This window comes from Lagopus leucura, unplaced genomic scaffold (assembly GCF_019238085.1).
Source record: "Lagopus leucura isolate 7727_CA_CO unplaced genomic scaffold, USGS_WTPT01 Super-Scaffold_100049, whole genome shotgun sequence".
Classification (NCBI taxonomy): domain Eukaryota; kingdom Metazoa; phylum Chordata; class Aves; order Galliformes; family Phasianidae; genus Lagopus; species Lagopus leucura.
The window spans coordinates 178,109-457,584 of NW_024962295.1; the positions used below are offsets into that span (position 1 = coordinate 178,109).

Consider the following 279,476-nt stretch of genomic DNA (forward strand, 5'->3'; position numbering starts at 1 on the left):
TGCCATGTGGATTCACTGAGGGTAAACCTTTCCTACACTTGTCACTTAGTGCCTCGTGTATCTATCGAGCTGATGTGCTAATGGGACTCTCATCACTTCTCAACCTGAATTCCTTGGCATCTTAGCATCTCCACCAGGGAGAGTGCTACTGTTTTCCTTTTTCTAACAGGGAATTAAGTCCTAATTTGTTAAGTAGGATCAGGCTATCGGAACTAATTTTAAACAGTGTCCTCTGCTGGCTTTCCTAGGTCCAGGAGATGTGTGTGTATATCAGCATTCATCTCCTCTCTTTCAGTTCTGTGTTCAAAGCCGCTTGCAGTTAAAGCTGAGTTTGTACCTCTGTAGTCACTGAGGAAGAAGCAGGTTTCTGTGTCTAGGTTTGTGCCCACATGTAACAGATGATAGCACTTGGTGGGCCAGGTCTGCAGGATCAGGCACTTACCTTGCAGTGCTTGGTGGGAAGGTTGGTGCAAAGATGTCCTGGTGGACAGATGGCAATGTTGCCACCAGAGATGCCTGGCTAAGGCAGGAGAGCAGCCTGCTTGCTCAATGAGCAGCTCTGGTCCCCTTCTTTTTTCTTTTCTTTTTTTTTTGGTTTTTGCCTGCTTCAGGGCTTGGCAATTTCCATGGAATACTTTGATGTCAGAAGTCATGGCAAGCCGCCGTCTTCTCACACTGTGTGAGAGACTGTGTGACAGTATGGAAAACACCCCTGAAGGTCACTGCCTGTCTCTTTCCACTTCACCTTCCCAGAGTGCAGTAGCTTCCCAGCTCCCTGGCAGTGGTCTGCTCACATCTCCCTGCACTCTGCTTTGTGCGTAGATGAGATGTTCATTGCTCTGGTGCCAGCTCAGCATTCTGTGCACATCTGTGCTGGAAATCACCGTTGCTGCAGAGGTTTCCTATGCTGTACTTAGACTTACTGCTTGCTGCAAAAGGAGGACCTGACCCTATTTACTTGTAGTTTTTGCTGACTTCAGTGGGAATGATAGGTGCTCTGGCAGCACAGTTTTACACCTAGTGATCATCAAACTTTCTTTTTTCTTTCTTTCTTTTTTTTTTTTTTCCCCTCCTCTTTGCTGGTAATGTTCTCAGCTCTGCCAGAAGGCTGTGTGCAACAGGAAACGAGCAGTGCAGTGCAAGCAGTGCAGGGCAGCCCAGTGGGGGTGACTCACTGCACACAACTGACACTGAAGCTGTAGCTTACTGCTGTCCTTGCAGCGTGGGCTCCCAGAAAGCAGAAGGGCTGATAAAGGGTTTCCCTTCCAACCCACCTCTAGAAGCACATTGTGATGTCCAGATTTCCACTCTGTTGGTATACGGATTGGCTAAATATGTCATAAAGACCAATGTCCTCTGCCTGAGACAGGCACAGGACATGCAGTGAGAGGGCTGCTGGTCTCCATCACCGTCTGCAGGGCTGTCCTGGCCTCTGGGGGGAATTTATCCTGCTTTCAGTGTATGAGTCCTGCAGGGTGGAGCTCGGTGTAAAAGCTCCATCCGGCACACTAACCTGCTCTCTGTGAGCAGACATTCACACAGCTGCCCATCCTGCCAGCACAATCTGATAAGAGCACGAGCTGAGGTCAGTTCCTGGTGTCACTGCTGTTGTCACCAACGTCAGAAGCAGTTTGTGGCTGTTGTGGCACGTGCAGCACCTGCTCCCTTGCGGGCCCCTTGCAGAGAGGGACAAAGCTTTTGGGGTTTTTGTCCCTTTCTTTGATACTGTACTGTAAATTGGTGTGCTGCTGTGACAGCTGAGGCCAAGAAAGGGTTTTCTGTGGTAGGGATTTTGTGGTTTGCTTTGGAGTTTGTTCATCTGTCTGTATCTGATCAAAACCCGTCTACTTGGAAACTGCACTTGAGCTGTTTTGAGTGGGAGATAAAGCATGATCCTTTGGGTGATGTGAACACCTTCACGACTCTGCAACCTCTTAGAGCTTCTGCTGCCAGTTGTGCACTGTATTTATTCTTTCCAGTGCTTGAGGGGAGCTTATAAGCAGGATTATGACTGACTTTTTACACGGTCTGATAGTGATAGGATGGGGGATGGCTTTAAACTAAAAGACTAGAGATTTAGATTAGATTTGAGGAGGAAATTCTTTACTCAGAGGGCAGTGAGGCCCTGGCACTGGCTGCCAAGAGCAGTTTGGGTGCCCCATCCCTGGGGGTGCTCAGGGCCAGGCTGGATGGGCTCTGGGCAGCCTGAGCTGTTGGGGGGGGCAATGACAGGAGTTGGGGCTGGGGGATCTTTGAGGTTCTTTCCAGCCCAACCATTCTATGATTCTGTAGTTCTGTATTACATACAAAGCCTTACTTTCTACTGACTCAGACTGATGTCAAAGCCTTACGGGCTCCACGAGGACAGGGCAGGCACAAGTCCGCCTTGCAGGTAGCATTAAGACATCCATGGTCTGCTTGCAGCTGAAAGGCACTGGGTGCTGTTGAATCCCTGCTGCATCATTTGAAAGGCAAGAGGTGTCCAAGCATCCCACCAGGGGCATGCAGCTCTGCCTGAACAGCCACCAGGTGTGTGCTGGTGGGCAGGGTTGTGTGGCTGTGGGCTGCCAGTGTGTGTGTGGCTGCATCCCAGGGGACCACAGCAGGACAGCTGCAAGGCAAGAGAAGGGAGAAGCAGCATTGCTCAAAGGATGGTAGGGTGTTTGGATGGAGTATTTCAGTAGGGAATGGTGAGATTCTGCAAGTACCATAACGGTACTTTAAGGAAAATTAATGCTGAAAATGGAACTGAGTTTACCTGAATTACTTGGGCAATATCATCCATTACACTGAAAACTTACTGCTTCTGTGAGACTCTGTTGGCACTGAAATGCTGAGCTGTAATTAGGATGATCACTTTTCTTGCATAGAAACAAGGGACAAGTGGACAATCAGAGAATAATTAGGAGCAAGATCCCTTGAAACATAGGGGAAGCGGATTTCTACCACGCTCAAATATGTAATTTAATTATGTTAAGCTGTATTTTATTGATGAAAATGGTACAACTCCAGTTTGAGTATCTTCCAACGTTGATTTTAGATCAATCTGTAGAACTCTTTACACTCTTGAAACGCGGGACCGAAATTAATTGGCAGTCAGGGCTTAGCAGAATCTGTGTGCTTTGTCCCTGCAGTGTATCCAAATCTGTTTATACAAGGAAAATGTTCTTTCCGCCGTTGCATCTGAGGTAGGAATAAACATAATGCATTTTGCAGGCTTAAAAAAAAAAAAACACAACCCAGAAAGAAGCAGATTTAATAAGAAAACACGAGGCATTTCCTGAAACATGCTCATTCCTGCTGCCGAATCCCGCGGTATACGAAATTCTTCATACAAACAAACCATATCCAGCTTTTGTTGAGTTGGAATCCTTTCAGAACGTTTCCAGTTTCCTGAAAATATAGCTGCAAAATATTTTAAGATTGGGAAGGTAAAGATTAGATCTGTTACAGAGCAATCAGTTCAGCAGTTCTTGTTTAATAAGAGTAATCGTTTCACCTGATTTTCCTTTCGAAAGTCTTTGGCCACCCACGGCCACGCACCCAGCTGCTCTTTGCTGCCCCATGGGATCTTTCAGGTCCTGCTGTGAACACATGAGTGCACAAACACGAGTGCTTGAGTTTGCTGTTGGCACAAAAATGGGCCTGACACTTTGGCTGGGGGTTGGGAGCAATGGCCCATCTGCAATGTCACAGAAGCCTTCTCCAGCATCAAACCCTGTGTAGGAAGCTCTGCCCGCCCCTGTAGATATTCTCATTCCAAATCAACCACTTCTGCGAGCACGTTTGAAAGGAAGGGTGGTAATTGAGTGAGAACTACTAGAAGGTGCCCAACTTCTGTCTTCAGGTCATCACTTCTGGCAGTTTTCCATCTTGGTTTTCCACTGAAATTAGTTCCCTTCTTCTGGTTCCATTCTTCTAAAGGTTTCATTTTCCAGTATGCTGAAGTGATGCCCATCGAAGCTGGGATCAGAAAGCCTCATGGACAAAGCATGGCCAAGCTACCATGAGCTGGCAGTGCTCTGTGTTGAGCCTGAACTACAATTTGCAGGTATCTCTGGGTCAAACCTCATGTTCCAAACTTGGCGGGGATGCAGTGACCTGATGCAGTCAGTAGAAGTTGTGCTTTGTGACTGACTGCAATAGAAGCCATATGTAGAGAAAGTGCTGGTTTTCACAAAGGCATTGCATTACCTTTCCAGAAGTTCAGCTTCACTGAGTGCCACATCCCTGCATGTGCAAAAATAGAAACATTGGGTTGTGTCCAATTCCAGGGAGCAGAGCTTAGAAAAAAATTCAGCTTCACATCCAGTTTTATCCCAGAGATACTGGTTAGGGGGAGCATAAACGGTGAAGATTTGAGGAATTCCTGCTTGCATTTGGTGGGTTTTGTTAAACGAGAGTGCTTCTTCAGGTTAGATTTGTACAATCACAGGATGATTGGGTTGGAAGGCTCCTGAGGCTCATCCACTCCCAACCCCTGCCATGGGCTGGGTGCCCCCACCCAAGTGCAGCACTCCTTGCACTTGGCCTTGTTGAACCTCATTATGTTCACGTGGGTCCATTTCTCAGGCTTGCCACGTCCCTCTGCATGGCATCATTCCATGGAACCCAACATTCTGTTGTACCGGCTGCTTGGCTTGGTGTCACCTCCACACTTGCTGAGCAGTTTTGCTGCAGTGTTGTTCTGTGAAAGCATTAATGAGTTTGGTCTTGCTTATGCAATAGGTAAATGAAACAAGGGGTAATCCCTTGAAATAAAGAGCGAGTGGTCAGCCCAAATGTCACAACAATAGAAAACAATTGCTGTAGCTAAAAGCCTGAGAAATGTTGCTGGCAGAATACAGGAAATTGTCACACTAAGATGCTCGTGCTTATCTGTGCATCCCTGCATGGTTTTTTATTATGCAATCTCAGAAACTGGTGCAGTGTAACATAGAGAATGCAGCTGTTTTACGTGCATGTTCTGCCTGCAATGCTTGCTTTAGTGGTGCGTTTTGAAAAACTTTTTTAGTGTTACTTTTAATTTTCCGCTGGATGTTTTACATAGCTCAGTTATATTTAGTGCTTGATGTCTGTTGAAACAGGGATCCATTCAGCACAGAAGACAGCAGGGAAGGCAGAGAGATGATTAGCTGATTATGGATGCTCCACTGTCTGCCCACATAGCTTAGTGGACATCCCAAAGTGCTGTGCAGGACCAATCTGTGCAGGCACAGCTGGTGTAGATGCACATTCACCTGTTTCAGGGAAAAAGTTCCTTCTCGTGGGACTTCCAACCCCATTCACTGTTGCTTGGGGCTGTTACTTATTGAATCATGGAATCCTAGAATGGCCTGTGTTGAAAAGGAGCACAGAGATCATCTAATTTCAACCCCCTGCTACCTGCAGGGTCACCAACCAGCAGACCAGGCTGCCCAGAGCTACAATCCAGCCTGGCCTTGAATGCCTCCAGGGATGGGGCATCCACAGCCTCCTTGGGCAACAAAGAGGTTGCCTTCCAATGGGGGAAAAACTGAAAAGCAGTTGGGAACTGCCTTTGGAAATGATGGCTGTTAAATTCGCTGCCTTTTGGTTGCCTCACTGATTCTTGAGAACCTGTGTTTTCAGGCTTCTTTTGGTAACGGAAATTTTCATTTGACTCAAAGAGCTGATGCTTTTCAGCAGAAAACCAAAAAGCGCCAGGCTGGTGTTCAAATTACACAGAAGAAATGTACTCCAAAACTTTTTCTTCAGTTCTACCCACACACTTTCAGAAGTGCTAAAAATTGCTTTGGATCCCCATGGCTCTGTAGACGTGCACCCTGTAGCTAAATTTGATGCCAGCCCCTCCTGTTCCATCGTGGAGCCGTACAGTTTGCTTGCTGTTGTTGTAAATCTTCCTTGTTCTAACACAGAGCAATTGTGAAAGGTTCGGTTGCTCAGGAGGGGTCTCTTGTTAAAAGCTGGATCGTAATGTGCTGTGTTGATAAAATCCCTTCTGATAGCTTGAGTTTGGATGTGTTATTTGGTGTGAAGGACCATCTCACGTATGTGCACTTTATAACTAGCCCCAGGCTGGATGGGGCTGTGAGAAAATGGACTAGAGGGAGGTGTCCCTGCCTACAGCAGGGGGTTGGGACAAGGTGACCTTAAAAGTCCCTTCCAAAAAGGAAAACCACTCCATGAACCACTCAGTGTTCCTAAAAGCTTGTACCTAACTATTTTAGCTAGGTATTTGGCAATTACCATGCTTCGTGTGTGAACTGTGGTGTGCCATAGCAGAATGGAAACAGGATTTGAGTGTGGGATCATGGCGGTTCAAGGTAACTTCTCTATGCCCTTCACTTTCTGGAACTTCTAATGTGTTTTGCTTTAGGATGCAGAGTTTGTACTCTGCTGAAAACTCCTTTCTCTTCGAACAGATTATTTCAATTTGCAAACATCCCAATTCTGCCACGAGAGCATTTTTGTACCTGTGAACGTAGATGATCATTGGGCTGCCAGAATGAAGCCTGGGTGGAATCACACAGATGAAAACTCTTGCAGGGCCAGAGGAGATGAGAAGTGGCAGATACGACAGGATCTTTTTAAGGTTAACTCAAATGGGGCTCGTGTTCCGTATGTAGAAAGTGTTAAACAGTTAACACAGTGCGAGCAGAATGAAAGACTGTCCCAAATCTTTTCCATGAAATTATAGGTGGGAAAAAATGATAGCTATTGTGGCCAGAATCGGATTCGGAAAGAGTTTAGGTTTTTAACTAGATTTGCACTGTTTCTGAAATAGTTACATGTTTCCACTTAGCAATGGAGGCAAGAATGCTCGTTTGCACCTTCTTGACCTGCTACAGTTGGCATTAAGAGGATTCATATTTCCTGCTCTTGTTTCAAGCTAGCAAGGAAATAGGTGCAGAGCTTTAACAGATGTTCTGTGTGTCCTAGTATGAAAGAGTGAGAATCGCTTGATGTTCCCATTTTTAATGCACATAATGAGAAAGGAATTGTGATGCGGTGCCAGTAATTCACGTACAGGATCTCTTAAGTTGGTACTATGTATAAAGAGGTGGAGCCCATGGTAGAGGCAATATGCAATGATATCTTTCCGTTTCATTTTAGGAACAGAAAGGCTATTATAGGCTTGACAAAGCAGCAATTTTCTTTTCTATCTTCTCATTGTAACTTAAGGTTTTTTTGTTTGCAATGTTTCAGCCAGAAGCGCAATCTGGAAGTAATGCATAGCTCTTAAATTGCAATTCCTCGTTTCCTTCCAACAATAATTCGTTCAGAACTTCTGAAGATCACTTCCCCAGAATTCTTCTGATTTCTGTGTTCTCACCCAAAGTTTTAAATGTAAGAGGCCACTGTAACAAAAGCAACATGAACGAGCAAACCCAAGCATGGGGACCAGACTGTCTCCAGAACAGAAGGCTGTCTCAGAGGAGTCAAGGACTGTTCACATCCAGCTCTCTCCAGCATTACTCAGCTGTTGTATCTCCCAGGAGCTTTGCCATTCTCATAGAATTCATACATTTTGGGAGCTACCTGCCAGCATCTTTGCCCAGGTTCCTCGGCTTCCTGCCCTTATCCTTTCCCTTCTGCCCAGTTCCATGCCAACACCCCCCTCCCTGAGCTCTGCCCAGTGTCCACACAGCCCTGCCAGCCCGCAGGGTCCCACACTTACTGAAGCCCCCCTTCCTGACCCTCTGTGTCACAGGATCCCCACTTTGCTCAGCTGCTCACTACTCCTCTCCCTTCCCACTCCCTTCCCAGACCCGTGTTCTTCCTACCCATGCGTTACTTTCAAAATAGAGTACATTTCTGGGCGGATTGTATTTTGGGAAGTAGCTGTTTCTCCCAGCTGTGATTCCTATCTGGTCTCATTCCTGTGAAATGAATTGCTCAGCGTGAGATTTCATCTATAAATAAGAAGGTTGGAAAAGACCTCTAAGACCCATAAGTCCATCCATTGACCTGACCCATCAGCACCATGCCCATGACCACGTCTCTCTATGGCACAGCCTTTCTTTGATGTAAGCAGCTATTTTTCATCTCTGGCACAGTAACCAAACTTCTCCTTGAGAGCCAAAAGGAAATGTAAAGATGCCCCACAGGCTTCCTAGCTAGCAGGCAATCCATGACAACTGTTTGCTGAAACAGGAAACCTATGAATTTTTTTTCTTCTTTTTCAAATGGAAAAGAAAAAAGAAATTTCTGCCAGCATTTAACAGCCAAGTAGGAGCGACCTGATTTTCAGCTTCCACTTCACTTTGTGGGTTTTACGACAGTTTTATAACTCTGAAAACTTACTGTAATGCCTATATTTGAGTTTAAGTACCTGGTGTAAGGCACTTTGTTAGAAAGGACTGGACTTAAGCAATGCAAGCAGATGACCAGTTTCCTAGTTCCTCCTTGTGCCTTGGCTCAGGAAAGGAAAACACTTCCTCTTCCTTCTGAGGGCCCCAGACTTCCTGTGCCATCTATTTATACGGTTGTTGTAATGAGCCCCAACTTAACCACTTCCTTGCCTGCCTTCATTTAGGCTTCACGTCTTTTCAATCTGTTTTCACTTTGCCCTCGTAGCTCACCTGCAGCTTCTCCTGAAGTTTGCTGCTCAGAGCTGCGTCTCCATCCTTGGAGCACGGTGTTGTCAGGGTGTTCTGTTGGCCAGATGACGTGGCTTGGAGAGAACGAAGAAGGGCAGACTTATGTTGGGCCCTGTTGGTCTTTTTACACCAGATATAAAGGAAGAAAAGATGATCGGCTGTAACGAGAGCTGTCAGAACATTTAAGTAGATGGGAAAAGGCCACAAGATGCAACCAGAGCAGCGATTAAAGGCTTTAGCGATAGGACATAAAACTATTAGAGAGTGTGCAAAGGGAGGCTATGAAGATAGCAAAGGTTCTTTTGAGCTTTTCTCGTAAATCACATTTTCCAGCTCTTCTTTTGACATTTCTCCTGGGGACTCTCCCTGGTATTTTTACATGCTCCTTAAAAAAATGGCGCCCCGGCTGAGTGCAGCAGCTCAGATAAGTGCAGCAAGACAGCTTCTTCCTGGCTCTCATATGACAGTCCCTTTAATAGATCTCAGAAAGACACAGGCTTTTTCTGATGCATCTTCTCACTATGAAATTGCTGCACAGCCTCTGACTCGCTCTTATCCAGATTCCTTCGTGCAATTCTGTTTTACAGGCTGTTCTCTATGTTGCATATGCTCTCTCAGTGCTTCCTTTCCATATGTTGTGGCTATCATCTGTGCAGGGTGGAAGTGCTTGCAGGCATCACTGCAGAGCGCGGTGCCGTGGAGCGGAGCTCTGCTCCTGTGTCCTGGGAGCTACACATCTCCTGGGGATGTGGTGTGTTGCTGTGGAGATGACACTCACCATCCACATTTCTAATGACTTGAAACAATTCACTCTGCAATTAAAACAAGATCTATCCTGTGATAACCCAGAGGAAATAGTTACTTGCTAAATGGAGGCGGGGGGGGGGGGGGGCGGGAAGTGGATTTCATTGTTGGGTGCTGCTTGGGTGGCTCCAGCTTTGTTCTGTGCTGCCCCATCCTGCTCGCTTGGTTTGCATTGCCCTGTTCTGCCTCTGCTCCCCATCTCAAACACGAGAGCAGGTTTGCATGGAGTTAAGGCTCCATTTTGCCTTGCTGCTGTCCTCCTGTGTGGAGAAAGCTTATTCAGAGTGCACCATTGGTCTGGTTTTCACTAATGTTCTCTACAAGATGCTGGCCAACACAGTGCTGATACTGTGCTACCCACCACTGCTTTTCCTCCCTAACCTATGAACCTTATCTGCAAATTCAAGCCTGAGGAAAGCTCATGTCCTGACTGCATGCTGCTTTGCTCACTGGCAGTGAAAACGGTCTGACCGGCCTTTGGGCAGGCTCACCTCACAGTCCACACTGTGGCTGCAGCCCAGATGGGCTCTCTGCATCACACTGATGCTCCATAGGTACCGGCTCTGCAGACTCACCTGTTGGCTGGGGACACACACCGCTGCAGGAGGGCTCTGTCACCCCGTGCCTCGCAGCGATTCTGTGGCTGTCGAGGGCTCACACAGCACTTGTGCGTCCCATGGTACCCAAACACCTTGCAGCTGTGTGCTGGACAATGTGATGAGCGTTTGTCATGCAGGGTTTGTTCTCATACTTTCCCCAAGGGGAGAGGCAAATGCTGTGCAGTCTTGCTTTCACTGTCAGACAGTGTATGGTTTTAGCTGTGTCTCTGTGCAGAGAGAAGAGCTCTTTTCACAGCAACGGCAACAGGCAGAGGGGGTTGCTGGGCACTCCTGTGCCGGAGAGGCGCAGCCCTTCCCATGTGCTTCCTCTACTGAGATCTTTGCAAATAATAACAATTATAATACAAAAGAAAAAGAGCAAGAACAATCCAGTGATCTTTGCTCTCAAATCCCTGCGATGCACAGCAAGGCTGTGTGGCCACTGTTGCTTTCGCGGTGTCGGGGAGGGCCCTGGGGTTCCCCCACATTGAGAGGGAGCTGAAGGAGTTTGAAACCTCCCCGTCCTTCCCCCAGCTCTTGGCCACAGCCGGTCACAGCCCCTGACCCACCGTTCTGTTTCCTGTTGCAGCTCCTGCTGTCTGCGCAGCCGCTCGGGATGCACCTTCAGCTCCCTGCTGAGCAGCACCATAAAGTGCCATCCTTTACCTTGACTGTGTGTGGTGGAGAGTCAGTCCCTTTTGCTTTGAGTGCTTGGGGAACGGCTGTCAGAGCGGCCAGCACTGCCGTGATGGAGCCTGCCTCCCTTCAAGGTGCAGCTCAGAGCAGGGCTGGGGTGGCACAGGTCCCTGTAGTCCCTGTGAAAGGAGATGGCAGGGTTAGTGTTCATGGTGGGTGCTGGAGCTTGCCAGAGCAGCCAGAAATGAGGGAGAACCTCTCTGCACTTGTGTCCCTGCACGGGAGCTGGGGTTTGTGGCCTGCCTGGGGAACCTGTGCTGGACCACAGGCATTGGTCTGCTCCTGGAATGCAGTGCACTGTGTTAGAGGAAGGAGGCCGTACACAAAGCGCTGCTTCTTCTGGTTACCACAGAGACCAGGACGGTTTCAGAGGCTGCACTGTCCTCAGCAGCAAAAAAGCGTGAATTCAGCCCTTCCTCTCCCTTCCCTTTGGCCTGCAGAGGCATTCTTTGCTTTGCAGGCACCCTTGGCAGCACTGGGGCAGGAGAGGGATGCTCACCCCATCCACCCAGGGAAGCAGGCGGGCAGCGAGGTCTTTGGGAAGAGGAGTAGGAGTGTGAAGACAGGTTTGGAAAGAGGAGGAGCGGGGGTGGGCTGCAGGAGTTTGAGAAGTGGGAGAGAGCTCAGACAGCAAAGCTTTCTTCCTGCAAAGGTGCAGATGGCAACACCAGTCTCTTTGCTCTCTGTGTGCTTTAGGCTATGAGGGACCTCATGCCTTTTTCCAGGTGCCCTCCAGGGTAGCTCAGGGCAAAACCAAAACATAATCCTGTGTTTGCCTATGTGTTGCCTTAATGCTGAACTGTCTAGCCAACAAGAATAATACATCTTAATAACTGCAGGAACACCTGGGAGACAGAGCAGGAGGCTGAGCAGGCACAGCTCACAGGGATTGTGTATTTGTTATGGAAATGCTTCTTGCTGTGCTTTTAGAGACATGCAGGTGTCGTTAAAAAAGAGAGGTGTTTTGATGACTGGCTTTGAGGGCACTTCAGACATGGCTCTGCATTGAAAACTTTGTCCTAATTTCTGGTCTGAGATTTTTCTCTTTGGTAAGAACTAAAAAGAAATGCTGCTGTTGTTGCTAGGACTTGCTGGAGACATTTTGTTTTCTATGTTCTGCTCACTTAAGAGTTTTGCCAACATTTCTCCTATTTAACCTCTAGTTTTTAATACTTAAGAGATACTGAGAGATTGGGCAAACCCAACCAGTGGGTCAAGGAGTTCAGAGTTGGATTAGAGCTCTGTTTTTGCAGCCAGTTGTTCACAGCAATTTTGGACGTAATGCTCGTAAAATTTGACGTAATTGGACGTAAAATTTGGATGTAATTGCTCTAAAACTTTGCCTCTGAAGATGTCTAGGCCTTATCTCTGTCTTTGCTCTCTGCAAGAATCCCTTTCTTGAGATTAGTTCTAGAAGCAGGTTTAGTCATAGTTAAAATGCAGCTGGCAAGTGCAGCATTGTCCTGATGCTCACTGTGTCCCTGGCTTCCCAAATCTTCATAGACCCACAGAATGGCCTGGGTTGCAAAGGAGCACAGTGCTCATCCAGTTCCAACCCCCTGCTGTGTGCAGGTCACCAACCAGCAGCCCAGGCTGCCCAGAGCCACATCCAGCCTGGCCTTGAATGCCTGCAGGGATGGGGCATCCACAGCCTCCTTGGGCAACCTGTGCCAGTGCCTCACCACCCTCTGGCTGAAAAACTTCCTCCTAATATCCAACCTAAACCTCCCTGTCTCAGTTTAAGACCATTCCCCCTTGTCCTATCACTTCCCACCCTCATAATCAGCCGTTCCCCCTCCTGTTTATGCGCTCCCTTCAAGTATTGGAAGGAATCATCCGAGCTTTTTTTTGCCATGGCAGTGCCTTGCTAGCTGGTTTCACTTGAATATAGCTCTGAGCCTTTGAATCTGGAAGGGACAGGATGCCAGCATCTAGATTTAGGCTTGTTTATCTTGCCATCTCACAGGAGAGTTCTGCCTGCATGCTGCAAAGTGCTGCACAGTCTGGGGGTTTGAGCTCAGTAGGAGAGGGAATGCAAAAATGAATGTGGGAGAACTCTGTGTTTAAAGATTCCCTCTGCTTTGGAGCCAAGCACACTGAATGAAGAGAGACAGCTCTTCCATTTGGCTTCACTGAGCCTTGGGAGCTGTCATTGCTGACACTGGCTGGAACGTGTGTGCATATCTGTTTCTGTTTGTACTGCAGAAGTCATTCTGCACAGAGCCTGTAGTCAGATGGGCAGAGAAAGCCATGCTGCCTTTCTCTGGACAGCAATCATGGGTTTTTCTCTCCCTGAGACTTTGCTTTTCCTCCTGTGAAGAGCAGCACTTCAGCAGTTGGAAATCCCAGACCACGACAGCGTCTGTGTTTTGTTTCAGGCATCAGAGGGAGTTCCTGTGAAGTATTTTGATAACTTGGAGGAACTGATAGAATTTTACAAGAAAGAGAACATGGGGCTGGTGTGGCACCTCAAATACCCCGTGCCACGAGAGGAGGAGGAGGCTGCCGATGAACCAGAGGAGGATGCTGGTAAGAAGCCCACCCTGTCGCTGGCTGAGGCCAAGCCTGACACTTGCTCTAGTCTAGCTTTGTATGGAGGCAGATGTACGATGAAGAGTTGTGATGGGCATCATCCCAACTATGGTATATGAATGTCACTTGGATCGCTCCTGGGATTTTTCCTAGGTCATCCATCTCCCAGGGGAAGGTCATGCCCACAGAGCCATCCTTCCTGTCCTGGTGTCTGTCTGGAAATGATGTGCCACTCAACAAAACCTGTCTGACGGACGCAGTGCCTGTGATGGGCAGTCTGCACTAAAGCAGATTGGTGTGCCTGCATACGTTTGTACAAACCAATGGCTCTATGGAGCTGGAAAATTTTGCCTTGAATATCTAATGAAGATACAGAACAAAATTTTGCAAAGCTGCTCAGGAAAGATGTTCCTGTTTTTTTTTTGGTTTTTTTTTTGGCCAGCTGCACTAAATCTGCTCTCAGAGCGGGGGAGGGAACTGCAGCAAAAATAATACAGAGAAGCGAGCAGCAGGGAATGAAGTCCTAGCCAAGGCTATGAGCATTTAGATGAAGAGGTATTGGCATTTGGGCTGGGCTGCTTATGGGCAGATTTTAGTTTTATAGACCCTTTGGTGCCATCCTTCTGGAACCACGCAGGGCTCCCAGGTGTCAGTCGGTCTCACACACACACAGTTGCAGAGATGCCTCTGTCTGCAGATGGCTGAGCCATGCTGCTGCTCATTGCTGTGGTGGCTTTGTGGGTCACAGCTCTGCGCAGGAGCAGTGGGTCAGCACCAACCAGCAATGGGACAATCCCACCACTGGGAAACAGCCAAACTAAAGCTCACAACTCAACCAGCTACACATGACAGGCATAACAAAGCGTGGAGCAGTAGGCATGAAAAGAAAGTCAACCATGGTTTGGATAGATGGAGAGGAACCCACTCCGCTCCCAGGAGATGGAGGAGTAGTGTGCTGAGCAGGAAGGATGACAGCAATGTGGGAGGGCAGGAAAACATTTTGCAGGTTCCACTCAATGACTGCAGGGCAAAGGAGAGTACTTGGCCCCTTTGTATTGGATTATGTTTTCTCCATTTGTCTTTGCCTGCTTTAGCTGTCCATTTCTTTCCATTAGCAGCTTCTGGTGCTCACTCCATTGTGCCCCTTCATCCATTCTGCCCCAGCAGCACACCTCCACGATAATGGTAATGGATGGGTATAGCTGTGTTTTTTAAGCATTTTGTTCAAAATAACTAATGAGCCTTTGTGGCTGCTCTGCAGCTGGGACAATCACAGAGAGGCTGGGACATCGGATGAGGTTATGCTGCGAGGCACAGCATGTGCTGGCTGTGCGTGAGCTCCAAGCCTGGTGGCTCAGCGGTGTTGGCCTCACACCACTGACACCCCTGATACTGGGCCAGTATTGAGCCCTGAGCTTCCTGGCTGTGAAACTGAAGGCCTTTCAGAAAGGATGGTTTCTACAGTGACTGCCACTGCGGTGCAGACTACGCGCTCCTGGTGGGAAGGGGGGACAAGATTAGGGACAAGGTAACATTGCTGTGCTGGGGTAACTGTGCCTGTCCCTTCCTCCTGGCAGACCAGGTACCCACGCCTCCCATCCTGCCCCCACGCAACATCCTCATGGCATTGCCAGGCAGCGATACGAAGGACGGGTCTTCTCTCCCTGAAAACTCCAGGGTGGCAGATGTCAACAAGCTGTCCCTTTCTGAGACACTACTCCAGCGACTGCAGTACCAGGACACAAGCAGGTGAGGCTGGCCAGCCACAGGGCAGCAGAACCGGCCCTCCATCCAGCTCTGAGCTCTGCCTCTCTCTGGGGCAGCTGGGGACCTATTTGACTTAGCCAGACTACTCTTTGTTTATACTACCAAATGGAGGACAGGACCAAATGGTCTAGAGAAAGTACTTTTCTGAAGTATTAAAATCAACAGTAGACTTTGGTTTTGAATGTAAATACAGTAGTATCATAGAGAACTTATCTTAGAGAACTTAGTGTCATAGCTATGTGTCTAAGCTACAGATTTTATCAGAAACCACCAGCCAGTCTCCAGAAAGAGTAAGCTGGTGTGTGGATTTCCAGGTACTCAGTGCTGATTTATTCCAGCTACAGGTCTGACTCACGTTGTCCCATGAGCTGTGCCAAACCTGAGCATCCACAGAAGCCTTAGAGGAAGCTGTGTGACGTTTGATGGTCAGATGTGCAAAAGTTTTAAAAAATAAATAAATAAGAAGGCATGTCTGTGGGCAGGGCAGTGGGAGGCTGAGCGAGCAGTTGCAGTGCGTGGCAGCACCGGTCCTGGTGTGATTGCCCAGCAGCAGCTGGCTGATGGAGAAACCCAGTTTTGGTCAGCTGCCTGCATCATTTCATCTGCTGGGATTTTCTGCTTTTGTCAGGGCACGGGACAGCATGTACAGACTGCTTGGACTTACTTGGACTTGCAGGAAGGAGGGGAGCATCCTGCTCAGCTCTGCAGTCTCAGCACCCCTTAAGATTGTTTTGGACTGTTTGGAGTAAAACCTTCCAAGCGGGACGTGATGAGGTGAAAGAGGGTCTTCATCTCCCCAGAGTGGCCACTTGTTGTTAGCTGTCTCACAGCAGCCTGGCTTCAAAGCCAGGCATCACAAGAGCACTCCTGGTGCAGGAGCTCGGTATCGGGCAAGAGAGAACCTAGGGTGGTGAAGGACAGAGAGGAGAAGGTGGCAGCACTTTGTGATGGTGGGAGACCCTGTGATAGTCCAATTTAGAGCATTGTGTGTTTACACTGAGGTCCAATGCAAACTGCCTCCATCTGTCTGTGCTGGCAGCAGAGGTTTATTAAAAAAGAAGCAATAAATCTGCCCAATATTTGAGAGCAGAGAGCTGGCTTTTGACACGTGTGTCTCTTTCGCAGTGTCTCTGATGAGCACCTTAAACTCATCCAGGATTACCTGCGAGTTCACATCATCAGTGACTTAGAGATGGTGCAGACTGGTTCAAGCAATCTTCCCCAGCTGAAGAAGCTGCTGGCACTTCTTTGCAAAGGACTCTTCAGGTAAATTACAGGCTGATTTTCAGAGATGACAGCATAATGCTGTAACAGTGTAGTCTAATGGAAGTGCCACATACATGCATTCAAAACCTGCATTTCTGGTACGGTGAATCTGCTTATCCTCAAAAACATTGTACGTGCATCTCATGACCTGTAATTCTGGTCCAAAGATGTGAGATTTATTTAAAAGATGCACCTGTGAGAGTGAAGCTTACCTGTGGGAGGTTGCAGTTGATGGAGGTGGGGTTTTTTTTATTTTGTTTAGAAAGAAAATAAAGCAAAAAAAAAAAAAAAAGCACTAGAACCGATTAACTACATAATTTGGTAATGCATAAATGACACCCACAGAATTGTCAAGCAGAAATTGTTTCTGGAAATAAACACATACTGGTGTTTAGCTGTGCCTGAAGTGCTGATTTCCCTTCCCACGAAAGCACTGCGAACCAAGAGCAATCCCACTGATGTCAGTGAGGTCCAGCTCACATGTAAAGAGAAACAAGCCCAGATTACAAACTTACCTTTCCTATTTATAGCCCTTCCAGGCCCCACATAGGAAAACTCCGGTAGGGAACCAAAACCTTGAGGAGCTCCCTGTGTTTTCTCTTGTGGAAAGATGTGATTTCCCCTCTGTGGTGCCTGTAAGCAGACAAGGTTAGCACTCACTGTTGCAAAGACCTTAAAGAAAGCAGAGGGCCGACTTCCACATTTGTGTCTGTTGCTTACAATATCTTCCTACCCCAGCCCTGTGCTCACAGAGCTCACCAAAGGTAAGACAGAGCTAAAATGAGGGATGAACACTGCTGATTGCTTAGCATTAACCTGTGCGTGGAAGGCAGAGGGTGAGCGATGTTCTCAGCTGCTTGGCACCACAATCACTGCCCCGAGGCTGTGGCACAGGGCACGTTTTACCAGGCAGAGGGTGAGGTGTGTGCAGCCCTGCTGCTGCCAGAAGCCAGCCGCCCACAGGGCTGAGGGTCGGTCATGCAGAGAGCTGCACTTCTTCTGCACCCTGCGTGAGGCTTCTGCTTCTCCACACCCACAGAGGGGGAGACCCAGGTGGCCAGCTAAGAATACATCTGTGCGATGGAAACCAGAATCTAATGAAATCACAAGTGAGAGTTTTGTGTTACCAAAATACCTCCAGTGCTGCTGTTCTGCTGATGGCTGGCTTTTTCCATTCCCGACTTCTTATTCTTTTTGACCTCATCTGGGTTTCGTAACCCTGTTCCTCATAAATGTGTATGGGATGGCAAGAAAGAAAGAGAAGCAGCTGATCTGCAGTCCTCTCAATAGCCAGGACAGCTTTTCCATTTCCTGAAGATAGATCAGAAGATCCTGTAGGATTCTTGGTGACTGGGCTTTGGGAAGCACCATCCTCGAACAGACCTGGGGCAGTTCTGCAGGAAGAGCTCAGAGGCACAGCACTTTACAGACACAGCAAAGGGCAGGCAGTATTTTCCCCCCACTTCTGACTTATTTCTGTTCGACACAGCTGCTTTCTTTTCCATGAGGGTCTGCCAAGTACAGCAGTCTCAGAGATCTCCCTGAGGAACCCCTCCTCTGCTCTTCCAGTTGTGACTCCATCCTAACCAAACTGCTTGGTTGGCTTGAGTTGTCCAGTTGCTGTGCTTGGGGGTCTTACTGTGTTCTGCAGAATCTCTGAGGTTGGCTGGGGTTTTATGTTCCTTCCCTCATCAGACTTATGAACTTCCATTCCATCGGTGCCATTACATGAATTTAGTTTTTGTTTATCTCTGCTTTCTCCAGGGATTCCAGCTGGAGGTATCAATTCCTATACTGCTGGGCTACGTCCTCTTTTCCCTTTATAATGTTCAATTTCATTATTTTCACAATATCTGGGGCTAGGTTGAAAAAAAAACCAAAACAGTTGTCATAACTCGAGCCCTTTCTCTGAAGCTGCTTTCCATTTCCTGGTGCTGCTGAGCCAGGCTGATTTGTTGTAAATCTTTTTTCTTTTGGCAATGCTGTATTCTGGTCTCTTGCAGCTCCCCAGAGCCCAGCGCATAAAACACAACCAGGTTATGTCAGACCAGGGATCTGTTTGTCCTTCCTCGCTGGGTATTGTCCACATGGAGCATTGCAGGCAGCTTTTCAAGCACTCTTGGTACCGGCAGTGGTGCAGTCGTTGTGTGGACACAAAGGCTTCTGGCACCTCAATAAAGATGACGACGTGTATTTCCTTTACACTATCAAGAGTAGAAAACAAAAGTGCCATTCAAACCACGTTGTGGTTTTAAGTTTGAACGCCTGCAGAGGCTCTTCCCCCAGCCCGACACCCATGCAATGCCCTGTGCTGTACAGTAAACAGAGGGCAATTTTCCCATGAGAAATCTCTGCCGAACAGGTTTGAGTGAAGTGACTGCTGCTCTGTTTTTGAGAGATGGGCCCTATGTCCTGGCCTCTGGGTCTCAATATGTATCCTGTCTTTCTTTTCAAACTGAACTTAACCTAACTCTCCAGCAACAGCCTGCTGCTCCTAAGCCTGACTCAGTGGCCACAGAAACCAAAGACTGGCTGCTCCAAAGCTGAATATTGGTGTTGCAGGACTAGTTTCAGCAGATTCACATTCCTAAATGTGTCTTCTTTCTGCTCTGTGGCAAAGTCTTCCTCGCTGAAACTTCAGAGTTGAGTACTTAGTAGGCAATTAATCATATCTAATCTGCAGGCAGGCAGACGTACTTTCACTTTGGAGCACTTTCCCCAACAAACACTGAGTAAAATCCGGTCTATGCAGACTTGGGAAAGTGAGGGAAATCATTAATATCCACAGTTGACTGTGCTTGGTGAAGGCATCGCAGCACTGCTCCCACCATCTCCTTCCTTTTGACCTGCACTCCCTGTGTGCTCTTTCCATGATAAGCCTTGCCGTGATCGGACCACAGCTGCTGTGCCAAGTTCACACAGCAGCACTTTGACAAATGAGCATCCTGTGGGATACAGCTGGGAAATGCTGAAGGAATCTCGCTGTAACCCACAGGTTCCCATGCCTGGCCTCCCTGTGTCACATGAGCTGAAAAACCTGAAAAAATTAGTTTCCTCTTTGCCAAAGTCCTCTGCAAGGACCCTGCTTCCATCCTCAGCAGAGGAACAGTGAGCGCATGCTATGGCAAGGCAGAGTTGGATGCCCGACTCCAATTGGCCTTCATGGGCAGTATCATGGGACAGCTGAGAAAGGCTCTCATCTCCCATCCCACCAGTGGAGCGGGCAGTGAGCTGGGGGGGCAGGAGCCTGAGAGCAGCCCTAGTGTGAGCGTGTGCCTGTGCAGCTCTGTGCAAAGAGGCCGGCGCTAACTGAGCCAAGACCTGACTGCAACCTGTGGCCTCTGCCACCTCTCTGTTCCCAGTGAAGCCTCCCGGACCCTCCCATCTCTGGAGTCCATCCAGAAGGTGTTTGAGCAGCAGCTGCACCCTGGCATCCATCAGCGCTCGCAGGTAAGCTGGCTGGAAGGTGGGAGATGAGAACAGAGGCGTACAGGCGGTTGGCCCCTGGGGGAAGGGAGGGCTCTGATGTCCCAGCAATGCTTTGGTAGGTTGCAGGTGGTGAGTTACGACCTGTGCTCTCTTTAGCCTCACGTTGGTTGCAATGCAGAGGGCACACAGTGAGTTGCACCCCACAGTTTCACTTATCCCATAGTCTCCTCTGCCTGCTTCCCTTCCTGCCCCAGAGGAAAATGCAGCAAACTGCCACAGGGCTTCTGTCCCCTTATCCTCCCTCGGTCTGCAGGCTATGACTGCACCTTTGTCTTTCCACACACTTCAGGATGTTTGACTGCCAAAGCCCACCTAAGTCCTCTGACTTTGCTCTCCTCACCAGTAGCTCAGAAATACAGAAGTCCAGGACTGAGCCCTGCACCTGGTCATGCAAACCTGTCTCCCAGGTGACTCCCTTGCATGTCTGTACCTGTAGCCTAGGCAAGGTTTGCAAATTTGCCCTTTGTACGTTCAGCCAAACGCCGTGCCTTCGTGCTGCTCATTGCAGATAAGAGACTTCCAGGCAATGCTCTGTGGGTTTGGTAATTATACATCCCTCTCTTTTTGTTTCTGTGTTGTGGTTATCAGATGCTTGGCGAAGCCAGTCCAGTCAATATTGTACTGAAACTCAATCAGCTGGTCTCATTGCTGTCTTCCATTGAGGAGAAGGTAGAGTTTTATTTATCTTACACTGTTTTCATGTCATCTGTTGCCTCTATTTACACATCTCATGTGTCTCTGGCTCATCATAAGTGCAATCCTCTGCCACAGTAAGATTCCTCTGCTCCAACTTCCTTACCCTGGGGTAGTGCACAACTCAGTACACACGGGTTCTTTTCCAGGTGAAAACACTGTTGATCGAAGGTCCTGATTCAACACACCGCCGTTCCCTCATCCCTCCTGTAACTTTTGAGGTAAACATTCTTCTTTAACAATGCTGACCAAAATGTAGAGGGACAGCCGTGAGGATTTATGTCAGTCTCTCAGTTCCGAGGCTGTGCTGCCTCAGAGATAACACAGCTGTTCCTATTTGCACCATGCAAATGCTTAAGAGGTAACTGGTGGGATTGGCATAATGATGTATGTGTCTATGAATCCAGGCAAATATTGTATTTTGTAATACATGCGACTGGGGTGCATGAGATTGCTTGTGACAAATATCTCTGTTTTCTGATAGGTGAAAGCCGATTCTCTGGGAATTTTCTCAAAAATACATCTCAAGGTTGACGTGGAAATGGGAAAACTGATTATCAAGAGAGCTAAGGATGGCCCAGAAGACAAATTTTATACTCATAAGAAAAGTAAGACACTTAAGGTCACAAATGTGGGACCAGATGCTTGGTCCCATGGATGACGGAGGATGGGCAGGAAGATAGGAATGTCTGCCTGGCCCTGGGTGCTGTGTGAGCTCCAGGCAGACCTGGCTGCCTATCCCCAGAGCAGCCTGCAGACAGCAGGAACTCAATACTGGTGTAACCAGCTTTCGCAGACTGTTTTAAAGGGCAATCTGCCTGGCCTCCTGATCTAAAAGAAGAGCAGGTTTTGAGAGAAGATTGATTACCCTTAGAGCTGGTTGCAGAACAATTCTCTACTAAAAGCAGTATTGCTGGAAAGAAACATGCTGTATGTTGACTCCTGTGACAATTTTTGATGGTAAAAAGCCAGATACTCAGTTTCAGTACCACAGTATCTTCCCTTGATTTTCGTTTTCATATGTGAATCAATATCTTTACCAATGAGCAATGCTAGTTTGGGCTGTGAAGGCCCAAGTCAAACAACTTTCCTTTGCCTCTGATGTTTCTAGACAGACAGCTCTTTGAAGATTCCTATCGATTTTTTTTGTCATATCCCACTCTTCCCTGAACAGCACTGCCAAAGCCAGTAGGATTTATCAAAGAGAAAACGATGCCCTTGGGCTCTCCCCTCTGTAGAAAATCTCTCTGTTGCTGGCAGTGACTGACAAGATTTGCTTTCATGTACAGTTTTCTCCATCTCGTGTTCATAATTATCTAGTTGCTATTTTAGATGGGGATTATTCACCTTTACCATCAAATGGGATTCTATCTCCTCATTGCCAGATGGGGAAAGAATGTAAGGAGGCAGAGAGGTTGTCTGGAGGAAGCCAAGGCTTCACATCAGCCCTACAGGGCTCAGTATGGACAAAAGCTCCAGGCAGGAGGAATCTGGGGCCTCTGCTTCAAGGGCAGGGTCCATTCCTGTAGGGAACAGGATTTAGCAACATTAAAGTGGTATTAGGCAGGTCAAAGTCAGCCCCAGACATAAAAGACCGTGTAAATCCCGAGTCTGGGTCTGAGTCTTAGTTTTGGTGGGATTCTAGCTTCAGAGATCACAGCTCATGCCACCCAGTCTCTGTTTAGTCTTGCAGCTTATCAAGTCTCAGAAGGTCCCTAACAAACTGGTCATCGTGCTGGAAACAGAAAAAGAAAAAACACAGCGGAAGGAATATGTTTTTTCTGATTCCAAGGTAAATACACAGTGTTTCCTTCTTGCCAGCCTGGATCGGATCTGTGGGGGGTACAAAAAAGTTACAAAGGGCATTCTTTATCAGTAAAAGAAACTGTTGAAGGATGTAGTTGGCTTGGCAAAAATGAAATTTCTTTGTTCTGGACACATACAGAACATGGAAAAATGAACACTGTACAGGGAGATAGTGGAGAGGGCAGGCATGCCTTGGTGATGTCACTTAGGCAGGAGCAGAACAGACAGTCAGCAAGAAGTGAGAGAGGCAAAGAAGAGTCTGACCTTTTGCAGCTGCAGAAAGGTTTCTAAAACCAAACAAGAGGGAAGCCTAGGCTTCCTCCTGGCTGGCTCAGCACTCATTAAAGTAATGGACAAGCTAAGAGCCCAAGAAAGTACCACAGGAAGGAGAGCCTCTTTGAAGGTTTCAGGATGGTGGGGAGGTCATCTGCCCTCCAGGTGTGCTGGAGTTTCCTGGCCCAGCTGGTTTTTCAGGAGGTTGTATTCTTGGAGTTACACATCCCATTAATTGTCTCTGCTCCTCCCTGTCCAGAAGAGAGAAGGGTTCTGCCAGCTTCTGCAGCAGATGAAGAATAAACACTCTGAGCAACCAGAGCCTGATATGATCACTGTCTTCATTGGGACCTGGAATATGGGTATGGGCTCCCTTCTGACATGGGCATTCCTTCAGACTTCCACCGCAGTGTGCTGTGCTCTCCTGCCACGACAGGTCCACACACTGTGTTCAGTAGCAGATCCGTATGCCAGGGTCTTCCAGTGAGACAGGAAGAGAGGAAGCTTATCTCTAGGCTTATTCTTGTGTGTGGTTTGATACTTTCCATGTCACACAACCATATAGTTGGCCCTGATGGGTGCTGAAGGATTCCTCCAGTATAGGAAATCATGGCTTGCACAAAGCTGGTGCAGCAGTCCACACCATTATCTGTCCCATCAAAAGGCCAGGAGCACATCCAATAACTGAATGCCACCTGACCAGGGGCTGCTTGTGTAAAGCCTTGAAAGCAAGAAGAGTGTCTGTGATATTCAGAAGACAGGAGCAGGGTGTAGTTGAGGACAGTGGAATTTTGAGTTAATTTTCCCACCTGTGGAGAAGAATCCTTTTCAATGCTGTGAGCTCAGCTGTTTGAGCTCATTCATAGTTGATAAGTAAAGTGAAGGCAGGCCAGGAGAGCAGCCCCCAGCCCTTATGCTCAGCTAACCTTGGCCTTGGTAAGCTAATAAAACAAGGAAGATGGCCAGAGCTTCTCCTTATCACAGCTTCAGGCGGGTTTGACATCTCCATCACCTTAGAATATTCTGCCCTGGCTGACAGGAAACTGGTCCTGGACAAAGTGAATGGGAAGCTTATAGTTTCTATCCCCTTGTGTGTATTAATGAGTTTTCTGTGTCCTGGGTTTGGCTGAACATGCACTGACTTACTCTGGTGTTTGATCTGTTAATAAAAGGCGCTGCTCCTCCCCCAAAGAAGATCACCTCGTGGTTTCTCTCCAAGGGGCAGGGGAAGACACGAGATGACACCGCTGACTACATTCCTCATGACATCTACGTCATTGGCACTCAGGAGGATCCCCAAGGAGAGAAGGAATGGCTGGAGACCCTGAGACAATCCCTGCAGGAAATCACCAGCATCAGCTTCAAAGTGGTGAGGAGTTATTCTAGTCATTGCACATAGCTCAGGCATACGAGGAGAGCACATGTTGTGCCAATAAAAGAGGCAGAAGAATAAATAGCATTTTGCCTACGCTTCCTCCCCTTCCCTCCCCTTATTGTCATCACATTTGGCTAGGGGAGAGCAAACCAAATCTGCCTGTGGACTCCACAGCATCCTCTCCTGGAGCTGGCTGAAGGACGTGTTGCTCCAGAGAGTGCCCCTCTGACCAAAGCACCCTGCCCTGCAGCTGCCCTGCCTCCAGCCTGCCAGCAAGGAGCAGCTGCTGAGCACTGGAGTCAAATGATGATGGTGTTTTGACTTTCATAAGGAAGGAGTCTGAAACTTTTGAGCCAGCTGTAGCCTAGATCTCGCCCTTGGCTGTTGCATTTCCAAACAGTAACAGCACATGGGCACTGTCATTAAAAAACAAAAAAACAAAAAAACCACAAACCTTGAGCCTTATTGAGACCAGGCTTGGACATTTCTTAGTTCAGAAATGCTAAGAAACACATCTAAACATACGGCCAGGAGAGCGGGACTTTTATTAATCACTGTCATGGTGATTGGGAAACTGTATTTTCTACAAGCAAAGCAATTCAAAGACTAACTAGAAAATAGCAGTAGAAAATAGCTAGGCCCTTCCTCCCACCTTTGATTAAATAACTGAGTGACAGATTCCAAGCACAGGAAGAAAATCTTTGCAGGAAAGTGCTAGAGAAGTCAAGAAAGCTGCAATTACAGCACAGCTTGCAGGTCTGTGCAGAAATGTAAGCCCTGACCTTCCCATCCCTGCAGATAGCAATCCATACCCTGTGGAATATCAGGATTGTCGTACTGGCCAAGCCAGAACATGAGAACCGGATCAGCCACATCTGCACAGACAACGTGAAGACAGGCATTGCCAACACGCTGGGTAAGGAGCAGATGCAGCTAACCCAGAGGGCTGACACATGCTCAGTCCATGCCGGTCCCATCCTTGAGACAGAACACTGACTGTATCTTACTTTGTAAGAGAAGAAATCTGTGTGTGTGCATACCCTAGCTTCTACGTTCCCAGCAAATGCCTTTGGCCATGCTATTGCTCTTTTTTGGGTTTCACAAGGAAATGGCATTTCTTTCACTTCAACTGATGTTCTTTCATATCCTCCAAAAGATTTGTTACCACGCTGTATGCAGCATCTACTAATTCTTTCTGTGCTGATTAAGTCAACTGATTTCTCCATCCTTCACTCAAGATGCACTCGGTGTTTCTTTATCTTTGCTAGACTCAGTCCGGAGGTGGACTGATTTCTTGACATTTTTGGCTTATCTTTTTTCCAGGTAATAAAGGAGCTGTGGGGGTGTCGTTCATGTTTAATGGAACCTCCTTTGGGTTTGTTAACAGCCATTTGACTTCAGGAAGTGAAAAGAAACACAGGTAAAATATGTCCTCTCCCAAGAGGATGTTGAGAAAAAAGAGTTCCCCAGTGCCTGGAATAGCTGCTAAAATCAAGTTACGTGTTTGTTGCCGAAAGCTGAAGGCAACAGTGTAATGGTGGGTTTGTAGGGCATGTAGCTCAAAAAAGCACAATCCTGGGAGGCAGCAAAATTGGCTTTGGAACAGCTTTTGACCCTTTTGATTCAGCTTCCCCCAGGGCAGAGCAGTCAGGATGTGCCCCTTGCCCTCCTGTCCCCCAGCTCTCCCGTCCCCAAGGTGCAGAGTAAGGGAGGGATGGCAAGTGCTGCGCTTCAGAGCTGCTCTTCTCTGGGTGTTGAGCCAGATCAGTTTCTGCCTGGCAAAGCAGCGTTCTCTGCCAGCCCAGGCATTTAGAAATTGCATGGCAATTTAGGATGTCAGGCAGATGTTTCTTGTCTTGACAGACGCAACCAGAACTACACGAGCATCCTGCGCTTCCTGACGCTGGGAGATAAGAAACTGAGTCCGTTTAACATCACTCATCGTTTTACTCATCTCTTCTGGCTGGGAGACCTGAACTACCGTGTGGAGCAGCCCCCAACGGTTAGGGACCGCACGGAGCCCTGCGGAGACAAAACATGATGTTGCTATAGAAGCACTCTCTTTCTCTAATCTAGAGCAATGTGACATACAAAGTGGCAGAAAGAGGGGAGGCAGAAGGGATTCCCTAGGTACAGCGTGACACCAGCTGAGGAAGAGTAAGGAAATCCCCTTTGGCCTCTCCGAGGATGAATGGATCCTGGGTGTACCCAGGAATGCCACCTGACACTGCTTCTCCAGTTTTGCTTCCACAAACTTCCACCACTCCACTCCCCATGTGAATGAGCATCTGTCTCTGAAGGGCTAGATGCAGAGGCTGCCCTTCTGCTCTGTTGGATTAGCTTTAAGTGGCTCATAACAGGCCTCAGAAACAGGCTAGCCATACTATATGCTGGTCAGGCTTCAGTGAGCAGGAGACAACAGCGAGCTCAGTGCTGGTGTGAAGCTGTCAGTCCATGTGTTTGTGTGCATGCTCACACAGCGGATAAGTGAACATTTTAATGCCAGTTTTGACAGAGAAATGCTCAGCCACATAGCAAAGGTTGGGGCCTTCCAGTAAATGGAAAGTGGGGAAGTGATGAGCTGTATGGCTCTGTGGAACTGCTCAGGAGTATTTGCTGGCTTACCCGTGAGGGAGCATTTCAAAGAAGGTCTTACATCATCTGCAGCTCTGCTGTTTCCCTGTTGGCAGGAAGCAGAGAATATTATCCAGAAGATCAGGCAGCAGCAATATCCGGAGCTGCTGGCTTTCGACCAGCTTCTCATAGAGAGAAAGGACCACAAGGTGTTCCTGCAGTTTGGTAAGGCTCTATTTCAGCAGCAGGTTCCTCTCCCATTCCCAGCACCTTCCTCAGCTGGATCAAGTGTGGGGCATACAGAGCGGTGCCTGCCCTGCCCTGTGGGGCTTCTCAGCAGGCTGGGCTGTAACGCAGCTGTCTCTCTATTTTAGAGGAAGAAGAGATTACTTTCGCTCCCACCTACCGTTTTGAAAGAGGGACCCGAGAGAAGTATGCTTACACCAAGCAGAAAGCAACAGGGGTAGGTGAAATCCGATTTCCCTTCTGAGGTATATAGCAGAGCTGAGAAAGTAACCCCTCCTGAACAAAGTGACCCAAACCAATCTCTCCATTTTCCGCACTTTTTGAAAGGACAATGCAGACAAAAAGATTTGACACAAATCTTTCGCGTTTGGGCGAGTGAATTTCTTTTCTTTTGTGAAAATGTCCTTTCACTTCTTCTTGACATCAGTTCTCCCTTGGTTTGTTTGCAGATGAAGTACAATTTGCCATCCTGGTGTGATCGAGTGCTCTGGAAATCATACCCCATGGTGCACGTTGTGTGTCAGTCCTATGGTGGGTAGATAACAGCTTGGAGATAGCAAAGCAATCAGTCTGAAACGGAAATGATTCAGAGCAGAGTCTGTAGGAATCTCCCAGCGCTGCCAGGCACTCAGCATAGAGGAACCTGGTGTTAAACCAGGCAGACCAGAGCCAAATCTCTTTGCCATACAAAGTTAAGAATTAATTTTGCTATACATTTATATGCAGAATGCCATCACACAGCTGTAGTTGTCTGGCTTTAGGGTCCCTTCACACCAGCTATTTCTTGGCAACAACTGCATTATCCCTGTGTGCTTACCACCAGGAGTTCCTTATTCGGTGGTGCCAGCAGGACAGACCCTTTGCCCAGCCTGCAGAGCTGGAACTTCTGTCAGTTCACAGTCCTGAAGGACTGCATGGTACCAAGTGCTTGCCTGTTCCCTTTCTTGCAGAGAGCTTCAGAAAAGTCTGCTGTAGGGAAGAGGGAAACGTGCAAGCCCTGTTTAATTAAGACCTAGATACTAGTTCCTGAAATTTCATTGACTATGTGTAGTTCTAAATATGTGGGTATGAAGCTGTTGATTTCCTACGTATGGGGTTGGAATGAGGGCTGTAGGTATCTCCTAAGGGGTGAGCTGGGCTGATCAGATCACACAGCCTCTGCTGATGCAATGTGCTGTTAAGTAAGTACCTCTATAAGGATGGCATCTGGCTGGTCCCATTCTGCTCAATGAGCTGGACTTGCTGGAGCTGGGAATGTGCTTAGACAGTGCCTCGACATTGCTCACCCCACTGCTCATCTTGGGCCATAACAGCTACGTGTTCCTGTGTGATTTCAGAGCTGTGCACCTTGCAGATTTAACCAAGAGCGCTACAGGTGCTTTCTGTTTTGGGGAAACCTGTATTGGCAGGTTTGCAAAACCTGCTTGCAAAATGATATAGTAACGTTTTGTCTATTCACTGAATCCTCATGTATTTTGACAAAAGTGTTACATTCCTATACACTAACATGAGATTATGTATAAATACCTCAGGCTAGAGGCAGGTAGCACAGCTCCACTTACGTTTTCTGGAAAATTACCAAACAGCATTGCAGTGATCCCAATGGGGAATGAGTGGGCAGTAACCATCTCCCTTTGCTGTTGGCAGGCTGCACCACCGACATCACCACCAGTGACCACAGCCCTGTCTTCGCCACCTTTGAAGTGGGAGTGACCTCACAGTTTGTTTCAAAGAACGGTTAGTCAGACCGAGGGCACACGCGCTGTGCTGCCCTGCATGCGTGTCTCTGTGGATATAAACCACAACATGTTGTGTATGTTGAAAGAAAAAGCTGATTCCTCAAGAGTGCACTCAAAAATGCCCTCTCTCTGTCTCCTGTTACACATGTACTTATTTCTCTTCTCTTTCCTAGACTCCAAGTACATGAACACCCAAGGGGAGATAGAGTTCCTTCACTGCTTCGCTACGCTGAAGACCAAGTCTCAGACCAAGTTCTACATTGAATTTCACTCCAGCTGCTTAGAAAGTAAGGGTTTGCCCATCCTTATTCCCTCTGTCAAGGTCTGCAGCTTGCTTGGATTGATTTCCCGTCTTGTACAAACAGCTGTGTAAGTCAAGGCAAAAAAAAAAAAGCATGTGCTAGAGATGTGTTGTATTCTGCAAGTTATCCTATACTATCCATCATACTAACACCAATAATCCATGCTTAAGACCTTTTGCCATTTCTTCCATCTTGCCTGGCAACCTGATCATCTCTTCCTTGAAGAGAAACATGTTTTCCTTGCTTCTGCACACAGAAAAGCTCTACTTGGCAAATGATTGCTCGATCTCTTAGCCATGCCTGCTCCAAGTGATCAGCTGCTTTCAAAATAAAGCATCTGCTTTGAGCTAATAAAAATAATACGATTCTCGTGGTCTGTAAAGAGTAAATCAGGAGATTAAAGAGAAAGGAAGAAAGGGTGTGATGGTTCTGGGACTGGGACTGTGTGCCTACCAGGGCTACGTGTTTTGTCCTCTGTCCCCGTGCTGCAGGGCCGAGCCTCAGCTGTTTATGCAACACAAGCCTGTCTGCCCTTACGGTGGTTTTTTCAGTGATTCCCATCACAGGACTGCTCTTCTAAGTGGGACAGCGTGCCTTCGGTGTATGCTTCATCACGTTGTCGCGTGTCAGAGAGCTGTGTCAAAGACAGTTCCATAAAAGATTATTTTTTTGGCTGTATCAAAATTTGCATACATTTCTATGGAAACAGTGTATTGCAAATCTTAAATTAGAATTTCAAAAGTGTGCTATCTTGAGTGGCGTAGGAAGAGCTGTCATGTTCTTATCCTACAGCCCATGGCTGCACTGAGCTTTTCAGTGCCAAGTTTAACTGTAAAATAGAACTATGCAACGATGCCCCACTAAGACCACTTGTAAATTTACGATGTAAACATTCACCCAAAGTTCAAACATGGAGCTTCTGAACACTTTTAAAACCTGTGCCCAAGTGGGAAAATAATGGCTAGCATTTTGGAGATCCAGCATCTGAAAAGGGTTTGAATCCAAGTTCTTGCTGACTGTCATCTGGTGAACTCTTTTCTCATCCCTTTGCAGGCTTTGTAAAGAGCCAGGAAGGAGAAAATGAGGATGGAAGTGAAGGGGAGCTTGTGGTCAAGTTTGTGGATGCTCTTCCAAAGGTAAAGTGGGAGCATCCACATGGAAGAGAAGCTTTCTGCTTTGCTAAGCAACATTACATCCCAGAATTGCAGGGAACCTCAAGAGACCATCAAGTCCAAACCCCAATCTTTCTCTTATGTAAACATTTTCAGAAATATTGCTGTCATGTTTTCACCCAAAAGAGTCTGTAAGAATGCAGAATGGACTTAAGACAAGCAGCTTGTAAGAGAGAAAGAACTTTCCTGCCAGTATGCTTCTATCTGTACCAAGGATGGTACAGATGGCATGATTAAGTCACTCAGGAGCATGACATTTTTCCTCACCTTTTTAGTGAGACAAAAAGCCCTGTCAGATAAAGTTTTTTCTTGGTGTTTCTGTGAAAATTTACCAAACTATTTTTTGCCTGTGTTAAAAATACCACCAGTGACCAAAGGGAGCGTTCTGTCCATTCCCTGAGATGGGAGCTGTTCTCCTTTTCCTGGCGTGGCAAGAGCTAGTAGAACTGCCAGAGCTGCTGTATGTGGCATAAATATGCACGTCAGTACCTTTCTGAATAGCCCAAAAGAACTGCTGACTCTACAATAAGTGATGGTAACAGACAGATTTTTGGGAACAGGCTATAATCAGACAGCAGATCACTTCCTCCCAGAGCAATTTTCACCCCTGCACTGTAGGAGAAAAACGCAGCTGAGCCCAACAGGAGTGTTTTGCCTGTAGAATCCTGGCTGCCACGCTGGGTAGGAGCAGGTGGGACTCTAGAGGTGTAACATCCTACCACAGACCTCCAGACATCAGTGAAGAGGCTGAGCCTGGGCATTACATGGTGCCCTCACAGCTCTGTCCAGCTGAACTTCGCTCTCCTGGAACTGAGAACTTTGTTCACGTAGATCGCCTTTGTAGTGACCTACATTAACTTGTCTTTGCAGCTGACTCCAATTATTTCAGACCCAGAATACCTTCTGGATCAACACATCCTGATCAGCATTAAGTCATCAGACAGTGATGAATCTTATGGTAAGTGCTTAGCTCTAAAGTTCTGGATGAGTCAAAGTTGACTTAGATTCTCCTAAATCGCTGAAAGAGTGGGAGAGAACAGAACTAACTCCTATAGACTGAACATCTATGATGCTCTGACTTCTGATTTAGAACTCAATACATACAAAAATACATTGTGGGCAGTATTTTATGAAGTAATGATGATTTGAGGTCTGTGAACGAAAGTTGTCAATCTGTGTAAGCTTTACCAGCCCTAAAATACCAGTGGCTTAAAAAGAAAGCACACTCTGGGAATTAAGGCAGGAGTCACTCTGTATAAACGGGTTTAATCGGAACACGTAAATCCTATTTCACTTGCACTTACTTGATACATTTCTCCTGGCTACAGAAAAGTCCTCATCAGTGCTGCTTGCTTCCAAATTCTATGAGCCAGTGGCTGCACACCTTGCCCAGAGAAGGCTCTGGGCTGAAATCTCATTAACTGACACACCAGTACCAGGCTTGTGTTTTCCTTACCAGTAATGGAAGCTCAGAACCCTGTAGTCACCTGCTGATGTCTGGAATGCCCAAATCCTTCACACGTGTGTGAAATACCCCCGATTTCCCAAGAGGTATTACAGTCCTTACAGTGATCCAGAACAGGTCCCTCCCAGTAATCTCAGCCCTGTCCGCACAGATGTAGATGACTGACAAGACAAAGGGATTTCAGTGCTTTTTTCCTCAGTCTTGGGCTTATTCCTTGTTATCCTCTAGGGGAAGGCTGCATTGCCCTGCGAATAGAAGCAACAGAATCCTTAGTTCCTATCCATACTGTGCTGACACACCATGGTGAGAAAACAGGGGTCTTCCAAGGTGAAATCAAGTTACAAACATCACAAGGAAAACAAAGAGAGAAACTGTATGGTAAGGAACTAGATCATCTCTATAATGTTCACTGTAGAGTATTTCCATCCTGAAAAACAACTGTCAAGGAACTGAAAATTATCCTTGCAATTCTTTTGCTGTCAGCGAGATGATGTGAGTATTGTTAATTCTCAAGGGTATACCTGTACTCTTTCAGGAAGACACAGCAGTTGCGTTTGTTTTTTATCATTCAAGAAAATTTGGCAGACTGAGAGAGCCCCCTGTCTGTCACTGATACTGATTTTATTGAATGGTGATGCCTTATCTCCACTTGCAATGGCTATATGGTAACGTGCTGAAGCTGATCTGGTCACCTTGGGAAGCATCTGCAAAGAGCACGTGTGGTTCTTAGAGAGCAGTTTCTCAGCTAAAAAATGGCAAACCTTTCTTATGGTCATCTTGCTGCCTGCTGTTCTCTTTCAGAATACCAGTGACATGCACTCTTGATGGTAAAATGATGCGTATGTGACTGGGGGATCACAACCTTTGGTTGTATTTCAGGATAGACACTTTCTTATACAAACAAAACTTGATAGGTAGTAGTAGGCACTTGAAAACATGATAGCAGTGACTGTTTAGGACCAGCTCCCTGACATTTTGATACACACTGCCTTAATACAGCACTAATACAGAAAACTTGGGAAACCAGACTGTGGAGCAGCCCGACATTCTGGCTCTGCCTTTTCTCTCCTACAGATTTTGTCAAGATTGAACGTGATGAAATTGCTGGGCAGAAACCAAAGAACACCAACAACTTAGAGCTGAACAAAGACAGCGATCAGCTTAGCAGGTAAAGGGCAAATGGGTAAGTCAGCCACAGAAACCAAGCTGGTCAATACACGTGGAGCTGGGCTTTCTGTGGGAATGGATTTAATAGGCATGGTGAATGCTGGGGAGCTGACTGCGTGGTCCTTTGGCCTGGACTGGTCAGTGCTTCTGTGTCCAAAGCTCCAAGAGATGAGAACTCCTCAGTCAGACTGGCTCCTTGCATTGCATTTACATTTCACCTTAGAGAGGGCCCTTTTATTTCCAACAGAAAATCAAAATCTACTCATCTGATGGCCAAAGAGGCTGCAGCCATTGCTCGCTATAGGGGGAATGCTTCCTCTTCTCCAGACAGCCTGGCAAAGGAGGATATGTTACGGTAATCTGACGGCTTTGCCTCTGCCAGCTTGTGGCAGGATGCTGTGCTCAAACCGCCTTCTGCCTGCACGTCTGAATGGCTCCGCCTCGAGAGGCCAAATGCCTCCTGCCGTTTCAGCAGCACTTTCCTAAGCTGTGCAATGTTGCCTAGTGCTGTTCCCTGCCTCTTTTGCTTGGAGCCGTCCTGTTGCAGCTGCTGGGCTCTGGGCCCTTTAAGAGCCCTGTTTGCCCCTCCACGTGGCCGCGGAAGCTGAGTGCTAGCGCTCTCTGCAGCCTGGAGATGGAAACGTGGGGCTGGAGGAGGTATCCTTGACCCAGCTGCTTCCTCGCGGTGACCCCGGGGAGGGAGGTGCGAACAGGACTCCTACTTGGTCTCTGATTCTGAAACGACACTGACAAAAGTATCGGTAATAATCCCAGTGGGTGGCATTGAATCAAAGCAATCAGTGGGCACTAACTCCCCAGTGGCTGGCAGAACGACAGAATACAGATGCATTTGTGCACGCACCTTCCTAACAGTGTTTCTTCTCTTCAGCAGCTGCACTCCCACAGACATCAGCAACCCCAACTACCTGGGGATGGCTGCTTTCCCTCAGCAACCATTTGCTGCCAGCCAGCTGAAGCAGGCAGCATCACCGGACCAGCCATCCTCTCTCTGGAACTACGAGCAGCAGCCCAAAGACAGCAGCTCTGTCATGGGACAGAGGGAATCATCCTCCACATCGCCCTCCTTGTCCCCTCTGTCTCCAAAACCATCTCTGCAGATTCCAGTGAACAGAAGCATCTCTAATAGGAGTCAGGAGCACCTGTGAGTGTTTGCCTTCTGCTCTGGGGTGCTGCCCTTCTCTCCTGTCGTTCTGCAGCCACTTCAAAGCCTCCATTTGAACAGTTCAAGGGGCAGCACATTCTGTCAGCTTTTTATCTTCAGGATTAAATAAAGAGAAGGTCACAAGTGCAGGCATCAGATACTCAATCTAATGTCAGAGTTTCTCAGACTTTGGTGAAAGGAAAACCAGAGCTGTATGCATATGTTTGGTTTTCTACAAGCAGGGCTCTAGAGAGGAGGAAAAAAACAGAGCTGATGAAATGGAGGGGAAGAAAAGGGAAGAAATGAGCTTTCTAATGATGGGAAGGAGAGCTCCTTCACATGTCATGTGTGAAGTACTTCACCTGCATTTCTGCCTCACTGCTATACAGATGTACAGCTTGCTGCAGCTGTGCCTGCATCTATCACAGGTCTTGTTGCAGAATTTCCACTCAGCACCTCAAAAGATCCTTAACAACTTGGTCAGCTGATGAGGACACCCCTCTAGTGATTGTACGTGGTTTGGGTCCCTATTCCAGATCTTTTTGTAGTGACAGCTGCTTTCTGAGTCTGGGCTGGAGTGAAGAGCTAAATGTATTCAGCACAGTGTAAGTCAGAACTCGCAGAAGTCACAGCCACTGTCTGTATGAGCCTGACAACCTTCACCACGCTCTCAGCGATCTGATCCTGCATATGGTGACTTCCAGAAAGTAGCTTGAAGCAAGGAGCACACCTCAGCTGAACACACCCAGGAACATGTGCCTTTAGCCCTCTGTCCAGTGATATTGTGGACAATCTTTTAAGCCCAGCCTTCCCAGATCAGGTCAAGTCATACGAAACCCACAAAATCTCTCTTGTCCCGTTGCATAACTGTGCTCTCTTTCCATCCTTAATTCTAAGGATGCAGCTGTGAATGCACAGTGGTTGTTTCACCCTGCAGTGTATAGCTACTACTTACATGATGTGCTTATATTACTTACAGATTGAGCTTATAAGCAGGAGAAGAACTGGATTTTTACATGGGTGGATAGTGATAGGGCAGGGGGGAATGGATTTAAACTAAAAGACTGCAGATCTAAGTTAGATGTTAGGAGGAAATTCTTTAAGAATGGTGGGCTCTGGTACTGCTGCCCAGAGAAGTGTGGCTGCCCCATCCCTGGAGGTGCTCAGGACCAGGCTGAATGGGGCCCTGGGCAGCCTGAGCTGGTGGGGGAGGCAGCCAGCCCATGACAGGGGTTGGGACTGGATTATTTTTAAGGTCTTTTCCAACCTAAGCTATTCTATGATTCATTTGGGCGCATGAAGGCATTTTATCTCTTCCTTAGGAATACCATGTGACATTGGTAGCAGGAGATTGACCTAGCTGTACTGATCCAGCATGATGTTAGCTTTTATGTTAACTGTCCAGACAGACATTTAAATCCTCCCTGCCAGTTCTGAAGATGGTTATTAATGTTTTAATTGAGATTTGTGTATGTCGCAGAGCCACTGAAGCACTGGGCACAGTATCTTATCTCTGTTTAAAGAAAAGCCAAATGTCACTTTGACAAGACTGTAGTCCAGCATGGAGGTTGTACAGCACCATGTCTATCTGCATTCTGCTGTCATGGTGATAACAGAGATTAAACAAACAACCCCAAAAAGAAACGAACAAAAAAAGGGTGCACAGTTCTCTTATCTCCCCCCAAGGTTAATTTTTATCCCATTACACATTTGTGCAGTATAATTTTATCATGTTCATCTCCTCTTTAGTTTCTTTTTCAATCATGCCTCTCCTCCTTACAATGCTTTGGTGATTGCAGGCCACCCGACCTGGGGAAGAACACAGCAGAGCCTTCGCTTCAAGAAGAGGGACAGCAAAAGCCGGAGATGTTTGAGAACCCCCTGTATGGTTATACGGCCTCTAAGGGCAAGGCGGCACCAAAGAAAGAGCAGGACTACCCCAAGGCCTCACGAAAAGAGCAGCTGCCACTGCCTGAGCAGAGCTTTCACCTCACCAAGTCACAGGAGCCAGAGAGCAGCAAAAGCTCCAGCAAACAGCCATCGCCGCCCTTCCTGGTCCCCACGCAGCGCTTTCGCTCCTACACCTGCTCCGGCCAGTCCGAAGAAAAGAATATGGGTGAAAAGACTCAAGGCAAACCGAAGGTGGCTGCGTTGTCTGAAAACTCAGCGCTGCTCAAAAAATCGGTCAAGCCATTGAGGTCTGAGGTCAGCCCGGGTGTCCAAGGGCAGCTCAGCAGGCCGCCCCTGCCCTCCAAGAGCCGGGCAGTGCTGGACATGCAGAGCTCCAAGGGCCGAGACTACCGGGACAGTTCTGAACTGCCACACGCCGGCAAGCATCGGATAGAAGAGGGACCGCTGGGCAGGACGACCACACCGGTGTGTGCCTTGTGGGAGCGAGGGGAGGGGAGTCCACGAGCTGTGGTGTCAGACCAATAAACTACAAGAGTAGTGCTGCCTTCCCTCTGTGCTTCCTGAGCAAACTCAGAGCACAGTCCCGCAAACCTATGGGGCTCACAGAGCAGGGGGTGTGAGTTTCTTCATGCTGCAGGTGTCACCTTGTGAAACTGTAGCCTGAGTTCTGCACAGGGTTTGAGTTGCTCCTGGGACATTGAAGCCTGATGGCCAGAAGAACAGTGCAAATAGTCAGCTACTTTGTTGTTGCTTCTTTGGTGCATACTTCATAGTTTCTGAGAACGTCCAAACTTGGCCTGACAGCATGAAACCACACTGATAGTTTTGCTTTGCTGCACTTAACAGAAGAATAATTAAACATACTTATCTACGGCAAATACCAGTAATAGTATTGTTCAAAAACATTGCTGTGCAGGAATAATCCCACACCAGCTTTTCTGAGCTGGTTTTCTGGTTGGGTTTTTTTTTCAGAAAGTCATGAGCTAGATGAAGAGTAAAAGATGTCTTAGTGAGTGAGTTTGGGACACAGAGAGAGCTCACTTGAGTGAGCTGTAAGGTTGTTGTTGTCCATAAGAACTCACAGAACTGGCAGTAGACAAGCTGATGTCTTTCTCTTGTCTCTACAGTGAAAGCAATGTGGCAGATGGCACTCCGGGAGGAGACCTGATGGGAAGAAAGATGGAGATTACTGCTTTGTTCGCACTGAAAACCTCTGGTCTGGGTCTACAGAGACTGGGGGGTCTTTATTTCTGAGAGTGTGTCTCTCTATGATAATGAAAGTGTTGTAGCTGAGAAGTTTAACCTGCGTTGCTCAGACCAAGAGGGGCCAGGACCACTGACACAAGTTAGCCTTCTGTCACTATGGTACTGCCATTAAGAGGCAGGTGGCTAAGCACACACATCAGTAAATGTTTTGGAAAAAGAGGAAGGTACGGTGTGAGGACCAGGAGATGGAAGGGGGGGTGTATTTAGAGAACCCCTTTTTTACAAAAGCAATTTTCTGTTGTTCTGTGTTGCAGCATTCCTAATAAAGAGTGATATGTAAAAGAAAGCATTCTGAAAGCGGTACAGCTCCAGAGTATGTCAAATCTGTGCAGTAGGGAGCTAGGGGAGGGTGGGAAAAGTGTTTTAATAACAGATATTGATGAATGTCACACACTGCCATTGGAGCCAGCTTTGCCTCTTGTGTGAGCTTGCAGGCTGCATCTGTGCATCCATGCAGAGGGTGAGGGCTGGCCAAGGCACGGTAGCTCCTTTTCCCACCCCCTTTTTTTTCCCTAGCAGAGAGAGGTTTTATACCCCTAAGAAGAAAAGGGAAATATCAGAACTACGTGCAGAAATGGGAAGGAATAGGCAAGGTCTTTATGCAGCCCAGGAGTATAGCAGCCATCCCAGCCTTCCCTATGGCAAACACAATGCTCTTGGAAGACACTGGCTGGCTGGTTTTGTAGCATTTTTAATAGATTAATGCTGACCTTACCGTATACTTTTGTTCATTGTTGGAGAATGAATAATGTTAACATAATTGTGATTTCTGTTATATCCGTGTCAAGTATTAATACGGTGGTTACAATTAGGCAACGCCTGTTTGTGACTTAATCATTGCTCTTGTTTCCATGTTGATTACTTAAAAATAATAAAATAGTCACTTTTCTGATCGTTCTTTGCTGCGAATTCAGAGCTGCCTGCCAGCTTCACTTTGGTGCTATCAGTAGCCATGCCCCAAAGGAACACTGACTGCACTGAGGTGTGCTGGGAGGCTGCAGTAGTGCTGTCCCAGAAGTGCCACTGGGATGCATTCATCTGTGTGCCCTGAGCCTCTGTGGGTATGGCTGGCTTATTGTGGCACCTGTTAGCAGGTACAGTTCCTAATCGTATGATATAGAAAGCTTTGCTTTTATACTGAGCACAGAAATTGTACTGGGATAGGAGGGAATCGGATGGAAATTGGGAGAATGAGTGGAGAGGACACTGTGTAGGTACCAAGCTTTTGCAAAGGGATTTTCCCCCATGCGGGTTGGGCTTTCAGGGCATCGTTAGTGAGATGTCTGGCTGTCTCACTGCACTGTAGGTTAGACAGTCCATGAGCTTACATTCCTCTTGCTTTGTTCAACAGAATCTTTCCTGTGTAGTTCCCACAGTTCAACACCTGTGGCATTTCCCTGGCCCTGAGGAGGGGGGGTTCCCTTTTCTATTCCAAGTACCAGAAGAACTCATCCAGCCACTGAGTAAACCTTCCTGGGGCCGCTGAGCTTTCTATCCAATGTGAAACATTAGATCAGGTCCTGCTGATGCTGTGGGATGCTCATGTGTGTTTGGAGATAGAAACGTGACCGATTTTCTATGAGAAGCTTTTAGATTCTCAATCATGAGACCGACTCAGCTTGTGATTGAGGTGTTTTTCCAATGACTTCCTAAGCTGTAAAAAAGAGAGTATGTTCCTCAACGTTTGTAAAATAACTGCTTGCCATAAAGCAAGGATAATTTCTTACAAAATTATTCTCCTAATTGGAAATGCTATTGAAACTTGGCCCAGGTTTGCAGATAAGCAGTTTGAGAACACAGTTGTATTACCAAGGCATAATATAAAACCCAGGCTCTTCATTTGGCTTGTCCATATGGCCAGGCAAGAAGAGAAGCTCTCTGCAAAGCTGTCAGAAGAAAGCATGTGTTACTGTGCAGAAGTTGAGAGTTATCACTTGTAGCTCTACAGAAAGCCCAAGCCACAGTTCTCATGCTTATGGTTTGGTTGGTTGGTTTTCATTGTCTTTCCTAGTCTCCGTGCCCATCTCTTGAACCAAATGAACCTGGCTGGGTCTGAACACAAGCTGCTTTCTGCCTATACGTCCCTGATTCCAGGACTCCCTTTGGACAAAGCAGGCACATTTTTCTGCACTCTGTTGTAATCTACTGTCTTTGTACAGGAGGTACAAGTAGGAGACAAGAAGGGAAGGGTATGAATTGTCCCCCAGGCACAGTACCTATCTGTAACCTTCCTGCATCCTTTAAGTTCTTAGAATAGCTGCTGTCTTGGTGTACTTATTTCCATGGAGACCCAGATGTCAGAATTGTTTTAATTGCCTGGCTACAGCATGTAGTGTTATAGAACATGGTGACTTTTTAGCACCAGGTTTCCTGCCTGCACCTGATAATCTGACACAGGTTTGCTTGTCCTCTTAGCTGTGAAATCATCACAGGGCAATGCAAAGGCTTCTTCTAAAATGCTGTAATGGCAATTTATTTCCATCCTGGTGAAGGTGTAGGGTCTGACAGAAAATGGCCTGTGGAGGGATGAGAATAGAGGAAGGAAGAAAGAAATAAACGTGAGTTATTCGCCCAAAATATCAAGGGGGTAATTTTGACATAGTTAGAAATGATGATGCTTAGGCCTCCAGTCTGCTGGGGCCAAAGGAAACTTTTACTAAAGTTATTGCCATGTTTCTGCTGGTTTTTGGCAGTTTTTACATTAGTCCGTATCGTAATCGAAGGAGGTATTCTCCAGGATGAACTGACTTCTCTCACATACAGCCCCACAATAATATGACATTCTAAAGGCTGAGCTATTTGTGTGTGATGAACCAGTAGGTGCCAGGAATGGTTTCCTGGCCAAGGTGATCCACTGCAATTCCCAGAGATCTCTTAACCAATGGCAACAGATGGAACTGCACAATATCCAAACGTTTATCTGCTATTTCCCTCATCTCTGCCTGAGTGAAATCAACTTCCCATTTCAGGACGTAGGAAGGGACTCCACTCCTCCCTCAGCTGTTGTCCCCCCTGGCTATACCACAAATTAGAGATGCAGCAGGTGGACTGTGAATTCAGAAAGCTGAGGTGACAGTGAGAGCTCCTGCTGAGCTGCGGTAAGGATCAGCAGTTTGGTGCCACGATACACACCAGCTGCATCTGCACGACGCTCATTTTGTGGAGGACAAAATGTGTAATGAAGGACTTAATGGCTTTCTCTAATTCCTGCATGTAGCTGAAGCAAGAGGCAAGTTCAGCTGGAGCTGCATCTCACCCAGCTGCTCACATCTGCCACTCCGGGTCCTGCTGTCACCAGCGCGCTCCTGCGAGCGCTCCTTGAGCGGATCATTATGCAACAGCAACAGGATGCCAACAGTCCTTCCAACACGCCGCGTTTCCCCACTGTAGAAGAGGTGTTAGCTGTGGAGGTACGCGATGTTCTTTCTATATATATAAGCAAACCTCAGATTATTATTCGCATGAATATGAAAAAGATCTTCCTAGCTCTGCAGTGCGCATGCTGTGGTTTCAAACGCGGCTCTTGGCAAGAAGTATTTTAGGATTGCATTTGGATCAAGACTTCTGAAGTCTTTCACAAATTCTTTCACGGCCAGATCCCAGGTTGATGGATGAGACATTTCTTTTTACCCACTGCAATTTGCTTCACTTTTTGTGATGCGTAATGAGATAAAATGTTACCAGAGGAGCGTTTGATCTCATTATGCATCCCCGAATTTCTCTGAGCCTCTGTTCTCAGTTCATTACCACGATCCTGCTTTATTAATATTATTTACAGATCATCTCTGTATTAGCTCCCAAGGCAACTAAACAAAGGGTGCATTAGACATGCGGGGCTTAATTCAGCTCTGCAGAACCATCTGCTGGTTTACAGTGTCATGTGTGTGAAGCCGGGGTTTATTTTTGTCCCAATTCTGCTTTATTTGATTTTGGCCTCTAACGATGAATAAAATAAAGCTTTGCCCAAAGAGATTTGGTCACTACAAACGTGTGGAAGGGCTTCGATGTATCCTTTTAAATGAAAACTAACTGACACTCTGCAGCAGCATTCAGAGAACCACAATCAAACCTGTACTCTCAGATCTCCTGTATTGCAGGAGATGCCATGCAGACCTGCTGGGAGAATAGCCTCAGCTATTCTGTGCTTCTGTGATTGTATTTAAATGATACTGCTGACGGTGATCTGCTACACAATATGATTAACACTTTAATGCATTGTTTGTCAAGGTCTGGACTGCATTACGTGCAGACTAAATTAATCTTGCACATCATAAAACATCATATTATATAATAACTAAGTGAGATAGAGATGGCAACACGGCAATAAATGTTGGTCTCTGGAAGAAATGAATGAATGGAAGCTGAAGAAAGAGACAGGCTGCAGCAGCAAGGTTTGCAGGAAGGCAAGGAGGGAATCTGTGGAATGAGAGAGAACTCAGGAGAAGGGGGTGGCTGAGAGCAGTATCCAACAGAAACGGTTTGGCCCAGAGGAGGGAAGAAGAAAAGACGCAGCAAAGAAAACGGAAAAGAAACAATAGACCTTTGCAACAGGAAGGATGAAGCATCAGCACAGAAATTATGCCTGCTCTGTGCTCTGCAGCCATTTGCATCTTCACCATCATAGCTTGTAAGCATAAATAAAGCAACCAAGTGTGGGATATATTGCCTCTTTACAAACGTCAACTTGAAGATGCAGAACAACCTAATTCTAAAATCTCCCAACCTAACTTAGTGCTTGGTAAGGGCACTGGTGATCAGCATCTTCCCCCAGAAGTTTTAAATTTTAAGCCACAAAGTGGTAAAGGAAGCAGCAGAATCAGAGCAGCAAGCTTCAGTCTGACCTCACAGCTAGTCGAAAGCCTTCGGTCAGAAGCAATTTAACTCACCACTGCGCAAAGATCTGTTTCGGTCTCTGAGTGTCAGAAATCACAACACGACATCTCAGCACAGAACCCCTGACAATTTAGGCTGCGAAGAGCACTGGGAGGTCATGACAGCTGTTCACCATACCAGCCAGGAGTAGCCTACAAAATTCTCATAGAGGAATGTTTAACTGGCCTGACATAGCTCCAGCACGAGAGCTTCCCATGTTCCTCAGGCAGTCTGTTTGCTGAGCTTCTCTAGTCTTTCCCAATCTCTGATGTGCATTTGTGGTGGATTGTAAGACCTTTCAGTCTAGCCCTGACTCCCCTGAACAAGCAGATCACTTGTCTTCATTTTCTGACACCTCATATTTGCACTCTACTCTCGTGTTTCCCATCAGCCTTCTCTTCAGAGTAAGTGATCCCAACTGTTCACATCTTTCCTCTGGGTCATATTTTGGTCACCCTAGATTTTTCACATCATTCCTGAAATGTGATGGCTCAAGCTGGACAAATCGCCAGAAACCTTGCTTTTGCTGATCAAAGTGGAGGGATCATTTCATGTCTCGTGCTGATGATGGTCCTGCTTATCTCTTTGTCACAAGGTTTGTCTTTTTCATGATAGCGTGCCTCGTCTGACTTTTGTTGGGCTGGTAAACCAATACAAACCTCAGATATTTTCCTACAGATCTCTCTGCCTCTGTCTGCTGAATTCCTTCTGCCTGAGGTGCAGTACTTTGCATTTATTGCTTTTGAACAGCACCCTGGTTGCCAAGAGAGTTTTGGACTAGAAAGCTGCTCTCATCCTTGCAGTCCTCAGTCTGCAATACCTCCATGCAAAACTCCTGTGTGCATGTCAGCAGATTGCCATCAGAAACAGAAATGGGTTCAGATACTCTCCCAAAATAGACAGTATCCTCCAGGGGTGCTGCACTTACACAAAGGGCCAAGAGCAAAGACTGCAAGTGAAATTTCTTCTTACACACAGAGCGCAGTGTAACGCTTTCATTTGTAGTGCCACTTTCTGGATGATACAACGCAGCATTAGGCTACACTTACGTATGCATGTCCCATGCAAGCATCTCTTCCTTTGCAGCCTTTAACATCTCAAATGTCCTCCCTGTCTCTCCATTCATCTATTTTGTGTCTGTTGAAGAGGATTTTTTCTCCTTTGCCTGGATGTTTAAGTACCGATCCCACAGAATGCTTTGCATGGCACACAAAGTTTCAGCCCGTATGAATACAGGATACAACAAACGTCCTTGCAGGTATTATTTTTACTTTTGAACACAGAATGAGTTTTTTGAAAACATGGGATTTGTTAATTTTCTTAAATTTTTATATGTGAATTAGATGTTAGAACAAATCGGCTGTGCTGGAGTCACTTCCAGCCTGAAGCAGCTGTTTTATCCTGTGTGTTCCTGCAACCCTTGCTGACAGAGAAGGGCAGCAATATTAGGATGACAAGGAGCAGAGATGCGTTGTTACTGGAAAGATTTTCCACAGGCCTAGGCTGGACTTAAGAAGAAAGGAACTTTGTATTGAAGTGGGAAAAGTGGTGCTAGCAGGTATTGTAAAAATCTGGATGTCTTGCCCACAGTGATTCTGTAATCATAGATTACAGATTGCATGTTGTGATTTTTCCAAGATTCAGACAGAGGCAGATGCCTATTTAAATCCTTTCCTTAAAGCAGACTCACCACTACTATACAGTGTTTCCAATAACTTATGTAATGCTTGAGGGCTTTTCCTTTTTGGATGCCATTTCTGCTCACACCGATTCTTTTCCCTATTGTGTGTTGCTGAAAGAAATAGTGGGCAATTACTTTCTCTCACAGTTTCAGTGAGAAGAGACAACGCTCAGAGATGAGCTGAAGGACTTTTGCTGGGGAGGCTGAATGAAAGCAGGTGGCTGGTAATTCAAAGGTAATGTGAAAAGACTTCAGGGCTGATTGTATATTAAGGCCAAAGTAAAAGCCTCGAGAAGGGAGTAACTGAGTCTGATCCCTGTTCTGTATTTTTGTCTTCTCTCTTCTCAACTTTTCATGCTTGGTTTCCTCTTTCTCTGCAGAGGATTAAAATGGATGGAAGATGGGAATGGATGAATTTCTCAGCACCGCCTGTCAGGAGTCCAGTAATTCTATCAGCAGTACAAAGACTTAAGCATGCAATTACAAGCAATTTTACAACATCTAATTTGATTTTATCATTTATAAATGTATAAACAGAGGGAAAAGTAGGCCATGTGCTCACACTTTGCTGTGCAGAGAACACACACAACTTTCTGCACCGCGTTCTCAGTAGGACAGAGCTGTGCATGAGCTCTTATTGACTCAGCCAGCACTGCTCTCTCCTCCAGTGTAATAACCTGGTGAATCATCCATTTGATTTTGTTACAATTTAATAGTTTCACCTTCATTCATTTATTTAAAAAGAAAAACAAAGCAATTTAGCATCGTGCATGACAGGAAGCTGATGAAGGCTGCCCGGCTTCAAACGAAGTTACAATAACGAGGTTGCCTAACACGTTACCAGAGACATGAAGCAGTTAAAAGCGAAGCTACGAAGCAAGATCTGTGCGTTTTCACATTGGCCAGAGTCAACAGGCTGTGCTGCTGCAGCAAAGGCTGTTTGTTGTTTTTGCTGTGTCCCAAAGCAATTTCATCCCCAACCCCCACCGTACAGCTTTTGGGGTCACCATTCTCGGGCACCAGCCCACCCCACCATGCCCACGTCCCCGAGTGCCACATCCCCACAGCTCTGAACACCTCCAGGTGCCCGCCCCACCTCCCTGTGCTGCTGTGCAGTGCCTCTTTCTGAGAAGGAATGTTTCTATTATCCAGCCTGTCCCTTCTCTGGCACAACGTGAGCCCTCACGCCAACTCCCAGCTCCGTGCCATCGCAGCACACGCCCGAGCTGCGCTCCCCTCACACAGACATCCCCCCCCACCCCCCGACTGATGCGCATGCGCCTCTGCAGAGGGCCCCTTCCCAAAATGGCGGCGCGGGGTGGATGCCGTAACCACGCGCAGCTCTCAAGATGGCGGCAGCGCGCGGCCCGCCTCATGAGTGGGCGCGCAAAATGGCGCCGCGCGAGGCCCCCTCTCCTCAGCGGGGTGTCGCCCGCGCGCCCGTGGCGGCCGACTGCGCGTTCGTAGCGCTGCTCGCCGCGAGTCAGAGGCAGTGCTGTGGGTCGGCGGCGCCGGAAGCCGTCGGGTTGGAGAGCGGCGTCAGGCAGCGCCGCGGACAGCCTCTGTCGCGTTTGCGGTGCGCCGTCGAGCCGCGAGGACCCCTGACGGAGCGCGGCCGCGGCGCCATGGAGGGCGTGGGGCGGCGGCTGCGGACGGGGCCGGTGGAGCCTCGGCCGTGAGAGGCGGGCTCTCGGCCCACCGCGGGCTGAGAACCGGCGTTTGCCGCTCCACGGGGAGCCCGCCCCTCCTCCGGACCGCTCATAGCGGACGCCGCTCCTCTAGACGTCCGTTCCCGCCGCGGAGATGGCGTCGGGGCTGCGCGCCGCTGGCTTCCCCCCCTGGAAGCGGCACATAGCGGCGGAGCTGCGGCGGCGGGACCGGCTGCAACGGCAGGCCTTCGAGGAGATCGTGGCGCAGTGTGAGCGGCTGCCGCGGGCTCTGTGCCCTGGGCTTGTTCTGGGACGGTGGGAAATCGCGGGGTTGGGCGCTCGCTTATCTCAATTCCGTGAGAGCACTGTGAGGGGGTTTCCCAACGGAGAAAGGTCGTGCGTTGTTTCGTTTTCTTTAGCTTAAGTTTTTTGTATTGTTTTATCTGAAGAATAAGTAAGTGCTTCTCGCAGCACCCTCCCGCGCAATACAGCCTTGTGTTGTGTGCAGTGATTGCCAGCTCTTCTCTTTGCCGTCGGATCAGAGCTGTGAGGGGTTTGGACTTTCACAGCCATCTTATGCTTATCAGATATCGTTACCTGTGTGTCACGGCAGCCTCTCTGCCAAGCACAGCTGCTGAACCAACCAGGGGCTGGTGTTGGAGTTGAGTACTGCCCTAGCAGCACACCTCATTGTCCTACAGGATTCTGGCATGTTTTACCTTGTTTAGATGGTAAAGAATCTGGTATTGCTCTTTGATTATTTTTCTTAATTGTTCTTTTAGATAACAAGCTGCTAGAGAAGTCGGATCTCCATGCCGTGCTGGCTGATAAGCTGCAAGCAGAGAAGTATGACATGCAGAGCAGACATGAAATCAGGTATTTGTGATTACTTTGTTGTTCAGCTGCCTGCCCTGCCTGCTCTAACCCAAACCATGGATTGATGTGTTGTACAAGAGTCTTCTAGGTTATGACAGTAGCTTACAGCTGAGTAAAGTGGGGAGTTGGTTTAACTAAAATAAAACTTAAAGTATGAGAAACTTACTGTCACCACATCAGAGGGCTGGAGCATCTCTCCTATGAGGAAAGGTTGAGGGATTGTTTAGTTTGGGGAAGAGAAGGCTCTGGGGAGACATTGTTGTGGCCTTCCAGTACTCGAAGGAAGTGTATAAACAATAATGGGGAATGGCTGTTTGTGAGGGTGAATAGTGATAGGACAAGGGGGAATGGTCTTAAACTGAGACAGGGGAGGTTTAGGTTGGATATGAGGAGGAAGTTTTTCACCCAGAGGGTGGTGAGGCACTGGAACAGGTTGCCCAAGGAGGCTGTGGATGCCCCATCCCTGCAGGCATTCAAGGCCAGGCTGGATGTGGCTCTGGGCAGCCTGGGCTGCTGGTTGGCGACCTGCACACAGCAGGGGGTTGGAACTGGATGAGCACTGTGCTCCTTTGCAACCCAGGCCATTCTGTGATTCTGTGTGTTTATGTTAATTGATAAAGAAAGATCAGTCCAAGTCCTGGGCAGAAAGCAGTTTGTCATAGGCTCCACCTGTGAAGGTGGACCAGGCTGAGCTGCTGGTTCTGTTACTACCTAATGATTGTTGTCTGACTCTTAAGACCATCAACTCAAAGTTGCATGAAGGCAACAAAGTATTGCAGTGCAGAAGGGGACAGCTGTCTTACTGGAGGTTCAGTGATACCAGGGCAGATACCTGGGTAGAGTGGAGCAAAACACAGTTGTGAAATGTCAATCTGAATGTGTTTCCTACACTTAAGAAGCAAGAGCTATATCATCTGCCTGCTTTTAGCAGGATTTTATCAGAAACTCCCTTCTAATGCAGGAATGGCACCTAGTGCTGCAGGCAGCACTCGTGCTATTTATTCTGTTGGCGCCTGAATGCACTGCAAACCAATTTGCTGGTAGTGTATCCATTATCTGGAGAGCACATAAATGCCAGCAGGCAGGGACTGCTGGCTTTTCCTCTTGGCTTGACTGAAGAAAGGGCTGCTCATTAGCTCAGAATTACCTACTGCTGTAGGAATTGCAGTCTCTGTTGAAACTCTTCTTGCTACGTGACTCAATACTGTATGCATGTGTCTAATTGGAATAAGAAACAAGTAGTTTGTGTTTTTGTAAGGAAGGAAGAACTGATTCTCCTGGAGTTAACACGTATATGAAAGCTGTCAAGAGTTTTTTGATGGCTGTGGTTGTCCTAAACCATCTTTAGTTTATTGGAATCGCGTTCTGGTGAAACCCAAATAGGTTTATCCCTTCATTCTGGTTGAAAACCTATTCCAAGAGATGAGACTGGGGGTAAAGGAGGATGAGAAGAAATGCTCAGAAAACATATTCCAAGTAAATACTAAACTGAATTATAACACTGTCCTTGGTATGTAGCAGTTTGTTCAAACTGAGTGAATTTTCTAATACTAAATAGGTGGGGAAGAATGCTTTTAATCAGCTGTAAAGGCAAGGAGGAGTATTAGATCTGGCTGCAGGTGCAAGAGTGGCCAGCATTATAGGGCCTGGTGGGTATTACCAGAGACTTGGCCTCTCAGCTGTCCAGACACACAGTTTGTTCTCATTGTTACCACTGTGAGACCTTCCAGCTTCTGAATACGTGGTCTTCCCCTTGGTGTTGTTTTAACACAGAATGACTGCAGAAACAGATGCTTGCAATTTTCTTGTTCTTTTCGTCTGGTATTATAGCAGTCAACTTGAAATTATTGTTTGGAAAAGCTGTAATTTCAAATTTAGTTGCATGGAATCTGTGTGTGTGTATATATAACATATATATGCTTTTAAAAAGCTAACTTCTGTTCCTATCTACGTTCCTATCCTATATGCATTACAGTTGTAGCTGTTTTGGAGGTGGGAGGATGGATGTGCGTGTGCAAACATAAGTTAAAAGAAACCTCTTTTGTGCCACAGGCTAGAACGTAGCTGGGGCAGTGAAGAAGGGACTTGTTAAACCTGGGATGGAAAACCCAAGGGACTGGGAAGAGATCCAGGTTCCCTGGCTTGTGGATCTACATCTCTTAAATGCTGTCTTTCATTTGGGTTTTAAGTCTATTTTAGAAACATGCACACACAAAAAAAAAAGTAAATGAAACCCTCAGGAAATCAGGTTTTTTGATACTATATAATGCTGGTGAGGAGTGAGTTGTGGTGGAGTTAGCTGTGGTTTAGTTTGCAGTGAATGGACTGCATCTCTCATGTGGTATAGAATATCAGAGGGAGATGGTGTCCTGAAACTGACTGGTCAGAGGCGTGAAAGCAGCTGGGTTCTAGGTTATGACCTTCTTCCTCTCTTATTCCAGTCCAGGACACGATGGCACATGGAATGATGCTCAGTTGCAGGAACTGGCACAGCTGAAGATAAAGCATCAAGAGGAGCTGACTGAGCTACATAAGAAACGTGGAGAGGTTGGAAAATCCTCTTGTGTTCTGTGTGCTTCAAACGTAGCCCTGCATGAACGTGATGTTAATTTTACTGAGATCATTTGTCTTTTTTCATCATTTCACATGCAGTCTTTCTGAGCAATTCATAGTCATGATTAAAAAATTTGGAGATGGTTGGTCGTTCAAACTGAGAGCCGGGAAATAAGAGGATTCATTATCAGCATAGTGCTGTTTTTAAGAAGAGCTTAATTTTGCATTTCACAAACGTTTTTAACTGTAGTTGTTAGAGGAGGAAGGAACTGATCTAGCTTAGAGCTGCAAATGAGCACCAGTTCTATGCTGGAAAGATTTTCAGTGAGCAAAAAGTGAGAGAATAGGTGGCAGTAGGTGGTTCCACTTGGCTCTGTTGCTTTGCAGGAGCACTGCTAGGTAAGAGTGGACAAAACAAGTGCAAGCAGAGGTTGGAAGTGCTTTGGTGTTAGACTGCAAAGGAAGGAATCACTGTTTCTACTACGTAAATGCAGTAGGCGGCTTGGAAGTTCCATAAGGAATGAGTTGGGCAGTTTTATTATTTTTTTTCTTCATTTTTTGGGGGGTATTTTTTCTTTGGATAGGAAAACACAAGGGCTCTGCCAACAGATTTGGGTGTTGAGAATCGCAGCAGAGGAAAGAGTAAGTTTTGGAGCTGGCACCTGAGAGTTACTGCAGCCTTTTACAGGGAGGTGGGAGTGACCTGGAGAAAGTTTTGCTCCTTTGACCACACTTCATTGGAACTGTAAAGGAGCTCCTGTGTCTGTAATCATGAGCTTTTCAAAGAGTAGGCAGCTTTCTGCAGGAAACGTGCGTTGACTACACAAAACACTACAGATTCCTGCTTCCCACTCAGCCCAGTATCCTAAGCAACCTGCCCAGCTTCTCAGGGCTCAGTCTTCCTCCCAGGGGCAGCTGAGGCACTGCGCCCTGTGGGGTTTGTTGGCTGGGTACATGGGAGTTGATAACAGAATTCTGCCCCTCTTATATTCTGTGTTCTGCAAAGACTCCATCAGTAGCTTTATTTGTAGAAGCAACAAACAAATAGGTATAGAAAGCTGAAGGAAGACATGAAAGATGCTCCTCGTGCTTGTAGATTGGTCTGTGCTCTCACTGAGAGCTGCTCTGCATATGTTGTCCAGCTGACAACCCTGCGTTTCTGTAATGTGATTTTCTCCTCTCTGTAGTTGGCCCAGTCTGTAATTGATCTGAATAACCAAATGCAGCAGAAGGACAAAGAGATGCAGATGAATGAAGCAAAGTGAGTAGGAACAGTTTCTTCTGTGCAATTGTTTTGAGATGGAGACTTCTGGTTGGGTTATTTGTTATGATAGTCTCCAGGAGCCTTACCCATGGGCTAAGCATTCCTTTCTGTATTGCAATAAATGAATAAATAAATAGCTACATACTTGAGAAAAGATTGTCATTGCTTTATGTTTTGTTGTCCTTCCAGGATTGCAGAGTATTTGCAAAAAATCTCTGAACTGGAAACAGAGTGCCAGGAACTACGCAGCAAGCTACAGGATCTTGAGCGAGCTAATCAGACACTGAAAGATGAATATGATGCTCTCCAGATCACCTTCAATGCCTTGGAGGAGAAACTGAGGAAAACAACTGAAGATAACCAGGAGCTGGTCTCACGTTGGATGGCAGAGAAAGCACAGGAAGCCAATCGCTTGAATGCAGAAAATGAAAAGGATTCGAGGTGAGATGATCTCTGTTTGATCAACTGCTTCCCAGTATGTTCAGAGATAACTGTGTGTGTAGAATAAAACAACAGCCAATTCAGTTTCATCTTTGAGGTCTGTGAATTCTTGCACAATGCAAAGGGAGTCCAGAAGTTTGCATTCCTTCCTCTGGTCAACACAGGGGAATGCTTTGTGAAGACACTTTTTTCATTCTTGAACAACAGTGAACCGTGGCCTAACAGTCATAAATAACACTCCTTTTGTTAGTACTAGATTTGAAGATTTGTTCAACTTGCATTCTGATAATACACACAGTTTTATCTTTTTTTATACAACCAATTTAAATGTTTCTTTGCATCCTGCTGACAGGAGAAGATGCTGTGAGACTAAACTGTGTGTAAGAACAAATAATTTTTCTTCTGAGTTGCCTCTGTTTACTTTTCAGCTGACAATATTTGAAGGCTGAGGCCTTTAAGATAAACCACATAGTATGTGGTGGTTTTGTATTATCTTTCTTAACATCTTTTTAAGTTCTTGCAAGTGTTTGCTCTGAGCAAATCTGCATTCCTGTGGGCCACAAGAAGCTGGTGAGCTGAAGGTGTGCTGTAAGAGTGCCAGTGGTGTGATGTTTTTAGTATTACGAAATCCATCAGACCTGCACATGATCATCTTTGAAATAAGATTAAGGAAGGCTGCGTGTTGTTGTTGTTTTTACTTTAATCATGTTTTTCTTTTCTTAGGAGGCGACAAGCCAGGCTGCAAAAGGAGCTGGCAGAAGCTGCCAAAGAACCCCTGCCTGTTGAACCGTAAGCACTTAATTTAAGGAGTTCCTCTGTACTGGAGTAAATTTCTGCTGCAGAAAACAATCCAGAAAAATGTGGACTGACTTCTCCTGGCAGGCCAGAAACGATCATCTTGAGTCTCTTGTCCTTTGCATCAGCCAGCAGCACGTGGATATTCACTGCCATTCACTGCTTATTCCTGGATGGTCTGTCATCAGCTGACTGAAGTGTGCAGATGGTGATGTGTGTTTTGTGCCAGGTTGATGAGGTTATTAGCGTTTAGGTTAGTCAAATCTAGCCAGTCTACACTCAGTGCACTGCCATTGGTTACAACTGACACAGTCTGCAGAACTCAGTGCCAGAGCATTGTGCAGGTTTCTTGATTCCCTTTGCAGCATATTGGAGTCACCTTAGAGCTCTGTGCTGCGAGTCCTTGCACATGATAGAGGTAATGGAAGAGGGCCCAGGCAGAAATCTGAGGTAGGAAGAGCGTGTATGTAGGGAATATGAGAGAACTTGCAGTAACTGGAGGGAGATTTGAAACTGTAATCAGCAATACAGCTAAGACAGCATAGTTTGGTTTGCAGCTTTTCCAGAAGTGTTTAAATGCAGCCATTCCCTTAGCTTGTTGAGCTGTGGGTCCCTCTGAATTATCACTAACCTCTGTGTCCCAGAGCAATGGCCAGTGCCACACATTATTTGATGTAAACACACGCACAACTTAAGCATTACATTCTCCAGTAAATAGTGTTGTATGGAGAGAGGAAATGCACGTGCCTGTGGCTGCTTTCCCTGCAAAGCTAATTCCACTTCCCAAAGTGAGACCTTCCTATTGCACAGGTAGCTGTGGCTCAACAGCCTGAGTACTTTACTTCCTGTTGTGATGGTGATGGTGGTCTCAGCGTTTCCTTTGTTTTGAGCTGCTGAGGAGTCAAAACAAAGCCTATTCTCTTTGGCTCTTTTGCAGCTGAATAGTCTTGTCTGATGGCAGACACTAGTTTGTAGTTAAATGCTGGGTTTTAGTACCCTGATTAGTCATGTGTCATCAGGTTGGCGCTGTGTTTAAAAACAGCTTGCCCTGCAAGATCAGCAGTGCTTTGAAGGGGGACTGCTGGACTGTCAGAGCCCATGATAACTGCTCAGCACGTGCTGAACATCTTAGCTGGATTATTTTTATGGCATTTATATTGTAACCTCACCATTACATTCAGTTACGCATTAGCATGTAGATAACAGAGTGGCCCAAAACATCCCTCCTGCTTACTGGAGCAGCACTTGAAGTTCAAACAGTATAAAAAATTCATTAAATTCATGAAAAGACAAAGTTCAAACCCTCGTGGGTTGTTACAGTGTGTGTTGGGCTGCAAGCTGAAACGTAACGTTGTAGTAAAGAAAATCTGGAAAGGGTGCTGTCAACATCAACGTGGAGGAAAAAAACTGTCACAGAAGAGTATAACTGGCAGTTCAAAAGAGAAAATGTAAGTGTTGACATTGCACATAATTGTTTTCCTACAGTTGATAGTATTGTCTCTGGCAGGGGCAGCCAGATAGTGTTTGTGTTACCTTCATCTGCCTTTGTGACACTGCAGCTCAGTGAGGCTGAGTGGGGTTGGGGTCAGGCACCGGTGGATCCTCGAGCAGTATCAACCCTTCTGTTCAAATACTTCAGAGGTGGTCACTCCCAAAGGCTCTGCTGGCTGAAAATGAGATGTGTTCTGTTCTCTCACTTCAGCAGGGATGATGACATTGAAGTGCTTGCAGATGAAACCTCTGACACAGCTGAGGAGACATCTCCAGTGCGAGCTGTCAGCCGAACACCCAGGTTTGTAGCCTGAGACATCTTTCTTTCTATGTTCCTGGGGAAGAACAAGGGGTATAATAGATTTAGAACAACTAAAGGAACAGTGTTGAGATATTGCTTCTGGTTTTCGCTCTTCTTTGTCTGGAATGCAGTTCTGTGCTTGCACCAGAGCAGTAGGGAACTGGTTGCATACTGTGTTCTCTATCACTGTGTTCTGGCTATGTTTTTCCTTTGTTGTTTTAACCAAGCAAAACTAGTTTTTCATTATAGGTATTAAATATCTATAATGATAAAAAATAAGATCTAAAAACAAAAATAGACTATAAGGTAAGTACTGCAATGCCAGCTGTGTTCTCTGTATTTATAGAAGACACCAACATGGTTTTACAAGCATCTAGGCTTTGGAATTCTATTGAAATACTGAAGATCTCTTCACCTAGATTGAATGCATTTTTTTCCCCTCTAAAGTAGCAGTGAGTGGAAAGTAAGAGATAATGACGAGAGCACGTTATTGGAACTACAGGCTTGGTAAATTGTTATGTCTGAAACCCAGTAATTCATGGGGTGGACATTGAGGTGAAAATGAAGAAACACCACCCACAAATGATGCTCTGATTTGTAGTTCTGGTGACTTTTGTACTGCTGCCTGCCTTTGGGCTTTTCTGCCTTGGGACTGGGTCTGTGGGGAGGGAGTCTTTCCAGATACTTGCTGCTATGAACTGTATTTATGTTGATCTTTATTTGGAGAAGCTCTTCACAAGATTTATACCTGTCCTCCCCTCCTTCAGTAAGCGACTCTCCCAGCCAGCTGGAGGCCTTCTGGATTCTATCACTAATATCTTTGGGTAGGTTAGAACACTTGCTCCTCTTTGTTTTTTGTATTGGTTTCAATGTATACAAAAAATCTTGGTGATGCAAGGAATACAAACAAATATTTTCAGCCTTTCTTCTAGCTTCTGCCTTTTTTTTTTCTTTTGTTCTCCTCAACTTCCTGTTTCTTCCATCTTGCCGTGTGCTGACCTCTGACCTTTCCCTCCAGTCTGTCTGAATCTCCCCTTTTGGGACATCAGTCTTCCGATGCTGCCAGGTGAAAACATTATCCCTCTTAGTCCAGCATGTGAATGTATTCCACCGAGTTAACATGGAACCAAGTTGCATTATCCTGATTAGATGTCAGTTGTCAATATTACTGGATAGGAATTATCTGCTGTTAGAGATACCATGAACTCCTCTTTGTGGGGAGAATACATGGGTGTTACTCTTACTTTCCACTGTGCTTAGTTCCTTTACTAGAGCTATTTTAAAGTAAGCCTCTAGGCTTTGTGCTTGGTATCAAGAGTAGAGCCAGCCTTTGTAAGTTGAGCCCTACATGAGGTGGATGGTCTTTGCTTAAATGGTGCTGTTTGAGCTTTGGAATGGAGCGTTTTGCTGCCTGGAATGTAGTGCTGCAGTGGTGCTTAGTCTCCCTAGACACAATGATGGAGTTGCAGTCTTTCCTGCTAAACTCAGCTGCAATCACTGCCATGTTTATTTCCTAATAGAAAAAGATGACTGCTTCAAAATGAGGTCAGTAATCACATCTGGTAAAATATCTGGCATTCTGTGAGATATTAAAAGCCATAAGGGATGTAGTACTGTGCAATAAATGTCATTTTTGAAAGGCAGGATAAAAGAAAATAAAAACCCTATTGTTTAATCACTATTCAGTGTAGTTAAGTGACATGTACAAATCTGGGTGGACTTAGGAGGAAGCATTCCTTCCTGTTTATTAAATCTTTTTACTGTGTTTCATATCAGGAGGCGTTCTTTGTCCTCGTTCCCTGCTCCCCAGGATAATGCAGAGCCACATCCAGGTGCCAGTAAAGAAGTGAGAGTGCCCACTACTGCCATATGTGTCTTTGTAAGTATGGAAGGAATTACCATTTTTACCATCCTTTGTAGTATCTTTGGAGGCAGCGAATCCTGTCTGCATCTTGGATCCTGGTCTCTTGAAACCACTGCCATTAACTTTGCCAAACAAGAAGAAATTCTTGGCAGCGTGGTTCATCCTATTTAATTTAGCCCAAGTGCTTTTCAAAGCCAGTGTGCTCCCAGGTGTGGTTCTGTTCTGCATGTGTTTGATGTCTGTTTTGCTGAGGTCGATGATGACACTTAGTAAAAGGTCTGATGGCACTGGGAAATTGCACACCATTACCTTTTTGGCTCCCAGCAGTCTTTGTTCTGTCATGCCATAGTAGAGCTATGACTGAGAAAGAGATTGCTGACAGTTTGGGATTAATTCAGTGCCAGCTCCCCACAGTGAAGGGGGTTTTGGTGCCGAACGTCATCCAACAGAGCTGGTTGGGAGGAGCTCATGGCAGTGGTGTGCCTTCATTGGTTGTGCGTGATCTAAAGTTTTCAAGCTGAGACCTCCTTTATGTGTTGCTGTGGCCTCACAAGGCTGAACTTAAACTTCTGAGCTGGGCATTGCCTTCTGAGATGAAAGATACTGTGGTAAATTGTTTCACAGAGCAATTGTTTGTTTGGATGCTTCTCTTGAACTTACTCAGTCCATCAAGTGCTTTCTCCGTGGATACAAAATGATTGTTTTCATCCACAAGGAGTCGTATAGAGTTAGTGTGGTGTGGAGGCTTGTGTGTTCCTGGCATGCCCTGTTACTGTCTCTAATGGAGGCCATGGGGTGGAGGAGGAGGAGTTATGCTTCCGAAGCTGGGAATGAGATCACAGCCTAAGTGACAGCCTGGAGCTGGCTAGAATAGGGCACTTATCAGGAGGTGTTTGTGGCTACACTACGTGGTAAAAGCCTCCCTCCACCTCTGGCTGTATACAGCAAGTCCAGTTGATTGACAAAATTACTTATGATTAACGCTTAAATATGTAGGACATTGCAAAGCTATGTATGACTGAGATGCTCAAGAGCCACCTGTTTCACCTTTCTATGAATTGCCTCTGATGTCATCTGAACTTCCTAGAGTGGCATAGCCAGTCAGCCCCACACAGGGGACAAACCAGAGTAAGTTATGCTGACCCTTAATTGTATAAACACAGGGAATGCTCTCCTGTTCCAATTCCCACCTTGCTGCAGTAGGAACAGTTGCAGTAGCAAGCCTATCACAGTGGCTGAGAGGTGCTGCTTAGTTGGCAGTGCAGTGCTGGAAGAAAGAACTCCCTCCTTGCGTGGGAGCTTTTATGTGCCTTCTGGAGATGATCTGTGTTGCATTTCAGCTCCTGTGTTTGGAGCCATGGTGGAGCCTCACGCATGTCTAGATTCAGTGGAGCAGTGCAGAGCATTCCTAAAACAAATGCAAGGACTCTGTGCCAGAAGTTTGGCAGATGCTGGGAGGTTGTTACTCCAAACAGCGATCCATGCCTCTCTTTGTAGAGCTGAATAGAAAAAGCTGGGATGGGAGCAGAAGGTTATTGTGTCAGCCAGCACAGTGGGATGTAGCTGCTGGGCAAAGATTTTGGCTAGCTTCATTTAGAGTATTTCTTCAGCACTTCCAAGAAGACCAGACTTGAAGTGTGATGACCTCTAAGTATGAGCTGACAGACCAACAGCAAGTTCTAGGAGAAAAACATCTTCCTTAAAACTGATTTCAAAAGAGCACTTAGTGAAAATTCTTGGGTGGGGTGCAGGGGAGAGGAAAAGAAGGCAGCAAATGAGTTAAGGACGTGATACTCCTTAGTGTGGGAAATAATGGGCAAGTAGTGCAAGTCTGTTAAATTGACAGGGGAAAAAGAGAGATCTTAATACTAAAATCCTCATAGGTTTCTAAAGGTTAAGAATCACAGGTAAGCAGGCAGCTCAACCTTCAAATATTACTCTGAGCAAAAGCAGGGATGTTGCTGGGCCTGCTGATAGGAACTATGGCATAAACCCAAGCTTTCAGTGAGAGGAGGGCTGCTCCAAGCTGCAGCTGTGCCTTTAGTACTTAACTGCCAGTATGAAGCAGCATTATCACTGATACTGTAAGTGAACGCACTTTATTTGTTATGCTGTTTTTAAGCAGGCTTTCCAAGGCCAAACCTGACTCGTGTGTTTAGTGGTTGCATAAGCTGGTTGGATTATGTTCCTCTGCTGGCTCTAGACAGAGAAACAAAAGGTTGATTTTCTTCTGCAGTGTGTCACCTCTTAATGTTTTCTGTCCTTTCCTTATTTTATTCTGGTATAACTTAAAAGCCTCTGCTTTGTAAGTTCAGTCTGTGTAAGCTTTGACAAGTTCTTGGTAGTGTACTGTCCCTGGTGAGTCCTTGCTGGTGTTCTCCTTCATGTGCCTTTGGGTTTTTTAGATAAGGATCAGCATTTTTTGCTCTGTTTGTACACAATCAGCCACAGCAGGGATTCAGCCTCCTATGCACTGCCGAAAAAGCTGCAGCTGTGGTGTAACCCTTGAAGCTCTGTCGCTTTGTAGTCAGTGCTTTCAGATCTGTGCAGTTTGGGTAGCTGTTCTGTTTCTTCTGCTCCCCCAGGATGCACATGACGGGGAGGTGAACGCGGTGCAGTTCAGCCCTGGCTCCCGGTTACTGGCAACAGGAGGCATGGACCGCAGGGTTAAGCTCTGGGAAGTCTTGGGAGGTAAATGTTTTTGCTTTGGGATAACGTGGGGTATGAAAGAAACTCATATTATAGTTCACTTTGTGTCAGCTTCTGTTCTAATCCATGGCTTAAGTTTTGTTCGTCTTTCTCTGTGCAGATAGGTGTGAGCCCAAAGGTTCCCTCTCTGGTAGTAATGCTGGGATTACAAGCATAGAGTTTGATAGTGCTGTGAGTATCTGTGCAATATCCACTGTTTGTAATTGGAAATAAGCTAATTGATGTATGTTATGCTCTGCTGCCACTTTCCATTCTGATGCTTTGAGAAGTTACCTAAGATAGGAGTGAATGCTTGGGAGAGTAACTGCAAATAGTTGAAAAATAGTACGGAAGCTGCAGTCGGTGTAATTCTCATCTTGACTTTGCAGTTCAGATTATAAGCAGCTCAGACGTTGGCCAGTACGGAGCTGTTATAAGAAGACTAAAATGCATCAGGCTTTGTCTAATATGAGGCATTAATCTTCAGCTTCCCACTAAAGCTGACACAGCAGCACGAAGGAAGAAAATACACTGGGGCTTTATTTCTGCCAAGCTTTTATTTTCACGAGTGCTTTGTTGAGGTCTGTGATGAATAGTAAAAGGTCTGATTGTCCCGAGACTCGCTCTTCTATGGCCTCTTCTCCCAGCAGTTCCTCCCCAGTCATGGCACAGCAGTGTAGTGTGACTGTGGGAGTGCTTGCTGACAGCATGTGATGTGTTCAGTTCATGTTAACCTGGAGTACTGGAGACATGACTGTGATCAGCATCCCACAGAGCTGCTCAAAGGAGTTGGGGTTTCAGCTTGTTGTATCTGGACGTGTGATCTGACTTTTCTGCTGAGACCTCCTCCATAACCCAGTGTTTTGCTGCAGAGTAAGACTGAAGCTGAAGTACTTTTTCCACCCGCTGGTTCTGTTTCCTGACACACGCCCAAAGCTGTCGTCCCTTTGGACGTCAACCAGCTGATGAGATTTGCAGGGGTTGTTAATCTGCAGGATAAACTAGTTGTGAGGTTATCTGTGTCAGGATGAACACGCTTGAGGTGACATCTGCCTGGGGTGAGATGCCAGTGGGCCTTAAGGACTCTTCTTTAGCTTCAGAGAAGTCTTTGAGCAGGTCTTTAAGGATAGATCTCTCCCTGCTGTGGATGACTTGGAAAAGCACTAAGCCTACAGTCATGAACAAACCCATCTACCTGTCCTTGAACACATTTAGCTCTTGGAATCTTGTAGCATTACAAGTATAACGAAAACTTCAAGAATTGGGCCAATTCCACTTTGAGGAATGCTTAAGGTAGATGATGCAGGGCTTTCTTCATGTGCAAAGTGTAGGTTTTCACCTACAAAGGTGGGAAAAGGTGGGGGCAAACGAGTTCAGATCCTTGCTGCAGTAATGGTGGGTAGAAGGGGAAGAAAGGAGGTACTTTGCTGTCTGGTCACTGTTATTCCTCTTATCTCTAGTCATGGTTGCACCAATTGCTGTCACCTTTTGCTGAGAAGAAAAGGCCGTGGCCTTTCTGAAGGCTGTCACACTGGCTTTCCATGCTGTTATATGCTACCAGGTTCTAGTTATTTTATCCTTGTGTTTTCCCTTGGCGTGATAGCACTAAAACAGCTCTAATCACTAATTGGAAATGATATGAGCTTAATTTCCATACTGACTAGCAGAAATAGTTTCAAACTAAACTTGTGTTTACAGGGTTCTTACCTCTTAGCAGCTTCAAATGATTTTGCCAGCAGAATCTGGACGGTTGATGACAATCGATTACGGGTGAGTCTCCTGATGCTTGGGATAGCTTTGTCCTGCATTTCCACCTTTGTGTCTTATAGAGGCAGTGTGATCTTTGCTGTTGTGCACTTACAGACACTCAGCAATTCCTTTTACTAAACAGATGTTTATTTCTCTTAGATTAAAGAGGCTCTGCAGCGAAACCTAAAATCTAACGTTGGTCTCTGCGCAGCCTCGCAGGAAACTCCGGTTGCCACATGTTTGTAATACACAACTTTGCATCCATCTCTGTGGAAACTTCAATGTTTCTTATGGTTCTTGAAGAATCAATTTAATGCTTCAGCCTCCATCTAAAGAGAGGACAGCTGAAGAAGGGCTTGCAGCAGAGGGCTGGTTTGTGGTTTTTTCTGGGTTTAAGTCAGAGGTAACACTCTTGAAAAGGAATCTTAGACCTTGCAGCTAAAGGCAGCAAACTGAAGGATTTGTGAAGTTATTCTCTACCTTTCAAAAGATCCCTCCCTTCTTCCTCTGTACTCAGGTTCTTATCCAACAGTTTATCTCAGGTTTAAGGAAGGATTTACCTGTGGGGAAAAAATAGCCTCTTATCAGCTCTCTGTAAAGTTTTGTTTATTATTGTTCCTGTTGACACTTCTCATCAATTTGTTTTAGGAAGATGCTGTTTAGGTTTTGAATCTCCTGGCATTTCACACGTCAAGTATAACATGCTCATTCACTGGGTGGTTGTCAGTGTGCAGAAATCAGGTCTAATGCAGGAAATTGTAGTATACTCTCTGAGCTTTTAAAACAACAACCAAAAAATTGGTATACCAGGCATTTCTCTTGTGGCTTTTTTCTCCCCCCCCCCAGTTCTTGCTTCAGTCACTCACTGTTTGTTTTGTGATTTGGCATGTAAATCACACAGAATCACAGAATTGTAGGGGTTGGAAGGAACCTCATAGTCAGCAATTGGAAGTGAATGCAGTTCATGTTCCTCAGCCCCCCTGAGCTTTCCTCTGTGCTGGATGAAAACAAAAGCAGTTATGGAATCTGCAGTAGGGAGTGTTTCTGAAACCTTTGGTTGTCTCAGCTTTCAGACTTGAGTGTATAACAGCAGTTGAGGTGAGGCATATCCTGCTGTATCCTTGAGAGAAGCTTGTTATAGAAACCATTTTCAGCATGCTTTCCCTCTCCTGGTTTCTCCTGCGAGGCTGTGGTGCAGCTGCCATCTACCCCTGAAGTGTGGACATGCTGCAGTAGGAGAGCTCACAGGTTCCCTGGTAGCTGGAGACCCTGCAGCCAAAGGTGACCCATGTGTCAGGGCTTCAGGCTGAGCTCAGTGGTACTGAAAACTCCAACACAGTGTTGATCACCGTTTAAATGTCGCAGATGGGGGTGGAAACAAAGAAAAGGAAATTGGAGCAAGGCAGTAAAGGTGCAAATGATCTTTTAAGATTCGTTGTGAAGTTGTTGAATAGAAGCAGCAAGCTATAAGGAAAGGAATCAGGTGGAGCCGTGCGCTTTGCCAACGCGAGTGTCTTCTCCTCAGCACACTTTGACGGGTCACAGCGGTAAGGTTCTGTCTGCCAAGTTCCTGCTGGACAATGCGCGCATTGTTTCAGGAAGCCACGACCGGACCCTCAAGCTCTGGGACCTCCGCAGCAAAGTCTGTAAGGAAGCTTCACTTCTTTCATCCGTGTGCTGTGCTCCTACTGGGTGTAAATGGGAGCCTTACGTAAGGCAGATCTTCTTGCTAGTTTCAAAAAGCGGCGGCGGTGCTATTTTCTGTTGTTGTTCAAGTAATCAGATTCCTTCTGTTTGTTACCTGAAATAAGAAATCGTGTATGCAGAAAGCACTGTTAATGCTATTACATTCACAGCAGCTGTGTTCTAGGAGCTTTCTTTGTTTATCAGTCCATGCTGTGGATATTTTTGTCTTCCACTAAAAGCGTGGAGCCAGCTCAGAGTGTTTTTAACCTGGAGGTGGATGGAATTGTCTTGGAAATGTGCCAGATTTCAGCATCATGAATGAAGGGAGATGCTCAGGTTCTGGTTCCTCTTTGGGATAAACGTTTTTCTTGGTCTGCTCTTCAACTGATGGCTCTTAAGCCTTCTTGCACTGAGAGAAAAATCAGGATTGCTTTGATACCTGAGCCATGAACATAGGTCGTGTTGGCAGTTTCATGTTTAGCATTGGCAAATTATAGGTGGCTAGATAGGAAGTAAAGCAGCTGTCCTAGGAACATTTAAAGAGATATTAGATCTAGCAAAGGAGATTGAGAAGGGCAGGGAGGTTAAAGACTTAATTCGGGATTACACTAAGGCAGTTTGCCCTGTGGCACTCCATGGGCCCAGCACTGTGCAGCTGCTATGTTCAGGGTGTGTGCATGGCATAGTGATTATTTTCTGATTCCCTTTCCATCAGCTTGTATGGAATGCAGTGCCTCACCACTGGCTTATCCTTTTTTTAGGTATAAAAACAGTGTTTGCAGGATCTAGCTGCAATGACATCGTATGCACTGAGCAGTGTGTAATGAGTGGACATTTTGATAAGAAAATCCGTTTCTGGGATATCAGGTAAAACTTGTGGGAGGGCTTACACACAGTAGGGATGATTATAGAATTGTTGTCCAAGTATGTTCAGAACTCTGGGCTGCTTCTCTTCCTTAGTGGAGAAGCTGGAGAGACTGTTCCAAGTCTCAGAGAGCTGATGAAAGTGAAAGTGCCTTTTATTACTGCTTTTACTACCGTTGGTTGAGGAGGGGAGAGCTTGGGATTTATATATGGTTTTGGATTGCTTTTTTTTTTTTTTTTTTCCTGAGAAGGCAGCCTGTTTCACTGTAAATATTTTGCACTGGTCATTAGTTTGCTTTCTAGACATTATTTAGTTTTCCAGAAGATAGGGTTGGGAGTAAGGTAGTGTCTGACTGTTGGCTGGTTGCGTTTTCCACCAAGTGGAATCTTGCTGGGGAAAGCCTCAAAATGTGAGAATAAGCCCAGAATCCTTTGTCTCCTCCTCTTTCACAATGGGACAAGTACAAGTTTGGATGCAGTGGTTTGGCTTCCACACCCTGCTTTACTTAGTCTTTTTTTTTTTCTTTTTTCCCCTACTGTCTCCCCATCTTTTCCTAGGACTGAAAGCATAGTAAAAGAACTGGAGCTGCTTGGGAGGATCACAGCTCTGGACTTGAACTCGGAGCGAACAGAGCTTTTGACCTGTTCCCGTGATGATCTGCTGAAGATCATTGACCTGCGGGTTGGTGCTGTCAAGCAGACGTTCAGGTGAGTGTGCCCACAAGAACACTATGAATTTTGGAAGTCAGGCTTGCTGGTAGCTCTCATTGTTAGCCTTTGTTCAGCGTCTCCACGGAGAAAGAAGTCACCTACTTTTTTTCACTTGAATAGCAAGTTTCTGTGCAGTCTAACAGCAAAAATCTGTGATGGCAAATCTTTTTGTTTGCTTCTCTAAAGGAGGTGGATTGCTTTCGAAGTGCTTGGCCTAAGGGAAGGGGCTGCTTCAGATGTGTCTGGGGGATTGGTGTATGAAAAATAGGAATTGTGATGAAGGGGTACTGGAGCTTATTCTGAGCCATCCAGAACCTTCACTGTGCTGTTTATTAGGAATCTGGAGATCAATCTTCTTTATAAATGAAGTTTCAATTATCTAATTCTATCTTTTCAGTGCCCAGGGATTCAAATGTGGCTCTGACTGGACAAGAGTTGTGTTCAGGTGAGATCGGATACAAGGAAGATACTGTCTGATTAAATCCTATCTCCAGAAGTGAGTGATTCATGATGCTTGGCTGCACCATCTTCATTTACAGCTGGAAAAACGTGGGGCAGAGTTTGTGATTTGTCCACAGTTACCTCTTGGTCAAGACAGTGCACCTGTAGATGCTGATGAACTGTCTTGGAAGCTTCCTGATTTACGAATTCATTTGCTTGTTAGTGCTAAATAATGGTAACAGAGATTTTTTTTAAATGATGTGATATCAAGTTGCTTGCTGAGGAAGCTGAATTTGGAATGATGGTTGTGCTGATAAATTGCTGGTGTGAAGAAAACTTGTTCTGTGCCTTCAAGTCCTTCTCTGATCTCGTAGTCCTGACGGTAACTATGTGGCTGCTGGTTCAGCTGATGGTGCCCTCTATGTTTGGAATGTACTCACTGGGAAGTTGGAGAGAACTCTTGCCAAGCATCACAGGTGAGGGAAAGCTGCCTGTTCCATCTGAAGCAGGATCTGGCTTGTGAATATGGATGAGAAAGACTTGTGGTCATAGAGCTTTACTGTTTGGGTTGGTGTGTGAGAATTTTTATATGCAGGCTCTTTGTGGATGCGTGGCATTGTTTTCTAGACTGGCCAAAGACTACTGGCATATGATTCTTGTAAAATGTATTTCATGTATTCTGAAGAAACAGTATCCTTCCTGAGCTTATTAAAAGCAGGACTCTCCTAGGAGGTGAGAATGGAAGTGCTCTTCTGTCGTAGTCAGGATACTGTGTTATTTCACGTTCTTATGAAGTGCTGTTGTGGAATTCAGTTTTTTTTTCCTTTAAATTTACCCCTGGCTTCCTTTTCAGTTCTTCTATCAATGCAGTTGCGTGGTCCCCAGCGGGTGCCCATGTGGTCAGTGTGGACAAAGGAAACAAGGCTGTCCTGTGGTCTGAATTTTGACTGGATGGAGGGTGAGAGGCAGAGCTCCCGTGCCTCTGTGTGTGGTGGTGCCGGTCCGTGGCTGAACAGAATGGAGACCCCGGCCCAGATCCATCCTGAGCGGGAATATTAACAAGTGCGTGGGCTTCGCTTTCTGGAGGAGAGTTCCAAAGCAATGGAGAAGGAACCCGAGTCAGAGACTTCTTACGGCCGTGACCACGCTGTGGCACTCGGACTCAGCAAGGGATTAGCTGTTCTGGATGGAGAATGCTACTTAGTCATGCCTTTACATGCAGTATCTATGCACCAGTGGAGCTGAAGATACGTGGGATTCCTCACCAGGCAGCTGTGCCAAATACCCTATTACACAGATGTATCTACAGCACTTCTGAGTTGGAAATGTTGGAAAGAAGTTACAGTGTATGCTGACTTAATGCGTGCTCTGTCTCCTGTGTTCTGTTCTTGTGGCCTGGTTTAGGTGTGGAGTGAGAAGATCCCAGAATGTGGACGGGTCCTGGGCAGCCTGAAGTGCTGGAAAAGCTTTTGTAGAGAATTTCCAATGGTTCTGGCAGCTCTGCTGCTGAGTTCCCAACTCGATGCAGAGCTGCTCTGATCCTGACAGGTTCTCCAGTGCTGTCGTGCAAACTCCTCGTGTCAGTTTTTAATGGACATTGTCCATTCTTCGGGACTTCCGCACCCTTTTGTTAAAATGCCCTTCAACGGTCGGGGTATCACAAAATTAGAGATTTTTAATCTTTTTACTCCACAGGCAATTTGGTTACTGGGTTTGAGGAGAGAGAAGTTCAGCTTCTGCTGTGCTGCTGCGATGCGGAATGTAGTCATACTGTGACTTCAGTACCTGAACACAGATGCTTGGTCCCCTTTTCGGTTCATCCGTCCTCTGCTGGAGGCTGTCAGTAGAACACGGGGTCAGTGGGGTTCAATCCCAAATGCATTCTGTTGGTGCTGGCCGTTCCAGGCCGCTGGCCCTTCTTCAGCAGACGTGCAATACTCCTGTGTGTGCTCTGTGCTGTGGAGCAGAATCTTCCTGTCCCCGTTTACGCATCCAAAAACCACAGTGTGGCTGGCTGTGAGCTACGTGGTACAATTGCATCCAGCCAAACCTCTCCACATGGTCTGGGCCTCTAGACAAGCCACCAGCGTTGTATTGCCTTTTTATTTGCACTTTATTTTCATCTTTCCTCATCGTGTTTTACTAAGGAAGCGTGTTGTTTGGAGGGGCTGGGTTGGGGGGCAGCTGCTCTCTGAGGCATCTCTGTAACCCAGCCTTTTGTTCAGGCACCTTCTGTAGAGGGAACTAGAGTATACTGGGCAAACTTTTTATTTATTCAGCTGCCCATAAGAACTTGATTGTAAATAAACCCATGTTCTGCTTTTAAAACCCCACGCTGCTCTGATTCACTGATGTCTGTGTTCGTGTGTGAGATTTTTGTTCTGAATGAGCCAAGAGTGGAAACTGGAAACGTCTTTGTTTTGTTTTCTTGGTGAATTGTAGGTTTGGGTTCAGCTGCACTGTGGGATTTGGTGTAGAGGGGGAAGGAGGATAACTGCTGCTCTTAGCAGCAAGCTGGGTGACCTGCAGATGCAGCCCTGTCTTGCCCTGTCTCAGGAGCACTGCCCAAGACTGAAGGAGGTCTCACCATATTAAACAAGTGCCCTTGTCCTTGACAGGTGGATGTGTTGTTGGAGGTTTTGGATACGTTACTGAACTAAGGAAATCATCATCTGTGTTTCAGACGCTGCTGAGAACAGAAGGCTTTATATCCTATGGCACCTTATTGGGTTTTTAAGGCAGTGATAGGAAATGCCCATTTCCAAAAACACAAAACCCTCATTGAATAAAGCTCTGGTTGCTACTTCAGAGTAATGAAACAAAGCCTTCAGCTGTTTTTGTTAATGAACAGATTTAAATATGCAACCATGAACCTTAAGTGACTGCTCTCCTCTTTTTGCTGAGACAAGAAACTTTGTGCCCAGCTCTTGGACGTGGGAACCACAGCAAAAAGGAGAAAACCCACACTGGCATTTTGAGGCGTTTTTTGGAGACCGCGTTTTCTCCTTCTGCCTGCTGCTGTGGCTGCAGGTGCTTCTCAAAAGGCACCTACCAAGATCCCAGGTGACCTTGGGTCGCTGCAGAAAAACAGACTGCTGAATGGCAAGTCAGCGTAATGAAAGATTATTGGGAGATTAGGCTAACATAATAACTGCAGGCTCTGATGGGGGGGATCAGAATGGGTTTAGGACTTCTATAACTTAGGCTATCAGACTTCTATTTTCCACATCATGCACATAGATTCTTGCACAAAGGGCTTTGTTTTGCCTGTTTGTGCTGTTACAAAGTAGGTTAATAAAATTTAACGCTAAAGCAGTGATAATGGCTAGCTAGCTAAAACCTTAATCATTTTAAATTGAAATTCCTTAGGACCATGGTTTCTCTGAAATTCCAATGGCCAATTTTAGCTTTTTTATTTTACCTGAGGTTGTTTTCATTTTTTTTTTTAATTAATTCTGTTGCTCACTTGTGGTTCAACCTGTAGATGGAAGAAGAGAAATGAAGGTAGCTGCTGTGCGAGGGTGCTGTCGTGCTGTTTCTGTGCTGATGGTGGAGCTGCCCTTCCTGTGGCTGGGAGTAGCAAGGGGCCATTTCTCCACAGACTGAAAGTGTGAACTGTGGAGAAACTGCCTCCAAGCTGTTCAGGAGATGCGTGCCCACATCTGCCAGGCCTCCAGAGAAGCAGAGGTGGTAACAAGAATGCTCATTCCTCTCCTGGAGGGCTCATAATCCTCCAGCAGCAGCAGCACCTCACAAAGCTCGCTTTTCTTTTTGCACTGTGAGACTGAATACAGGTGGATTCATTTGTGAAGCCTCTTCCTTACTTCACCAAACAGCACCTCGAGCACACGTGAATTCTCCACGTTGTAGGGCAGGTGAGTTTGAGTTTGCCAGAACAGCGATTAAACTCCCCAGATAAATCCTATTTAATAAAATGTTGCAGGAATTTTGGAAATAAGGAAAGAGCTGAGGAACGTTGGCTCTGCGTTCATTTATTTGTGTGCCTGGGCAACTGTATTCATTCACCAGTGACTCTGCAAAAAGCAAACCCAACCTGTGAGCACGAGATTGCCTGCAGAGGAGGCAGTTTGGGCTGGTAAGTGGAGAGGGTCTGGTGAGGTCTTTCTAATTAAATTAACAGATGCAGCCCAGAGGAAAGCTACTGCTGCTTACACAGGTTACACACTGTTGGTCTTGATGTTATTTACAATGTTGTGGGGAGAAGAATGCTATTCTTGGGACAGTCACAAACAGTAAAGCTAAATGGATTAAATCTCTGTTGAAGTGTTTCCTTCAATGTTGTGCTTCACTCTTTTTGTAAGTGCATTGAGGATGGGAGGTGCACTAGCTAACAACGTGTTGCTTCTGAAGAGCAAGCCAGCGAGGTATTGGTGGAGCAACAACGCATAAAAAGCTCAGTGACTGTGATTAATACATTGCTCAGAATGTCTGGCAGTCCTTTATAATGGCATCTGTTTGTAGAGACTTGCTTTGTAAACTCTCTTTTTCATAAACAGCTCTTCTATGTTTAGCTTCTTATCAGGCTGGATGCTTGAAACCCTACGAAGGAGAAGAGAGAAGAAGAGCTTTAGAATAAAGCTCCTTTAGTAACCATCCTGTTCTGTGTAAGTCTGTTGCCTTTGTAAAGCATGTGAGGATGACATTGTAGACCTGTTCATTGAGGACCTGGTTTTCCTTAGGTAATGCTTTTCTTGCTGACTTAACCGCTTTCCGGTTGAATCTTAGCCCAGGTGCAATATTTGCTCTTGGAGGGGGATTAATTCTTGAAATCCTGGATGGACGCAACCAGAGACGCGCTTTAAAATCCTCTACAAATTGTCTTCCTTCCTTGCTAAGAGGTCAGTGATTCTCAGGTTGATGGGAAGACACACAGGACGTGACTGCACGGAAAATTCATCTTTCTGCTTCTTAGGAGTTCATGTCTTTGCCCTGTGGTGGCTCCCGTGCCCTTCGGAACACAGCAAGGTATTTAACGTTATTTGCCGGTTTCTCCTTATGGTCTGCAGTGGGAATAAGGCGACTGCTCAACCACAGCTACTCTTCTGGTCTTGGAAAACCTGTTTGTATTCCATGAAATAGAAATTCTTAACCGTGTGTCTGTCTTTAACCTCTCCCTTACAATTTTCTCAAGTTTCCTAAGGAAAGGATTTCCTCTTTCTACTGTAGTGTGTGCAAATAGGTTGTAGGAACTTTCTTCTCCCGAAACGGTTTTAAAATGGGAAAGCAAGTAGAAATACAAAATGGAGACAAGCTGGAAGCAGTAATGTACAATCAGACCAAATATATTCTGACTGAGCATCCAGAAAGGAGACGTGTATGAATGTGTAGCATCGTGCTTTCCTGCTGCTGCTCCTCAGCACCTGGATCATCCTGCCCAACAGCTGCCAAAGCCCTTTTTCCTGGGGACGTTTCTAATCCCATAAATCTATTAAAATTGGTGATGTGCAGTCTTCTCTACTGTACCTTTTATGAGTAAACGCTACATTTTATTTTGAACTTGCTGTTTATTCACTTAATTCAATGCTGCCACTTTTTTACTTATGACAGAGTGAAAAATAATCTCTCCATTCTTTACCACTTGTTTTCTGGACATCTCTTTTTGGACATCTCTTGTGCCCTTTTGGTCCTTGTAGCCCTTTCCCCCACGCCTTTATTTTTTCCTTCTCTGAAAGAATCTTACTTCATCTGTCTGTGTTTTGGAGCCAGGCTATTCCCTACCTATGGTTACATTTACTGTCTTTCTGGGCCAGGTAGTTGGACCATTATATTCTTTAGGTCCTTCATGTTTCAAATACACTGATGCTCTGGAAGTAGCGGTTCAGTTCTGATTTAGAAAAATACAGTGGTAGAGTTGAGATCTCGTTTTGGGTTGGGTCTGACTCATTACTCACAGAATCACAGGGGTTGGACTGGAGACCATCTTGCTCAACTCCCTGCTGAAACAGTTTGCACAGGAAAGCATCCAGGTGGGTTTTGAGCATCTCCAGAGAAGAAGACTCCACCATCTCTCTGGGCAGCCTGTGCCAGAGCTTCTAGCCTCACTGTAAAGGAGTTTTCTCACATTCTTATGGAACTTCCTGTGTTCCAAATTGTGCCCATTGCACCTTGTGCTGAGTATCACCATTCTGGATCTTAAACTAAAAGCATGCTGGCTCCAAGATGTGGATGCATCAGGGTTTCTAAAATAGCATCAATCACATGCTCTGTTACAAGGAAATGAATCAAGAACATAAATTCCCTGCTTACATCAAGACCTTCTTCCTACGTGGTAGCAACTATAACTGTGCGTATCAGACAGCGGTTGTGTTTTCCTCATGTGTGATGTTTTGCACTTACTGCCATGGTGTTTCAGCACCTATCCACTCTTCTTTGTGAAGCACTCCTCCAACTTAGCACAGACAGCTTTTTTCTTTGATGATCCCAGGGTAGTTTTCTACCTATGGGCAGCCTCTTTACTCCTTATCTAGGCTTCTTTGCATTCACCCTAAGTTCAGTGGCAGATGTTCCAGGACAACCAAGGCTGTGTTCCATGGCAGATGTCCCAGGACAGATGAAAAAGCTCTAGTGTATACTTGCAATGGTGAAAAATAAATCCCAAACCTGAAAGTAACCACAATTCCCAGAAACTGTATTGTTTATTTCCTATACCTTATTTAGTTATTGACTGAGATTGACCTGCCTTCTTGACTCATGGCAATGTAGAGCCTCTGGTGACAAATCTTGGTGAACCTTTTGAAAACTGAAGTACCTGTGCTGATCAGATTACCTTCATCTCTACTCGTGTACTCCACAGAAAGTCTCTCTACAAATCTCTCTGTAAAGGCCAAACTATCCCTTCACCTCTGGAATTTTTTTACTGGCCAAATGATGTTTCGAATGACTGAAAAACAAGTCCTCGGTTTTCTGTAATGTTTCTGAAGAGCTGTTTTTAAATAGTTGTGTGTTTCTGTTTTTTTTTCTTTGTAAGGAACCCACCTTTGTACTGAACTTGAGTATCCACTGGAAGAGTCAGATTGGTAAACTATACCATAGGAGTAGAATGTTTTACCCAACTGTTGTACCTATGTTTTTACCTCACCCTTTTATCTTTTTCACCCCTCACCTCTGACATTTCTCCCAGGAACCTTTGAGGGAGAAAAGGTTCATTCACCCACAGTTACCTACCTGCCCATCGGTCATGAGCTGCCCCGAATCTCAGAAGACAGGGAAGAATGCTGATTCCTCTCCAAAACAAGTTATCTTCAAGAAAAGCACCCGTGACAAAGCCGTAAGTACCATAATAACAGGTATAGGTAGGTGTGATGGACTGGATGATCCTGTAGGTCCTTTCCAACCTTATGATTCTATGAGTTTCACTCAGAGTCGAGATGAAGACTTGATACAAACCTCTTTCCTGTCCCCTTTCATGTTTCTTAAGGACCACGATCCATATTTAGTGCAAAGTGTGAGCAGACAATGTAAACAAAGCTCATACGGGAGAGCTTGTTGCAGTCTTGTATAAAAGGCAACTCCCCTCTCATTCGTCCAGGTTGTAGCCCTGCTGGTCAATGTTTGAAACAAAGCCGATTCACTGTTTGATAGCGAATCTGATACCATCAGAAATATTTAAATCTGTAGTTCTGTCCCATCTGTGAGCATTTGTGTTTTACTTCTTGGAGCTGTTCCACGTCAGTCCTCTCTTCTGATGTGGGAGACTTCTTAGAGCCTGTGTGAATTGTTTGGTGAGGAGAAAAAAAGAACATGCTGAAAATGGAATTGCTCCGTTCTCTATGGAATTTACAGCTCCAGACTGTATTCTCCCATCCGCAAGCACACAACACTTTGTAGTGCAACTGTGGTCATCTTTTCCCTACAGCTGACCATCTACCTGGGAAAGCGTGACTTCATTGACAACATGGGGAGTGTGGAACCTGTAGGTAAGTCCACAAGTGTACAAGCTGTCCTTTCTGCTCTCCTAAGCCTGATTATCCTCCAGTAATCTTTTTAATTTTCCTTTCTTTCAGATGGTGTTGTGTTGGTGGATCCTACAATGATCAAGGGGAAAAAAGGTTTGAGGTTTTATGCAATGCAGGTTTTAGTTTGCTCGTCCTCTTTTCAAGTGAGATACTGAGATAGAATTATTTTTTACATTGCTTCTGGGGTACAAATGTAACTCCTCAATGAAAGGACTTCTTACTCAAAGCAATGTGCATAAAGACTTAAAATATGAATACCAACTGGGTTATACAACAGTGTTGAGATGAGTTTCCATGACCGGTGCAGGATTTTACATCACCTGGCTGTGTCAGCCTGCTGCATGCCTTACCTGCCTGTGTTTCCTTGCAGTGTACGTGTCTCTGACCTGTGCTTTCCGGTATGGCCAGGAGGACATTGATGTGATCGGCCTCACCTTCCGGAGAGACCTGTTCTTCTCTAGGGTCCAGGTGTACCCACCTGAAAACAAGCCAGAGTCTCTCTCCCACTTGCAGGAATCTCTGCTAAAGAAGCTGGGGAAAAATGCTTACCCCTTTTTCTTTACAGTGAGTATCTCTTAAGAGCCCCTGACCTTCTTCTCGTCTGTCATTACAGGTACGCCTCTTTGGTTCTGCTCAGTGGGTGGGTGCCTGCTGGGTGTTACTGACGTCTCAGGTACAATCCAGTGATCCCAGATTGGATGCTGGATTCACTGATGGAGTGCTAGTGCTCCATCTCCAGGATGCTCTGCAGCCTTTCCAGTTGGAGAAGCTGCTGGCCCTGTGCAGACCAGGAGCAAATGGTCGCTGCCTGGAGGCTGGCTGGTTTGATAGCCTTAGCTGTGCTTCCAGAACAGATGCCTTGCTCAACCTTCAAGCCCATGTGAACAGTGATTTGCACTACTGTGAGCCATGTTGGTAATCCTGGGTGGGAGCCAGATATCCCAGCTCCTGATGCGTGTCTCTGGTGCTCTAGTGTTTGATTATAAGCCCAGAATCTCTATGGGTCTCTTCTTTTCTGGGTCTCTTCTTACTTTTTGTCTGTGTTTGCACTGCTGCATTTTTCTGTTGTTAGCATTCTAAACTCCCTTTCTTCCTAAAAGACTTTGTTCATGTACGGTGAGCATAAGATCCAGCTTCTCTCTGAGTTGGAACTTCAAAGGGTTGCTGTATGGAAGTGACCTGTTGTCTTCAGGGCTACCTTGTACCCTTTGTGATCATTGAGTTAATTAAAATATCACAGAAATCTGCATAATGTTGCTCTGGGTTCTTTTTCTTTTTGTTCCTACAGTTCCCAGATTACCTGCCTTGTTCAGTCTGTTTGCAGCCTTCACCTCGTGACGTTGATAAGGTGAGACTGGTACACTGGTGCTTATCATGGAGTTTACTGTGTTGTGCCACAAACGTCAGGAACCTGGCTGGAAACTCAGCTGCAGCACGCATCATGGAGCTGGAATTCAATTCCTCAAAATAAGAAAAAAAAAAATCTAGTCCAATAGCTGCAAGGCTGTGCTAAATCTGCAGTGCTTGTCATTTCCTTAAGGGTACTGCATGATTTGTGGGTTGGACATGCAAAGTGATCCTAGCAAGCTTGTGTTAGCTATCAGTCACATGAGAGAGGGGAGGCTGAGTGCCTGAAATTTCACTGATGGGTGTAACTAACAGGTGTTAGACCTGCTTCTGAGTTAAAACAAATGCAGAGAAGGTCTGTTTTGTATGTGTATATAAAAAAAAACAAACAAACTCTGGAGGATATATCACCAAACAGTGAGATGTTCTGCTAGGTTTGGTACTGTTTAAAGTAGTCCTCCTGTACTTCACAGGATGCTTCTCTGAACAGCTAGGCTAGGTCTAAAGCCAGGCATAGCAATATAAACCTGTTAAAGCAAAGGTCTGCTTGGCCTCATCTCTCCCAGTCCTTAGACGCTGGGAAGAGGGGAGCTTGACTGTGAGTCAGGTATTGGCATTACGAAGCTGTTTCAGAAACCCAAGGTGGACTGGAGAACTTTGCAGGCCTGCTGGTGGTGCCTCCTGCAGTGTGCTGTGACCTCTACAACTCTGCTCTCGTATCATTTTAGAAGGGATGTCATCTGTCAAAGGCTGGGAGCTAAGCCTGTAGCATGGAACAGGGGGATGCTGAGACACCAGGTGGTGGGAATCTCTGTTACGATGGTCATAGGCCAGAAGGATTTGCAGTTGGCAGGAATCTGCCAGTTTCTAGGATACAGAAAGATGCTTGAACGTCTGCAGGTGTGGCTTGTTTCACAGCTGCCCTCTCTCTCTGGCAGAGCTGTGGGGTGGACTTCGAGGTGAAAGCTTTTTCAACAGAGAATTTGGAAGAGAGAATTCACAAGAGGTAACAGCGCACGTATTTCTGTATGTCTTCAACTGTGCCCTTATAAAGAAGGGAGGAATTACAATGAGCGTGGTTGCTCATTCACCTTTGTTCCACTTGTCAGTGGGCTTCTTAAGTTTAAGCATGTGTGAGTGCAGAACTCCTGCCTCAGCCAAACACAAGGTACCATCCTGGTATCTTCTGCTGCTTCCCAGGAACTCCGCACGGCTGTTGATCCGTAAAGTGCAGTTTGCTCCAGAAGAACCAGGACCCCAACCTTGTGCAGAGACCACGTGGCAGTTCTTCATGTCCAACAAGCCATTGCATCTGAAAGCTTGCCTCAGTAAAGAGGTGAGGAGTTTGCCCCTGGGACATCATTGTACTTCAATACCAAAAAGCATTCTGTTACCCAAACAGCTGTTTTGTGTGTTACCAAACTCTGTCTCAGCTGATCCAGACTTGTCCTGCACACTTCTAAGGTGTTTTTGGCAATAGCTTCTGCTAGAGGAGGGTGGGACACCGTTATCAGAGTCATTTGAGGCCAAGGAGGGCATCGGAGGCAGGATTGATCATGGGGAGGGGCCACCTTGCTTTATCTGGCCTCTGTTGGGACTGGAATGGTTTATGGCCTGGGAGAAGCCTTTTGACTGGGTTTCTGAGCATCGCTTTTCCCCTAGGTGTACTACCATGGTGAGCCCATTCCAGTCACTGTCATGGTCACCAACAGCACAGAGAAAACAGTGAAGAAGATCAAAGTCCAGGGTATGTTTTTTACCACTGCTTGGATTCTCGTAGGACAAGAACACCATGGTGGGAGGGCTGAAAGAGCCAGAATTTAGTGCTTGTGCACTGCCTAAGCAGGCAGTATGGAGCGCATCAGGAATTTCTCCCTCCTCCCTGTCTGTTGATGTTTGTTTGCTGCTTCAAGCCTTTTTTCCTGACTCATGGTTACTTGCCTGGCTTAATTTCAAGCCCCCGTATGTCGTGTCTACATAGGAAAGGGCTGGCATTGTGGCAGGCAAGGCAGATTTGGGGGAAATCTGCCTCTTGGGCAGGGTGCAAAGGGCTTCTGTCAGCATGATGCTCAGCTACCAGGGAACATGTCCAGGTGGTGGGCTTCACTCTGTCAGAAATGCCCTGCACGGCGAGAAACAGCCACTCTGTCAGCGATGGTGTAATTCCTCCTGAGGTTCAGTACTGCCTGTGTTTTATTTGTAGCACTGCATGCTTTCATCCCACAAGCGCTGTACTGCTTGGGCCTGTGGAAGGCAGACTGAGACAAAGGATGAGAAAGAGCAGAGAAAGCAGGGAAAGAACAAAGTTGCTGAAGGTTTCATAAAACTCCACAGCAGAGAAAGCCAATTCGGTGCATATCTTGCATGCACTATCTAGTTACTCCCAATATTTTTTAACCTGACGTTCTTCAGTCTAGCTTAAAAAGACCTTATTTCAGGTTCTCTCATCACTGTTTGAATCACAATTACCATACACTTTCTGGTGTTTGTTTGGAGAATGCTGTCAGAGGAGCGTGGCTGCAGTTTGGTATCCAGTCTGCTTGATGATGATGTAACTAGCACCTCTTGTACATGAGAGGTGAAAGCAAGCATGTTTAGAGAAGGAGATCTTTGTAATAGAAGAGCAGGCTCCCAAGGGATACCATGGGCTATTGATGCTTTCTGTCACCTCCAAATCAAAGCTGGATTTGTGTTTCAGGGAAGACAGAGACTAACAACACAAGGTGGCAAAGTCTGTGATCAGGCAGCCTGACCTGGTGCTCCCTTCAGGCTCTAAATATTCGGGTTTTCCTGCTGTCATCCTCACATTTTCCACTCCTGAGACTGTGGAGCAGCTGTGTTGTTTCTGATGCCTGTGCACAACTGATAGTCCCTCTTTCCCTTTCTCACTTCAGTGGAGCAGGTTGCCAACGTGGTTCTGTACTCCAGTGACTTCTACACGAAAGTGGTAGCTGCTGAGGAAGCACCGTGAGTGAACACTCTGCTTATCCATCCTTGCTATGCACCTTCACACCTCTTAATGACTCTTCTCCTCTGGTAGGGGAGGTATTCCTGGCTGCAGCATGGCAGTTGCTTGCTGTTACAGCCTTGATGCCAGCCATGCTCTGGGTGCAGCTGGTCTCCCCTTTTTGTACCAGTGGGTACCTTGCTCCTTTTTTCAGAGAACAGGGGAGGCTACAGAAAAGCTGCTTTGTTTGAAGTGTAATTACTTACAAGAAACACTTAACAAGGGTGCATTGCTCCCCACTGCTTGAAATCTTTGAAAGGATCTGCACTGCTTTTCTAAAAGCTGCTCCTGTGTGCCTGGGAGCGCTGGATGCTCTAGTTTGGGGTCAATCTTTTTCATAACACTTTCTCTGATGAGATCAGAACCTTCCCCAAACCCTTGGCTCCATAGTGTGGTGGTGCGGAGAACCTCCTGCTCTTATGCCATGCAGTGCATTTGCCATTGGGCTCTGCTTTGTGAGGAGGACTGGATCCACCCAGACACTTGATACTTTTCTGGGTTTTGCTCTGCTGTTTAGCAGCAGGTCATCCTTTGAGTACTGATCTTCTGAACTGGGATTCATTTCATCAAGGTACAGAGGTCTGTGGCATGGTTGGACCAACTTTTGGATACCTGCCTTAATGTGAAACAGATCATTTTCTGCAAATGCTTGTTTCCCTCTGCTGATTACAAAGGACTTTTTTCTGACTGGTCCAGGCACACACATCCACGTTGTAGACTTTTAAGTCTGGACAGATAAATCGTACTCCTTGTGGATGGCTTTGAGATCCGTTCTGAGGTTATCCTAGTTGGGTCTGTGAGGCAAATCAGAGTGTATTGTTTTCCTACTTTCACCTGCTTCTTGTTTCCAGGGAAAAGGTGCAGCCAAACAGCAGCCTGACAACAACACTGACAGTTTTGCCCTTGCTGGCAAACAACCGGCAGACCCGGGAAATAGCCCTGGATGGCAAGCTAAAGGATGAGGATACCAACTTGGCTTCTAGCACCATGTGAGCAGAGCTTTAAAGGGTCTCAACTGTTGGAGGGTGTAAAGAAGAGGACAAGATCTGACCTATCAGATGGTTGTATCTGTCTTGATGGGTGCATCTGCACTGCGCATCTTACCCTGTCGTAGTCATTCAGGCTAAATGGTAATAGGGATGGAAAGGGGTATTAGCTGTCCTTGAGGCTCTGTTTTAGGACAATGGGGTGTTCATCTAGTTGCTTTTTTCCTGCCATAAGTTGTTGCTCTGTTGCTGTACCACCTAAAACACCACTTTGTTTTCTCTGATAGTGTTAAGGATGGAATAGACAAGACAGTGATGGGGATTCTGGTTTCCTACAAGGTCAGAGTGAAGCTCACTGTTTCAGGGTAAGAGACTTCTTGCTGCACCTGCTTAGAATTAAGAGTGAAGTGTGTATTTCACTGATATTCCGGAGAAGGTGGGACAGTCCACCATAAAAGAAAGGGCACATATCGTAGAACAGGCATAAACTTCATCAGAATTGTGCATTAGCCTCTCCAAACAAGATTTCTTGAGCCTGAGGTGTTGTTATACCTCCCACTGTTGCAATAAGAATTTGACCGTATGAGCAGAGGTGGTTGTATAAACCTGTGGTTTACATTCCAATTTCATTTCAAAGTTATGATTTTGATTTTGTGAGAGCTTAAGTGAAACTTTGCTTGAATTTTTGTGTTGGTATTGTTCTCCCAGACATCGTTCTGAGAATCACAAAGACAGAAAAGGTTCTGTACTGAGCCAACTTTCTGCGAGATGCTGGTGGTATCAGCATGAGATGGTTCCCAGCATACAGTGCAAACGAGGGCAAGCATAATTAGTGCTGATAGTCACTGTTTACATTTGTATTTATTCATTCATCCTTCTTCCTAATAGAAAAATGAGTATATGCTAGTGATATGCATAAAGAGTGATAAAACGACCACTGCTTTCTGTGGTCCCTCTGGATTGCCCTTGTCCTGGTACTCAGGCCCTCAGCAAAGGAGCCATGCTAACACTTGGTCAGAAGTTCAAAAACTTTAAAAAATGAAAATTAAAAACAAGTGCGTTATGATGTTATGATCTGTAGGAAGGTGATTTTGATGGTCCACAACTAAAAAGTTACTGCTGGAACATCCAAACGGGAAGGCACTAAACATAAGTGTGTTTTATTCTGTTTCTTTCTGTAGCCTGCTGGGAGACATCACCTCCAGGTAAGTGCCATCTTCATTTTAGACCGTGTAGCCATGGTTGCTCATTAGAAAAAAGCTGAAGGAATAGGAGAAGCTGGAATTCTGGCTGGCCTGAGGTGAGAGGAGCATGGAACCAGGCACAGCTGGGGGCTGTGGATCTGATGCATTCTCTCTCTCGCCCATAGTGAGGTGAGCACAGAGCTGCCATTTCGTCTCATGCACCCCAAACCTGAGGAAAAGAACCCAGCAGGTCAGTTATACCTCATTTTTGCCTTCTTTTTTTTTATTGCTGTTGTTGTATTTGTCCCACATGAATTATTACTACTGCAAGGCTTGCAGTGATTTAGCCTCTAGGGGACTACCACGTGCATCTGTGTGAACCTCAAGGCACAAGGGAACAGGGAGAAGGGATGCTGAGATGGAAGAAAAAGCAGAGCTGGGTCATGTTTCGTTTCTTTCATCTGTAGAATCACAACTGAAAGCACAGGGACTTGAGGGAGCACAGTTAAATTTCATCAGCACTGGATCCTGAGGGCAGCTGTCAACAATTTCTAGCCAGATTACAATGCAGCAAATAAGGTCACAAAAAACACCTAAAATGTACCAAAACAAAACAAAAAAATCTTTTAAGCAAAGTTTAAGAGGTGACAAAGCCATTTGTGGTTTTACAAAATCCCTATTGTGCACCTGTAACATTGCCCATGGTGTTTGTGGTGTGGTCTTGACGTTCATTTTTGTGTACAGGAATATGAGAGGAGTGGTCTCTTCAGAATTGGGTCAGAAAATAGAAGTGTGAGAAACATCCTGAAGGTTAACCAGCATGCTGTCTTGGATACTTGTGTAAATCATAGGCCAGTGTAAAGAACTAGCTTTCCCTGGGTATATAAAGTCTGATGATTGGATGGAAAAAGTTCAGATTGTCTTAAGCGTGTTTTCTCTTCCCACTTCTACAGTCCCTGACTGTATCTGTTTCCTAGTGGTGATCACACAGAAACTGCAAGGTGCACTGAATCAGGATTTCCTATACAGCATCTGGAGCAGCTAATGAACACAAAACATTATGCGTGCCTTCCAGCATGGGGATTTTTCTAGATGAGTCAGCCTGTCCTGCTCTTTGTCTTTGGATGCAGTCATGTGGGCTTCAAGCAGAAACCCATGGCTGCTTCTGCACTGTGATTTCTTTATTTTTTTCTTTGGGCTGAAACTTACCTCAAGTTGCAGTATCTCAGAACATGACCACTAGATTATGGAGGAGTCTATGAAAGGAGTTTATGGCAGGAGTTATCCCCCTATTCCAACTGAATTATAGCATTTTATATTGTTGGGGGACTTAGACACAAGCAGTGAGAGGAAAAACTGGTGATCCTCAGGTCTCTGGTTAGGAATCAGTGTTTTCTAGCAATGGACATACCCGAGTGGCTGAAGGAGGGCTTCTTAACTCCTTCATTGCACTCATGCACAAATGAAAACTCATTTTCCCCCCAAGAAAACCTCTGCTGTGAGCATGTGCTCATATGAGAAGTCTTTGGTGCATGTTGCATTGCCATTAGCAGCACAGTGAGTCCAGGAAGTGCCTTCGGGATGAACCACAACGGTTGTCCCCCTCCTCACTGCCTTTCTGCTGTGGCCACATGGAAGGCAGCAGCATCATCACCAGGAAGGAGCACAGGCACTCCTCAGATGCATGCAGGTTGCAGGCTGTGAGATGGGAAATTGGATGCTCAGGGTTGGTCTGTAGGACTGATAAGTGTGGACCGCCTTGGAGAAGTTGCTGTGAGGCAAATGCTGTGCCCATGTGGTGGGTTTCCCTTCCATGCTGCATGCCTGCAGAGATCTGCTAGCAACCTGCTGACATTGCTGCACGCTTGATCATGGTCTCAAATTGTGACTCTCTGTAGGAGAGCAGCTTTGCCAAGGGTCTTCCCTTCTGTTCCGCTTGCACATCCTGACGTATTTCCCCTAGACTTTCCTGCAGGAATCCCCCTGCCTCTGAAATGGTTGCCTAGGAAAGGTGGTTGGTGAGGGCCATCTGGTGTCTGCAGTGAGCCTCACATGGCAGAGGTGCTGCTGGACCCCAGGGCTGCAAAACTGAGCTTTTGTGGATCCAGAGAGAAGCTTAACAACCTCAAATGAGGACCATCCAAAGGCTCAGGGAACGGTAATGAATTCTGCGTATATTTGCAGAATGGTGTGAGGGGGTTTTTTGGACGTCACACCGTGTTTGGTGTGAATGCCACAACTCCCTTTTTATTTCCTGTGCTTTGGGCTGATAATTTTGGCAGAAGCATTTGTAGGCTAGGATGAAGAAGAATGGAAGTCAGTCAGTTCTCCGTTTTAAGATCATTTAAAAAGATGGCTGATATGCTCTGTTGCGTAGCACGCTCAAAAGAATGTGGGCAGAAGACTTTACAAGGGAAATAGAGAACTGCAGTATTTCTCAGATCACTTCCCCCAACACATCCTTTCCCCAAAGATGCAGCCCACATATTGTTTGTGACATCGAAGTCATCTGGGAGCTGTCAGGAGACAGCTATGCGTCGCGCTTTTTGTGCAGGTGGAAGCTGTAGGTTTCTTTTGATTTTAGGGGAGGAAAAAAGTGAAGTTTCAAGAGCTATCCATGGGAAAGGCCTACAAGAAGGGAGGGAGGAAAAAAGTGCTTTCTATTTGAACAAGGAAACTAACACGGAAGAAAATCCCTCAGGAGCCTGCATAGCTGATCTGGCAACTGTGCTGGAGCGCAGTGTCTGAGCTCATTACAGGGAATAAAACAGCTTCCAAATGAAGCTGGTAAAATGAAACTCTTTCTGGCTTTCCACGTTCTCTGCCTTTATCTCACTGCTGGAAGGACCATTCAGACTTCAGAGATGCAGTTTTTATTTCTACTGCTTCGGTTCATAAACTAAAGTGAAATAACATTGAATTTATAATCAAGCAAATCAAGTCTTAATTGCAGAGATGGAGCTTCAACAAACAGTATTTAGAGTACCTTAACAGGGTCCCATAAGGTATAATTTTAATTTGTTGGCTTGTTTAGCAGCTTCTGCAATGAGTGTAGAAAAAGGTACATGCGCAGGGGATTTTGAGATCACTCCTTTACCCATTCCCCTTTGTTTTTACTGATGAGTCAGTAGCAACCAGTTTGTTGTACCTCCCTTCTCCGTTGAGTTGTCACTTCATCTTAAGATGCAGCTGGGAGAAAGGAAAAGTCGAAGCAGTTTAGAGAGTTGAAGCTAAAGTGGATTAAAAATGTCACATACAATGACTTATTCCCTGCAGAGGGGTAATATCTTTTCCCTTCTCTAGCTAAAGTGACTTACAGCAAAATTAAATGAAACATGTAGCATCAGTGCATTTAATCATGCAGAGCTGACTGTTTATGAGGGTGGACAGGGGTAGGACAAGGGGGAACGGTTTTAAACTGAGGCAGGGGAGGTTTAGGTTGGATATTAGGAGGAAGTTTTTCAGCCAGAGGGTGGTGAGGTACTGGAACAGGTTGCCCAAGGAGGCTGTGGATGCCCCATCCCTGCAGGCATTCAAGGCCAGGCTGGATGTGGCTCTGGGCAGCCTGGGCTGCTGGTTGGTGACCTGCACACAGCAGGGGGTTGGGACTGGATGAGCACTGTGCTCCTTTGCAACCCAGGCCATTCTGTGAGTGTGGAGATCCCCAGTGTTATATAAGGTAAACTTCTGGAGAACATGACTCAATTTTGGGGCCAAATGTGGACAGTGGATTAGCTGCTCTGTGCTTTCACAGCATATTATTTGACCTTTTTTTATCTGTCTGTATGAGCACTCATCCCTCAGTAAAAAGCAGCTCTGTCAGATAGCATGGCCACTGCTGTTTGCTCGCTTTTTCGCACCTGGAAGAAACAGAAATGGAACTGCTTGCTGCCTTTCTTTTTCCATGTCTATTTATGGCGTCCTTGTCTTGGACTTCTCATTGGCCCAGCGTTTCATGTGTGCTGGTTTTGCAACTGTTTTTGGATCCATGTGGTTCCCAGGTGGTTATTTTTAGGCAAGGCAGCTCCTGTCCCATCGGCTGGCAGTCGGTCTTTTCCACCCATTGACAAAAATGGATAGAGAGCAGTTTCTTTTAAAGACAGAATCCAACTGGGCTGTGTCTCTTGGTGCTTCCAAGGCCTTTCCCAGTCAGCAGCCCGCCCAGAAGCTCCTGCTGGGACTTTCACAAGGCTGTGCTCAGTGTGAGTTCTTTGCTCTGGGGTTTTCCTGCTCTTGTCCTGATGTTTTACATTTCATGGGCCTATGTCTTGGACACTGACCTTTATTTTGGCTAGTATTCAACAAATGGTCATTTATCTGCTCCCTTGTTAAGCTTGCACGAAAGGACTGCTTTCAAGAAGCCCATAAATATTGTGTAACTTTAACCCTATGCTCACCCCGTATTGATATTGTAACTTGCAGGAATTAGTGAATTTTCAAAAGGGTTTGCATGCCTTAGAATGTTACACAGCTTCTTCTTTCTTTTTTTTTTTTCCATCACGAAGTTAAAAGCAAGCTTATAATGAAAATTACCATATGTCACAACTTTAATTACATGGACTCATTTCTGTGGCTGCATAATAAGAGCTTATAGAAAACCCTCTGCAGAGAGCATGGTGATGTTCTGGAGCCTCATCTGTCCTCAAACACAGCCCCCTCCCATCCTAACCCTCAAAACAATTACAGGGATGCCAGTTGGAAATAGGTTGGCTTTTTCCTTATGTTTAGGGTCCTGTGACTCTTTCAGTGTTATAATGCTAAATAAGCCACAGGACAGCAAGGTAGCAACGAGGGGAGGGCCTGACTCCTGTTAGGGTGCTGATGTAGGCATTACAGCCCTACAGTGGGATGTAATGTAGCAGCCTGAAGATAAAATGCATTGAAAGATGCACGTATTTGAATGTAGTCTTACACCAAAGTTATGCAAGCATTGCCATGCTCTTACAATATCTGTGTATTGATTAGGTAAGTATCAGACAACAAAATAAATGCCTAAGCCCAAAAATTCCTCTTCCCCCCCCCCCCCCCCCCCCCCTCAAGCCATTCTGTAGAATCAGCTTCAAACCACATTGGTGAAGATCGCTCGCTTTGCCCACATCTCTGATGTCACTGTTCCCATAGTAATGAGTGTACTTTGGAGAGGGGAAAGAGAACAGACTATTTAAAGAATAAAAATTGGAGGAAAATAAAATGATGCTTTGGTGTTGGAAACTTTAAAGGAAGTTTGCAACTTCTAAATATTTCATTTTAAATCCATTTCAGTCAAGTATGATTGCCCTGAGGCTGTCCAGATTTCATCCTGGCCTTTGTGAGCAGAGGAAGCTGTCCTTCCACACCATGAGCATACACCAGGGGAGCCTTTACGTGACCCATCATTTGAGGCATTTTGGCTACAGTGCCCTACTTGGCACAGTTTAAAACTGACTTTTCCAGCAGTGCTAACCACAGCTTGTTGCCCTTGATTTCAGTGTTTGTTGTGGGTGGGAATTCCCCAGGTCATCCAGTCACTGAAACATTACCAATCCCTGATGACTCCTGTAGAACGCTGGCTTTACAGCACTGTGCTCTCTCACTTAAATTCATGAGAAATAAGCGAGTGGTGCAATGGTTACCTGATAAAGTGAATGTAAGAGCAAAACAATCCATTTTCCCACCTTTTCCCTGCAGTATAATCTGTTTTGCTTACTTTAGGCTGTGCTGAATGCACCTTCCAAGGAATCCTGCTAGCAAGCTGCAATGCTGCTGTCACTGCTGCGTAGTCAGCAAAGATCCTATCAAAGGAACACAAGCACCAAAGGTTTATATTTAGGCAGGGATGAAATCAGGAGTATTGCCTCTGTCTGCTGAGAGGCTGCCTTTTTTTGTTCTCATTTCAGTACCTCTGTGTGTGTACTGAATGAGAACACCTCCTCATCAGCTGACTACTTAAATCACATTTGAGAGAGATCAGGTTTTGCTTCGGCAGGTGCATGCACACGTGTTCAGACTGTTGGAATTCTTGTATTGCTGCAAATCCTGATGCTTTACAAAGTTTTGCTATTCTTAGCATCCACTGTTCTAACTGTTGGTGTATCTCTTTTCCTCCCTTACTGCATGCTGATGACTGCAGGGAAGGATGGGTAAGTTTCTTTGAACAGTATTTCACATTCTAGCTGCTGCTGCACATTGCCTCTCTGAAAGCTCCTCAGAAGAGGAGGAAAATCCACAGCGTTCACAGAGCATGAACTTAAAAAAGTGAGTAAGCTGCTGCGGCTTGACAAACTGCCACTATCAGTTGAGCAGTAAGGACTGACCATGTGAAAGTAGTTTGAGATCATATTTTGCCTAACAGTTGGAGAGAAAGAGATGGTCAGCTGATGCTCTGTAGTTTCAGGAACTCAATGTGTTCAACCACATGCCTGTATTTTAAGTGCAGAAGGATGAAAGGTTTCACATTTGATCTCAGTACAAAGACCCTTTCAGGCTGCAAACTATTCAGCTAGCTCATATGTAGATATTTAGCTGGAAAGAGCGTGATTCTTTGGAGATGAAAACCTCCTCAGTTTGTGTCCTGACTTGTTCAGTCAATTCCTTTTCATGCTATCTAGAACAGCACCAATGAAGACAGTGTCTGGGGGGATGTGATACAAATCCCTTTGAAGACAAAAGAAGTATCACCAGAGATTCCTCCAGGCGTCTCTTCTTCCAATTTGTTGCTTTTCAGTCTGCTGGTATAAAAAATGGCTGACCCCATTTAGAAAGACCTGTGCTTCTTCCCTTTCAGTGATGCAGAGATGGTATTTGAGGAGTTTGCTCGTCAACAGCTAAAAGACACGGGTGATGAAGAAGAAAACAAGAATGTTTCCTCAACTGATGAGTGATAAAGAGCACGAGCTGATGGAGAAGCTATGTAGCCTGGCACCAATGATTAATTTAGGAGCTAGGTTTCGAGTAAACTGTGTTCTTGGTGCATGTGCTGTCAGCAATCAGTAGACGTAAAATCATAAATTTCTCTTACTTATTAAAATTTTCCACTTCATAAGAACATAGCGAACTCCATACCTGCTGCTTACTGTACCTACCAGAGGAGGTCAGGAAGGCTGCACCATCTGCTTCAGAGCTACCTGTTCAGGTGGTTGGTTACTTTTACCATTGATGAGAGCTTAAATGAGGGCTTGTGCAGCCTGCCTGTGCTCAGCTGGGGTCTCTGTGTCTTTTCTCTGCATCTTTTTCACTAGTGAACTGAGTCCTAGTTTGAATGGCTGGCTTGCTGCCTTTGACTTAAAGATCCTCAGTGGGCTATACGAAATTGGTTTCGTTTCCTTTTGTTTGCTTTTGCATTTCTGCTTTATCCAACTCATCTAGTTAATATCTTCAGTGCTTGCACTGATCCTGTGTATGGCTTACATCCTCCCTCTCTACCACTCAATGTCTTGCAAGTCCTCTTTCACAGCAGTTGTATTGCTGAGATGTTGCATTAGCTTTCTAGCTCTATACTTAACAGCCACATTATTAAGGAACAGAAAAACGTGCTCTGTGCATGAATTCCTTAACATAGCTCCCTATGTGCAATGCTAACCAGAGAACTGCTAGTCTAGTTCTCTAATCTAGTTTTCTTTATGCGGCAGTGCTTCAAAAGAATGTGCAATGAAATTAAGGAGGAAACCATGGGGCAAACTGCCCTTAGAATCCCCATTGCTCTGCCAGAGATCAGCTTATACTCTAAGAAATGAGAACATAGTCTGCAAACATTGATCTCCCTTGTTGATCTGCATGTTCTCGTTATCCATGCAAATGCACGAGGTCCTTTTCTGGGTCTCACACAGGCTCTGAGTGAAATGAGTTGCATCAGCTAGTTACGTTTTGCATGTAAAAGGACTGCTGTTACCCTTTTCCCATTTTTGCTCTGTTTTTCACTGTTTCTGGATTAAAATTCTCCTGGGAAGTCCGAAGGCTGGGCCTACATTTATTATTATAAACATACGTTTCTGAACCTAGCAACAAGAAATGAATTCAAGAGCTTTCCACTTCGATCCTAACAGCAGTGGTCACTTCTTAGAGGAAAAAACACATTTTGGAGATGCCCATTTCCTCCCAGAGGGCACAGGACACCGCTGAAAGCCTGCAGGAAGCAAGTTGCTGTTGAATCAGCAATGCTGAACCTGCTTTGCTGAATGATGCTCTGCAAACGGGGCTTGTTTAAGATGCTGAAGGCATCTGAGGGCAGCTGAGTCCACAGCTCCACCTGGCAGTGCTTGTCACAGCTGTCTCGCCTGGGCTGAGACCACAGGAGGCGAGCTGCTTGCTTCGTGCCTTGCTTCGTGCCCTCAGCTGCTGAAGCATCGCTGCAGCCGTTCTCAGGTGTACCTAGCAGCACATTTAGCTGAGCGCAGCTTTGGTTGTGAGGGGAGGGTTAGAGTAAGCCAAAGGCCTTTCTCACCAACGCTCTGCTATTCGCATTATTAATTTTGCGGTGACTCCCGGCCGCGGAGCACCTGCTCTTCCCGCGCTCTCAAAACTGCACCACAGGGAGAGGCGGAGGAGCCCTGCTGGGGGCGTCTCCTCAGCGCTTTCCCTCATGTCCGCCAGGGGGCGCTGCAGGAGGAGGGAGGCGGGCGGTGGGGGGGGTGGGCTGCGGCCGCGCCGCCCCGCACGGTGCAGCATGGCGGCGGCGGGTGCCATGCAGCCCCAGGCCGGGGCGGTCGCCGCCGCCGCCAGCGCCGCAGCGGACGAGTCGTCGGACAGCGAGCCGGAGCAGGAGCCGGGCTCGCCGCAGAAACTCATCCGCAAAGTCTCCACGTCCGGGCAGATCCGCCAGAAGGTGCGTGCGGCGGGCGGGGGCCGCGGGCAGGGCCTCGGGCTCCCGCAGCGCTGTGGCCGGCGCCGCCTCCGCGTCTCTTCAGCGCCGCCGCCCCCCCCTCCCTTTACTCCCGGTCCTCCCCCCTCCCTTAGCCGCGTGCCCCCGGCCCGCCCCTCGGGGACCCGCCGACCGCCCCGCGCCGCCCCGAGGACCCGGACGCCGCCTCGGCCGCCCCGCCGCCCGTCACGGCTCCGAGTAGGACCTCCGCAGCCCGGCCCTCGCGGACCCCGGCGGCCGCCCTTCCCCGCTCTCACCGCGGCCTCCCCGAGCCCTCCCTGCGGCGTCCTCCGAGCGCCCGTCGATCCCCTGAGGGATGGATCACCCTGAGGTGTTCCTGCGGGTGCCCTTATGACCCCCGGTTGCCCCTCAGTAGCCCAGCACAGAGCCCGCGCCTTCCTCCGTTACGCTTTCTGCCCCTTCTGGCCCCGCTGGCTTTCTGTGAGTTGTCCCGTACCCACAGCTGTGTGCTCTGAAGGAAGGTGCAGCCCCTATGCTGTCCCCTGCGCTCGTGGCGTGCCTCCCCCTGCACGTTCTCATCTTTGTCTTTCCCCATCTTGTGCTCTACTCTCGTTCCTTTCTGTAGCCGTGTAGTGATGCTGCTTCACCTCCTGGCTGGACGAGTGCTGGTCTCATGGCAGGTTTGTCTCACTTCCCAGCTTTTTCTGCCTCGCATCACCTCCCTGGTCGGGGAGCAGCCTTGTCCGCTCTCCTTAGCCCTGTAAGGCTTTATCCCTCTGCAGCCCGTTCTGGAACAGTTCTGCCCTTTTTAGGGGCGCTGACAGTATTTTGCTCTCTGGGAGGAACAGTAGTTGTAGTTTCTCTGCATTGTTAACATAAAAGAAGATGTGAAGTTTTCCTCCAGTCTTAGGCTGGGAACCACCCACAGGGAGTTGCCCTGGTCTGTACTATTTTTACTGTAGCTGCATGATTCCTCTTTGTAGCTGTTGAATCCCTGTGTAACCCTTGGATTTCATGGATGCATTTGTGTTTACAAACACCAGGTTAGTTACTGTCTGCTCTGGAGCTGGAGCTGTGTGGGTGCAGGAGGCTGCTTGCTGCTCCTGATGTTTATCTTGCATCTGTAGCAAAGGAGAGTGAATATCTCCATGTGATGCAGTGTCTGAGGTATATTCGTAGGGATTTTTTTTCTGCTGGCTGGTTTGCTCTAATTTAAAACACATATTGGCATTTACCACCTGGGGCAGGTGTCCCATGCCAGCAGGGAGGAAGGATGCCCATCTACCTTGTGCCCCTTACTGACCAGTGTGGTGTCTGGGGCTTTCTCAGAGCAGGAACTCGTGCTTCTGGCAGGCTGTTAAAGATGCTATGGCAAAAGATGCACTGGATTTTACTTTTGTTTTAATAAAGAAGAGCACATCCCCATCTTCTTACTTAATCATTGCCCTGTTTTACGTCACTTCCTGCGTCAGCATGGCTGGAAAGAGCCTAAATCAGCCACTTGAACTACGTGAACGTAAACATGCTAAGAACAAGGATTATAAACAGATATTATCTACAGCTGTTAAACTTCCCTCGTGTTAATCTGCAGACCTTCCACTAAACAGTGTCACATTTTCTAAGTTAGCCCAGGTACTATGATACCAGGGATGGATTTGTTCTGATGCTTGTTGATGGCTTTTTACGTCATAAGTGCCTTTTCTGTGCTCTGCTGCATGTGGAGCTTTTCCTTGCCCTAAGGGCAGGGAGCAAAGACAACTTCTTGGGTACTCATTGCTCTGATGAGACCTTGAGGACGTCTCTTCCTTTTTAATGGCAGACCTCATTTTTAATTTGTCCACTGACTACTGTGAGCTGCAGGAGCTGTTGGACAGGTCTGTCAGTGACAGCAGGAGCTGCGGGCAGGCTTTTACTGTGCCCGGAGGGTGTGAGTTGCATCTAAACACATCTGCTGCAGCTAGCTGAAGACCATGCCTGTGCATGCAGTTAAATCACAATAAAAGTTTACTGTTATCAGAACTGAGGCGTGAAACCTGCTGTAGCCATGAGTTGCTCTGAGTTTACTTGTCAGGGTTGGTTGCAAGCAGTCTGATCGTGCTTCCTTTGGTCTTGTCCTCTGCTTTCTCAAGAAAAAGTGTACAATACAGCTGCTTGCTGACAGGACCGTAGCACTTTGCTGAACTTGTTTGAGAGCCTAGGTGTGTTCTACTGAAATATGTTGGTGCAGCAATACAGCAAACCGTGTGGGTGTAGAGGTGCAGTGAGTGCTGAGCAGAGAATGGGGCAGCTCCTGGCTGGTGTCTGGGGGCTGAGTGCTCTGGCCCTGGTGAAGTGTGGGGCAGGAGCAGGAAGCTCAGCGTTCAAAGTCAGGTGCTGTGCTTAATGAGCTGCTTTATTTTTAGCTAGAAAGAATTTTAGAGGAAGAGGAGAAGATGGGAAGTGCGTTATCAGCCTCGTCGTGATTATTCTGGAGACGGAAAAGAACGCTGGTATGATAAGGTGTAGCTCACAGGGTGACTGCCATTGCGCTGGCTGCCGAAGAAGCAGGCAGCACAGAGTGCTTCATCAGCCATTTTGAGACCTGTCAGACTTGTACCAGCATTGTGGTGTTCCAGCCCCTCTCTCGGCGCCAGGCATGGCCTGCTGGAGCTGAAGGAGCTGCTGGGCAGCTGAAGAGCCTCCTGTGGTGGGAGGAGGCGAAATAAAACAGGGAAGGGTGCTACCTGTGGCATCAAAAGCCCCAAATCCCTGCTTGCAAGCATTGCTGGGGGATCAGCCAGCCCAGGGATTGCGTGGTCTTGGTGGTGAGCTAGCAAGGAGATGGAGCACCGTGGGCAGCAGTGGCCCTGGGAGGTGTGGCTGTGAATGGGGAGCGCTGCGCTCTGCAGGTCCGGCAGCGCCGTGCCCTTCCTCCTTTAGCACTTGATCTTTCATTGTGAGCCTCACATTATGAAGCTCAGCAAGCAGAGGAAGGATGGATAGGTCTTTTTTCTCATTCATCGGCGTGGTGTGATTTGGGCATGCAAGGTTTCGGTTTGTTTACCAGACAGGATTTCAGTGGCGTCCTTGGGTGGCATCAGGAGGAGCTTTTGTTTAGACTATCAGTCTGACTTCTGTTTGCTTTTATGAGGAACTTTTCCATAATTTTTTTTAGGGTTTATAACCATTTATCAGTACCTTGATCTTTTTAAGGCAAGTTTGCAGTATATATTTCAACAGAGTCGCAAACAGCGAGCAGCTCTCCAGGCTCACTTGGCCCTTGGAAGCTGTCGTGCTCTGGTAGCAGAGACATCAGGTTCATTTACACTGAAAAGCAGGATAAATGAGCGGAGCTGTGCTCACTGTGCCTGCTCTGCTGGGGCTCCAATCTCTGTGCCACACTGGCTGTTGTGTGGATGGATCTCTGTGCCGGGGCTCTCTGCTGAGCAGCTCTGATGTGTGGGCAACAAAATGCAGTGGGGGGGACAAAGTGTTTCCCCACCTTGGTGTGCAGGCTGAGCTGTGCTCTCAGACACAGCAGGCGCGTGAGCACCTGAAGGAAGCTCACTTTTTTTCTCCGTGAGTGGCCTCATGGATAGTAACGTCCTCCTTCTAGGTGAAGAAGTGTTGTTCTTATTTCTGGAGGGCAAATATTAAAAGATTTGCTCAGATGAAATGAATTGGGAAACAGAGCCATTTGCTGGTTCTGCAGAAGCACTGAAATCAGTGTTATGATAAGAAATGATGCATTTCACTGGAGTGACAGTGTGAAAGAGATGTGCCACAAATGAGGAGGGTGTTTTCGGGGATTTATGGCTTAATTCACCTTCTGTCCGTGGCACAGGTGCGAGGGTACAGATGTCCTCAGGCTAACACCACCAGCAGGCTGCTTCCTCCCCTGGGTGCTGAGAAGGGTGGGATTTGAGATGGTACACTGCTGTAAGAATGCCTGTGCCCCTTCATCTGTGCTACGCTTTGCATGCTCTTTGGGCTCCATTGCTTGGGAAACCTCCCAGCGCCACACTGCCATTGCTGCACTGTCAGTTTGCCTCGCTGCTGGAGATTTTTGGATGCCATGTGAAATCAACAGCTGTTACTTCCTTTCTAAAAACAAAACAAAGCACAAAACCACACGCGCTTGTAGCTTTTCTCCTTCTAACTATAGCTCAGGTTCCAGGAACTAAAGGGCTCACATAAAACCCTTGCGTGTTTTGAGAACATAGATTTACCAATGAGGCTGCATTGCACAAGCCATGCTGTGAGGCTTGTGGCTGTTCCTTCAAACAAAATAAGAGACAAAATAAAGTATTTTTTATTGCAAGGATTTTGACTTTCATAGAATCACAGAATGGCCTGGGTTGCAAAGGAGCACAGTGCTCATCCAGTCCCAACCCCTGCTGTGTGCAGGTCGCCAACCAGCAGCCCAGGCTGCCCAGAGCCACATCCAGCCTGGCCTTGAATGCCTGCAGGGATGGGGCATCCACAGCCTCCTTGGGCAACCTGTTCCAGTGCCTCGCCACCCTCTGGCTGAAAAACTTCCTCCTAATATCCGACCTAAGCCTCCCCTGTCTCGGTTTAACACCACTTTGTCCCTATGTGGTTCTGCTTGTGCTAAGAACGGCTGCAGCTGTCTCCTGATGGAGGAGGTGGCCCTGCAGGCTCAGTGTGAGCTCCATGCACCCACATGCTGTGGCTGTGCTGCCCGCCTGCAACAGCAGTGCACGCAGGGGGACCTGCCTGACTGTGCTGGTGATTGGCTAGTGTGCCAACAGGCCTTTTGGTTTTGGGGGAAATCTTCTCTTTTCGTTGCAGCTGGACGAGCTTTACATCTGCTAACTATTTTCATGTTGTGGTTTGCTTTTTTTTTTCTTTTTTCTTTTTTTTTTTAATAAAAAGGGAACACCATCTTGGCTGCGTAATATTTGCATCAGGCACATTGTATTTGAGTCTCGTGAGTTCCGATCAGTTCAGCCATGTCACGTTCTGATGGGGAGTGGTGGCACCATCTCCGTTTCCCCCACACAGAGTGGGTGCATGCACCTTACAGGAAAGGCAGTGGGGCAGCTCTGCACCCTGACGCACACCGCTGGCCCTCGAGAGAAATGAGAAAGATCTATTCTGAGCTTTTATTAAAAATCAGCCTTCTTGGAATGCGTGCCAGAGCCTTCTCTTCTGCTCAGCTCAGAGTTAAAGCGGTGTTCCCAGGGCTGCACCCCTCTCCCCTGTTGTTGCTGGTGCTCATTGTGATGTCTTGGCATGGTCGAAGGTATCTGCAGGACGTTAAAACAGGGAAAGTGGAAAAACAAATGGAAAACTTTGGAGTATCCTTTAAAAGCTATGTTGGATGGATGAGGGAAAAAAAACTTAAAAGCATAGGTTGTTTAATACATAAATATGGAAAATCTGATAGCGACAGTTGTTACAGATGAGATGAAAATAAATCCTGTGATACCCTAAGTATTAATGAAGTGGCTGGGGGCCAAGAGCTGCTCTCTGCTCTTAGCAGTGCAGTCCTCCTGGAAGTCCAGTTGGAATGGAAGGTGCAGAGTCTGGCCCTGCTCTGCCAGCACTGCCCTGCTGTGGGCACGTGGGGGCTGCTCCAATGCTTCCCCCTGCTGGGATTTGGTCCTCGTCCTCCAGGTAAGGCTTTTGCTTTCTCACACCCTGCACTTCCCATACCTGTCCTTTCTGCTGCCTTTTCCTTCCTCTCCAGCCTGCAGGGTGAGAAGGACGGGATGGCAACGTGGGGAGGGATGTAGTTCTGTATGTGTCATTTAAGAGGGCAAAAAAAGCTAGCAGCGTATTTTTTATATTCGTCCTTCAGTGTATGAAGGTCATGTTTAATCAGTACCCCTTAAAATTGTATCCTGTTCCAAAGTTTTCAGGTAACTTTTAAACCTGTTGCTTTTCCTTGCTGTGGTTATCTCTGCTGATGGATTGGAGCGCTTACAGAGGAGAACTGTTCACAGTAGCAGCAGCTGGAACGTGGCATTGAAAGGAGCTGCTTCAAAGACTGTTCCGTGTCCACCAGCTGCAGAGCTAACTGGTGAAGAACGAGGTGTTTGAGCCTTTTGTTTGCCAGTGCCATGCTGGTTCTAACTGCAGCCTGCCTGATTACAGGCTCCTGTTTTTCACTCGTGATCCCAAGAATCATGCTACGTTTCTGGTGCCAGCGCCGGTCAGCATCACCTCCAGGGATGGGCCATCTCCTGCTCCTGCATGGTTGTGCTGAGGTCTGTGCTGCAGCCTGGCATGGGGCTTCCCAGTGAATAGCACGCAGGTTACTAAAGCACAGAGGTACTGAGTGGTGTGTGCTGGGGACCCAGGCAGCCCCTCATCAACATGAGCGTGGCTTCTGTCACTGCACAACAGGCTCCCAGCCCTCACTTCTGTTTTTTCATTTGGTCCTTGTGCCTGACCTCTGATTTTCTTTTTTTTTCTTCCCCTTTTTCTGAAGTGTTTTTGTTGCAATGAGTGTACCTACTATCTTGTCCTTTGCATAAGAAGTGGTAGTACACTTTTCACTTGTGCAAGATCCGGTGCCTTTAATGCAGAATTGACAAGCAGGACTGAGCACCCTTTTAGTGCTTGTGCTGTGCTACAGATCTTTGTGTCCCGTACTCAGGATTGCTTTACTGAACCAGATTTCCCCCCCTGTGCTTCCTGGAGTTAATTTCCAGGGTGTGACCACTGTCTGCTGGAAGGATGTTGCTCTCGGATTAGCTTGTTAACCCCCAGCCTTTTGACCTCTCATGTCTTATTCTTCGGGCTTGGTTAGATTTATTCTCACAGCCACTTTGTTGGATTTTCTGTATTTGTACATGATTACCTGTTCTGTATTGATGACCCCAGGGAGCCTTATAGGACTGTCCACTCTGGATCCGTGCTTGCCTCGGCACACCAAGAGCTCCTTGATGGGGCTCAAGTGCCCCACTTGCCCAGAGCTGATGCATGGTCCTTTGGTGGGTGTATGCAGAGAGAGCCTGTCAGCTCTGCACATGCCTGGTTATTTAGCTCTCTCCTTCCTGTGCTTTGCTTCTTTAGCTTGCTATTTGTTTTTTGGCATCAGCATCCAGCTCGTGGTTCTGCAGGGTACACAAATAAAAACAATCTGCATCCCACGGTTTTTAATGCTCTGAAGACATATGGCCAACAGAGCAATCCAGATGCTGAAGACTTTGGTATGTAGGATTCTTGCTGCTTAGATAGCTTTGAAAGTACTCTTGTGCAGTTATTTTCTGCCCTTCAGGTACTTATAAGCGTTGATCAGATCCTCTCTCAGCCTTCTCCAGGCTCAGCAATCCCAGGTCTCTCAGCCTTCCCTCACAAGGGAGATGCTCCAGGCCCTGACCATCTTTGTGACCCTCTGCATTTCCCCATCCCTCTGGATCTATGGAGCCTGGACCATATGCTGCCCTGAGCAGCTGCCCCTGAGAACATGCCATGATCCCACTGTGCAGTCAGCTGCACTGTGCTGCTGGGCCTGAGCAGGGCTGGGGTTGTTGTGGTGTGCCAGGAGCCTGCCAGTGACTGGAGGCTCAGGCCTGTGGGGGGACTGCGCCTCCGCTTGGCAATGTGGGCATACTGTGTGCAGGAGGAACAGGAGTAACCCAGCGAGCAGCTGAGGCACGATGTGATTGCTATTTTTACTAGAACTACTCATGTTATTGGGGTAAGAAACGTTTCATCTGTGTAGGCTGGCTCTGGGACCTCTGATGTGGGCTATGGGTTGCAGAGGCACCTCATACAAGCAATACTGCAAGAAACAAAAGCGTGTCTGACTGGCTCTGTGCATTCCTACTGCTCGTCTCTTGCTTTGCAGGGCTGTATGAGGACAAACTGGGCCCTGGAGCCCTCTGAAACCATCCCCACAAGGGCAGTGGCAAAGCTGCTGTGTCGTGAGCTCGGGCTAGGCCACACCTCTGCACCCGTTTTGGCAGGACAGATCTGAGGACATCCTATTTCTCATGTTTACGTGGGGGATCAGTGATATGGGGGCAGGGGTTGTGCTGCTTGTGGTGGGATGAATTTTTGCCTGCAGGAAGTTGCTTTTCTTCAAGGCCACTGATAAATAATGAAATGCCAGAAATTTCTTAGGCCTTCCAGCTGTCAGGTCGTGTTCTTTGCAGAGATGCTGAAGACCCTGCCCTGTGCACTGATTGTTGCTTTACATTTGTGTAGCAATCTTTTTCATGCCATCCTGTGCTGTGACGAAGGGGTCACTGGTGAAGCCAGCAGCACATCACTGCAGTTGCTCCAGGAAGGCGTGCATTTGTCACAGTGTTGTCCACCCATGGCACACCACGGGACACCAGGGAGAGACATGCAGCTGGATGGCAGCAACGCTACCAGGGGGCCCTACGTTCATCCTGATAGGATGGGCTCCTGCTCCCACGTCATGATTCAGAGCAGTAGCTTTTCCCATAGATTCCGACTAAAACGGACATTAAAAATGGCTTCAATTCTTTTTTCTCCTATATGGAATAAGTAATTCTGTTGTAGTCTCAGTGAGCTGCGTGGCTCCTAGTCTGATCAAAGGAGATCTTCAGATAAGTGTTGCAGCGGGGCTGTGAGCAGCAGCAGCTCTCTCTCCCCCCTTTCATTTCAGCCATCGCCCCGCTGCCAGGCCCTCTCCCCAGCTCATTCTGTTCAGCCGCATTCCTCTGCAAGCAGCAAGTCCTTTGGCTGTAAAATTAGAACAGAGGAGGAGAAAGGCAGCGATGTCTGAATCATTTCATAAAGTCATCTTGATCTTATCTCCAGCCCTTTCCGCCCAAACCCACCAAACTCTTAGCGAGCGACGTGCCTATAAATAGAAGAGCAGCTCGTGCGAAGCTGGGCAGCTCGGAACCCAGGCTGTATCTGAGCAGCGTGTGTGAGAGCCGCTGCTCACCGGCCTTTCATGTCTGAGGTATGCGGCAGGGAGGTTTGCTACAGATAGCGGCTGAGCAGTGACACGCACCGCTGGTTAGGGAGGGGCACAGTGACCTCCGGAATTGTTGCCTTTTGGTTGGAAAAAAAAAAAAAAAAAAAGAGAAAAAAAAGAGAGGATGCTGTTTAAATGAGGCATGGAGGAATGCACGGCTTGTGCAGAGGTGAGTGAGCCCTGCAGCTGGAGGAGCAGCAGCATCGGGAGCCCAGGGCACGCTGCACTGCGCGTCGCAGATCTGCTGGGCCGGGCAGGAGCGTGGGGTTCTGGCTGACCCCAGTGCAAGAATGTCTGTGAATAAGCAGAGCAGCAAAGGTCTGACATCTCCTCTTGCAAGCTGCTATTTTTGCTCACGCTGCTGGCTGAGTTGCTATCTTCTGGCTTTGCATCCTGGGAGTCTTCCCCATTCCTTTCTGCCTTCAGTTCAGGGCTTTGCAGAACTCAGTGGCTGCTTTCTCTGTCTCTTTTTTTTAATGATATGTGCTTTGGCTAAGAAATGCAAAAAGATCCCTCCGTGTTTACGTTTTAATCTGGAATGATCTCTTGCCATTTTTCCGTTCCCTTCCCTGTAGCCGTAAGGCTGAGGCAAACTGCGGAGCGATATGTGTAACAGAGCAGTCAGGTGCAGTTGCTCTGTCTCTGAGCCGGGCGCTGGAGGCTCAGGAGCTCACCTGCAGTACATGTACACCATGCAGTACATGTGCAGCTGGGCAGTGCTGATGTCCTGCATGGCAGATAGGGGCATGGGGAGTGCGAATGACTTGTGGGATATCTTGTGAAAAGTCGCTGGGGTAAACGTACCTGTCTCGGTTTCTTAGTTCTGGTCTGGTCAGCGTCCTTGCAGTGAGGGTGCTGTTGGGTCAGGCTTTGATTTCCGTTTTCTGTTATGCTGATGCTTCAGATTAAGATCGTGGCTGAGCTTCTGACTCTCTGCGCAGTAATATGGAGCCCCAAGTTAGCTTAAAATCTTGGTTCTGAGTATCTCTGCAGAGCTTTTAACTTTGAACACTAAAGGCATTGCCAGATGCCTTACGGTTGCGTGCAGCGTGTTCCCACAGTCCTATCCCTGCAGTACCAGTGACTGCAGGAGCCGAGCGCCCTTTGGAGGTGCAAGAGCATGTGTGGGAGACGTGAGCTCAGCCTTTGCTTGTGCATTTTGCTATCTCTCTGCCCTTGCTTCCAGCCCAGTGCAGGAGGGCAGTGGAGGCTGCTGAGTCCAGCATCCCACAGAACCCACGCCCCTCCAGCCCGTGCTGCAGGCCCTGCAATCAGGGGACAGCCCCGTTCAGCAGCAGAGCAGTCGTGTCGGCAGGCGGATGTTTCTCCTTAGAGTCAGCACTTTCTTCCAAGTGCTTTTTGAGGAAACTCTGAGCTTGGCAAGGGCCGGTGCGTGTGGAAAGTATTAAAATTTGCAGCTGTTTCAAAAAGGAAAGACCCACATTAGAAATATATATAGCATTTTAAAAGCAAGTTTAGTGCCCTGGAAAGGATTTCTATAACAGTGTAAACCCTTTGGATCAGCGAGTATTTATTTTGTGCTCTGTAGTAGCCTGGCAGTGGACGTGCAGTGCTGTGTGGTGAATTAATTGTTGCTCATCGGTTGACCTAACTGTGTGACAAACCTGAGCTGGTTGGAGACCTCGGGTTTGTTGGAATGGTGTAATTTTCCTGGCATCAAGATACAGAATAACCTGTCTTACAAGATTGCTGGACCATTTGTTTCCTGCGCTCTGACTGGGTGCTTATCACATTCAGCTCTCTCAGATTGAAGTGGGTTCCAGGGGCTGTTTCTTGGGGAAGGAGGTGGGTTCTCATGGTGCCACACAGCATTGAGGCAGTACCTCCCATCAGTAACTTGGGGCTGAACCCTCAGCTCTGGCTTTTCTGCTCGTTGCCTCTCCAAGCTGCAGTTTTTGAGGCTGGTTGGTTGTAACTGTTGGTATTCCAAGTGTCCTCAGCAAATGAATCAGATGTATTCGACAAAGTAGAATGAAGTGCATGTGGATTAAATACTTACCCCCATGTATGTGTAGTATGTGAGTGAGCATATGGGACTGTGCATGCTGGTATGACAATCTAGTTATAAAGCAATAAGAAAAGAAAAGGGGGGGAAAAAAAAGCCATGTGCGTAGACAATTTTGGCACTGCAGCCCTGGGAAATGGCAGGCGGCCAGAGCGTGCTGAGGCAGAGCCAAGGCTGTCTGAAGAACACCAAGCACTGAGGTTGGATGCAGCTCCTTCGCTCCAGTTTCACTCCATCCTGTGTGCCTGCAGCTTGCCAGCTCCTGGCCAGGTAGATGCAGATGATATCACAAAGCAGAACTGGAGACAGGGGCAGAAACGCCGTGCCTGTAATGAAATATCAATTAGATGAAAGGCACGATTACCTGCACCTGAAATCTGACCTCAGTGCGTTTAACTGTTATGGGCCCCGAGTCATTGTTAGACTTTGCAATGCTAGTTCAGTCATAAGTGACTTATCTGTGTTGGTACAGTGATAGTGCTAGAGACAAAGATCAGGCCCCACCCCGTGTGGGTTATGTGTTGGGATGGTTTGATCTTGATCGGCTCCTCTTGTTTATATGAATGAATTTGTTAGTCGCTTCCAGCAGGGGGCACTCAGATCATTGGTCTCAAGCTGCGGTCTCTGTTGGTATGTATGGGGAGAATGTAAAAACTTCTGGAAAGTAAAAGGTGGGCTTCACCTCTGTCCTCTTCTTGTTTTGTAGACTGTCATCAAAGAGGGGATGCTGATGAAACAGACCAGCTCCTTCCAGCGCTGGAAGAGACGATATTTTAAGCTGCGAGGGCGAACGCTCTACTATGCAAAGACTGCTAAGGTAAGGTGTTGAAAATGCATTTTGTTCCATGGGAAGAAAGTCACTGTATGAGTCTGAGAGGCGGACCATGAGAGGAGATCATGTGCCCTGAAAGCACCTGTCTTCAGGTTTGCAGCTGCTGGAAGCTCGCTGTGTTTCACCTCAGACTTTGACCTCCCAGAGGTTTTTGAAGTAAAGCATCACGTAGGCTTGCAATACCTTTTTTTCCCACTTTGCACATTTTATTGGGAAATGGGCAGAAAATCTATAGAAAATGAAGTAGAAGGAAGAGGACATGAATGAAAGGAGGAAATGGAGGGGACGAGGAAGGCAAGAACTTATCATACAGTCAGAGGGCAGCCATGCATCTGCTTTAGTACATTGATAGTTCTCTAGATACTGTTCTGACTCCTTTCACTAGAATTAAGCCTACAATGTTTTTTTGGTTTATTTACTTAATTTTTCTATGTAGTCCCCTAATAAAAATCAAGTCAGTGGTTTCACTGACTGAAGACAGGCATATGTGAGCACTGCTGTATGCAGCCAGGATTCTGGGTCCTTGTGCTGCTTGTACTGCACCTTCTCTTTAAATCATGCAAGGCTCTGATGGAGTGTACTAGGCAGACATACAGTCTGTTGCTTACACTGGATTCACTGATTCACTGAGGGTTTCAATTTTTTCTTTGCAGTCCATTATTTTTGATGAGGTGGATCTGACAGATGCCAGTGTGGCAGAATCCAGCACTAAGAACGTCAACAACAGCTTCACAGTAAGATTGTCACATTGTTTTCCATTCTTCTTACATCTTTCAGTCACTTTCATTCTCTTTTGCATAGTTTAAAAACATCTGAACAAACTTCACTTTTGCATACCTGTACACTAGGAGAGTTTGATAGAATCCACACTGTGGGACAGAAAAATGTGTTATGCTGAGGGAGTTCAGGGTGGGGGGGGATGTTTATACTGGAAGTTTTGCTTAAGGATTTTTTCCCTTCAGCTCTGAAAATATGTAAACTTTTTTTGCTGACTTCATTAGTATGTGGATGTATGTGTGTTTATACATGCAAGCTACATACAGAGAAAAACAAAAAGAGGAACAGAGAAAGAAGTTGCATAGAGATGAACACAGCCTCCCGTGGATTCACAAAGGAGGAGGAAGTGGAGAAAGGAAGCAACATTGGTCTAAGGCAACATGAAGGATGGAGCAATGCAGGTGGACAGTGAAACTGAACCTGCTGGTGACCAAGACTGAGTAGTGTGTCTTGCTCTGCAAAAGTGACCCACAACTTTAAACTGACATGTGTAACAAAGGGTATTTCCATCATGCAGCTGTAACTTTTTGCTTTGTTGTACCTGGGCAAAGTAGCTATGGTGCCATCTGTAGATTAAATACGTTTGAAACATTTTATGCATCAGTAATTGGACAAGTGCCCATCTGCATCTGACAGTAAAGACTGAACAGGTGTCAGTGCATGTGCACAGAGAAGACTTCCGCAGCAATTTCTGTAGCAGATATGTTTTCAAGAACATAAAGTTATTTTCCTGTCAGTAATACATTTTCTGTAGGGTCTTGCTTCACTTTTGTCATATGTAAGATAAGACTGATTTTTCAGATTAAGAAAAATGTTCTTTTGCTTATTATTCTAGTTGAGATAGAGGTAATCTCTGGCAGAAGCACTGGATTTATGCACAGGAAGAAATACTGTGTTTGTGCTCTCAAATTGTCCCCTTCTGAGTCCAGAAGTGAGGAGTAACTTCCATAACTAAGTGTCACTATCTGCTGGTTCCTGCCTTTCCTAAGGGCTAAAGAGTTTAAAGATTATTTGAATGTTCAAGCAGCAGAGAGAGTTTGCACTGTCTCCAGCTGATCACTGTATCATGGGTGCTCAGCTGAACTACAGGAAAAAGTCTCTTCTCTCTTCATGTCTTTCTGTTCTGTCTATCATGCCTTTCAGTGAAACTTGTCTGCAATTTACCATAAGCTATAAAAATGCTTGGAAAATCAGAAGGTTACTGCTATTGATCTGCCACATCGCTGTGTTGGATTCCGTGCAGTCCTGCAATTTTCTCTTGGGCTGTTTTTTTTTGTTGTTGTTACTGTTTTTTGTTTTGTTTTGAGAGCACTCTGTTTCCCTCCCATACCTTCCCAGCTTAGTTCATTTCTAAAATGCAGAGTTCTTGGCATTTTCTTTCCTGTTTCAGATCAGTGGGACTCACTGATTTGCCCTGAAGTGGAAACATCAAACAGTCAGTGCTGTAAAACAGAAGCAGTTACTTTGGAGTTGGACATGTTTTAGTTGCCTTTCTTTTTCTTCAAGGGAGACTGGTAGTTTTGGATTTAGGAAAAACTGATTTATCTGTGAGTAAACTCATCTGCTGTCCATACATCTTAAGGCAGAGGTTCTACCAAGCAGGAAGTATCTGGTTAGTTCCTAAGGTGGAATAAGCTCACACTTGGTATTGCCTGCTTGTCCTTTATCTGTTGTCCAGGTTACCTTTCCTTTACCTAAAACAATTCGCGTTACATAAATGCTTTGGATCTCCAAACTGTGCTTTTGTTGTTGGAATCTCATTGCTACTACTTGTTCTTTTTTCAGTCTGTTGGACTTTTCTTGGTCTTGATTCTACTTAAAATGGAAAGATAAAAGTGAAGGCATTGGAGAGTAGATCAGCTCTGTGTGAGAGCTGCATGAGTGACGTTCCTCATTCAACAAAGAATACAGTTAAAAAATAAAGTTGCTAGTAAACTTTCTACATAGGAGTGCTGGCAGCCAGCAGGAGAGAGAGAAAAGTGAGTATTAAGATGCAGACCTCTTCCTTTAAAAAGGAGAGAGCATATGATACAGGTTCTGCTGTTGTTTGCTTGGTTGTTCTTTCAGTGTTTATGTCCTGTTTGCACAGGCTGTAGTCACGACAGTTTTCAGGACTGCTACCCAAAGTGAATGGATGCATGACCATAAGATGTTGTGGGAACATGTGATTAAGAGCATCTCTGAGTATAAGATGTTATGCAGCTGCGTCCCTTGAGAGGTGTAAGGAAAAGCTTTATATGTAGCTATTGTTCCTTTAGGTCAGGCACAGTAGCTGCAGTTATTTAGCAGGAAGCTTCTAGGAACAAATCATATAGCAGCCCCACAGCAGGCTTCCCTTCTCAGGAGGATTGTAGATGCAGTATTTGCTTGTTCTGTCACATCTCTGTCATTAAAAGACAGAATTAAATCTTTGTGGATGTCTGGGCTCTACGTGACTGGTTCTTTCCATGTACAATCCCACAGTACCTGCTGTACAGGTCTCTCACCAGAGGATTTTGGTACAGCTGCTATCTTCCACAATGCCTCAGAGTGAATCTGCGGTGGTGCTACCCAGGGATAACCATGGCATGCACTCTCAGCTTTGTGCAGGCATAGCAGCAGTCTTCCTGGTGAACTTTTGAGCAAATGGTCACTTCTGGCTGGTTCGCTTGATGCACCAGATGTAGTTTTCTCTGTGCAGCACTTGGCTGCAATGGTTACTGATATTCTAGACACTTAAGGGTGATTGCCACTTTGCAGAGCTGAAAATAAGTGCAGTGCAGTATTTTGCAGTGCTAAAACTATTCAGGCATTTGTCTGAACCTCCAGACACCATTTCTTCATACTGAGAACAGAAAAGAGCTCTGTTTTTGTTAGACCAACATTATAAAACTTCTTTGCATTCTGTGAGGACCTTCAGTAATGGCCAGACACAGTGAGGCTGGGAGTTCTCCGTGCCTTTGGTTTCATGCAGAAAGCAGAGCTTCTCATCTGCAGTGTGGTGGGACACACTGATTTAAAACATGTTCTCCTGAGGGAATGCAAAGCCTTCCTTATTACTCCTGGAAGAGTTCTGCGTATTGCCCTGGTACTTCAGACACATTTATTTCAAAGAGAGTGGTCAGCTTTCATCCTGAATGCTAACCATCAGTGTATGCCTCCACTTGTATGCCTTGTGAAATGGAGGTCAGCAGCCTGAGTGGGTGAGCTCAACGCCTGACACTAACTTCTGAGCAGAGCTTGCCCAGCCATATCCTCAGAGCTTCTTGTGAGCTCTAGGAAGCAGATGACTTGGGATCACAGTGGCGTGCTGAGTCTTTCCTCAGAGATGTCAGCTGTTTCCATGAACTGTTTTTAATTGCATGGTGTAGTTTCACAGTGACTTGATGTTTTGTTTGCAGGTGCTCCAGGAGCATGAAAACAAAGTACCTCTGAGGATGCATTCTACACTTTGAACCCACTATAACTTTTTCTCTAGGTGATGACAAGAAACCTTTCTTTTGGAGGTACTTTTCTCCAAATGACTGCTTTACCTGTGTCATGGGCCTGAACTATCTAGCACCCCCGTTCTCTGATACAAAGCCCATAAAATGTGGGTGAGACAGACTGCTTTACTGTATGTTGCCCAAGCAAGCATTTTGCCACCGTAGCTCGAGAGCCTTGGAAAGGACTTAGGGCCACCTCCATAAGCCCACTTTTGTAAATCTCTCTGTGGTGAACAAATCCTTACTTCTCAGGTTGGTGTGTTGGCTGAGGATCTGCTCTTTTCTAGAAGGTGCCAAATGAATGGGTCCTGCGGCTTCCAATGTGATGAGCAAAGCTGATGGAATGAGTTCTTATCAGTTCATTCACCCTTGGCTTGAGCAGGATTTATGTGTAACTGAAGGAGGAAAAAAATCTAGTATATGTAATAATAATAGTAATAAAACACTTATAAACAGGAGGGACCTAGGAAGAGCCCTTAGATCTTTTCAGGTTCATCTGTTTTGTTTTCATGTGATTTTGACATGGTGTTTTTGTGTTTTCTACTTAGCACTTGCAAATGGCGGTGTGGACTTTCACCCTCACTCGTATATCACTTTTTACATGGGTTTCAACTTGCACTTTCCAGCCTGTCTTATTCAGTGCTTTGAGATCCCACCCGAGAGAGCTCTGTGGAGAGAGACATGGGTCGTTTGATTTCTTCCAGAAGTTAAGATTGGACGCAGCAAATCATTAAGCACAGGAGTCATGCTGTTGACCCTTCCTACATAAGTTAAAGTTTCTTCGGTGGAAGAGGTGGAGCTTGAACTCCTGTGCTCCTGCAAAGCCTTTTCTATTGGAAAGTACCTCTCAGCTCAGCTACAGACAGGAAGCAGCGTATTATTACAGTCAGCGCCTGCCCCTCTGCTTTGCTGCCAGCAGAAGGAGACTTATCCCAGCTCCTCCTTAAGCAGACAGCTAATAAGCTCTTGGCAAGTGGAACACAGCTCGGTCAGGCTGACCACAGAGGGGACTAATCCTGTCCATCGCATGTCAAGCCATCTGGTTAGTCGTCTTCCTGAGGAGTAGGCTGCTCTGGACACTAGTTCAGAGGACGATTGAACATTAAAGGTAAGAGCAGGAGTCTAGAGCTTTCTGGATAGAGCATTGAGAAAAACAGCACCTGTTCCATCATCAAAGATGATCAGGAGCTCAGGTTCTTTGGATTAAGTGTGTGGCGCAGTCCCACTGTTTGGTTATCTCTCCTGTCTGGACTACATACTGAAGTTCTCCAGAACTGGTGTAAAGGGAAATGCGTCTGCGGTGTTGGAAACACTGCACCTATCAGTTAAGAAATGCTGTTTATTAACTGATGATTCACCCTAACCAATGTCAAAGGAGAGAGGAAATGCTGAGATTAAAGCAATACCTCTTCTTCAGAGCACTTGTATGACTGGAGACAGAGAGGGCTGTGGCAAGTTGAGGAGCAGAGGCTGCTGGTGCTCCAATAGTAAGCACACTGTCACCTCGGAGAAGCAGTGTAGGTATCATTCTCCAGCTGGATGGAAGCCTGAGGTGTGCTGCAACTTTTATTATTGCCAGTTTGTTACATAGAAATGACTTTATTCAGCAGCAAAGATTCTGGATCTTGTCTTGTGAAGTTCTGTGTGAGTGACTGTTCTCTTTCAGACTGTATGCTTTTGCTGTATTGTTCCAGGGGTTGTTGATGTTGTGGAGAAAGAGTGTAAATCTTCAGGTGAGGGTAATTAACCTGTCCTAAAAACTCAGGGCAAAGTGCTGGAGTTGAACAAAATACAGAAGTGCTGAAGGTGTACCCTTCTGGGGAGAGCAGATTTGTTTTACAATGAAGTGAGAGTACCTTTGTCTCTCCTGTGATTTTGTCTCAAATCAAATTGTTCATGTTAGTGCTTTTAATGAAGTATTCTCTGCAGAACTGGGTGCTGAAGGAGTGGATAGAGCTGTTGAAGCTGCCTGTCAGACAGCACGTGTTGAGTTCAGGAGCTGTGTGCCTGTATAGCACAGAACTTGAAGCAGAGGAACTTGAAACCAGATGAGCTAGAAACAGGAGGAACCTGGATCAGAGGTTACTTGTGCTGGTTTGAAATACAAGCTTTGAGAAAGAGCATGTGACTTTTTTAAGGAGAAAGAATACAAGAACTTCTGTTGCTGCTTGCAGAAGGTCAGGCTTGAACTTGAAGCTTGGACTCATAGGGATCAGGGAATTCTATATGGTTTGGCATGTGCTCAGCTTCCCCAAACTGCCCTATATTACCTCAAGACTTTGAAAAAGATGGGCCTTAGATGTACCCTGTAGAGAGTAACTGGACTTCTAGCTTTGCTGCTACATCTTCCTCCCCAGCATGGGATGAGAGACCTAGAGAGTAGATGTCCACTCTCAGAAGCGGGCAGAAAGACTTCCTAATAACGGGACGTGCTTGGTTACACCAGGCTGTCACCAGGTGTCCTGGGGGAGGTGGTTCCCCACCCCTCTCCTTCTCACACAGGCTTGGATTGCCTTGGTAAGGTTTGGAGAAGAGAAAGATGAGGGAAGAAGGTTTTTCCCTCCTCTCTTTAAACTGTCTTTTCTAAATTGGAAAAAATTACAGTGCCCGCTGGCAAGTCAGCGTTTGCTGGGGGTTGTTGTCTGTTCCACACCCATGTGTGCACACATTCAGAAATCGTACGCTCTCTGCTAGTGCACTTCATCTGTTTATATTGGCAGCTGTCAGAATTTCCTTTACAAGCAACTGAAATATGACTGGAGCCGTGCGTTGCTGTGCCTGGGATCGCTCTGCTTTTTTTCCCCCCCTCCTTTCATTAAGTGCAGTTCAGTCCCCATTTCCTATCAGAACCACCGCAATTTCAACATACTTTGCTATTTTAGTCGTTTGTAATCCAGACTTCAGAACAGTTTTTTCGGCTTGAGAAAAAGCCCTTTGGTAAACAGACCCTTCTGAGTCACTGTTAGTCAGTGAAAATAGTCATATAAAATCCTTTCATGTCAAGGATTCTTAGAACTCCTAATCCAGCCTCCTGCAGGAACTGGTCATTAGGCTGCTCACACTGGAGAGACAGCAGTTCTGCAGAAAAACACATCTGAGGGAGGACACATCTGAAGGAGAGTCAGAGAGTCTGGAAGAAGTTGCTCTGGGTGGGGAGATCTGGTGATTGCTGTCTGTTACTGAATGGCTCAGCAATCTGCTAGAAAGTTTTGAGGGAGAAGAAGCTGCTGCAAGTGAAAGAGGTCAGACTGAGAGCTATGAACTTTGCTTTGAGATGGGATAGATAGAGGGCTGGAAAGTGAAGGAGGCTGCTTGTGAAGAGCTGTTCCTTGGAGGGAAGTTCACTGCTCTGAAGTTTATGTTGTTACTGCCCATGTGCCTGAGCACTGGGAGCAGGTATTTGATAGCCTGTTTGCTCTGTGTAACCTTTGTGCCGCGGCTGGGGTTTTCTCTGGTTCCCTGAACAAGCCTGCAGATTCCAGCACTTTCTCCCCTTGCAGGTGAGGACATAGGCAGAAAAACTGGCACACCAGAGGTCGCTTGGGTGTGTGGTGGGTGTGTTTTTACATGCTGTAGAAGAAAGACTTCTTGCTGCATGCATCCTGCTCTGTTTTGATGGGGAAGGAAAGGCTTGTGAGTTATCACAGAAGGAGCTCTGTCTGGTTGCTGTGCCTGCAGTGCTTCCACCTTTGTTGTGCATGTAAGAGAACATGGGGTGGTGAACCCAAGGTGCAGAGCTGCTGGCTTCCTCAGGCTGCTGAAGACAATTCCTCTCCTGTGCTAGCTACCAGCCTGTTCATCTCAGCAGAGGTTTGGGGTTTTGAGGAGCTGCTAACAATAGGCTGTCAGTAACAGGTCATTTTCCAGCCGTATGCAAGGTCTTCTGTTGCTCAATACTGTGATTTACTGGCTGCTAGCCTTGATGTGTGTGAGACCACTGAGCCAGCAGCTGTACCACTGGGGAGCACTGGCCTGCCCCTCTGTTCCTCATGTCTTTGCTCCTGTGTGGACAAATAGGAAAGTTTCTCTACAATATCCTTCCAAAGTGCACTGCTGTCTTTGAGCAGTGTGGTTGTGTTTGGGAACTGTTCCTGGTGGGACTACATCTTTCGGAAGCAGATAAAGACAAGGCTGCATGTGTACATCTGCTTCATGAGGAGAGCAGGGGAGGATTGGAGCTGGCACTTGGTGCTGGGATGCTTTGGCACTTGGCGTGGCAGCCCTTCCCAGTTGGTGCTTTGTCATCCATGTAGATCTCTGGTGATTAGTATGCACGGACTACCAGGGTTGTCTGCATTTTATACCTGCTATCAGTGACAGTGTTCTTCTTGCATAATGTAAATTTTGACAGCCACTAAGTGGTTCCAAAAGTCCTAAAATCTCCGTCTGTCTGTGCTCCTCTCACCAATTGCCAAGAGCAGGAATGTGCCTTGTTTAGGAACAGCAGAGTTTCCAGAAGCATGTAGGAATGTGACCCTGGTATGAGAGATGATCATTTTCCCAGGGAACTTGCTGTCTGGTCTGCTTTCCCACTGCTGCTATGATAGATAGGGAGTGGGAGAAAACACAGACAGAGGGTCAGCATGAGCTGGGCTTTATCTGCAGGCACAGCACAGCAGCAGGACAGGCCATTGGCAGTGCTTGGAGAAGGTGGCTTTACGGCATGCAGCCACCTGGCAGGTGAAGTCCATACTGCAAGAAATGAATCTAATAATGCAAAAAAAAAACCACTCCTGAAGTATTTTAGTACAGTTCTTTCCCCTTCAGGGTAGCATCCAGGTTTATACATGTTCAGGTGTGCTTTGGTGTTTGTAAATATGTTGTGATTCTTAGGTCTAGGAAGTTGTAACTAACCTCAGCAATGGGTTATCAGGACTGAATTTAGTGGCAAAACTGGGTGAAGGCTGAACTGCAGATGGGAAGAGAGATGCTCTCTGTGGAGGTGGACAAGTCTCCATCCCCCATGCATGTAAGGGCTGATACTCGTATTATTTCTCTCTTCAAATGACAGAGAGCCACTAAAATCACGTTGACCAAGTTTTGTTACCCTAATGCTCAGCGTCTCATTGTTTTAGAATTGACAACAGCGTTGTAGGCTTTTAAGTGTCAGGGACTGGTTGGAGCAAAAAACTCACCATTTAGTTTTCCTTTCTTCTCCATTTCATAGAATGACAGAAGGGTTTGGGTTGGAAGTGACTTGGAGTCCTGCCAGCCTCTACCTCTGCCATGGAGAGACACCTTCCACTACTCCAGATTGCCTAAAACCCCATCCAAGCCTTCTTTTTGACCTAGTGTACTTATCTGGGAGGCAGCACTTGCTTTTCAGGTTCATCTGTTTTGTTTTCATATGATTTTGACATGGTGTTTTTGTGTTTTCTACTTAGCACACCGCAAATGGCGGTGTGGACTTCACTCATGTATCACTTTTTACATGGGTTTCAACTTGCACTTTCCAGCCTGTCTTATTCAGTGCTTTGAGATCCCACCCAAGAGAGCTCTGTGGAGAGAGATGTGGGTCGTTTGATTTCTTCCAGAAATTAAGATTGGACGCAGCAAATCATTAAGCACAGGAGTCATGCTGTTGACTCTTCCTACATAAGTTAAAGTTTATGTATATATATACTCAGCCCATTTTGACCACATTCAGTGCATCTGGTGACTTTGCTGGCTTGTGAACCTTGCTGATGGGCACAGGTGAGGTGTTTTTACATATGCTGTCATTCACTGCTGCCTGAACAGGAGCTGAAGTGGGTGAAATGGCTGTTCATCCTCACTGTAACTTCACCCAGTCACTTCCTGAGTGTTTGTGTTCATGGGATGCCCGGAGCTTACTCCGAGATACAGAAGCAGAGGCAGTAGTTAGTTACAGCTGCTGGCTGTTGTCCCTGCCTTTGCCATGTGTGATCAAGCTGAAATTTTTGCTTGCACCAGCACCATTTTCTTAGCTGTTTTATTTTTATAGTCGAGTTCCTTGGCCCGAGCTCCAGAAATTCCTGCTGTCCCTGTATCCAAATCAACAGTTTTGAATAATCTGGGATCTCTTTGGGGGATTTATAGCTAACACCTTTGAACACAAAACTATATTTGAACGGGATATGAGTAAAAAGGAAGCAGTCAGAGTGAGCAGGTGTTCTCATGCACCCACTTTTAGCTCATCCGAGAAATGTATAGCATCAGAAAAGCTATATTTAGCAGAGCTGGGTGCCCCCCCGCCGCCACTTCCCCCCCCAGCACAGCCCCAGCCAGCTCTGCCATTTGGGCACTGTGATCTGAGCTCGGCTTGCTGTCTCTTGCAGTCTCTGAACTCACCAACACCGCTCTGATAGCAAACCGTGCACTGAGACAGGGTGTTGCTTTTTGCTGAGAAGCTTCTGCGCAGCCAGCAAGTGCCGAAGGGGAAGCGGGCAGAGGTGGCAAAGCTGCCTTTGGTGGCAGCAAGAGCAGAGATGAGGATTGTCCTCCAGCTGGTGGTTGCTCAGGATAGAAAGCACCGGGGGGTGAAATTTCTATTTCCAGGGGGCAGATTTCTATTTAAAATTTGGGTCTAACATAAGTAGTCTTTTTTTGAGCTGCCTTTCTAATCCAATTATTCACAGCTGTTCATTGGGGAAGGACATCCAGGGACATCCAGTCCGTTTTTAGAATGTAAAATGAGAAAATTTGGGGGGTTGGCTCTGTTGTTTGCCAGCTGGCCTGGTCTGAAATGTCAGTAACAAAGCAGTGTTAGTTTTGGATGGGAGTGTGTGGGTCAACATGGGGTGTGGGGCGAGATGAACGGCCTGCTGCGGGGCATGCACTGCTGGGGAGGGGACGGGGGGCTGAGGGTAGCTATGGATAAGCATCAGGGGAATATCAGTATTTCAAGACAGTGGAGAAGCTGTGGTTAGTTTCTTTGTTATTGTAGTTTTGTTGGGGTTTTTTTGGATTTTGAGTGATCTGGCTCGTTGAGAACTTGGGCAGACTTGGGCAGCTCCTCTGCGCAGCAGTGCTTGCTGGGGGCTTTTGTCTGCAGCAAAGCCCTTGTGAATGAAGTTGTTCCTGACTGGAAATATTTTCAGGCATTCCTGACTGCCCTATGGCTCACAGGACTGATAGCTGAGGAGCAGGTTTTGTTCTGTGGCTGTTAAGGAGCTCTTTGCTGTCAGCATCAGGGCTCAGTGAAGTCACTGCGTGCTGAGCTCTGGGCCCAGCTGCAGTTGGGTGGGCACCCGGCTCCTGCAAGGACCAAAATCTGGAGAGCCACACCCAGAGAGCTTAATAGCATTTGGGATCCAAAAGTTATGTTCATTCTTCATATTCCCTTTTTAGGAAGAACGAGCATTTTTAGTTTACGTAATTGCTCATATCGAGATAAAATTCAGAGCTGTTTCAGCACAGGAGCACTCAGAGTTCTGTCAGTCCCCAGGCAGGCCAAAACTCTATGAGATTATAAATAAATCCTAAGACTTTGTATTGTCATTACATTTATTTTCTTTCTGACTCCTATCAAGGCACCCCCCCGTCCTAGCTGAGAAGCAATCAGATCGTTGTTATTGTGCTCTCCCTTTATATGAGAACAAGAGGTCAGTGGATGACATTACTGCTTTGTAAATTTAGAACAAATAAAAGGAAATGCTACTTCACCTAGTGCGTCGTCATCCTGTGGAATACACTGTTCCAGGATGTTAGTCAAAAGCTGTGTCTGGAACATAAAAAATAGCCAGAGCATGCTCCTAGCTGGCTGCATGTGCCCCAGGGGCTGCCCGGCCACATGGCTCAGAGCAGCAGCTGCCTGGGGGAGGACAGCTTCTTAGGGGGAAGATTGCCAGGGCTCCTTCTGGTGGTGAGGAGGATGGCTTCTTGCTGATGTGGGATGTCAGACTGATGAGCCTCACCCAGCCAGCACAGAGTATGTAATGGTTCCTGGATTCCTATTATCCTCAGTAAAACATTTAAGTGTAACACCACTGCAGGTTAAGCAAAAAAACAGCTTTGTTTGTTTCATTTCTCCAAAGAGTCGTTATACTAGTTACGCTTCAGTCTTACCTGTCCTTCACAGTGAATTGCCCCGGTTGGTTCTCCTTAGAACAAGAGTGAGGTCTGAGATTGTATTCTACTTCCCATCTCTGACAATACTGCTAAATCCCAATGCAAATGTTGGTTTAGTGCTGAGTGATGGTGAATGTTGTTCATAAATTCATCTCGCACAAAGCGGTGTTTTATTTACAGTTCTGCAGTTACACAATAGACCCTTTATTTTAATTCTGTGACTTTTTGTCTGGATGGTTCAAGTATGAAGACCTTGATCTCTGTGTTTGTCCTCTGCCTTACGAGCTTATAACTTTATTTGTTCAGCAGAAAGTTGTCTGATGCTGTGCATGGAGATTTAAAGCTGATGCATGGATGTTTTCAGGTGTTGACGATTCCTCTGTTTGACTCTCTCCAGTGATCCAGGAAGTCTGTATACTCACACTGAGCTCTTGGCTAAATTCTCTGCATTTCTGTCTTTTCTCCCATTGGCTTAGACTTCACGTCTGCCAGGGTGACTTAAAAATAATGCTGTGCATTTGCCTTTTTTTTTAACTGAAAAGAGAAACAGGAAAAAGTACAGCCTTGAATGAGTGCGTTCTGTTGATAATTAGTGTCACCAGCTGTTTTAAATTACTTCTTTCCTTCTGCCCAAGAGCATGCCAGTGACTTATTGAGTGAACTTGTAGCTCCTCATCCAAAATTGCTCTTTTTGAAGCAATGAAAGGCCCTTGGAAGCTTGGACTTTCCATAGGGTACTGCTGTACGTAGGCAGTTATGGATGTTCAAGCATGGGGCCCTGCTCTGCTTAATTTCTGTTGGATAGTTTTGTTCAAAGTACAACATGCATGCTGAAACTGTGCTTCAAATAGGGGCCTCATTAATGTTGGTGCTTGTAGTGTGTTTTTCTAGGGGCTGGCAGTACGTCTCAGTAAAATTTGTTATTGCAGGTGGATGCTACAGTCTGTCCTACAAAAAGAAATAGATTCTGAAAACTAAAATAAAGCAGAATCTTCTAGATGCATCTTTTTTTTGTATTGATGCTACATCTATACTTCTTACCATGCACTCCGAGCCATTTGGACATCAGCAAGAAATTTAACTTTCAACTTTTGGTGTTTTTAAATCTGTTATATGGATCATAATGAGAGAAGTGAGAAAGAGTGCAGAAAACAAGTAGTTAGCAGGTCTTATACAGGGGTGTGTGTGGGCTCTTCGTGTTCCTGAGCAGCACCCCTTGGTGTGCCTGGGGGGGCACACAGATCATCCACCTCACCTCATCCTACTTTGTGTTTATCTTGAGTTTCAGATGATTGGACACAATCTGCTGGAAAAGCAAACCGTATGGACAAATCTTTTTTTTCTTACGAGTTATACAGTGTGCAGGGGATGCAGAAGGGAAGGTTTTAGAGTTGACACATAAGAGAGTGTTAGGAAGTGTGGGGAAGAAAGGCTTTTGTCTTAGGAAGAATAGATGTTGGTTTATTGTCAAGTCTGCACCCGAGCTGAATGGACAGCCCCATGGATGTGGTCCCCTGAAGAGCCTGGAGCTTTTATTTCTCTCTGCTGCTGCCATCTGATAAACCAAGAGAGCATCGGTGGTAGCTGTGTGGAAGCATGGCTGCCTCCCTGGGCCGATAGCATCCTTGGCAGGGGTTTGGCTACCATGGAGCAGCAGCCCAGGGTAGAAACACATGTTCCTTTGGGATCACTCTTGGTATGGCAGTCACTGAGCTGTTGAGATGTTGGTTTGTCTACCAGTTTTAGGATTTTGCCCTCTTAAATGCCCAATGTTGTACTTTTGGTCTGATATACGAAATGTTATCTAGTTTGTTAATTGATAGAAAGTGGTGTATTGTGCTGTTAACAAAGTATTTTAATGCTGTTGCCAATTTAAAAAGTACTTAAAAAAAAAAAACAACTTAGAGAAGATCTGCACGTGCAGTATATTAACTGTTTCTGTTCTGTGCTTGATTGGTGTTGTGCTATTACTGATGTGAGACATTTCCTTACTCAGTTCTGCATTGAGAATGAGAACTAATATCTCTATGGTTCTATAAATTTAGCAGAAGAATTAATGTAAGCTATGGTAGAAGAGAAACATAATTGAAAGATGTAAATGACTTGTGTTGTACAGCTTGTTACCTCTAGAAATGGCATCAGTAAGCTCTGCTTACAATAACATGTTCTCTCCCTGTCTCTCACTGACTTGCCCAGTGTACTCATTAATAGTCTCTCTCTCTTCAGATTATCACTCCATGTCGGAAGCTCATCCTTTGTGCTGATAACAGAAAAGAGATGGAAGATTGGATTGCAGCACTGAAGACTGTACAGAACCGTGAACATTTTGAGGTAATGGGAAAATGTGTTCATTGTACTCTGTGCATCCTCTCCTAAGCAACGGCTTGTTATGAAACATAAAAATAATTATTCCATTGTCTTTTCACTCTTCAGTTAACCTCCCTGTCTTAATTCACATCTTGCCTGCTTGCTGTTTGGCTTATTTCTGTGTATCTGTTCGCTTTCTGAGGCTTTAATTAGACCAGCAGTGCCACCAAAAAAGAGCTGTCTGTGTTCTCTCCTTGAAGCTTGTCTCCCTGTTGTCCCTCTGCTATGCTGGCACAACCATTCCTCTGCTATGCAATGAACTGCATCGGGGAACTGGTCCTGCTGAAAGCTTAATTTAAAAAAAAAAAGGGGGAAAGGGGAAGGATCAACTTCAGCAGATAAGTTCTCCAGCTTGTTTGCATATGCACACTTGCAGTGAGACAAGCAGGGGAAGTAGCGCAGAAGTAAGCAATCTCTTCTGGCTTAAAGAGCTTCTAGAGCTACCGTGTGTAAACTGCACGTGGCCAAACTATTCCCCAATAAAATCATTGCATTTCTGCCTTTTCTCACTGCTGTATGCAAGTCTTTGTTCTAAGGGGAAAAAAAATCTTGTGTTGCTACGTTAGATTTTGCCATAATACATTTATTTTATTAGTCTACCCAGTACAGCATGGACCATTTCTCAGGGATGCACAACTGGTACGCCTGCTCACACGCCCGGCCAACATACTGCAATGTGTGTCGGGAAGCGTTGTCTGGAGTCACGTCGCATGGGCTCTCATGTGAAGGTAAGTGTTGCTTTGTCTTCTGTTTTGGGAGCAGCGTTTGATAGCTTGATGACGTGTCCTAGAGCACTTTTCAGAGGAATATTGTTAACAGTCTGCAAGAAGGTGATGTAGAAAAGTACTGCATAATAAACTTGAAGGAGCCACAGCCTGTATGTGAAACTGGAGATCGTTATTTTTGACCTGGTGCTGCGTCCCTCTGGCTGGAAGAATCCCTTTGGCTTTTTGGCTTCTCAGACAAGTTTCACATAGAAGTCAGAATGGGATTCTTGGCTTTTTTTTTTTTTAAAGTAGAAATGATGATGTCTTCTTATTGATTTTAGTATTTGGCTTGATGATAATATAGCTGACTTTTTTTTTTCATTACCCACCTACTGCCATCCCTTAGTAAAATCATACTTCTGAAGTTAACAAGGATATAATTCTCAGTTACTAGATAAGATATTAATAAGAATACTCTTGTTTATAATGATATTTATAAGAACCTCCTTGTTAAATGCTTAAATAATGCTAGGAGGATTGGATTTTATTTTTTCAACTTTCAGCAGACATGCCTGCCTGGACTCAGCTCATACCTCTAGCATGAATGAGGCTACTTCCATACTCTGTAAAATGACGTAGGAGTGTCTGACTTCACAAATCATGCCAAGTTAAACAAGGTGATAGTGAAACTTTGTACAAGCAACTGGTGAAATTGATGAGGCAAAAATTAATAGCTAGCTCATCTTACTTAGTATGCTTAGAGTTGGTAGTTTTGGCAGTGCTAACAAGACTGATGTGTGCCCACGCTTTCTTTTGGAGCCAAGTATTCGGGGGAAAGCTTTTGCACAAACTGCCACATTATATGTTCTAAAGCTGGATTAATATGTTGTTCTTTTTCTCTCTAGTGTGCAAGTTTAAAGCCCACAAGCGGTGCGCTGTGCGGGCCACCAATAATTGCAAGTGGACAACTCTGGCCTCTATTGGGAAAGATATCATTGAGGATGAAGATGGGGTAGGCATTAATCTTAACTCTTCTAGCCTTAACTTGTTGTGGAAGCACTGGTATGTGCTTTCTGCACTGTACAAATACCACTTGTGCCTTTATGAGTTAGTGGTGTGGAATAGGCAAGAAATTTGGTGTGAAAAGTCCGACCAAGGCAGTGAGGACTCCTTAATAGCAAGAGACGCTTGCTGTGGGCTAGGGGGAGTTGAAGTTAAATGGTTGGAGGCATGTGGAACCTAGTCTGAGTTTTGGCAAAGGAAAGACGAGCGGTTGGAACAGTATCTTGTTATATCGAATGTCTGATGCAAGTCTTCATTTCCTGTGTAACCTGAGGTGAATCACCTGGTCTCTGCTTTTGAGCATGATGCAAACTGCCAAAAGAGATTTTTAGGTGTTTTCTAGAAATTGCCTGTGCTGTCCTCGAAGAGTGCATGTTAAGACTTGCATAGTGTATATCTGAAAGCCACAGTGCATCCTGCAGCCTTGAGTTGCATGCTGGTAGGTCCATGGTGGTTGTCTGCCTCTGTTCCATTTGTAGATCTCAATGCCACATCAGTGGTTGGAAGGAAACCTGCCCGTGAGTGCCAAATGCACTGTGTGTGATAAAACCTGTGGCAGCGTCCTGCGTTTGCAAGACTGGCGCTGCCTTTGGTGCAAAGCCATGGTAAGTGGAATGAACACGATAATTCCAGTGAAAGGGTAGTCTTGGATCAGCTCTGAGGTTTGTTCCTTTAATGAGGTTTACTTGAAATGAAATCTCTTAACAATGCTGGCAGTATTTGCTCTGTAGGACTTCGCTGCTTTCTCCAGGTGATTAACAGGCTGCAAGAGGTAGGAATATAAGTTGTGCTGAAAAGCACCACTGTGATGCATAGAAGTAAGAATGGAAATTAATACCTGACTTCTCTGCAAGCTCATTTTCTTTTGATAGCGAGCTTTTGTAGAAGGATCTAATCACTGTAGATATGAATCAGTGCCTCAGGTATGGGAGATCTCAGATTTTAAAGAGCTGCTATTTGGCATTTCTACAAGTTGAAAAAATGCATCAAAAAAGATTACAAAGAATACAACGCTATTCTGATAATAGTAGTTTCCTTTCCCACTGCAGTAGGTTTGTCTTGCCTAAGCACTGTAGTGTACAGGTCTTGCTATGTTTCCAGTTGTCTTTGAGATTAATAAGGGAAGTGTTACAAATTATGAGTTTATGAAGTGTTACAGGGGGATGCTCAGACCCCCATACAAACCCTCGGTCTTGCAGTCTTCTAATGTCTTAAGTGCCTTATTCTACTTCATACTTACTTTTGTGTAGCTTGATTAATCCCTTCTTCTCTCAGTTCTCGTGTCCTTCATGTGCTCCTGCCTCATCTTCGTGAATTTCCAGTTTTTTCTTTCGTTGCTACTTTTGATCACAGAAACATAGGCTGACTTCCAGCCTCCTGCTGTGGGCAGGGCTATCATCCATCAGATCAGGCTGCCCAGCTGTCCAGCCCGGCCTTGAATGCCTCTGGGAATGGGACATCCACAGCTTCCTTGGGAGGACATTTTGAAAGCACAGCACCTGAAGGCTCTTAAAGCCACGTAATTTGTTATCTGGTCCTCTCCAAACTCACAATGCTAGTCTTGTGAATTCAGATGTTGGAAAAAGTACATATTAATGTAGAGTAGAGGAGAGTTAATAGAAGCCTGATAGGTCATTCTTTAACGTAACCTGATTGACATTTCCTAGGGATCTTTCCCTCTTTCTTTCCTTCTTACCCTTTCAAACCTCCTGTTGGATGTTTCTTTGTACATCACAGTCCCCAAAAGGATCTGAAATGACTTTGTTTGTTTCAGGTGCACACAGCGTGTAAAGAGTTGTTGCCAAGCAAGTGCCCTCTTGGGCTGTGCAAAGTATCTGTCATTCCTCCTACTGCTCTTAACAGCATTGATTCAGATGGTAAGTATCATTACTCAGTAATGCTTTCTTTCTCTTCCTCTCAGTCACAGTCCTTCCAGTTAACACTGTTAATGCCAGATTCTGTTGACTTAAAATTCTGCTTTTGGTGCTGCTGCAATTGCAGATTAGAAAATCTTGCTGAATTATGGTGTTGAGCTCTTTGCTTTCCTTTTGTATTCAGTTTATTACTCTGTCAAGTTTTTTGCTGAGCTGCAGCTGTTAACGTTTATGAAGAACCAACTCTATTGCAGAAGTGGTTTGGGAGGGCTGGGGAAGCTGCAAAATTTGGCATACTGTTAGGTGGTAAGTGTGACATTTGGCAGGATGAGCTATGGTTCGTGCTGGATTCAGGGCTGTGCACACTTGGCACGTACCCAATGAGTGCCATAAGCAGAGGGAATGTATTAACTTCTTCAAACTAGGGTATGGAGTCTTGTTTGTTTGTTTGTTTTTTCATTCCATCTCTTGACTTTTCCTCCCTGCCCTTCACATCTTTCCTTAACTCAGGTTTCTGGAAAGCTACTTGCCCACCTTCTTGCACAAGTCCTTTGTTGGTCTTTGTCAACTCAAAAAGTGGAGACAACCAGGGAGTAAAATTTCTGCGGAGATTCAAGCAGCTACTGAATCCAGCGCAGGTATTTGACCTTATGAATGGAGGACCTCACCTTGGGTAAGCAGATATTCTGTAGAGGTGTACGTTCCTTGTAAATACCAGCAAAGCACGTGGGACTTATTTGATTATAAGCTCATCCTCATATGTAAGAAAGAACTTATTCCTGAGAGAGGAGCCTGGACACCTGAAGTTTGAGGGACTTTTCACCTCTGAGTGTTTAGTGCTATTGATTAACTCAAAATATGTGCTGTTGAAAAAGACTGTTGCATCCATTTGTCAGTAATAGCAGAACAGCTTGAGGGATTTTGGGGGAATTCCAGCAACACTCCCCTGGAAGAAGACCAAGCATGGAAAGATGAAATCCAGAAGAAGTCCGACAGTGGACTTGTAACAGACATCTTGAAATTTTATCAACGCATGTTAAGTTAAATCAACTGAACAGTCAGATGTCAGAGATAACAAATGAATACTGTTAAAATTAGATAAATCCAGACATAACCTGGTAAGTGTGTGAACCGTCCATCCTTTAAAGATTTAATGGCAAGGGTGATAAAGTGTCACTTCAGAATGCTTTCAATTGCTGCTGCCTAACGATCTAAGTGGCATTTCAGATTTGTTTACAGGATTTCACTAGAATAAGTTTTGACTGAAGAAAATGAGAAGAGCTGTGGAACAAATCCCTTTACTGTGTTTCTGCAGCTCTGTTTAAGAAAGAAGCTTGATCTCTAGTTTGCTCCCTCTAAAAGTTTCTGTTACATTGGATTTGAGTAACTTTCTTATGAATCAGTGCTTTTTATAATAAGAACTAACACAGAGTGAACCTCCATTGTGTTTTTCTGTATTTAACTCAAAGTCTGTGACCTGCAGATGCAGGGTGCTAAATCTAGGAGCGTCCATTCTGGGATGAGTGATCACTAAGAGCTGCTCCAAACTGTTATTGGTATCATAAGAAGATGTTCCTTGCCATAGTGCATTGCAAAAGACTGACCTTTAAAACTGCAGTGTGCTATCCAAAGGATGTGCCTGGCTGATAAATAATTTACAGAGAACTTTTAAAATTAAATATTTTTCTTCTTCCTCACCCCAGTTGGACAGTGCCTGTAAGCAGGAAGGAAGGGAAGGGAAGGGAAGGGAAGGGAAGGGAAGGGAAGGGAAGGGAAGGGAAGGGAAGGGAAGGGAAGCTGTGGTAGATACTTCTCAAACAGATTGCTCTTGTTTGCTTTTTTTAAAAAGGAAGTGATGGTACAGATTAAAGGCTGCTTCTTAGTAATTCAAGTATTCTAAACTTGTGCCAGTCAAATTGTACCATAAGATGTTGTCATTGCTGATAGATGTATCAGTAATGCTTGAAGAAGTAAGGATTTTCGTGTGCTACAGCAAATACTTTCTAGGCAATGAAGAATAGATTAAAATGAATAAATAAAAGCAGGCAATAGTTCTGGGAGGTGTTCACTGAGAGACATAGTTTCAAACAGCTTTAGGGGAGGTTGCTTTTGCATCTAGTATTCTGGAAAGAGTGAATAAAAGAAATTCACACTTGTCTTGGAGTGCTGTTCGCTGCATGCAGGACAGATGAGGAGCCAGAGAGTTGATTGATGGTGTTTTCTCAGAAGAAGCTCTGGAGCTTGTGAGGTTTTATATACTCTTGTAGTTGTCTGCTTTCTGAATGACTGCATCAAGTTCCCACTCTACTACAAGTCTTGCTTTAATTGGTGTGGCCTTGAGTACAGAGGCAGTGACATCAGAGCACTCTGAGCAGTGACAAATAACTAGTGTTAGGCTGAAAGCAGCAAATGTGCAAAGAGGAATTAATTCAGTGGATAATAGCTATCACATGCCTGTTTCCTCTTCTGTTCAGACAAAAGTGCCTTTGGAAAGAGAGTCTGTCTGGGCCATATTTCTGTAGGGAATAGCCATTGTAAATTGCTTAGCTATATTAGTAATTCCTTATTTATAATCATTTGAATTCATTTGTAATCTGACAGTGGCCTGTATTCATTGCGAAATCAGAGCCTGCTTGAAGTAATTCTGACGTGATTATAACCTAGATCAGAATTATTTAGCATTCCTTTCTGTAGCAGCTGATTGTTCATCTTTCTCGGGCTTTTTTTCTTTCCCTTCCCTGCAGTTTACGCTTATTCCAGAAGTTTGACACTTTCCGGATCCTGGTTTGCGGTGGGGATGGAAGTGTTGGCTGGGTTCTCTCCGAAATTGATAGCCTCAATCTTCACAAGCAGGTACCTGCTGCATGACCTTGGTTGGGTGTAAGAAGGAATTAACAACAGCAGAGAACTTCTACTGATCGTACAGCTGTAGTTTGTACCTGAGAGTAGTACCTGGGACTGAAGCTGCTGAAAGCTTACTATAACTGTGTATTTGCAGTCATTTTCTGCAAGAAGCAGCACTGGACTAATTGGTTATTCCTATCTACAGTGCTTCTCTACAATTTCCTTGCACAAGATCCTGTTTTAGAGGGGCTCTGAGTTAGTTCTGCTGCATTGTCAGCAGGAACTTACACTTGGAAAGAGCTGCCATTAGAAAACAGGGATTTCAGCTACAGTAGCAATTCTCATCGATTCCCTTTAATTCTCGTGCTCTTTCCAAGCCCTGGGATACCTAGAAATTTCATTGGAGTAGAGGTGTCATACAGCATTTAGTTCATTTCCATTTTGTCTTGGAGATGGCTATGCTAATTTTACAGAAAAGGCAATGTCGCCACCTGATGGTTAAATTTGTCCATCTGTAGGATGCAGTACCTCTTGTAGCAAGGTGCTCTGAATGGTAGTGGTAATACACTCCTCACTCAACTGATAACTTAAAAGCAGAGAGAGCTTTTCCTTATTTGCAAGCTCTTTTGACTGTTTTCTTCATCCGGTTGCTTCCCTTCCCCCTGGGACTAGCTATTTCTCAATAAGCAATCTTTGTAAGGAATCAGTCATGTTACTTCTGGCTGTTTGTGGTTTGTGTTTTTCCATTTGAATATCAATTTTTGTTTCCTTTTCTCTGATGCAGTGCCAGCTGGGAGTGCTGCCACTGGGAACAGGGAATGATCTTGCTCGCGTATTGGGCTGGGGATCTGCTTGTGATGATGATACCCAGCTTCCACAGATCCTGGAAAAGCTGGAGAGGGCGAGTACCAAAATGTTGGACAGGTGAATAATCAATGCTGAGCTGCCTCTGTTGGGCTTCTTAGTAATTTCAGTTTGAATTTTCTGTGATAATCTTCGGTCAGCTTTTATCAACAAAAGGTAGTCTTGCTTTCTGTGTCACTGCTGCGGAATTGTAGTAAGGGAAATAGGTGTCCAGAAATTGGCCCGCTCTCCTTTAGGAATGCAAGGTCAATTACAGTGTCTGTGCTTTCTTTTCAGTGCAGTTTTCATACTTTTGAATGGGACTTTATTTTAGAGTTCACCTTGTTCCAGAGTTCTTGTCAGTTTAATTTGACGACCTCACATGTGATGTTTCAAACTGTTTTTTCTAGGGAAATTTGAAGCTATTTATCTTGAGTTTGGCTTTTAAATGAAAGCTGAACACAGAAATGGACATGTTTACCTCTTGATATAGCTTTTATATCTTCTTACATTTTAAACTCCTTGTCTTTAGAACTGTATTTTGGCCTCTAGCATGTTGAATCAAGTAATGCCCATTGAATTGCTGTGAGGAAGGGAAGAAGTAAAGAGAAGGTGCATGTGCAGTGGGATAGTTGTTCATTATTCTATCCCTCTCTCTGCCCTTGGTTCAGACCCTGTGCAGTTTCAGTGCATCCCTGTGACTTCCTTACATCATTCGTGCCCCTAACAAAGTGCTCTTTATCCTGCTTGAGTTTCTAACCAGTTAGATGCTCTGGATAAAGGAAGAAATCATCTGCCATGTGGTGACATCTATTATGCCTCCTTTTCAACAGGTGGAGCATTATGGTGTATGAAACCAAACTCCCTCGGCAGGCCTCCAGTTCCACAGTCACTGAAGATTTCAGTGAGGATTCGGAGGTACTTTGCAAGGGCAGAGGTCTGGGAGTAATGCCTCAGAATGGACAAGATGAGAGGCAGTGGTTGAGTTCAGATGGATGTCATAGGACCTACAGAGATCCTGGGGCTTTAAATCAGTGAAATATTAAAGAGGAGGTTGAAGATAACCAGAGTCAATGGCCATAGTTGGGGAGTGCTTTGGGACAGGAGAGAGGAAATAATTGGCTGCTCTGCTCTCATGATATTATGTTGTTGAAGCTGTGGAAAGCTGCATAGTAGTCACAGGAACGATAATCTACTGTGGATTTAAACAGTGGGCTTTGGAGATGCTGAGAATGCTGATGATTTCTAGGTTCAGAATTGTTTTTTTTCATCAAAACACAGTCTTCAGAGAGTAAATAAGTTCTGGACCACAGAACATTTCCAAGGCGAAAAGAAGCTATCTAGTGATAGGTACTCTCTGGGGAGCTGGACATAAACATGGTGTGCTCTGATTTTGGGAGGCAGCACCCCAGTGGCTTGTTTCTGACTGTCACCAGGTGCAGAAGATTCTCTTCTATGAAGACTCTGTTGCTGCTCATTTGTCCAAAATTTTGACTTCTGACCAACATTCAGTGGTCATCTCCTCAGCCAAGTGAGTACTCTAAGGAGAATTATTCTAAATGAAAATTGCACTGTGAAGATCCTGAAGCAATCCTTGCATGACTGTTTTCCTTACCATCTTTGTCTAGGGTGCTTTGCGAGACAGTGAAGGATTTTGTGGCTCGAGTAGGGAAAGCCTATGAGAAGGCAACAGAAAGCTCAGAGGAATCAGAAGTCATGGCCAGGAAGGTAAAATTGAAAAAATGGTTACGGCTTCCTATTCTGACATTGAAAACTGTTGTTTTCAGAGAAATAGGATAGCAGCAGTTCAGCAAGCTCTAAAAGCTTGAGCTATCTAGACCCACTATTAGTCCTGCTTAAAACTTCTTCTTCACCCTGTAGTGCTCTGTCCTGAAGGAGAAGCTGGACTCATTATTGAAGACACTGAATGATGAATCTCAGGCATCTTCATCTCTGCCAAACCCTCCTCCCACCATTGCAGAGGAAACCGAAGATGGTGATGGGTCAGGCAGTGCTTGTGATTCTTCCAGTGACCAGTCAGTGGGCTCATCATGCACTGCACGGCCCCAGATATTTCGCCCCCGGGAACAGCTCATGTTGAGAGCCAACAGCTTGAAAAAAGCCATTCGTCAGATTATAGAGCATGCAGAAAAAGGTAACTTGTTAGGAGTCCTGCTCGTGGCTTATTATGGGCTCTTGAGAGTGTTTCCATTATTCCAAAGGAGAGTAGAGTTCTTTATTAGCAACAGCTTTCCTTAGCTGCAGAAGCTGTTTGTTAGCCCTGGCTGTCTCATTCCATCTCTGCTAAGCCCACCTGTTTGAAACATTGCTTGCTAAATGAGTCTGAAGTTCAAGGTATGTTCTCCCCAAAGGGCTGGTTTAGGAAGTCACTCCCCTCCCACACTCTGCTCATTTGGGTTTCCTGTCTGTCCCCACCCATACCACAACTGTGTCAGTGCAACTGTTTGTGTGGTCTTGCTGTAAAACAGATCTGAAAATACTTGGGAAGAAAAATATTTTAAGTATTTTTACTTGGATTGTTTCAGAAATCTCTTTATAGTACAGCCCAACAAAACAGTGCAGTGGTACAACTGAAAGGGCAATGAACTGTAGCACAAGGCAAGAGAGAATGCAGAAACTTCTTAAATGAGCTTGCTTACTGGGAAAACGTTATAATTTTCCCAGTCTGTAATACAGACCATCTTGTTCCTGTGTTAACTTCCCGGGCAGGTGATCCTCTTCTTCTCGCCTTGGCCCTTATTATGACCCCCACTCACACCCCTGGCTCTAAGTTTCATTTCCTTCAAAAAGCTTCGGTCTCACAGATGTTAGTCATAAACCTGGTGGTTTCACTTAGACCAAAGGAAGTGTTTAACAGCTTCTTATTGAAGATAAAAGCATTGAAGTTGCAGATGTTTGTCCATGTATACCTGAATATGCACTGTAGAGAGCAACTGTGTGGTGAGTTACAAATCTTTGCAGTGTTACTTGGATTTCCAGCACTGCATCGTTGTGTGCAGCCTTGCTGAAGGTGAAGATACATGAAATGATGGAAGTTGAGCAAATAGCCTGCTTCTCTGAAGTAGAGACCTCGGTGCTGCCTCACTTTGCCACTGCTTACCTTGTGCTGGTTTGATGCTTTTTGTAGCTTGTTGAAACCCAATCAATTTGCTTAATCCAGCAATACTTGTTTGTTTGTTTGCTTATTTATTTGCTCGGCTAGCAGGTTGGATTTCCTGATGGATAGTTCTCATGATCTGCAAATTCAGCACAAGGTGAGAGAGAGGCTCTGAAAGAAGTGGTGAGCTGGTAGTTCAGCTGTACCCTGTGAGAGGTCACTTGGGAGGAAGCACTGTTGTTCATATTTGATTATTTAAGCAATGTGCTAGCTTTAATTCTTGCCAGTTCTTGGGCAAACTCCAGTTACATTTCAGATGTATTTATTCAACTTGTCCAAACTGTTTCCCTTCTTCCAAGGAATGTGATTTGATTCTTTTCTTTTGTTTGTATTGTTTTTTACCAAGTTCCTCCTGATTGTATGTGTCTAAGAGACCTTTTCAAGTGACTTCTCTTATTGCCTGCTAGAGATTAAGCAAACAGAAAATTCAGTTTGATCGATCATTTAATGTCCCACTGGTTAGAATTTCTGGCAGCATCTGAATGTGAATAAGTGGAAGCTCATCACTTGCAGCACAGTTTGCATCTTGGGAAGCCTGAATTTTAAAAAGGCTTAAAGTTGGATGCTTCTGTTTAGAACCTCATTGCTGAAGCTCTCTGAGGAGAAAGCAAAAGACTAAGCCATGCCAGTTCCAAAAGCTCTCCAGAGCAGAGTTTAGGTGAGGCAGATGATACAGGAACACTTTTTGTTATTCCTGTATTTTCATATAAGTAATCCCCACAGTAGGATGGGACTCTAAAGATCTTGTTTCTATCAGTGGAGATGTGCTCTCTTCCTAGAAACGTTGTAAGCACCTACTTTCTTTTTCTTCATAGCTGTGGATGAACAGAATGCCCAGACTCAGGAGCAAGAGGGCTTCCTCCTTAGTCTCTCAGCCTCTGAAGAGGGCAAGGAGCTAAGGAATGAGGACAAAATCTCCCTGCAGTCGTCACACAGCAGCAGCTATGGATTGTCCAAAGGGAGGAGCCAGAGGAAAGGTACTGCTTCAAGGCTGCTACCGTGCAGCTCTCACCTGCAAAGTGCAGTTCTGTTAGTTGTAAGAAGTGAGGGATGTGTTACGTGTATTACCTTCCATATTCTGTTCTCTACTTTTTAACTTCAGATGCTTGGCTTTGCGTATTTCTGTGTTCAGCCCTGTGTTCATATGCACCATTTTTTGATGTGTTGCTGGTGGTCTAATTTCTTAGCATATGACACCTAGAATTCCAAAATTTTCTTACCACTTAGCAGCAATCTGCATTCTCTTGGCTTCCAGTGCTTAGACAAAAATGGGCTTGAGAATTTTTCGTGTCATCTACCTGATGATTCATCCCTGTAAGCTCCTGCCAGTCCTTTACAGATGATAGGGAACAGAATCCAGTTAGTTTAAATAAGCCTGTTACGTGAATAATTTTAGAGATCCTCAATCGCTCCAAGTTTATTTGGAACTTAACTCAGTATGAACTGGGAGCCAGATATGCTGTCTGTTATGCTGCTGACACCAACAGATTTTTCTCATCTCTATTTCTAATAATTGCCTGTCACATTTCTGCACCTCTAGTCTGTGAGGTTTTCTGGCTGCATGTATGCCTCATCTCTGTCTCTTCATGACAGTTTCTGTGAGTTCTTTTACAGTGGCCAGAGTGTTTTCGTCATTGACTGATTCTTAACCCAATCTCACTGCTCAAGTTGTGCTGTTATGTGCTGGTCTGAATCACATCATGTTTGTCAACAGCCATGTTTATGTTATGTTTTACAGCATCCAAGTCTCCTTGTGAAAGACAAATAAGCAAAGGAAGTTTATCACTGGGCAGTTCTGCATCTCTTCCTCCCCAGACAGGAAACCGGGACAACTTGCCAATGCTGAACACAAAAATCCTCTACCCAAGTGAGTGTAATACCACTGTTCCTTCAAGCAGCCCACTGGAATGTGGGTGACAACAGAGCAGGCTTAAGCCTCTGTATAAAACATGAAATTTGTCTGCCTGATGTCCTTTTGCTGGGTCCACTTGGAAATAAGTCTCTTTGTAGATAACTTTCCACTAGAACAGAGCAGTGGAGGCGTGGAATGATTGTACTAATTTTCAATACAGCTGAGACCTAAACACAGATTTTTATTAACACTGTGCAGTGGCAGAATGTATGTATCAGTTACAAGGAGGATCTGAGCTCAGAGGGAGCTTGAGAAGGCTGTCAAGGTGCCAGGCAGCTGCGAGAGGTTTCTGGAAAGTGGCAGCCGTGGACTGGAACCAGTGATCTGTGATTTGTGTGCACAAACCCAGCAAAATTCCAGCCTCAGGCATCTTGTGTAGCAGCTTCTGTCCATCACTCTAGTGCTGTCCTCCTGCCTCTTCCCCCAGTTACTGGTTCATACTGGTTCTTCTGGAAGGAAGCTATTTTCTCTCTCTTTGAAAAAGTTAATGTTGGTGTGTTGCCAACAAATAGTTTTAGAAGCTGGAGACAGTAATTCTTGGGTGACAAGGAGAGTAATTTCAGTCTTCCACCTCTCCTGCTCCGTGAAGCAGGGTGTTGCATGTCCCACCTTGAGCAGAATACCTATTGTAGTGAATACACTGCCATTGCTCACTCTCATGTGTCTGTACGATTGTGCTGTTGGCCTCAGGTGACATCGTGTCACCCAACAGGCAATCCCATAGGATCTTCTTGTGCTGAGCCTTCTGGAGTGGAAGAAAGCACTATTGCTCATTGCTTTCCTCAGTGAGTGACTGGAGGTAACGTTAGTCTGAGACTGAAATGACATATTTTCAGTTTATTTACTATCATGGTTTTCCCACTGCCAATTTTCCTGCAGATATCCGTGCTGGCATGTCCGGGTCTTTGCCTGGGAGTTCTGTCATCAGCCGCTTGTTGATCCATGCTGATCCCTTCAACTCTGAGCCTGAAAATCTGTGAGTATGCCTTATTGAAGTCACTGGGCATTTCCAAATGAACATCAGCATCGTGCTGGCAAGTAGAGGTATTCGGAGAGCTAAAGAACGGACTGCAGCAACTCAGAGTTACGTAGATGAAATCATATGCTGGTGCCAGTGAAGGTCTTCTTATGTAGTTACTGTACATGCAGTGACATATGAGACTCACAGTGGAAGACTTTAGGTTTTAGGTGAGAGAGTGAAATCCAAATCAGTTTTTTCCCAGCACTCAGATTACTTTCAGTGAGCAGGCAGGAAGTTGTGTGGCAGTCAGCACCATGGAGGTCAAAAAAGCTTGTGGACAGGGCACAGTAGGGCAAACAGGTAGAAAATGTGATGTGAACTCTTTCTCAAATCGTTTCTGCTGAATTATTTAACAGAAAAATTCAGTTAATGCATATTTAATGTGGTTGATTTTTTTTCCTCATGGGATTCAGTGTCCCTGCAATTAGGTTACTTCTGACTTTATTTGTCAGGCTGTAGTTAACACCTAATGTATACATACTTTAGCAATTAGCATTGCAAATGTTTTGTGTGCCTTTTTCTCAATTCCAGTGACCAGGCATGTAGCTTTTTATTATAAAGCTCAGATGTAGACTTTGGAGTATGTTTTTGGTGGCGAGGGGAGAATTCCCTCACAAATCTTGTGGCTGTGAAGTACTCAAGTCAGAGGCTGCAGACTGGGGACCTCTGCTCAGTTGCCCATTTTGTGCTTTTAAGTTTTAGGCACTTCCCAGCAGTGCTCATCTGGCATGTTGGCATACAACCTTCTTGTTCCCCCCCTTTTTATACAAGGGAATTACTAGATGGACAAGTGGGACATGTGAGATGTATCCCACATGGCATATAGACTTAGGAGTGAGAGTTTTGGGATTGTTTTTTGTTTTTCTTATTTGACAGTGAATGTTACACAGAGAAGTGTGTGATGAATAACTACTTTGGGATTGGACTGGATGCAAAGATTTCTTTGGACTTCAACAACAAACGTGACGAGCACCCAGAGAAATGCAGGTGGGTTTGATATTGACTGACTTCTAGTGCCAGAAGTGGCTGAAATCAGTTTATGTTCTCATTTGTGCTTTTGAAGCTAGTTGTCTGGAAATATGCTGAGTCTCATCTGTGTGATCTTCTGTTTTGAAGGTTAGGAAGAAGGCTTGATCTATTACTGATTCGTTATGCTGTTGTGGATCTTTGAGTAGCTACATCAGTGTGGCTACAGTGCTTTGGTTCTATTTACTTTGTAAGCTCACACACAGGTTTTTCTCCTGGACTTACTGTTTAGCTCAGATAAGAGCGCATCTCAGCTTTAAGTGCTACTGAGGCTGAATTTGGCCTTCATACTAAATTAATACAAACAACCACTGTATCAGTTGCAGGCTTTGGCCCTTTAAATACCTGGGCAATACCTGGGCAAGAAGATGATTTGTATAGCATGGGGTTGGTACATTTTCTTGACATGAGCTAATGTTGCAAAATACTGTTGATGTCCTGGTGTAAGAGACTGACCCCTTCTGTGCCGTGGGAATCTCTTTTTGTGTCTGGTAATATATGTTACTCAGTTATCCCAAGTTTCTACATCACTGGAGCAGGCTGCCCAGGGAGGTGGTGTTGTCTCCTTCTCTGGAGATGTTCAAGACCTGCCTGGATGCCTACTTGTGTGACCTGCTGTAGGGAACCTGCTTTGGCAGGGGGGTTGGACTCGGTGATCTCTGGAGGTCCCTTCCAACCCCTACAATTCTGTGATTCTGTGATTCTATGACACTTTTTTTCAAGGTGAATATTTTCTTAATGTAAGTGATGGTAATTTTGAGTGTTTGACCCTTTTAGAAGCAAAGCTCATTAGTATTTTAGGGTGTAGGAGGTGCCATTTCAAACTGTGTGGATGCTTTTGCCTCTGAGTGAAAAAGTGAATGGCACTCCTGACCCTTTCTCTTTTGTTTTGCTCCCTTAGAAGTCGTACTAAAAACATGATGTGGTATGGAGTACTGGGGACCAAGGAGCTGCTACACAGAACGTATAAAAACCTGGAGCAGAAAGTGTTGCTGGAGGTGGGGAATTAGCATGTCCTTCTGGTGCTAAAACTGGAATATCTAATTGCATCTCCTTCAGATCCTTTATTTTTTGGATTTTTGGCATGGTGTTTCTTCTTGCTGACTAGGATGTTTCCCTTGCCTACTCGATGCCATGTACTTGCTGTATCTTTGTGGCAGCTGGAAGTGTTTTTTTCCTAGATCTGGAAAATAACTTGTATTCTCAGCCCATTCTAAGAAGCGTCATCATGTTGGAAAGCAGTAGCCATCCCCAGCTCCATGTTAAGCATGGGTGGGATTGTTAGATGCGATGTCTCATGTGAAGACAGCATTTTAGATGGTGTGAAGGAGAGCTTTTAATTTAACTATGCTTATAAGGCAGATCAAACAAGAAAAATAATTATTCCTGTATTGCCCACCCGCAGCATAAATGACTGTAACAGGGAGAATCTCATCTCAGCAGACTGATTGGTCGTTCAGAAGTTTTATTCCCCTTTCTGGAATAGACTAAGAGGCTCTGCCAACCCTCTCAGGTGTTCCTTTTGCCTGCCTGGGGTAAAGAAGCAACAGTCTCTCTCTACAGCCTACCTCTGCCAAAGGAGAGGTGGTTTGTGAAACATGAATGAATGTGTTCTTTTACTCTGTTAGATGGAAGAATAAGCTGAAGAAGCCTGAATTTATTGCTTAGCTGTTCCATACAGGCTGTTCTTAGAATATATGCTGTGGCAGAAGAGGTTCCTTGCTGCTGTGCTGAGAGTAATGATGCCTTCTTTTCTGTGCAGTGCGATGGGAGGCCAATCCCTTTGCCCAGCCTCCAGGGAATTGCTGTACTCAACATTCCCAGCTATGCAGGAGGCACCAATTTCTGGGGTGGAACCAAGGAAGATGATGTGAGTATTCTCTTAAGATATCTCAGGAAATGTTTGAAATTGATGTTGCTTCTGGAGTCATGGCTCCAGGACAGAGCTGAGAACAGAGCTTTGAAGAAGAGGACAAGGAGCATGTCTGCCTGTATTTCTTTTGTGAGTTGGCTACAATACTGAAAAGTCAACATTCAGCAGCTTTGCACCCAAGCAAATTTGTAGTGATTCAGAAAGAGACCAGATGCTGTCCTGAGCACTTCACTTCCAAGAAGTGTGCAAAATTTTACTAAGAAGGTGGTGAAACAATGAAACAGGTTGCCCAGAGAAGCTGTGGGTGCCCCATCCCTGGAGGTGTTCGTAACCAGGCTGGGTGCTGCCCTGGGCAGCCTGATCTAGTGAGGGGAAACCCTTCCCATGGCAGAGTTTGGAAATGAATGGGCTTTAAGGTCGCTTGCAGAATGACTTGGGTTGAGATTTAATGAAATTGACCTCCTGCCTTCAGTCTGCATGAGAAGTGAAGCCCCTTGAAGGCAAAGGGAGCTGGATCCAGTCAGAAACATTGTATTATTTGAAATGAAAGAAGTGCCTATTCTCATAAGAATAATTATTCCCTTATGGATACAGTCTTTGTGTTAGAATTATGCTTTCACTGCCATTGGAAGCACAATGGACATATTGAGGCTCTTTTTATCTTTTTGGTATTGCTGCAAATCTTCACCTTCTGTCCTCATTGTTGATTCTGTGCAGATTAAATAGTACAGCTGAAAAACTAAGCCCTAACTCTGTACCAACAGGGAAAAAAAGGAAAATCTCTCTAACAAAGCTGTGTGTCAATTGAATTCTCCCTCCCTTGTGTTTGACCAGACATTTACAGCCCCCTCCTTCGATGACAAGATTTTGGAGGTGGTAGCCGTGTTTGGTAGCATGCAGATGGCAGTGTCACGAGTGATAAACCTACAGCATCATCGGATTGCACAGGTATCAGCTGCTTTTATAAGCTCTTCTTGCCATCTCCACCTTCAGCCAAGTGATGTTTTTGCCAGTTTCATTCTGTAGAGCCTTCCTTCCTGTTCTCTCTTGCCCATGAAAGAAGACCCGCTGGGGTTGAGAAGGTGCATATCCAGGGGCAGTGTGGATATGGAGTTTTATTCTGGTGTTCGTTGTGAGAGGAGTTAGATGGGCATTTCTAAATACAGATGGTCCAAAGATAGAGCAAATAATGTCTGTGTGATCTAGCAGAAGCAAAGCTACTGTACCTAAGGAGGTGTTTTGGAATGAGTGTCTCATGCTTGTGGAAAAGCAGTGTTTCTGTATTGCAATCATTTCTTGCAGTGTCGAACTGTGAAGATAGCCATCTTGGGAGAAGAGGGAGTTCCTGTCCAAGTGGATGGAGAAGCCTGGATCCAGCCTCCAGGTTACATCTGGATTGTTCATAAGAACAGGGCACAAACCCTGACCCGAGACAGGGTAAGAGCTGCCTTGGATGCATTGTACAGCGCACTCACCTGTTCTGATGTCACATGTTCCTGCATTGTGTCAGTGGCCACACATGAAAGCTTATCTTGGTGGATGCAAGTAGTTAAAACTTTCTGGAAAGAATATGATTGAGCTTGCATTCACTACTTGGGGAATTGTATAGGTAAAGCTTTGGCAAGTTTATTTTGCATCATTTTTCTAGGTGCCCTGTGACACAAGATTTCTTAACATGCTGTTTGTCCCGCAGGATTCCTGACCAGCTGAGTGCTACACTAGCCAGTACACTGGCTAGATTCAACTGTTCAATATTTTGATATCTCATTATTGTTCAGTATGTGACTTAAACCTCCTTTGCCAAGAAAAGTGTGTCTCATGCCTGGTTCAGCAGCATGTGTCCATCTAATTTCTTAAGTTTTAAATATATCTAATGAGTACTAGCATGTAAGGAAAGTCTTCTTGTTATTTTAAAGTATTACTAAATGGTGGGAAGCTAAGGGAGAAGATAAAGGAATTGCTATAGTGAGATAGCTCTGTAATCGTCCATTGATAAGCAGTTTTGTTGGCAGAAGTTCTTAATATCTACCAGCATAGCATGCTTTGAGAGCAAACTGAAGTCCTCTGCAAAGGACACACCTGTTGAAAAACAGGGAAAGAGAGAACAACTAAGAACAGAAAAAAAGGGAAAGCAGCCTGATACAGACCAGGGACATTCCCTGTGAAGAAGTTGCAAGTATGATAGTGTGAAAAGAAAGGAAGGTAGGCCTGCAAGGTCCCTGTCGTGGTAGGACAGGGAAATACCCAACTCCCCCTTTAGCTGGGAGGGAGCAGTGGATATTGGCAGATGTTAGGGTGGAAGAGACAGAAATATGTGCACAGAGTTCCCTGGGGGGATGGAGAGCTTCTACAATGTCTCATTTTTGAGAGGAAGAGTAAGATAGAATAGAATCAAGTGGAACAGGATTCCTGCTGAAAAGATGGGAGAGGGAAAAGGAAAGGCAGCCTATATGTGGGTCCTAGTGGGAAAGGAGAAGGAAGCACAAAAGGCAGATGGGACACACGTGTCCCTAGAGTGTGCTGTGTGTATTGGCCTAGCTGAAGTTATTGTTGTGCCACCCCACTTCTCCCTGCCTGCAAATCAGGTTCTGCAGGTATGGAGTTGCCAGTGATCAACAAGTTTCAGTATTGCAGAGCAACATTCAACTCTTATATTGACCACAGGCTTATCCTTATTTCTCCTGCTGTAGTTGTGATTGTCACTGCACACTCTTCCCTTCATGACACAGAATCAGTCTGTCCTGTGAAGTAGATGAGGTGGGGTCCTGTTTTTGAGTGTGCAACATCATACCTCCGGTAGCATTTTTCAAATATGGTATGTTGGGGATGTTTAGTTTCTTCTGCACTGAAGTTGGAAAAACTCACATTACCTCATGGCCTTATTTAAACCACTGAAGAGACATCATCAAGACTGAGATCAGCAGATAGCTTCTACAGAGCTGACAAAGCTTGTTTTTATCTTGTGTGAGAAGCAGCAGGGGAAGGCAGTGCTTTACCTCAGGACTTGATAGGTATTTGCAAATGCAGGAAAATGATGTGTCCCCAGGGCAATTGTGTTCTGTTAGACACTGGATCTTCTGCTCCATCCATCTCCTCCCGCCTTAGCCCTGTGCCCCTGACCTAGTTTGTGCTCATCTCACTTGAATTTCCAGACCAGGATCCATGACTACCATTTTCTTTTCCCTTCCCCTCTACCCATTACACTCATTTTCCTTTTCTTTTCTGGCTCCACAAATTTCTGGGTTTTTTTTCCCTGTGAATGGTGTGCATGCCATGCTTGTTACCCCCTCTTCTCTGAATTCTTCCTATTTTAGTCATCCCCTTCATGGTCCCTTCCTTTGTCTGACCTTCCCTGTTCTGATTTCATGTGCTCCCTGATCCATCTCTCCTTGCCAGGAGATTCTATGCGTCAGTTCTTGTTCTCACTGTATCCAGTTTAGATCCTGCATTGGATCTGTTTTGCTTCTGCTCCCTCAGCACTAGCTGATGGCAGCAGAAATGTTGGTAAGGCTGCAAGTAGGACAGGCCCTAGCTCTGTGTTCAGCTGCTAGTCCTGCCCTTACTGCAGAAGTTCAGTTTACTTCCAGATAAGGAAAAGTCTTGAACATTTTCAATTTTCAGCTCTGAGATGTAACTCGAAGAGAGATGTGCGATAATTCTGCTGCTCCCTCCTTCCCCCAGAACTTGTAATTTGTCCAACTTCATGGATTTTTGCTGAATAACAGAAGACACTGTCTTGGGGACACATGTCAAAAGTCAGATTCCTGCTGCAAAGTGTAGAGGCAGTATAGATACTCAAAGCAAAGACACTGGGGAATTGGGGTCTGGCACGCAGAAGTGAATTAACAATTTACTAAAGTAAGACTTAAATAGAAACTAAGCCAAGGCGAGGGAGTGACATGGAAAATTTCAGCTCAAACTGCTAAAGTTAGCAAAGTTACCAACAGCTGAACAGCAGAAGTTGACTGTACCAAACATGCATGTTTTACAGACATTGGCCACTTAAAACTCTTGTGTTTCATAAGAGATTTATCTTACAGTATCTTATAGTTTGCTTGCTGTGGCCTTTTTTTTAGGCATTTGAGAGCACCCTGAAGTCCTGGGAGGACAAACAGAAGTGTGAGTTGTCCCGACCGTCCTCTTTCTCTCTGCAACCAGAAATCATGTCTGAAGAAGAATCCACCCAGATCAACCAGTTTGGTCAAACTGCAGGTGCTCTGATCCACAGGTGAGGCTCAATTTGCTTTTGGTGAATAAAGCTGTTCTCTGGTGCCTGACGTTCTTGTCCTACATTTCTGTTCACTTTTATCTTCTACCATGCTAATCCCTGTTGCCTGGAGTTGTGTTTTCATTATGCACTATCCCAGCTGCACGAGGACTGAAGTTGAATAGATTTTCTCAAGTTACTCTGAATAAAGTATGTTACTTTTATGAGCAAAAAGGGATCACTGAATTTTGAAACAGCCCAATGGCTTTGATTGTCGGTGGCTGTTATCAGAAGTGAAACAAAGTCCTCTCTGGGAGCTCCTGTGGCAAGTTGGTTTCGTGTAGCCCTGATGCCCAGCCTCAGGAAGATGTCACTTTATACTCATCCATTACTCAGATATTCTGCCTCTTGGTCTGGGCTTTTGAGGGAAAATGCCCAGAGTCATACCAAGGAAATGTCAATTAAACTGCTGCGTGCGCAGCTGCCTTTTAAATCACTGCAGTCACATTAAAATATCTTGGTTGCATTTCAGACTGATTTCAACTCATGAACAGAATTGAATGTGTTGTCTGGAGTTGTGCATGTGAAATCTGCCTTGCTTTGCCTTTACATGCTCACCACAGAGGGGAGAACAGCCCTGCTTTGTCAGAGAAGACTGTGCCTCTCTGTACCTGTCAGTCTGATGTTTATTAAAGGAGATACTGGGTGGGAAAAGATCTCTTGCTTTGAGCATATGCTGATGCAATCTATAATTCTCTCTTCAGCATTCGGGAAATAGCCCAATCCTACCAGGACATGGAACAGGAGCTTGCCCATGCTGTCAATGCCAGCTCCAAGTCAATGGACAAAGTCTACGCTAAATCCAAGTCTACAGAGGTACTTCACTCCCTTGGCATCTTTCTTTTGGTTCTTGTTCTGTAGCACTTGGTATCCCTTTCTGATTGACCAAAAGTAGGCCTTGCTTCTCTAAGGCTTCTTCCTTTTGACTGCTCAGACCTCTACATTTCCAGGCTTAATTGCATGTGAATTGTTTCCTACAGGGTCTGAACTGCAGCCTTGTTGTAGAGATGGTGAATAATGTCAAAGCCCTGCATAATGAGACGGAACTACTGCTGGCAGGCAAGATGGCACTGGTAAGAAGCACAGAACAGGAGTGAAGCGGCCTCTCACTTCCTCTCCTCTCCTGCTATGGCCTTGGCAGCAACACAGTATTGGTCGTGGTCATCTTTGTAGCAAGTCAATTAGAATGTTGTCATACAGGAATTGGAATGGTGTTGCTGGATAGATATAATGAGTGGTCAGGCTAGTTTGCTCAATTTGGAGCTCAGAAAAGATGCAAATCATTAACTGGGCAGTGTCTGAGTGGGGTGGCTGCTGTGCATGTCCTTCTGAAATGAGGAACTGCCCTGTCAGCTAGGAATTTCAAGGCAAGGACATGACTGTATGTTCCACTGTATGGCTTTTAACTCTACTTTGCTTCTATTTCTGATCCAGCAATTAGATCCTCCCCAAAAAGAGCAGCTCCAAGCAGCCCTGGCAGACATGGACCTCCAGTTGAGGAAACTGGCATACATCCCTTGGCTGTGGCAGCTTATGGAGCCCTGTGATGAGGAGGTGAGGAGGACCACAGCTGTATTTTCTTAGCTGTTTTTCACTACTTGGTTGTGTTTGACTTCCTGTGAATATATGACTGATGTGAGAAAAAATTGAGAAGGAAAGTTGACTCCCTAAGACTAAGGAGAGTAATTTCCTGCTAATGTCCCTAGACTGACTTGGGATCAGCTTTCTCCATTTCCTTCCCTGCCTTGGTGAGAATGAGTTGAGAACTTTTTTCCTCTTTTGTGAGGTCATTGACCTAAGTTTGACAGTTCTTGTTTTTGGTCTGTTCCAGTGAACTTACATATGTTTTCCTCATTCTCTCTCTGTTCCTATAGAATCAGATGCTGGATTATTCTAAACGCAGCCGCAGCGGCAAATTCCGGCTAGTGACCAAGTTTAAAAAAGAGAAGAATAACAAAAATAAGGAAACACACAGTAGCATGGGATTGCCGGGTACCAAGTCTGCTCGTGTTGTCTCTCCCTTTGTCATACCAGTGTGGTCACAATACTTCACGTTCTCTCTCTGTTTCTTCTCATGTTTTCTCTCTCTTCTGTTTCACTTGCCTCTGCCTTTTCTTGGAATGGAATCTTTCTGACATGGCAAAGTAGTTTATTGCTGTGTTCTGAGTCATGATCCCTCAGTACTAAGCAGATATTTCTGAGCTGAAACAGGAGGTACCCTCTGAAGAGTTCTGCCTACATCTGGCCATTTTCTGGGATATTTTTAAGGAGCTCAGTGAAGAGAATTTGAGGATTCTGGCATTTTAGGTACCAAAACGACTGTGGGGCCCAAGTCCGCGTAACTCCAGTCTTTTCACTACTGATTCTCTGTGATATGGTTAATGATGTGACTCACTTTCAAGACTTTAATCAGGTTTCATGTCTAAATGGCTGGGAATCAGCATCGCCAGGTGCACCCTGACCTTTAATCCTACTGGTCAGTAGATGAATGCTGGCCATGAATCAACAAAATGTCAATCAGAACACTTTCTCTCCAATTGGGCTACTTGATTTTTGGTTTATATGCTACTTATGAAGACCTCCTCCTAAAATTCAGAAGTACTATCTGTTCTGTGGGTTCCTGGGTCCTTTCCTCTGTCATGGAATTATGGGTACATTCTCCTGTCTAGCATGCTGGTGCTCATTCATTGCCTCTCAGAAACTGGGAATGTTTTTCTTCTCTTACTTAGAGGCTGTGTAAGAAGGTGGAAGACCAACCTTTTCCTCACACTTTAGGTAGTGGGGTTGCTGTTTTGTTTACTGAACACAAGCGTTCGTACAAAGAAGCAATACATAATAGCAAGCTAGCTCATGCTTGATTCTTGATATTATTTTATGACCATTTTGCAAACACAGGGTTATCAGTGAATTTACTCTTAAGCATGGGGGTAAATTAAAAAACAAGAAGAAGAAAAAAAGGATATTCAGTGCTATTTCAAAACAAACACCCACCTTGTCCTGGCTTTACTGCACCTCTACTGCCTCTACTTAAGAGAAGAACTCTGATCTTACTCTACCCTACCTCCTGTGTTTGAGGCTGTAGGTTGTGCTGCGGATTCTTTCCCTCCCTTTGTTCTGAGGCTGTGGTGTACTGCTTGCCGTCCTCTGGCACTGAGTGCTGATGGTGTCCTCACTTCTCACTTTCTTCTGGGATTCTGGGTACTCAATGCACTCCTGCTTTTCCATCTCTAACAGTTCACCTCTGGGGAACGGAGGAGGTTGCGGCTTGGCTTGAGCATCTCAGTCTTTGTGAGTATAAGGATATCTTCATCCGGCATGACGTCCGGGGCTCTGAGCTCCTGCATCTCGAACGGAGGGACCTCAAGGTACTTTCATGATTGGCTCACCAGAAATAGCCAGCTCCATCTGCATGACCTTCTGTGCTGAATGTGCTTGGAAACAGTCTGCCCTCTGGTTACTCCGTGTGTCTTGGCAAGATGAATGGCTTCATTGCAGCCTCGTTTGATTGTCTTGCCATTTCGGATCATCTGATATTGAATAGCAGAGGGGTAGGAGGGCAAGCTGAGAGACCAGCTGTGTAACTCTCCACAGCTTCCTGGAGATGGAAAACAGTCCAGCACACAGATTGCAAAAAGCATTCTGGAGAGGTTAAGTTTTCAACTTCTCAGCTGCTGAACCATCTTTGCAGAATACATTTTGATTGGGAAAACTTGGGTCTTGTGTTATAGTCACTGGACAAATAGGTCATTGCACTTCCTTAAAAGAAGAGTACTGCTAGATGGAGAGAACCTCCTAGACATAGTACTTAGTAAGGATATTGCACAGCTTTTCTTCTCATTGAGACACGCTTTCACCACAGAGGAAGATTGGAAGTGGTGGTTCTTTGCATGTATGAAATAATTTTGTCATCGTTCTGGTGACTTGCATGTGGCAGAAATGTATTTTGACCTAGAGTAATGGCATGGCATTAGTTGAGTGACCTTTAGATCTTCGTTTGTGCTTTTGACCGGCTTTCTGTTCCAGGTTTGGCCCTCATTTGTGTAGCTGATCCCTCTGCATGCCATCCAGCTACAGCATGTGCTTTGTTGTTTAGTGCCCAAGTGCTCACACATTTTTTGGTGTGACCATTCATCCCTTGGTTCTTCCTGCATGTGTTTGGCTACCAGCTTAGGTGCTTGAGATCTGTGTGCGCTTTCTTTTCTCAGGCTTTGGCTTTTAGCAGTCAGAACAATTTGCATTTCTGGCTAATGGTCTGCTAATGGTTGTTTCTCTGGTTGCTCTGTCACTGCTCATTACCCTGTTGTGCTCTGATAGCTTTTTGAAACCTGGTTTGAGGTTCTGTGTGCAACCATCAGGTTTGTAACCTTTCTGGTTGGTTTCCTCCTCTCTGTAACTGGCTGACTAGTTTCTAACTGCTGCTTGGTGCCCTGGTATCTTTCCCCCTTTTCTCCACAGGTAAGCTTTTCTCTTGTCTTTCAGGACCTGGGTGTGACCAAAGTGGGTCACATGAAGAGGATACTGCACGGGATCAAGGAGCTGAGCCGGAGTACTCCTGCCAGCGAGGTTTAGCCTCTGTTTTCACAGCCTGTGTCTACCATTCCCCCTAACTGCACAGCAGTCACCTCACAGAGCAGATGTGCTCCCAACTGTCTCCACTGAACAGCCAAGTTGCAACTGTTCAGAGCTCATATCAACCAAGCATGGTGCTACCTTTCTTTCCTGTGGGGTACAGCTGCATCAAATCAAGAGGCACCTTACCTGCATTCAGGCAGAGCCTCCTGGGAGAGAACTTGATTTCTGTTGGAAGAACTGTGTCCTCCAGTGTGGGAAGTTCTGGTTCCAGTGACAGTGACAGTGCAGGACTCCTGAGAATTGCAACACAGCTACCTTTACTGGATAATTTCATCACAGTACAGTTATTCAGGGCAAAAGATACATTGGCCAGTCTTAGTTCAGAAGCATCTGACAGTCTTTTTGAACTGAAAACTTGCCTGCTCATTTGTGTGTCATATCTGTAGCTTGGAACATTTAAGTGGAACAAAGCCTTGTCCTTGTCTTACTGATCCCTTTTTAACACACCTGTAGTTGCATGTGATTTGTGTCAGAAATTCCAAGCCAGTGCAGACCTCTCCTTGCTGATGAATACCTAGTGATCCTCACTCATGTATCCCTCGCAACTAACAATGCACGTGGTTAGAGCAGCTGCACCAATGTGTGGTCTGCTGCTGGGCCTGGCTCTCTGCTCTCAGCCAGTCAAATGGTACAACGTTGAGGTTTTCAGGCATCACAAACAAGTGTTTGGAAGTTACTGATGCTAAGAAAAGACAGTTCTCCAGAGCTGAAAGATTACGAGAAATCAGCTCTGACTGCATTCGTCTTCAGGAGACAGATGAAAGGGAGAAGAACACCATCTAGCTGTTTGGGCCGTGCAAGAAGTGTAATGGAACGAAGTGAGATGTGGAACAAATTCCTCCACTTCAGTTTGGGGAACAGCATGACTGGCAGCAGTCAGGAGTGTCGTGCTGTCCATTTGGTGCCACTGTGATGGCTGCAGACAGCAAAGCTCTTGCTTTACTTCTACTTGTATTTGCAGAAGAATGTCACAAAAGATACAGTCTATCTGTAGATTGGCCATTTTCCCATCTGTCTTGATGGAAAAGCTGCTAGAAACTTGCTTCTTTCTCTTGCTGCCTTGCTCCTTCACTCCAAGTTGGATACCAAAAGATTAGGGTGGCTCAGTCCTCCTGGGTTGTATCCCCATGGGAGCAATCATGCTATCAAACATCAGGGCTCATGCAAGAGCTTTGAGAGAAAGGTGAGCAGAAAAGCATCGTAATGAAAACTGGAATATGCTGGTATGTAGCCTTTGGTATCACCAACGGTGGAGTATGGACAAATCAGTGCCTCTAAATCAGAGTTCCTAGATGGCCTTCAAACTCCCCTGTACTGCCAGACCCCACTTGGGTGACTTACAGCCCAGAGACCAGCATGCGTAATCGTATTGCCATGTTCATCACTGCAGAGCAAATTTGGGAACATTCAGTGCTATAAAGCTGGAGAGACAGCAGGAATTTTCAATTACCTTGTAATTTTGTACGTAATTATTTTTTTTCTAAATTATTTCAGTGCAGCACTTGTCTGCTTTTGGCTGCAGACAGTAAAATGTTCACATTCACAGTGGCAAAAAAAAAAATAATTTCCTGAGGACATTTATTTCCATTATTATTGCTGAGCATTTATTTTGTCAACTTCACACCAGCTGTGTAATCTGACAGCAGTCAGTCAAGTTATTGTATGTCAAGACTTGTCTGTTTCAAAAGGTTGCAGGCTGATTTCATGCTGGGCAAACTCCACTGCAACCTTTAGGACGTCGCCAAAAGTAGTTCCTACTCTCCCTATCTTTTTTTAGCTCATTCATTCACTCACATCTCCCTCAGCCTGGTGAGCTGGCAGGGTTTGCTCGTGACAAGCTGGAAGACATGCCTGAATAAGCTAGCAAAAATTCTGGTATAGGGACCAAGGAAAGAATAGGTCCAGCTTTTCCCTAACTGCGTTCTTCCTATCTGTACATCAGCAGTTGCTTCACTGGCCGTATTTTTTCCTTACCAGTACAAAAATCTGTCACCTGGCAATGTGTGTGGCAGGGAAGTCTGCAAAGGAGAGCCCAGCAGGGAGCACAAGGCAGGTCTTGGCTCTGGAGCTGGGCTGAGGTCTGTGTTTGCTCCTTTGGATAGCAATGGAGACGTGAAGTTTCTCCTAGGAACCTCATATTTATGAACAGATAGGGCTCCTCTCCACTCTTCCTGCTGAGAGTAACAAGGGAAAGCAAAGAGCTTTACATGTGGGCATGTTCCTTAGTGCTGTGCCTGAAGAGGCATCCTGCCATCTGTTCTGATGGTGATTCCTGCAGAGATGAATCTTCCTTTCTTTTTCATTTATAGTCTGTCTTGTGGATCGGTTCAAATGCTTTTTGTGCAGGTGCACCTTTTATCAGAGCATTCATAGCCAGTTTATCCCTGCCTGTTATTGAGGGCAAGGAGGGGGTTCTGCCTTTTAAGAGCTAGAAAATGGGATCTATATTCAACCTGAGTGCCTTCAAATATTAAGGTTTCTGCCTAACAGAAGGGTTGTAGCTCTCTACATCTCACTGGGAACAGTGCTGATTTCTGCTGTAGAGATGTGAGCAGATGAGGACAATCTGTCAAATGTCAGTGAGAGCTTATCTGCAAAGCAGGGAGCTGGGCTGAATTTGGGCCATGTTCATCCGAGTTCCTCTTCTGCTGTCCCATCATTTCTGTAGTAGGAGAGAAACTCAGGAAGTACAGACAGTAAAAAAATCTGCTTCACCAAAAAGAGACTCTCCTGCAGTCTCAGGTAAAAAAACACCAGCTTGAGAGAAGCTAAGCCACATCTCTGTTCAGTCTCCTAAGAAATGCTACTGTTGTGCAAGCCTTGTGCCACCTGCTGGTTATCAGCCCCCAGTGCTGGCAGTGAGTGGGAAGGAGCTGAGCAGTGCCCACAGCAAGCTGGAATAGCTGTCAGCCCAGTATCTCATGTTCTGGCCCCAGAAATTCACCCTCTGTGGCAAATTCTGGGGATTTGGCATAGCCCTGTGTTATGATGGTGTGGCTCAATGGGGTTGCAGAGGGCACCAGAGGGAGGCTCAGCTCATGAACCAGCTCCTGCTCTGACCCTGCCGAGGGCTCTTAGTCTTCCAGGTTATCTGGTGGGAGCTTTTCCTGCTGGGAGCACCTTGGAATGATTCCGTGCCGTGTTGTATGGAGAGCTCCATTCCTTGCTTTATAGTATTTCCATTTGTGCATACTGTCTCTGTGATTGAAAAAGACTGTTTACAAAATATTTTGTATCTTCAGCTGCGCGTACTGTAAAAAGGAAAGGATGGAAACGGATGTTTTTCTACACCTGTCAGCAGTGACTGCATGTCTGTGTCATCATCCAGCAACCGCTGCTCCTCAGGGGTCTCCCCGCCGTTCTGTGATCCTGTCGGAAGCATAGGGAAGCACATGAATCCCTGTACAGTCTTGGGAAGAAGGTTTTGTGCCTTAAGAGTGGAACCTGCTTCCCTCCTATTTATTGTGTTAATTTATACAGTGATTATCACGGAAATGTCTCTTGTATTATTGTTTTGTTGGTTTTTTTTTTTTTTTGTACGTAGTTCACTGTTTGTTGTAAATAAGTTTTTTCTTGTATATAAAGTAAACATGTTTCTGAGCTTCCAGTAAAGATTCTGCTACTGATTTCATTGTGTGAGAAGGCTGTGGTGCCCACCTGATGGGAGCAGCTAATAAACGTCTGTGCTGTGACAAATGGCTTTATCCTGAATTGCATTGGGAATGCAGAGCTGTTCCCTGGAGAGGGGTGAAATGGTAAACACTGCTCATTGCTGATCACTTTCGTATTGGTTTAATTGCTGCGAGGCAGAAAACATCGTGCAGATATTTGTTGTTGGCTTTCTGTGCAGTGAGCAAAAGAAGAGGGGTTTGAATGCTGGTTCTGCTGCTGCTCAGCTGTCTGCAAAACCAAACCAGGAGGGGAAGGCGCTCTGAGACAAAGCCCTGTGCCTGAATGCTGGTTATTCTGTCCCCTTTTGTGCTGTCAGGAGTGAGCAGTGGGGATGCCCACATGCTGGTAGGCATCAGATCTGTGCAGTGTGACCCCACTGCTGTTGTCGTGCAGTAAGAGATGGGCTGATGCTCTGCTCCAGTTGCTGTGCTTTCAGTTCATTGCAACACAGCCGGTAACAAGTGAGAAAACAATTGCAAAGATCAGGCAGAAATCGATTTCTCATGAAGTACAGAAATGCACTGCCACAAAATGATGCCTGTAGGCTTGAAACTAAAGGATTTGGGGGTGTTTGGGCGGGCAGTCCATGTATCACACTGCGGTGAGCATTGCCTTCAATCTGTATGGATTGGTGTGTTTGTAAGGTGCTGCCAACAAAGTGTCAGCAGATTGCTTTTAATCTGAGAGGGTGGTCACAGTTCCACAATAGTTTTGAAAGCAGATGGAAAGTAGTTTATGATTGCATTTCCTCCGTGGAAATAAAAGGCCTCTGTGCTTGCTAGTTAAAGGGAAGGATTTATTTTGTTTGAAAAGAATCTTGTTTGAAGGTGGGAGGAGCATTATAAGAAAGGTCATAGTGATGTTATATACTGTTCCAATATGAAAGTGGTAAAATTAATCTTTAAAATGGCAGCTATCTCAGGAATAGAGAGAAATAAAATGACTATCTGTGCTCACACGTGCACAGTGGACTGGAGTGTGCAGCTCTGCACTGAGCATCACAGAAACATGCAAAGAAAGGGCAGAGAGACAGAAGGGGTGGTCGCTCCTCTGATGCAAGTTGTTCATTCTGGTCCTTTTGGTCTCTCCAAAGAGAAGGAAGCTCTTGGCCCCGCTCAGGTGTCATTGCTGTGCTGTCAGGCCTGCTGCTCAGCGCTGCTGGCCCTTGGTTTAATTACAGCCATCAGACAGAGCTTGGGAAGGTTGGCAGCGGGTTGTGTGCTCTAAAAGTGCCAATAAGATTTCTATTTTAAAATATTTTCTCCTGCTTTTTTCTCTTCTTGCTCTACGTGTTTTGGGTTGGGATTGCTGACATTTGTTCTTCTTCTGCTCCCCCTGACTGGGCAGCGTGGAAGCAAGCAGGTTCCAAAGCAGCCCTGTCCTTCCTTACCTGTAGAGCACCTTCAGGGCCATCAGGAACATTCCTCATTTGTCTCTTGTGTGTGAGTGTTGGGGATGAACAGCTGTGCCCCACTACTGGGCTGTGGGCAAGCTGTGGTGTTTCTGATATGCACAGAGTGAGGAGGTAATGGAAATTAGGGTTTAAAATACCCCATCATTGTCTGGAACTTCTCTCCGGAGAGCTCCAGCATGAGCTGGCTTACCAGTGACCCTTCAGGCACTGTGTTGTAGTGTCTGCACAGGAGAGGAGCAGATGGGAGGCATTCAGCCTCTTGTCCTGTGTGAGCAGGCTGCCAGAGCTGCTCAGGAGTTACATCCTTTCTGAATACCGGTGTCAGATAAAAATAAAACAACAAAAAGGTTCTTAGCATCTGACACATCACTTCTCAGTGTTTTATGTGGACAGTTGGTGTGCTTGTCCTGAGTTCCAAACAGTCACAAATCTTGCAAACAGAAATGTGTTCAAAACATGCAAGTTATGCATGTAAAGCACTATTTCTGTGTAGTTACCTCAGGTGCAAATATTATTTGTGTGCTAGGTAGAACTGACATTAATCTATTTGTTTCTTCTTGAGTTTCCTGTTACGTTTCCTGTCTTAAGGCGTGTTTTATAAAATGTATTTTCAGCACACATCTGTTGTCATTAATCGCAGCTGAGTCGAGGATGAAGAACGTATCAGCAGAGCTTCAGTGCACACACACCTTCCCCAGCTGCAGTTTGGATGCTGTGAGTTCCAAAACTGATGAAATTGATGGGGAAAAAAAAGCACAGAATGGATTTGAAAAGGCAGAGAGGACAACTGTTTCACTTTTCCATGCAGGTAAACTGTCGAGCTCCCCCTGAGCACTGTTTGCTTAATGACTAAAGGGAAAGCACTTCATGTCACTCTAAAAAGTAAATAGCTGAAGTTATGGATTAACCCAAGTTCCAGCAGAGCTCATGGCGGAAGAATAAATCACGCTGATTCACACTGAATAAAGCAGTAAGTGCCTCAAAGATATGGTATCACTCAGGGTTTCAAAGAACAGCTTAATTTAATTAAGCATAAAGTTTGTCAGAGGTGTCTGATGGCAAGGGGAGGTGCTGGGGCTGATAGGGAATGCTCTGGGCAAGCTGCTGGTGGGTTGGAGGGATCTGGAAGCAGGCTGGGGGGCTCTGACAAACCACCTTGGAGCTGACATCAGAGAGAAACAGCATTCTGTGAGGGAGCTGCTGTGTGATAGAGAAGTGAGGAAAACCTGAGCTGCCTGAGCAGATCCAGCCTCCAGCGTGGGGCCGTGCTGCAGCTCACTGCACGCTCCCCTTCACACCTGGCTGTTCTTCCAAGGGGACTTCTGCTGCAGCATGTGGAAGCTCATCACTATAGGGGTGCTGCTGGCTGCCTGCTCCTCACCAGTGTGCCATACCTCGAGTAAGTGTGCCTTCACCCCATTCCAGTCACTGTGAGCATGATTTCTGCTCCCTGCCAGCTGCTGATTTTCAGGCTGCTCTCTTCCCTGCTTCCCCACGCTCACGTTTTTGCTTCTAGTATTTTACAGCTACAAGGATGCAAACCAAGTCCTGAAAATCCAGAAGCGGGCCAACTCTTTCCTGGAGGAGGTGAAACCAGGTTCTCTGGAACGTGAGTGCAACGAGGAGACGTGCGACTTTGAGGAGGCCAGTGAGATATTTGAAACCAAGGAAGCCACAGTAAGTTGGAGGAACATAAGACTAAACCAATAGATTGTTTGTCAAAGTATTGTAGTCTGGAGCATAGGAGGTGTTGCTGCCAGCACTCCTGACTCTGAAGGTAGGGCATTCAGTGTGTTGTGGTGATTGTCAAGTTATCACTGCTTGTTTGGGCTGTGGCACTTGGCTGTTCACACATGTCCCACCAGACCCAATTTTGTGCTTTACATCCCAGGCAGGTAATTCCAATCCCTGCTTGACCCCACTGCCTATTCTTGCTGCCACTGTGTTTTTGTTAGTCTGTATGTCTCCAGACTGCCATCTGTGCCAGGCAAACATTTCTCATATCATTAGCTTCTCCCCACATCCTCCAGCCTCGTGAGGGATGGACGTAACTGTAAACATCACTGGTTGCTGCCCCTTTCCACACCTTGTCAATGAGTATGAGCTTGTTGTTTTGTCTTTTTTTTTCATAGTCTTGCTGTTGCATCAAATGCAGTGGGCTTGCTATTTAGGATGATCCAGTCCTTGCCATCCCTCAGGCCCCAGAGTCTTCTTACAGCCTTCCCCAGTTTTGCCTCCCAACTGGGCACAAATGTAGTTTTGCACTGAGAACATGAGTGACTTGCCTGGCAGTGAGCAACCGGGAAAGAGAATCTGGGGGGATACTGAGGGGTCGTGGTGGTGGTGGGGCTGCAAGCAGGGCAGGGGAGATCTGTGCTGAGTAGGCTCATGGCTGCCATATATGAACGTTGGGGGTTGGCCACTTTTGTTAACCATGCATGTCACTGTGCTGCCAAGAAGGAAGAGACCTAGCTGACTAGAGTGCTGTGCTGTGTTGAGCAAGACTGTGGTGCATTTCAAATCCCTTGCTTGTGAAAAATCTGCCTCTGGCCTTAATGTAAATGTTGTTTCTCTACAGCTAGAGTTTTGGAACAAGTATGTAGGTAAGTAAATTTCTTTCTCAATCATCTGTCTGTGTTTCTTCAAGGTTTGCTGGTGCTCTGCATTCTGCTGCCATGTGTTGCTTACTAGTTTGTATTTTCATTCTCTGTTAAATGGGGCATGTAAAGTACGTTTTCCAGTCCTATTGTATAACCAGCCTCTTAAAATATCTCACGTGCATCTGTACCCATTATCAGTCACCTCCCCACAGCTGAGGCACTGGGCAAGAGTGATCTCTGCTGCTCTGTCCCTGCCTGGCATGGCTCAAAGAGAAGCCCCAGTTATTGCTCTCTGCTCCTGCAGTAACTTGCCTCTGCCCTGGCTGCCTCAGGTTTTACTTTCTTTCCTTTCTGCCCACTCCACTCCTTCTGCAGTTGTAATTCAAAGCATAAACAAACGCCTTTATCTGGGGCAGCCCCACAGTTATCACCGTGTGGAGGCAGAAGCTGTGCATGGTGCCTGGGGATCAGGGATCTGCTTGTTTTTGTGTTTGCTCTGAGCCAGAGCTCAGGCTCTTAACTGCGTGTTCCAGATGGAGATCAATGTGCACAGAAGCCTTGTTCCAATGGGGCCTGCAAGGACAATATTGGATCGTATTCCTGCATCTGTGACAAAGGCTGGGAGGGAGCTCAGTGCAATTATGGTAATGCTGCCTTTAATCCATCATATATATAAAAAAACATTCTCTGTGATGGGGATCTCTGCGTATAGGGACCAACAATTCTGCCATTGCAAGGTATACTCGCTTTCACTACTGGTGTGATTTCTCTGTTGCTTCATAATGCAGTAGAAAGATCATCAGTTCTTACTGAAGTTTGTGTTTCCATGCGAGAGGTTTGGAAATCTGAAAAATCTGTGTTTTACAAAAGCATTGGAAATGGTTCTGTAAAGGATCAGTGACTTTAAAACAGTCAGTACAGGTGAGTTTGGTTGGTTGGTTGGTTGGTTGGTTGGTTGGTGGTTTTGCAATAGAGAGGGAAAAACAATCCACTGAAAATGTCATTACTGGAACGATGTCTTCCCTGGAGAAAAGCTGAGTAGTGTATTTAATTATGAGCATCTGCATCTTGTATCATCACCACCTTCCACCACTGGTCAGTGATAGAGAATTTTCTGTTCTCCAGCCTGCCTGCCCTGGCAGTAATCGCTGGGTTCTTCATCTCCCCACTGCCTTGTTCGAGGTCTGTTTGCTGTCTGAAGGGCCCTACTTGCCACAAGAGCCCACAGTTCTCACCCCAGATGTGCTGTCAGCTGTTTGTCACTTGAATCAGGATGCCATTTTGCCACCTCCTGTGACTCTTTGGCTCTCCAGCTTCTCCTGTCTTGCTTCTTTTTTCCCAGAGGTCAAATACAACAACTGTTCTGTGGATAATGGAGGATGTCAGCATTTCTGCAAGGAGGACCCTGCCAAGCAGTGCCGCTACTGCAGCTGTGCGTCTGGCTACCAGCTGATGAACGACCATAACATGTGCACACCTGTAGGTAAGAGGAGGATGTTCATGGGAGTTGTCACAGAGAATTATTTGGACATGAAATAAGAGCAATTTAAGGGAAATGTGCTTGCAGTGCACTTCATACTAATTTTCAGAGCATCCATTTCATGCAGAGGAATTCTGTGCCTGTATTTCCCAAACCCAGGCCCACTTTATGGCCACTAAGAGCCTAAATTGTGCCTGTGTTTGCCTCGTGGGGATTCACAGGCGAAACAGGAAACTGCCTGCTCTGCAGTCATTGAGGAGTTCCTAAAGATGACGTGTAGTACTGCCTGGATTAGAGACAGAGGGGTTGCTCTGAGAGATGTTCTGTTGGGTGAGCTGTGCCAGTTAATTTCTCTGTGTTTTCTCTAGTGGAGTTCCCCTGTGGACGAGTGAAAATGGACTACATTGAAGGCAAAGCAGAATTCAATATTCGGCTTATTGGGGGCAATTCAGGAGGAAGGGGTTTTAGCCCTTGGCAGGTAAGGAGTAAAGAGTCTTTCTCTGCCTGCTCCAGCAAGACTCCTCTGTTAATAATCCTGGCATCACAACAAACTGAGATTTGCTCAGCTCCTTCAAAAGCAGCCCAACATTTGGAGTAACGGGGAGAAATATCTGTTAGCGCTCTTGGCCTTGTCATTGTTCACAAGATTTTTTTACTTTGCCACCAGTGTTGAGAGGAGGGTAGTGGCATTTACTGCTCTGTTGCTCCCTGCTAGGGAATGCCATTCATCATCTCACGGTGCCTGGTGCTCTCTCCAGCTATTGTAGCTGCATTACTGTGGGAGCTGGAGGTAACCTTCTCCCCTTTTTCTGCAGAAATCTTTTCCTGTAAGCCTTATCTGTCATAAATTCAAGTTATCAGGTTTAATCAGCCAAATACGTGACAGCTTTACAGAGCAGGCTGAGATGCCACAGAGAAAGAGGAGACCTCACAGAGCGTGTCATGGAAGTAGTGAATGTTTATCATCAGGGCCTGCCTGTCTCTGATACTGAATGTTATGCCATCATAGGAGAGTTGGAGTCTGAGCTGAAACTGTTGTCATGTGCCCTTTTGAAGTAGCATAGCCTGTTCTTGCAGTGACCAGCATTGTCCCTTGCTGGTTTGGGTGAAGCCAGCCCTTATTTGGGAAGAATATTCAATTGTTTTTGTAGATGTTCTACAGAAACCTTGTTACTTTTGTAGAGCTTGGGCTTCAGTGAGCACGATATGCTTTGGTGTTTGATCCGTGTGTGCATATTTCAACCACAAAGGAAAACGCATGCTGTATCTTGTGAGCTGTGCTTCCTGCAGTGTCACACCTCCATGTTTCTTTGTTTCAGGTTATGCTGCAAAATCTGAAAGGGAAATTCCTGTGTGGAGGTGTTCTCATCCATCCCTCCTGGGTCCTAACAGCTGCACACTGCGTTGAGATGGGAGAGACTCTCAAAGTAAGACTTGGTATGGAAAAAATCCAGCCCTTTCTTTTTAAGCACTTCTCTGAAAATTCCCAGCTTACGTCACCTTGGGAGAAAGACCAGTGGGTTATAAAGGCAGAAATCCCCCTGCATGGAGAAGCGGATTGTCTAGGAAGTGCTTAGCTTGCACCACAGCACAGATCAAAAAGGATCAGTAAAACTGATTTCATCTGAGCCACTGTCAACCTTAGCATGGCAGTGAGCTGATTCAGAACACTGCTGATTGTCTGTATAGTAGAAAGACTTAGAAGTCACTTTTGAGAAATCTCTTCTGCTTGTGCTTTTCTGTGCATGGAAATATTCAAGATCCTCCTAAGACTGGCAAGGAAAAAACTTCCTCTTACAAAGTGTAAAGCCTTGAGCTCAGGAGGAGAATGTCACAGTGCCTCTTCCTACCTTTTGATGCATTTAAGCAGCATTACTTGAGAGAGTTACAGTAAAAAAGGAGGAAAGTGTTGCAGAACTACATCACTGCGTTACTGGCACTGCTGCTCTTAAGCATGAAAAAACGTGTGCTGAATGCAGCACTGCTTCTCAATTAATGGACAAAAATAATCCGAGTTCCAGTCACATTGAAGTGGACTTTTTTTCTTACTGTTTTCTTTGTACCACTGTTGAAGACACGGCAGGTTTACTGCTTCCTTTCTCCTTTGGTGAAGGGCTGGGTTGTTCCCAATAATTGTGGAAAACCTTGGAAATGTACTGTCTGTATGCATGGATGTGCACACTTTTGAGACCTCAGACCCTAGGGCACACAGGGATGGGTGTGTTTACGTCAGTCATTCCTTGTTCAACATACAGGATGAATGGAGAAACATGATATATCCTTGGGTCCTTTTAGTGCTAGAATATCCCCCTCTTCCACAGAGAGACATCAAAATAGAAGTGAATGTCTAGCTTTGAAATCGCACACAGACTACACACCTCCAAGCACTTCCAGTTTCTAAGCTATTTTCTTTCCTGTTAAGTGATTGCTTAGCATATGTTTATTCAGTTATAGTGAGTCCCAAGAAGCAAAAGCCTGTAACTTGGTAAAGAGCCTTGGAATGCTTTAGGGAAAAGCAGTCATCAGAAGTGGTGTTTGAATCATAGAATGATTTGGGTTGGAAGGGACCTTCGAGCTCATCTGGTTCCAACTAGAATGCTTGGGAGTGCTAGATGTAGCTTTGATGTTACTTGAAAGGGATTAATTAGTGGGAAAATCAGGACAATTAAGGTTGTAAAAGACCTCCAAGGTCATTTAGTCCAACTGCCAACCCATCACCACCACAGGCACCGCACCATGTCCCCAAGTGCCACATCTACCCTTTTCTTTAGCTAGGGAAAGGCTGCAAGGAAATCACTGCAACCTGGTCTTGTAGTGCAGGTCCTGGTGGGCATCTGTGCAGTGTGATCAGCTTTCAGCTGGGATAGCAAAGAAACTGTCCAGAAAGTCACATGCTAATCAGATACAAAGGTGGAGCATAAGTGATTTTCCATGGAAGTGCCAGTGCTTGAAAGCCATGGTTTGAGAGATTGATTTGTTTGGCTTAAATGAAACTCAAGAAACATCTCACACATAAATTCAGGGCAAGTAAACGGAGTAATTTACGGTGCAAGGATAACCAGCAAAAAGGGCTCAGATTTATCCCACTCTCCCAGCTGCCTTGAAAGACCTTCCTCATTAATAGAAGCAAAAACAAGTGTGTGGCTGCGGACTGAGTTGTGGCATTTTTGAGAGGACCCCTCCCATTAAACCTGGAGGAACCTTACTGTGGTGAGATGATAGAAACCACATAAGTGTGGTTTACTGTGGTGTAGGAGGCGGTGGAGAGAGGGTGGATGTGCAGAACATCTTGAGTCTTCACCAATAGAGAAGAAAGAATGAAGTTATGCTCCTGGTTGAGCAGAAAGGAGCTTTAAGACAACCTTGAGATACACGGAACAGTTTGAGTGGAGACATTGCCACGTCTGCACGTGCACAGGTGAGCTGTGGGGCAGGAATGAAGGTGTCTGTATTGACTGCAGGGGTGGTAGCTGACCTGCCTCCAGCCCATCAGTCTTCTGGCCTTCTCCTATTTCACCTTCTGTTCACCAACTGTAAGAACAAAACTGGGGGGAAGGCTCACACCTGGGTTTGCACTCATGATCTTGGAGAGTGCTCTGGTAGCTGAATTTGTTCATGTCTGAAGTGGAAAGTTAGATCTCAGAGTAGATATTTGGAAGATGGATCTGAGAACATCCCAAACCTCCTTCCTGTGGCACTTGCTCCTGCGTGTGAAGCAGAGTTGTATGTGTGAAGATCAGAGTAGAACCCTGCCCTTTACCCTTGGGTATCTGCCAGTCAGCCCTTTGTCACAGCAGCTGCAGAGTGGGAGAACAGAGCGAGGAGATGTGCTCCCAGGGTGCTGCTGTCAGAAAGAGGAGTCAAGATGGAAGACAAACACTTGTTTTGTGAGTGATGGCTTGGTGATAGGAAGTCCTCTAGGTGATGTCTAGAGGGGTTTGAGCAGTCTGAACTGCTTACTGTGGCCACATATTAAATGGCCACTGGCTGTCTGCAAAGGAACAAGAGGAGAGGATCAGAAATAAGGGGTCTAGAAGTCCAAGGTTCAAAGCTGGACTTCATGGAGTCTTTTGAGAATGTTTCTGGAGCTGCTCTGAATTATAAAGTCCCCATTCTTGGAAACACACTTACAGGAAAAAGAAAGAAAAACAGACAAGAAACACCAGCAGCAATACCCCATTGAGAGGCTCAAGCATGGCAAGTGACCTTGGTAGTGCAAAGTCAGAGGAACTTTAAGGATTTGTTTGGAAGGATCCAAGTAAGACTGAGGGAACTGAAAAGTTAATTGGAACGGGGCAAAGTGGAAGGACGATGTGGTGTAGCCTGCATTTGGAAAGGTGATCATAAAGAGAAATTTGCAGCTCACCCACAGAGTGACTGAGATGGAAAGCACCCTTGGGTTTGCAGAACGAATGGATTCCCAAGGGAGAAGTGTTTTTATTGAGTAGGTACTGAAACAGACATTGAAATTAAGCTTAAATAGCACAGAAATGCGACTTTTTGGTGGCTACTTCCTCACATCCTATCAGATATCTTTCTTCTCCATTGTATCACACATAAATGAATTGTTCTTCCCTTTCTGGCCTCTTTCAGCATAGCTTCCAGCTTATTTTTGCATAACTGCTCAGCCCATGAAGTGGCCGATCACGCAGCACAAACAGAAATAGAGGAGTCTTAAGTGGTCGAAGAATCCTTAAGATACAGGTGCACAATTTTAGGGTGGGATGGTGTTATCAGTTAGTCACATTTATCCTTTGAAACCTGAAATACAGACATTCAGATGCTGGTTATACAGCACATGTATAATGTAAATGTCTTCCTTTGCTGTGCGCTGGCTGTGCTGGCTCCAGGACAGCTGGGTTCCTTCCCATGAACATCTCTGGAGTTACACAGGTGTGCTATAATACGAACTCAGCAGGGGGATATTGAGCAGTTTAAGCTTCTCAGCTGATCACAGCTGTAGGGCATTAAATTTTAGTGGTGAGTGGAGACAGGACAAGGGGAAACGGCTGGAAACTGCAGCACAGGAAGCTCCGCACCAGTGTGCGCAAGAACTTCTTTACAGTGAGGTGACGGAGCACTGGAACAGGCTGCCCAGGGAGGTGGGGGAGTCTCCTCCTCTGGACATGTTCAAGACCTGCCTGGAAGCTGACCTGTGCGACCTGCTGTAGGGAACCTGCTTTGGCAGGGGGGTTGGACTCGATGATCTCCGGAGGTCCCTTCCAGCCCCTACAATTCTGTGATTCTGTGATTCTGTGAAATCAGTACAGCACGCATTCATGGCGTGGGCAGATCTGGAAAGTTCACACTTTGTCTCTCGAGTAGAACGCTGTTAACCTTCGATATAATCCAGTTGCTTTGGTGACAGAAGCCAGGAAGGCTCCCTTTGTTCTGAGGAGTCAGAAGCCCAGGAGCAGCTCTCATCTCCCTCTTTGCCCCTGCAGGTAAATACCACCGTCTCCGTACGGAGCCCAGCGAGCAAACCATTCGTGTTGACAGATACGTGCGCCATGAGAATTACAGCAAGCTGACCTCAGACAACGACATCGCCATGCTGCACTTGGCAGAGCCTGCCATGTATGACAAGTACGCCCTGCCCATCTGCCTTCCCACGCGGGACCTGGCAGAGCACGAGCTGACAACCAAGGGCAGGCAGATGCTGGTGACCGGTTGGGGCAGCACAAGCGATGAGACGAGGAATTACTCTGCTCTCCTCAGCTACATCGAAATCCCCATCGTTCCCAAGAATGAGTGCGCCCAAGTGATGACAAACACCATCTCTGACAACATGCTGTGTGCGGGGAGTTTGGGAGACAGGAAGGATTCCTGCAGTGGGGACAGCGGAGGACCGATGGTCACTAAATATCAGGATACTTGGTTTTTGGTAGGACTGGTGAGCTGGGGAGAAGGCTGTGGAAAAAAGGAGAAGTTTGGAGTGTACACCAAAGTCAGTCAGTACCTGGAATGGATCCAGCACCACATAAATAAGATGTCAGGTTCCTGGAGGGGTTGATTCTGGTGCTTTGAGCCTGGAATACTGTGGCTGTGTGCTGTGCTAGTGATGGTATGAGGTGTAATGTGCTGTCGCATCTACAATATTAAATGCTGAGCATCTGTTAACCTCACGTGCTACTTTCTCCAAGTTCTGTTGTTTATATGTATGGTCCTGCTTAGGCCTTACAGGCAAGAGGTGTACTGTACCCCCTTGTGCTGAGAGCCTGCACAGAGTTGTAACAAGAATGGCCTGTTGTCCAACAGATCTGCCTGCTAGGTGTGAAATGACTGAACCCAGTGGGCGCTGGGGAGAATGCCAGAGAGGTCTATTGAGAAGATGTTTAAAGTTGAATACTTCTTCATCCAGTTCTGTCATTTCAGCTCTAACACAGCAGCTGCAGTAACTGTGCTGGTTTGCTTTGTGTTTGTGTGATTTGTCTTTCAACAAAATGCAGTTTTCTTAACTTCATCACTGCCTCCAATCATTCACATTTGAATCCAGTGCTTGCAGGTCCAGCTGATGCAGCAGCTCAGTAGATCTCCTCTGTATTTTCTGTTCCTTGCAAACACAGTGACTGCTTGTAGCTACTCAGAGTTCCTTGAAAGTCAGTGGGAACTCTGCTGTGACTTAAGAAAAGAGGCTTAATTGCGAACTCTTGCATGCTCTATTTATTGTCATGTCTGTAGATCTGGTCTAATTAGCAAGCTAAGCAAACTGTTTTGTTCATTTCTATTCAGCGGCAGGCTGCATTAGTGTTCCTTTTACTTACTGATAGTTTTATGTGTGTTTGCATCCCTATCGATACTTCTGTTGGTATGCCAGTAAGCAAAGCAGGGAAGTTGGATTAGTCTAAATGAAATTGAATGCAATCACAGTTCCTGCTTGTTTTTAATCTTGACACACGAGCCTGCTCAATGTAATTGGTCCTACAGAGAAAAGGGGAAACCAGCCGTGCTGTAGTGGGTGCAGGCTTCCAGTATCTCCTTTGGGATTTGGAGCCCTGTTTGGATCAGTGATCAGTTTGCTCTCGTGATGAGATTCTGAAATGAAAGAACAACCCAGTTGTATTAGAATTTGTAGGGAAAATAATATAGTAATACCTCTTAGGCCTGCAGACTTGTCTTGTTGACTTATGAGCTGCTCACATTTACAAAGCGAGCGGAGAAGTTGATTCATGCATACAAGAAACAGGCCAACAACAAACGAGTTGGAGGTAAGCTGAAACCAGAGTACCTCAGCCACCAGTCTCTGTCTCACTCTTTGTTTCCCCCTCCCCTTTTTAAATTTGGAATGAATTTAGGGACTGACGGATGTTAAAGAATTGCACTTCTTTGAGCAGCAACCTTCCACACAAAACCTGAACCACGAAAACGTGCCTCTGAGAAGCCTTGGTACGCATTGAACTACAAGAACAAAATGGTGCTGTGTTCAAAGCCAGTAAAGCTGGGCTCTGACCAAGGGCAGAACTCCTGATGTCAGTGAACAGCTTTGGTTGTTAGCAGGCAGTGTTTGCCTGCCTGCAGGAAGCTGCAGCGCGTCCACCTGCACAGCTTTGCATGTTTCAAAAGATGTTTGCAGAGCAGCTTTGTGTATTTTCCAGGTCACTTATCTCACCAACTGAAAGAAAACGGGGGCTCCAGGAATCTGCTCTCAACAGTACCAAACTCCTGAGGAGGTTGCTACAAAGAGGCGACTCTTATCATTGGGGGATACTTTTAATGATCTTTTGTTTCTATTCACACGTGTGTGTGTGTGCAGAAACATGGAATTGTCTTTGGATTTTGGATTGCGGGTGGGTTTCAGGGAATCCAGAAGGTTGTCTCTCCTCTGTCAATATTTGTGCCTGGTTAATGATCAACCTCATGACCTCACGGCGCTTCCTGGTGCGCATCCAAATCTCTTTCCTGTCGCCCCTAAAAAATAAAAGAAAAAAAAGTGAGTATAAATGCACGTTTCTGTGTAAAAGCGAATGCATTCTGGATCCTGTTTTTTGGCAGATGACACAGATAGCAAAGAGGTACGTGCTGTCAGACCCCTGTGAAGGTAGCAGGGAGACATGTTTGGAGCCAGGCATGTGGTGCATGGTTTCCTAATCGGAGCTTGCAAATGCAGTCTTAGTTGACAGAACGCTCCGTCATTGGAGACCACGGACTGCTGTGGAGCTCAGACCTCACCACAGCCCTTGGCAATGCAGGCAGGGCTGTGGCAGGGAGTGCTGCTCTGGCTGGGCCTGATCCGTGCCTGCTGCCTCATCTCAGCTCCTCTGTCACTTCTGAGAGCTTTGGATCAGACCCTGTGCTGCTTTCTGGGCTAGGTCCATCTGTGCACATCACCCTGCAAACTGTTGGCATTCCTACAGCATTGGCAATACTCGGAGAAACAATGGAAATCACATCCGAACGAACTCAGTAGAACTTGCTCTCTTTCTCCCTTCTCTTGCTCCTACTCCCTTTTGTCGCTGTCTTGTTTGCAGGCTGGCTGCCCGTTGCTGGTGCTGTGGCAGCTCACCCATCTCATCTCACTCACCTTTTCCCTCTGAAGGAAAGTCGCAGTTTTCCAAATGCCCACTGAGATGGAGAGCAGCTCCTTGCTGGCGATGTTCATCCTGCTGATGTGCTCCATCAACAGCAGCTGTCCATACTCATATTCAGGTGGGTACTTCTAATGATGTTTTTAACCTAACTGACTTGAGAGAATCTCAGCACACTGTCCTGCAGGTTCGAGAAGGACTTCCTGAAATGCACAAGAGGAAAATGAGTACTTGGTTGTGTTTCCGTGAGACATCAGCCATTTGTAACTTCCTTCTTAGGCCCATGTTCTGTTTTTCCTGTACTGTCTTGTGACATTAAAGCCCAAATTTGAATTACGATTTGCAATTACAGCAATGTTCTTAGGCCTTCAGAAATTCCCTCAGCTTCAATACAAAAACAGCACTTGTAAAGGTGATCGAATCTTTAATACAGCAGGAGATTTTAGGGATGAAATCAATGGTTCAATTTTGTTTTTCTAGTGTTCATGAGGAAGGATGCAGCGCATGAGGTGCTGAGGGTCCACAAACGTGCCAACTATTTTCTAGAAGAGATCCGCCCAGGGAACTTGGAGAGAGAATGCAATGAGGAGAAGTGCTCATTTGAGGAGGCAAAGGAGATCTTCCATTCGCAGGAGAAAACGGTGAAAAAGTGAACAGTGAGCTGGAAGGACTTGTCCTGGAAGGGATTCCACCAACAGATCAACCCAACGCTAACTTCAGTTGACTTACCAATAGCAAATAATGTTCTGTCCTTTTAATTCCAGATCCCAACTCTTCAGATAGCTATAAAGGCACAAAGCAGGGAAACGTGCAGGGGGAAGCTTGGTTTGGGTGGCAGGGGAACAGGAGGAGGAGCAGATGCTACTCCTGATGAACTTGCTGCATGGGTGCTCTCACTCCATAGTGCCCTGTTCTGGGGCTACGTAATCCACTTGCCTTAACCTGGTTCAGAGCAAAGAGCTGTAGTGTTCAGCACAAGTTAGAATGGCACGAATTGCTGCACTCTCCCCGTCCCCAGGTGAGCAGTGTGTCTGTGTCTGTGCTGCTGGGCATTGCCAGCAGCTGGGAGTTGGCAGAAAGGATTTCACACATTGCAGCTCTCGGCTTTAGGCGTCAAATCTGCAGGAATATCCAGAGTGCTGCAAGGGGCCTGGGCTGCTTTCTAGCCTTAGGTGCCTTAGGTGCAGGGTCTTCAAAGAGCTGCGTGCTGGAAAAGCAGCTGTACAGCAGCTGCTGTACCCAGAACTTCTTTTTGTGAGCACCTCAGCCCAGCAGCACGATTCTGGCCTTTTCAGGGGGCTCAGCCTTGCTCAGATCAATACAAGGTGAGGGAGGACCTTGTTCCCGTAGCACCCAGCTGGGTTGCAAGGCTGCAGGCATTCTGCTGGGGACCTTGCAAAGCAGGAGTTTGCACTTTGAGTTTTATCCCAGTACAATCCAATTGCTGTTCTCTGCTCCGGAGCGTGCTGATAATGAAGAGGATTTTATGGTCCTAATCAAACTCTTGCTTTACATGGAAACAAAAATTTGTTTTCTAAGTGACTAATAACAGTATGGCCACTTAGTGACTGTTTTCTTTCATGATTTCTTCTTGCAGATGGAGTTTTGGTTCAACTACAAAGGTGGGTAGAACAAAAATTACAAATAATTATTCCTTGTGTTCCTTCTGGGTACAAAGAATTCTGTGGAAATTTAAAACCAAGCATCTCTCAATCCCTGAATTACATTGTGCTGTGTTTTTTCTTAGGTTTAAATCCATGCACTACAAATCCTTGTAAGAATGGTGGAGTTTGCAAAATAAGACGCTACAGTTACTTTTGCATCTGCCCCCCGAAATTTGGAGGAGACAACTGTGAAAAAGGTGAGTAGAGGAACGAACACGTGGACATTCAGTGAAGGAAGAATTAAGGCTGGGATTTGTTCCCTGGACACTTTTCATTGGGGTTCTCGATGCTGACTTCATGTGTGCAATGCATACCTGGTTGGTTGGTTAAGTTGGTTAAGTACCCTTTAGAATGGGTTGTGCACAGGAGGGCAGCACTGTCTGTCACACAGCAGCTGCCATTCTGGCCCCTTGCACTGATCTTTGCAAGCCCAGCGGAAAGCATGAGCTCATCTCCCACTTCCTCTCTTGCTGCCTTGCTTCCTTCCTTCCTTTCTTCCCTCCTTCTCTTCCTTCCTCCTTCACTCTCTCCCATCTTCCCTTCCTCTTTCTGTCCTGCCCTTCAATCTCTCCATCTCCTCCCACCTCATTTATTCCATCCCTCCCTTTCCTTTCCCCCTTCCTTTCCACATCTCAATTCCTTCATTCCCTCCCTGCCTTCCCATCCTCCATTCTTTGCTCTCTCCTTAACTCCTTTCCTTCCCTTCCTCTCCCTCCATTCTTCCCCCTTCTCCTCACCAATTCCTCCCCTCTTCTCCTATCCTCCTTTTCTCTGTCCCATCCTTCCATTTCCCTTCCTTCCTTCTTCCCACTCTCCCTCTGGTTTCCTGCCTCTTTTCCTGCCCTACTTTATCCAACCACCACACTCTCCTCTCTCAACCCTCTCTTCCCTCCTTCCCACCCTACCTCTCTTTATGATTTCCTCCACCCTCCCTTTACCCTTCTCTCCCTGCCTCCCTTCCTTCATCCCACCCTTCCCTTCAGCCTTCCTACCTTATCTGTTCTTCTCTGCCTTCCCTGTGTCTTTTTCCATTTTCTCCCTCACACTTCCATCACTCTTCATCTCTCTCTCCCCCCTTCATCCTCTTCTTCCTCCCTCCCTCCTTTCATCACCTTTCTGCCTGCCTCTCCTTCAGTCCCCAATTCCTTCCCTTTCCTTCCCTTTCCCCCCCTCACTACCTGCTCTGCAGTACCTCTCTCTCCGGGCCCTGTTTGCAGCACTAACCTCGCACTGTGCTTCCACTGCAGAGAAGTTGGAGTGCTGGTACAAGAACGGTGGCTGCTGGCAGTACTGCTGGGACAGCAGCTCCTTCCAGGTGCAGTGCTCCTGTGCCAAGGGCTACGCCCTGCATGAGGACGGGAAGAAGTGCGTGCAAACAGGTACTGTGCACCCAGCTACTGGAGCTTGTGCTTGGTGTGTGGAAAATGAAACGTTTGGATGCCTCTCGGTTAGCCTTTCTGCAACCCTGTGTCTCTGTAAGCACAAATGGAGGCAGGACAGCAGTAGGGGCAGGAATGAGTCCTTTCCTCCCACCAGCATCTCCTGACACAGCATCAAGCACCCGTTGCTCACAGCCTTTCTCTTTTTCCCCCAGCCCCGTTTCCATGTGGCCTGATCAGAGCCCGGCGTGCCTTGGAGGAAGCACGGCACGAGGCGGCCACGTGGAACAGCAGCACAACTCCTGCAGTTAAACAGGCCAAGGGGAAGCAAAGTGCTGCGGGGGAAAAGGAAGCTCTAAAGGATGCATCTGGGCAAAGCACAGCCGTGGAGGACGATGCTGGGCAGGAAGGTGGGGACCCCAGTCAACAGCCCCCAGAGGGACCAGCCTGGCAGAATGAGACAACAGTGGCTGCCATGCAGGAGGAAATGGCGAAGAAATCTTCTGGGCAGAACCAGAGCGGGCAGAGCAGCGGGCAGGACAAGACAGGAGCAGTGCAGCACGTGCCTGGGGGTCTCCATGCCAGTGACAATGCAGATGTCTCAGCCACACCTCAGTGCCCCCAGAGAAACGCCAGCGCTCCCACAGAGCACAGAGACCCCAGGATAACTGGAGGAACGTTGTGTCATCGGGGACAGTGCCCCTGGCAGGTAATGAGCACACCTGGGTGCTTGCTGTGCAACTGGGTCCAGCTGGAGCAGCTTTCAGCAATGGTTGCTGAGGTTGGGTCTGTAGGTCAGCAGTAATTTGAGCAAACACCATGTATTTATTTCTCAAACTGCATTTTTGATCCATGTGTTTCACTTGTTGCTGTTTGCATGTTTAGTGCTTTCTCAGCTACAGCAGCTGGCTCTTCTGCTCTCGTTCATTTTGTTTCTGTCTGCTTGTGGTGCTGGATGCTTTCTGAAATGGCTGTTTGTATTTCTAGTCTATGTGCCCAGGTGAGATTTTTGTCCTGAGCCTTTCAGAGGATCCCAACCTGAAGGCAAATGGCAAATAGGGGAACTTCCACAATCCCTCTTTCGTGCCCTTTGTCACTACTACTACAGCAGTGCTGTTCTCATGCAGGTTTTGATCCGTGACAGCAGAGATATTGGTTTCTGCGGAGGGAGTTTGATCAACAGCCGCTGGGTGATCACAGCTGCTCACTGCCTCGATCTTGTCCGACCTCACCACGTGACCATAGGTGAGTACCAGTCAGCACTGCGCGCCCCTACAAACCCAGAGGTGATCTCATTTTAAATGTCAGCATTGTGCAGCAGGCTTGGTGTCTCAGATCTGCCACTTCTCAGGGCCCGGTAAGATAACAGCACTGGTGGCAGTAGCAAGCTGGCACCCTCACCCCAGGCGTGCTGCAGTACAGCCTTGTGCTTGAGACCTCAAGGAAAAGAGGGACAGCAGCAGCGAGCAGAACACAGCCCAGGTAACTGGCACAGACCAGTGCTGCATCTTTATGTCAGAATCCTGAGTGCTGCCCTTCCCAATAGTTCTTGACAACATTGGTGGTGAAGTCCCTACCCAGGACTCTGCTGCTGTTGCTGGTTCACCCCTAAGGAGCAGATTGGAAAAGCCGAGTTGCAGGATCACATCTGCACTCCAAGAAGTTACTTCACACAGCCGGCTTTCTTTGTCAAAGCACTGATACATGAGCTTCCTGCTCCCCCGATACTGAGCAGGCCCATCGCATGCGGCTTCCCTTTAACTTGTTGTGGCTACAGGTGACTTCGACAAGTACCAGAGAGAACTGAAGGAGCAGAAGATAGGTGTGGAACGGAGCTGGACGCATCCGCACTACGATTCCAACAACTACGACGGGGACATCGCCCTGCTGTACCTGAGCAGCGAGGTGGTTTTTAACGATTACGCCATTCCCATCTGCCTGCCCAGCCCCAAGCTGGCAGCCCTGCTGGCCGAGGAAGGACGAGTGGGGATGGTGAGCGGCTGGGGCGCCACGCACAGCCGGGGCTCTACACTGCGCTTCCTCATGCGGGTGCGGCTGCCCGTTGTGAGCATGGACACGTGCCAGCAGGCCACGCGCAGGCTGGTGACAGACAACATGTTCTGTGCTGGGTACGGCACCGAAGCTGCAGATGCCTGCAAGGGCGACAGCGGAGGCCCATTTGCTGTGTCTTACCACAACACTTGGTTCCTGCTGGGCGTCGTAAGCTGGGGTGACGGCTGTGCTGAAAGGGGAAAATACGGTGTGTACACCAGAGTGTCCAACTACCTCCCCTGGATTAAGGAGACTGTCGAAAGCGTGGCAGATTCAGAAAAGTTTTCCATTAATTTTTCCTAAGGGCGGCCTCAAAACTAGGGACAATTCTTGTATTACAGCTGTCCCTGATGCTGAAAGCCAAGTTTGTCTTTAAAGGAATGCCGAGTCTCAATTTACCATGATTTGTTGAATCGCTCAGTAAATATTACTAAGCAAAACAACACATGTAATAAAGAACTATTCCTGCAATAACAAAGGCGACAACTGAACTTCTTTCTGAAGATGGCGGTAGAAAGGAGAGCTGGGCTGGCTGTTCTTTTGCTTCTCACACCTACACTCACATCACACAGGGGCTGACTGCTCAGAAAAGGAAGCACGTGGCAGGCTGTGCTCTCTGGCTGTGCAGGGATCATGGATCAAGGAAGTTCTGCAGTGTGTGCCTGCTGCTTCAAGTACAATTCAATTCACTGAAATAGCAGTTGTTGCTGATTAGAATCTTTACTACAAGCTGTTCCAGCTGCACTGCTTGGGAGAGGGACTATACAAGTGGAGCTACAGAACACAGACCTGCAGGCATAGCACAGAACGAAGGGCCAATTTTTACACCCTTTTCCTGAAGGAAAAACGCACACTCATTAATTCTTGAGACCCCCCCCACTCCCTCTTACACATCATTTCTCTCTCCCAGTGTTTGCTGCAAACCAGCACACACAGGTGTATGCTGCAGTTAGCAGGTGGTCTTTTCCACCCATCTCCAAAAGATATTCTCACTTTGTCACCTTTCCTACAATCTACCAGCAGGCTCCCATAAAAAACAAGTCTTACTCATTATCAGCTCTTCTCTTCAGCTTCATGGACACCGGAGGGCCTGTAGTTAACAAAACTCTTGAGATAAATACCCCCGGTGCCTGATGTGTGCAGTGCCATAACTGCAATAAAGCTTGGTGGTTGCAGGGGGAGGGCTGGGAAAGCCAGTCTGACCCACAGACCTTCAGGGCCAAATGGAACCAGGATGTGAATACAGTTCATTGACTTTCACAGAGCTTCACCTGCCACTATGGCAATAAGGAATCCAGCCTGTCAGTCAATTCTTAATTAAAAAGAAAAAAGAACATAACTTTGGAACAGCAGGCATAAAATGACACACACCTGAGTTACATAAATAGGATTACTTACTTGCTCTTACCATGCATGCAAGTGGAATTCCTTCAACAGTGCATGCATCCTTCACTTTTTGCTTAAAGAGCACATCCCCCTCCTGGCTAACAAAGGCAGATCTCAAGTGCAAGCATCATCTTCTTACACTCTTCTCTGTTATTGTCTCCAGCTGACCCTGAGCATCTTCTGGGTCAGTGCACACTGAGACCCACCTGAAACAAGCCGAGCTCCACCCAAGCAATCTAAGTGCACAGCACACAGTGCCCAGCCAATTCAGCAGCCTCAAGAACCTTCACTCCAAAGTCTGGTTTACTGTAGAACGCTACTGTGTGCTTCACAGCAAAGCCCTTCACCTGCAGCTGCCTGATCTCCAGCAGCAGGCACCAGTGGAGGCTGTGCTCAGGGCACAGCATGGATCCTGGCTCAGTAACAGCATCACCTCACTTACTGCGAGCAGTTCTGCTGGAAGCTGCTGGGTTTTCAATAGTTGGCCTCCACTGGTCCTCTCCTGAGCTCTGCACCACACACTCATGACAAAAGAAGTCCTTCAAGAGGAAGATGGTCAGTATTTCTGTTGTGCAGATCTCCAAAGACAGGAAAACTGATTAATATTTAAAAAGCACCGAACACATAAGAAATGGAAAACAAGAAACAAATCACAATCATCAGCTTCTCCACACGCCAGGTGCTCATTTTTTCTTCACATCTCACGTACTCACTCTCTCCTCCATGCTCCCTATACACGTCATTCTGAGCAAATAACAGACAACCCCCAAAAAACAGAAGATGTTTTATTGTCTAAAGAGTTGCAATACAACAAATGTGTGATCTGTACAAAGGACACAGTAGAGCAAGTTTAAATACAATCAGGAGAAAGAAGTCCCCAAATTCACAGTCCTTGGACATTATCTTATACCAGAACCTGAACCAACAATTTAAAGATCAACTACAAAACCCAAATGAGTTGTTAAAAAAACATTAAGGTCTCCCAAGAGTCTATGGGTGCATTGTCTTACAGCAGAGATCACAGGGTATTCTGTGAAGGGTCACAATGGCATCTTATTGCCCTCAATGCTGATTTTCACCGCATGGGCCGATCTGCTTTTTTTCCTGATATCTGTGAATTTCCGCATCTGTTTGTCCAGTCGACTCACCCCTTTCTTAGAGCTCCCCTGGAACTTAAAAAACAAAACTAGGAATTACCACTGAAAAAAAAGCAGACGTCCCATAGGCTCAAGAAAAGCAACGCATGCAAGGTGAAGCCTGCGAGTGGGACCTGAAGGAGCCCCCGGTGTGGGGAGGGGCGTGCAGCTCTGCCCTCAGCTCCCCCACGTGGACACACAGCTCCCCCAGCCTCCCAGCCCACGGATGGCAGTGATCACACACACGTCACAGAGGAAAGCTCTCCCACTGCAGAGGTTAACAGACACACGAGATGTTGACACGCTGGCAGAACATACAGTTTGGAATAGCTGTTGTCTGGAGCGCAGTGACAGATATATTGCACAGTGCCATACACACAGGTCCCCTGGGGAAGGCTTTAGAGGCAGCTACACATGACTGATTTGATGCATCAATTCCAAACTGTGATTTATTTTGCAATTAATTCATCAGTGGGAGATTGAAAGAGTGGGGAGATTATTGGGAAATAAAGGAGTGAGGTTGGAAGTGAAAGAAATGCCTAAGGAAAGCTGATCAGATCAGTTACTAGGAGTTGCTGCATTTCATCTCTGTGTTTTAACTGCAGCTGAAGAACAGACACAACACAGCAGTTATTTCACAGGTGAGAAACGCCACTGAAGACAAAGGACATTCCAGTCCACAACCACCTCCTAGATGCAAGTTCCCCTTTAACTGGACAGCAGAAACAGTGATGGAAATTTCACACCTTTTACATTTGGGAAAAAGCAACATGTGGAACATGCTACTTAGCATCTGACCAAAGCAGCTGTTGGGAACTGAGCCTCTGGTTCCACTGCTACAGAACACTCATTTAAAACGAACTCTATTTATTCATACAATTCAGTCAAGTTCTGTCTGGAAGTTCACTGATTTATTTTCAGGGGAGATATCTATATGCGTGCTTTAGGTTTGAGGTTTGTTTTTCATCGTTGTTTTACATGAATAAATACGAAGTTTAAACTCAGCATCTATCATTTGTGCTTGCCTCACATCACTGTTCCTTGATAACACCTCTGCTCACAGAACCTGAACGCAGAGTCAGCACTGCCCACACAATTCTCATGTTGATGCACATTAGTGACTGATCTCCCTCCACTCCACACTCATGGCAGGGGAGTCTTGTCCTGCTTCTGACAACCACCCCCCGAATCTCATTGTCAATGACTGGGAAAGAGGTGTGACAAACATCTTGTTTTGTCTCAGTAAAACACCACAGTCCTACACTGAGAGCTAAGAATTTCTGTGCATCTGTCCAGGCAAACCTGGAGAATTCAAGTAAGAATGAGTTTCAAGTGCCAGACTTGCTGGTATGCCAAGCACCAGAAGCCACAGGTGCAGAGCTTTGTGAGCACAGGGATTCTCATGTAATACTCATCATTTGGGTACCATGGAAGTAACAGGCGCAGGAAGCACGGCTGGTGTCACGTGCTACAGACTTTTTCCTGTACAAATTACAGTTTAGGCCACAGTGCAGACATCAGAGAGTACAAGGAGAGTTTTCCAAGTTTAATGGGGGTGTACACACTCCTTTCCTGTGTGTGCAATCTGCCAACAGCTGAAGCACATGCACTGTTCACACCTCCCTTGAGGGATACCTCTCAAACTTGGGGAAGGCAGTGTCATGGCTACAGGGGCATCCTGTTGCCTTCAATGCTGAACTTGATGGCCCGATGCACTTTGCTGAGTCGTTTCTGTTCAGCAAACCGTCTCTTGTGCTTTTCCAAGCGACTAATACCTCTCTTAATAGTCCCGGGCTAGAAACAACATCTCAATTAATGCAAAGAAGGAAAGATAACAGCAGAAAGATTACAATAGTTATTACCTCTTCCATTTACATCGGTTCTACCACGTGCTCTACCTTTAAATGAAAACCATACCAAGTAGATGGAAGAACCAAATTAAACAAGGCACAGGCCTCTACTGAAGCTGTTAATGGCTGCCGAAACCTCGATGTTTTCCCAAACCAAAATACTATCAGAAGATTATGAAACAAAAAATGGGGGAGAGATAGAAAATATCAGTGGCATACTTATTGAACTGCTGCTTTATTTCAACACGTTCTGAAAATAAGAGGCCTGTAACCAAACTCTTGCAGTAGAGAGAAGCTCTAGAACAGATAAGGTGAAAATCTCTTTCTGATAAGAGAAGCAACGCTACCTGTGGAAAGAATTTGATGGGCTTATCTGAAAACAAACCTGTTGTCTACTCCTATTAGAAGAGGCACATAAAAAGAATCACTATGCTGTTCAGTATCTACAGCAGGAAGGTGACAAGTCCCCAGCTCACTCACAGAGTCACTAGGAGAGGCCCCAGCAACACCCCACACCACAGCTTACCCTGGAGGACTCCATCTCCACGTTCCACTTTGGCCTGACCACGTAGTCCTTGTTGGAGGGCATCGGCACCCTCGCACGGGCACAGAAACCTGGGTCTCCAGGCCTAAGAGCTCTGAAGAAAGGAAAGTTCCCGTTAGGTAACAGCAGCCTCTAACAGAGCTATGACTGATTCAGATACAGGTAATTCTGAAACCGAGTATTATCACTGATTTCAAAGCCTCAAAATGAACGTGTATTGTTAGTTCTTTAGAAATACCTTTTTCTAGTTCAAATAAAAATCAATAAGAATACTTCAACTCACTTTTCCTCTCCTGTTAACACTTTCTCCAGATCCCTGCGGGGAGTCTGACCACCAGAACTGCAAGAAAAATCCATCTTTATTAAGTATTCATACACAGACAAACATAGTAACTTCAAAGGACAATCAAGTACAGCAAGAGAAAAAAAAAACTGAGGTAAGAAATAACTGTTCTTCAATTTACCCCAATACCTGCACACAGTTTTTCTTTATGGGAAGTCCTAGAAAGAAAAATAACGCATTCACATTTCTGCCTGCTATTCCTACCTGCTCAACCTCCTCCGCTGAGGCATCTGTTCCAAATCTCTCTGTTCTCTCTCTTCTCTTGTCATGCCTTTGTAGTTTGAGGTAAGCCCAAAGATGGGACGAGACCATTCATCTAGTAAATAAATAGGTAAGTTAAACTTCCTTATTATCAGTGTTTATTATCTACACACCATTCCTTTCAAGGTTCATATATACTTTTCTCCAGCTGAGCAGCTGATCTATGAACTCTTTGTATTACAGAGAAATCCCAGAGTTGCATACAGAAAGAAAGAGGTTTCACTCATGAAGTCTGTTTCTGCTCACTGTTCAGTGCATTGTTTGTTTGGTTTTTTTTTGGGACGCTCTCAGCTCTAGGAACACTCAGTGTCAGAACCTCCTGCATGGCACAGTGAGTGTTACTTTAGAAATAAGAAAAATATATGCAGAAGAGCAGAAAAAAGGTTTTAGATCAGCTTGTAGTCACTCAAGATGGAACACACCACACGACATTACAGCTGTTTAAGTAGTGGATTTTTAGACAGCCATCCAAGATCTCACTGAACTTCAGAGAAAGGGCTGTTTTCTGACAGCACCTTCCATCCTCAGTAACCTGTGGGAGATGCAGCCAACTTGCCAAGGAAGAATTTGGGCAAAATAAAAGCTATCCTCTAATTTTAAAGCAAAACAGACAGAAACAGGGAGAAGTGCATGCAGATAGGAACCTAACAGCGTTCATTTAGAGCCCTGCAAACAAAGCCATGAGACCAAGGAGAAATCTCACACTGCAGTGACTTCTACTATAGACTGTAACAACATGCAAAAGAAAGACTGATAGAAATTAAATTATCAGAGAGACCTCACTGAAGCAAGATAAAAGGTTTACATACTGATCAGCTTCCCTGCCATATCCTTGTTAGGTCTTGACTCTTTGGGGTGCTTGTAAAGGTACATCACAGCTCGTCCAATTCCACTGTGCTTCAGGGTCTCCTGACTCACGCTTGGCAGCTACAAGAGAAAGCAGAAGTCAGAAAAAGGCAACAAATTCTGTCTGAACATTAATGGTGCCACTGAGTTTTGTAGAAAACAAAATTCTGTTAAGTGTTTATTCCAAATGCTCTTGTGCTTATATTACCCAAAACCACTGTCTTCCTAAACAAGCATTTTGTAAGGATTCAAGTTCACGTGGCAAATGCATTCCAGTACAACTTAACTGGGTCAGAACTTGTGCAGTTCCTTACACAAGGACAAATATTTCTGAACACTCACAGCCAAGTAGTGATGCTGCAAGGCAAATCTAACTTCTACCTCTCTGTCAAGGCTATGCCATACTCTGCTTATGAACGCAGCAAAGCCAACCTAAAGTGAACCATCACAGCACATGAACCACTGCAGTGAGGGAAGATAAGTGACTAAGGTCCAGATTCCAGAATCTAGAAATGCCAGAGCATGGGAACTCCCTGGTAGAGAGCAGGGAATTCGACACGTGCTGTTTGTGAGAGGCTTTCTGAAACATCTCCTGGCCTGCTACTTAATACAGCTTTCTGCTTTATTGCTATCACAAGCAAAATCTTCCTAACAATTCAGTGTCTGCAATTCCCTACCCGCATTTTGTTCAGCTAGACAGCATACCTACAACATAAGGAACACTTAAAATGATGCACATTTAAACCAAACATCTAATTTGTGGTTGCTTCCTCCTGCACTTCAGCACAGGGCCCACCAGCAGTGTCACAGCAGTCAGCACTACGCCTTTCCCCAAAGCACAACTGAAAGCCCACGGATGAAATACAGTTAGAAGGCAGTTTAAAACCTCTTGCAGGATCTTCAGAAGCTCCTCTCGTATCTTCAGTGCTGGCAGACTTCGGTCTGGGAGAGGAGAAAGCCACTCCTTGATGGCAGACATTACACCACTATCGATGAACGTTTCTTTGAGGTCCTGCCTAGGAAGTTTAAAGAACAGAGAATCCACAGTCATGCAACACATCTGGATCTGAAGACATAAAGCTCCACCAAGTGCAACAGTATATTTAATAGGTAAAACTAGGTGTAATTTTAGTTCTGAGGGCACCTACCTCCAGCAATTACCCAAAATGGTTCCCTGCATACTCATTAAACTGGAATGTCACCCTATGAAATCCACTTGCTCCCCAAGACAATAAGCAGCTCCAAGACAGACTCACTTTTTAAGATGCATAACTACAGTTGGCAGCAAAGTCAATTTCTTCAGCGCGGGTTTCTTTTGTGTGTTCAGCTGCCGATCCTCCTGTAGAGAGTTGAGGAATTACAAGATGATAAAAGAAGGAATCAGCAATTCTCATCCATTACAACATTTACAGGGAAAGGGTGAGTGGAGAACTGGAGAAGTGCACCTTTGGCAGAATGACACTGACTTTATGTGCCATGTGACCCTGTGACTCACTTTATGTGAGTGACCCTGTGCCACCCCTTCCTACAGCTTCAAAACACATCTCATATGATGATTTCTCAAATAAATAAGCAAACAAAATCCCCTCCTTAATCAACATTTCATTAAAGTATCACATTAGGAGATTCCCCAAGAATTACATGCTTTTCTATGTCATGATTCAGGTCTATTGCAATAAACTGGAGCTCTGCAGGGTCCTCCATGCGAGGTATGTGCAGCTTACCTAGAAACTCTGACAGTAAACTCACATCTGAACAATAAAAACCAACTAACCAAACAGTAAGAAGTGAAAACACATGCATTCAATGAATACAACTGTACAATGCAGAGGTTTAGAATAAAGCATGGTGTAACTAACATAAAAGTACACAGTTGTGCATCACGTGCTAGAACAGTGTCAGCTGCACTTAGTTAGGTGACTGTGCTCCAAGGTAATTATTTCAGTATCTATTCAGCACTTGAGATCGAATATCAAAAGACCATAATGACCAGCAGTTCTGTGTCCCAATGCGTTAACAGCTTTCCACTCACACTCAATTCATTGAAGGCTCTTCCTACACAGAGGGTTTTTTTATTATAAGTGAGTCTCTTGTAATAGGATTCTGCAATACCTCCCACTCCTCTGCCCCACAACAGCCTGACAGGCTCACAACAAACAACTCAACTGGAGCTCCCTTCTTCTCTGCAACACGTCACTGCTTCTTTTAGAACATTTCTCCACAAAATGGCCTGGGTTGCAAAGGAGCACAGTGCTCATCTCGTTCCAACCCCCTGCTGTATGCAGGGTCACCAACCAGCAGCCCAGGCTGCCCAGAGCCACATCCAGCCTGGCTCTGAATGCCCATCATCTTGTCCAAGACCAGGAGTCACAGCCACCTCCCAGTCCACCATCTCACTCTTCCCTCCCTCCCCAAAACATATTAAGAAAGATTTTTCTTTCTAAAATTGTCCCCAATTGCTTTTAGTAAGTTCCACCTGACAGTTAACTTGATTGCTACTCCAACAACATTCCAAAGACAAAAGACATATCCTGCAGACCTTGCACACAACCAACATATTCAACACAAGTCTCTGAAAGAGGAAGCCTGCCAAACCAAAATTTCCCCTAATTCTATGTTTCTACCAATTCAACACATTACTGTCATTCAAGCACTTTAGAAAACGTTTCTTCTGCAGAACAAATAATTAAGTTCTACATGCTAGTAACTGTATAATGAAATATAGTTCCTTTCTCAGTATCTGATGTACATACATTTTATAAAACATGCGTTCATCTCTTTTTATAGGGCAACTGATCTCCAATGATGAAAGTGTTAACACATTTACTAACCATAATCTTTAAAACAATTTACCTAAGTTTCAACAGAAAGAAAATATTGAATTCAGACCAGCAAAATTCTCATCCACTGTTCAGATACGCACAGCACACAGATTATGTTATACTTCTGAGTACCAGACAAACACACCTCTTTCACTGAACACAAAATAGAAATTAATTTAGAAATTAATTCTGTGTCCCTGGAACACAGAAAACTTACCTCTGCAGCTTCATTCATCTTCACAATCATAGCACTGACCACATCATCTGCATCACTAATGAACGTCCCACCATCACGGTTTCGTCGACGCTTGCCACTCATACTCTTCTTTCGTTGCAGCATCATGTCAAAATCTGACATGAAGTCCATACTGAAATGCAAGGAGAGTCTGCTCATAGAAGAGAGTTTAACTGCCTGTCCTTGTTGAAAATAATTTTATATTTCTCTAGCATCACCTTTCTGAAGGTGTTCCTGAACTCTACTAGAATTCTGTCTCAGTGTCCCTGGAAGATATTAGATGTCTTCAGTACACTAACAGGGAAATCAAAGAGCTTCAGTGGTTCTGAGGTGTGCTCAGAAGTCTGTAAGACTTTACTGAAGCAGCTACAGACATCAGGGTACAAGTGCTAAAGCTGTCACTGAAGCTGTCCAAGATTTAGCTTTCTTGTACCTGCAATGCATTCCTCTGACACTACTAGAGGACACAAGGACAGAAAAGAGAAGGTGAGGTCAAATCACACCTTATCCCCAGTGAGGATAGAACTGTGACTGTGAAAGAACCAATGCTACTACAAGCAGCCTAGCACTGAACTGCTACAAGTACAGGAGGATGTTTGCCTCAGCAGCTATTGTAAGTTTTGATGGGAACTCCAAAATGCTCCACCTGTGCTGCTGCTCCAGTTTTCTTCTATGGATTGCCAAGTGACCAAAGTGAAGAAACAGAGCAGAAACAGGCAGAGAGAACTCTATGTCACAGTCAGTGAGAATGTGTGCTTTATGTTGAGACACTGCCCTTCCCTTGCCTGTCTGCTGCATGAAGTCAAGCTGGTTTATGGAGAGGCTCTTCTGCATAAATCTTGTGTTTATTAACAAAGTATGTAACACATCAACTTACTGCTTCCCTCTTTTAACGTTATCATCAGAGTCAGACTCATCTGCTGTCTCCTTCATCTCTGCATCACCCTTCTCTTCTTCCAAGTCTTCCTGGTTAAAGCCCTGACAATAAAGACAGTGCAAGTCAGTATAGGAGTTAAGACTGAGCATCAACTCAGGTGCTTGACTTTTACATTCTCAAGGCTTCCTCTAAACCCTCTTCAGACTTATCTGGAAGAGGAACAAAAGATTAAGATTTTCACCTACAGCTTTCACACCACTGACTCTCAATAGCAGAGTGGTGAAAATTATTCAACTCAGTCTGCCTCGGAAAGTCCAGGAGATAAAAAGACTTCCCTCCTGAGACACAGTATTCTCCAACAGGAATGCAAACCCCAACAGGCATTCTGGGAAGAGCTTCCCACGAAGATTATACCATCAACTAAATACCAAACCTCCACAATAACACTTACTGTAAATTCCTCTTCTTCTTCATCACCAGACTCTCCAAATATATCTGCGATCAGGTTCCTGGGAAGATAACAGAAACTTTGATCTGTTTACACAGCAGCAGTGAGAACACATTTTCTGTGACATTTCTAATGTGACTGGGTGCAGATCCACCCCTTTCATTTTGCCACACTGACCCCCCTGGCAATACCCATAAAGGTAGATTCTGGCTGGTACTTTTCCATCTTCCTATTCACCATCAGTGTAACTCCCTGCAACCCTGAAGGAATTCATATTCCCAGAAGCACTTACTCTTGTTCATTTCCAGATTCACTGTCACTGCCAAACAGATCTTTCTCTTCCTTTTTCTTCCCAGTATCCTCTTTTCTTTCTTCCTCTTCTTCACTATCTGATACCATATTTTTCTTCCTTTTGTCAGATTTCTCTGAAGCAGCATCACTATCTGATTCTTCAACATCAGAAAGGATTCGTACTTTTTTTGCAGCTGCCAATGGAAAGAAGCATTACTGCCTGCCCTGGTAAGCGAAGTGACAACGGTGTGCTCCCACGGCTGTTCTCTCTCAAATTCAATGTGAACAGCAGGGAAGCCAATTAGTGTTCATTCCTACACTGAAACAACTGCTCTTTTGAAGAAGAAAACACGTTCATTCTGAAATTTGTTTTATCCAGTCAGTAACTGAATAAAACTCCATAAAGCACATCTGTCCATATGAACTTTCACTTTCAAAACTCTCACTCCTAGTATATTTAAGACAAAACAGAGGGAAAATATGACCAGGGAAATAACAGCAAATCAAGGAATAACTGTAACAGAAACAATCAATGTGACAACAGATTCCAGTATAAAGCAAGATCATAGATGCAGAATATTCTTCTGTTAAACCTACTTATCACTCCAAAGCACTGGATATTCACACAGAAATGCACGCAGAACAACCCCCTCCCCAAAAGCAGTGCTCTAAGAACAAACCTACTTTGCAGTTTCACATTTATCTTAGATATTAATTACATCACTACTGCTGGTCAGATCACATTATTTTCGCATTCAAGTTTCTTACGTGCTTTCTCATTCTCATCCTCACTGTCAGAGAGGATGGCTGTTTTCCTCTTCACCGTCTTCTCCTCCTCTTTCTCATCATCATCATCACTGTCCGATATTTTCCGTCTCTGAGGACCTTCTTCTTCACTGTCAGAACCCTGAAATCCCTCCCTCGCTTGTTCGTTATCTGAACGGTGAGAATCGTTCTGCGCCTCCTCCTTCCTGTCCTCCCCATCGCTATCATCAGACTCTATTTCTGGTTTGTGCCTGGCAATGCCCTCGCTCTCCGAGTCGCTGCCCAGCTGTTTGTGGAGCTCCTCGCTCTCCGAGTCGCTGGCCGGCTGCTTCTGGAGCTCCTCATTCTCTGAGTCGCTGGCCGGCTGCTTCTGCGACTCCTCATTTTCAAAGTCACTACTGTGATTCCTGGGAGGTTCTCCATTTTCAGAGTCACTCGCTTGATGATTTAAGGTATCTTCGTTTTCAGAGTCACTTAAGTGTTGGTTTGGACGGTCCTCGGTATCGGAGTCGCTGTCTTTCCCTCCCTGAGCTGCTTCGTTGTCTGAATCGCTGGCATTGTGATTTGGAGGCTCCTCGTTATCTGAGTCACTGTCTTTTTGCCTCGGTGCATCTTCATTCTCAGAGTCTGTCATATGAGGCTCTCCCATTTGCCCATCATCTTCTCCATCGCTGTGTTCGTTCTGGAAAAAAACAAACAAGATCTCAGACAACAAAGCAAAAAACCAAGGAACAAAAAGCATTCCTTGCTTGTCCTTCCTCCCCTTTGATTGCCCAACCTACTACAGACTCAAATACTTTCTCTATAGAAAGAATTGCTAGACAAATTGTGTCAAAAAAATATCAAATACCACAGATCAAGGAAAATCTTCAGAGATCAATGGAACTGTGTCCATCCTGCTGCTCAAATCTATTTTGGAAATAGTAATAGAAAAAGAGCCCTCAAATTAAGATGTCCAAGAAAGGTCCATCTCCCTCAAGGGAGAGTACTTCAAGGCTTCCATTCAGAGAGTCCAGACTTCAAAGTGGATTAGCCCAACTCCCTTCAAAATAATCGACCTCCCATACTGGTCATTTTCTTAAGATGCCAAATAAACTCTTTTGTACGAAATACATTTTACTGAAACTGCAGATGCACTGTTTTCTGAATGAAGCTCAAGAGAGCTTGTGCTCTTTCAACATTTAAAAACACACCAAGATCAGAAGCCCATTAAAAAATACATAAAGCTTTAGTCAGACCAGTTAGGGTATTATTGACAAGCTCTGCGTCTCGATAAATAACAATGTAAGAACAGCCCCAACACTTCTGTCTCTTAAGCTCACAGCCCCCATGCCTACTCAGTATCTATTTGTAAATAGACCGACCTTAAACCCGTAGTAGAACACAATCTTTTATGTCTTCTACCCAGCAACAACAGCCATTTTGGGAAAATCTATCACAAGACACCTGCCTCCATCAGTGCAGACAACAGAATGTTGTTTCATCTTCACAAGATCCAAGTTCTGCATTTGCCCAAGAAAACAGTCTCTGTTGAACTCCCGCTTCTTGATTCAGCTTGCCTACATGGTCACTGTCACCACAGCCACTTTCAGCCAGAAAGGACACTGGAAAGGAACCACTTTACTACATGCTTCTCTGCTTCACAGAGAGACTTTCTAGGGTGACTCTGCCTTCTCAGCTGCAGACTCCTTCCATTAGCATCCGTATTCCAAGAAACACTCAGTTTGTGGAGATAATTACACGTCTCTGTCCTAAAGCTTCCACACCTTGTTACCGATGTCCTTTCATTGGGAGAACACGTTTTCTATTTTTCTTTTCCCACATTCTTCCCCCACACTCAGAGCCATACACAATAATGCAGGTCCATCCATCCTACAGTTACAACAGTTATTATCTTCATAACATATGGATAAGAAGGAATTTTAAATAAAGCAAAACTTTGATCACTTTTAGGGATTACTCCCGGCAGATTTATACAAACTGTTCAGTACAATAACTCTTAAAATGTTGGATCTTATACATTTATTCCCCTGGCTAGCACTTGATACAACTGTAAATTCAACATGACTGAAATATAAGTAAAAGAAAGTTACCATACAATGGGGAAAAAAAAAAAAAGTCAGACCACATAAATTTACAACCAGCACTTCAAATACAACTTCACTATTTCCACCTTCCTTAATACTATAACGCGAGCACTTTCCTCCCTGGCAGCCTTCTCAATCACACTGCTGGTACTGTTCTGCAGTTCTCATCCCTCCTCACAGACAGGAATGGTGTTTCAGTTAAAAAAAACTAAGTCAGGAGTTTTAAATAAAAAGATTAAATATCTACAGATTTGAGGGCACACAACAGAGGAAGATGCACCCAAATCGCTGTTTGTTACAGGATTTTACTTTCTGTTCTTCAAAATATTAATTTGATTGCCCTCTCCTGCCAAGCTTGAAACTAAGAACATGAATATGATGTATTTTCTCTCACTGTATTAAGATAAAAGAAAGCTTGAGCTGCTTGAAACAGCATTACAGATTGGATCATTGAGAGGCACTGAAATGCAGCTGTACATTTAAGTTGATGTGCTTTGCCTGTTTTCTCCTGATTTCAGATGTCTGATATTGAACAGGTACTAACAATTATGACAGCTATAATTAAGCATGTTGTTAAACATCACTACAGAACACAAGAGAAACAGAACTGCTTAAGCTATCAGGCTTGTCTCCTTCCATGCTGTAAGACTAAGAAGTATTTAGTAAACATTAAACAGAACTGAAAAAGCAACTTGAAACCACAGTGACTCTTCATCACTCGATATTTCTAAGAGCAAAAGCGTGGCTCCAGGCTATACAGCCACCTATTCAGAATATATGACTAAGCTACAAAGCACTTCCTACACAAAACACTTGACTCCAATTACACAGCAGCGTTACTACAGCACTTCACAACACACTGAATCTCTCATCTGTTACCACAACCAGGTGGTCACACTTGAGAAGGAAGGTGCTTGGGGAAGGAGAGCATCCATGCACCTTAATTAGCTCCCACTGTGACTACACGGTGCTCTGCACCACAAACCTCAGTGATAATTACAGCTTCTGAACTCCACTGTGATATTGTCACCTACAGCAGAACGGCTTAAGAGACAGCTTGGGAAGCAGCAGGTAATACATGCAACCCTACAGAGGTTGGGCACGGGCATCCCCTGCTCTGATCCTGAATCAGGAAAACAACCAAAGCCAATCGAAAGAGCGCCGTTACGTCAGCCCAGGGAAGCCCTGCAGGGATGTGACAGGTACTGCCTCATCTCAGCACTGCCTCACAGTGGACTGGGCATCTTCTAAAGCACAGCTGAGAGAGCTGACTCGCTCAGAACCGAGGCACAACAAGCAGGCCCTGTCCACAGCCATCGGCGCGAGGTCAGCCAAATACAATTCATACATCCTTGAATGCTTGGGAATGTACTCCATGCAAAAAGCAAGAGCAACTTCACAACGAGATGATAAACATCGTAGGAGAGTGCTGGTCTCTCCTCTACCTCCCTGATACACCTCCCCCGCCTTCCTTAAAAAACAATTCATCACTAAAAAGATATGTTCCAATAAATCCATGATGTCATTCAGAGTCTTCTGTGTTTATTTTTTTTATTTGTCCAATTACTGGACTAAAAGAATAGAAATCCTCAAAAATGAGTAGGTCTCAGGTAAGTGCTACCACATTTTTCTCTAATTCCTTTGCTTTCTTTTCTTCCTCCTCTTTATCTATAAACTTTTAAATTGAGATGTCCTTAGTATTTTTAACTGACAATTCCGTAACGTGAGGCTTTAGTACAGTATAAAATACAGAATACACCAAAATCAAATTTACAGTGTTATCCTTCTACATGAAAATTTCACTGTGAAAGTAGGTTTTTGGATCAACATGCAGCCACTTTTATGACTTACTACTTTGATAATTCATTAAGATGAACAAAAGTGACCCATCCCCTACAATCTCATGAACGGCAGTTGATAAAACTAAGGCACACATAACCATCGTAGGCAGTTCAGGAAGCTTGCTTTCAGTGAAAGATACTTGTGTGTTTGTTAAGAGTCACAGTCAAACCATAACTTCAATCATGAAGACAGCAGCAACTTGCTTAGAGCGTACGATCTAAATCGCTGAAGATTTCCACGTGAACCTGACTCGTACAAACACTGTAAACGTGATTTAATATTCATTACTGTACTAAAACTGCGTGCCATCTGACTCCATTTGACCGAAACAGAATCGGTAAGGACATCAAAGAGAGCATTTATAGATAAAGTGGGGCTGGGGGAAGGAAAGCCAGAAAAGAACTGTGGAAAAGAAAAACCCACATACCTGAGACCTACTTAAGTAATTCCTCAGGATCCCCCTTTTCTTTAAAGTTAAGAACCTGTAAAAAAAGTTGGAAATTTTAAAACTTCAGTTCTTTGTATCTGAGCTCTGAATTTGAGATGAAATAGGAATTAAATCGACTTAACTGATTGGGCTGTCTCAAAGGTATTATTACCTTTGAATGTCATTCCTCCCACAAACTCCTAAAGATGAAAAAAATAATGAGAGAAAATTTAGGATAAACAGAACAACAGATTACTGAAAGCTACTCTCCTTTCAGAGACGGTGGCTCCACACTGTCAGCCAAGCTGCATTTGGAGTTTGACATAGGAAAGCATTAAATGACTAGGAGCAGAAGATTAAAAGAAAACACCTAAATCATTTTTTTATGATTTCAGACAAATCAAGCCAAGCATTAAGGCCTGGGGGTTCACATTTACTCCCAGATAAAGAGGGTTTTTCTAATGCTACTGGGGATTTTTCATTTGTTTGTTTTTAAGTGGACTTTTTAATTTGCCTACAGAGGAAGATTCACAGCTATCACAGAACAAAGCCCTTACAGTGCTGGAGGAACATGCAGAGAACCAAGCAGCAACAACAGGTCACACTGAAGATGCAAATGGTCAAACCTTTGTTTTATTAGGGCAGATTTTCAATTACTTGATAACGTTAAACAAAATTAAAACTCAACAGGAGCACAGAAGAACAACTGATCAAGTTTTCAAACACTGAAGATAAAGCTTAATATAACTGCAACAGCATCACAGCTCTCCATGCTCTCGTTATGATTCCTCCCCATTAAAACAGAAGTACAAAATTCCTATCAAAGACAATTGTTTCTGTCACGCATAAAATTGTATTTCTTTCCCACACAGAAATCCCAACTGTCTCAATGGCAGATGCTGACTGACAGCAAATCCCCTGCAGTCCAGTATCTTTCACTGCAAATATCAGCACCTCTAGAAACAAATCCAAATGTGCTTTGCACTCAAATTCAAAAAAGTGAGCGCTTTCCTTTTGCACTCACACCAAACCTTCACATCCTAACTCTGATGAAAGCACAAATTCAGTAAATGAGGATTGCAAGTTACCCCACAGCAGAGTTGAGCTTCTGAAACACCAATCTGTTCAAAAACACCATACCATGCATTTTAAGCAATTTTTTAAAATGGATACGAAGCCCAAGGGATGTCAAAGTCAGTTCTGATCTTCATGCAACACGCAACACAATTTGCAAAGCAGAGTAAAATGGCTCTGATTTTAATTTTGAAGAGCTCTCCATAGCAGAACTCTGATGGCAGAAGTTGGGATTTTCCAGTCCAAAATCCTCCCATCAAGGCCAAGGAAAACCTGATGTCATTCTATCATCTCAAGACACCAGAAATTCCTCAAGATTAACCCCAGAATCATCCCAGACACAGGAGATACTTTTTTATCAGAATTTTTTTTAAACCCCAGGAGTCAAACCATGAGTAATAGCACCTCTCCTCCAAATACAGCCCTGTATCACAACACCAGCACCTTTTTTCAAGGGGCCAAGTTTTCAAAGCACAGAGCTGTTCAGAAGAAGACCCATCTTTCCACACAGGGAGAGTTATTCCTTTGTGAATGACAAAGTGAAAAGTGTACCACAGAACAGACTCCAGAGGCAAGGCTCATGTCCAAAAGCAAAGATGGAAGATGAGAAAGCATTTATTCTTTGGTAAGGAAATCTCTACCTCCATGACGCATGGTTTTACATTACTATGTCAAATTTAAAGCAAAATTCCAAACCCTTCAACCCACTGCACAGAATTTAAAATCCAGGAAGTTTATCTTCTTGCAACTGAGTGCATGTTATACTTTTTCTAGTGCAAACAGTGACCACTGTTACAACAACTGAAGACCCAACAGCCAAGAGTTGAGATGAGACAAGACATTCGTTTCTGCAAGTAAAGTTTTGCCACACAGAGCCCTCCAGACCCAATGAATAAACACTGAAGCCTCAATTAAGGATGCGATACACCTTTAAATAGAAAGTCAGTTAACAACAGAGCCATCTACACGAAGCACTAACAGTACCTCTGAACGGTGCCCTACACTTCCATTCTCAGATCCAGAATGCTGCTCGTTTCCTTCATCTTCAACGTCAGATCCCGAATCTCTTTCATCTTGCACCGGAGTAGCTCCACCATCATCTGCCCACAAGAAAAACAAGGGAAAACCCGGTGACATTTCCTAACGCGTACCGGGAACTGAAGGCTCCGGGGGGCCCAGCAGCCGGGCCGGGACACAGCCGTGAGGTCACGTAGGGACACAGCCCGCACAGACTGCCTGGGGCACAGGGAGACACAACCCCCTCGTCCGTCCGTCCGTCCGTCCGTCCGTCCCTCCCTCCCTCCGGGCCCTAGCGTCCGTCCCGCGCCGCTACCTGACTGGCCCCCGCTGTAGTACTCGCTCTCCATGGCAGGCCGCCGGCCCCGCGAGACCCGGGGGCTGGCGGCGGGGCGAAGCCCTCAGCGCGGCGCTCAGCGCTGAGACCCGCCGCCTACGACCGCCGCCGCCGCCGCCGCCGCCGCCCGGCTGCACAGGCCCAAAATGGCGCCTCCCCTCAGAACAGCCACCGGTCGCCCACGCGCACGCGCGAGTAGCACCCGCCCCTTTCTCCTCGCGCCCCGGCCCGGTAGCTCTCGCGATAGTTCGGGAGTGCCGCCAGGGAGCGGTGCAGACGTTGGGGCGGGCGGGCGCTGTGGGAGGGGCGTGGGATTCGGATGTGCCGTTGGAGCTGGTGGGAACTGAACACCGATTTCTATGGTGGCAAACTGGCAATGGATGATTATTCGCTGCTTTATGCAGCCTGGGGATCCCCCTGCCAGTGGGCAGGGCAGATCGCGCCCCAAGCAATCCCAATGCTACAGGACAGGAAAAGGAACTTCTTGTTGGTGTGTTCTTCTGAGACCTGTTGTAATTCAGTGACTCAAGTTGCGAGGAAACTGAAGAAGCCTGTGAGGAAAATAATAATAATAATAATAATAATAATAATAATAATAATAATAATAATAATAATAATAATAATAAAAAACTGAGCCCTTGCATCAATGAGAACTGTAAAGAAATGTGAAATGATTATTTTAATAACGGTGATTCCATGTATGAGCAGTGCGAGAGCTTCCAAGAGCCTGAAAATAGGGATCCAAAATGTTAGATGACTGCCTACACACCCAGAATGGACTTGGAACCCCAGGTGTCCCTTCTGCCCATCACATACGTGCTGGGAGCCCCCCAGCTTCATCCGTTGCCTTCAGTAATAAAGAATGTACCACCTAGGAAATGGATGAATCTGTTTGCTCCCTGCAAATGAAGATAGCAAGAAGCAACGTGAATCTCTTTGAGATGGCAGGAGGAGGAAGCCCCCAAGGAAGCAGGCCAGCAGAAGGAACGAGAAGTGGTTGTCTTGATGGAGTTAGGTCTGACCGCCCCATCTGAAGCTGTGGTCCAACACAGTTCATGCATGGGTGGTGCCTCCACATTTAGCCTTCAGCATCAACTGGAAGTTCGCCTCAAATGCCTCTGAATTGCTGACTTCCAGAGTAAACGGGCAGATAGATCCATCAGGAATTGCTGGATTCTGTTTTAGTGGCCTCTGTACTCAGAGCAGGTGCATAATTCAGTTATTTGGCATGCCAGAGTTTGAGGATTACAAGCTATGACTTCTGTCATCGATAAAGCGTTTTAAAATGGAAAGCCTAATAAATCCATGTGGTGCTCATCTTCTTTTCTCGTTCTGTGCCAAATATCTTCATTCTCTCAGAGTGTGACAAAGAGAAAACATCTGTGTAATTTGAGATATTTCTAATAACAGTGATTTTTATAATCTGACGTTCCTTTCTTGTTCAGGGACATTACAGTTCAATAAGCCGAGATCTCTGGTCTGACGTGTAAATGAGTCATCATTTCTTCTGTGCTAGAAGCACTTCAGAGTGGATGGCAGAGAAGTTAAGCCTGTCTTAACACATACACCCCAACAGCAAAGACAATACAATGCATGAAGTTCATTCTACCATGCTAAATACAGCTAAACTGTCTGACCTAAGGCACTGCTCAAAGAGGCAGAATCTTCTGTTTCACTTAGAAGGAGAAATTAGCAGTGGAATAAAATATTTCTTTGATGCAATCCTATATTAGCAAAAATGCAAAAATCCTTCTCCCTTTTTTTTTCCCCCTGAAAATCTGTGTACATGAAGCATAAAGAGAAGGTCTCTTCCTCACTGCTCTTTTCCAGATAGTCTCAAAGGTCTTTTAACTCTCCTCAGAATTGTGTTCTTGATTGTATTATGCCTTTTTTTCCTTCTCTGATGTGACTCTTACTGCTTTTAGCTCTTTGCTCTGTGTAGTTTCACTGAGATCTTTTCTAGGAGGAGGCATATGTGCCTGTGTCTGATGGGAGGCTCCTACTGTTTCACTGATCTGACTTCCATAAAGAAATTAAATAGAAGGCGGTATGATGACTTTAATCCAACTCATAACAATACAATCAATGAAGGTCTCTGCAGACAAAGCACTAAAGTAGGAAATAAAATGTAAACTAATAGAAAATAAGGAGAAACATAAATAGAAATTAACAAAAAAAAAGAGATTGAATGTGCACTGATGTGCTAGGAAATGGTACCAAAGTGCCTAGGAAACATGGAAGCACACCAGGTAAAGCAGGATCAGAGTACGAGGGTAACCAACCCTGAAAATTAGATATTTATGAATATGTCATGTTCTGCAGTGATGTCAAGCCATTGTCCCAAATTCCAGCTGCAAAGAGGCTGCAGTGATGAGAAAATAAATAATTTCTGCATTTGTTGAAAGTGAGCAGGCTTTCCTTCCTAAATGTGATGAATTTCCCATCTCTCAGAAAGGAAAGCTAACCACAAGCATGGTGCTGTGACATCCCCACATGCACCGCTGTATCAAGCAACCTCCTTATCTCCATAACAGTGAATAACTCGACGTCAGTTTTGACAGCAGGTCTGCAGCCAACGTGTGTGTGTGTGCTCTAGCATGCAAGCTTGCATGTGCTTGTCTTTGTCCTTGGTGAGCCAGAACTTGGCACTCACTGACCTGTAACGTATTCCTTTAATACCTTCTTGGCTGCATCCCAAAAGGAAGGATGGAGTGACACTCAGACCATAATGGGATTGCACAGTGCAGGAGAGTGACCTGTCTTCTAGCAAGCAGAGTAAGCAGCACACACTTGGCGAGCGTGGAGGTGTGTAATGACACAGATCCAAGTGCCTCACCAGTTTGCCTCAGTCCAGCATCATGAACTGCCTGGAATGAAATAAGCCTTTCCCCGAAGGACAGAATGCTCAAGACAATCAAGGGATGCACTTGAAAAATCCTCTTCTGGTATGTATTTCTTTAGTTTGCTTTGTTCTCCGCAGTGTGCCCTTCAGAGTTAACAGACATCAGTGACTTAAAGCTACAAATCTGCTTACAAGAAGGCGGTTACTATAGACAGGAGAGCTTCCAAATGAACTGTTTAACCTGGAAACTGTTATATCCAATCCCCCCACAAACGGCATAAAAAGAACTAGTTTAACATAATATTATGCTTGGCATGTAGGACTGGGTGATGTGGGAATGATGAGGCTGCTTTGATTTGTCTGCAGGGGAAATGTGAGAGGAAGTACCATGTGCAAATTAAACCCTTTGATCTTGGCATCAATCTCTTAATTAGGAAGCTGTCAGGAAGATGCAGTTCTGTTAATACGTCTGTCTGGGTAGACCTATTGTTCTGCACAACAGCAGAATTAATTTCACTAGGGATTATCCGATTTTAATTAATGCATTTCTCACTGCATTATTTATGAGCATGCTACAAATTACTCCAGTGCCTCTGCTACACCTAGCTACAGCTACAAATGGGCCTGTGCCTCGCAGGGCCACTTACCAAACTGTCTTCAGCAGTAAACAGAGTTGCTCACCCCTGGCAAATTCCTGATCCCTGCTACCTCCTGATAACTGTGACTCAAACCTGAGCTCCAGCACTTCTGCTGGAGAAGCCTGCAGCGAGCTGCCTGCCCAGCTCTCACATGCTTTATGAAGAACCTAGGCTGCTTCTGCTTGCGAGATCAAGTTGCCGCTCCTTCAGCATTTGTTTGTGCCACTTGAGTACGTCTAGACTTAACTGTGGAAATCCATCTCCCTTCTACTCAGTATTCCAGTGATGACAACATGAGTTGTGCTTCCCGTCAGGCCTGCTTGAGTTCCTCGTGTTCCCATCTCATACATGTTTACACATTCTGCTAGTACAGGAATACTTTGGTTATCTCTGAAGTAGAGAGCACTGCCATTGTGCCTTGGTCACAAGCATTGAAAACGTTCTATTTTAGAACATGATTCTCTGCCCCAAAACAAGCTGTATTTGAAATTTCAGCAAGTATGCTTCATTTGTTGAAGAATCGTATCTGGCATGTTTGTCTGTTTGTTTGTTTTCCTGCAGTCTAATTGCACAAGAAGCTTTTTTTTAGACATCTGCCTTGGCAGTCCAAAGGTACTTACTTTGATTTTCTGGTATTTGACCTACATCTAAAAATTCAGTGCTTCTTGAAGAGATTTTGTTGCTCACACAGAGCACGTACACTTCTAAAATAAAAGCCTGCTGAAGAACTGTCTTGAGACAAAATCCTTAAAAATGACTTGCACAGCTAAGGAACGCTCTGCTTTGTAGCTTCCTGCCTCTCTCTGAAAGCCTCTGAGCCCTAAGAGCCTACACTTTATTTGTGCTATAAAACTTAAATAATCTGAGGTTTTTTTGCTTAAGTTTTATAGCAGAAATAGAGGAGGCTAACGTTAAAATACTAATATGTAGCGTGGACATGCAACTTGTAACACAAATTACTCCCAGTTCTTTATCACTGTGCATGAATTCTGACCTCTGAATGCAGAACTACATGTGGAACTACAGCAGGAATCCCAAGGCATGGAGGCTTCTTCTTATCTTTCCTATTACACGTTGTAGCTAATTAAACCTAGGAAGCGAGAAAATAAGCACTAAGTATACCAGCCTATAGTCACAGTTGCTGCACATTCTAAATTTGATTTAAAAGTCATCTGCATTAGTGCATAGTGAGGCAAACCATTGCTGTGCGCAGAGTTTGAGGGAAAGCTATACAATTAGTTTAAGGGATCTGTAAAAAAACATCCCCAGTGCTTGGGCTTGCAGTTCAAGGATCAGGGGCAGAGAGTTACTGACAGTATGTTTGGAGCAACTAGAAAGCAGGGAACTCAGAGCTGTCCTGTCCTCACTTGGAAAGAAAGAAGTGGAGTTGACTTATGGAAAGTTAACTTGCACTGTGCTGGAACACAGGGACAGAGTGTTTGGTGGGCAATCAACTAATGAGAACAAAACCAGCATGACTTAAACAGGCCATAAATCACATTCCCTTTAGAAGGGTGTGTGACCACTGGTATTTCAATTAAGTTCCACGAGCTCTTTTCACCTTCAGCTGCAGGTACTGTGAAACACAATCCCCACAAGAAAGCAACTGATGTGCATTTTCTGACCTTGCAGAAGGACCTGTACAAAACTAAAGAGAGGGATGACAGATGAGAGCCCAATTTCCACTGAGCTAACAGCTATGCAGAGGAAGTCAGTGGTGCTGGAGCAGCTAAGAACAGATGCTTAAGAGTTTCCTCTTGGGAGTGGTTTCCAGAAATCTGAAAGGATTCACGCGGAGAGGAGAGACTGAAGTTGAAGGTTCACCCAGGCAAGAATCAACTGTCCTGCTTACTGGAACACCTGACTTGGAAATGGCGATATGCTCAACTGGGGGCAAAGTCCTGCAATAAATAACCGTGCTTCACCTATTTCCTCCTTTGTGCGACAGACAAGTGGCATTCAGCAAGAGAAACTTTCCTGGCACCAATGCTAGTTTCACCTTCCTTTTCCTTCTTATTCCCGAGCTTATAAAAAAAACCAGGGAACTAAGCTGCTGAAGCCATACAGTGAAGATTTCTTCAGGAGAGGTAATTTTCCATCCCCTGGGGTGCAGGTCGGTTTGCTGCCGCGTTGCTTTGGAAAGAAAAGCAGCAGAAGAGCCAGGTGTTGCGGGAAGGCTGCCACTCAGGCAGGAGGGGGGTGCTCAGTTATGACTGGGAATAAGCATTTTTGGCGCTGAATCTATGAACCCTGAGATTATAGAGGATCTCTATCCATACTCCTACTTGTGGGTCTGGAGGTAGGTGTGCCCTGACCTGATCCAGCACAGCTGGTCTCCATATTGGCTTGCACCACTCCCTCTCCATTCTGGGCAGATGTTTCAACCTCGCCGCGGTATTCTCATTTCTGGCTCAGGTTAGAAACTCTCTAGTGATTGTGAGTCCCTGCGGCTGACCATGGCCCACCTGTTGGCTACATACAGTGCTCCTGTACCGCTCTGCTTTGCTCATGTCACAGGTCACCACACCCTGAGGTCAGTGCACAGATCCAGTTGCCAAATCGTGAGTAAAGACATGAGGATGTGGCTGTAAGAAAAACGATCAGGAAAGATAGAATTTATTTCTTGAAAGAGAAGACAGAAAAAAAGTGAAAGGTCTCTTCTATGAGGAAAGGTTGAGGGGAGTGGGCTTGTTCATAGAATCATAGAATCATAGAATCATAGAATCACTAAGGTTGGAAAAGACCTAAAAGATCACCCAGTCCAACCGTTCACCTATTCCCAATAGCTCCTACTAAACCATGTCCCTCAACACAACATCCAGCCTTTCCTTGAACACCCCCAGGGTCGGTGATTCCACCACCTCCCTGGGCAGTCCATTCCAGTGCCTGACCACCCTTTCTGAAAAGTAATACTTCCTCATGTCCAGCCTGAATCTCCTCTGCCGTAGCTTGAAACCATTCCCCCTTGTTTAGCTTGGAGAAGAGAAGGCTCCAGGGAGACCTCATTGTGGCCTTCCAGTACTTGAAGGGAGCGTATGGCTGTTTATGAGGGTGGGTGGTGATAGGACAAGGGGGAATGGTTGTAAACTGAGACAGGGAGGTTTAGGTTGGATATTAGGAGGAAGTTTTTCACCCAGAGGGTGGTGAGGCACTGGCACAGGTTGCCCAAGGAGGCTGTGGATGCCCCATCCCTGCAGGCATTCAAGGCCAGGCTGGATGTGGCTCTGGGCAGCCTGGGCTGCTGGTTGGTGACCTGCACACAGCAGGGGGTTGGGACTGGATGAGCACTGTGCTCCTTTGCAACCCAGGCCATTCTATGGGTCTATGGAAGAACACTGCATTGCTACGTTTTTTGCAGATGTTGTGCGCCAAAATTCAGACCTGTCTTAGATACAGATGGTCTCTGGAGGTAGCCCTGGCCTCACAGGGAATTCTGAATGTAGTCACCAGGCACTGTGCTGGGGACACAGAACTTGAAGGTCCTCCATGTGCCACATCGTGTTGTGACGTTCCACATTTCTTCCTGTTATTGGGTCATGTGTGAAAACTGCAGTTAAAATTTCTGCTTTAAAACATGTGTCAGCATTGGACTGTTAGAGCAGTAGCCTGTCATCTCTTGAAGTTTCCATTTATTTTTCTCCTTGGGATAACAATCCTTGGGATTTTGTAATTTTGATAACTGGTTATTTTTAATGTATTTTGTGGTTATTTGGAAGTGGTATATTGTTCTGGATTTGTTTAGAAACTTGTTCAATCCATGCTACTTATAGACCTTTTCAGCCACAAACAGGGCATACTGCTTGCCAAGCACTTCTCATTTCCACTTTGCTACCATAGCAGCACTCCTAGTGCTTAGGACATGGATGTGATGCTCACAGTGCACTATCTTGCATGTAGGGCTATAATTGCTCCTTCTGTTTAGTTTGAAGAAAAGGTGGTTTATGCAGCCATCAATTTTAGCAAAGGCTGTCACTTATGGAAGCTATTTGTAACTTCCCAGATAACACAGGTAAGTAAAGTTGACAGGAAAGCAAATGATAAAGTGAGCCCTCATTCTCTCACTACAAAATTCTCTTCTAACACTGAATGCAAAAGTTCACTGAAACACGAAGAAGAAAACAATGTCATCCCCAAACTTCATTTCATTACGTGTGTTTTAATGATGGTTTTTCTTTTTCAAGAGCATGAATTTCCAAAATCAAAGTGGTGGCTTAAAACACTTTTCTAGTAATTTAAACAAAGGGTAAATTTATAAGTTGTTTAAACCTGCATAGCTCCACAACAAAATGGAGATAGAAGATTAAATGGCTGAAAATACTGTCAGAAAAATAATGAAATCTGCGTAGCTCTTGTAACATGTGTGCACAGTATTGCACAGAATTGTAAATAGTTATTATAAATTTTATCCATAAGATTTCACAAGTGATGAACAGAAGAAACCTCGTGGGTTTCATTGAAATGATTTATGAGTTATCCCATCAGTCACTTTTGATAACTATTTGTATAGCAAAGGCAAAACAAACAAACAAACAAAAAAAAAAACCAACAGTTCCAACTCAGTTAACTCACGGTTTCCTTGTTTTTCTCAAACTTTCTAGAGAACCTGTCCAGGTTTAATTTGGGGCCAGAACAAAATAGTTGCTCCAAATGCAGTGAGAAAATAAGAAATTTGAATTTCTGTGTTGAGATAAAATTGGAGGAGGTGTTCCAGATCGTGGACCTGCCTAGAATAAGTACCAGAGATCAGTTCCTTGTCCTGTAGTGTCCACTTGTCTCGTGAAATGCTTTACAGGAAGTTTGCCATCAGATGGGAATGTACAGAAGGGATGTACAAACTCAATGTCTTCACTGAGATCATCCAAGCAGGAAGTTGTAAAATTTGCTTCAGATGTATGCTAAGGAAATGACAGTGATAATAGATCCAAAAAGAGTAGAAATGGAATTATTTAGTCTATGGTTAGCATTCTGTGGAACATTTTGCTTACTGCAAGCATCTCATTAGGAACTTTGAGTTGAACCTCGGGTGTGTGGTAGAGGAAGAGATCCTGTATAGAGATGAAAAGAGCAGAGTGGGCTGTGCAGCTGTTGGAAGGCTGTGATGTGAGGTTGTGGAGGCCTGGGCGCACAGCAGCCACTCAATCACAGATTATTCTACCACCTTATGTGCAGGAAAGACTTGCTAGCAGGAAGAGAGAACAGGGAAAATTAAACTTTACCTTTTGGTCAGGAGATGGACCTACCTCACTTTGCAGTGAGCTGGAGCCAACAGCAGCAAGCAGCAGAAGAAAAGATAAATGAAATCAAATTGCTATTAGGTATACGCTGCAGTTCTGTGGCTGTGCTCATGCTGCTCCTTTGCATATGTGTCCTTAAGGTGTGCACTCTGCTACAGAGGAATGCTTCCCAGTCTGTGATATAGAATCATATAGAATCATATAGAATCTCTTCCACCAAGGTTGGAAGAGACCTCCAGGATCATCCAATCCAACCGTCCCTGTCACCAATATTTCCCATTAAACCATGTCCCTTAGCACAGCATCTAAATGGTGACGCCACCACCTCCCTGGGCAGCCCCTTCCAGCACTTGACCTCTCTTTTGGAGAATAAGTTTTTCCTAATATACTGGAGAGTGAGGGAATATGCCATCCTCAAGTTATTACAAAGAGTTTTCAACTGTTGTTGAGGTTTATTCGGTACTGTCTGCACAGTGGAAGTTTGAAAGACAGTTCACCATTAGCAACCACTAAAATAATATGGTCAAGTTTTATGTTTTAATTCGTTCCTCAGTGTCCTTTATGTGAACTGTGTAAGTCTGCACATGAGTGGGGAGAGATAACTCGGGTTTTTAAATGCAGTCTACTTTTCAGAGTTTATTCTCAGCTGAAACCTTTCACACTCTGCAAACTTTAGAAGTGAACTTTGTGAAAACTCTTGGTCAGCAATTTCCTTGACATAGGAAAAGGTCTTCATGCTGTAACAAGAATGGGAGCCAGCAAACCACAGTCCTGGAGTCTCCCCATATCCAGGCCCCTGTAGCCTATGGGTGAGGAAGCAGCTACTAAAGATTTTGGTTCCCTGGTTGTTCTAAGGAACACAGCCTAAACAGTGTCACCCCTTAAGCAAAGCAGAGGTGTAGGCTTCTGGCCACCATTTTGCTATTGGTGATTTTGACATATTGACATTTTGCTATTCTTTTCAATTGTGAGCTCCTAATTTAATTGTGGTTCCCTCCAGTTCCTCATTTTGCTGCCCATGCCTTCATGGCAACCACTTTCAGTCCAACCAAGGACAGTTAATTGTAGATGTCATTTTCTAAATGGCAGAACGTTCAAGCTGTGATGCTCAGGGATCCAAGAAGCTTAGGAGAGCATGAATTCACCATGTCACTGGGCCAGCCACTTATAGGAACTGAACTGCTGGTTCAGCAGGCCCACGTAACTCTGCTGGGCAATGGATCACACTGTATTGTGGGGTCTTTTGGTTTGTGATCTAAACTTGCAGTTCAGGCAGCAAACATGCCTAATGCATGGCTGAGGGAACTCTGCACATTGACTTCTTAGTGGTTGCAAGCATCTGTGGGCTGATGTGGTAGAGCTCAGAGCAGACCACCACACCAGATCTGCAGATTTTTTTTGAGTAGATATTTAATTGTTTCTAGAGTTGGTGTAGTTTATTATGATGTATTTCATTTTAGTGCAGTCAATAAGCAGCATGACTTTGAGGTATTTTGCTGTTACTCTTTACAAGCAAGTATCTTCACTCCATTGCCTATTCTAATGAAAGCCTGAGCCTTTTTCTGACTTAATATTGTGTTGTTCTTGGGACTGCAGGTTGCATACAGTGATCTGAGACATAATGGTCATTTTCAGAAAGGTAAGTCCAATCCTTTGCTATGATTTACTGATTAGCCTGAGGCCTGAAGAGGAGAAAAAGACTTTAACATCCCTACTCATCTCAAAAAGAAAAGCAGAAATAACCCAGTATCAAAAAATATAAGGTATCAGTCCATACTGAAAATGCAAAGGCACCATGCCTTGTTGGGCTAGCCAGGCTGTGCTGGTGACCTCTGTCACAAGGTGTGGCACTGAAAGTGCAGATTACCTCTATAGTTTTATTCAGTGCAAATCAGAGCACTTTAACGTTCTTTGTAACCTTATGTGACATTCATAGATGTTTAGACTGTGGTTGTTTGGTTTTAAATGGAAGTCCATTAACTATTTTAAGAGGAAAATAAATAATTTTTCAGTAAAAACTTGAAACTTTGACAGTAATGCTGTGATGAGAATGCAACAAAATAAATAAAATGCTTGTTGTATACAGCAGACTCAGGTGGAACACCAGTTTATCAGCAGGCATAAGCCAATTCATACCCACTGAAGATCCAGCCTACAGCTTTGTTCCATTTTCATTCTAGCAATTGCAGTCAATTTTTTTTTCAATCTGAATTAGTGTCTGGAGCAAGAGAAGGTACTCTTGAGGTCTGGAAGTAGTAACAGGGCAGTAGTTCAGGCAACATCAAGGTGGTGCTCATTCCTAGGAGAGGTCAGCCATAGCTCACACCTTTCCTCCAGCAGAGGACAGCAGAGCAGGCACTCGGTCTGTTCATCCTTTTTTCACCTGGTAATGTCTTTGTTTTCAAGCATCTCATCTGAAAGAATACCGAAGCTAATGTGAGGACACCAAGGCACCTTGTCAGCATTCACTGTACACCCCACAGCCTCTGGGAGGTAGTGGAGCTGTGCAGTCACTGTCCTTGAAAAAGCTCTTCAGTCATTTCCTCTTGTAGGGCAATTGAGCCTGATGACTTGGCCAAAGTCATGTGCCATGGGAAATGTAGAGCTAAGGTCTCAATGCTATAACCATAGATTGTACTGCCTGCAAACAGTAAGAACTTGTCCAGTTAAACAGTGCAGAAACAATCAAAGCAATAGAAAATTAAGACCAAGAAGTGTATGCATGTGAACTACAGGGCATCTAGTTTGTCATTTTACGTGACGCTGGGTCGTCTTCTCCCCAGGGTGATCACGTGTGGCTGGAAGCTCATCCAAACAGTGAATTCAGTGTCCCTATCGGGGCAGTTGTGAAGGACTCTGACTCAGGACGGATCTTGCTGGAGGATGATGAAGGCAAGGTGGGCTACCCTAGAACTTTCTGCAAATGATGAACATAAAAATCAAAAGTAAAAAGTACCGAAGAAAGGCCATACTGGGTCAGACTGAAGCTCCATCTAGACAGTCTGACTTTGATAATGGCTGATAAGATAAACTGACAGAAGTAATATAAAAATAAGGTCAGAATAGGGTGATACTTCCCTAGTATCCAGAGATCCCAACAGTATGAAGATTTAGAGCTTCTTGAGGTAGCAGTTATCAGCAGGTAGCTAAAAGTAGGAAACAGACAAGCTCCAATCCCAAAATTTGATAAAATCATGATCCCTCTAAAGGCAGTTGGACTGCAGTTTCATCCCTACTTCGAACATGTTCTGGCAAAACTGCACTGTGAACATAGGTGATGTCAGGCTTCCCACATCTCTCATCTGAACCTTTAGGTGGGGATCAGGAGCGCAAAACCTCTCCTACTGTAAGAGCAAGCAAGTCCAACACCACCTGATGAGACTGGATGTGTACAAGTCAGTGGAGCTGGGCTACATGCATCCCACACCCTTTGCTCTGCCCTCTTGAGGCCCCACCTGTAGGACTGCATCCAGGCCTGTGGCGCCCAGCACAGGAGGGATGCAGAGCTGTTGGAGCAGGTCCAGAGGAGGGCCACAAAAATCATAACGTGGCTGGAGCATCTCTCCTATGAAGACAGGGTGAGAGAACTAGGTTTGTTCAGCCTGGAAGACACTGGAAAGAGCTCATTGCAGCCTTCCAGTACTTAAAAGGAGGCTTATACTCAAGGGGAATGGTTTTAATTACAGAAGGGAAAATTTAGATGAGATGTTAGGGGACAACTTTTTACTCAAAGGGTGGTGAGGCCGCAGCACAGGCTGCCCAGAGAAGTTGTGGATGCTTCAGCCCTGGAGTTTCCCAAGGCCAGGCTGAGTGGGGCCCTGGGCAGCCTGATCTGGTGGAGGACAGCCTTGCCTACAGCTGGGGTTGGAAGTGGATGATCTTTAAGGTCCCTTCCAACCCAAGTAATTTTGTGATGTCTGGAACCCACCTGAATGACTTTGTCTAGGGTTTTAAATCATCTGGTCCTGTAGAGCAGCACACCTCTTGATTTCAGTCTTGTTTGTTAGAGTAGGCTGCATTTAATGCGAACTCGAAATCATTCTGGTCTAACACGGCAGTCTCCTTTATTTTCCTCTAAGTAACAGCATAACCCATTAAAATGCTGCCTTTCCTTTTTCAGGAGCACTGGATCACGGCTCGGAACATGCACACGGTTCGCCCAATGGACCCGTCCACTGCCCAAGGGGTGGAAGACATGATCCGCCTTGGGGATCTCCACGAGGCAGGCATGGTGCATAACCTCCTCATCCGCCACCAGCAGCACAAAATCTATGTGAGTGCCAATGTTACTGGACGTGGTACTTTCAGGAATGACCTCTTGTGCACCTTTAGAAGAGTGACTTGAGTAGCCTCCTAACTTCCTTTCATGCATAGGGCCCTCCAATTCCTCTACTGACTGAGAGTGCCAAGGAGGCATATTTTTTCTCTTCTTCCATCCAAGTAATTTGGCTGTGAAAAAGGGATTTAATATTAGTCACTGAAACTGCAGAGATACGCAAAAGTAGTGACCCTGCTCACTTTCTCCTAGAGTGATCATTTCCAGCAGCAGCTGACATGTAGCTAAATCTAAATCCAGTCCATGTTACTGGCTGCACGTGCTGCTACTACCTGCAGCTGTGACTCTGGATCAATCTAACCAGTGTGCAGTGACTTTATTTGGATTGTGCTCCAATCCAAGTCACTGTTTATTTGATTTTGATGTAACAAAACAGGTAAAGAATAGATCTGCATATTTAGGACATTTGGTTTCACTTCCTGTCCATTACAGATTTAATCTGTGAGTTTGAACAACTTGACATTTTCAGGTTTCCTGTTCCTCAGTTCCTACTTTGCAACATGATAATAACATTCCAACTTTTTCACACATCATCCCCCATGTTATGTACACTGTATACAGGAGAGGAGCTGTCGCTTACAGTACAAACATGGTGATGTTCAGTGTGATGAAGCAGTGATTTTGATATATGCTGTAGTTACAACTACCAAGAGGTGCATACAGAACCGTTACATTAGATTCCAGCAGTCTGCAGTTGTGTCATGTACTTGAACAATACATAGTAATTTCCAATCATTTGACACTCCTTCATTTCAGTGGGGCTGTTTTTTACAAATCCTAAAGAAGTGTATAAAGACACAACCGTAACATTGCCCAACTCATGGCGAGGAACCAGGCTTTTGGATCTCCCAGGTTTCTCTCCTGAATCTGCTTAGATCTACTCTGTGAATGCCTTCGGTTCTGTTGGTGGTGGTGAGTTTGCTGCTGGAGGTAATGCTCATAACTGTTTTCCAGACTTACACGGGATCTATCTTGGTAGCAGTGAATCCATACCAGCTGCTGCCTCTCTACACAGTCGATCTTATCAGGCTGTACTGCAACAAGAGGATTGGAGAGCTGCCACCTCATGTCTTTGCCATTGCAGACAACTGTTACTTCAATATGAAGAGGAATAAGAGAGATCAGTGCTGTGTGATCAGGTGATTGTACTCACGATGCGTGGCAGACACCAAATCTGGCATGTTTTTGGGGGACTTTTGCAGACACAGGAGACCTTCCAAATGGAAAGGCACAGATTAAGACTAGAGGTATCAGTAAAGAAACGTTCTCTTCCCTGCTACTTTTTTTTTTTTTGGTCAGGGCTACAAAAACTGAAACATAAACAGGAGATTTCTGAAGTCTGTTGTTTTCTCCTAGACTCTGAATGTGATGACATATTCTACACATGTATGCCTCTGTGATGTTAGCCTTTTACTTTGGGGACAGGATATTTGTGTTACTTATATTTTCTGAAAACTGAGATTTCCTGAAGAAACACTGTCTCTGCTAATATAGAGATGGAAGAAGCTATAGTATAAACACATGACATGTATCCATATTCTGCCAGCCATCAGTAGAGAGAACAGAGAGTCTCATTGCAGTGTGATTATGGGACATCACCTGAGTTGCCTCAGCTGAGACTAACACTGAAAATCTCATAATGCTTTAAAGAAAAGCAAGTGGTGATTTAATTTCTTTGCTGGTACAGAATGTGTTCCATGGATTTGCTCATTTTTAATTAAAGGGAGAATTTAGACTTCAACCTTAGGCTAAAAAACACTGTACACTTTAGCACAATATCTTTTAGATAAGAGGTTGAACAGCTAGAATTGTACAGCCATAAATGAAAGACAACCTGATCTTCACAGCATAAAGTAGGATTTCACCTTGGTCTATCATTTGCCTCCCTAGCCAAAAAACGGAAGAAAGCAAACCCTTAATGATCTCATTTCTTATTGCAGTGGAGAATCTGGAGCTGGGAAAACTGAAAGCACTAAGCTAATACTACAGTTTTTGGCAGCTATCAGCGGCCAGCATTCCTGGATAGAGCAGCAAATCCTAGAGGCCAACCCCATTCTGGAAGGTGGGTTATTTAGCAGAAAAAAAACCATTTACCACACTTATCACAATATTTTTGTCTCAGGGTAAAAATTCAGGAACAGATCCTCAAACAACTGCATTTGCATAACATAGCTAAAAACCCTGAAGCATTGGTGATGCAGGGTAGAAGTTCTCTAGTCTTTTTTGCTGGGTCTTCACAAGGTCCAGAGGAGTTCTTATGATGCAGGAGAAGGTGTCATTGTAGCAGTATCTCAGAACTGCAGGGAGCACAAGAGTCATAAGAGACATAGAGCATATTTGGACCACCTGAGTATGTCTTTTAGGGCCCAGCTATCTGGATGCCTGCCTGTCACTTCAGAAGGAAGTCAGTTCAGATATTCTTTAGTGCATGTCAGCATTTGGTATACAACATGCAAAATACCAAGAGAAAAATGGAAGCACATCAAAAATAGACTTGATGTTCATTAACTGCAGTAATCAAGATCCTGTCTGTCCTTTTCCCGTCAGCTTTTGGAAATGCCAAGACAATTCGAAACGACAATTCAAGCCGCTTTGGTAAATACATTGATATCTACTTCAACCACAGCGGTGTGATAGAAGGAGCCCGGATAGAACAGTTTCTTCTGGAAAAGTCCCGAGTTTGCCGGCAGGTGAGGGCACTTGCAGACACCCATTCTGCCTGCTCCTATGCTAGAAACCTGTACCAACAAGCCTATATTGGCCTCTTTCTTTCTAGGCTCCAGAGGAGAGGAACTATCACATCTTCTATTGCATGCTGATGGGGATGAATCTGGAGCAGAAAAAGATGCTGAATCTGGGCACTGCCTCAGAGTACACTTATCTCACTATGGTAACTATCTCCATTATCCCTCTGTCATTTGTTTCCTCCAGCAACCAGTACCATCACTAGGAGCTGCAGATGGGTGGTACCAAGTACAAGTACCAACAGTCCTTTCCTTAGAGTACCAGAAGCAGTAACACAGGTGCTGTGAGTCTCAGTTTCAGAGGCTTACTGTAATGTCCATCTGTCCACTGCAGGGGCAGCATGTGGCAGTTCAAAGCTTTCTGTACAACTCAGCCTTAAGAAACATAAAGGGCATCATAAAGCACATGGGAAATATCCTCCACTTTCACAGGTGCTCAGATTTTAGGCGAATGCAAGGGATCTCATGCCAGGGAGAAAGCTAATTAGGTATGTATACCTTAGGTGATAACGAGTAAGCAGAAACAGTGCCAAGAATCCTTGTCCTTATGTCTGAGTTTATGTGATCTGAAGAGAAAGCAGAAAAGATCCTCTTCACCTGTGAATGTGGTTTCTTGCAGGGCAACTGCACATCCTGTGACAGCCGGAATGATGCCAAGGAGTACGCTCACATCCGCTCGGCAATGAAGATCCTCATGTTCTCAGACTCTGAGCACTGGGACATCAGCAAACTGCTGGCTGCCATCCTGCATCTGGGGAATGTGGAGTTTGAAGGTAAACTCAGCACTGCCTCTGCTTGGTCTCTCCTCAGAGTTGATGTTAAAGGCCTACAGGTGCTTCTGCTTCCAGCTGTAAGGATTAGGTTGGGCTTCTCTGCCCAGTATAAATGGTTAGGTGAACAGGGTTGGGGCAGGCAGATAAGCACCATTCCACACTGAGTAATGTTTTGAAAAACACCCATCTTATTATTTTGTCACACTGGGATTTCCTTGGTTATAAATAGACCCTTATCACACAGCCTGAATCACCAGATAATATAATGCCATGCTACATTTACTGACTGTAGTGCTATGTAAGTCAGAGGACAGGGGAGCAACTGAGCCATGCTTTCTGTGGAGATGATAGCTGTCATTGACCTGCTGGGTACTGTGAACACTCAGCTGCGTAAATGCAGCTCTGATAAGGCAAAGACAGTCTGATAACACCCATCAGTATGACAGCAGGAGCTCTCATATTTTAGAAGAGAGCTCTTCTCTGTGTGATGCAGTGGTGCCAGGTGGGTTTTTTGGGGTAATGCTGGCTGCTAAAATGAAGTATCTCCTATATGAAGGAAGATTGTTATCTAGGCAACCTTTTTTGTCTATGTTTCCCACCAGCTAGATACAAGACAAGAAATGTTTTCAGAAAAAAATCTGAAGTCAGATAAAACTCCAGATCCCCAGTAGCTAGTTTATAATTCATAATCCTGTCAGCTTTGCTGCTATTTGTAGTTAAAATAAAGCAATTAAAACAATGTTCTGGAGTTGTGAGGACCCTGTATGTGCCAGGATCCCTCTGTATGTGCCAGGATCCCTAGGTAAAATTAGAACCTTCCTTAGTAAAATCTTCAAACGCAGGAGCTTCATCAGGCAAATTACTACTTTGCCACATTCCTGGAGATACAAGCTTACAGAAATATGGCTGCACAGCTCCCAGCCACAACAGAAATGTTTCACCATGAAAATGATTTCTTATTCCAGCGGCTGTGTATGACAACTTGGACTGCTCTGATGTGATGGATTCACCACACTTTTCAATTGCAACCAAACTGCTTGAGGTAGTAAATCTCTTATCTTTTCCTACTTGTTCCTTTCTTCATCCATGCTCCCTGAGCACACTGACAAAGCACGTCTCTGTGGAGCATTTATGTAGTGAAGCACATAGAAGGGGCATTTCCTGTTCTTTCTGCTGATACTCAAGTGCTGCTATTGCAGATATCTTTCTGAGCCAGGAGATCCTTCAGTCTTGGGCAGCAGAATGCTCTCTTGAGTGCTGCTCTACAAGCAGTTTGTCACAGCCCTCCTTCCTGAGGCAGACTTTCTTTGCTGGATCTCTTTTCTCTACCTGGGATGACCAAGTTGCCATGACTGTTCTTCCAGGTGGACTACAGTGAACTTCAGAACAGCCTCACAAACCTCTCCATCATTGTCCGAGGAGAAAGTGTGTCCAGGCCCTTGAACGTGGCCCAAGCTGCAGATGGGAGGGACGCCTTTGTGAAGGTACTGGTTCTTACATCTGCTCTATTTGAAGTCTGGGGATGCTTTCAGAGCTGTCTGTCTTATCAGTTAAAGTGCCTTTTGTGATAAATGTGCATCCAGATGGCCTGGTTCCCTCTTGGTCTTCAGGCATAATTTGACATCATTGTTTCAACACAACAGGGAGCAGAGAGATTTGTCCAAAGACTGTAATGATGAGCTCTCACTTTAATTTCTCCCCAGGGTATATATGGACGGATTTTCCTCTGGATAGTGAACAAGATCAACTCAGCCATTTTTAACCCAACTTCTCAGAAGCCTAAAAATACACGTCACTCCATTGGATTGTTGGATATTTTTGGGTTCGAAAACTTTAGCAACAACAGGTAAGAGGCTCTGGATTCATTTGCACTGGGGTGCTGAAAAGCAGTTGATGTAAATTGAAAAAATGGAAAAAAAAAAAAAAAAAGAAAACAAGCAAATTTCCTTTCATTATTATTGTCATGCCCAGAAAAGCAGTGAAATTTCCATCACTAAGTTTCCCCACTGACAAATACCGTTCTTCTTTAGCCTTGGTCACATTTCTGCTTTCTCCTTCAGCTTTCACTGCGGTGCAGCCATTGCACATGTCTATTCCAGAACCCCAGGAATTTGCTCAGGGAAGATGTCTATGAAGTTGCTATGAGCCAGCAGCCACAAAGAGCAGATACATGTTCCCCTTGCTCCATAGCATTTTAACAAGACCTCTTGGGATGCTTCTGTACATAGCATAAAGGAGACTGTGTTTTGATTCTCATTTCAGCTATGCTTCTGTTTTGCTCAGTGTTCCCCCATCACTCTTTGGGAACTACTTAATTTCTCTGCTTTTAAGGACAGGTCAGCAAAACACCTGGTCTGCATACCACTGTTACCTCTTGTACTGATGTTTTCAGTCCCAGAGCACCATTTCTATATGCCCTTCTCTACAGAGGCAGCAGTTCTCTGTTTTATGGTACCATATCATCAGTACTCCACAAACCATCACACATGGTCTGCAGTCTACAAGCCTTTGGGATCAGAGTAGGGAAACTTTCTCCATCATGGGGCACCATCAACATGTGAGCAGTGTTGAGGCTGGTGTGCTACAGTCAGTGAAGCATGTAGTAAACGACTGCGACAAACAGTGTAATTCGTGTCACTCCATTTCCCTCCACCTTTGTCAACTCCTCCTTGATAAATCAATAAAATGTTCCACTTTTTTCATTCTTTCTAAATTCTGCATGGCAACCTTTTCCAATCCATTGCAACAGATGCACCTTGCTTGCATTCAGCAAGATAATATTCCTCACTGACTTTTAGAACATAATCTGCTCAGACCATCCTACATTTTTAATGTTCTTTCCTATTACTTTATGCTATCCCCAAAGGCTGCAGTCCACATGGGGCCTCACTGGCACACATTGTGCCACAGCAATTACCAGGTAATGAAACTCACATGCAGTTTTAAGGATTAACTGATAAAAGAAGTGGTAATGCCATTGCAAGTAAAAACAGATTATACACTCACCCAGACATGCTATTTTCACAGTTGTGTGTTCCCCTTTCTCTCTAGAGTTCCTTGAAACAGTTCATCCCTTGCTTAAGCAGCAACACTAAGTCAACAGTTGGCTCTTTTTGCTCATCTTTATTAGAGCAGAAAATGCATCTCTCATGTTCCTAAGACAACACACAGTGGTGGTGATCATTAACATGGAGTATAACAGTAGTTTATCTGGAAAAGTATTAAATATGGACAATAAACAAATGCCATAGAGCAGTGCAGCACTGGCCAAGGTCCAGGAATGACCATGGATTCCCATCTTGTCCCCTTACAGCTTTGAGCAGCTCTGCATTAACATTGCAAATGAACACCTTCAGCAGTTCTTTGTGCACCATGTCTTCAAGCTGGAGCAAGAGGAATACCTTGCAGAGCACATTACCTGGAATAACATTGACTTCACTGACAATCGCCAGGCTCTGGAAGTCATTGCACTCAAGCCCATGAATATTATCTCCCTCATTGATGAGGAGAGCAAGTTCCCAAAGGTAACTTTCTGGTTTCATCTGCAATATTTGACTTTGAACACAGCACATCAACAATGCTTTACACACAGAAAAGTGCAGAGGAGGCTTTCAGAGACATTGTGAGAGTCAATACCCCTTTTAATTTGCTATATGAATACTTTCACTGCCAGAGTGTGCTGTTCCTATTACCTCGCTGCCTTAAAACTCTTCCAGTTGTACCAGATGGAGAAGGAAGGAGACTCGATAATTGAAGTGGCTTTTTAGGAAATGTATGGATTTGCATATTGAGTACTGTTTTGCTGTTGGTCTGGGCTGCACCTTCCTCTTTCTTCTCTTGGATGACAGTCACAGTTGAGCTCTGCAATCGTGAAAAAAATGTCATTCTACAAAGGGCAGGCATCTCCAACAGAAGAACAGAAAAAGTAGCATCTGATCTCAAACATAACTGCTGTATATTTCCATGGTCTGCACATTTCCATGACAAGGGTAAGCAGGGCTGTCAGTACAGGAATCAGATGGCAGCACCAGCTTATCCAGGAAAGCAAGCTTCTGCCTCAGCTCACCTGTAGTCCTCAGGCAGCAATTTAAGAGGCTTGTGTACAAACAGAGAGCTTTCTCCTTTCTTTCCTGAGAAGAGGGTGGTCTCAACTGTATGTCCTGTGATCAGGAGAAAAGTCTCTTCCATGATTCCCAGGGTACATGGCTTCTCAGATAGCACAGCACTACCCTACGATGGGCAAGTGAGCAGAACTACCCTCACATGCATCCCACGGGGATGAGGATGTGATGGCACCAGCTGGTTGCTGGCCTGTAGGAGTCACAGTCCATGCTGGGTATCTGCTTTGGGCTGCCTTCTGGGGATCTCGGAGTCTTGTACCAGCAGGGCAATGAAAGCAGGCCCTGTGTTCCTACCTGGTTACTTCACAAACAAGGGGCAGAATTTAAGCCTTTGTTATCTTGAAGCATCTTATGCGTTAGTTTGCTGGGCAGTCTTATATTGTAATAGAGAATCTACTTAACTGTCCTTTTCTGTATTTGTTTCTAGGGCACAGATGCCACCATGCTTATCAAAATCAATTCCCTCCATGGAAAAAGCAGAGTCTACATCCCACCTAAGAGTGACCATGACACCAAGTTTGGCATTAACCACTTTGCTGGGGCTGTCTTTTATGAATCAAAAGGTGAGCCTTTCTTGGCTGGGTGTGGAAGGTGAAGAGAAGAACATCATTTGCCATGGCTTTATGGCACTCCAGAGTAGTGTAATTTCTCAAGATAAGAGTTTAAAACATTCAGGTTTATTTTGCTGAAGTCAGGAGGTCAAGAGGATTACTGTAAACTAATCATCAAGTTACTGTAGATGATGTGGATTTTAGCTTGGCAGAGTTGCATTACAGCCAGCAGGCTGCAGAGATGACAAGCTGTTCTTTCTTCTTTTTTTTTCCATCCTATAGATTTCTTAGAGAAAAACAGGGACACACTGAGTGCTAATGTAATGCAAGTGGTTCATTCCTCCAAAAATAAATTCCTGAAGGAGATTTTCCAGGTGGAAACAAACCCAACTAGTCTGGGACGTGGGACTATCCGGCATTTTGGAACTGACCAGGCCTACAAGGTTGGCTTACTGACACTGTGATGCAGAACCAGTTAATTTCCCTACTATAATGCTCTGCCTGTTCTTGACCTTCACTTTCTATTGTACTGTTTCTGCACATGCCTTCCCCTTTCATTTCTTCAAAGGATTCTGGAGGAAAAGTTAGGAGAGTCCTGGCCTTTCCCTTCTTGCAGAGTGGCTGGCTAGCACAAAGAGCAAACAGCTGTGCTGTCACAGAAGGCCACTCCATCTCCCATAGACAGTCTCACAACTTGCACATTGCTGCAGTGTTAGCTCTCCCTCCACACTCAGAGCCTTTGTGACAAAGTTGCTGGTGGTTAATTGTCACAGAAACATCAGTGCCTGGAGGCGTCAGGAGCCCCACTGAAGTGCAGTGGTCTGGAAATGCTGTGGGCCGGAGTTCAGGCTCTCTGCCTTGCTGCAGTTCTCACTTATCTTTAATTGTGAGCCCTTAACCATGCAGCATCACTATTGGGTGAAGGTACTTTTGCTCTTAGTTTTTATATCTCTCTGCTTCCTTCTCAGAGTAGAGGGTGAACAGTTAACTTGTTGACTCACCTGTTATCTCCCTGTTCTCCTGGCATTTTTTTCTGATCCTGTTCTCTCTTCCTCAGTCTCTAGCCCAATGTGGCTTTCTGCTGTCCAGAACATCTGGCTATGGACAGGTAAAAGATCTGTGGGAGAAAAAAGAAGTAGTACCAGATACAACACAGAGATGGCTTAGCATCTATTAAACATCATGAGTAACTTAAGATTAAATATCAGGCCTATCTATTTTGGTCTGATGGGTTTTTCTCTTTAAATAAGGTTGTGTTATTGGGGGAAAAAAAGTTTCCTTAGGAGAACATTTAGAAAGTAGAGCAGCGTGAAAAGAAAAGAGTTACTAAATGTGGATACCATCCACAAAAAGTCACCACCACCCCAGCAACAAGTGCCACCTAACAGTGTCATTTCTAGAGGCAGGCAGTGAGGCTGGGAGGGCCGGGCTTCAGCCTTCTGAGACCATCCCATTGATTTAGTGGTACAGCAGAAAAGCCCCTGAGGTCTGGGAGTGCAAACTGCTTTTGGCACTAATGCAGTTTAAACACCCATATGATGTTATTGTATCTACTTCAAACAGATGTTTGCTAGGCCTAAAAAGCATCACAGCTGCTATTCCCAGGAGCTACTTTGCAAGGCATGAGTGTTTGGTCGCTGGAGGGCAGCATTGGCACACAGCTGAGAGCAGAAGGTGGCAGCTCAGGCGTTGAAAAGGGCACTTTAAATGTAAGAACCAGCAGAATGAGGGACTGTAAAGATCATTAAAGTAACGAGAGCCACTGGGATTTAAATTTATCTGGAGTGGGAAAAACAAACAAACAAGCGGGGAAAAAAACCCCTGACAACCTGAGCTAAAACAAAACAAAAAGTTGTATTGTGCTGTAATGACTCCAAGCTCACAGGAAGACTGTCGGAAAAAAGCCAGTGGATTCTTTTTGTTACTTGGAATCTGCACTGCTCTCACTGTAATTTAATACACCCTTAAAGACAGAAGGAGCAGTTAAGGCCTGTTGTGATAATGTTTGGAAGAGGACAAAGGTGGAACTGTGCTTGCAGGGAAGCTGGGGAAGTCAGGAGATAATTGCAGCCAAGTGCAATCCTTCTGGGCTTATGCTAGTGCAGCTGGGGCAGAATTCAGCTCAGAAGCTGTGAGACATAAAGCATTGCATCTGCAGGCAAAAATAAAGCAGCTTTTACATTATCCTCCAGTAGAAGTTTGCCTTTCACTACTTACTGTAGTGTCAATGAGCAGGGAAACCACCCTAAAGGTTAAAGAAAGAGCTGTTGTGAATCCTTAGCAGTGCTAGCTAGCTATGAGCTGGCAGCAAACTGCCTGCCTGCTCGAGAGGCTATTTTTGGGAGTGGCAGTTTCCTGCCAAACTTTCAGGCATGCATCTGTGAATAATAGCTTGGCACCCAAGCCCTACACAAGGCACAGTTTTGGTTAGAAGAGACAGGCCTATATGGGCTCCTGTGGGTTGAATTTTTTCCTCCACAGTCAGCCCTACTGCTAGAACTTATGCCCAAGTAGCGCTGGGCTATCACTGAGGTTGTAAGACGCAGATGGCAGATTTAGCTCCCTTGTAGGTAAATAACATTTCCTGGCTGTTGTGTGGTACCATTACCTAGGACAGAAATAGGAAGCTTTATTAACTGGCCCTCTGGTGATGAACAGTGTAGCAGACAGCATGTGCTTACTCTTCCCAGGGCCTGGATACCACCAAACGGCTCTCTACTCTGGGAGGACAGTTCAAGCAGTCCCTGGAAAAGCTAATGAAAATTCTTGCTCAGTGCCAGCCATACTTCATCCGCTGCATCAAACCCAACGACTACAAGAAACCACTGGTAATGATTTAACAACATAAGGTCTTGTTTTCCTTAAACTTTTTGATGAGAAAAAGCTGTCAGTTGCGGTGTAGGATTTTCTATCTGTACTTCAGACAAGAACTGCAGGACGAGGTATTACTGCAATGAAAAGGGCAGTATGATATAGCAAGGTTCATTTATAAAATCACCTGTAAATCCATCCTAGAGTGATGGGTGGCCAAAAGAGCACTGGGAGCTGCTGTAGAAGCCGTTCTTGTAACCAAAGACCCGGAGAGTTTCCAGCCCCCAGCAAGGGGACAAATAGAAACTGAGATCCAGCAATGACTATACCATGAAATAGCTTGAGAGAGATGAAGAAAGCTGTGGGTGAGAAGGATGATACAGCTGAATTTGACACCACAGAAGAAGCTCAAGTTTGTCATTAAAATGTTTGGCTGGGTCTTGGGGGATCAAAACCCAGTTGTTTGTTGTTGGTTGAGTGACTTAATCATTTTTGAAGTTGTGCATGTGGATTAGTGAGCCTATTTTTAATCTACATTACAAGAAACTTACAGCAGTCATGCTGTGCTAAGCCCAAAGGAGGTAAGTTTCTGTTGCAGTTTCTTGCACCTGCAAAACAATATGATCATTCACCTGAAATTACATTTATAGAATTGCAGACGGTTGCTAAAGCCAGTCAGAACTTAATAGATTTTTTTCTGCCACCAAACACACGTGAAGACTCTTTAAAGTGGCATGTTTATGCCCATAGCTAATTAATCTGGGACGCTGAAACAAGAGCACAATTAAGAAGAGCATAGCAGCCCGTTTTGCAGCTCTCTGAGTTCTCAGGATAAGAGATGCGTCCTGAGGAACGTTGCATGTGCAGCCTCTTTCTGCACTAACTCCTTGTCTGCTCTCTTTTACAGCTGTTTGACCGGGAGCTGTGTATCAAACAGCTGCGATACTCAGGGATGATGGAGACCATCCGGATCAGGAAAGCTGGCTACCCAGTTCGTTACACCTTCGAGGAGTTCTTTGAGAGATACAGAGTCCTCCTGCCGCGCTCTGCTCTAGAAGCGGTGTGTTAGCACGTGCTTTGCTTTAAGCAAATCTAACTCTTCCTTATGAGGTGTTAGGTCTTTCCCATTGGAGAAAGTTCTTAGATTACTGCTGGCATAACAGAGAGAGCTGTCATCGCTGGAATGGTAGCTAAATACTGAGAACCTCACTTGGACCTCAGCCAGAAGTAGAGTGCAGTTAGGTCCAGCTACCCTGGACTTGCTCCACATAGACACTCCAGGCAGGGTGGCATTACTACTGCCTTCAAGTTGTTTGTTTTCCTGCAATCACACACTTCTGACATAGTCAGAATTGACAATTTCCTGTCATTTTAACTCTGGAATGCTTCACCAAGCACTGATATTCCTCCTTTTCTTGACCATTTGAGCTTTCATTTATTATCCTGTTGGCCCAGAGGTCTGTCAGACCTCATCTGTTTGCATTCTTTGCTCTTTGAAATGCAGGACCATAGGTTCCCTACATAGTACAGCCACGCTGTTTCCAAACAAGCCCTAACATAATGATGCTTTTGCACATCAGGTGAAGAATGATGCTCGACAGTGCTGTGTCAGAATCTCCGAAGCAGTGCTGGGCAAAGATGAAAGCTGGCAGGCTGGAAAGACAAAAATGTTCCTTAAAGTAAGTAAAAAGAACAGTTTGTCTCTTCTCTGAAGAACTGGGCACTTCACCATAAAGCTTGACCTGTCAGCACAAGAGTGGTGACCTAGAAGGACTGGGTTCTCTGAGGTCTCTCTTGAAACTCAGACTGGATCTGTGTCCTTGAAGACAATGCAATTTGATGGACACAAGCTTGGTGTATGAAGGGGCTTTTCCCATTCTGCAGTGGTATAGCTCAAATAGCAGAGTGTGATGCATTGGACTCTGCTCAAGTCCAGAGCATAAAAAATAACTGCATACCAGCATGCTGTCACAGGGAAATTTCTTGCCCTAAGCAAGGTAAAAAACATCCCTTATTTAGGCAAATTTTGTGCTTGTTCATTGCTACTGCCAGACACTGGGTGGTGCACACTCTTTCTACTGCAGATTGCACATTTGAATCCCACCTTGCCACACCGATTCTGCACCTCTTTCAGAACTTGTGTCCAGTTTTCAGGAGTTGTGGGGATGTTTGTTCAGCTGTATATCAATATTTTCTTTTAACAGGATTATCATGATACAATATTGGAGTTGGAACGACAGAAAATACTCACAGATAAGGTTGTTCTTATCCAGAAGGTGATGAGAGGTTTCAAGGACAGGTCAGTGATGTTAAAGAAGGGAATTTGATTAGGTTTGAAGCACTAACATTTGTACTGTTCTTTAACATCCTCACTGAAACGTTTCTGGTTGTATCAGTCCTACCTTCCACTGGCCCTGGATTCTATGCTCATCATGTAACAGTGCATCGATGCAAGTTTTGCACAAAGATTCTGTCCCAGTTTATTATAATTATGCTTTTCAAAATGCAGGATTGCTGCATGTGCAGCTGAGAGGAAGGGTTGGAAGGAAGATTTGCACTTAATATTCGTAGCAAACAGCATAGATACCTTATGAGGTATCTGGAAAACAGGAAGTTTGTGTACAATCTGTTCTTTCCTGAGCTACAAGAACCTTCTTTTGTAGGATACTTCTTTAATATAAGACATAGAAAAAAAATAGGAAAGAGAAAACTAAAGTAAGAGGAAACTACCTAGTCCTCCACCTTGACAAAGATGCACAACTCTTGTTTGGCTTGAAATATTCTCAAAATGGACACTTAGTTACTGACAAAAAAAATAGTTGTCCTCAATAAATGCTTTATGTCATGATCTGTATTTATTAATATTAGAATATTCATATTAATATTATTAGTTTTTGTGCCACCCAATCAGAACCATAATATAAGACTAACTGCTGGTTCGATTTAAACATGTTCTTAACAGTGGAGAAGCAGTTGCTGAACAGTTGCTTAAGGTCAAAGTCAGATTACTGATACTTTTATCTCATCCTTTCTACTTGCAAATTGACAACAAAACAAATGTGAAAGCTCTCACTTTGAGAGCTCAGCCGATTCGTGGTGCTGCTTCACCTCCAGAACGAGCTGAGCTCACATGGAATTCCCCAGGGGCTGTGTTATATAAAGGTCCAGCAAAACAGCCTCTTCTCACAGCTCCATCAGCCTGGAGAAGGCATAAGATGACAAAATGCTTTCAGTGAGGATAATCTCATTGCATATGGTAACTGAACAGACTTTGTGCTGCAGTGTAATACCTTTCCTGCATTACTCAGAAGCAGGAGGTACAGCCCTTGCTGAGCTTCAGACTTGCTCTAGCAAAATGTCTACCAATAACAGGGCTAGTTAGTGTAGCTTTAGTTCTCCTGACTCCAGTATTCCTACTCAGCAGCAATGGCTGAGATCAGAGTGTAGAAATCCCAGAAACAGAGAAAACCCACCAGCCTTACTCTTTATTCTTACCATATGAAGCAGCAGAGATAACCTATTGCTTCTTACCTCATCTGTTTGCAATAGGAAGCAGTTTCTGAAACAGAGAAAGTCTGCCATATCTATCCAAGCAGCTTGGCGAGGCTACTGCTGCCGGAAGGATTTCAGGATGGTAAGAAGCGTGTGTGTGTGTGTGTGTGTGTGTGTGTGTGTGTAACAACCAGAGAGATCAGCAAGGTAGATTGTTGATACAGGAGATAGAATGACAGAGGGACTAGTGCAATGGAAAGGTGTTCTGCAAAGCAAAGCAAAGTGCCCACCCACCTCTGAAGATTGAGACTCACAAGGAAAACTCCAGAAGGGAAAGATCTCCAACCAGAGAGCCTTCCCTAGTGGCAGTCAGCCCTTAAATGGGGCCTAAGAGAGGTGCAGCCAGGTTCCACCCCATCCAGTCACACAGCTGAATTGCCTTCACCTGTGCTCCTAGGAATGACCAGGTCCTTTCCCCAGGTGTTCAATCAGTGAGTCAGGCTGGGACCCAACAATTACAATACAGTGTGTGTGTATTTATATCATGCCTTGCCAGGCTGAGGGGAGTAGAGAGAATTAAAATGTTCACAAATTAAGAGGAGAGAAGCAAAATGGCAGGGTATAAGGAAATGAATTGTTGGGTCCAAGGAGGACTCTGGAGCATCTCATGGCTTCCTGAGCCTGTGATGTTTCTGCTTACTGGTGAAATAGTAACACAACTAACCTCTGGCAGGCCTGGCTCCAGCATCCTGGCACCCCAGTGCTGCCACACTTCTGTTCCAAGGCTAGCATTTGTGCTTCACTGACAAGCTGTGATCAAAGGGTCTTCCACAACTGTTAGAGCAAAACTGGGAATCTGTAGCAGAAAATAACAGCATATCAATCTCTCTCTTTCAGTTATTTTTTTATTTTTAATAATGGCTGAATTTGTTTAGACTGACATTTTTGTGGGTGAAAAAAGCTGGGACGTATTGGTGGTGCTCACATATTGTGTGTTTCTGTGAGAGAAATTATTAACATATAGAACCTCCCATTCATAAAGAGCAAGAGGAGAAATTGCCAGTTTCAGTCAGGAATGTTTTCTATTTTGCGTCAGTGACCCAGTCCCTGTCTGAAGATAGGATCTATTTCTGACTCCACCTTTCCTAAGGCTGTTTGTTTTTTTCCCATCCACTTGGTTTAGTTTCTGCTCTCTTTTTCCCCTTGTCATCAGCTCAGGCTAATCCCTAGAATGGGTCCTCAATGCACACTCTCTCACATGATTTTAAAAGCTGAACTGACAGAAATCAAAGTATTCCCTTGGCTGGCAGTATTCCCTTAACCTCTCCCAATGTCTTTATCCAGCTGCAGAACTTTGTCGTCTTCTACTCATCTCACTGAACCCCAGACTCACTTGATTGAATCATGATCACTTCTTTTTTTCTCCACCTCCTACAGATTATGCTGGGCTTTGGGCGCCTGCAGGCCCTCTACCGGAGCCGGCAGCTTGCTAAGCAGTATGAAACAGCCCGGGCACACATCATCAGGTTTCAGGCTGCATGCCGTGGCTATCTAATACGTCAAAAGGTAGCAGCACAGATGGAAGCTGTTTGTGTTATATACAGGCATATACAAGGGGCATGTTTGCTTGCCAAACTTCACAGGGGATGAAGAGGGGGGTATACGTACGTGTCCAGATATTTTGTCAACATGACATTGTTTCTATGAGGTTCTGAGGCATGATGACCACTAAGTGTTGCCATAGCATAGCACCAGATGTGGATATTTATTTTGGAACGTTTTATTTTGAGGTACAAAAGCAGGTATGATCTTATTTACACGTTCTTCCTATGTTCATTTCCATGGATCGGAACCTCAGTGACAGAGCAGAAATGTTTTTGACAGAAGGGAGAATAAAAGGATAAAAATCATTCCTGCAAAGGAAGATTAATTTCTACAGCAAGGCCTGATAATGACACTCAGGGAATCCTGATGTAGTGTATGTTGGTATGCACTACCAGATAAAGTCCTGTGCTTACTACCTTGGCTATCTATTGACATGGAAACTCTTGGCTGTGGTTTTCTTTCTGTATTATATCTTGTACAAACAAGGCAAAGCCAGTTAGCAGGTCTCTGCCCGCGGCTCCTTCCCTAAATGGAATAGTCCCTGTTGGGATAAAACCCTGGTGTGGACAGCTTTCTAGTGGTGTAACTTGCTCAGCAGTTTTGAAAACAGTAACAGAATGGTTTTGTTCCTGCAGAACAAGGTCAAGCTGGAAGCAAGGAATATCTGCTTGGAAGAGGAGGAACGTCTCATTAGCATCCTTGGCCCAGTGAAAGCAAGGGAAGAAGCTGTGAGGTTAGAAAAGGTAGGTGTGTCAGCTAAAGAACAGTGAACATAATATGCTTTTCCTGTATAATTGCTAAGTGATGCAGTTCTTGAATATAGAACATTATTATTAATAGATCAACAGTCTACAAAGACAGCTGTTGGAGCACTTTGTAATTGTGTTTTATCCTCACACCCATTTATTTTAGCAGAATGATGTTCCAATTATGCTTTATGAATTTCTATGTTTAAAGGAACACCTGGCTACTCTGGAAGAAAAGGAGGAGGAAGAAGGACAAAGGATGAATGATGATTTTGTCGACAGACACACAAATTATGATGTTATCAGTGACCAGGAGATGGTGGACAAAATTTTTGGGTTTTTACCTTCTATGATTGGAGGCCAAGAAGGACAGGCTCCTCTGGGCTTTGAGGTACAGTGGTCATGTTCATGTAAATCTAACAAATCTGTCAGAATTCCATCAGTGGTCAATTCTATTTACTGAACTGTACAGTCTCTTGGGGAACCTGCTTTCAGAGGTCAGTTCCCAAAGTTTTTGGCCATTGAGGGACTGTGCGTCGTCACACTTATTTCCTTATTCCAGTAGACCCCCACCAAATAATGCCATTCTGTTCATTTTGGCACCAGCTACATGATCTGCTTCTTGTGCTCTCACTGATTTTCCAGCTGGCACAAGCTGGAAGTTCATGACCTAAGTTACCTCATGTTCTGAAAAGCAACATTTGACTGACAACTGAAGAACTGGCTGGACATCTACTATCTACTGATGTCCATTTGGACAGATGGAGTAGGGAGAGTGGGTAGAATAGAATAGAATGGTCTGGGTTGGTGCAGGATGTGAGCAATAAGACAGAACCTGCATTTTGCAACCAGCAGTGTTCTTGGTCAGCTGAAGACCAAGGCAGGAGAACAGACTGAGTCCCAATAGTCTGTTGGTGGTGGCTGAAAAATGGCTTTAGTGTTAGCTGGAAAGTACATAAAATATCAGATAAGAGAGAAAAAGATACTTCTTACCATAGAATAACAGAATGGCTTAGGCTAGAAAGGACGTTGAAGATCATCTAGTTTCAACCCCCTGCCGTGAGGCTGAGGGCCCCATCCAAACTGGCTGCCCAAAGCCCCATCCAGCCTGGCCATGAGCACCTCAGGGAAAGAGACATCCACAGTTTCTCTGGCAGCCTGTGCTAGGGCCTCACCATCCTCTGAGATGAAATCATTCGCCTTGTCCTGTCACTTTCTGTCCATGGAGAAAGTCAATCTTCCTCCCATTTATAAGTTCCCCTTTAAGTACTGTAAGGCTGCAATGAGGTCTCCCCAGAGCCTTCTCCAAGCTGAACAGGCTGAGCTCTCTCATCCTGTCTTCATAGGAGAGGTGCTTAGAATCATAGAATCATAGAATCACCAAGGTTGGAAAAGACCTAAAAGATCATCCAGTCCAACCGTTCACCTATTCCCAGTAGCTCCCACTAAACCACGTCCCTCAACACAACATCCAGCCTTTCCTTGAACACCCCCAGGGTCGGTGATTCCACCACCTCCCTGGGCATCCATTCCAGTGCCTGACCACCCTTTCTGAAAAGTAATACTTCCTCATGTCCAGCCTGAATCTCCCCTGCCGTAGCTTGAAGCCATTTGATTGATTTGAAGCTTCAGCCATTTGATGATCTTTGTGGCCCTCCTTTGGACCTGCTTCAACAGCTCTGCATCCCTCCTGCACTGGGGCTGATCACAGTACTCCAGATGGGGCCTCATGAGGGCAGTGCAGAGGAGACAACCCCTCCCTCTCCCTGCTGCCACCCCTCTGTTGGTGCAGCCCAGGGTACGGTTGACCTTCCAGGCTGCAGGTGCACACTGCTGGCTCATGCCCAGGTTTTTGTCCACCAGAACCCCCAAGTCCTTTTCTTCCTCATGTTCTGTACAGGATTTGGAAACAAAGCCCAGCAAGCTGGAAGAAGTAGACCTGGACATGATTCCTATGAGCGTGGAGCTAGAAGAGGAAGCAGATGGCTTGGAAGACTACACCTTCCCAAAGTTTGCAGCTACTTATTTCCAGGGGTCATCTACGCATACGCACATCCGGAAACCACTGCGGCACCCATTACTCTACCATGACGACAAGGACAACGTCCTGGTATCTTGCTCCTTGTTGATCAACCTGCTCCACTCACCTCAGGCACAGTCCTAGGAGCCAGAGACTTTAGAGCCAAGCAGATACTCCTAATCACTTGTATGAAAGTAGTTGTTCACATCAGCATTTTGTGGTGCTTTGCAAGCAGATGCCTCCCTTTGCACATAGATGCTTGCCTAGCACAAGATCTTTGGTCGCCTTTAGTCTGAGCACTCTGAGGCTTACTGTGACTTCTTCAGATGCCCTCTGGGGCCAAAAGTGGACAGAGGAAGCATCAGAGCTTGCCTAACTCTCTGCTCTTGTGAGGGTTGCTGCTCTGTGAGCTAGGAGTGGACAGGCAACCTGGGCCTCCAGATTTTCCTGTTGAATCACAGAAGGGTGAAGAAGGGGAGGTTTTTTTGATGCTAAGCAGCCTTGTAGAATGCTGCAAAAAGCTTTGCTTACTATTTCTGGGTGTCAGGGCTCCTGGAAGAGCTTGCAGCACTGCTTCTCTGTCCAGGTGGGTAAAGGCAGAGTGCTGTTCAGCGACAATTTCTCTTTTTCACTCCAGCCACAGCACACCTATGAAGTGCCAGTAAAGAGGAGTGCTGAGAGCTGAGCAACCACAGAGCATATCTGATATTCTCACTAGAGCTGCACCCTCTTGCTGAGAGTGTTGTGAATGTTGCTCACATGGTTGGACAAGAAAGTAAACTTCAGGTGTGAACGGCAGGAGGATACAGGGATTAACGGCCTGAACTGGGTAAAAGAAGGAAGAAATAGTGTGAGGCATTTTGTGCACTTGGCAGGGTCTGACTGTGCCTCCTGTCTCTGCAGGCTTCTCTAGTTGTGTGGGTTATCATCCTGAGGTTCATGGGGGACCTACCAGAGCCAACAATGTTTGCCAAGAACGCCACCAAGAGCAGTTCTGTGATGACACAGATATATGACACACTTGGCAGGAAAAATCAAGTCCAGTTCAAGAATGACAGCCCAGATATGGTGAGATGATCAAGCTATGCTTGTATTTTCATATACTTTCCCCGGTTTCTATGCTGTTCTACTGAGACAGAAAAGCTGAGGAACCTTTGCATGCTGCTGTACTTGAAATAGCAGAATTGCAAAAGGATGCAGGGTCAGTCCCAGGAGGACAACACAGCTCCTTCTGGCCAGAGAGGGCAAAACAAAAACATCTCCATTTGTCTATCTTTCCTTTCTCCATGAATAGTTCTTGCTGTGCATAATTTCCTATATTGGCAATATTTGTTGTAGAGAGAAAGCAAAAAGGATAACAAGATTTCCAAGAGCATCTCTTCCCTGAAGCTGAAACGGTCCTCCAAGTTGACAGGGAAGGTAAGAACTAGCAATAAATGGCCCTTCAGTCTCTTTGCCTGGAGCTTCATCCAATGTGCACTGATGCTCATTCTCTGGCAGATTCACTTCAACCCTTACTGCTGGAGAGGGTGAACAGTTTATGACTGTGAATTGTTGATATTACAGAACAGTTTACCCAGAGCCCTGAGTAGACTGAACCACCGTGTGCTTAGGGCTGTACAGGACGTACCAAAATGTTTTCCTAGCCAGTAATAATAGTGCAGTAACACTGTATTTTAGGAGTTAGATTGTGTGGGGAGTAAGATCTGTTCCTGACTGCCATTGCTCTCAGCGGGAACAGTTTTAGCCAGAATGACTGAGCAGGAATGTCTCTTATTTCCATCACAGCTGCCTGGTAAGAGGGAAGGTTTCTAGAGCACTCAAGAGCTCTGACTGGTTTCTTTCAGGTGACAGACCAGCTGAAAAGTGGAGAAGAGGGTTTCCATGAGGACAGCTCAATCTCTGAGAGACCCATGTCCAACCTAGAAAAAGTGCACTTCATCATTGGCAATGCAATTCTGCGCCCTGCCATCAGGTAAGAAACTTGCACTTCCTTTCTAGGATGAAGCACTCATTACGTCAAGGAAATCCCCCTTCCTAAATCCGTGGGGCACTTTTCTAGTGCTGGAAATGTCCTTTTTTATCTCTGAAGATTCCCAACTGAAAGTCCAAACCAAACACTATAGCTGAGACCATAAGCCAAATACCACTTACATCTGAGGCCCCTCTCCATTGTTTCCTCGGTGTCCTAAAAGTATGAAATGAAGCAGGATGCCCCCCCTCCTCCTTATCCCCAAACCCACACATGCACTGACAGACAGGAGCCATGAGACACAAGCCCCATACTGTGGAGAGCTTAGAGCCAGCTTCACACAAGGGAGACAGCAGTGCTATCTGGCATCTGGATGAAGCAGGAACTGTTGTCCCCACCCAGCTCCCTGGCTTGTCACAGCAGGAATTCCAGCACGGGAACTGAACTTGAGCTGGTTGAGTAACCAGGGGCAGAGGACAATAGGCTTACATTGAGACTTTTCCTACCAACAATAACAGCCAGTTATTTCCAGCTGTACACTACAGGTGGTATCCTAGTTATTGTAGCTAAATCTAGCTCAGATCTACTTCTTTCTATCAAGCTTGCAATGGAAATGTCTATTTCTACCATTGTTATCTTTTGCTTCCATGTGTTTTATTACAGAGATGAGATTTATTGCCAGATTTGCAAACAACTCACTGAAAACAGCAGCAGGAGCAGCTATGCTCGAGGCTGGATACTTCTGTCACTTTGCCTTGGTTGTTTCCCCCCTTCAGACACATTTGTGAAGGTACATTATTCACCTTTCCTATAGCAGCGCAAATGCCCCAGCTGACCTGGTTTCTTTTGTTTTGCAATGTTTTGACACAAATAGCCACGTAAAACATCTGTCTGCCATAGCAGCTGCTGCTATGATTCAGTAGGAAGGGTCTCATCTCATATGTTTATCTTGTAATTTAAAGAAATGATCACTGTACTCAAATTATTTTTCATGACTTGCCATGCAAGTTAGATACTGCAGTTGATACAGCTCTTATTTGAGATCTTTAAGAATCTAGCAAATGTTATCCTCTCCACTTCTGCTTTCCATCATTTTAAACCCATCTTCATTTACAAAACTAGTAATTAAGTATACTCAGAAATCCAATGTAAAATAGCCCCACATATTTTATCAGTTCTTACCCTGTATCTCCAAGCCCCATAAAACTAAATAGATTTGGATTTGAGCTCCTTAATATATATTTTTAATACCTTAATTTCTAAATTTAGATGGATAAATCCACCTCACCACAGAAAAACAAACAGTGGAACCAAGTTGACATCAGCCCCATAAGCATACAGAGTCCATAGATATCCCTGAATCTTTATTTATTCAGTACCCTTGCTCAAATGATCAATGCTCAAACCATACATGCTGCCAGGTGGACACAGCTTGCAACAAACCAGACACAAATCAAAGACGTATTTCAACACCAGTCTTTCACCAAAGTGTGAGCCGTGCAGAATTCATGGAACACTTGACTTCCTCCAGTTCCCTTTTTCTAAATCAATACCTTCAGGAATATTCTTAATCATAAAAATAACCAGGTGACTGACCCATGATTGCACTAAGTACAGACCAAATATGTAAATTTTAGTCACATCATCCAAGATATCGAAGCCATACAAACTCTAAAAGCTCAGTTTCTCCAGACTTTCTTTTCCAAAGATCATTCTGAGCCAGTCTATTAGCTAAAAAAGGTTTCTAGTGTTTTATGTTCCCTAATTCATCCTTTTGCTCTGTGCATACAGTACCTACTGAATTTCATCCACAATGGACCCTCAGGCTATGCACCATATTGTGCTGAACGTCTAAGACGTACCTATGTCAATGGAGCAAGGACTGAACCTCCAAGCTGGCTGGAACTTCAGGTAACTTTTCTTTTTGCTTAATTATATTGATCTGGGTCATTTTATGCTAGACTGCATTTACTGACCTATGCTAACAGATCTTTCTAAGTCCAATCATGGACACATGGGGTTTGAAGACAGCTTTGTTAGCCTGCGCAGCTTCTTAGAAATGGCTCTTCTGGCTGTTCCATTAACCTAAACCCCATGGAAGACATAAGTAAGAGCTGCAGCTGTGATTTGCACACACGCAGGAGCTCCAGACCATAACAATTTACTATGGGAAACTCTGCCCACCATTTTTGGAAGGAACTGAGCAGGGCGTATGCTTTTGGAATGGGGAGAGGAAGTGTGAATGATAGCTAGGGTTACATTGCCCTGCCCCTTCCTGTAAATGTCAGCCTTACTACTGGGAATTGGAACTCATGTATACTCACATATTTATTTAAATTATCACATATATTATTTAAATATACATACTCACATATGTAAATGAAGATCTCAGTTCTATTCCTTCCTAAATCTGGGTGACCCCATTGCCTACTGTGCATCCTCCTGGGCAAAAGACTTGCTGCAGTGCATCTCTCTGCTGCTGCACAAGAGGCTACACCCAAAAGTCAACATGCTAAAAAGGCCTCAGGAAGAATCTGTCAGTTCACTCTGAGTCCTGACTCGATCAGCTCCCCTGAGCTGTGGGGAGTTGGAAACTGGATTCCAGTGCTGCTCCAGGGACATCACTTATACTTAGGACTTGCTATAAGAAACTGTGAGCTTTGGAGGTTCACTGTGTTGACTAGGGTGAACGTACAGGGTATGGAACTCCTAAATGTAAATGCCTTCTTTGGTTTTTAAGAAAATAAGGTTTGCCCACAGTTGTTTCTCTCATTTACCTCTGGCTTGCAGGCAACAAAGCAGAAGAAACCCATTATGTTTAATGTCACCCTGATGAATGGCCAGAGCATCACTGTCCCTGCAGACTCTGCTTCCATTGCCAAAGAGATCTGTCAGTTCATAGCAGATAAAACCAAACTGAAGGATATCTTTGGTTTTTCACTCTACATTGCTGTGTTTGATAAGGTAAGGTGTAGAAAAGTAGAACTGAAGCTGTCTTCTCTTTCTGTAGAGTTACTGCTGTGAGGACTACCTCTGATTCCTGGACATACCCCTGTTCTTGTCCCAGAGTTTGAATCAAATCAGTTCTGAACACCAGCTGAATCCCAGGGCAGCGCAGTACTGTTCCTGCCCTGTTCTGGGATCCCACCCCTGCTGACCATGCATGCAGCCCTCAGAGCTGATGCAGTAGGGTGAAACTAGGAGGTCTCACACGATAGAGTGCCTGCTCAAAGATGGACTTCCCACCTGCACTGCTGAACACAACTTTCTTGTCCTTGTCACAGTACTGCTTATGCAGTCCCTGCCACATGGCACATACATTGAAAGCCGTGGTTTTTGCCAGTGCTGCTATTATGAGCTCATGTGCTGGCATTTTAGCCTTTTTATTTTAAACAGTAATACTGGAGAACAGATGTACACAACAGGATGACATCTTGACATCTCACTGAGGCTCCATTTACAAAAAATAATAATAATAATAATAATTCAGACATCATGGCTCTAGGCAACCTGATCCAGCTGTGGTGTCCCTGTTCATTGCAGTGGAGTTGGACTACATGGTCTTCAGACGTCCCTTCCAATTCTCAGGATTCTACAACTCTCTGATCATTTTAGTTTAAATTACAGCAAGACTTGCATGGGGGATCCTTAAGGGGATACACAAGGGATGAGCAAAAGTACAAGGAGACAACCAGCAGACTGCAAATGTCGCAGCAGTGCCTTTTTACCTTCCAACTAATTTTCCCCAGTAGCACCCCTACACATAAGAATACACGTAATTACCAAAGTGCAAATTCCACATCCTTCTACCCACCTTTTCAGATACTTATATTTTTGTGTTGGGAGCATTAGCTTTGCTGTCCTCCACTCAGATGCAATGCAGGCATGCCAGTAAATGCAGCGTCCCTTTGTTCCAGGTGTGGTCACTGGGAGGAGGACGGGATCATGTCCTGGATGCCATCTCTCAGTGTGAGCAGCTGGTGAAGGAGCGGGGCACACATGAACGCCACGCACCCTGGAGACTCTACTTTCGGAAGGAAATTTTCACCCCATGGCACAACTCCCAGGAGGATCCCGTCAGCACTGATCTCATTTACCACCAGGTCATTCGTGGGATCCGGTTTGGAGAATACCGTTGTGAGAAGGTGTGTCTCCTTATCCTCCTCTAGAGAGAGCAAACTGAATGAACATTTCCTGTGCATTTAAAAGCAAGAGGATGAACAAAGTTTCTAGCAGCTGTGCACAGCTCTTCCTTTCTATGGACAATTGCAGTCCAGGTGATTGTGCCAGCTGTCGCATGGCCAGCTGTAATAATTCTTTGCCTGCAACATTCAGTTCACATGACAGCAGGAGGCATGTTCCAGAGGGGCAGTTTGGGTCCTTTTTAAATATCTTTGCTAATAATCTCTTTGATGCTTTGATCCCTTATGCTGGGTGGCTGTCAAGAGTTATCCAGAAAAAAATGGAGAAAACTGCCTTCAAGCTTGAACAAGGTTAGCTGGGCTTTGTGACATCTTTCCAGCCCTCTTTTAATGGCTTAATTGTTTCAGGAGGAGGATTTGGTGGAGATAGGTGCCAAGTACTGTTACATCCAGTTTGGAGATACTATCCACAATGAGCTTGTGCAGAAAGTGCTCCATGACTGCATCCCAGTGAAACAGCTGAAGTCCAAGCCCCTGGAAAAGTGGGTGAGCCTTATCACCTACGCACATGCTAAGGTAAGAGATTTGTCTGGCACTGCTGGGGAACCACACTCAGTCACCAGCTTCTGCTTCTTTTGCCATTTCCATTTATGAATTGTCCATTGAGGGAAAGAAAAAACACCTCAGATTGCATATTCCAAATAGGAGTGGGAGCGAGGAGAACCTTTCCACTCACTCTTCCATACAGGGCTCAACAATGAGCCGGAATGAATGACATATATTTAAATGTCTGAATAGAGTCTCTTTTAATGGAGTCAAGATGGGCATGGGATGAAATACCATTTTAGTCTGGAAATAGCACCTGAATAATTGTTACGGCACCCAAAATGTGCTAGATTCTGATCAGTCAATGGAGATTTGAGGGAAATCTGGAATCCACATGCCTACAGGCAGCTTTAGCTGCAGGAAGCTCTGTGCCTGGAGGCTTCCCAGTGTGAATTTCCTCAGGTACTGCTGACATCACTTACAGCAGGGGGCTGCAGGGACCCTCCTGGAGCAGACCTGCTCTCGATTGTCTCTAGATCATGCAAATCAGAACTCGCTGAGAAAAAACTGGTGATCTTTTTCTGCAGGCCCCATACACACAGGACCGGCTCTCCCGTCAGGCTGTGAAGGAACAACTTGTAGATTTCGCTCGCTTCCAGTGGCCTTTGCTTTTCTCCAGATTCTTTGAAGTCACAAAGTTTTCAGGTAATACCCTGAGCCTAAGAGACATGGACAGATGTAAGTTCAATACAGGAAGATGTCAGCATGGATAAGGAGGTGTTATTTTTCTGCATTTTCAGGTCCCAGCTTGCCCAAGAACCACTTTATACTTGCTGTAAATTGGAAGGGTATCTGCTTCTTGGATGAGTCAGAAAAGCGGCTCCTTGAGCTGACCTTCCCAGAGATAACAGGCATCCATACAAACAGGTGAGTGCCCCAGAAAGGCAAGATTTGAAGGCCCTGTTCGTATTCAGAATGGGGTTCCATGTAAGAGGGTGGTATATTTTCTCTGCCATCCCCCTAAGTGATTTCATCTGAACCTGGAATGGTGGGTCTGGGAAACAAGGGGGACGTGTTGCGAGCAGCCTAGAAAGGAAATGATGAAATGGCTGAATCTTCCCAATCAGTGGAGGGAAAGATGACACTGCTCAGCTGGAATAGTGTAAGGAACTAAATGAGATTTTATTATTGCTCAGTTGTTCCATAGGAAGAGTGTTTTCTTGTTTAGAGTGAAGTATTTTTGTACAAAACATTGTAGAGCCCAGAGAACCTAAACCACTTCAGTCCTTTAGAGCCATAAATTTCTAAAATAAATTAGGATCCATGGGGTTGTCTACCACCTCGGCTGTGATTGCAGATAGCTCAATGTTTTTCAGATGCTCTCTAACAAACTACTTGATAATACATAGGGCAGTGAAATCGTTTGGACAGAGTTGCACTCTCATCACCCTTCGTGCCGAAGAGTTTGTCCTGACATCTGTGAACAGCATTGTCATTGCTGAGCTGGTGGTGATGTTCCTGGAGGGGCTAAAGAAGAGATCACGATTTGCTGTGGCAATGCATGAGAAAAAATCCCAAGGTGAGTCCTAGAACTGTCCTACAGGGTAAGGAAGAAATCTTGAGAGAACTCACAGCACTAGTTTAAAAAGAGCTTAAAGAGAAGTGGGAGAAGTTCAGCCAAGCGTTGCTTTGCTCCAGGAATAACATACAGTGGTCAGCAGAGTAATACAGAGCATAAGGCAGTGTGATTCAAATCATTTGCTTACAAATTAGCTTACTTTCTACTTGCCTATTTTGTTTGGACCTTGCAGTGGCCAACAACTCAGCCTGCTTACTGTAGGAAGCTGGAGCTGGGCTCCCTGGAAATACTTCCCAGAAAAATTTCTTTCCATGCTTTACTGCCAGCTCTAGACACAAATTCTGCAACCATTTCATTCAAATGGAGTTCTACTGTTGCCCTCACTGAAATAAAAAATCAGGCCAGCATAGGAAATGTAACTGATTTCTCTGAAGTGTTCCTGGAGGATTAGCTGTATTTACACAAACCACTTACTGTTGCTAATTGAATTCAGGACTTCAAAATACAGTTCTCTTGTCTTTCTTGTTGAAACGTCTTTGCATTTTATTGGTCTGTCAAGCCTGAACAGTACTCCCTTATTCTGTATTCCAGAAGACCCTGCCATCCTGTCCTTCAAGAAGGGAGACTTGCTAATCTTGACCGAGGACAAAAGGCTAGATGCAAACTCTGGCTGGATCTATGCCCAGAATGACAGGACAGGCAAAACAGGGAATGTGTTTCTGGAGGAGATGTACATCATTCCTTCTCTCACAAAGCCCTCCAGTCAAGTACTGGTAAGAAAAGCTGTACAATCTCTTTGAAGAGACTGGAAGATAAGTAATGGTTAACTGTGATTAAACTTATAAGTGGAAATTAATTGCTCCTCCAAAGTCAGACAAGTTCTATGTCTCCCACTGATGCAAAAGCATTTCTTTCTGCCCTGTCTGAACTGTCTGAAAACAAAACTAAACCTAGCCCAAACTAGGAGAAGGCTGCAGCTTTACAAAGCAATGACTTTTAAAATAATGATCTGTTTGCTATCAGGGAGTTCAGTACCTGGAACTGATAGCAACTGATCATAGGTGTCAAGTTGGATTTTCCTGCATAAAAGCAGTGTTTTTTATAGAATCATAGACTCAGAACGGCCAGAGTTGCAAAGGAGCACAGTGCTCATCCAGTCCCAACCCCCTGCTGTGTGCAGGTCACCAACCAGCAGCCCAGGCTGCCCAGAGCCACATCCAGCCTGGCCTTGAATGCCTGCAGGGATGGGGCATCCACAGCCTCCTTGGGCAACCTGTGCCAGTGCCTCACCACCCTCTGGGTGAAAAACTTCCTCCTCATATCCAACCTAAACCTCCCCTGTCTCAGTTTAACACCATTCCCCTTGTCCTATCACTGTCCATCCTTGTAAACAGATTTTTCTGCAAAGCATAACAGGGTGCTTTAAAAGAACAAGTGCTTTGAGAGAGTGAACACAAGATTTCCCACTGATCACTGCTAATATTTTTTTTCTTCAGTTTTGGAGACAGTATATTGGGTATTGTGCTAACATGAAGCTCAATAAGTGGGCAAAAAAAACCCAAACTGCAGGTACAGTTTGAACACGTTGTGCTGTAGATAATCCCACATCTTGGTGGCCACTGCTGTTAGGTCTATGAAGTCACTTTGTGAGTCTCTCACGCCCTGCAGCACAGAGTGCACCTCTTAGTGTGCACCACCTGCATGCAGATGCTGAGTAACACTGGACAGCTGTGCAGGGGCCTGTCCACTTGACATCTGTACATGGCTGTGTCCTTCCAGAGTTTGCTGATGATGTCTCCAGACCAGAGGAGGACAGCATCGCAGAACTCCTACATAGAGGAGCCTGATGAAGAGGATCTCAAAGTGAAGCCTTACACACTGGAGGAGTTCTCCTATGAACACTTCAGGTGAAGCTCCCTGTGCAGTGCGAGCACGAGGAAAGTTCTAGGTTTTAAGGATCACTGAAGATTGATTAGAAAGGAATCCTTTTCTGACTGGGTTTCTTTTTGTTCCCTGTAACAAAGTGTAACTTGGGATGTGCAGAGATTCTGGCACGTCACCTCCTTCTACCTTTTGTCCACAGAAACACAATGTGACAGGCAGATGAATTCTAGCTGGAACTTATCTTTATTTCCAGCAGGCTCTGTGCTTACCTCCCACCCACTCTTCAGCATTTACCAGCTGGCGCTTAACATACAACATCTAAGACATCAGAATTTGAGAAAATTTAGCCTTCCAAACTTCTCTCCTCTTTGCAAGCATTCTCCTTTCTGTATTGTAAAGAAGCTGCATTTTCCCATTTTTGCTGTCTTGTATTATCGAAGAAGATCACTGTCTTGAGAAGGAATATGCTTGGGAAAGACACGAGTCTTTTTTATAATGTTCATAGCAGTACGATCTGATACTTTTGTATTGCCTGCCCTTGTCTTCTTTCAGAACTCCTGAGAAGGAATCCATCAGCAAAGCTGTTCTCCAGAAATCTCGTGGGCACAGTCAGCTGTGGGCACACTCTAAGGATCCCTTAAAACAGCCTTTGCTGAAGGCAGCATGCACAGACCCTGAAGTTCGGGACGTGGCTTGTCAGGCCTTCATTGATATCCTTTTACTTTTCCCATTGGGACCTGAGAATTCTTGGGGGAAAGAAGAGCTTCTTCCATGGAACACCTCCACTGAGATAATCCCACATCCACATTACTGGGGGCAGACTTATGTTAAGCAGAGGAGGAGGAATGGGGGGTTTAAGAGCTCTGCATCACTTAGCGTTGTTTCCCTTCTCTCAGAGAAGAGTCCTGTTCCCTCCCAGTGCTCCACAACATGTGATGACCCACTTAACTGGGAACACAGCTGCAGGAGAGTGTGAGATTTATTACATATGCCCAGAACAGTTAATGCAGCTGAAGTCATAGACAAGCAGCAACTGCTATACAGGGAAAGGGAAGGGCAGAGAATCAGTCCCAGACCTTCATCTTAATATTTCCCCCTCAGACTACAACAGAGCACTTTAACACGTTAGAATCCAACTGATACCTCCCGTTTACCTTTCAGATTGTCCTGCTTTTGTCCTTAACAGCACAGTCACCCATCATGAAGTTCATGGGGGACTACCCATCAAAGCAGACACACTCCTCTGTGGAAGTCACTGACCAGATATTTGTGGCAGCTATCAAGGAAGAGGTCCTGCGGGATGAAATTTACTGTCAGATCATGAAGCAACTAACTGAAAACAGGAACAGGTACTCACCCAGGGATAAAACCCTGCTTCTGGGGACCGGTGTTCCCCAGAACACTGAGGGGGGAGGGTGCACACGTGCTGGCCTGACACTTTCCCTTACAGTGCGAGGTGAGAAAGATTGCAAGGCAGCCTGGTGAGAAAATACATCATTGCAGAGTTCTTGGGTGCTTTCAGTGGCTGTTCTCCCAGTCCTGTGTTCGTTTTCAGCTTCCCAACAGCAGCGTTTCCATCCTACAAACATGTAGCTAGCTCACTGTAGATGATGGGTGTTCAACCTTTTGGCTTGCCTGGGCTGCACTGTGTGAAGAGGAATTCTCTTGGGCTGATATTTTGGTTGTTGCTGAGTGATGGGTGCACACATAAGGCCAGGCCAGGCTGCTGTGCAGGGAAGAGGTACTGCCACGATGGCAGAGGGGCAGGGCTAATTATTAGCTGCCATAGGTTGGACATGCCTGCAATCTGGATCTTTTACCACCAGTAAATCCTTCTGAACAACTGTATCAATAGGCTCACGCTACTGGCTTGCATTGGTTACAGAGGCTTCTGTGCATGGATAAGTCTCTGAAACAGGCCACGGTTTTGCTTCCTCACCTAGGAAAAGGTAATTTGACCTAATTCCTTGGTTTTTGAATTGCAAAAAGATGCTTAAAACACTAATAAAATGATTCTAATTGTTAACAAAACAGTTTGCCAATTTCTGGCTGCCATGTGCCCTGCAAAAGTTTGAGATGGAGCTTCTCTATCTTTTTACTCTTGCACAAATGTTAAACTTAGCAGAAACTTTACTCTGTGTTTAACCGTTAGATGGTAAATTTCCTTGTGTGCAGTAAATCTTACAAGCTTAATGCATAGTCTGTAACCATTGTGCCAGTGCCATTCCTGCTGTACTCTATTAACTTGGGCTTGTGAGTCATTCAGTGTTCTGAGGGGGATCACTGATGTGGAAAAAACAGTGCTTGAAAGGTGGCTATTTCCATATATTTTCATTAGAACAGTCGCAGCAACAAATCTTTCATCCTTCCCAGGCTACTGCCCTGTGGACCACATCCTGCTCCCACACAGACACAAACACCACTGAGCTAGAGAATATAAAGATTTAAGTAGTGTTTCTTCTTCTACAAAAGCAGAGAAATAAATGGGAATAAAGAAGCCAGGACCTCTTTACTCAGCAGCATCGTGGTGCTTGTTCAGAGGTAGACCTGCCAGCTTCTCAGGTGGAACTGCTCCACACTACTCAGCGTTTAGGAGCAATTCTTGGGACACAGCTGAATATGTTACACTCCTGGCTGTGGAAGCAGAGTGACTGACCACCTGCTGGCTGCACAGCCCTTCTTGCTGATGAGGGTGAGATACCACAAGAGCTTCAGCTGGGAGATTTCACAGGTGCAGAGACAGCAGGAATCAGAATGTCTTAGGGTAGAAGGGACCTTACAAGATAAGAGTTCCAACCCCCCTGCCATGGGCAGGAACTAGTGTTTATGTGAGTAGTAAGTACCTCGTTACCTAGTGTCATCTGCTTGCTCTTTTTTTTGCAGAGCAGGAACGTGAGTAAGGGAAAGTAAACTGCAAGTAAAATGCTTGTGTTCTGAGCAAAGCTGGCCACCAGACAAACAGACACAGCTGATGGAGCCCAATCCAAGTAACTATGGCTTTCCAAAAGGATGATAGCAAGGTCACTGCTGCCAAGATGACTGTAAAACTGGAGCTTATATTTTATTCATGAGATTTACAACTGTCATGATATTTATCAGCCAGGATTTAGCATTATCTTCACATACGGCTGTGGTTACTGCGCAGAAAATGGCTGTCAGCTCCTGTGTGAAAGCTCTGTTGATTTGCAGCTCTCTGCTGAATGCCACAAAGTACCGTGATAGGGCTGTGTCTCTACCCTATAGCTGCTTTGTGGTCAAAGGAAGAATTATGTGTGGCTGCAGCAGAACTATTTGCTTTGTGCTCACAGGTACAGCGTGACCAAGGGCTGGCAGCTCTTGTGGCTCTGCACCGGCCTGTTCCCCCCCAGCAAGTCACTGCTGAAACATGCCCAGAAGTTCATAGAGACACGTCAGAAAGAGCCACTGGCCCTGGAGTGCAAGCGGAGGATTCAGACAGTGATGAGGTAAACAGTCTGTGATACATGCATCCCCCAGTGCTCAAACATCATCTGTCAGGTGCTGGAAAACCACAGGGACTAAAATGTTGATACTCTTGCTTCCATTTCTCTTCTTAAACCTTTTTATTTAAAATGATTGTTACTTTTAATTCTCTTACGGGTTCAGAACCACTAAGAGAGGTCTGAGTCACAGTTTCACTCTTTCATTTTAAGAAGTTGAGTATCACATACAATCACTTCATCCCTATAGCTGGGCTATGTCAAACACTACAAGGCATGGGGTGAAATGAAACCCAGAGGAATCGCTGATGAGGTCCTGACCTTGCTTTCCTTTGGTGACATGGCATGTCCTTATCCCCACCACGTGTCTGAGGATTAGTCTTGATTTCTGTTGAACCTCAGCATACTCTGAGCATGTTACTCGCAGTGAGAAACACCACTGAAGTCACTGAGATTTGCTGAGTGCTGATGTGGCTCTGTTGGTTTTCTGTGAGGCAAGGCAGACCCATGCTCAGAAGGAGCATTAACACAGTTTCTAGTCTTTAAGGATACCCAGATGAGCAAAGCCCTGATTCTTCCATGGTTGTTCACCCCAGGGCACTTAGAGCACCAGACATCATCCTTGTCCTGTCTGCCCCCCTTGTCAATCTCAGCATAGAAAAGGCTGGCAACAAAAAAATGAGAGGAATTTGCTAACAGTGGCTGTCCCCATTGCAGGAGATGAGTCTTGTGCTGCCGGGGAAATGTCACTGCACATTGAACTTGCCTTTGAAGTGCATGAAAAAATGCACGGCGAGGAATGCTATTCATTGCTCTTTCCATGGAGAACACTGAAAATTTCTCACCCTCCTATATCATATGCTATTCATGCTCAAAGCCCTGCTAAGCTCTATAGAGTTTCTTTAGAGTGAAGAAAACAGTGAGGGGAAAACATAATGGACTACTTCAGAGCAGAGATCTCTTTGCAGAAATACCCCAAATCTGGAGTGTGGGGGAGGGAAAGATTAACAGAGACAAAATGCTGTTTTGTGAGAGCGTTTATTTCCAAAGATTAAGCTTGTACCCACTCAAGATTTCTCTGTGAGTAGCCTGCTGTCCTTAGGAAGTGGAGAGCAGGCAGCTTGAAGGACTGACCTACAATTGCATGGGGTGGAAGCCAGTTGAGCTCTCAGGTACACCTTTCCCTCCACAAAAAGCTTTACTGCTCCATCCCTACACTCCTGGCCAGGTAACCAGAGAGCATCCTGATGGGTGTTAAGCTGGCAATGAATTCTCAACTGAGGCTACAATGGGAGGTGGCCCTGTGCCTCCAGCCCACACTTCCTTGGTCTCGGGTGCAGGAATACATCACAGAATTGCTAACGTTGGAAAAGACCTTAAAGATCATCAAGTACAACTGCAAAATGATGACAGAGCAGGGCAGGCACATGCCCCTAACAGGGCCTGTGCAGCACCAGAGTACATACCATTCAACTTGGGATCACAGACTTTCCTTCTCCAAGTGGAGCTGCTATTGTATTTAATGGAGAAAAGTGTTTTCACATCTACATAACTAAAGCTAGGTGCCAGACTAAGGTCTCCTTCTGAAAGATGTGCTTCGCCTGAGAGAAGTCTGGCACATAAAAGCTACAGTGCCTACCATCTGCCAGCAGGCTGCTCTGTGCCACTGAGGACAGGAAAATACCAGCCCCAGAAATGTGGCAGTCCACATTTGTCCTTACTTTGACCATACCAGTGTTTTTGCATGACTCATACTTAAGGTCCAGTTCCTCTGCTTTAAAGGGCAGCGCTATTCTGAGATATAATTTCAAAGAACTAGGGCTGTTCATGAGTCAGTGATTACCTGCCAGCTCCTATGTAAGCTGTAATGCTTCTTACAGCTGCCCACACTTTTCTGAGCTGTAATATTCATTTTGAATCTGTATGCAAATCTTTCAGCTGATGCAAGAGTTAAAATAGAACGTAGTGCTCCTTGTGGCCGCCATCTTCACACTTCAGTAACAGTATGGAAAACTGGCTGAAGACACAGAAGGGGTGATGGTACTGGTTGGGAAGGTGCCTTATTCACACAGCCTCATTGCAGAGCAGGGCATTCAATATATGTGCTAATAATCCCCTCTGTTTCTTGCTGTTAGTAGAATGAATTTGCGTTGGGGTGAAGGTCCATCAGTGCCTCCCACACGCCACAGCACTGAGCGTTTCACGTGGAATCTGTTGTTTGGATGAAATACTGTTGAACTCCTCAAAGATCAATTCTCTCACACTGATCTCTCTTACATTGCTGGTGGCATCTTGCAGGAGTGGCTCCAGGAAGTGGGCACCTCATCCTGTGGAGGTTGAGGCCATCTTACAGAACAACACTAAGATCTCACACAAGATTTGCTTCCCCAATGAAACAGAGCAGGTGAGAACTTACTTCTTTTCTCAGCCAACACATATTCCTGTAGGAGCATATTTCAAGATACTCAGTGTTCTCACTTATTCCTTTCCTCTGTGTAACAAAAGTCTTGTTGTCTCATAGACATTTCATGTGGGAACAAACACCAAAAACCGGACTCTGTGTCAGAACATCGCTTCCAAGTTGCAGCTGAGCTCTTGGGAAGGTTTCAGCCTCTTTGTCAAGATTGCAGACAAGGTAACTTCTCAACTACAGTGGGGTTGCCAGACTGCCTCTCTTGCTTCCTTCCCATCCCACCTAAGCAACAATATTTGAAAACGGGCAACAAAGCAGGTCAATACTGCTGCCGTCTTTCTGAGCGGCTACAGCCTACATTCTGAGTCTTCTGAAGAAGCTGGAAGGACATGCAGAGTTTCTATCAGTCTGCTGGTACACAAGCAGCACTGAAAGCTGACAGAGGACAGAGGCTTTCTTGCTGCTCTGGCAGGATGGTAGCAAACTGCATGTTGCACGCTGCAGCCTGTTTGCCTCAGGCTCTGCCCAGGAGATGTGCTGCATACCTACAGTACTCACTGGCATTAGGGAGAGCTGTGGATGACCAGCACCAGTCACTGCTCTCTCTGGTTTCTCAAAACTTGCCTCATATGAGCTGAAGCTCAGTTTGGCTGCCTTGCTGAGATGACTCTTCTCTCTGGAACTGCATAAGGATTGTGACCAAGGCAAAAGCAGTACTGAATACAAGCAGGAGGAGCTTCTGATCTTCTGCTGTGGTCCTGAGAAACCTAAATATCTTACTCAATCTTACAACAATGTTTTCCTAGGAGGTAACTAGGAATAAGGTAGGCATCTTCAGCTTGCTTTCAGTAAGGAAGTTAGAAAGAAAAAGCAGCAGAGAATGGAATAACTTCCCACTCCATTTGAAATGGAAATTGTCTAAGCCCTCCTCCTTTTCCCTTTGTATCCCCTTGCCTCTGTCTTTCCTGCCATAATTGTGCCTTCTTGTTCTAGACAGGGAAAGCAAAAGCAAATTCAGCTTTGCATTTGGGTATGTTGGCACAGGTAGTATTTTCAGTGCTCTGCTAATCCCTCCTTTCTCCTCTTCATCACTTGGCTTCTTCCAGGTGATCAGTCAGAATGAAGCAGACTATTTCTTTGACTCACTGAGGCAGCTGACAGATTGGACCAAGAGGAACAAGCCAGTGAAAGATGGTAAGCAGACAGTCAGCATGACAAGAAGCTGCATGAGATACTGCGTGGAACTGGGAAAACAGCAAATAGGATTGATTCCATCTTACCACGTGTTGACAGGATCTGATTTTACCATTTTTATTTGTACATATGTGATTTCTGCCTGCACCAGCAGTAAGACCCAGCGACCTCATGCAGCCAGCCACCAGCTGCTGAAAGTACCAGAATCTCTTTGTCTGGGGATCCCTGCAGAAATGTTAAAATTATACAAAATATTTGATTTGTTCCACCCAAGACACACATCTGGATGCACACAAGTTAGATAGATTGATCCTGTGTATAATCCAAGGCTCATGCAGTGCCAGACTGTGTATCGCCCAGCACACTGATATAGGTTCTTTACACTGTGCTGCTCTTTCTCCTTGGGTCACTAGAAAATTGTTCTCCAGATTACTCCCTGATGATACCAGATCACAAGTTGCATTGCTAAGGGAACTCTTAGTTAGCATAAACCAGTACAATACTAACAACAGCAACCCTTTTGACTTCATTATAACGTATAAGCTGACATCTTGAAATCTATAGCAAACTCAAACTCCACTCCAATTTCATATTACTTATGCTGCCTTTTGCTTATTTCAGGACAGTGAGGTTCAGCTTCCAGAAGCACTAAGTATCTAAGGCTTTCTAGCTTCCCTCTTCTCACAGCTGTTGCAGCTGCCAGGATTTCTGAAAAATATAGCATAGAGATATTAGTGCTCTAAAACACAATTAATTTCTGCAAAACAGCCACTGGGGAATGTACCTGAACAGAATTAAAGTGAGCTGAACATCAGCAGACAGCAGCCTGTCATCAGCAGCAAGACACAACAACTCACTGCTGGGGCCTTCAGCCTCACTCTCCATTGCTGAAGAGCCCAGTGCTGCTGCACTATGTGATTGGTGTCCAGGAACTGACAACTAGCCACAGTTCCTTGGTCATCTAAAACTGCCTTTTTTTTTTTTTTTTTTTGTGTGGGTTTATTTTGTTGTGGATGTTTTTGTTTGTTATTTTGTTATTATTAAGAATGGAATTGTATTTCTAAAGAAACTCACAATCCAATTACAAAGGCAGAGCTCCACAGCCATGCAGGGGACACTAATAAGACATTGTTTCCTCAGGTGCTACTATGTCTGTAGCTTATGAAGTGTACTTCATGAGAAAGCTGTGGTTGAATGTAACTCCTGGGAAGGACCTGAAAGCTGACTGCATTTTTCATTACCACCAGGTAAGCTCCCTAAAGCACAAATATGACAGCAGTCCACCCCAGTCAAGAAATTCTGCAGACAAAGTAACCGTGCTGGAATGTTGCCCTCTCCCTCACCAACAGGGCAGCACAGCTGAGGCTCTGAAACAAACTGAGGTCACACAGTGCTTACACCTTAGCTGTATGGTTATGATAACAACACAGCTCCTTAATCCAGTCGTTTCTTGGAGGTACTCATCTTCCTCCATGACCTCCAGAAGGAGCCACAAGTTCTTGGGATGCCTTTGGACCGTGCCTGCTGACACTCTCGCCCCAACCTCACAGGTTTAGCTTGACTAAGTCACTGTTTGCTTCAGCCCTTTCTGCCTGGATTCAGAGTTGGTCTCTTCCAGGAGCTGCCCAAGTACCTCAGAGGCTACCACAACTGTTCCAAAGATGAAGCTGTCCAGCTGGCAGGGCTGATTTATAAAGTGCGCTTCAACAGCGACCGCACACAGCTGGCAACCATCCCCAAAATCCTGAAGGAGTTGGTGCCAAGCAATCTGCTTCGAGTGACCTCACCAGATGAGTGGAAGAAGGTATGAAAACCAGCACTGCTTCCATTAATCATACTAATCCCACAGAGCTTTAGGAGAGAACTACATCGAGCCACATTCCTTCTTTGATGTGAGACTTCAGAAGCACTGTATAATGATGCTATTGAACCCTGTTATGCCTCTTAAAGTTCAGATTTTGCATCATCTCCACCAAACCTCTGAAAGAGGCCTGGATGGCCTCTGCTCTTCAGAAAGAGAAAATTAGAACTTGCTAAATAGTTCAAAGGTTGGCCAGCAAATCAGTGACCTTGCACTACTACTTCTCATGGCAAAAGGCTCTTCCATTCACAGAAAGGCAAGAAAGATTCAGCAGGTACTTCAAATACAGCTGGAGGGTCCACCTCAGAAAATGTGATCTGTGTCTGTTGGGAACAGTAGTGTTCTGAGTCTTGTTTCATCCCCTATTGCCCCTCTGCCCTGGAATCTGCTCCCTTGAGCTCACAGACTTCCCAACACATGAGTAAGATACACGGGGGAGGTCTGGCCCCATGGGATGGTAGGCTGCTTTCATTGTCACAGCGCTCACAGGAGTGAGCTGGCTGACGGTGTGAGTCTCTCTCTAGTGCTAATGCTGGACAATGGAAACCTACCTATCTCCAACTGACTAGGCTGTGTATCCCTTTTTTCCCACACAGAGCATTACTGCAGCATACACCAAACATGAAGGAAAAACTGTGGATGAGGCCAAGATTGCCTTCTTGAAAATCATATACCGGTGGCCAACGTTTGGATCAGCCTTCTTTGAGGTGAAGGTAGGTGCAAAGGCCTGGATGTCTGGCTTTGGTAGCAGACCAGCACTAGGGGATGTGGACATAATTCCCTACTATGTAATAATACATTAGTTAACTGGCTTCCCATCATGCCCTAAGGAAAACACAATGTCTTGACAGCAGGGAGATGAGTTCTTCATCCCAGTTCCTGGTTCCAGGAAGGGACAAAACTACCAAACACAGGAGTACACTGCAAATAAGTGATGCTGCTACATTCACCTTTGAGGATCAGTTGTAAAACATAGCAGTAACACAGATAGTATTAAAACCAGCTGTAATACTTAATAGTATGACTATGTAGCAGGTGGGGGGCTTTTCTTTTAGTTACAGGATTACTGTGCTGTCACTGTTCTCCACAACAGAATGCTGCTATCTCTGGAGACTCTCTCCTCAGAGCAGAACTGTACTAAACATCATTCAGAGTGGGTACCCACAGGGAACTTTCTCTCCTTGTTGCTTGTAATTTCTGCCCACTAAGTTCTTACCAACAACCTATTCTGCAGCCAACCACTAAGCCCACTGTCAGTCTGGGAAATAACAAACCCGAATCTGCTTTATGCAGCAGTGAGTAAGTCCTTGCTGTTCAGCCAAAAACTCATCCTCAGAAACAGTTTCATAATACTGAAGAGCTTTAGGTTCCATTATTTATTTGGTAAAGAGAACAAGAAGCACTTGATAGTGCTTCACAATGCATCACAGCTGATAATTTTTTCACCTTCTCTGTTCTAGCAAACCTCTGAGCCAAATTTCCCAGAGATTGTGCTGATTGCAATCAACAAGCAAGGAGTCTCACTCATACATCATAAGACAAAGGTAACAGTTGTTTCCCAAGCATCTAAGCAACTGAGCCTCCTAAATTAGAGACAGCAACAGCATCTTCTCTCTCAGTGCTAGAGAGGTTGGGATCCCTTCGCTTATTTTCAATGCAAAACTAAAGGAAATGTTACAGCCTCAGATCACTCCTTTGCAGTTTCTGCACTGAAAAGGGATCAGTGTGGGGCACCTCTGAAAACAGAAGCAGCAATCACAACGGACTTGGATCATGGATGGGCAGTGCACAGGGAGCCTGCCTCAGACAAATGCTTTGCAGGAAATGCATACTGTCCAAAAGCTCATGCCAAATGGCAGTGCTCACCAGCCCTCCAACCTAGCTAAAGTCTGGTCTCACCAATTTCTTAGGCAAAAACAGCTTCTATGTATTACTATTTGCTTTTAATAAGAGAAGAATCATCCAGTGAGTTTTAGATTATTGTAAATGTGATGGCAGTGTGTTGAAGAAGTAAGAGGAGGTCTCAGTGTGATTGAGACTGCTCAGTGTATACATCAGACTGGATGTAAGGCCTACCTTGATCCTCTGTATTTATAAAAGAAACAGGGAACAAAAAGACAGCTCTTTCTCTTCAGGCTTTTGTATGTGACAGCCTGTTTTCATTTAAGCAGTGCTGAATAGTTCAGTCAAATCAATGTGTTTCTCCTCACAGGAAATTTTAACAGTTTACCCCTTTAATAAAATCTCCAATTGGAGCAGTGGGAGCACATTCTTTCACATGACAATAGGGAACCTGGTACGAGGAAGCCGGATCTTATGTGAGACATCTCTGGTAAGAAGAGTTTGTTCACTTACCAACAAAAAGCTCCTCGTTTTTCCTTTGTGTCCAGACCAGCTACAAACAGGATGCCAAAACAGGATGCCAGACCACTACAACCAGTGCAGATAACCCGTTCACTGTTATGCCAATACAGCTGCAGTTTAGAACCAATTTAGTGCTCTGTAATGCCATCTGATGCAAAGAAGCAAGCTACAGAAACAAGGAAAAAAGGTCACTTCCCAAATTCTTCCTATACATAAAAATTCTACCTGAGATAGAAAAGATTGCATTTAGGCACAGAACTGCGTCAGAGTGTTTTCATCTTGCTTGGTTTGATCCACTGTGCAGTAATGCCATCTTGTAAGATTTTGCTTTTAAATGAATGGTACAATCCTCTTTTAGGATTGGTTTCAGACGGCTGAGACTGAGAGAAGCATCACTGTAGTGATATTTATAGGTAAAACTGTAAAGAAAACCCTCAAAACTGTTAGGGTTTAACTCTCTCACAGAGAAGCTTGGATTCCCAGGTATAAGATCACAGAACCACAAGGGTTGGGTGGGACCCTGGAGGACATCTTACCCAGCCTCCCAATGTCTAGACAAGATTGTAGCTACAGAATAAATTCTGGGTTTGAATTACAAGGATATGACAGTGCCAGCAGAGCTGTGCTCTGTAAACTTTTGTCAATCTATGAAAGGAAGAGCAGAGGGAAAAATAGAGAAATGGTTATAAAAGCAGCAGCAGCTGTTGGAGGAGACATCATCCCTTCAGGAAAACATCTAAGAAGGAAAAACAAGGAGAAAATAATAATTATTTTTGCTTCTTGGGCTGCTTGAGAGACTTAAGACTTCTTTCTTTTCCAACAGGGTTACAAAATGGATGACCTGCTGACATCCTATGTACACCTGCTGATGAATGCAGTTAACAAGCAAAAGAGCCTCCCAGCTTGAAAGCAAAAATAGAAGCCACGACCTGCATTGGTGCCAAAGTACCCATCATTTCATCTCCCAGAAGAAAAATGATTTAAAAATATTAATCTAGCTGATCAGTTTTCTGATCACACACTAAATGAACTGTGCTGCTGAAATACTAACACGAGTTCAAGTGAGCTCGTGCTTTCAGATATCTTCATCTCATCTTTCCTAGGTGTAATAACAGAACTCCATTCAGATTTTGAAGTTTGAGGAAGTGTGGCTGTTTTTAATCTAATAAGAGAGGAACACCCAAACCCTAATACAGGAGCCACTCCTGGTACTCAGGATCTCCTCTATTCTTAAAGAGAGACACATTAACGGGGTTCTTTTGGAGAGAAAACCCTGCCTTGTTTCCTAAGCTTTTACCAAATGCATAATGTGCAGCAGAGGTAATATTTCTTCTTCCTAGTGGAAATTCTGGAAGTGCAGAAATGCCCTTTAGTAGTAGGATAATGGGACACCTGGAAAGGTAAGAGGAAGCTTTTTATCCTTTTATCACTAGGTTATGTACAGAAATTGCAGTAGACTATGAGAGCTAGTTACTGTCACAATATAAATGTCACTCCTGTGTGATGCTAAGTTCGTGGGCTGGCCACTGGTTTACCACTGCCTTCGCTAAATTAAATGGTTTTCTTCCTTCCATGATTCACAAAACACTCAGAAACTAACAGCTGCTTCCTACTAGACAGCTTGTAGGCAGCCTGAACAAACTCTGACACGGGTTTGGATTGTGGGCTCATTACTCAGTTGCTCCTATTTCTAGCTACAGATGTGCTGTTCGGTGCAATCTGAACTGAAAAAGTCAGTCTAACAGACATCTGTTGAAAAAAGATTTCTGCTCTGTAGAGATGTCCTCAGCTTGGAGTTATGTAGACACTCATTCACAAGACAAGAACGATAGCAAAGATCTTCAGCTATGAAAGCTATTTCCTGTTTTAAGCATTGAGTTTGATTCGGTGCTTGTCCATGTCACAGACCTCTGTCAACACACAACCTGGGGCTGTCAGGAAGCAGAGCATGTGTGCCCTGTGGTGGCAGTGAGCCCAGATGCTTGCTCCACTAGAGAACAAGGACTGCTTCCCCAGCGACAGGCTCTCACAGTGAAACAGGACATGTCTTAAAGCACTGCACCAAGGTCCTCGAGACTCGACCCAGCAGTGCTGGAGAAGCAGCTCTGCTGGATCTCTCACCAATTTGCCAATGTGTGCACAATGGTTCCCTTGTTCCCTCAGCTGTGTGTGTGCAGCTCAAACTCCAGTGGGAATTCTGTACATGCGTGGCAGGGAAGAGCCCCCCTCTCTTTGTGCATGTAAATGAGTGCCACACTTGTTAGAATAGCTGATGGTTTTGCAAGCAATTAGATGTTCCTGCTGTCACGTCCATTGCTGGCAATGGAAACTTTTGAGACTAAAGACTTTGGAGTTGTTTTGTCCTCCCATGTGTGATCTAACTGACTGTAAGTGAGAAGCATTCAATACTTTACCTGTGAAAAAAAAGAAATTTTGCATCCAAAATGTATCGTTCCTGGTTTTTACATAAACACTGCAGAAAATCAACCACAGTGCCTCTTCCAACATGAAAAGTGTGTATTTGTTCCAGATGCACGTAACTTAAACCCACCACAAATCCACTACAATCACAGCATCCCAGCTGCTTTTCATAGACAAGCCCAGTTGTATGGCATAGCCTCTGCACATCCTCATCAACCAACACAACAGAAGCAACACAACCAAAACAGCAATTCAAGACAGCAGTGGATCAGACCTGAGCAGTCCTCAGAGCTCCTCAGGATGCACAATGCCCCATTGCTCAGCAATGCAAATGTAAGTTTTCTGTACACAAATTCTTTTTTTTTTTGGTGTGCAAAGATTTAAAATGTAGCAGTACAATTAACTTTATTACAGGAATACAAACAGGTACAATATTACAATACTTCAACCCACAGTCACATGTCAGGTTAGCACCAGCAACGTGTGATCAAATGAGAGCTCTGCACTGTGCAGAGTCCACACATCAAAGCCTGAACCATGACTAATTGCTGCTAACTCTTTCATCCAACTTCTACTGTCCTCAGCACTTAATAGTGCTTTACAGACTACTGCAACTGCACTTATTAGCTCTGTGCAATCTGTTCCTTCACCATCTGATCACCTGTCAGTCACACCATCTGATACAAAGCTCACATCTAGGAACTCTCTGTCCAGGAGGTTGAATGTTTGCTAACACTGCATAGATTGGTGTAAAAATAAAGGTCAGGATGCAAACCCAAGAGAGCAGGTTATAAAGAAAGACAGCAGGTGATTAATATGCCCTTTTAATACAAACAAGCTTCACATACTGTGGTTTCTAAAAGCATAAATATTTTCAAGTGCAGTCAGTGAATATTAGTGATTGTAATTCTGTATGTATAAATAGGAATGTAAACTAGAAATGCATGTAATTACATGAGCTTTTAGTTAGTGTAGGCTTCTGAGCCAAATTCAACCTTGGTATAAATCTCTGCTCTCCAGAGGTTTGATACTTACGATGAATTTGGCCATTTATCTGCTTGCAGCAATGGAAAAAAAGCAGGCAGCTTATTTCTGACCAGGACCTTGGCTTCATGAGAGGCACTAAGGGCAACTCTGCAGTCTGCATTATCTTCTACTTAAAGTGTTTTAGAAGTGGACCCAAAGAGGTAGAGGGAAGATGCATCTGTTCAAACTACTCCTAATGACCTTTCTTTCCTTCAGTTCCACTGCCTCACCAAAGGTACGTGAGTAACATTCACCACTACACATCTGTCCATCGTAGGCTAAGAAAAGCAGTCGGAACATTTCACAATTTAAGAGCTGCTAAGAGATCACCACTCTCAGTTCTTCACAGAAAATAGGGACTATGATGGTTTTTTCACTCCTTTTGGGCAATGCTCTGAGGACAGAATGCAAACTGAACACCTTAACAAAGAGGATGATACTGGCTGCTCTTGGATTACTGAAGCCTACTAGGTCTGCTTGATTTCTAGCATGAGACAAAGTGAAAGCACAGACTCTCTATTTGCAGGAATAAATAATTCCATCTGCTTCTATATGCCTGAATTTTCCATTGCTGAACTTGAGAGTGGCCACAGAAAGAGTATTTCCTATTGCCTGCTGGCTGCATACTCTTTGTTTTCACTAGTAGGTACACAGCTCGGTGTTCCCCAGCACCTTCCCAGAAGCTCTGTACACAGCTGCTCACACTTGGCATTAGGTGTGGTTTGTGACTAAGATGAGAGGAACAGACCTGCATGCTTTATGCTGAGATCAGTCTGGGTAACGTATCTAAATCAATGTTTCTGTGCTTCATTCTGTGAACCAGCCAAAGAATAGGAAAAATCTCTGCAGTGCCCACATCCTACTGCACTAAAAGACGTGCTGCTCTTTGGGTCCTTAACTAAAAGACCTCTTCGGGTTAGTGAGAGAACAGGGACAAGGCACGTGTTCTCCTAAAGCAGTGACAAAAGCCACAGTTAGTGTAATCCACAGTGCACGCTGGTCAGAAGGCCTTGGGAGAGTTGTGCCACCTGATTAAAGCCCATCCCCTCATCACTGTAGGGTGGATAAGGACTATCCCAGTTAAAATCGTATGGAAATTTATGACTATAATAAAGCAGAGCAGCTGGTGGAAAATCGAATCAGGAAAGCCAGTATCTAAGAGATGGTCTTGTGCATGGGATTCTGATCTGCACAGTTAACCATGACTTCCCACTGCTGCCACGAGATCATTGCTGCAGTTCCATGGGCAGTGGCTGCACAGCAAGCACACAAACAGCTACCAGTGCTTTACCTTGTGCAGACCCTTTTGGAGCAGAGCATAACGGCAGTGAGGGCCATTTTAAGGTAGATTACCCAACCCAGTTGTTTCTCACACATGCAAAAGTGAGGAAGCTTTAACTTCTTGCTAACAGGGTGCTGCCTCAGGCCCAACTGCTGTATTCACTTCATCTGCTCAGCTATACACTTTCTGGTAGACTTAAATCCCACATGGGACAGCAGTCCTCCAGTGCCTTCAATCCTGTCCATCTCACAAAAAGGGCAGATTCAGCCTCCAACTACTCATGGAAAGGCATTCTCAGTCTGCTCAGATTAGTTCAGATCACCCCTGAAGAAACAGTAAGGATGATCAAAACCAATGTATTTTTGGCACCTTGGGCTGTACGAGAAAAACTGCATCAGTGAGAGGAAAAACTACAGAGCAGAAGGAAATCTGCAAGCAAAACTACATGTTAAAAGGTGTAGATTCAGGTCTGAGGTCCTCTCTTTAAGTACACATTCAGGTCTTAAGAAGAAAGATGTTGGGTGCCTCTTATTTGAGTGAATGTTATGAAAACCATTCACTGATTTTTCTTTGTAAGATAGCATTGGTGATCAATTACAAATGACAGAAATCTCTTAGTGTATTTAAGCTTTGTGGAGAGTGACCTCAGAGTGTATTCTCACCTTTCAAACAAAGCAAGAAGGACTGGATTTGAAACCGAATCAGTTAAGCTAACACTGTATTATCAACTGGGTTCCATAATTCAAAACAACTAGAAGCATCAGCTTTGTCCAAGGATAGGATGTGCTTTGTGCTGACCACCAGAATCTCTTGTATCCATGATGGATAGAGGACAGATTGAGAAATCATTGCATCAGTTTCTAACAAGGTTTATCCTTTTCCACAGCCAGCACCTCCCTAAAGGGAGCCCAACCATCCAGAAGGGGCTGACGTGGCCTTGGCAACTGCACTCTTCTTACTGCTGAGCAGAGAAACAGCAAAGTAAACTTCTTCAGCAGTCCTAACATTGGTTCTGAGTCAGACAAGTAGGCAATTAAGGTGTTGTAACTATTGGCTTCTGAGCTTATCCAGTAAACTCAAACCAAAAAAGAGCAAACAACACGTTTCTTCCACCCCTACACTCAATTAGTGTTTCTAAATTCATTAGACTATAGAGGAATGGAGAGAGAAGTACAGTTCAAGTAAGGAAAGAAAGAAAGAAAGATGCTGTACAGTTTAAAAATAAGATGTTAGCAAATTAATAACCAGCCTGTAAACTGCTCTTTCTGCAAGTGTTAATAGGCAGTTGCTTGAGAAAAAGAGAGTCAAGATGCTGGCCACGTTCCCAGAAGCAGGGCAAGGTACCACTTCTCTTTGGTTTCACTTGTTCTGAGTAATTCTCTTTCAATCAGCAGCTGCTGTGAGCAGCACCTTGCGACTGCAAGAGCGCAGTCAACAGATGGACAGACCTGCTTAAGCAGAATTTAAATCCAGGGCTTTGGGGTGTGCCTTCTTGGATGCCAGCTCTGACAGCTTCTTCAGGCGTTTCTTCAGCTCCAGTGGGAATTTCTCATAGCACTTCTTGCATACAGGCTTCATGTCAAACTCCACAAACTTATTCCTTTAACACAAACAACAGTGGGCTATTAAAGCACTATCTGCAAGCTGTAGGTCTGATTAAATCAAGCCTGTGTGCAATTAGAAATGCAATTGCTTGCTTTCTACTACATGTGTAAAATGCCTCACTTCCATGACAATGAAAGTATAAAAATCAGATTTTAATCAGGGAACTGGGGCTTTTAGTACTGCTAGCTTAGTTAGAAGCAAGATTTTGCCATACATTTGTATATAGCAGCCTAGGATAATAATGTTATCTTAGAATGGAAATGTCTGTGCTTTCATGTGCTTTCACATACCAGGCCTTTAGGGCCAACCCAACAAAGCAGGATAAGGGTTTGAACCATTTGAACTTGAGAAAGGAAAACATAGGACTGCTTTGTTTTCTGTTCCTCTTCTACCTATTTGGTAACTATTTTGAAAGAAAATGTTATGCTACTCTAAGTAATTGCAAGCACTGCCAGCAAGGGGTGCATCCACACTAAGGAGCAATGGAAGCTGCAGGAATTTCAGTATAGGCAGTTATTCAGAGGTTAAAACCTTCCTTCTGTACAGCTGTCCTCTTACCCAACCTCCTCAGGGAAGAAATTCTTCCTTTGAACAGGAGGAAAATAAGATAGAGAAAATGTTGGGTCCCAGCTCTCTTTTGGTTGTGAAATCAGCCCTCCCACAGAGAGATGGCACTGCAAATCACTGGATCAGCAGAACGTTGCCCCTCAGGGGTGCTGGGTCACAGTACTCCCCAAGCTGATACTCTGCCTCAGGGGCAAATATGGTTTAATATGGTCCAGACATAAATGCTGACTTACTTCAGTGTGAGCTTGATGTTGCAGGTGGAGCAGGAGAAGCAGTTCACACACCAGGCCTTGTTAAGAGCTGATACCACTGCAAAAGCACAAAATAAAAGGAAACTGCCAGATTATTTGAATTCGGATTTGTATCCAAATTCAAATGAGGCCAGATGTGAAAAAGAAACACTGGTGCCTTGCAACTGTGAGCCTGCAACAGCTGCACTAACAAACGGAACAGGGACAGTGACCCAAAATAAGAAGAGAACAAATCTTACCATCTCCCTCAATCACGTGGCTGCAGTTGTAGCAAACATCTCCAAAGAGCTGCACAGTGAAAGAAGTAAGAACAGGAACTCGTGTCACTGACTGCTCACACTCCCCAGATCACGCAGCTGGTGTGAACCTTCAATCCTAACGTTAATGAACTCCCAGATATTGCAGTTGCCCCCAAATGTACCAATTTAAATCTTCTGAATAACTTCTCATACGCTTGCCAATAGCCCATTTGCGTTTGGATCTCATACCACTAAATACTACAAGGCCTTTGTTGTTGTTGTCATACACTCTACCACTGTTGTATGATCTTGAAATCTTGCACACGTGGCCATTTGAGTATGACAGGATCAGCAAAGTGTATTCTCTAAAGACAGATATCTCCTGATGCTAAAACGAAAGGACAAAACAACAAAACCAAACCTAGAGCTATTTTCAAAATAGCAACACTTCTCGTGAGATAAAGACTGATTTGTCTGACAGAAGAAAACACCAAACTCGTAGCTGTTCACTATCATAATATAGAAAAAACACATTTGTTTTGACTTGTGAAACACACTTTTCTTTACGGGTTAAGCAGCATAACATTTATCTTAGCCCAACAGAAACCAGTAAGTAACCAAAAGTCCACACAAATCACAGGAATTTTTACTGCTGCCCATGGTCAGTGCTTTTCATCTCAAAAGGATAATCAAAAATCGATCTCCCTGAGACATTTCTAGCATGTTCTCAGCATTACTTTTCACACCAACCAAGAAAACCTATTTTTCCAATTAAATCCCATTAATTTCTTAATACTGTGGTGCCTCTACAAATTGAGACTACGAAAGCATCTGGCAGTCAGAGCAAGCACCTACAGCACAGATGGCAGAATTTACCTGGTTATAATGAGTTTCACAGTAAGCCAGTCCTTTTTTCTCATAGTGGCGGTGCCCCAGGAATGGCTTCTCACATTTGGCACAAACAAAATGCTGCAAAAGAAAGAAGACACTCAGTGGCAAGCAGTGTGACTTGTCCATCACCAGGGAAAAACTTGCCTGGGTGCTACGCTGGCTGCAAATCATGGCTCAATACAAGAGACTTAATGCCTTAATAAAACTTAGATAGGAAAATCCTTGACAGTGAGAAGATGAAATATTTAGGACATTACAATAATTCATTAAGAATTACATTAATGATAAACAGAGCACTTGCTGGAAGGGTGTGTTGTAAATATGCTGAGAAGACTCGTGGAATATTGCTTTCCTTATCTCAAAGAAGAGAAATAGGAATATAAAACATGGTTGGTATGAATGCAGCTCAGATGAGCAGCAGCATCCCTGTTGCATTCAGCCCTAGGAGGTTTACATCACCAAATCCATAAATCACTATAAAACTTTAGAGCATGCTGTGATAACATAGCTGAAAGTTACAGAAAAATTGAGCTGAAAAGGCTTAGAAGGCAAGAACTGAACTGGTTCTGCCTACTTTAGAAATTCTAACAGTTACAAACCAGGAGTGGAAAGAATATTTCTACCCTAGTAAGCAATTATTTCAATTTATTAGTAAGTAAACGCCATTATGTGAACTACATTCCGCAAGAACCTTGGCAGTGCAGTCCTGACAAACCTGCAGCACTCATCCACTCACACAAAATGAAGTCAATCTGAAACACAAGCAATTAGTTTTCTGTCTTCCAGAGCAGCTCCTGAAGGAGGTTTCAGAGTTGGGAAGGCCTCACCTCAACATGCCATTGCTTTCCCAGGGCATTGACCACTCGGCCCTCAATGGGCCTGCGGCAGGCTCCACAGATGGGGATTCCCATCTTGTCATGGCAGGGCAGGCAGTACAGCTCTCCCTTCAGCTCCCGGGCCTCAGCAGTCAACTCCTTCCTGAAAACACAAACGTGTCCCTGAAGTCAGAACACCCCGTGAAGCTCCTTAACATCAGAGATGAAATCTTGGAAGACCAAACTTGACAGTTAACATATTTTGGCAACATTCATGCTATACACGCTGCCATTAAACTAAGGTAGTGAAATGCAGTTGTTATATACTATTTTTTTCCATTATTGCTTTCTCATTTTGTCATCATGTCTCAGGTACACGCTCTGGCAAAAATCTATGGTGTGCTTACATGCAATTATACAGTGTCATGCTTTCTCTGAATGAGATAGCTCAGCTGAAGGACTGTTCCTGAGTGCTCAGCAGCAACACTTGTTTCTCAGTGCACCTTATTTCTCAGTGCTTACCCACGCTGTGCTCCAGTCACACGGCCTCTCAGACAATAACTCAGGTCAGACAGGTACAGCACAGCAACACACAGCACCACAACTCATCTCTTTCTTTTCCCCTCTATCCAGAAATGCAAAGTGAAACTATTTGGAATAGTCTGGCACCAGCAATCTTTGGACAGCACTTTTATTGCAATGTGCACATGGCCCCTGACATAAGTTCTCACAAGTAACTGTTATTGTTTTCAGTACAAAACGGTGTCATTCAAATCCAGCAGAGAAGAACAGCAAATAGCAAAATAAAACTGCAGTTCTTCTAGGTTTTCCCAACATCTTTCCATTTTTCATCAAAGAATTCCTGTTGTTTTTTTTAAGAAAGTGAAGGCAGCAAGGTTTAGGCCTTGCAAGGGACTGCACTGTTGACTGAACCATTCCTCCTCCTTCGTTGTCAGGGTTTAGAATACCAGCACATACCCACAGTGGGTGCAATTGAAGTGATCTGGATGGTAGGAATCATTCCGGAACATCAGAGGCTGCTCATCAATTATCAGGTGGCACTTCTGACAGATGTACTTGCCCAGCCCCTTAGCTTTCTCACGGTTATGGCACGGCCTGCACAGGTGCCTGGTCAAACAAAGAAAAGAAAGAAAAACATGATGAAATTCTTTCTCCTAAAAGAATGCACACTGCATGATGCAAGGTGTATTTGATGTAATCTTCTGAGGTCAGACTGAACATTGTTTAGTTTAATATCCTGTCCTTAATATCAGATGCACAGAAAAGAGTATATAGTATAGCTACCAAGTTATATTTCCTGGAATCCTTCTCCAACATTCCCTGATTTGTGTTTACATTTATAGCACAGGCAGACAGTGACAGGACAAGGGGGAACAGTTTTAAACTAAGAAGGGGAGATTTAGGCTAGATGTTAGGAGGAAATTCTTTACTCAGAAGGCAGTGAGGCCCTGGCACTGCTGCCCAGAGAAGCTGTGGATGCCCCATCCCTGGAGGTGTTCAGGTTGGATGGACAACCTGATATAGTGGGAAGTGTCCATGATCCTGGCAGGGACTGGGACTGGATGGGCTTTAAGGTCCCTTCCAACACAAGCCACTCTGTGATTCCATGATGTACCATATTATAGACACGATCCATGTCTACCATCACCTGTCACTCTTTCAGCTTTCACCTTCCACCTTTCCAGTTCTCCTAGATCCAATCCTCTCTGAAATGTGGGCATGGAAAGGCAGCAATACCCTGTCTGTACCATGAAGCAGCAAAACTGCTTCTGACAAGTTCTCTGTGATACCAGGCAAAGTATTCTTGGGAATACCAACTGTCACACATAGGAAAACAGCTGCCTCACCCAGATGGTGATGAGGGTCTCTGGCACCTGTGCTCCCTGTGCCAGCCATACCCCTTCCCCAGGTGCTAAATCCCCAGTTCAGGCCCTACACAGTTCCCCTACACACCTTCTCTCCATTAATAACTTTGGCAGAGGCATTACAGGAGTAGGAGTTGGGAGGAAGCAGAGCAGAGAGAATTAAGAACAATTAAACCAAAGAACATCACTTGAATGGGACTCCTTAATCTTCAGCAGTGAAGAGATAAACAAGAACCTTTTGAATCCTAGCCCCTCTGTCTCCTAACTCCTTTTAGTCCTCAGCTAAGGAAAACAAAGAGCCGTGTGATTTTATGTGGTAAATACAACTGTGTTTCTATCACTTGTTCTAGAACAAATTACTGCCCTCAGCAGGCAGAGAAGCCAAATTTCTGGTAGCGAAGCCTGGGCAAGAGCATAAAAGGGACTTCTATAAAGGCTGCAGGAATCCAAAAGTTTTATCCCGGTATCCAGAAGCTCTGAGGAGAAACTTCAGTTTAATTCCCTTATGTAGCCCTCTAGCAGCAAGAAAAGAACTTACGGTAAAGCAAAACTGACAGAGGATTCACTTCTGCAGGTTTATCTGACACAAAACAGAATCCCACTTGATTCCTTTCAGTGTATTGCTGTGTGAAACTTGCTGAGATCTACAGGTCATTCTCAACAGACAGGAGACGAAAGGGAAAGTTCAAATGGAAAGGGCAGATTTACGGCCGCAGCAGCGGATTCATCACCCCTTCCAAAACTCTGATAGGATGAATCACCCTTAGATCTGTAAAATGGGGATAAGGATTCAACACAGATGTTGTTGTGAGACCTCAAAACATTTCTGACCCTCAGTTGGCAGGCGCCTAAGCGCTAAGTATCGTCATTATTCTCTCCAAATCTGAGTCCTCCCGTCATCAAGAGTCTCTCTCCAGGGCTGGAACTACTGTCTGCCCAGACGGAATCCAGAAAAAGCAGACAGGACCCCATTATAAGGAAACATGCAGCTGTGCTCATCTCAGCATAAAGGCATCGATTTTATTCGGCACCGTCAAATGGAGAGTAATTACATGGGGCAGGACAGAGGGACCCCGAAGCAAGCGTCCTGAAAGAGACCCCTCTCATTCAGCTGAATAAGATGCCTTCAGCCATTTGCACTGATAAACCATTATCAACCCCTCCCCATTCACAGGCCCTCTCTGCCATCCCATAGACCCTCCTCTATTGCAAGCAAAGGGAAGTGTTGGACAGGCTGAGCTGTTACCATAGCAGCCGCCCCTCTCCCTCTCCGCACTCCCACCATTATGGAATTATCCCATTCTGAAATGTCCTGTTGTGCCTATTAATACCAGACTTCCCCCAAACAATGCTACACTCCACCCTCCTAAAATAATCAGGGGACTCCAAGAGGGCTGTGTGAAAGGCTGGGAGTTCAGCAGCGGCCTTCAGTGAGCACCACGAACACTGGAATATTCATACAGCACATTCATATCTGCAACAGCAGCAGCAAGCCCCATGCCAAGGGCTCAGCTGGGATGAAGAATGCTCTTCAGTGCAGGAGCGTCCTGCTCTGTTGTGTGCCTGAGCTGATAAGGCACTATCAGAGCCAGAAGGACGCTATATAGAGGGGCACCCTTCTCCACCTTCAGCAGCCCTGCAAACGTGTTCTCTTTTTGGATCAGCTCCTTGGTTTCTCCGTAGCTGCTTCGTTTTGGTTTGCTGCCATCAGCAGAAGGAGTTCCTTGAGGTCTTCCCTAAAAGGAACCAACTCTCCACCCATAGGACTGCGCTGTGAAGAGGTAAGAGACAAACTTCTGTAGCAGGGTAGCAAAGGAACTCTCCTAGCGCTGTGAGTTTTAGCTGTTGACAGCAAGGTGGAAAAATGCACAAACTGGGATCATGAGCATAACAGAAATGTCTGAAACTAAGAAAAAGCAGCACATTTTGAAGATGAAAACACCAAACTTTTCACACTTAAGTCATTAACGTCCATCCTTTCGGCAGGAAAGCTGACTGCTGCATGTCCATCGCTCTGACACCACTCTGGTGCTTATAGGAAACCAGTGCTTGAGCTGAGGGGTGGGAGGCTCAGCAGGAGTGATCGTCAGGGAACAGCATCAGTTAGAAGTGGGCTGCTTCTAAGGAAAAACACTTGCAGAGAAAGACTGGAGACAGGACGCTACAACCAGAAATACAACCCCCAGACTAGCATATTCCCAAACCAAAATTCTTCCAGCTGAGCAAGAAGTCATTTCCTGAAATCCATCATAAATTTCAACACTTTGAATTTATCTGCAGTGAGCATCGTAACAAAGCCTTCAAATTAGCCAGGTAACGAATTTACGTTGAGTTATTTTTTCTGTTTATTAATTTTTTGCATTCTTAATAAGGATAACTGATAGCGTAACCCTGCACCGACAGCCCCAGGGATTGCTATCTGTTTGTTTCTGAGCAGAACAGAAACAGGGACATAAAACATGGGCAGTGTGCATGCATTTCTAATGAGTGCTGACATCCCCCTTCCAGCTCAGTCCCGAGGGGTGGGATAATGGCTCCCTCCACACCAGCACTCTGCTCAATACGCACATCGAGAAATATTCATACAGCTCCAGGAGTGCAATCCAAGAGGAAATTATTGGGTGGTGAGACAGACTGCCAAATAAGTTTTCTGTTTGTGGAGTGAAAGCCTCTTGTGCTACACTACATACATTAGCTTGAACTACGCATTCTGGGTCATTTGGGGAAGTTTCAAGTTTGCTCTCAGCATAAATACAGATGAGTACAAAAGTTTTGTAGGATTTATGAGCGTCCTTTTTTGCAAGCTAACAAACCAGAAAGAAAGAAAAAGCCTTAAAAGTAAATCAGTTACTTGTATTGATAGAGACATGCAAAATAAAATGCAGGAAAGGGCTTTCCATAATCTACAGCTACAAAAGCTGTTATTTCTGTAAGGTTGCAGCTTTCTGTCAACATCTCTGCTCCAGACATAACCTCAACACGTAACCCTAGCAAAACAGCAGCTTTTCCTCTGACCTACTTTAGTGCTGCATGCTATCAACAAACAGAACGGTAAAGAAATACAAAAATTGATCAAAGTTCCCTTCTAACATAAAATCTAAGCAAAATTAGAAAGAGACTCAATTCCCCATGGGATGAAACAGCTCTCCTACAGGACAGGCTGAGAGAGCTGGGGCTGTGCAGATGGAGAAGAGAAGGCAGGGGGAGAGCTGAGGGCAGCCTGTCAGTATCTAAAGGGGAGCGACAGGAAAGAAGGGGACAGACTCTTTAGCAGGGTCTGCTGTGACAGGACAAGGGGAAATGGCCTCAAGCATTAAGAGGGGAGATTTAGGTTGGATATAAGGAAAAAGTTTCTTACAGTGAGGGTAGTGAGGCACCGGCACAGGCTGCCCAGAGATGTGGTGGGTGCCCCATCCATGGAGACTCTCAAGGCCAGGCTGATCAGGCCCTGGGCAACCTGATCCAGCTGTGGTGTCCCTGTGCACTGCGGGCAGTTGGACTGTGTGGCCTTGAAAGGTCCCTTCCAGCTCTGAGGGGTCTATGATCCTCTATTCATTTGGTTTCTGACCAGGCAATGAATGATGCCTTCCTTCCCCTTCCTCCAACAAGTGAATAAGGTAAGAGCAGATCTCACATGAAGGCAATCACTTGAACAAGACACAACTGATTGATTTCATCATCTGCTCTAAGGATCCCCTTCTTGTCACTGACATTTTGAGCTTACAGACAGACCCACGTTCTCCCTTCTCCTCCACCCCACAGCACCTTGCAGTGAAAATATGTCCAGACAGAAATCAATGGTAGAGTCAGTGCTGACATCACTGAGGACAAAAGTGCTGACTGAAATGCCTTGACTAGTCCACATCCAGCATGGGCAGACAGCTAGGTCTGATTCCAAAGATCCTCCATAGGAAATCAGCTCAGTGTATCAGCTGCTAACTCTCAAGCATCTGGTTAGTAAGCAGGGCTTACTGCTTTGCTTCCTGAAGTTAAATCACTGTCATCAAGGGAAGAGACATCCCTGTCTGCCACCCTCCCTTTAGCCTTTTCAGCTGGTCCAGTCCTGTACCAACTGCTTTTTCAGTGGTGTAACCACACAAAGAGGAGCACTTACCATCAGACAATAACTCATCACTGACAGGAGTGTGAACATATAAAGATCACTACATTTTTGCAGATTAAATTAAAATTAAACAAAGATGATAGGCACCACTGTAAATTAACAGCCCATTGAAAAGGCATGGTCTCAGCATATTTCTTCACTGCTGTGCAATAGAAAAATACGTATTTAAACTAATTCCATCCAGGGAAGACAAGTATTTGAGTATTTGAGCTTTCATCACATGGAAACTCCAAACTCTTGGGTTCAAAAAGATTTGTAGGCTTTATTTTATATGGGACTAATAAAGACTAAAACCCAAACTTGAGTGCTCTCCAGCAACCCCAGGAAATTCACACAGAAATCCCGACATGAGTTTTCTTTTTGTTCGTGAAAGCAACAGGAACTACAAAAAACAAAAGTAAAAGATAACACGTGTATTTATAGAGAATGAAATACCCCTCAGAAAAAAGGACATTCTAGATGCACTTTTGGCAATGCCATCTTCTGAAGTGCTGTTCTCTCTAGCTGGCAGCAGACAATGATTACCCACACACTCAAACTTAGTCTTTCTTGTGCCACAGATTGTATTCAGGGATTGCATAGAGTGAGAAGGCCCCTCTGTGGCCACACAAAGAAATTCCTGTTTCTAAGTGTAATTTGTTCTCCTTTCTGCTGACTCTGGTCTCTCCAGCCATGCAGTAAGCAGAAGTGGCCCAGCATGTTCATTCCTCACCTACCGCAGTTTCCTGTCCACCTGAAAGTGACAACAGCTAACAAAAGATGGGAATTACCTTCAAGTTTCATTTACAAATTTCCTATATATTGGTCTGTAATTAATCAGCCATTTCAGTGAATATACTCAAATTTTAAGTTCTGTTGGAAGCTGGATGCCTTGCTTCATGCCTTGGACCATCTGCCTACTGATGTAAGATCTCAGCACACAGTGTAACTTCTGCCCGAGACTCACAATGTTGTGTAACCCCCTACCTCAAAATTTCAATCTCAGTAGAGGAAAATGGAGCAGATTGATCTTAAAACATTCTAATGGGTGAAGAATGTGTCAAAGAAACAAGAGATGCCTCCTTGTTTCCCTAGGCAAAGCAAACAGGCACTCAAGCCAAACGGAAATTCTTCTTGTCTTTTGCTATCATTATTTCACTGTTTTTTTTCCAAATGCTTTTCAAACACAGTTGTATTTGATGGTGCCTCACTGACCTGAGGATACTGAGACAGGAACACAGCATACACAGAAACAGGAAGCTACAGTTTTCAGCTTCCTTAGCTGCTTATTCTTTAAATATGTATTGAATGTTGTGCTGTAATCATCAATTAGTACAATTAATAGAGGTACTGCTGTGGATACTGCAACACCTCTGAGGAATCCAAGAAACAGAGACAGCACTGGAAGCTCAGACTGTCTGCATTTCCCTACCACTGACCCTGACAGATGAGGAGTGCATACAAAGGCAGGGTAAGCACCCACAAAACGTAGTCACTTTTGGTTGATGCTATTCAGGACCCTGCAGAGGCTGCCAAAGCTAAGCACAGTATTATATGCTGCAACTTGGAAAAGCTCCTGGATATGCTACAGGGGGAGAGTTACACTGGGAGGAGATGCAGGGAAGGATGGTGCTTTGGCAACAGAAGACAGCAAGGGCATTACTAGCAATGTTTTCTGAGTCAGTGTATTGCTTTTCTGCTGTTCAAATGAGATGCTGCTACCCATCTGAAAGGTTTTCCCCTGTATTGGTACTGCATGTGTTTGCCATAAATGCAGGATTTCAGAGTAAAATTCTCAAAAGATATTCAGGAATCTTGCTTTAAAGTAAATAAATAAATAAAACAACAATACCTGACCTGCTTTCTATTGCTCCAACAAGAATGTTGTGAGCACCTTACAGTAAGTGCATGTTCAGAAAAGCTCTTCAGTCCTAAACCAGCCTTTCAAATTAAACACAACAAATACCATCTAGCTAGACATACAGAACCTGCTTCCACTTTTCCATTTGCCTGATAAATGAGCATGACTATTACTCAACTAAGCCCAGCACAAACTGGAGACAAACTCATAACCAGCTGGTGTCTCTTTAATAGTGTCTCTTCAATGGGAATTAGTGGGCTGGACAGCTGAGCAGAGTTTTTATGTACATGTTTCGAGTCAGACTGACATGTCCTATTAAATACCAGTATTAGTGAGCACAAGACCTCACTGATTTCCATGTGTGTTTTCTCCAAAAAGCAGGGTTGTTTTTTTTTTTAAACTATAACACACTGTCTCAACTCTTTCAGGTTTTTCTTTTATACTTCAAAACTCTGGTGAAAAATGAAAGGCCTGGCAGATCCCTCAAGTCTGCTCTTCAATTGCTCAAATCAGTCAAACTTCCCTTTGGAAACTTCAGAGCAATGTGGCAAAGAGACACACCTTGAGAACATACTTTTTGCCACCTTCTACTTCCTAGACTTCATCCTGGCTCTTATTGGCAATTCCCTGGCTCTTTGGCTCTTCATTCGGGACCAGAAGTCCGGCACACCAGCCAACATTTTCCTGATGCACCTTGCTGTGGCTGACCTCTCATTCGTGCTGGTCCTCCCCACCCGGCTGGTGTACCATTTTTCAGGTAACCACTGGCCGTTTGGCGAGATCCCATGCAGACTCACGGGTTTCCTTTTTTACCTCAACATGTATGCCAGTATCTACTTCCTCATGTGCATCAGCGTCGACCGGTTCCTGGCCATCGTGCACCCCGTGAAGTCCATCAAGCTCCGCAGGCCCCTTTATGCCCATCTGGCGTGTGCCTTCCTGTGGCTGATAGTTGGGGTTGCGATGGCACCCCTGCTGCTCAGCGTGCAGACCGTGGAAGTGAACAACACAACCATCTGCCTGCAGCTCTACAGAGAAAAGGCGTCACGTCACGCTCTTGTGTCCTTAGCGGTTGCGTTCACCTTCCCGTTTGTCACTACGGTGACTTGCTACTTACTAATCATCAGAAGCCTGAAGAGTGGGAACAGAGTAGAGAAACACCTGAAGGAAAAAGCTATCAAAATGATCATCATGGTCCTGATGATCTTCCTGGTTTGCTTTGTACCTTATCACGTCAATCGCTACATTTATATCCTCCATTACAACGGCACCAAGGCTTCCTGCGAGACACAGCGCCTGCTAGCACTCAATAACCGCATCACTTCCTGCCTCACCAGCCTGAACGGGGCCTTCGACCCGGTCATGTATTTTTTTGTAGCTGAGAAATTCCGTGATGCTTTGTGCAACCTGTTCTGTGGTAAGAGGACAGTGATGATACCACAGTGCGAGGGGAAGACCAACGAAAGCTCGCTGAGTGCGAAATCTGAGCTGTGAACATGACTCCTGCCTCCGCTTCAACGTGAAAAGGCTGCGCCGCCAAAATCAGAGGAGAGCAGATATGCAGAAAGACCACATGCATGACCACAGCCGGGCTCACTCCTGCAGAGGGAAGTTCTGTCATTTCCCTGGAACTGAAACGAACAGGAACCCCTCTGATTACGTGCTCTTGTCTTACTGAAACTGCAAGCACTGACTGCCAAGATGTGAAACTGAGGGCTGAGCACTTAGGAACAACTGAGGGAATGCGGGCTGTTAAACAGACAGCTTCTTTTTGCAAAATAACTTAATTCCCAAAGCATTCAGTAATGGCTTTTCCTAGGCACAATGCATAAGCATACTCTAAAATGTCGTACTGCACCAACACTAGAGGTCCATTCCTCACACAGCCTGTGCATTCTGTTCAAGTTGCATGCTCAGTGTTTACACACCGTAGGCAGAAAACTGGCACTAAGCCATAGCAAAATACATAAATAAATAAAAAAGCAAAACGCTGCAACATGTCCAAGCAGGAATGCAATTAAGAGAGTACTGGCCATTTTTTAACTGCTTCCAAGGGCTAAGAGCAGGAGATGAGCTCAAAGCTTCGGACAGAGGCCAGACAGTGTTTACTGTACTGCCTCTGTTACTTAGTTCCCTGCCAAACATCCGACATCCTGATAGTGCTTCAACTAAAGAAGGTCTGCTTAGGAATACAGCATTCATCTTTACTACATACTGAATCAAAAAAACAATGAACCTCTGTCTTAAAAATTGGTAAAGGTGGACAAAAGCAAGCAGAAGAAGAAATCATAGCATCATTTAGGATGGAAAAGACTTTCAAGATCAAGTCCAACCACTCACCTGACCTACCAAGTGCCATCAGTCCAACCAAGTCCTCTAGTGCCACATCCACACATCTCTTAATCACCTCCAGGGTATTTATTTTACTGATGTTCCCTTTGCCCAGAAGAAAATCTCATCTTTAAGGTGTTTTACAACTCTTTCATTTTGGCAGTTTACCTAGCCAGACTATTTATTTGCTACAGATAAAGCAGGGATTTCCTTAACTATCCTTACTGATACAAATTATATCCAGTGGAATACATCTGAGAATGAGAGGCAGACCTAGCAAGATCAGGTTCAGTGAGAAAATGGAAAATGAACACAACAGTTTCCACCAGCATTTGCTAGCAGAAAGCTCCTGTGCAGAAGAGGTAAATGTTATAGGAAACCACACGACAGGTGAAATAAACATGGAACATACAGACACACAGGCACACACATTCCTTTCCTACACTTTCCATTTAAAATTCTTTTTCATGCTTGAATTGTTTCAATCCTAGCTGCTTTCCTGAAAAGACCCAGGAATTCTCCTAGGTGCTGTGACAACAGCACAGATTCTAACAAGCTAAGGTGACACAAGTCAAATTTATTACGCCCAGCTCGAAAAACTAAGACACAAAAGTTGTGTGCAGGACTGAACAAAAAAGGGAGTGGAAGAATCTCCCTGCTGGACAGGGTACAAACATGTAACCTTTCCTTCCTCACCCTTCAGGTAGTGAAAATGTAAACCCCAGGAAACTACTAAGCTTTGCTCAAGATATGAAAGCCTGAAATTAACTATGAATTGTACAACACTATGTACTAACTGCCAGATGGGTTTATTTTCTTATGATATCCTTTTGTACAAGTTTCAGGTTTTTAGTTTCTTACTTCTTAATTAAATGCATTAATCTACCTTAGGACTTGATTTTATATTTATTTATATAAATTGAATGGTTTTTGAAGACTTGGGAAATCTTATGCTGCATATGTTTTGGTGTAATCCTCACATTGTTCTCTTGGCCTTTTGCTACGTTTTGAATTGCTTCAGAATTGTTTATCAGAAATTACCTGATAAACAGCCTACCCAGCATCACACAATCCCTCTTCTCACCTGCTATCTGGCCTCTTGCCTATAATCCCTTTCTTTTCAGTACCCTTCCACTAGCTACTAACATTTGAGTTTCTGCTTCCTACACATTCCATTGAACAAAGAACACTGTTCTTCATTTAATTTCCCATCCCACAACAGGCTGCTCCTTAAAGCTTTCTCTGTATCTCTACAAGCTTCACCTCCCAATACATGACCAGTGGAGCACTCTCAGCCACATCAACAACATACTGACCAAATTTCCAGAGCCCCTGCTCCATCTTACCTGCCAGCATTCTTCACAAAACCCAGGTCAGCAAGTGCCACATCACAGAGCTCACAACGGAAACATTCTGGGTGCCAGTTATTGTTCATTGCTTTGATAACACGCCCAATGATGAACTCACCTACAAAAGGAAAGCAATACCTTGAGATCCATGCAGAAAACAGTTTTATCAAACATCTACAGCCCTTGATAATTCTGCCCTTTAGCCTCACAAGAACTACTACTTTATAACTTTGGTGGAAAAAAAACAAACCCTCTTCCCATCACCAGGATGCCCCAAATCACCGCTGATTACATCCTTTGTTTCTCTCCAGTTTTCCTGCTCCTTCAAATGACCCCAAATTCAGCCCATGGCTGGACAGCACTCAGTGGTGGGAGTAACAGCCTGGTCTAGTGTTAGATATGGAGGTTGGTGGCCCTGTCTGTGGTGGGGGGTAAGAGCCTGATGATCCTTGAGGTCCCTTCCAACCCAAGCCACTCTATGATTGTATGAACCTGTGGTGTCTCAATGGATGTATATGCTACAGGGCCAACACTGCTAAAAGAAGGGCCACTTGCCCCTAACAGTGTGCTCACTGTGGGAAGCACACAGCTGGATGAGGCTGTACAGATGTGTATTTGTACATCTTACCACATTCCCCACAGCAAGGAGCAAAGAGCATCTGAAAGTCATGCTCACAGTACTTCCGACCTTCAAACTGAAAAGAGAGAATGAGCCATCATGAATAACTGAATGGTGATCAGTTCTTACAGTTTAGCATTTTCCACTTGAAAAAATGAACTGGTGAAGACCAGATAAGGTTTTCAGTTCTAGTCTCAATTCTGACCTGTTTTTAAGCTCCCAGAGATTTTCTCAAAGCAACATCCAAATATGGCTTTGGGCTTATAGTGAATTTGCTTTGCAAAAAATTAAATCAATAGCAAAGCTCCTACTAGACAACAAAAATCTTGGGGTGCCCAAAGTTTCTTTCCTTATAATTTATTTTTTTTTAAGCTTGTGTATTTAGAATTATTCCTCCTACAAAGGACTAAAAAACTAAGAATGCAGCATGTTTAAAATAATGTACTATTCAAAAGCAATGCTTGCATACAACCTGTGAAAAGATTTAAACTTGCTTTGTATGGGTTTGCCAACTTCAGTTGAGAAAGTCTGGTACAAAATACCTAAAAAATAAAGGCAAACTATCACTTAAGCCTAATGAAATATTAAGATACATTTGTGCTTTCTTTTTTGAAATGCCTCTTACCCAGAAAGCAAACACAGTTTTGTCGATGAACAGAAGTAGGTAAGAGGAAGAAAAAAAGGAAAAGAAACCAAGCTGCAAGCCCCTCCTGAGGCCTAGAAATCAAACATGCAAGAAAGATGGAAGTTCGTATTTCTGTCATAATTTTCACCTCATTCTTTGCCTTTTAGCAAAGACATTTCTTTTCTCTCATACACAGCATGCAACCTCACCTCATAAAAAAGTCCATCCGGGAACTGGCGAAAACACTGAGCACAGACGAAGCAGTTCTCGTGGTAGAGCTCCCCATTGCTGTTCACAATCCTCTCCGCGGGATCAAAGCGGGTCTGGCAGCGCTCACACACTGCATTCGCGAGAGCATCAGACATATTACTGGAATAAAGACAGGAGGGAGGACATCAGCACTGCCATAAGCAAATCAGGAATACACTCGCGCCATCCAAGCTTCTCCAACATCTATGAACACAAAATTTCCAGTGCTTTAAACTCCCTTTTACACACACACACAAACCACCAATGACTGAGGCAATTCAGCACTGACGTCAGTTGGAAGTAATGCTCCTGCAACTCAGCTGGGTAGGCAGCAGCACTGCAGCACAGCTAACTCCTGTAGCAGACCTCTCTGTCACGCACTTTTGGCTGCTTCACCAGTCTTCCACCCCATTACGTCATCCTGCTGAAGCCCATATCAAATCCCCACCATTCAAAATAAAGTTCTGAGAGCAGCAAACCCGATTAATCCCTACTTCTCAGGATTTCTGGTCTCAGGATGTGCACTCCCAGGATTTCCCAACGTATCAGCATCGATCTTCCACCACAGCCTCCCCCTGACCATGGTAGTCAATGGGCTTCCCCCCATCTACCTGGTAGCTGATGTGCACAAGATATAATTACATACAAAGGATATAATTACATACAAAGCCTGTGCCTTCCTGACAAATTAGTTGAAACTGTTGAAGAATTGAAAAGGTACAAAATGAAAGGAGCCATCCTGCCTGGCCTGGCTTCACTTCCTCAGAAAGCGAGGCTGAAATAAACCCACAAAGTCACACTCACAGATCACTCAAAAGGCTGTTTCCCCTTTTTCTCCTAGAATGGGAATTAACCTAATTGCTTCCACAACATTTCTACTCTTGCCATCATGGTAATCTAAGTTCTCCATACGGCAATAGAATGCAGTTTTAAAATCCTGTATGTCACGTCCAAACATGGAGGGAAAAACTACGAAGAGGAGAGAATCTCAGCTTCTTGCTGTGATGCATCCACCCAATTGACCATAGAATCATAGGACGGTTTGGGTTGGAAGGACCTTTCAGATCTCCTGGTTCCAACCCCTGCTGTAGGCAGGGACACCTCCCATAGCCCGGGTTGCTCACAGCCCCATCCAGCCTGGCCTGGAGTGCTCCCAAGGAGGGGGCATCCACAGCCTCACTGGGCAACCTGTTCCAGTGTCTCACCACCCTCACAGGACAGAATTCCTTCCCAATATCTAGCCTAAATCTACCCTCTTCCAGTTGAAGCCATTTCCCCTCATCCTGTCACTACCTGCCCTTATTAAAAGTCCCTCCCCAGCTCCCCCATTCAGGTCCTGAAGGGCCGCTATAAGGTCCACCTGCAGCTTTCTCCTCTCCAGGATGAAGAGCCCCAGCTCTCTCAGCCTGTCCTTACAGGGGAGGTGCTCCAGCCCTCTGATCATCTTCATGGCCCATTTCTGGACCTGCTCCAACAGCTCAGTGTCACACACAGCCCCCAGAGCAGCAAGATGCTGTACCACACAGCAGAAGGACAGCCTCCAGCATGGAACGTTTCTGGCACTCTATGTGCTCACCAGTTCTTCTGCAATGAAGCAAGACACAAAATCCTCCTCTGTTTTAACAATAAGTCAGTGACACAAAGACAGGAAAGGCCACGGGAACATGACCAGCTCAACATCCTGGTGCAAACCCAACAGAACACGCTGTGAACGCTCACAAGGCACAACTTCCAGCAGAATGATCACAGAATCCTTAGAATTGGAAGGGACATCTAAAGGCCATCCAGTTCTACTCCCCTCCAGGGAGGGGAAACCACAGCTCCATCAGGTGCTCAGAGCCCCGTCCAGCCTGGCGGGGCTGTCCGTCCCTACCCAGGGAATCATCCAAACTCAGAAGACAGAACAAACCTACACTAAGGAATCCTAGAAAGGAGCTTTCCACTCACTGACCTACCAATAGACTCTCATGTACGCAGAAGACATCTCAATGCAATAACATTTATGTAGTCATTCAGAATGTGCACAGACACACATGCACTGCGTAGTTTAAAGACCCAGAGAAAGCCATCACCGCTTGGCTGTGCCATAGACCTCAGGATAGAAATATCAGCAGCCAAGGACAGGGGCTGCTTCCCACCCCTGCAGCACGGTTGAGCATTTGTGGCTTTAAGCTCTTAATGTTGATTAAAACATCAAGTGATTTTACCAAACCTGCCACAAAATGTTGGAGAAAAAAGAAACGTGATCTGTTATGCATTCAATAAGGCTACGAGCACAGTTTAATCTGCAGAATTTCTCCTTCTCCTCACATTATATTCCCACTCAGCAACCTGGACTACAGGCAGACGTCCCTGCCTGTAGCAGGGGGCTGGAACGAGGTGATCTTAAAGGTCTCTTCCAACCCAAACCATTCTAGCATTCTGTGATTCCAGTTCACTCCCTGTTGCAATGTTTTTTAGCTGGCTGGCTGTGAGCTTAGCAGCACTGTGGCCTTTCTTCCCGAGTACCCAAATCCTCAATAAAATCCCCACTTCTTCCTTGCAATTTACTGCCAAGGAGCAAGCAGAAAGAACAACAACACAGAAAAGCAACTTACGGTCACAACATGGGGACAAACCTTTACAGCTTCTCACCTCTCCTTGGCGTACCAGCCACAACCCTCTGCTCTTTGTAGAAGACAGATGTTCGCTCAGCTCAGGGCAGCACCACGAAGCAGTGGCTGTGTTTAACAGGTCGCATCCGCGAGGCAGCAACACCACCCCTCTACTATCAGGCATGCAGCACTTTGCCCATAACGTGCACCTGATAAATGGCTTCCAATGCACACGGTCTGCGTTCCTCTTCTTCACTTCCACTATCTCCAAGGAGCCTGTGGTGATGGTTGTTTACCAGCACTGCTAAAACTGACTGCTTCCAACTGTGTTCATCAGCTGCCACCAGCAGTGCTGCTTTGGATTGCCACCATTTGCACAATGAAGGACAGCCTTCCCCAGAGCTGCTAGCGCGCCCAAACCCTGAGTAGTAGGTTTAAATAATTATCAGCACCATCATCAAGGCTTGAAAAATACATGTTGGTAACAAAACAAAGAAGAAAAAATGAAACCTGATTGTGAATCAAGGAAACAAACAACACTGCACCTCCACCTTCTTTTGGAAGGCTCTGACAGCTATAACAAAACAGACAGCTGAACACAAATCACACGTTGCTGAAGTGAGAGGACTACCAGCATCGATCTCCTCACCCTTCCCATCACCAGTCTGCACTGCTTTCCTGCTGAAGAGCGGTGTTTCTTTGCTCCTTCAGTGCTGACTTCTCTGTCACCAGTCCCTTCTGTACTCCTTCACAGCCCCATATCCCCTCAATGGCATTCACACTCCTTCTTCTGTCCTCCCATCACCCTTCCATACACTCATACCCACAACACTGTGCCAGAAAAACCAAACATTTAACCACTAACCAATGGCTGTAGGCTAAGCAGAAAGCACTGGGATGAGCAAGGCTCTATGGAGGGATGCAGGGCTCACACTGAGTGGCCAAACCGATTGCACCACACCTGAGTCTGAAACAAGACTGAAATCCACAGCTCCTGGCTGCCACAAGGACAGCTCTGCTGCACGCTTGCTGCTCTCACCACCACGCAGACCTCAGAGCTGAGATGCAATTCTTAACTGAGCTGATTTCTGCTAATTGCTCTCCTGTCCAAAGTTAACCAATGAAAACTGTAACAATTACAATTTTAATTAGAAACACAGGAAAAGAAACCCTCAAGCCAAGCCCTGTAGCTGCCTGGACAGACTGGAGCAGCTCTGCCTGCCAGGTGAGCGATCCCATGCAGCAGCCATGCCAGGAGCCCCAGTTTCTGACAGACAAATGTTAAAATCAAGAAGCCTGATACTCACAGTACCAACAGGTTACTGAGCCTCAGTGCTTTGAATGACTGCATTTTACTTTTCCTCTGTCCCCACGGCACCGAAGCACTCCAGCACTAACCAGAGCTGAGCTGCTGCTGGCTCTAAACAATCTAGCTTCCACACGGAAAGGTTCTCCACCGCTTCTTTCCTGCTATTGTTAAAAACCGAAAGCTTCCCCACCAGGAAAGTCCTCTCCTTCGTAATCTGCTTGGAAATAGAACCAGCTTCATCCTGTCTTGCTGAGCACAGACAGTTCCCGCCCCAACACAAAGAACGCCCACCACCCCCAGCTGTGCCCCCAGGCCCCACACACCGCACACCTACCCTTGGGCCCTGGCCGCCGTGCCTGCCCGGCCCTGCCGCCGCCAGTACAGCCCTGAGGCTGCCGGGCCCTGCAGGCGCAGGCCAGCCATGGCACCCCATGGCAGAGCAGGGAGGTGGTCAGGGAGCCCTGGCAGGACATCCAGTGAGTCACCTTCCTGAGGGGAGTTCCCTTGGCGTTCCAGGAGAGCTCCAGCAGGATGCAGGCAGTTCTGCTCCAGCGCTGTTCCTCATGCTTTGCCTGCCATTCTGCTGCAGCCCTGAAGACTGGAGAAACTCTCTCCTGCATCCCACTGCTAATTAATCACCTGCTGAAGGCAGCACACTTGGAGGTCATAGCAGCAATTAGTGCTCAGCCAGACTTGATGATGGAGCCATGTTAAGTCCCAAGCCTTCATGTTATCAGTGCATGCCACTGAAGGAGACTCTCAGATCAAAGCAACAGAACACTGCTGATCCAACCTCACACAGCATCTCACCCAGCTCTCAGGTGGACAGGTGCCCCATGGCTGCTGCACCCCACAGCACTGCTTTCCACATGGGTGAGGCACACACCGGGGCACCAAGCACAGCACTGCCTGCAGAGCAGCAGCTGAGGAGGGCTTGGGGCAGGCAGCACTGCACAACCCTGCTGGGGAGCTGAGCAGGGCCCATGCAACACTGAAAAGAATTGAAGTACTGAGAATAGAGAAGGCAGTGTTTAAGAGAACAAAAGGAGTGGAGGGCGATGGATGTGGCTGAGTCAGTGTTATCTGATCAGCATCACCATGAAAACCACTTTGTGTTTTATTATCATTTTCTTATTATTCTCTTGTAAATAATTTAAAAAGGATTTTTGTAGCATCATAGTGAAATATGTTCCATTGGTAAGCTGTAGGAGGAAATAAGCAAGAGAAGTGACGATTTCACAAGTATTAGGCGAGTGTTAACCAGCAGAGATCCTCCATGTCCACCAAGCAAAAGCAAGAGGGCTGCCTTGGACCCAGAACAGGCAGAGAGGGGAACGTCATCATCCCACAATCAGAACTGAGTAACCCACAATCTCCAACTCAACCTGCACTTTGTTGTCCTTCAGGCCCCTGACCTCCAAAGCAATCTGCAGTTCTTCAGACTGCGTTTCATAGAATCACAGAACGGCCTGGGTTGCAAAGGAGCACAGTGCTCATCCAGTTCCAACCCCCTGCTGTGTGCAGGTCACCAACCAGCAGCCCAGGCTGCCCAGAGCCACATCCAGCCTGGCCTTGAATGCCTGCAGGGATGGGGCATCCACAGCCTCCTTGGGCAACCTGTTCCACTGCATCACCACCCTCTGGCTGAAAAACTTCCTCCTCATATCCAACCTAAACCTCCCTGTCTCAGTTTACAACGACTCCCCTTGTCCCTCACAAACAGCCGTTCCAACCCGTTTATACACTCCCTTCAAGTACTGGAAGGCCACAATGAGGTCTCCCCACAGCCTTCTCTTCTCCAAGCATTTGTACTTGACTCACCTCTGCTTTACAGAGCAGAGAAATAAAGGGAATAAAGAATGAAAATGAAGATGAGACAGAAGAATGAAAATATCCTTCAAGTTGCGTGGCTTTGCAGACCTTTTAAATTTTACAGTGATAAGCACCTTTAATGCACTATGACATCACTTCTTTTAATATCAAGCAAACCATCGAAGCACAGCAGCACCTCCCATCAGCAGCCTGGCAGGGCTCTCCTCCCTCCAGCACCTCAGCTTTTACCCTCCCGGCCGCTTCACCGCTTTAAGTATCCATACTGATTTCTAAAGGCAATCTAATGCAGGTCGGGCACATTTTATCTTTACGTTTTGTTCTCGTCCACGCTGAGGAGCCGCCCTCCCGGCCCTTCCCACACGGGGTGCGGCCCTGCAGGACCTCCCGCCTTACCTGCCCGTCATGGCGGCGCGCCGAGGGGCTGCGGGGCTGCGGGACGGGACGGGACGGGCGGTTCCGCGCGGCGCTCCGGCAGCACCAGGCACGGCACGGCACAGCGCGGGGCCCCCGGGCGCGGGCGGGAGCCGCAGCCCCCGGTGACTCAGGGCAGCCCCCCCCGTGCCCCGCGCATACTTTTCCTATAAAGGGAAAGAAGCGGCGAGGAACGCGGCGGCGGAGTCCGGCCCGCCCCTTGCCCTGACCCCGGCCCCGCGGAGCTTCGCGGCGGAGCTGAAGGCGGAGCTTCGGGCCGGCGTCGCCTTCCTCAGCCCGGCGGGGAGAGCGAGGGCTGCTCCGAAAGTAATGCCTCCTACGTTACGGCGTCGGCCCGCCGTCGGGATGTCGGCGGTGGGACCACAGCAGGGGCTGAGCCCGCCCGTATCCCGCTACGCGCTGCGGCCGGGGGACGGACGGGGCGGTCTGATGTGGAATGCGGATGGAACGAAGGGCCGGGACTGAATTCCTCCGCGTGGGAACAGTGGCACACAGCGACATTCGACAACGCTCGCTGAACGCCGACGGACACCGAACGGCGCGGGACCTCAGGGCGGACCCGCGGCGCTTCGCCCGCAGCCCCGCCCCGCCCCCTCTGGGCCGCACTGCGCAGGCGCGTTGCCCCGGCCGCGCCCGCCGACCCGGAAGCAGCCGGCGGCAAGATGGCGGCGTAGCGCCCGCGTGCCGTTGGGGCCCCGCCATGGCGGACCTGGGCCGGCAGCTGCACGAGTACCTCGCCCAATCCAAGGCCGCCCCCGCCCCGCCGCCCGCCGGCGGCCCGCAAGAGGAGCCGGAGGGGGAAGGCTCGGGAGCGTGGCCGAGCGCCTTCCCTGGCTGGCGCTGGCCGTGGGCGGCCGAGGCGGACCCGTGGCTGCCGGGGCTGTCGCCGTGGCAGCGGCTGGCGGGCGCCGCGCTGTGCCTTCTGCTGGCCGCCCTCTGCTTCGGGCTGGCCGCGCTGTACGCGCCGCTGCTTCTGCTCCGCGCCCGCAAGTTCGCGCTGCTCTGGTCGCTGGGCTCGCTGTGCGCGCTGCTCGCCGCCGCGCTGCTGCGCGGTCCGTCCCGCCTGCTGCGGGAGCCGAGCCGCGGCTCGCTGCTGTACGCGGCGGCGCTGGGCGGCACGCTGTACGCCGCGCTGGGGCTGCGCAGCACCGCGCTGACCGCGCTGGGCGCCGCCGCGCAGCTGGGCGCCGCCGCCTCCGCGTTGCTGGGCGCGCTGCCCGGAGGGGCCGCCGGCGCCCGGCGTGTCGGAGGGCTCCTGGTGACCGCGCTGCGCCGCGGGGCCGCGCTACCCGTGTGATGTACGGGAGGAGCGTCCCGCCGGGCTTCCTCGCGAGAAGGCGGCGCGGAACGGCGGCGATTCCGAACTCAAGCGCGGGACAGCGCCCGGCCCCGCCGCGTCTGGAGCCGAGGAAGAGCGACTGCCCGGCGCCGGAGCGGAGACGGCGGTGGTGCGGGGCGAAGAGCGCCGAGCGGCCCGGTTCCCCGCGCCCGGTGCCGCCTCGGTGCCGGGAGCCTTAGCGAGCGCCGTGCGCTCTTCCTGCACAGAAACCGCTTATAATTGGCATCCAGTAAGTGAAACAGGCTGCGGGGCTGTGGGTCGGCAGGCCTGTGCTCGGGTAGGGCAGGACCGTGCGATGTGCTGTCCTGCTTCCAGGAGCCGCGGAACGGCACGGCGTGCCCCTCGGCGAGCTCTGCTGCGGAGCGGGCTGCTCGGCTCTGCCTTGGGGCTGACCGCCCTCCAGCGCCTCGGACGGAGCCGGCCCAGCTCTCAGATTTGCCTCAAATCACTGCTTAGGGATACAGCGGGAATTGTCAAACGGGGGTGCTTACATGTACGTAGACAGCTTTAATAATAAAACGACTATTTGTGTACCAAACGTCAGCGTAGATCTTCAACCACCGGTCACTTCTTTCCTTGAGCTGTAGACTGAGATAACGTTAAGTAGGTCTGTCCTTTTGATAACTGCTAAGCTACGGTGTGCAATTTGTAGCAGTGGAATTGGAAGAGATGGCAGGGAGAGGCTGTGAGCAGGCACAGCACAGCCAGGCTGCGTGCGGTGGTCAGAGCTGTGCCTGCACCCTGCTTTCAGCAGTAGGGCTGTGGTTGCACCCATTGGGTTCCCTCTGTGTCTCCTGCTGTCTGTGGCTGTGGGATTCTATCTGAAAGTTAGCTCATTGCCCTGTTTCTGTATGACTTTCATGTTCCACAACAGTGGAATGTTTCAAATCTTAGTTTGAAAAGCTGCCATGATGAATTTTAGCAAGTACAATAGTGGGGCTAGCCAAGCAGCAGGGGAAAAAGAAGCATTTTCCCTCGTGTCCAGGTGCAGAATGCTGGGTTCCCTGCTGTTAGGTGCGCTCCAGTTTGCTTTGGTAGAGGACTGTTGGGTATTAAGGGCCAAGACCTCTAAATTAGATACTTGAAATACTACAAAGAAGTCGCTTTCAGTCCCATTAAAAAAAAATAAAATACACAGGGCTTGTATTATTAAAAAAAAAAAAAAAAAGGAAAAAAAAAAAAGCCAACTCTGTATTTTCCCTTCAGCACTGATTAAATCTTCAGTGTTAAAATTTAAAGAGATCCCTGAGGTGCACCCAGCACGGCCCTTCTGCAAGTAGAGCAAAAGGGATCCCTTTGTGCTCCCCAAAGGTGAACCTGCTCCCTCCAAGGTGCCCTCAGCTCCTTCCCAGCCACCACCTTTCAGATCATGCTATAGCCAGAAGACAAGGATGCTGTAGGCTAATGAGCACCCTTAATTGCTATGATTTTTAATGCAATTTTGTAGGCTACAAATTAAAAACTGTAAAATGTTACTTGTGACCAAGAGAGCAGCCACTAAGCACCTCTGCTCTGATCTCTTAAATAAGATGGATGAGGATAGAGTAGGTCAGTCTTTAAAAGAGATGTGACTGTATCAGAAGTCGGATAAAGTAGCTGCTGTGCATTGCTGTGCTGTGCAGTAGTTTTGCCAGCTGTAGAATTACACTGCTGTATGACTGTGACTATTCTAACAGCTTGAAGCTAAAAGAAGGGGGATTTAGAGTAGACGTTAGGAGGGCAGTGAGGCACTGCTGCCCTCAGCTGTGTGGGTGCCCCATGCACGGAGGTGCCCAAGGCCATCAGTGGGGCCCTGGGCAGTCAGAGCTGGTGGGGGCAGCCAGCCCAGCACAGGGGTAGGACTGGGTGGGCTCTAAGGTCCCTTCCAACCCAAACCACTTCATGATTCTACAAATTTCCAGTGGGTAGAAAAACAGCCTGGTGGTGATAGTTTTCATGATAGTTTGTTGTATAGTTTTAATTGAGGACCTTCCTGAGAGCTGGCTTTTGAGTACGTATAAACTTCTGTACGAACTTTTCATTCAGGCTTAAGCCATTAATGAGCCCTGTGGTAGCCTGGTGACTGGAGATGATTGATGTGAATGATTTTTTATGGGGACATTGGATACTTGTGATTGCTAAGCAACAAAAATGTGGGAAATATAAATAACCTCTGCTCATCCCTCTCCTGTGGGAAAACCAAAGAACAGTACCCTAAAGATGTTCAGAAACATTAAGATGACAGCCAGAAACCACTGAGTTCTGCACTTCAGCAGACCAGATGCTGCTGGACACCCATATCTGTATGGGTATCCTACAGCCACTGTAAAACGTTTGCTTCCATATGAATCAAATTGCTAAACTTCCCTTTCCTCTTCAATTTCTTTAAGTGCTGTTGTGAACAGAAGTATCTGACTCCTGCAGCTGAAGCACAGAATGACAGTGCTCGTTATGCTGTCTAGTTTGCTAGCAGTCCAGGTTATAGATGCACTATGTGTATGACAGCTTTTTCTAAATGGTGTTCCCTGTTTTTCTCTTTCAGGATGGCAGACCAGCAAGCAGCAGTGACTTCCTGTGCTCTGGAGTTTTAATGTCAGCACCTCTGGTTATTTATAGACAGCTGAGACTGCAGGCAAAAGAGTTCTCTATAGACGATAAACCAAAAATGAGGCATAAGCTGTTAGTACTGCCCACAGATGAGACTTCAGGAGGTAGTTTGTTGCTCCATCTGATACACAAGTTTGTTAAGAAACAGCACTTTATAGGAATAGGTGAGTAAAGAACTACACACGCTTTTTTTTGGTTAGTTTTTGCGCAAATTACATTCTGTATTCATACAAAAAACAACATAACTCTTCTGACAAACTGTACATATAGAAACAAGTTTCTGTTTGGAATTGAACTGAAATCTGTGGAGGTGCTCCATGTCTCAACACTAAAAAAAATTCCAGCTCTTCACAAAACAAAGTAGGTAAAGGAAGGTGGGGAAAATGGGGGCAGAGAAGACAAAACCGAAAGCTAGCTACAGTACCGCAGCTAGTAGCAGTTGACTGATCTAGGAGAAGACCCTTGTTAGGAACTAATGCACATTCAGTTATCCCAGTTAAGAATCCAGACTTGCGTTCTTGCAGGGTTACTTTCTCTTTGAGTACAGAGTAGCAGTCCATTTAAATATTGTCCATCAGGGACTGGGTGCGACCCAGTCAAAGCCTCTTCTATCGGCCTCTTCCGCCACCCCTGGATGCTCCTCTTCGTGACTGACCAGAATTCATGTTATTTCCTCTTCCCCAATTGCTTCCGCTCCTTCCTCCTCTGGAAGGGTTGCTGCCTCCTGCAGGGCCTCCGCCAAAAGCTTCATCCCTGTGGAATCCATCGTGATGGTCTCCATCTAAAGAATTAGACCGTGCCGATTTTGGTGCTCTCTGGGAAGCTCCTGAATTTCCACGTCCTAAAAATGAAGCACAACGTTACTGATGTTGAAATCTAAGCCGTGCTTCTTCTCAGACATACCACGCCTTTCAGCTAGTTCTCTCACATTCTCTAACTGAATGTTCTTGAGACCTATGATTTTATGCCTCCTCCCTCTGTTTTTTATTACACAGGTTCCATATCTCCATGGCAGCCCAGAAGATTGACAGTAATCAGGCAATCCCTTGGGGATTAAAGGAGATTATGTCTCATACAGTCAGCGAGGACTTACTTAAGTCAGGTCCCTCTAAAGTGCCAGCCATACACGATCTCATCCCTTACAGCTATCTGCAGTTCTTTGTATACTTTTATTGCAGAACACAACAAAACCAAGAGAACCGGATAAAGGAATGGTTAAACCACATCTGCCATGGCGTGTGCAATTCTTAGTCACCCCAGTCACAAAATGATAAGTTAAAACTGAAGCGAGTATAGACGTGGTAAGAAGGGCAGTAAAGGATACAGAATGCATTCCAGAGACAGCACACGAATGGGTGAGAGCTCTGGCATAGAGAAGAGCCAGCTGAGGATGGAAGTTTATGCAGCCAGAAGTGGCATTCAGAAATACCAACTAAAATACAAGCCATCACTGAATGGAAGTAGTGAATGATGGGCTTAAGAAGACAAAAGCTTTTTATTTTTTCCAATTAAGCTTTAGAGCTCTGTCTGTGGATGTCACAGGTTCCAGCGATTCTTAAAGCTGGATAAGACTTCTGTTGAAAAACACACCAGTGTTGCACGAGGTTTTCAATACGAGGGGCTTATCTACCTTTTCCCCTCTCCTCTGGAGGTCCACCTGGAGCATCCATTTCCCTGGGGTCAGAGGTCCCTGGTCCATCGTGCCAGGGACGTTTACGTGGTGGCAGTGAGGCCATGTCCATGCCCTGGAGCGAAGAAGAACGTTCTCGGTTAGCTGGAGAATGTCCATCATGAGGAGGGTGGTCTGGACGAGGACCTGATGGTGAGGAGAAAAAGCAGGATCATTAGATAACGTCCATCTGATCGTTACGCCTCGTTTTCAGAAAGCAGTCACATACAAATTTACTTTCCATGCAATTTGGAATACAATTTTAAGTTATGTAAAGCTTCCCCACCACTAGAACATGCAAATAAGCCAACATTAGATGAACAAGCTGCAAGTAAGCTGAAGGTAAAGCAGGTTTAGAAGATGCTGAAGAAGGAGGAAGTGGCAGATCTCAAGCTTTCTTTTCAGCATAAGGATTTTCACGTATTTTAGAGATGGCCACACGTTCATCTTTCATTATTCATGTGTCATTTGTGCTTGTGTTCTAAAATTCAGTTTTGAACCTATGTGGTTCCTATATAACCTATAGGACCTATAATTATACACAAAGATGACCATTGGCATTAATAGATACCTCGAAAAGCTGTATGTTATGCTGCATTCATCAGCACGGGACACCAACGTGCTCCTCTGGACTGCATATAAAATCTCACCTTAAATCAGGGTAATAAATTCATTTATTATTCTGTGGAACTGCAGCATTTACAGCTAGCTACATTCCAGGCAGTTCATTTATCTCTATATTTATAAGTCCAGAAACCTACACGGTGCATCTCTGGTGATGAAAGACTGAGCACACGAAGCACAGAGAAAAGTAGCGACGTTAATTCATTTTATAGCAGTTACACTGCAGACATTGATTATCTGAAGCAGACCTCAGCTATTTCTTTACCTGGTTCTCTGTTTCCATCCCAGGATTCTGGCTTCCGCCCACCTTCAAAGCGTGGAATTTCATCGGGGGTAGGAAGCAGACCCTTCCGGCCTCCTGAGCAGCACGAGATGCAGGGAGAGGAGTGAGAAGAGACAATTGCATTTGTGAAACTGTTGCCGTTTGCCCAAGAAACACACTTGCTACCTTCTCCTTGTATTTCACTGTGGAAGAATGTTCCCCTCACCTCTAATTGCACCACGACCTCGGCCCCGAGCACCATGGTCCCTTCCTCTCAAGTTTTCATCTGGGGAGTCAAAAGTGTCATCTGGCCCAAAATCTTCCGGACCAGGAAAGCCATCTCTCCCCCTGGGTCCCCGGCCCTCGTGTCTCGAGGGTCCTCCTCTTCTGAAGCTACAAGAAAGAACACGGTACACCTTTAGACAAGGTTTACATTGATAAACTTGAGACAGTTGGTTATTAAGCTGTTTTCTGAACCGTTTCACATAACACTACAGTACATACAGCTATCAGAACAGGATTTGTGGGTGGAAAAGTGCTCAATGTCTGTCTCTGAGCGCTTTGTTTAGCTATTTTGTATAGTTTTTCCTCACTTCTTTCTGTTGTGTTGGTTTTGGTTTTTTTTTCCATACAGAAAATACTGTCAAGTATATTTGCATTCATTTAACAAGGAAAAAAAAAAAATAAAAACAGTGAGATAGATATAAGGCAAGGCAAGGAGAAGGACAAGTGAATTTCTCTTAGCTGCAGTGCTCTTGCTTTAAGGGATTACAAACGAAGCAGGAAAAATAAAAGCAGTGAGAGTCAAGGCTGTAGTGAAACATTTCAGCATCACATTCCTATGGATTCTGGAGTCTCTTGCTAGAACATTCTCTTACTCAGTCCCTCCACAGAGGATTTTTTATTCTTTTTTTCTTTTTTCTTTTTAAGTTTACAATGTTGAGAAACGATTCTAGGCTGCACTTGGCTCAGCAGGGATGATGACTGCTGAGCAGTGTGCACGGTGGCTTTCTACAACCTCACCAGCAGCTTATCCATCTGCAGTAAACGAAGAGCTCTGTTCTGCAAAACGTAGCAGTGCCCCTCACGTCAGTAATTTCTACTCCTAGTCAGCACCATGGCATCTTCAGTAACTGGATGCGATTGGCTTTTGCATCTCATCTGAACTGAGTACAGCTCCTCCAGTATCACACTGGGGTCTTAACACAGATCTTCAGAGGGAAGAACGCTTCTGTCTTAGCTGTCAGTGCCATTGCAGGTAAGCCTGTAGATGGCTGCACAAACGCTAGCAGTTCTGTTTCTTACAGCACCAACTTGGAGTGCTTGGCAAAGCCCATAAATGCCCCGTGCATCACTGCGGCTCCGTGAGCACCCACTGCTACAACTGCCTCTGCTTACAGCCCGACCCGGGCAATTTGTGTGCGAGCACCAGGGGACGTTAGGTGGTGCAGGCACACTGCTTTGGGATCCTGCCCCCCCTCAGCGCCAGCAGTGACAGTGCAGCTCTGTCTGCCCATGCACACTGATGCCCCCCCACCTCCCCTCTTCTCCCACTTCCACACTGGGCAAACTGCGGGCGCCGCAATGCTCCGAGCCTTGGCTTTGTGCACGTCCCCTTCCCCGGCTCATTAACGACACAGTGCACCCTATTACAAGCAAAACTTTAGATACTTTTATTTAGAATTTTAACAACATTAACCTTTTAATTACAAATTTAAATATTTTAACAGTAGTCATAACACAATACAATATTATTTTTTTCTTTTTAACTTTTACATTTTTTTTCTTTTTTTTTAAATTAAAAACAATAGGTCTGTCTCCATCTCCCAGAAAACAAACACAATACAGAGAGGAGGCTGCTGTGCCTGTACAGGTACAACAGTGGATGGAGGGAGTGCTGCATATGGACAGTGAACCATTTCACATTAACCTGGGTGATTTGTGAAAACAAACTCAGCAGTTTCAGGTACAAATGGTTCAAATAACCACATCGCAATGTTGTTTAGCCTTGAGACAGCACAGTCCTCTAGATATATTCCTTAGAGGGTCTCCCATTTTAATACTGACTTGGTGAGATTCTGCTTAGTTTGTAAATTACCAAGATTCGCAACACAAGATCCTACGGCTACCAGGAGGAGGACCCTTCTCTGTGTTTCCAGGCAACCTTACGGACAAAGTTTAGCTTTGAAATCTATCACACCTATGCCTGATACAGCCATGGCTCCTAATATTGGCTTATGTATATCCTTTTTCACTTTTTCTCATCAGTCACACGTAAAACCCTGCCTCGCATAGGGCTCAGTTCCTGTTTGACTGCTCTCATCTTCTTCCTTGAGGCCTAGGACCTTAACGTACAGAACTACACACTGTGCAGATTAGCAGCAGGAAGAGGCAGGTCTCTGCAGTAGAAGCATCATGTTGATATGCACAGGTAGAGTGAGAACAGGACAGAGATGAAAAGGATGGGAAATTAGAGAGAAACACACATACACACACTTCCCTCTCACGTTTTTGACCAAACCAGTTACAATCTAAATTCCAAACCAAGTCAGCTAAACGAGCAGTCGGGATTCTTAGGCTCACTTCAGCATCAGCATGGCAACCAATTCACCTTCACTCAGAGGAAATCACTAAGTGCAAGCACTGCGAGCCTTTCAGAGCCCTGTGATGATTCTTCTCCAGCTAACCGCTCTGTACAAACACTTGCACTGTGACAGACCCTCGTTAGCTCAGAAGTCAGATTCCCAGGTCCTGAGATGCCTGGACTACCCTCCTAAAACCTCTGTAAAACCAGGATAAGAATAAAATATTCCCCAATCCCTAAACATTCCCAATATAAGATCTGAAAAATCTCTACTGAGCTTCTAAAATCATTGTCTGCTACGTCTTTCAGAGTTATGGAAGGCAGACTATTCCACTCGGATTCTCTCTTTTAAACGGCTTTGTTACCTTCTTTTTGTTCATTTCCTTTCATACTCTTCACACAAAAGGAAGGTACATCTTTACAGAGCTAGGTAGAAAATAGCTAAAAGAAGAGCTGTACAGATGCAAAGTAAAAGGAATGTAAGAAAATGATTAAAAGGCAACTAAAACACACAAAATTCACATTATGTGGAGACCACAATATATTCGTACAAGTACACATTTTTATACATATGGAGTTGGTGGTCAGTGAGAGGTTTAGACCTTGGAGGCCAAATTTAACTCTGTTAAGCTAGCATAAATCTGGAGCAATTTCAGTGACAGGCCGTCTTGCCAACTTTGAGCAATTCCTCCATGTTTACATTAATAACTAGAAGCAAAGTCATCCCTTTGTGATTGATCTGGAAATTGTGAGCAATGAAGAGGACATTGCTATAAACTAGATTATTTTTGAGTTCTTTGCTTGGCATTAAGAAATAAGCCAGAAAAAGAAATAAAATTCCTACAAGCAAAAACATGAGAAAATAGTCTCGACAGTCCAACAGGCTGCAGAGCTCTGCCCCTTATATTTGATAGTAGCATCACTGTTCCTGCTCCTCACAAGTATCTCACAGCTCGTTCTACAGTCTCCACAGTCATCCTGCAGTTTGTGACTGGAGACAGAGTCTCAAATTCCACTTCTAGTGTTCAAAAGTTTGCCACTTTAACCTTCGAGTTTCCTCTCAATTTTCGTCAAAACGATCTCAAATCTTCATCCTGTGTCACTGGATCTTCTCTACAAATTTCCTCCCTTCTCTTTACTTACTGTTTACAGACACGGAAGCTGCTGTGTACAATGACCATTTTTCAAGTTTTCTTCTATTACTGAATGATTTTATGGACTCTATACTCAGGTATATTAGAGTTTTCATTTCCTTATTGGTTTCCAGTTTATAAATCTGAAACAGATAGACTCCTTAATGACAAGGAAACCAGGAAGAAAGAATTCCCTCCGTTCACCCTTTACCCAAGAAGAACGAATCGATTTATTCTTACCTCTCGTCTCGTCTTCCTCGGAACCGTGCATCCTCAGGATCCCGTGGATATCTATCATCTGAAGGTCTCCGTCCTTCCCAAGCACCAGGAGGGCCACGATTTGAACCCCCGCCTTCAAATTCCCTGTGATCGGGAGGAAAGGGAGGCCCAGGTCCACCTCGTCTCCATTTCTCATCTTGCAATGGTGGGCCTCCTCTCCCCTCAAATTCCCGCAATCGATGGCCAAATCTCTTATCTGGATGGAAGTCGTCCCGGAAGTCATCTGGTCGATCAAAGTCATCATGGAAATCTGGGTGAGGTCCTCGTCTATCTGGCATGCCCCTGCTGTCTCTACCATCACCCCACTCCTGGCCACCTCGAAACAACCCTCTCTCAGGCCCATGATCAGGGCCACCACTGTTCTGGTCGTGCCTTCTATCTGAGAGAGGGCCCATGTGGTGGTTTGGTGGACCACGGGAGTCACCTTGAGGGAAAAAACCATAGCAGATTTCTGTAATTTTTCCTAAAAAATGCTCTAGGACGTTTTAGTTTCTACAGTTCTACAAAGCATACACCATACATTTCACATTAAGGAATTCTGGGGGAAAAGCTTTTCTTCTGTATTCCAGCCCAAGTCTACTGTAGCTTCCCTCTCAATCCGGACCCTTCGTTGTGCTGTAGCCTTTTCTATCTAGAGGGTCTGCACTGGAACAGCATCTTTTTGGAGAACTACTCACAGAAGAACGGACAGTGCATTTAATTACCTTTATTAAGGCCAGGTCCTTGGTTGTGGGGGCCAAGACGACCTTGTCCTCCCTGCTGCCCCAGTCCTGGTATCAGTGGTGGAGGACCTGGGTTCTGTCCGTCCTGTTAGTGTACGGTAAGAAAAGCCATCTGAATTAGCATGCGTGAGTATTCTTGCTTCTGAGCCTTTTGTAAGGCAGCAAACCAAATTCCTTTATTGGAACAGTGCATCTTCACAGACCTTATGACAGCAGCAGCTGATTTTCAATTGGTTTCAGCCTGATTTTTTTCACATTCACATCAGTGACGCTTTTGTTTCCTGAGGATCATACACAATTATCTAGAAAACTTATGACTAATCTTTTATCCATAACAACCAAAAGATAATAAAGCTCCTGTTTTCTATGCCTGTTAGAGAAGGCGAGAGAACTGCATGCATCTGCTGGAAAAGCACCAGGTGCTGATGTGTATGCTGCAGATACAGACCCAGGAGGGATCGCAGCAGGTACCAGGTTACCCCATGCCTCCTCTGACCATGTGGGTTTTTTTCATACTCTGTACCTACTTTCTGTGAAAGACCATCTTTTATTATTAATTATTTTAGAGAGAGGGTCGAGGAGCAACACTGAGAGTTCATTTGTGCAGTTTTTCTGTTGCATCTTGAAATACTGGTTTTAAATTATACTTTTGTATTGAACTGCAATGGAGGTAATAATCACAAAAATACACATAAACAGGTGCTACAAACAGCACCTTTGCACTGAATGTTTTTGTAAAATTTTTGGGAAAATAAAAGCAGAATAGAAGGCCTGGTTCCAATGTTTGTTACAGGAGAAAAAAGCACGAACCTCTTTGAGTGGTTGAATGGTGAGCGGAGTCAGAAGAATAGCTCCCTGTCCAGGAAGGACAAAGCTGTCACCATCCCTGAACAAAGCCTTGCTGGAGCTCCACCACTTCTCATGTATTTAATGCAAGATTACTTACAATAAACTGTTGAACTTCTTAAGTTTATGTCACTGCTGTTCAACCAGAGCAGCAGCTCTTAGTGCCCACCTCATGAGGTCAATCACTGTTTGCCAAAGCCCTCTATTTCCAAACAAATACTTCGACAAGTTAGGAAGACAGAGCCATCATAGTGCATTTTTATATGCCTTTCATTTCAAAATACACCATGGGCCCAAATGGGCTCCTAGCAGACAGAGTGAACACAGAGCACAGGAGGAGGCACTGCGCTGAGCACTGCAGGCAGCCCTGTGCATCCCACAGCTGGAGGCGGGCAGAGCTGTGCTGTGGCACCAGGCAGAGCAGCAGGGCTGGCTTTGCTGGCCCACACGCAAAGGGCACAGCCACCTTACAACTGCCATCTGTTTTCACTGCAGCTGGAGGGGAAGAATTCCTCATACCAATCCATTCCGTCTGAGCCACTGCAAGCTCCAAGAGTTTGCCTCTACATGGAAAGAGACTTGGTCTAAAGCACTCATGCCAAGAAATGAGATGAAATCCAGCCTACCCAAAAGATTAGGTGTTGTAAATCAACAACTCTCAATCACCACTTCAGCCCCAAGATACCACTGCTAACTTGGGAATACTTTATCTACCCGTCTGCACTTTAACATCAATATTCCTATCTTCAGAATACAGTTTTGCTGATCACATTGTATTTTGGTCCCTTTCTTTCTCAAACAGGTTTGTGTTTTGTTCCCCATCTGCAGAAGGGAGCAGCTCTCCCACTTGGGAAGAGATGGGCATCTCCCGCACGTAGCTCTTCAGTGAGCAGTGGGTGAAGGTAACAGTGCCATCTCCTACAGACATGATCCTCTAAAATAGGCACACAGGTTCAGTATTGATTTCACAAGCCCTTAATGAAGGAAACAAACTTCTGCTTCTAAAAAGGCAGGCAAGCCATTTCTACAAATGTACAGAAGGTAAACACTAAATTCAGGACTAAAACAGTCAAAGCCTGTTGTTAAAAAAGCAAAGACAGGAGTTACCCTTCTGCTCATCTTACAGAGAAGCCAACAGGACCAAAAATGGAAAGGAACACTATGGAAAGGAACACTACGAACTGCACAATCTGCCCATTTTCTCAATACATCAGCCTTCTAAAGCTAGACAAGGAAGGAAAAATAGCCAAAAGTACCCAGCTTTGTTACGTGTCTTTTTAATATTTCTAAAAGACTCGAAGGTAGCAGCATTTATGGAGCACAACATCTGCCTGCTGCAACCTCCTGCATCCTGCCAACAGCAGGCTCCAGCAAGTGCATGCCAGCTTGGTGGCAGCAGTTTAGGTAGAGCAGTTGGTCTCCTTAGGATAACCACAAAAACACGACGTTGGTAGAAATGAGATGAGCAACAGCTGTGGAGCCAGTTCCTGTCCTCTTCATTTTAATGATTCTGAAATCTCAGCAATAAGGTCACATTTATGGACTTCTGCAGGAAGTTATTGCTGACTTGTAAGAAAAAAAACACCACACCAATACACAATTTGTAGGCTGTTCTGTCTCAATCTGAAGCGCAGCCAGTGAGATTTAGTTCAAAGTCATCACACGTTACTGTGATTGATACTGGCCTCCCCACTAAGTACATCCATAACTGTCTAATCTAGAAACCACTCAGTACAACAGCCAATTTTGTTTAAAATTAATCATACATTTCTCAAAACTGTAGATTTTTTCCAGTACATCCCCTTCAACATTTACCTTAAGGCTGAAGACAAACAGGACGTTTTAAGTACAAAATTAACATCGCAACAACAGGAACTCATAAGGAGTAATAAATGTAGTGGGCTTTTCATTATCTGTGGCAGCTCAGCAGCTGGAGCAAACGTGCTGCTAAAGGTGCTGAAGAGCAAGCTGCACCTGACAGCTTGGTGCTGAACCAGCCTTAATCCCTGCAAAAGTAATTAGTGCCTTCACAAGCAACAATCTCCAGTATTCCAGGTGAGCTGAGCCTAAGTATTTTGCTGAGCTGGTGAAGCCTGCTGGAACTTGGTGCTCCAGCTCCAGAGCCAGGCTGGTCCTCCTCAGCCTGCGTGCTCCCTGTGCTCTCTCTGGTGCTGCTCAGCAAATGGTGCAGTAACAAGTCTGGGAACACAGGCTCTAACCTGGTGGCTCACAAGGTATGAAGGTGGCTAAGCAATTCCTGTTCCTACGCAGGAAGCAGGACAGCTGTTCTGGAAAGCTCAACCAGGACTAAGCTGATATTCCAGTATCCAGATACGTCAGTATCTGTGGTAAGCTCACTCCTCAGTTTGGATAAATCAGTTTGGGACAACTAAGAGTCAACAATAATTTGCTTTACTTCACACATATTTTTTATGTTCTGTTGGCTTCAATTCAACTTTTCTTTGAGCTTATCTACTCTCCAGGAAACTTCACGTTTAAGACAGTTCTGTATCCTCTAGCTAAAAAAAACCCACAAACAAACCTGGAGTTTCTCTTTGGTTTCATACATTCTTAGAAGATCCTGATTTCTGTGTCTGTACTCCCAGTAATCCCATCCCTACAGGTACCTCTGATTTTCCAAGCCATGTAACTTTGTTCGTCATCATTAGTTTCCCTTGAAGCTTCCGTTTTGAGCCTCACCTCCACACTCTCATCTCTTGCTTGACATTTGTACAGCACAACATTATCGTTCCTACATTTTTCACACTCTTCTCGTTACACAGATCAACACGTACCTGATTAAACGGGGGACGAGGCCCATCGCCCAACAGAGGCGTTTTCTGCTGCTGGAAAGGCAGAGGGCCCTGGGAAGGATGCGGCCCCCTCGAAGGGTTTGGTTGTCCTTGAGGTCCTTGCATGTTTCCTTGCGGCCCTACCAAAGAGCCTTGCGGAGGTCCCTGCTGGCCTTGCGGCCCGCGCATTTCTTGCGGCGGTCCTAACATTGCGCCTTGAGGCGGGGGTCCCTGCAGCCCCCTCATCTCCTGGGGCCCGTGTCCTAGCAAACCACTTTGCATATGAGGACCTCTCATCTCTTGCGGATGACCCATCATCATCCCTTGTGGAGTAGGTCCCTGGTTATCTCGGGGCCCTGGCGGACCCTGCATCCCTCTTGGATTAAGTCCCATCAAAGGCCCTTGGGAGATAGGACCTTGCATCCCTTGAGATCCCGGAGCTCCTTGCATGCCGTGAGGAAGAGGTCCTTGCATCCCTCGGGGACCAGGTGGCCCTTGCATTCCTTGACCCTGAGGTCCCAAGTTACCCTGCGGGCCAGGCGGACCCTGTGGCCCCAAATGAGTCTGAGAGCCAGGCAGGCCCTGCGGTCCTAAGTGCCCTTGTGGACCAGCGTTACCCTGCGGGCCTGGAGGCCCCATTGGCCCGTGAGGGCCAGGATGCCTTTGCATTCCTTGATGTCCATGTAAATCCTGAGGCCGTGGCATTCCTTGAGGTCCGTGGGGGCCCGGAGGTCCTTGTGGTCCCATGAAGCCTTGCGGACCTCCACCTCCTTGGTGTAATGGAGGACCCTGAGGTCCCATCTGTCCTTGGGGTCCCGGAGGTCTGAACTGTCCTTGTGGACCAGGAGGTCCCATCTGAGGCATATTCATTGGCATCTGCTGTGGCGGAAGGGGCTGCTGAAACCCTTGAGGCATCTGTGACATTGGGCCTTGCCCTGGAAAAGGCTGGGGTCCATGAAGAGAGCCTCCTGGAGGTGGCTGCACTTGCTCAGCTTGTTTTTGTGCAAGTCTCTCAATCTTCAGTTGCTGTAATAGATAAATAAATAAATAAATAGATAGATAGATAAACAGATAAACAGATAAATAGATAAATAAATAAGAGAAACCCAGCAAATCAACTAAACACAGAAAAATATGAAAAAACTGAAGATCAGAAGCTACTGTCTCGTTCTTAGGAGTTTGAAAAGAGTTAGCACTTTTCTCTTAATCAACAGAAACACAACTACACATATATATAAGTGGGTCTGACCAACTGAAATGTGGAGACCTTGGTGCAGCTGCCTTCATGCATCGAGTCTTATTCTTATTAAACTACATTTTTTGAGAAAAGGTGAAAAGTGTACTGCAAAAGCAAGCTACACATTTTGGCGCTGAGCTCCAGCAACTGGCTTTACACACATACCTCCAGGAGTTGTGGGTTTGTGTACTGAAGTGCTGCCATTTCCTGCTCAATCTCTGCCTGTGTCTTCTTTTTCTCCTCTAGCTTAATGTCTTCCTTTCTGTCGATCAATGGCTCAGGTGGGGGAGGCAAAGGAACTTTATTCTGCATCCACGCCTATAAAGGATAGTAGATATAAAATTAATTCTAAGAAACACCACATGTGTAATAATAAATCACTGACTGGGACAAGATATACTGGAATGATGAATAACGAGGGAGGGGATTGTCCCACTCTGCTCTGTGTGGTCTCACCTTGAATACTGTGTACAGGTTTGGGCACCACAGTACAAAAGAGGCATAGAACTATTAGAGAGTGTCCAAAGGAGGGCTATAAAGATGGTGAATGGTCTGGAGAAGATGTTATGAGAAGCGGTTGATGTCCCTTGGCTTGCTGGAGTACAAAAAGCATCTGGAGATTGCTCTCAGATGTATGCTCTGATTTTTGGGTGGTCTTCTGTTGAGCCAGGAGTTGGTCCCTTCCAACTCAGGATATTCTATAATTCTAACTTGGATAATCAGAAGCTAAAAACTAGGTTGAACAGAACATCCAGGTGTTGTAGCATCCTAGTTTCAAGGTATGTGTATGGGATATAAGGGATTTAACCAAGTATCTAATGCATAAATGGTAATTTAATTACCGTGGTAAGTTATTTTGCACTGATGTTGGACATGATATTGGAAATCCAACAGAACAAGTTTGTTTTTGGTGTTCAAAACTGCAAAGCTGTTTATCAGCTGCTTACCTGCTGAAACTGTGCTGGTATTGGTTTTGCATAGGGCACTTTTTTCTGTGGCACTTTCTTTTGGTCCTTTTGCATTACTTCCTCCATTCCCCAGTCTAGTCCTGGGATTGTCATTTCAATGTCATTGGACTCATCTTTCCCTTTAAAAGCAGGGAAGGCAAACAGTTAGTGCAGTACAGGTTTACAAAGTAATTCTGTAACTCTCCTTACAGTTTATTTAACAAAATAAACCTTGATATTTCCCAACTCTTTCTTCTTTTCATAGGAAATATGCACTCAAGAACCTCAGAAAACAGTGGTGCTACCCAATTATACGACAGGAATGAACAATAAGTTGTGCAGTATCTGGATGGCTCAGAAAAATGCCTCCCTATAGCAACTACTCACCCATCTGCTCTTGCTCCATGGCTATTTTCAACTGCTCAGGTATTCCCATCCCAGGGATAACTGCTAGGCTGTTAGGTTCCAAATCATCTAGAGGAAAATAGTAAATATTTATACTTATTTGCTTTGCATTATCATTTTGTTCTTCTGGATTCTTGCCGTGCTTTTACCATCGGCACTGTTATGTATTTCACAAATGCTGGGTCACTTTTTAAACTTACTTATAAGTCGAAAGACATTAAAAGAACTGCCCATTCAGATTCATAAAAACAGCCCCAAAAAGGCCAGGAACTACATCCTTTTGAAGGAAAGTCACATTTCAGAACATCTCATATCCATTCCCATTTTTGTTATAGTAAATGCATGTATTTTAAAACTTAAATCAAATTCAGATGATACATCTTCACTGACGTTCCCAAATGGAAAAGGGCAAGTCATCAAACAGCTTTATAAGCAAACAGACGTAACCCTTGAGGAAAAAAAAAGGTTGCTGAGGTATGCCACAGAGCTGGACAACCCGACAACCCTGAGCAGCTTGAACTTAACAAAGAAAAATCCTTAGGAAGGAGAGTTAAGTTTTAAAATTTGAGTGAAATTGAATAATTTGAAAAGATTTCCTGCTGCAGTTCAGGACAGTGGGAAGTCTTGAAGTCACATGCAGTTGCCAGGAAGAAAAGTAAAGCAGAGACATCGCCCGAGGGAGAGCCCAACCTCCTTTCCATTTCTGCTGGACTGAGCAGCTCTTACCTCCTGGAGCTGTGGAAAAAAAGAAGACGCACTGTTGGAATTGCTTGGAGAATAAGATCATTCATGCAAAAAAAAATATCTAGGTGGTCACCAGTGCTGTATGCTGTTTCAGTGTCTCACCCAGAAGCACATTCTAATGCCAGTTGAAAGCCCAAAGCTTGCTCCTAACCCCCAAACCTCTCATCCCCACGTTCTAGGAAACTGCCTTACCATATTCCACACCATCCTCTGACATCCCAGGCAGCAGATTCAAGTTGTAACGATCTCGCATTTTATCTCCAGGCCGATTTCGAGTCCAAAACTTACTGTCAAAAGGAAGTTACATGACAATGAGCTCAACAGGAGGTCAAGAATAGCTACTTTAAACCTAACAACTTATTTATCTAAATTTTAGTATGCTAACTTGGTTATATAAGGGTTCAACTCCTACTAATCGAGTTCAGCAGTGAATCTGAACATTAGGTGTCAGGTTCAAATGAAAAACCATTACTAAGGCTCTGGGCAGCCTGGTCTGGTGGTTGGCAACCTTGCACATAGCAGGGGGGTTGAAACTGGATGATCACTGTCGTCCTTTTCAACCCAGGCCATGCT

The 279,476-nt window shown here is 45.4% G+C and overlaps 12 protein-coding genes, 1 long non-coding RNA gene and 2 other non-coding genes across 46 annotated transcripts in view; 11 read left to right on the forward strand and 4 right to left on the reverse strand.

Moving 5' to 3' along the window:
* The window catches only part of INPP5D (inositol polyphosphate-5-phosphatase D), a 44,681-nt gene extending 6,906 nt beyond the window's left edge, over positions 1-37,775 (forward strand). Inside the window, exons 3-28 of one of the 3 annotated variants that reach the window (XM_042885365.1) lie at positions 13,060-13,210; positions 14,791-14,962; positions 16,106-16,246; positions 19,609-19,696; positions 20,324-20,404; positions 20,578-20,649; positions 20,913-21,036; positions 22,114-22,220; positions 22,767-22,869; positions 23,680-23,876; positions 24,681-24,798; positions 25,206-25,302; positions 25,746-25,884; positions 26,573-26,681; positions 26,831-26,919; positions 27,152-27,233; positions 28,350-28,439; positions 28,615-28,728; positions 29,797-29,879; positions 30,786-30,873; positions 31,609-31,758; positions 32,455-32,548; positions 32,795-32,902; positions 33,437-33,709; positions 35,509-36,085; positions 36,748-37,775. In XM_042885365.1, coding sequence (XP_042741299.1) covers positions 13,060-13,210; positions 14,791-14,962; positions 16,106-16,246; positions 19,609-19,696; positions 20,324-20,404; positions 20,578-20,649; positions 20,913-21,036; positions 22,114-22,220; positions 22,767-22,869; positions 23,680-23,876; positions 24,681-24,798; positions 25,206-25,302; positions 25,746-25,884; positions 26,573-26,681; positions 26,831-26,919; positions 27,152-27,233; positions 28,350-28,439; positions 28,615-28,728; positions 29,797-29,879; positions 30,786-30,873; positions 31,609-31,758; positions 32,455-32,548; positions 32,795-32,902; positions 33,437-33,709; positions 35,509-36,085; positions 36,748-36,750 — 3,450 coding nt within the window. In that variant the 3' untranslated portion in view covers positions 36,751-37,775. The remainder of the gene's footprint in view (positions 1-13,059; positions 13,211-14,790; positions 14,963-16,105; positions 16,247-19,608; positions 19,697-20,323; positions 20,405-20,577; positions 20,650-20,912; positions 21,037-22,113; positions 22,221-22,766; positions 22,870-23,679; positions 23,877-24,680; positions 24,799-25,205; positions 25,303-25,745; positions 25,885-26,572; positions 26,682-26,830; positions 26,920-27,151; positions 27,234-28,349; positions 28,440-28,614; positions 28,729-29,796; positions 29,880-30,785; positions 30,874-31,608; positions 31,759-32,454; positions 32,549-32,794; positions 32,903-33,436; positions 33,710-35,508; positions 36,086-36,747) is intronic. The other 2 variants (XM_042885366.1, XM_042885367.1) reach the window with 2 other exon arrangements.
* Positions 37,776-45,101: 7,326 nt separating this feature from the next.
* Positions 45,102-65,145, forward strand: ATG16L1 (autophagy related 16 like 1). Of its 4 annotated transcripts, none has more exons than XM_042885339.1 (19): positions 45,102-45,357; positions 45,871-45,964; positions 48,406-48,511; positions 49,705-49,778; positions 49,971-50,222; positions 50,946-51,011; positions 52,720-52,809; positions 53,577-53,633; positions 53,828-53,875; positions 54,586-54,688; positions 57,259-57,364; positions 57,483-57,553; positions 59,060-59,131; positions 60,636-60,756; positions 61,558-61,663; positions 62,219-62,368; positions 62,769-62,816; positions 63,187-63,288; positions 63,666-65,145. In XM_042885339.1, exons 1-19 carry the CDS (start codon positions 45,243-45,245, stop codon positions 63,757-63,759), a joined length of 1,875 nt encoding a protein of 624 aa, XP_042741273.1. In that variant the 5' UTR covers positions 45,102-45,242; the 3' UTR covers positions 63,760-65,145. The 4 variants fall into 4 exon arrangements, with proteins under 4 accessions (XP_042741273.1, XP_042741274.1, XP_042741275.1 ...); XM_042885340.1 differs by having other exon boundaries at positions 52,723-52,809; XM_042885341.1 differs by lacking the exon at positions 53,828-53,875 and having other exon boundaries at positions 45,103-45,357.
* On the forward strand, positions 54,925-55,198 carry LOC122187669. Its single transcript, XR_006181372.1, has one exon.
* On the forward strand, positions 57,942-58,205 carry LOC122187670. Its single transcript, XR_006181373.1, has one exon.
* A 5,428-nt stretch (positions 65,146-70,573) lies between the features above and the next one.
* Positions 70,574-85,083, forward strand: SAG (S-antigen visual arrestin). Its single transcript, XM_042885390.1, is given in 15 exon segments — positions 70,574-70,638; positions 70,640-70,749; positions 70,837-70,881; positions 71,159-71,352; positions 72,077-72,136; positions 73,074-73,141; positions 73,336-73,471; positions 73,798-73,882; positions 75,030-75,102; positions 75,994-76,131; positions 76,416-76,493; positions 77,310-77,333; positions 77,498-77,562; positions 83,422-83,431; positions 84,076-85,083. Coding segments are annotated over 15 exon segments (1,248 nt in total). The 3' UTR covers positions 84,173-85,083.
* Positions 85,084-86,003: 920 nt separating this feature from the next.
* On the forward strand, positions 86,004-141,443 carry DGKD (diacylglycerol kinase delta). Of its 7 annotated transcripts, XM_042885384.1 has the most exons (31): positions 86,073-86,112; positions 86,735-86,789; positions 97,747-97,857; positions 98,526-98,606; positions 112,368-112,472; positions 113,104-113,236; positions 114,121-114,227; positions 114,757-114,882; positions 116,052-116,154; positions 116,662-116,824; positions 118,896-119,004; positions 119,780-119,919; positions 120,672-120,756; positions 121,275-121,369; positions 121,467-121,566; positions 121,720-121,993; positions 123,832-123,993; positions 124,755-124,883; positions 125,808-125,904; positions 126,826-126,936; positions 127,877-127,973; positions 128,738-128,845; positions 129,683-129,796; positions 130,151-130,285; positions 132,925-133,076; positions 133,820-133,931; positions 134,096-134,188; positions 134,550-134,669; positions 134,990-135,107; positions 136,350-136,480; positions 137,595-141,443. In XM_042885384.1, the coding sequence occupies exons 2-31, from the start codon at positions 86,745-86,747 to the stop codon at positions 137,682-137,684; spliced, it is 3,546 nt and encodes a 1,181-aa protein (XP_042741318.1). In that variant the 5' UTR covers positions 86,073-86,112; positions 86,735-86,744; the 3' UTR covers positions 137,685-141,443. The 7 variants fall into 7 exon arrangements, with proteins under 7 accessions (XP_042741317.1, XP_042741318.1, XP_042741321.1 ...); XM_042885383.1 differs by lacking the exon at positions 86,735-86,789 and having other exon boundaries at positions 86,004-86,112; XM_042885387.1 differs by lacking the exon at positions 136,350-136,480.
* A 2,250-nt stretch (positions 141,444-143,693) lies between these two features.
* On the forward strand, positions 143,694-153,038 carry PROC (protein C, inactivator of coagulation factors Va and VIIIa). Its single transcript, XM_042885337.1, has 9 exons — positions 143,694-143,803; positions 144,149-144,232; positions 144,350-144,510; positions 145,412-145,436; positions 145,967-146,077; positions 146,776-146,916; positions 147,282-147,391; positions 148,233-148,350; positions 152,358-153,038. The coding sequence occupies exons 2-9, from the start codon at positions 144,166-144,168 to the stop codon at positions 152,924-152,926; spliced, it is 1,302 nt and encodes a 433-aa protein (XP_042741271.1). The 5' UTR covers positions 143,694-143,803; positions 144,149-144,165; the 3' UTR covers positions 152,927-153,038.
* A 102-nt stretch (positions 153,039-153,140) lies between these two features.
* Positions 153,141-161,011, forward strand: LOC122187633 (coagulation factor IX-like). 8 transcript variants are annotated; one of them, XM_042885330.1, is made up of 10 exons: positions 153,141-154,925; positions 155,450-155,559; positions 155,919-156,079; positions 157,036-157,060; positions 157,186-157,299; positions 158,350-158,481; positions 158,697-159,190; positions 159,609-159,726; positions 159,800-159,963; positions 160,259-160,348. In XM_042885330.1, exons 1-9 carry the CDS (start codon positions 154,465-154,467, stop codon positions 159,913-159,915), a joined length of 1,731 nt encoding a protein of 576 aa, XP_042741264.1. In that variant the 5' UTR covers positions 153,141-154,464; the 3' UTR covers positions 159,916-159,963; positions 160,259-160,348. The 8 variants fall into 8 exon arrangements, with proteins under 8 accessions (XP_042741264.1, XP_042741266.1, XP_042741262.1 ...); XM_042885332.1 differs by lacking the exon at positions 159,800-159,963 and having other exon boundaries at positions 155,382-155,559; positions 160,259-161,011; XM_042885328.1 differs by lacking the exon at positions 159,800-159,963 and having other exon boundaries at positions 160,259-161,011.
* A 1,677-nt stretch (positions 161,012-162,688) lies between these two features.
* IWS1 (interacts with SUPT6H, CTD assembly factor 1) lies at positions 162,689-179,191 on the reverse strand. Of its 2 annotated transcripts, XM_042885350.1 has the most exons (15): positions 179,101-179,191; positions 178,752-178,867; positions 172,341-173,019; positions 171,574-171,766; positions 171,285-171,342; positions 170,834-170,934; positions 169,939-170,089; positions 168,156-168,238; positions 167,786-167,915; positions 166,863-166,980; positions 165,997-166,108; positions 165,733-165,789; positions 165,432-165,543; positions 164,691-164,849; positions 163,024-163,091 (listed from the first exon to the last, which is right to left on the reverse strand). In XM_042885350.1, the coding sequence occupies exons 1-14, from the start codon at positions 179,132-179,134 to the stop codon at positions 164,721-164,723; spliced, it is 2,073 nt and encodes a 690-aa protein (XP_042741284.1). In that variant the 5' UTR covers positions 179,135-179,191; the 3' UTR covers positions 163,024-163,091; positions 164,691-164,720. The 2 variants fall into 2 exon arrangements, with proteins under 2 accessions (XP_042741283.1, XP_042741284.1); XM_042885349.1 differs by lacking the exon at positions 164,691-164,849 and having other exon boundaries at positions 162,689-163,091.
* Positions 179,192-184,668: 5,477 nt separating this feature from the next.
* MYO7B (myosin VIIB) lies at positions 184,669-234,918 on the forward strand. Its single transcript, XM_042885358.1, has 49 exons — positions 184,669-184,688; positions 189,432-189,474; positions 190,619-190,732; positions 191,956-192,108; positions 193,126-193,310; positions 194,112-194,233; positions 194,719-194,861; positions 194,948-195,061; positions 195,535-195,688; positions 196,654-196,730; positions 197,053-197,172; positions 197,392-197,534; positions 199,002-199,212; positions 200,237-200,372; positions 200,643-200,803; positions 203,051-203,188; positions 204,079-204,231; positions 204,752-204,850; positions 205,376-205,470; positions 206,721-206,805; positions 208,101-208,229; positions 208,904-209,011; positions 209,226-209,405; positions 210,915-211,124; positions 211,938-212,102; positions 212,373-212,453; positions 212,882-213,009; positions 213,670-213,796; positions 214,798-214,917; positions 215,797-215,970; positions 216,924-217,151; positions 217,557-217,724; positions 218,282-218,399; positions 218,495-218,621; positions 219,104-219,273; positions 219,865-220,046; positions 221,053-221,180; positions 221,710-221,867; positions 222,353-222,506; positions 224,466-224,621; positions 226,914-227,019; positions 227,137-227,250; positions 228,135-228,222; positions 229,363-229,469; positions 229,841-230,026; positions 230,680-230,796; positions 231,544-231,627; positions 232,296-232,415; positions 233,271-234,918. The coding sequence occupies exons 2-49, from the start codon at positions 189,457-189,459 to the stop codon at positions 233,352-233,354; spliced, it is 6,438 nt and encodes a 2,145-aa protein (XP_042741292.1). The 5' UTR covers positions 184,669-184,688; positions 189,432-189,456; the 3' UTR covers positions 233,355-234,918.
* Positions 198,927-207,511, reverse strand: LOC122187644. Its single transcript, XR_006181365.1, has 3 exons — positions 207,388-207,511; positions 201,362-201,477; positions 198,927-199,549 (listed from the first exon to the last, which is right to left on the reverse strand). It is a non-coding gene; the product is annotated as an uncharacterized LOC122187644 (long non-coding RNA).
* Positions 234,919-235,247: 329 nt separating the features above from the next.
* Positions 235,248-260,760, reverse strand: LIMS2 (LIM zinc finger domain containing 2). 3 transcript variants are annotated; one of them, XM_042885354.1, is made up of 10 exons: positions 260,696-260,760; positions 254,527-254,686; positions 253,702-253,768; positions 253,071-253,191; positions 242,523-242,672; positions 241,557-241,707; positions 240,715-240,807; positions 239,839-239,887; positions 239,582-239,657; positions 235,248-238,776 (listed from the first exon to the last, which is right to left on the reverse strand). In XM_042885354.1, exons 1-10 carry the CDS (start codon positions 260,704-260,706, stop codon positions 238,629-238,631), a joined length of 1,026 nt encoding a protein of 341 aa, XP_042741288.1. In that variant the 5' UTR covers positions 260,707-260,760; the 3' UTR covers positions 235,248-238,628. The 3 variants fall into 3 exon arrangements, with proteins under 3 accessions (XP_042741288.1, XP_042741285.1, XP_042741287.1); XM_042885351.1 differs by lacking the exon at positions 260,696-260,760 and adding an exon at positions 258,804-258,907; XM_042885353.1 differs by lacking the exon at positions 260,696-260,760 and adding an exon at positions 258,468-258,585.
* GPR17 (G protein-coupled receptor 17) lies at positions 245,178-252,584 on the forward strand. Of its 3 annotated transcripts, none has more exons than XM_042885356.1 (2): positions 245,178-245,211; positions 249,822-252,584. In XM_042885356.1, the coding sequence occupies exon 2, from the start codon at positions 249,856-249,858 to the stop codon at positions 250,885-250,887; it is 1,032 nt and encodes a 343-aa protein (XP_042741290.1). In that variant the 5' UTR covers positions 245,178-245,211; positions 249,822-249,855; the 3' UTR covers positions 250,888-252,584. The 3 variants fall into 3 exon arrangements, with proteins under 3 accessions (XP_042741290.1, XP_042741291.1, XP_042741289.1); XM_042885357.1 differs by lacking the exon at positions 245,178-245,211 and adding an exon at positions 245,539-245,743; XM_042885355.1 differs by lacking the exon at positions 245,178-245,211 and adding an exon at positions 248,857-249,003.
* A 196-nt stretch (positions 260,761-260,956) lies between the features above and the next one.
* SFT2D3 (SFT2 domain containing 3) lies at positions 260,957-272,900 on the forward strand. 6 transcript variants are annotated; one of them, XM_042885302.1, is made up of 4 exons: positions 260,957-264,823; positions 265,655-266,481; positions 267,241-268,472; positions 269,026-272,900. In XM_042885302.1, the coding sequence occupies exon 1, from the start codon at positions 261,171-261,173 to the stop codon at positions 262,029-262,031; it is 861 nt and encodes a 286-aa protein (XP_042741236.1). In that variant the 5' UTR covers positions 260,957-261,170; the 3' UTR covers positions 262,032-264,823; positions 265,655-266,481; positions 267,241-268,472; positions 269,026-272,900. The 6 variants fall into 6 exon arrangements, with proteins under 6 accessions (XP_042741236.1, XP_042741238.1, XP_042741239.1 ...); XM_042885304.1 differs by lacking the exon at positions 265,655-266,481 and having other exon boundaries at positions 269,026-269,180; positions 270,951-272,900; XM_042885305.1 differs by lacking the exon at positions 265,655-266,481 and having other exon boundaries at positions 269,026-269,180; positions 271,066-272,900.
* WDR33 (WD repeat domain 33) overlaps positions 264,812-279,476 on the reverse strand; it is a 61,623-nt gene continuing 46,958 nt past the window's right edge. For 2 of the 4 annotated variants that reach the window (XM_042885290.1, XM_042885291.1), the window contains exons 12-23: positions 279,096-279,190; positions 278,886-278,894; positions 278,142-278,228; positions 277,755-277,894; positions 276,973-277,125; positions 275,574-276,596; positions 271,915-272,017; positions 271,172-271,634; positions 267,441-267,607; positions 267,218-267,310; positions 266,290-266,475; positions 264,812-265,500 (exon numbers count right to left, since the gene is read on the reverse strand). In XM_042885290.1, the coding sequence (XP_042741224.1) occupies positions 265,268-265,500; positions 266,290-266,475; positions 267,218-267,310; positions 267,441-267,607; positions 271,172-271,634; positions 271,915-272,017; positions 275,574-276,596; positions 276,973-277,125; positions 277,755-277,894; positions 278,142-278,228; positions 278,886-278,894; positions 279,096-279,190 (2,752 nt within the window). In that variant the 3' untranslated portion in view covers positions 264,812-265,267. Of the gene's footprint in view, positions 265,501-266,289; positions 266,476-267,217; positions 267,311-267,440; positions 267,608-268,982; positions 271,075-271,171; positions 271,635-271,914; positions 272,018-275,573; positions 276,597-276,972; positions 277,126-277,754; positions 277,895-278,141; positions 278,229-278,885; positions 278,895-279,095; positions 279,191-279,476 lie in introns of those variants that run through there. The other 2 variants (XM_042885292.1, XM_042885293.1) reach the window with 2 other exon arrangements.

Bases quoted from the DNA above. Each gene is read 5' to 3' on its own strand.
- IWS1 (XM_042885349.1), bottom strand. From the start codon at position 179,134: ATGGAGAGCGAGTACTACAGCGGGGGCCAGTCAG. The intron at 168,239-169,938 runs GTAAGTTTTCTG...AACTCTCTACAG, and splicing joins AGATGAATGAAGCTGCAGAG to GAGGATCGGCAGCTGAACAC. The intron at 165,544-165,732 runs GTGAGTTGAAGT...TCCTTTCTTCAG, and splicing joins GTGTTAACAGGAGAGGAAAA to AGCTCTTAGGCCTGGAGACC.
- LIMS2 (XM_042885351.1), bottom strand. From the start codon at position 258,892: ATGGCTGGCCTGCGCCTGCAGGGCCCGGCAGCCTCAGGGCTGTACTGG. The intron at 253,192-253,701 runs GTAAGATGTACA...TTCCTTTTGTAG, and splicing joins TCCTTGCTGTGGGGAATGTG to GTGAGTTCATCATTGGGCGT. The intron at 239,888-240,714 runs GTAAATTCTGCC...TTCACTGTGCAG, and splicing joins GTGAAACTCATTATAACCAG to CTCTTTGGAGATGTTTGCTA.
- MYO7B (XM_042885358.1), top strand. The intron at 199,213-200,236 runs GTAACTTTCTGG...ATTTGTTTCTAG, and splicing joins AGGAGAGCAAGTTCCCAAAG to GGCACAGATGCCACCATGCT. The intron at 217,725-218,281 runs GTAAGAGATTTG...CTTTTTCTGCAG, and splicing joins TCACCTACGCACATGCTAAG to GCCCCATACACACAGGACCG.
- DGKD (XM_042885384.1), top strand. From the start codon at position 86,745: ATGCTGCTTCACCTCCTGGCTGGACGAGTGCTGGTCTCATGGCAG. The intron at 124,884-125,807 runs GTGAGTGTAATA...ATTTTCCTGCAG, and splicing joins CACAAAAATCCTCTACCCAA to ATATCCGTGCTGGCATGTCC. The intron at 134,189-134,549 runs GTAAGAAGCACA...TTTCTGATCCAG, and splicing joins TGGCAGGCAAGATGGCACTG to CAATTAGATCCTCCCCAAAA.
- ATG16L1 (XM_042885339.1), top strand. From the start codon at position 45,243: ATGGCGTCGGGGCTGCGCGCCGCTGGCTTCCCCCCCTGGAAGCGGCAC. The intron at 53,876-54,585 runs GTGAAAACATTA...GTTTCATATCAG, and splicing joins CAGTCTTCCGATGCTGCCAG to GAGGCGTTCTTTGTCCTCGT. The intron at 57,365-57,482 runs GTAAATGTTTTT...TTCTCTGTGCAG, and splicing joins GCTCTGGGAAGTCTTGGGAG to ATAGGTGTGAGCCCAAAGGT.
- SFT2D3 (XM_042885302.1), top strand. From the start codon at position 261,171: ATGCGGATGGAACGAAGGGCCGGGACTGAATTCCTCCGCGTGGGAACA.
- GPR17 (XM_042885356.1), top strand. From the start codon at position 249,856: ATGAAAGGCCTGGCAGATCCCTCAAGTCTGCTCTTCAATTGCTCAAAT.
- LOC122187633 (XM_042885328.1), top strand. From the start codon at position 154,465: ATGTTTCAAAAGATGTTTGCAGAGCAGCTTTGTGTATTTTCCAGGTCA. The intron at 154,926-155,449 runs GTACGTGCTGTC...TTCCCTCTGAAG, and splicing joins ATGACACAGATAGCAAAGAG to GAAAGTCGCAGTTTTCCAAA. The intron at 159,727-160,258 runs GTGAGTACCAGT...TTGTGGCTACAG, and splicing joins ACCTCACCACGTGACCATAG to GTGACTTCGACAAGTACCAG.
- PROC (XM_042885337.1), top strand. From the start codon at position 144,166: ATGTGGAAGCTCATCACTATAGGGGTGCTGCTGGCTGCCTGCTCCTCA. The intron at 147,392-148,232 runs GTAAGGAGTAAA...TCTTTGTTTCAG, and splicing joins GGGGTTTTAGCCCTTGGCAG to GTTATGCTGCAAAATCTGAA. The intron at 148,351-152,357 runs GTATGGAAAAAA...TTGCCCCTGCAG, and splicing joins GACTCTCAAAGTAAGACTTG to GTAAATACCACCGTCTCCGT.